General features: G+C 39.3%; 13 protein-coding genes and 1 non-coding gene across 29 annotated transcripts in view; 5 read left to right on the top strand and 9 right to left on the bottom strand.

Moving 5' to 3' along the window:
* Positions 1-6,165: 6,165 nt before the first annotated feature.
* Positions 6,166-18,996, bottom strand: LOC102793815 (inter-alpha-trypsin inhibitor heavy chain H3-like). Its single transcript, XM_006783335.3, has 20 exons — positions 18,797-18,996; positions 18,265-18,425; positions 18,029-18,133; positions 16,378-16,540; positions 16,173-16,283; positions 14,950-15,078; positions 14,717-14,833; positions 14,433-14,601; positions 14,229-14,339; positions 13,893-14,074; positions 13,607-13,786; positions 13,394-13,515; positions 11,945-12,189; positions 11,408-11,464; positions 11,237-11,278; positions 10,631-10,741; positions 10,374-10,551; positions 6,778-6,926; positions 6,494-6,578; positions 6,166-6,402 (listed from the first exon to the last, which is right to left on the bottom strand). Exons 1-20 carry the CDS (start codon positions 18,866-18,868, stop codon positions 6,288-6,290), a joined length of 2,604 nt encoding a protein of 867 aa, XP_006783398.2. The 5' UTR covers positions 18,869-18,996; the 3' UTR covers positions 6,166-6,287.
* Positions 18,997-24,295: 5,299 nt separating this feature from the next.
* On the bottom strand, positions 24,296-37,376 carry LOC102792135 (inter-alpha-trypsin inhibitor heavy chain H3-like). The gene is made up of 22 exons (XM_035904533.2): positions 37,191-37,376; positions 36,058-36,218; positions 35,822-35,926; positions 35,402-35,564; positions 35,195-35,305; positions 33,250-33,378; positions 33,025-33,141; positions 32,747-32,915; positions 32,543-32,653; positions 32,207-32,388; positions 31,921-32,100; positions 31,712-31,833; positions 30,923-31,104; positions 30,551-30,601; positions 30,250-30,336; positions 29,835-29,894; positions 27,116-27,184; positions 26,632-26,739; positions 26,308-26,476; positions 24,831-24,979; positions 24,557-24,641; positions 24,296-24,467 (listed from the first exon to the last, which is right to left on the bottom strand). The coding sequence occupies exons 1-22, from the start codon at positions 37,260-37,262 to the stop codon at positions 24,353-24,355; spliced, it is 2,697 nt and encodes an 898-aa protein (XP_035760426.2). The 5' UTR covers positions 37,263-37,376; the 3' UTR covers positions 24,296-24,352.
* A 2,003-nt stretch (positions 37,377-39,379) lies between these two features.
* On the bottom strand, positions 39,380-64,218 carry wnk2 (WNK lysine deficient protein kinase 2). 6 transcript variants are annotated; one of them, XM_087840785.1, is made up of 29 exons: positions 62,628-64,218; positions 57,542-57,714; positions 56,831-57,051; positions 55,974-56,131; positions 55,274-55,362; positions 54,863-55,082; positions 53,763-54,033; positions 52,601-52,881; positions 51,593-52,489; positions 51,081-51,194; positions 50,320-50,436; positions 49,753-50,163; positions 48,901-49,581; positions 47,686-47,735; positions 47,387-47,549; positions 47,178-47,294; positions 46,914-47,084; positions 46,723-46,765; positions 46,471-46,626; positions 45,421-46,277; positions 45,160-45,217; positions 44,985-45,049; positions 44,283-44,866; positions 43,946-44,172; positions 43,624-43,854; positions 43,392-43,490; positions 42,646-42,690; positions 42,210-42,532; positions 39,380-41,821 (listed from the first exon to the last, which is right to left on the bottom strand). In XM_087840785.1, the coding sequence occupies exons 1-29, from the start codon at positions 63,291-63,293 to the stop codon at positions 41,519-41,521; spliced, it is 7,791 nt and encodes a 2,596-aa protein (XP_087696911.1). In that variant the 5' UTR covers positions 63,294-64,218; the 3' UTR covers positions 39,380-41,518. The 6 variants fall into 6 exon arrangements, with proteins under 6 accessions (XP_087696911.1, XP_087696912.1, XP_006783400.2 ...); XM_087840786.1 differs by lacking the exon at positions 50,320-50,436; XM_006783337.3 differs by lacking the exon at positions 51,593-52,489.
* A 3,127-nt stretch (positions 64,219-67,345) lies between these two features.
* On the top strand, positions 67,346-76,543 carry ninj1 (ninjurin 1). Its single transcript, XM_006783341.3, has 3 exons — positions 67,346-67,673; positions 72,968-73,205; positions 75,332-76,543. The coding sequence occupies exons 1-3, from the start codon at positions 67,617-67,619 to the stop codon at positions 75,472-75,474; spliced, it is 438 nt and encodes a 145-aa protein (XP_006783404.1). The 5' UTR covers positions 67,346-67,616; the 3' UTR covers positions 75,475-76,543.
* A 106-nt stretch (positions 76,544-76,649) lies between these two features.
* card19 (caspase recruitment domain family, member 19) lies at positions 76,650-80,673 on the bottom strand. The gene is made up of 6 exons (XM_006783342.3): positions 80,604-80,673; positions 80,081-80,220; positions 79,003-79,159; positions 78,810-78,872; positions 78,487-78,552; positions 76,650-78,351 (listed from the first exon to the last, which is right to left on the bottom strand). Exons 1-6 carry the CDS (start codon positions 80,608-80,610, stop codon positions 78,242-78,244), a joined length of 543 nt encoding a protein of 180 aa, XP_006783405.1. The 5' UTR covers positions 80,611-80,673; the 3' UTR covers positions 76,650-78,241.
* On the bottom strand, positions 77,231-77,358 carry LOC118453696 (U6atac minor spliceosomal RNA). The gene has a single exon (XR_004843411.1). It is a non-coding gene; the product is annotated as a U6atac minor spliceosomal RNA (small nuclear RNA).
* Positions 80,674-81,463: 790 nt separating the features above from the next.
* Positions 81,464-90,617, bottom strand: bicd2b (BICD cargo adaptor 2b). The gene is made up of 8 exons (XM_006783343.3): positions 90,125-90,617; positions 87,141-87,353; positions 86,421-86,573; positions 85,642-86,106; positions 83,993-84,994; positions 83,705-83,856; positions 83,070-83,301; positions 81,464-82,710 (listed from the first exon to the last, which is right to left on the bottom strand). Exons 1-8 carry the CDS (start codon positions 90,362-90,364, stop codon positions 82,708-82,710), a joined length of 2,460 nt encoding a protein of 819 aa, XP_006783406.1. The 5' UTR covers positions 90,365-90,617; the 3' UTR covers positions 81,464-82,707.
* Positions 90,618-90,999: 382 nt separating this feature from the next.
* LOC148102764 (uncharacterized) lies at positions 91,000-94,248 on the top strand. The gene is made up of 6 exons (XM_087841315.1): positions 91,000-91,085; positions 93,143-93,214; positions 93,313-93,381; positions 93,520-93,570; positions 93,667-93,729; positions 93,835-94,248. Exons 1-6 carry the CDS (start codon positions 91,073-91,075, stop codon positions 93,912-93,914), a joined length of 348 nt encoding a protein of 115 aa, XP_087697441.1. The 5' UTR covers positions 91,000-91,072; the 3' UTR covers positions 93,915-94,248.
* Positions 94,249-94,594: 346 nt separating this feature from the next.
* tkta (transketolase a) lies at positions 94,595-105,249 on the bottom strand. Its single transcript, XM_006783344.3, has 14 exons — positions 104,914-105,249; positions 103,421-103,538; positions 103,216-103,329; positions 103,019-103,116; positions 102,096-102,287; positions 101,784-101,902; positions 101,429-101,625; positions 99,952-100,116; positions 98,112-98,268; positions 97,505-97,635; positions 97,335-97,418; positions 97,106-97,199; positions 96,650-96,772; positions 94,595-95,730 (listed from the first exon to the last, which is right to left on the bottom strand). Exons 1-14 carry the CDS (start codon positions 105,018-105,020, stop codon positions 95,543-95,545), a joined length of 1,887 nt encoding a protein of 628 aa, XP_006783407.2. The 5' UTR covers positions 105,021-105,249; the 3' UTR covers positions 94,595-95,542.
* Positions 105,250-116,793: 11,544 nt separating this feature from the next.
* Positions 116,794-176,847, top strand: cacna1da (calcium voltage-gated channel subunit alpha1 Da). 8 transcript variants are annotated; one of them, XM_087840781.1, is made up of 49 exons: positions 116,794-117,129; positions 119,040-119,505; positions 121,310-121,415; positions 133,185-133,324; positions 138,254-138,423; positions 139,051-139,203; positions 140,984-141,180; positions 141,538-141,641; positions 143,655-143,824; positions 145,391-145,465; positions 146,662-146,749; positions 146,996-147,022; positions 147,488-147,648; positions 148,199-148,424; positions 148,538-148,745; positions 150,349-150,469; positions 150,619-150,706; positions 150,815-150,845; positions 150,941-151,095; positions 151,187-151,316; positions 152,814-152,873; positions 152,952-153,011; positions 154,400-154,506; positions 154,829-154,916; positions 155,006-155,113; positions 155,209-155,261; positions 155,356-155,502; positions 155,614-155,815; positions 156,087-156,245; positions 156,886-156,996; positions 159,219-159,302; positions 162,917-162,949; positions 163,943-164,071; positions 164,169-164,234; positions 164,329-164,420; positions 164,512-164,671; positions 165,060-165,187; positions 165,275-165,371; positions 165,511-165,613; positions 165,788-165,889; positions 167,420-167,553; positions 168,952-169,068; positions 169,483-169,874; positions 170,920-170,946; positions 171,600-171,728; positions 171,843-171,982; positions 172,803-172,909; positions 173,132-173,449; positions 173,609-176,847. In XM_087840781.1, the coding sequence occupies exons 2-49, from the start codon at positions 119,186-119,188 to the stop codon at positions 173,912-173,914; spliced, it is 6,429 nt and encodes a 2,142-aa protein (XP_087696907.1). In that variant the 5' UTR covers positions 116,794-117,129; positions 119,040-119,185; the 3' UTR covers positions 173,915-176,847. The 8 variants fall into 8 exon arrangements, with proteins under 8 accessions (XP_087696907.1, XP_035772508.1, XP_035772512.1 ...); XM_035916615.2 differs by lacking the exon at positions 152,814-152,873 and having other exon boundaries at positions 170,923-170,946; positions 173,609-176,846; XM_006783345.3 differs by lacking the exon at positions 152,814-152,873 and having other exon boundaries at positions 116,795-117,129; positions 173,609-176,846.
* A 145-nt stretch (positions 176,848-176,992) lies between these two features.
* On the bottom strand, positions 176,993-179,185 carry parapinopsinb (parapinopsin b). Its single transcript, XM_006783492.1, has 4 exons — positions 178,855-179,185; positions 178,415-178,743; positions 177,766-178,008; positions 176,993-177,103 (listed from the first exon to the last, which is right to left on the bottom strand). The coding sequence occupies exons 1-4, from the start codon at positions 179,183-179,185 to the stop codon at positions 176,993-176,995; spliced, it is 1,014 nt and encodes a 337-aa protein (XP_006783555.1).
* Positions 179,186-184,724: 5,539 nt separating this feature from the next.
* On the top strand, positions 184,725-223,117 carry cacna2d3 (calcium channel, voltage dependent, alpha2/delta subunit 3). Of its 3 annotated transcripts, XM_087841314.1 has the most exons (39): positions 184,725-184,938; positions 186,380-186,461; positions 188,018-188,236; positions 189,669-189,785; positions 191,564-191,623; positions 196,983-197,145; positions 197,705-197,836; positions 199,363-199,423; positions 199,956-200,106; positions 200,322-200,396; positions 200,500-200,589; positions 202,416-202,529; positions 203,537-203,615; positions 209,641-209,774; positions 210,193-210,210; positions 211,665-211,736; positions 212,536-212,616; positions 212,701-212,775; positions 213,705-213,788; positions 214,082-214,153; positions 214,252-214,313; positions 214,426-214,493; positions 214,818-214,863; positions 214,975-215,072; positions 215,230-215,323; positions 216,692-216,787; positions 216,905-217,026; positions 217,585-217,662; positions 217,744-217,805; positions 217,896-217,940; positions 218,031-218,093; positions 218,746-218,816; positions 220,233-220,308; positions 220,561-220,601; positions 220,704-220,759; positions 220,915-221,032; positions 221,149-221,262; positions 221,531-221,612; positions 222,351-223,117. In XM_087841314.1, exons 1-39 carry the CDS (start codon positions 184,814-184,816, stop codon positions 222,441-222,443), a joined length of 3,489 nt encoding a protein of 1,162 aa, XP_087697440.1. In that variant the 5' UTR covers positions 184,725-184,813; the 3' UTR covers positions 222,444-223,117. The 3 variants fall into 3 exon arrangements, with proteins under 3 accessions (XP_087697440.1, XP_035760477.2, XP_035760478.2); XM_035904584.2 differs by lacking the exons at positions 220,561-220,601; positions 221,149-221,262; positions 221,531-221,612; positions 222,351-223,117; XM_035904585.2 differs by lacking the exons at positions 220,561-220,601; positions 221,149-221,262; positions 221,531-221,612; positions 222,351-223,117 and having other exon boundaries at positions 220,889-221,009.
* A 251-nt stretch (positions 223,118-223,368) lies between these two features.
* On the bottom strand, positions 223,369-237,067 carry LOC102798394 (uncharacterized). 2 transcript variants are annotated; one of them, XM_087841313.1, is made up of 10 exons: positions 236,844-237,067; positions 235,601-235,684; positions 235,109-235,192; positions 229,420-229,518; positions 228,990-229,014; positions 228,879-228,898; positions 228,741-228,775; positions 224,659-224,719; positions 224,492-224,538; positions 223,369-223,506 (listed from the first exon to the last, which is right to left on the bottom strand). In XM_087841313.1, exons 1-10 carry the CDS (start codon positions 237,040-237,042, stop codon positions 223,393-223,395), a joined length of 768 nt encoding a protein of 255 aa, XP_087697439.1. In that variant the 5' UTR covers positions 237,043-237,067; the 3' UTR covers positions 223,369-223,392. The 2 variants fall into 2 exon arrangements, with proteins under 2 accessions (XP_087697439.1, XP_006783417.3); XM_006783354.3 differs by having other exon boundaries at positions 224,492-224,532.
* Positions 237,068-248,158: 11,091 nt separating this feature from the next.
* Positions 248,159-248,980, top strand: part of LOC148102763 (uncharacterized) — a 3,984-nt gene continuing 3,162 nt past the window's right edge. Inside the window, exons 1-2 of the mRNA XM_087840779.1 lie at positions 248,159-248,590; positions 248,729-248,980. Coding sequence (XP_087696905.1) covers positions 248,461-248,590; positions 248,729-248,980 — 382 coding nt within the window. The 5' untranslated portion in view covers positions 248,159-248,460. The remainder of the gene's footprint in view (positions 248,591-248,728) is intronic.

Here is a 248,980-nt window from a genome sequence, read left to right as displayed (position 1 = left end):
ATTTTTTCTCCATTTATAACCTCTGGTCCCACCCCCACCCCCCCACAGTAAACACCCCCACAATGGAAAAACACTAGTACAGTGGCCAGGGGTGCTGACACCCTGCCTCCCATCTCCTTTTAAGGTAGTGTCCCTGGCCATTGGTCTGCCACTCACCCTCAGTAACTCTTGCTACTGTCCTGGGGGTGAAGGTTGATATTCCTCCTGCCCTGCGCCCCCGTTCTTTGTTCCCGTTCCAGGCCTATTTTCTATTTTGTATTCTTACACCCATCAACCTCAACCGATTCGCACTTCAACCTGGTTTGCCTCTTATCTGTAGTTATTTTTATTTAATTTAATAACTGTACAGTGCTCTGTTTATAGTAACCATTGTCCATATGTAAATATGTAAGAAAAATTGTGTATGTTTCTGTTCTGTGTCCTGTGTACTGTTTGTTTGTATATGTGTCTTTCTGGCTGCTGTTACAACCAAATTTCCCCTTGTGGGATTAAAGGATTATTCTATTCTATTCTATTCTATTCTATTCTATTGTATTCTAACCGCCATATTATAATGTTGCAAGCAATCACAAACTACAGTCTCTCTAACTCCAACGTATACCAAGCAATCTATTATTCTCAACAAAGCTCAAGGAAAGCAAGAAGAGAACACACTACACAGTAGGGAAACCACAGAATCAACAGCAGCAGCAGCAATTATAATAATATTTTTTTTTACCAGTTTATGAAGGAATTTCCAAAACCAGATTTGTGGAAAGTGGCAAAATTTCCAGTTAACTCTGTCAAACTCTTTTTCTGCATCTAGAGACAATATTGTGGTTTCAGTGTTTTTACTACATTAATAGTCTATTAAATTACGTAATCTACGTATTTTTGTTTATGAGTACCTCCCCTTTAATAAACCAGTTAGCTCAAGATGTATTATTTTTGTCTTCTATTTGAGAGAACTTTGCGGATTATTTTGAAGTCTACATTAATAAGGGATATTGGATGACAGCTCGAGGGAAATATAGGGTCTTTGCCTGGTTTTAGCAGGAGACTAATGTCAGCAAAATTCATATTTGGTGGTAGTTTGTCATTTTCTGCAACATTCTGTGGAATACTGGTGCCAGAATTGTCCTGAATTATTTACAGAATTCTGCTGGAAATCCATCTGAACCTGGAGCCTTATTATTGGGCATACTTTTCAGCGCTTCCTGAAATCACTTGATGTTAGCGGTGAATCCAGTGCAACTGCTTGACTGTCTGGTAACTTTGGAAAGGTTACATTGTCAAGAAGCGGATCAATTTCATTTTTAGATGTGTTTATGAATATAAAGATGAATAGAATGTTTTATAAAAATCCCTAAAAATATTTTTTATTCTTTCAGGCTAATATACTGTGTACCCAGATAAGTATTTAACATCTTATGTATTTTGTTAGGTATTTCCTGTTCCTAGCGGGACACGTAGGCTTCTTCTAAGGATTTTGTGTTTTTTTCGAATTCCAGAATATTTTTGTGTTCTCCTTTCTTGTTATGGAATGAGAAATACATTTTTTATCTATCATCACAGCTTTCCCTGCTTACCAGAGAACAGATGCCGATGTTCCAAGCAGGTCATTATAGTCTAAATGTAAAGTCTACCCCTTTTTTAAAAAAATATTTAATAAATTCTTCATCTTTGAGCAATGATGCATTAAATCTCCAGTTTTTACTTGGCGGAATGTTCTTCTTATGTATTAGTATTAAAGATACAGGAGCATGATAGCTGACAGCTGTAGGATGCGTCTCAGTGTCTGAAATGTTACTCAACAGTGAGCTGCTGACTAGGAAATAAGTCCAAAGTTGAGGTTGCCCCCATGAACAAATGAGCAATCTAGGTGTTCAGAGAGTGCAGTATAAAAAAGTGTGGAAGAATGAGGGGTCATCAACATTATGGCCATATATACTTACAATGCATAATTTTTTTGTTAAGTATTGATAATTTAATTATTAGAAATTTACCCTCTGGATCTATAACTGTATTGAGTACTATCTACTGTCTAGAGTTCTAGCAGGCTGAGAACACATTAGGAAATGTAGGTGTCTTAAGTTAATTTGTAGCTGTGACAGGTCTATGAGTCTCTTGTAATAAAATGACATCTGCCTGTAGTTTTTTAAGCTGGTTAAATATCTTTAACCTCTTTTCTCTAGAGGCAGCTCTATGCCAGCTGATGTGCACCATATCAACCGGGATGACATCTCGGGAGCCTCCTTGGATGTGTAAACAAACTTATATCTTTAAAAGAAAAATATGCTGTCCTCACTAAGGTTTGTTGCAGGCAACATAATTTCAGCTATACAGCTAGCTTAACATTCTTTATTCCCAGCACTTCATGCTCCAAGAAACAGGCCGCTTGTTGTGTTTGGCAGGATTTAATGATGAAAATAAATTCTCTCTCTCTCTTTTTTGTAAAACTGTACAAAGAAAAGGAATACAAAATACACAATGAAGACATGTTCCATTACACTGGGAGACTAACAATGCTCTAGTGAAAGATACATGACCACAGATGAAGCATCTGCTGAAAAAATACAAGCATCTACCTGCCTTCATATGCTTTAACTCAAAATAGTGTCAAAACTTACTAATACACATTAAATGTACAGGAACTTATTGATGAAGTGAATATTGTGGACTTTAACACCAGGATTGCAGAGATTGCCATCAGATTACAAATTTATGAAGGGGACGACTTGTGATGACAGTGGTGGCATAACAACTGGTCACTGCGGATTTTATTTGAAAGCTGTAGATGTCCCAGTCATCCAGAGAAAAAACGACAACTTAACCAATCTCATTGACTGGTTTCAGTGGAATTTCATTGGTCTCACTGCAAAAACTTTCAAATTATTTTTCATCTAGTCTTCATGGCACACACGCAAAAGAGCATGACACTCACTTACATTTATTTGCTGAAGACCAACTTTTTATGCATCAGAAGGGGAGTTGTTAGGAACATCCAACACATGTTTCCATAGTTCAAACAACCAAACAAGCCAATTTTACTTTAACCAATCAACACCATCATCAAATAACAAGCCTGAACAATTAAAATGAGATCTGTGATTGTGGATGCACAGAAAGGATAAGGAAGACATACAAACACATACAGTTAGAAATTCTTCACTTCATGGGACATTACATTATTTCATATTGCTTAGCAGAATACTTCATCTTACCCCAATCCTTCTTTTTATCTCCAAACTAATGCACAACTGCCAGAGTTAATGTGTCAGCTGACTTGTACACAAACACCACACATGAAAAACATGAAATAATCCTGAGAATAGTCATGAGAACCTTCAACCCACAGAGTTTGGTGTTGAACTGACAGAAAGATGCTGAGACGCAAAATACTCAATCACAAACCTCAGATATCTCATTATTTGTGAAATATGAATTGCAGAGGTACATAAAAAGTGTGTTTTGTTTTCTTTTGTTTTTGGCTTTTAAACTATTTATTTAACTATTTATATTTAATTTTTAATTATGGATCCTTAAAGTGGTGCTATGGCCATTTATGCATTTTGACCCTGTTTGGCAGTGTGGAAGCCAAAGCAGCTGCAGCCCAATGAGGGTGAACTGCACCACAGTTCTCCCCATGATGCCTCCTAGCAGAGTACAAACACAGAAGAAACTGTCTTTTGAAGTCAAACAAGGACAAGATTATTGTGTACATATTTTTTTTAACGGCCAAACTTTCTCTCCCTCCTCTTTCACCTCCCACCCACGCAAGATACTCCCCCAAAGCAGTAATTTACCAGAAATCCAGCAGTTTCTGTAAACTTTATTGTTGACTCTGTGGGTCAAACCCAGTGCACATCACAAGGACTTTGTTGCCACAAAGTCCTTGTGATGTGCACTGGGTTTTTTTTTTTTCGTAAAGAAAACATTTTCTTAAATAAAATAATTACAGTCCAATTTTAAATAATATATATATATATATATATATATATATATATAACACCTGCGGGCGGTTTATCCTTCAAGCTCGGGTCCTCTACCAGAGGCCTGGGAGCTTGAGGGTCCTGCGCAGTATCTTAGCTGTTCCCAGGACTGCGCTCTTCTGGACAGAGATCTCCGATGTTATTCCCGCGATCTGCTGGAGCCACTCACCTAGCTTGGAAATCACCGCACCTAGTGCTCCGATTACCACGGGAACCACCGTTACCTTCACCCTCCACATCCTCTCGAGCTCTTCTCTGAGCCCTTGGTATTTCTCCAGCTTCTCGTGTTCCTTCTTCCTGATATTGCTGTCATTCGGAACCGCTACATCAATCACTACGGCCGTCTTCTTTTGTTTGTCTATCACCACTATGTCCGGTTGGTTAGCCACCACCATTTTGTCCGTCTGTATCTGGAAGTCCCACAGGATCTTAGCTCGGTCATTCTCCACCACCCTTGGGGGCATCTCCCATTTTGACCTCGGGACTTCCAGGTTATACTCGGCACAGATGTTCCTGTACACTATGCCGGCCACTTGGTTATGGCGTTCCATGTATGCCTTGCCTGCTAGCATCTTGCACCCTGCTGTTATGTGCTGGATTGTCTCTGGGGCATCTTTACACAGCCTGCACCTGGGGTCTTGCCTGGTGTGATAGACCCCAGCCTCTATGGATCTTGTACTCAGAGCTTGTTCTTGTGCTGCCATGATTAGTGCCTCTGTGCTATCTTTCAGTCCAGCTTTGTCCAGCCACTGGTAGGATTTCTTGATATCAGCCACCTCCTCTATCTGCCGGTGGTACATACCGTGCAGGGGCCTGTCCTTCCATGATGGTTCCTCGTCTCCCTCCTCTTTCTTGGGTTTCTGCTGCCTGAGGTATTCACTGAGCACTCGGTCAGTTGGGGCCATCTTCGTGATGTATTCTTGGATGTTCGTTGTCTCATCCTGGACTGTGGTGCTGACACTCACTAGTCCCTGGCCCCAATCCTTCCGCTTAGCGTACAGCCTCAGGGTGCTGGACTTGGGGTGAAACCCTCCATGCATGGTAAGGAGCTTTCTTGTCTTTATGTCAGTGGCTTCTATCTCCTCCTTTGGCCAGCCTATTACCCCAGCAGGGTACCTGATCACGGGCAGGGTGTACGTGTTGATGGCCCGGATCTTGTTCTTACCGTTCAATTGACTCCTCAGGACTTGCCTGACCCTCTGCAGGTACTTGGTGGTTGCAGCTTTTCTAGCGGCCTCTTCATGGTTCCCATTGTTAGTGTTAGTGTCGGTAATCGTGGTTGTAGGTATTGTCCGTAGTGCTGCATTAACATCCTCTAGCAGACCTTCTGAGGGTACTTCACGTAATCTTGGTAACCGGCTTTGGGGGATCCAGGTTTCAAGCTTGGCCATGATCCTATATTTCAGGTCAGTTCCTCTCACACTCAACGATCCTTCTCCCGTCGCACTTGGTGCTATGTACCCAATCTCGGGTGGGGGTGATGATATCTCCCCCCTGACCTGGCGTCCTGACTCCTCCTTGCCATAGCATTTATGCTGTACCTCGTCAATCTCTAGCTGTGAAAGCAGTCCCTTCTTTCAAATGTTGGAACACTGAGCTACTAGTTGTTTTGCCGTCATTGTGGATGTTGGGTATCGAAGAATCCATAGGTCCCTCATCCTATTCATGTAGCCCCTTCCGCCGGGGTTACTTGCGTAGTAGCATTCCAACAACGCCCTGTTTTCGTCTCTTGCCCACCGACGCCTTCTTGTTCCAGTAGCCCACTTCTCGTCAGGGTGCCCTGGTTCCTCAACACCTGACGCGGACCTTGTTGATGCGGGCGACGTCCGAGCCGGCATGCCTTCATATTTATCTGTCTTGCTCATGTCTGCGGTAGGCTCGCTTAGCATAGGGGGTCAAGCCTTAGGACCCTTACTGGATACAGACACCCCAGGCAGGAATCGAACTGCCTATTAAATGCCTAGTAATCTCTTAATAGTAATCTCTCAATCTCTAACCTCTTGCTCTATCTATTGTCATTTATTAGATTTGGGTCAGATTAGAAGCTTCACTGAAGTAACACAGTGGTGTTTTTCTGTGTAATCGTTTCATTAGAATTCACATGGTTAGATGTATTATTTTGGCACCACAACCTCCAAATCCTTATTTCTTTATTTTCTTTCTTTCTTTAATAAAATTATGTAGACATGAGCCATTTTGCAATCTGGGATACTTTATTTGTTCATTTGAACAAGTGGAAGGACATTTTCCACAGTAAGAAAATGTTTTCTCTACTTTTAAACCAAATATTTTCTAGTAATTCAGCATAGTTCACACTTAAAGTTGTGCCACGAAAAAACCTGCCAGTGGCCTCTGCAGGGCAGAGTCAGCAGACATAAGCCAGCAGTTCTTTGTGACAGGAGGGTCGACGCTGTAGTCAGTAGCGTTGTCACTACAAAAGCAAAAAAAAGCTCATGTCTTGGTGGAATCTTAAACAGTTTTATGTTTTGAATGAAGAAACTGAAAACATTACATAAAATTACCTTGTAACATCTATCTCTTGGTTTTTAATCTTTAGTTTTGTGACAGGAACTTGCTGCACCACCTCATACACTGCTGGCTTTACAGCTGGAAAAAGGGAGTAAAACAATGAAACAAGAACTGACACTGAAAACCAGATAACAAAACAGACACAGCAACAAGATACTTTTACAGAAACCACTTATGCTCGGTGCAAACTTTGTTAATATTCTTAACATGACACTGACAAATTCATTTATTTCTTAAGCAATGAACAAAGTATGTGCATGCATGTCGTTTCACTCACCTAAAAGTCCTTCGATGTCGTTGGTTGAGGGTTGCTGTCTTAAAACAGGCCAAAGGAGTCTTTGGCCATTTTTCTCATGTTGTGAGATGACCAGGAGAATGTCATCAGATGCAATGTGAATTTCGGTGTCGCGCACAATCACTGTCACACTGGAAAAATATGGACTTTATATGAATATTTTAAAGCTCTTTGAAGATTTTAAAAACCTTCACAGATCATTTCACTAGTCTTGGCTGACTACTGTCCGACTGAGGGCTGAAATAGACATTTCACAATGTCACAACTCCATGTAATACAACAAACTTGCTTCTACCTGGAAGATACAACAAGGCAATGATACGGTAATAGAAACTTTTCTAAGCTTGACAAAAGCTAGTGTCATTGAAAAGAAGTCAAGCCACTTTTTGTGGTTAACCGTGAGTGTGCAGGGCCTTTGATTCAAGCATTGGTTGTAAAAAAAATTCGTGAAATTAATGAAAAGTTTATATATATTACAATCCCAAAATATCAGCACACACCTTTGGATTTCCTGCTACTCGATGTAAGATTGATAATCGTCACTTATGTATCTTCACTTGGGTGTTTCTGTATAGATCTGCATACATGCATGCATCCCTGACAGTGTTTTGATGATTGTCCTACAGGCCTGCCCTCCAAACCTCTGGGAAATCTGCATGTGCATGTGCTCTAGTGCAGCTGCCAGGCATCTCAATACCTGGTGGTGTGTAAGTTGTATCTGCTATGTGTCAGACTGGTATTACAAGCAATCAGTAGCTGTGTCCCAATACAGGGGCTGCATCCTTCGGAGGCCGCATTTGAAGGCCGATTACGTCCCAGCCAGGTGACTAAGGCTGTCCCAATTTGAGGGCTGCTCCAAATGCGGCCCACAAATGCGTTCCCCCAATTTGAAGGATGGGTCAGGTGGTCAGGCCCAGCATATCCCAGGATTCATAGCACAGCGGTGGATAGTTTTTGTTTGTTTTTTTCGAACAAATGGCCAACGGTTGAGTAAATTTTAAAAAATTAACTATTGAGTTTTATATCACTTATTTATGCGGCGATGCAACTGTTTTAATAACGAAGAACATTAAAACATTACTGTTGGCCACATGGTGGCAACGTCATGTGACATTAGTGATGTTAGTGCCAACGGTTCACTTGTTAAGCTAAAAAAACACGGTGCTTTAATCATAGGAGCCAAACATGTGGCCAATGTACCAACTGGGCCGGCAGCCTTAACATGAAATTTCCCCTTGTGGGACTAATAAAGGTATCTTATCTTATTTAGTACTCCTTATATAACAAACAGAAAATACTCATTCTCTGTTGCTGTTTTTTAGTAGTGTTTGCCACCTGAGACTTTCACCTTTCTGTCTGTCCTGCACTTTTCCCTTCTCTCTCTTTTTCTTTCTCTCTGATTGTTAAATAAAATAATAAGCATAAGTTACAAGTGTGTTTGAATCCTACAGCTTATTGCACATTTGATTTCCATGTTTGAGAACTGCAAGTCGCCAGAGTGAGGACAGACTGAGGAACCCACTGCTGCAGATCATCTGTGAGGTTTTGCACCCCTGATGATCCACCAGGACAAACTAAGCAGAGTCTGAGGAAGAGGTAAATGGTAAATGGCCTGTATTTGTATAGCACTTTACTTAGTCCCTAAGGACCCCAAAGAGGAGGAGGAAGAGCCAGCACCAGGTGAGAGAGTGTTCCCTCTTTGTGAAGGACTGCTAGAAATGTTTAAAATAACCAATTGTCTGTCCTAATTATCAGTCTTATTAGGTAATGTTAAAATGATTTTATCATTCAAGTGTTTTTAGTGTCAGAAAAAGTATTCAAGGCCTTCAAGTTAAAAACTATGAAGGCAGTAAAACATGTTTATATTAGGGAATATTTGATATATTCGTCTACATTTTCATTTTTCCATTTTATCACAAACAGACAGTTATCCCAGCTCATAAATTTTCTTTTTACCCATATATGTAAGCATTCAGACAAATTTAATAATACCAACATATTTACAAAACAATATTTATCTCTCTTATATACAATACATCTATATTTACACTATAAAAGATGTACTGTGTTTGAAATGAAGATATAAAGTGATAGGAATAAATAAATGCAACTTGAATCTTTATTAAAGCTCAGTATTTGAAACACAGTTCAAGTTCAGTGCTGTGGCACTGTGTGAGATGACACTAGTCTCATGAACAACATTAGTTGTTATTACTAATTGTTACTAATTGTTATTTATTACCTAATCTTAAAATTATTGTTCGGTATAGAAATGAAGCCCAACAATCATGTTTTTAAAGTCCTGTGGTCTCAGCCTCAGATACTTAACAAATAAAAAAAACCTCATGAAACAAGAAAAAGATGAATTTTGCCTTCATTCTGTCAAACAATCCTCTATAAAACGTTTCTAGCGGCTAGAAGCATGGTTGCTGGGCAACCTGAGCAGTGCGACTAAGGCTAGACAATCCCATTTAACAGCCTCAGACTTCTGGCCTTCTCAGCCTTCGAAGGACCCGGCTTACGTAGACAGCGGAGGCTGAATCCTTCGAAAGATGCGATCCCTGAATTGGGACACAGCTAATACGTGCTTGAGACTGACTGGAACTGAACAGTGGGGACAGGATGGGACAGGTGATGGAAGGATATCATATGTTGTATGGCTAAAGAAGCTTATCCCATTTGTCTCCGCAGGCCATTTTAAGATGATGCTTCGATCAGTGGTTGTTGATCAATGGTCAGGACAATTTGCATATCAATGGCCAAGAAACTGACCTTACAGCCCATTGTTCATTCAGTGCTAGTTTCAGTCATTGTGCAAATGTACTATTTATAAGGTTTGGGAATCTTGCAGTCAACTGAGTCACTTGGATGAGTGACAAAACGTTTCTGCCACTGAAAACACTGATGATGAAAAGAATCTATTATTGCTGTATAAATTGAATTGAATTGGATGAACAGAATTAATTTTTTGGCCTTTCTGCAAGTTGTTCCTAGCTTTTCCCATCCAAAACTTTTTTTGTCCTGGTATATTTGCCTTACAATATTCCAATATTGAAGGATTGCTGTTGCATCCAGAAATTATTTTGTTGGATTCTTTTTCTTTCCTGTTGCTAAAGAGTGAGACCCCTCACCACCATGTTCTTGGTTTCTCTGGGTATCTCAGCTTGAGAGCTTATGTGTTGGATGGTTAAAGCAAATGACATAACTTGAGCATTTAAAAAAATATAAAGTAAATATTGTGCTACGAAGCTTATACACTGCTACTGATGTCTTTGTAGTTGTGATAGAAATGAACCTTTTATTTTAATTTTATGGCAGACATGTTTAAATTAGTGAGATTTGGCCAAATCTCACAAAATACTCCATACAAAAAAGTGTAGAATTAAAATTATAAACGGCCCAAACTGCCCTTTTAAGGTTTCATTTCCCAGCAAATGTTTTGTCATATATATAACTGACATCAGAGATGTATATACTGATTGCCTCATGTAAATCCTGGGAAAAGAACTGAATAAGGGCACACGTCTGTAAACAATACTGTGAGAACATACGTTTTGACCATTATATTGCAAAATCACCTGCCAACTGTCGAGGGATCCTGTCCAGCAGCTTGATATGTCACTGTCTGTCCATCTCGTACAGTGACCCTCTGTGATTCAGCATCAACCTCAACATGCTGGTGAGTTTTGAGGTGTATAAAAATTTTGCTGAAACCTCCGTTGGCAATTGAATCTAGCTCACCATTAACAGACAGGTCTAGAACAAAAGAGAAATGCTGCTCTTTAACCACTAGGGGAGAAATATGAAAATACTCACGAGAAAGACTACTACTGACCTCTGCTGGGGTGGTGAAATAGTTTAAGGATTACAGCTCCACTGAAGTCAAAGCAAAGTGGAACAGTCTGATTCCCAGTTGAGTTGAGCAAAAACCTGTGGAGAAGAGGAGCTAGAGGTATAGAGACAAAAAGTTAGACTCTGGAATCTGAAAATAAAGACCTGTGCAATCAACACTTACTCAACTCTTTTAATGCATTGGGTATTTTTGAATTTTTTTCCAGAGTTTTGGAAAAGTAAACATAAAACACTTCTTTAATTTTACATACTTTGTCTATTTCACAATTCTGAAAATAAATCAATTTTTATATTAAAAAAATAATAATAATTTTCCCATGCAGTCATAGAATGTTAGAAAACTTGCCTTAAGTTAAGAAAGTGTCATGGTGATATAGATTTTTTTTTTTAATTTTCACCTATAAATACAAGTTTTCCAATAAAAGTGTAAGAGACTTTATCATGCATAGCACTAAAGACCATTTTATCCAAAAATTGTTTTTCCCCTTTTCTTCTTTTTTTTTTGAGGATTTTTTTCCCCAAAGTTCCCTCTTTAAAGTCTTTGATTTTCTTAGAAAAAAAAAAGTATTCTATCTATGCAATACAGTACCGTCAGTTACTTCAAGTGGGACATGGATAGTCTTTAAATAACCTGCAAATAATTTAAACAGCACTAGTTACATACCAGAAAATTTCAGATCTCTGGTTGACATTGCATGACAATAAAAAATCTTTGACTGTCTTAGAACAAAAAAAGTATTCCATGTATGCAATACAGTACCTGCACCGTCATAGAGCACGTCATCGTAGGAGCTAAACCCATGAAGTAAATCAGCAGCTGTAAAAAACATTTACACACATTACATAAAGTTAATATTGCTGGAGGCAATGCAGGGGACATAATAATAAATAAGGATAACTAATTCATTTATAATTGAGTTTAATTAATGCTTTTACTAACATCCATGCCCAAACACTAAAGTTCTTAACTAAATCTTTAAATAGCTCACACACACACATACAAACACACACACACACACACACGCACACACACACCTTTAGTGGTGTCTCCCATGGGGATTTCTCATTTCTATGCGGCAGGTGTTCCTGTACACTAACCTAGCCACTAGCCACTTGTACCACCCAATTTAAGCTGCCTCAGCTTGCATCTTACATCCTGCTTCTGTCTGACTCACATCTATTTGACTCAGTCTATTTCATACTCCCTTTCTTTCATTCACAGAACATCTCTGTACTGTAAGCAATCGTCTCCTCAGCTGAACTGATGAATGTTGTTGTATTGGTTTGATTTGCTCACCAGATTGAACCAACCCAATATAACCCCCACTAGCAGGAGTAAGGTGTGCTAAATTGGGTTGACCTCCTGGCGACTGCCATATCCGTGATGTTTCACCTTCCTTTGGTTTATGAAGCACATCTGTGTTTTCTCCTGGAGGCTTTGTGACCACCATAGATGTGAGAGGGGTCACAAAACTGTACTTCAGTGACAGCTCCATAGCTTCCTTCTTCACTTTCTCTTTCTCAGGTCCAGATAATTGAAGCCTGTGTGACAAAGTGTAAAATGGTTTTGTATGTAACTTCACACATTACAGGTGTTAAGCTGAATCCATGTCCTAAAATATGTATCTAAGAGATTTTCTTCACTGAAAGTCAATTCAGCAAAGTTCATAAAAAAGCACACAATCTATTGTTTGTTACAGGCAAAATACAGTCTTGCCAAATCATAGAGATCCATTACCAGACCATAGACAGCCTTGCTGTCTATATTGTCCAAATCCTTAGCTTCTGAGAAACATACTTTTATGATTAAGTGTAAAAACTCTGCCTTTAAAAAGATGTGAAAAAAGTTGTTTTTGAAATTTAAGGAGATGAGTGATGATGAACAAACATAATTGTACTAATATAATTTTATGTGGGAGATGTACATGACTGTTTAATAGAAAGGTAAGAAATGGAGATGTTGATGTCAAACTATCCAACACTGAAGAGAACACAGTTTATTGCTGCAGGCATATTATCTGATGTCCCTTTAACAGACTTCTGGGCTTTCGAGCCCCGGCTCGGACAGTCTCGGTCGTTGTGTCCTTGGGCAAGACACTTCACCTACCGCCTACTGGTGTTGGCCAGAAGGGCCGATGGCGCGATATGGCAGCCTCGCTTCTGTCAGTCTGCCCCAGGGCAGCTGTGGCTACAACTGTAGCTTGCCTCCACCAGTGTGTGAATGTGTGTGTGAATGGGTGGATGACTGGGTGTGTAAAGCGCTTTGGGGTCCCTAGGTGGGACTAGTAAAAGCGCTATACAAATACAGGCCATTTACCATTCTACTTGGAATTTTGGGATTTAATTTCAACCTGCTGCCTTGATCTAACAAACTTAAAACATATTGTCTTGCTGCAGTTCACCTGTCTTTCTGACACCTTGTATATTCAAATTTCATTCTATACATTCAAGTTTCAGTCTATATGTTTACATTTAATTCTATATATTCAGACATCCATTCAATATATCCAGATTTTTCTTATAATGTATATATATAATGTGATCCTAAACAGCATTCAATGATTATATATGCTTAAAATATCAGAAAAATAAACAAAGAAAAAAATAAATAAACAGTTTTATTTATAAAAAAAATGTTTAGTGTTTTGAAGACACTGATGTAGAGGTAGAAACTTTAAAACATAACATAACAGCTGATAACACATTTCAGAGTCATACAAGGAAAGATGCTATAAGTCAAACTCACTCTTTGTCCAGAAGCTGTTTAACTGTGAGGTACGCCCAAACCCTCTGGATACGGTCATCAGACACTGTTCCAGTGGATTCCATGGTTTCATTTGGATTAGAGAATATTATTCTTCTATTACTCTGTAATAAATTAAATGCAATGTAATGTCAGTCAACAGGGAAAACGGTTTAAGAAGAGTACTCCTGATGTGTCCTGTGGATTGATTCTTACTGAAATGGCCATAACTTGAGGGGTGAAGGTTTCAATGTTATTATCTGTGATCTGTCCGGCCACCACAATCTCAGAACCATTATAATACTGACTGAAGTTAGTCTGGGTTAGATTGGTCCCACCCACATAGATCATTGTCACATCTGTCAGTAGAGGTGTGGCCACCTCTTCATAGAAACCCTGTTGACATAAAGTGTGGAAGTGATACAAATCATGCTCGTATTTTTTCTTTCAATTCTCAGGGGTTTCAAATCACATAAAAGAAGAGCATGCATAATTTAAATACCTTCAGCTGTAAATCAGCATCAGAGTCTTCATAAATCCGTCGTGCCACACCGTTATTTTGCAGCGACATTTTCTCAAGGAAATTAAAATTAACATCAAAACCAAAACCGAGACAGTACAGTGGGAATTTGCCTGCAATAGCCTGTCTTACATTTGACTGGATTTTCTCCAGATTTGTCACCCCTGAAAAGAGACGAGACATACCCAGTTCAGCTCAGAAACAATGTAGTCTCATTATTCATAATAAATCAGGATTTTTAACCACAATAAGCTCATAAAGATCTCAGTTTCATGAAATATTTGTGTACATTTGTTTACAGATGTGTTTTATTACAACCTGAGGTTGGGTCTCCATCTGTAAGAAGTATAAGGATAGATGCTGAACCTTCTCTGTTATGTGCATTCAGCATACGTGCTCCTTGCAGCACTGCTTCATTTATGTCTGTGGCTGAAATGCAACAACAACAAACACATTTTCAGTACTGCTATTCCCCTCCCAACTGTTGATATTCCAAAATGTGTATTTACTGCAACTTCTCACATCCTCTGTCTTGAATATTGCGTGCAAAGTTTTTGGCACTTTCCAGGTTTTTCTTGTTTGCCTGAACGAGTTCTCGCTTCCAGTAAGAAATTCTGTCATCAAAAGTGATCAGACCAAAGTGATCATCTTCTGCCAGATCATTCAGAATGTGGATTAATGCGGTCCTAGTCTGGGTAAGAAAACATAATTCATGGCTACATATTGTTTTTCTTTTCATTAAAACTGTAAAAAGAGAGAAAAGATTTATAAAATAATATCAGAAACAGACCCTTCAAATACTTTACCTGCTCAATTTTTCTGCCCTCCATTGAGCCACTTTGATCAATAACAAAGACGACATTTTTTGGTATCCGTGGAAGATCAGATGGTGCAAAATGATGAACAAAGTATCCGTCAGATTTCTAAGGCGGCGTTATTAAAAAAAAACAAAAAACAAAACTTGATTGGTTATAGGATTATTCAAGAAGCTTTTTAGCCCAAGTCATACGGTTTGTGTTGCTAAAAGACCAGGGTTTACCTTGATGTGTCCCAGTCCATTATCCCTGTTAACATCATAAACTATAACCAGATCTCCATTCATACCCTGATCTTCACAGCTGTCACACATTTTCTGTTGGTCAGCTGTTGGATAGAAATACACCCACGCCTGAAAACAGAGTGAATCGCAGAGTTTAGAAACTTCAAAGAGAGCGATGCCAGTGATTTTATTTTCTGCTTTCCGTTTTGGTCTGATATTTGTATTGTTAAAAATCCTAAATGAAACATTGTCAGAATTACTAATTTGTCTCAAATTAACGCAACATGACTTTACATACAAAGAGTGTTGGAGAAGCCCAACCTTTAGAAGAAAATTGAATTACAGATATGTATTCAAGGATCAAAACATTAAACCAGATGTCATTAACAGGTGGACCATGGTCCAGGTTTTGAAAATGCATTGGATGTGAGTTTAGCCACCCCATTACCACTCAGCCAATCAACTCTGTGGATCCCAGGTGATAAACACTGGTCTCTACAGTGCCAATAGTTGAGATGTAGTAAGTTGAAAAGACAGTATAAGAAGAAAAGATACAACACATGCAGTTTTACCTGTGCTTTAGGCAATTATAAACTGCCTTAAAGAGCAGTTTGTAAGAACTGATCTTTCCACTTTCTGGACCCAAATGGTTCCTGGGACAACTTTTTCAGGTTTAAGGAAAGTAGCCTTGTGTATCCTGACAATGTTTGGCTCCACACACAAAAGCAAGGCAGTTTTGTCCAAAGTGAACATAATCAAACTAATCATCAGTGTGCACCTCGACAGGTGTATGAGAATTTTAAGCAATGTTCAGTTCTATGTTGTGTGACCAATAATCATTTTGGAATTATTTTTCAAATTATTTGTCAAAAGGTTTTTCAATTGTACTGATTTCATTTGATTTGACAGTCTAGATCGCAAACGAAATAATTTCACATTATGATCATCCGGATCTTTGCTTAAAGAAATGTTAGTTGAATACCCCTGCTTTCAACCCAATTCTTCTGTACAATGATGAGAAATGAGCTATAATGTTGGAAGAAATATCATCATTACCATAATGGTTATTTGTGCATTTTGATCATTTTATATTCATACGTTTTACACTCTGCGATCAAGCTGCGTCTTACAGCAAATTAATAATGATCTGTTAGTACCTCAAACTGTCTTATAGAAAGCTGATAAATTTTTTTTACTGTTCTACAACAAAAAGATTTCAGTACCTGTTTATCTGCATGTGTTTTGGTGATGGCATTAGCGAGGGCGTTGGTGCTCAGGCCTCCTTTCACATCGATGAAACTGATGCCGGCTTCTTCGTGAATGTACACATCCACCTGGTAATAAATACAATAAAATAAAATCAAAGATCTCATCATGTGTGATGTTATCTCAGCATTTTCCACTAATAGATACCAACAAGACAATCACCTTGAAGTCTCTGACAGGCTGCATGGGTCGAGCATGAATTTGCAGCTCGTACTTGCCATGTGTGCGTTTCATCAGTTCCTCATATGTGAGTTCAAAAGTGACCTTTTTGTGAGCAGCCACAGTTACAGAGGTCTTAAATTCCTCCAGTGTCCTCCCTACAGAACTATAGCAGAAACAATAATCATTTTACTAAATTGTAATTATGGCTGTAGTTTGAACTTGAAAAGGGAATAAGATTAACTCAAATTATGTTTTCCTATTCACAATTAACATTATTTTAGAAAAAAAAGAAAGAAGAGAAACCAGAACAGAACAAGCTAATTTTGAATGACAGTTCCTTGATCATTAATATTAAATTGTCATGACCATTGATTAACAACCACTGATCAATGGCCATGAGTTCCATTCACAGAGAGTTGGGGAATGGCTGCAATTACACCATTGTAAGATGGCAAAAGATGTAACCTTAGCCCCCCGGGGAACTTGATCCTTGGGGTGGACCAATTTTTGGTGCAGCGTGTTTTGGGGTTTAAAAGCCACAGAGATGGGATGTTTAGAAAAAATGTGTTTTAACTATTCTGATACTCCTGACACACACGGGATCACCAACGGTTTTCACTTAGGCAGCAGTTGTCCTTCTCTCCTGGATCAGCTGGAGCTTTCTTTAGGTGCTTTCCCAGCTTTAGCAAATGTCCAGCTGGGATAGCCACATTTACTCAGGGCCTTCTTGATGTGATGCTCTTCTGCTTCCCTGGCCGCTGTATCTGTGGGGATGGTGTTTGCTTTGTGTTGTAGCATCCCGATAACACCCAGTTTGTGCTCCAGTGGATGATGAGAGTCAAACCTAGTGATTATAGTGTACACTGCTAAGTGCCATGAGGATTGCCATGATTTATACATCGGGGAAACTAAACAACTTCTGGTGAAGCGAAAGGCACAAAGCAGAAGGCAAGGATGTAAAAATTCTGGACAAGGGGAAAGCTGGTTTGAGCGAGGAGTCAAGGAGGCCATTCACGTGAAAAGGGAAAGACTATCTCTGAATTGAGGAGAGGGCCTAAGGGTACATCTTTCGCCGTCTTTTCGCCCAACTCTCTGTGAATGGTACTCATGGGCCTTGATCAGTGGTTGTGGATCAATGGTCATGACAATTTGCATATTAATGATCAAGGAACTGACCTCACAGCCCATTGTTCATTCAATGGGCTAGTTTTATTGTGCAAATGTACTGTTTATAAGATTGCGGATGAGTGACGAAATATTTCTCCCACTGAAAACGCTACGTCCAGATGAACAGAATCAACCTTATTTTGCTTCTTTTTTATCCAAAAGAGCACTCAGTGTATTTGTACAATATGTATAATTTAATCATTTCCTCCAGTGTCCTCCCTACAGAACTAAAGCAGAAAAAAATGATCTCACTAAATTGTAATTATGGCTGTAGTTTGAACCTGAGCAGAGAATAAGGTTAACTCTAAAGATATTTTCCTATTCGCATTAACATTATTTTAGAGAAATGAAGAAAGAAGAGAAAACACAAGAACAGACCAAACTAATTTTGAATGACAAAAATGTTTTCTTTTTCTTCTTCTTTATCCAAAGGAACACTCGGTGTATTTGTACAATACCTATCATTTAATCATTTAGTTAATACCTGACAAGTCCAGCACTTTCACCACGGGACACAGCTTCAGTGTACTGCTGCTGAGCTTGCTCCTTAGCTTTCACAACACCATCATAAACCTGGCCATCGATAAACCTGAAGAGGACCAAGAAAAGCCCTTGTGTAAATGCACACACTACTGAGTAACCTGTTATTTGTTTTTTATTGTAGAATTCTTTATTTGCAAATGTGTCTGAATCGTTACAGATCCTTTTAACTTCACACACATTCGAAATTTACTGATGAAGGCATTCTTGGGGATCCGAACATGAAATTCAATTTCCTTTGACTCGTCCATACGATTGGCCACACGACTTGTGATGACAGTGGTGGCATAACGACTGGTCACTGTGGAGTTGATGTGAAAGCTGTAGATGTCCCAGTCATCCTGAGCAAACACAGGGGGCACATTTCACAGAAAAAAAATCTAACTCTCTCCAGGTCTTTCCAATGTCCAAATAACATGACAGTATTACAAGTTATAAAAAAACCCACATATATATATATGAATAAATCACTTAATCAAATAATCAGAAAGGCCAATTTATCCTTAACCTAGCACTGACCAACACCTTTATTAAATGCCAAGCTCTAAACATTAAAATAAATTAATAGACCACTTTTTACCCTGATCTCAGACAAAGGATAAAGTAAACATGTGCACACAGTCAGTATTTCTTCACTTCAGAGGACATTACATTATCTTCTATTCTGTTCCCTTGAAGTGCTCTTTTGGTCCTTTAGGTCTACTGAACTTACCTTGTTTGGCAGCGTGGAAGCCAAAGCAAAAAGGAGTCCTATGAGTGTGATTTGCACCACAGTTCTCCCCATGATGCCTCTAACCAAAATACCAGCAAAGCAGCTGAAACGCTCTTTTGAACTTAAACAAGGACACTGTTATTATGCACAAAGTTTTTTTAAAGGGCAAACTCACTCGCTTACACAAACATCCCCTCACACAAACATTCCCCGTAAACAGTAATTTACTGCTTACTCAGCACTTTATTAGACCTTTAATGTTTACACTGAGGGTCAAACCTGCGCACTTGAGCCAAACATGGCCAAACTTTGGTCCCACAGCTGTCTTTTTCATTTGTGATAAGCAATAGCACTCTGACAAATCAAAGTGAAAGATATATGGCAACAATCTAGCTTTTCACTATTGGTGAATGTGAGTAATATTATTTTCTCAGAACAAAAACAGTTTATTTGCAAGTATGAACAGTTTTTTTGAAACAGTATGAACGTGACAAGGACTGGAGTACGGAGCCCCGCAAGGGACATGGGAGAAAAAAAAATTAAGATGAACTTTTGCGAATGCGTGCAAAACTTCTGCAAGATCTCGCAAATGTTTTGGGTGCATCCTTCAGAGGCCACCAGCTCGAAGCCAACCAGGAGGTCGAGGCACAACGTGCCAGGAGTGCGGTGTCCCCCCTGGTTGTAGTGAGCCTAGCTTTTTTTTAAATATGTGATGTCTTGTTAAACCGAGCAGATTTTTTATTTATTTATTAATTTTTTTTTTTTTTGGGGGGGGGGGGTATACTTATACTGAATTTTACAGTGTTTATTTATCAGATAAAATAAGTTAAATGTCACCGCTATTATTGGCTGGCCAGAAACAGCGGGGGTGTCCAAATTCAAATTCAGAGGCTGCATCCTCCTGAGGCCTTTGCGGTCTAAGTGGGCCAGGTCCTCCGAAAGCCAGGTAGGCCGGAAGTGAGCGACTGTGAAATTGGACGATCTAATCTAATAACTTTAATCTCAGCCAAACCGATTCACTCACAAACAAATAAAACACTGAAAAAAGCCAAACAATAACATTTTTAAGTTATCAAAGTGCTGAGCACCCAGAGAGCTGCGCAGTCAGGCAAGATAAACTTCACTTGTCACGATGAGACTTCGTCCCTGTCTATGTTAGTCCCTGCATCCTTAAATGTCTCCAGTTGTCCCGAGTTCTCTCTGTCTCCTCGGTGCATTTAAACCCCTGTTCCTCCCTGTCCTCATTGTCTCTGGTCTTCGTCTCCATTATCAGTCATCATAACCAAAACCATCAAATCTGATAAAGGTTATTTAAATGCTGCAAAAGACTACTACTACAAAAGAAGAATAGATTGGAATAAAAAATAAATACATATCCTATCATATCCCATCCTGCAGATACTACTATGTCTCTGCAGGTTTTTTTCTTTTATTTTAACCTACGTCACCTCACCGTGAGGTTGGCAGATCTGTCTATCATTTTTTGGTGGTCAACTCTCTCAAACATCTCTTTCTCAACTGACATCACAGCCAGGTGCTGGAGTTTGCTTTGACCCATGGTCCTTCTCAGCCAGGTATCCCTGTCTGTTTTCTTACCTGGTTCTTGCTGACCTTGCACTTTCTCCTCACCTTCACCTCTTTCCTCTCTCCCTCTTTGAACTGACAATCATACACAAATAGACTGTATTGAATTAGATGAAAAAATTACATTAATATGAAAAAAATATATTATTAAGATCACTAATAAAAAAAAGTCCTCTCTCAGTGTACTTTCAACCAAAAGGAAAATAGCCAAACCACATGTACATCTAATAAAAGATATAAATATTGAAACACTGCTCCAACATTATTTTTGATTGACGGATCATTTGTTCTTACACTTTTACCTGACTGTGGCTCCTTTTTTTCAAAAAACTTCCTTATATCCATTATGGGCATCCAGTAGTGATGTGCGGATCGATACTGAAATATCGATATCAAGGAAATCAGTGGTATCACACATCACTAGCATCCAGTCAGTTAGCTAGTTAGTACCTTGGGTTTAATATCAGCACATGCACATATGACAAAATAACCAGTTTCTCTCATTCCATTTCAAACGGGACAGTGGTAACAACAGCAGGCTACGGACAATTTTAAGTTGTCGATTTTAAAGAGACTATATAAATTTCGATGGGAGCAATAGGACAGTCAAATGTCGCTGATTTTACTACAGAGTAGGACGGATTGTAGTGTAGCAAACATTGTTGGAAAACACGTTTTCAACACTCTCAGGTTACCGTGGTGTAATGTTTTTCAGCTAAAAAGAAACATGGTCTGACTCCTACCTGACTATATAAAGAGTAACTGAAGGTTAAATGCAGCTGACATGCCCTGTTTTAAGCCAGGCACTCAGCCACCATCGCTCTGGCAGAAAGGGTGCTAGAGCCAGAGTAGAGGAGAGGAGAGCTGGAACGAACCATTCGGGGAGGGGGGGTATTTATACTTTTGTTGTTAAACTATTACGTCTCAACCAAGTACTGTATGGTTTTTATATTTTCGGTAGTGTGTCACAAAAACAGCAAATGTTGTCAAAAAAGTAAGAAATCTTTGGGGGTGCTTTGATTCATTTTGGGCTAAAAATGGCCCTGCCTGAAAATATAATAAAATTTTATTTTGCAACCCAGAAAGAGTAATAAGAGTAATATTAAAACTAAGTAGCTGCCGCCATTGTTGGAAACTGGAACTGGCTGGGCCGCGCTATGAATTCTGCTATATGGTTTTTCAATTTTGTTGTCCGGGTGGAAAATCGGGAGAAATTCGGGAGAATGGTGGCTCCGGGAGATTTTTGGGAGGAGCACTGAAATTCGGGATTCCCCCGGAAAAATTGGGAGAGTTGGCATGTATCTACTGGAGACGTCTGGGAAAGCATGAAAAAAAAGAGAGATGTGATGTAAATCCTTGTCAAAAAGGTCATTTATGACCGGCACCTATCAAGTGATTTGCTATGGGAGGTAATAAAATCTATGACAATTATAAATTTTATCACATTTAATTAAATTCAATTTTATTTATATAGCGCCAAATCACAACAACAGTTGCCTCAAGGCGCTTTATATTGTACAGTAGATCCAATACAATAATAGATACAGAGAAAACCCCAAAAATCATATGATCCCCTATGAGCAAGCATAGGGGATCATAGCGGGAAGGAAAAACTCCCTTTTAACAGGAAGTTTTGGGCACACATTATTTTCATAACTGCTTTTGTGTGTGTGTGTGTGTGTGTGTGTGTGTGTGTGTGTGTGTGTGTGTGTGTGTGTGTAAACAATATTACATAGGTAAAGCTTTATAACAACATAGAGGAGTAGTGAAGGTGAAAGCCAGATCATTTATAGCCCATTGGAACTGCAAAATAAATTTTATTTGTTTTTTAATGCAAAATTAGATCACAATCAAAGTGAAACTTAGACTCAGCAGCTAATAAGAAGCCCTGAGGGTTCAAGCCGCGACCTGGAGCTCCTCCTTAAAGCATCAATAGTGAGTAAGGATGGCCCTCACCTCAAACTCAACCAGTGAGAAAACTGATAACTTATTCTGCAGCTGATCATTGAGTAGCAGCTGTTGGGGGGCTATGACACCCTGTCACCTGAAGCCATAGTTCAGAAAGTGAGAAACCAGAGGTTCTTCGCTGCTTGACATATATGTATTGGAAATAGCCTCCTGAGTTAAATCAGCGAGCTCGGGCTCCTCCCTGAAGCACTAATAAAGTAATTCAAAGAGCAGGTGGCCTTAATCCCTGCCAATGAGAAGAGCAGCAAGGCAGGCTTTTACCAGATCAATAAAAAACATAGTCAAGGGATGACCAGGGATGAGCAGACAGATAAAAAAAAAAAGACATCATCAAAAACTGTCAGTACCAGGCTCTAATCCAGAGTCCAAACTTCTTCTATCAGTGTCTTTGGAAAAAGTAATGGTTATTTTCTTGGTTTCTTTGGTTACTTTTCCTCGTAAAATAAAAAGACAAAGCTGCTTTTCAGGCAATATCCCCACTCTGGGCAGGTTGGTGTGAGGTCTATCAATAAATAGCCATGCGGTTCTTTGGTGGTGTCTTCAAAACTCTCCAAGAAGAAATGTTGGAGTCCAGGAAATATTTAACAAGCTAACGTATTAATCTGTTATTAAACGTGGAGGTTTTGAATAACAGCACGTAAGTACTGTTCATCCTGATGGTTTTGCTGTGTTTACCTTGCAAAAACACAAAACGAGTGAGCATCATGACACTAATGTTTTTATGGTGTCTGTAATGTGTAAAAATACAGACCACCTTTGGTTGAATTAAGTTTGACAAATGACATTGCCCAAAAAACCAAAATGATCCTGATGCGAGGGAAACAAACTTTCATCTTCAAACAAATTAGGCAAGCCTTTAATGAATTTAATCCTGGCCATCTTGGCCATGAAACATGAACATGAAGAAACCATAGATAACCTGGACAGTGTTGGAGTCATCATCAAAGGTGTGGAAGTGCTTTACCACCTTGTTAGCATTGCACATGCCCTTACCATTTTATTTGGCCACATGTATTCATTGGACTTACCCAATGAATACATGTGGCCACAAATGTTTGTGGTTGAAAAAAACAAAAAATTTGAGGGAACGGTGTAGACAAGATATGGCAAGTAGACTGTGGAGGATTAAAGACCGTCTCTGAACCTTGTCATACAAACTTCCAGTCAGAATATCATGCAGGGACGAGTCCAGAATAAACAGGATAAGAGGTCAGTATCACCAAACCTTTATACAATTTTATGACTAAAAAGGATTTGCAGTAAAATGTGACTATCACAGTGAAAGGCCACTAACGATTCACAGAGTACTTTTAATGGTGCAACCTGCCAGCAATGTAGCATCACCTGATAACTCAATCTAGCTAGCAGAAAAATTATGGGTGCTTTTCTTTAACCAGATCCACTCTAAATAAATGTGATCCCATGGGGACACTTATTACATCCACTAAGTGCTTTCCTAAGGAAATAATTGGTGGCACATTGCTGTGAGGTGTTTGGACATTTCTTAATTAATATTGCAGCAGGTCCAGCTGACATAAAGACAAAACCAAGGAAAAAAGAATCAGTTTTAAAATTCGGCCCTCACTCTAAAACAAACTAGAGAGAAGAAAAACAGTGACACAATCACATGTGCAGCCCATCCTCCACCTGACTATGCTTGCTGCACAACATGATTAATGTCCTTTCACTCATTACTTGAATCATACTGAAGGGCAGTATTATCGCAAAGTGCTTGAATGACAACGCGATCTACTCAGCATAGACTTCAAAACATTGTAACATCCCAAAACCACAATTTTCAACGACTACACATCTAAACAACGGAGAGAAGACACTTTCTGCTACTTCCTCTTTTATTACCTTCCTTTGATGCCCTGGGTCCTAAAGCCTTTCCCATTACATAGACATACATTCTGAGATCAACATTGAATACGTTTCAAAATGCTCTTTTTTTAAACTGATACTTTTTATTTCTTCATGTTTGTAATTCAGCACAGTTCACACTTAAAGTTGTGCCACGGAAAAATCTGCCAGTGGCCTCTGCAGGGCAGAGTCAGCAGACATAAGCCAGCAGTTCTTTGTGACAGGAGGGTCGATGCTGTAATCAGTAGCGCTGTCACTACAAAAGTAGAAAAAAAGATTATAGGTGGAATCTTAAACGGCTTTTTGTTTTGAATGAAGAAATTGAAAACATTACAAAAAATGTACCTTGTAACATCTATCTCTTGGTTTTTAATCTTTAGTTTTGTGACAGGAACTTGCTGCACCACCTCATACACTGCAGGCTTTACAGCTGGAAAAAGGGAGTAGAACAATAAAATAGAACCTGACATTTAGAATCAGATACTAAAACAGACCCAGCATCAAGATATTTTTACAGAAAACACCACTGCTGGTTGTAAACGGGTTTTTCTTAACTATATACACAATTTTCCAGCTCATGCAGTGAATATTCACACATACACAAAAACCTTCCACTCACCTAAAAGTCCTTCAGAGTCGCCGGCCGAGCGATGCTTTTTTAAAACTGGCCAAAGGAATTTGTTGCCATTCTTCTCATGAACTAAGATCACCAGGCGCATCTTTCCAGCTGTAACATGTATTTTCTTGTTGTGCACAACCACTGTCGCACTGCAAGGATATGGAGTTTATTTGAACTTTTTAAAGCTCTGTAAAGTTTCTGAGCATTTCACATATTTTGGCGGATTTTTCCCCTGCACATGTACAATAATAATTAAACTTCTGTAATATGAGAGGGTGCACAGGCTGACTATCATGCCTAAGAGCAAATTCATTTTGAAACTTGAAAGGTTTGCTAGTCTCACAAGATCCCTTTAGTTACACCAGTCAAGTCATACTATAGGCCTATTTTTCCACAGGCAACATGTTCAAAGATGCACAGCATCCAACATCAGATGCTCTTTTGCAGGTAATGTGAAGTTGCTCTCCATTCATATTGGAATATTGTTGAATGAGGCAAGTTGTATAGTTTTGTGTGCTGTATTAGAGTAGAAAAGCACTGTGTAAAAACTGGTCCATTTATCATTGGCTAATGAGTTATCAGTTAAAAGTCATTTGCCAGTAAGTGTGTGGTTTACTTATCACTTACTTACTTTACTTATCCTTATCACATCTCATCACACGTCTTTCCAACTAAATTTCAGGCTTTAAAACAAAATTTCAGAAATTAACAGGTGACATAATTTGATGCTATATCGCCAAAGAAAAAAATTGTTACTCTCAATCGTTTCATATTTATCATAACGTCCTAAATCGTAATTTGCTTAGATAAGTAGCAATAGGAATAATTTTTTTTTTAAAAATTTACCACCTTTTTTAAAAAAAAAAAAATCTGCAATTAGCAGTCTGTGATGCCTGCCAAATGCTGCAGTGGGCTCCTGACAGCCTTGTGTTCAGATTACACTTCCAAAACTATTAAAGGCATTACAAAGGGCCACAATTGTATGGATTATAATGAAATGAAAGATGAAAATTGTTTCCCAAAACAAAGCTAAGGAGAAAGTGAGCAAGATGTACAAACACGAACACCAACAAAGACGAATCTTGTAATTCTGAAGATGAGAAGAGTTTCTGTCACTGACAAAAAAAATAGTTCCACTTTTGTGGGTGTACAGAACCTTTAATGTAAGCATGAGTTTTAAAAAGCATTATAAGAATAATGTTGTGCAGCCAATGTGCTCTGCATTTGTAAACTACTAACCTTGTTGAAGGGTCTGCTTACCAAACTAGATCTCACTAAAAAACATTTCATATGTTTAATCGGTACAAATAAAAATCAGTGATAACTCCATTTGTTGCGTGTTTATTCTCTTGTTCAGTCTGACTCATGTAAGCTAATTTAGGATTCGTCATCTCCTATACTTCTTGGAAAAAGTGAAGTTACATATCTGTATACAATACTGAGAACATGAGTTTGTACCATTATATTGCAAGATTACCTCCCAGCTGTGATGGTATCCTGTCCAGTGTGATGTGCCACTGTCTGTCCTTCTCGTACAGTCACGCCCCTGGAGTCAATCTCAACATGATGGTCAGTTTGGAAGTGTATAAAAATACTGTTGAAGCCTCCATTCACAACTGAACCAAGCTCACCATTCACAAACAGCTCTAAAACAAAAGAGAAATGCAGCTCTTAACACACTAAACAAATTGGGGATTATATTAAAATGCTAATGAGAAATTTGAATGGTAAGATTTTATTATGCATGAAAAGAAAAAATATATCAGGGTTCATTAAATTAGGAAAAGTTAACACTACTGACCCTCACTGGGATGGTGAAGTAGTTTAAGTTGTAGTGAGCCACTGACATCAAAGCACAATGGAACAGTCTGATTCTCAGTGTTTATTAAAAACCTGTGAAGAAGAGGAACTAGATACACATAGACACACTGAGTCAGTATATAGAAACTCTGTTCCTCAAAATAAAAAGCTTAACATTCAACACCAACTTTACTGTTTTCACATATTAGTCACTTTACTTCTTTTGGGTAGTAAACATTGAAAAAACAAATTCAGGTTTTTTTAAACATGGAAATTAATTTTTATAAATCTATAAAAGAACAACACCTCATGCCACAGATACACAGTTTTAGAAAATAGACTAAATACAAATCATTTTCTTTGTTTAAGTAATCGTGTGAGGTAGTATCGTGATGATATGTTTTTGTTTACATTTTAACCTGTAAATGCCATTTACAAAATCCTCTCTGAGGATCTATCTTTATACTATCAATAAAATACAATACCATCAGTTGCCTGTGGGACATTGACAGTTGTAGAGAGGACCGTGAACACAGGGACAGGGGGAGCAGGAGCTACAAACAAATTTAGACAATAGTTACGCACAGTAATATTGCAAAGCTCTGATGGATATTGTATGACTTTGGACAAAACATGTATGTTCTTGTATTAAACATCAAGCAATAAATACACACTTTATTCTATGGCAAATATTTACATTAACAAAACAATTTCCTTTGTTTAAGTCAGTGGTGTCCAAATCCAGGCCTCAAGGGCCGGTGTCTTGCAGGGTTTAGATGTGTCCTTGTGTCCTTGATCCAACACAGCTGATTTAAGTCCTCAACATGTCTTGAAGTTCAGGTGTGTAGACCCAGGGTGAGATCCAAGGGCGTAGATTTAGTTTTGGCATTGGTGGGGACGGATGATTCAACCACCGAACCCTGCCCTGTTTCTTTTTTTTTTTCCCCTTTTTGTTTTTGCTTCTTAATAAAAACAGGAGAAATATACTTGCCTACATATGCTATTCTACGTGCTTTTAAACCATTTAAAATCACAATTCATAGTTTTATATGTGAATTATATAATGTTAATTTACTATTAAACAAATGACTGACTAAGTATTTTAGGCTTTAGTTTACTTCAGCCATATTCCATATAAATCAGGTATCATACAAACATAAAAATAGCTTCAAATACAGTCATGACAATAAAAGAATATGACTTTAAGGACTTAACAACATTACTTCAGTTATAGAACACCAACATCTGTTATATTTTGGCACTAAGGGAACACTGAATGACCTGGTGGTTTTTGTCCATAAAACTACTCGTCTAAGATTACCACAAAGTAAAAGATCTCTCAGCAAAATTATGCAACATTTTAGGCACTATTGCCCCAATCAGATCAGTGAGCTGAGATTTTCTATTCTAAACATGAACAACTGTTACAGCAACAGACATGGACTACTGGTGTCCCACACAACAACTCAATGTCCACTATGTGAAGGAGCCAAACACATGCCTTCTCCTCTCGTTAACTGAAATAAACCGCTGGCACATTTGTTTTACATCTATACTGTCCAGTCTCTCCTGGTGGACATGGCATACAGCAGCATTGTTTAATCTCATTTGAGTCATTGTTGACCTTAGCCATCTTTTTAGTCTTCTGAGAGCACTGAAGCTTCTTTCAGCCTCAGTACCTACGTTTTATCCTCAGATTACAATTATTATTCTGTGCTTGATGTGCCTCACCTTTGGCCCTGGCTCTTCCCCTCTAACTGCACTAGGACATATTGCCACCTGACAAAATAACACATTGATCCGTGCCATATAAAAAGTGAGACATGTCAATTCAGATTTTTTGTCAAATATACACTAATGAAACAATTTACATCAGCAGCCTAACAATTGTCATGATAATAAATACTATTTAATCTACAGCACCAAATCATCAGTCAGTCACCTGTGACCTCGCCTCTTCACCTCTGTCTGAGCTACAACATGGCAGAGCTGCCTCTGTCACCTAATAACAGTGAGACATTCCAAATACATGCAGTCACACACGTGCTTCAAATACAGTAATGAACCTACAAGTCATCATCCAACTTCACCTGTGATCTTGTGTCACCATTACTCTCTGAGCTTTGTGTTCGTTCTTCTGTCACCTGACAAATAGGACATACATGACAATAAGAATAAAATGTGTGGCTGCTTCAGTATTTCTGTCAATTTGTGCAGATCTTGACTCATCAGTAATGTTTGTAGGGTGAGTGCATTTTTACAACAATTTGTGCAAACTGCACTACAAGGTGGAATATTTGCACAATCATGACTACCTCATGATATTTTGTCTCAAAAATTAACCCTATGAACATGTCAGTACCATTAGGATGAAATTATTGTGTCACCAACATTTTAAAGTTAGACGTATAATTTTAACAGCCTCTGTAAACTAATATCCTGGCTCGCTCAAAGCTGCCGTTTTCTCTGACAGTTTCAATCAAAATTAGAAATGCTACTCTGGGAAACTGAGATAACTAAAAGTGCTGCATGTTGTTCAGTTAGTTTCCAAAACACGTTATTCATGGTTGCATACAATTTTAGACTGATGTGGGCCAAAGCCTAGCATAGCCTGTAACGTTATTATGACGGACACATTTTATGAGTTAATTTGGCTTTAAGTGACTTGCAGGTTTCTTTGAAAAATACTTTCTTATATCCAGGTTCTTCCTTTTTGCTGCCATCCTCCTCTCCTCCTCGCAGCGCAGGCTTGCCGCTGCTAAAACTAAACAGAGCTCCCTGAAAGGCACAGCCAATCACATTGGCCATTTTTGTCACATGAGGTAGGACTCCAGTAGAGAACGTAATTTAACTCTTTCTGCACCGCTAGGTGAATGAGACGTTGAAAGATCGTTTTTTTGTCTTTCTATCGGGTTTGATTTTCTTTACTGGAATAGATCAAATTATTGGTGGGGACAATTCAATAATCGCTGAATATTGGTGGGGACATGTCCCTTCCGTCCATGCCAAATCTACGCCCTTGGTGAGATCAAAAACCTGCAGGACACCGGCCCTCAAAGCCTGGAGTTGGCCAAGCCTGGTTTAAGTCATCAGTTGGGGAAGTATCATGAGTTTAACCTGGAGATGCCATGTATAAAATCCCCTGTAAAATCTTTAATTCTATCAAAAGAAAAACGAAAGTATGCCATCCATGCAATACTATACCAAGAGTTGCCCGTGGAAAATGACTAGAAGTGTCTAGAAGTCTACTCTTGAGTTTAGGAACTACAAAAAAATTCAGACATTAGTTACGCACAAGAATTTTGCAAAGCTCAGGTGAATTTTGTATAACTTCAGACATCACTGTTTTCATATTCAACCTCAAACAAAAAACACACTTAATGTGATTCTAATAATTTCTATTATTTGATAACATCTTGTAACTGCTCTATATAGCTGAAAATTAAGATGTGCACACACAAAAAAGAGAAATGAAAGAAGTAAGGAGTGAATTTTAATTGAAGGAGCCAGACATATAGTTTGGACCTCTAAAACATAAAAAGGAAAAAAGTCATATAAAGCCTATTCATATGAAAGACACTTCTTGTATTTTCAGTATGTCATCCATGCAATACTATACCACGAGTTTTTGTCCTTAAAACACGAGCAGGGCCCGGATGCCTGGGGGGTATAACAAGAGCATGTTTGAACATGACCATTCCAGGATCTACAAAAAAAATTCAGACAACATTAGTTACATACAAGAATATCACAAAAGTCTGGTGAATACTGTATGGCTTCAGACAATACATCACTAAAAGCTCAAAAGGAAAAATAATAATAATAAAAACCAAATTGTGTAAAAAAAGAACAAAAAAAAAAACCTTCTTGTATTTTTAATATACCATCCATGCAATGCAATGTAAAAATACACTTTATACCTTGAACAGGAACATGTTGGATCCTGGTCATGCGGTTACTAGGAACAGGAACTACAAAAAATTCAGACAAGAATATTGCAAAATTCTGGCAAATATTGTATGATTTCAGGCAAGGCATCACTATTCTCATATTTAATCACCAACAAAACACTAAATAGAAACTTTACTTGTAATAATTTATATTATTACAAGTAATAATAGAAATTAATAATTTATATTATTACATAACTGTTTAGTTTTCAATTTTTCTACATTTTCTAGTAGTTAAATTATAAATACTCAATGGTTCTCTTTTATGTGACAGAGAAACAACAAATAATTAAGTGAATTGATCCAAATAAAATACTTGAATTTTAATAATCTTTTAATAACCTCCAGTGAAATGCCTTCTCTGTGGTGTTTCACCTTCCTTGGGTTTATGAAGCACATCTGTGTTCTCTCCGGGAGGCTTTGTAACCACCATGGATGTGAGAGGGGTCACAAAACTGTACCTCAGTGATAGCTCCAAAGCCTCCTTCTTCACTTTCTCTTTCTCAGTTTCAGATAACTGAAGCCTGTGTCACAAAGGATTAAATAAATAAGGGATTTGACACAGAAATCAAATGTAATTAAGTAATTAAAAAAATGTTTCCATGTCCAAAGATAATCCAGGGTTTTGAAAATATTGATATAGGGTTACAAACCTGAAAGGCTGTTTGAATTATGAACATGGATAAATTAATATACTACTTCCTTCAAGAAGGATTTGCAGCTGTATCGCAACAGCTGTGACACCCCAGAGTTAAAGAAATAAATTTACTTTGGAAACCAGCCTTTAGTCCAGAGTCAACCGGTTAAAAAGTACACAAATAAATTAAATAGAATTAAAAGTGGTGGTAACATTGTTACCATCTCATATCACCATTAAAACTGGAAACTGTGCAGTATTTTCCTAACAAATATATAAAGGTGTGTAAAACGGAATCTTTTGGGCCTTGGACTGAACAAACCATTTCTTCTTCAGGCTCAGGTAAATTATGATGAGCCTTACCCGAACTCTCAGCTTTGCTGTACAAATCTACAACTACTTAGTTTAGGGGAAAGATTTGTGTTGCTACCCTTTAAAATAAGCTCATCACTTGAAAAGAAAAAAAGTGGAAAGATGCTATAAGTCAAACTCACTCTTTGTCCAGAAGCTGCTTAACTGTGAGGTACGCCCAAACCCTCTGGATACGGTCATCAGACACTGTTCCAGTGGATTCCATGGTTTCATTTGGTTTAGAGAATATTATTCTTCTATTACTCTGTAATAAATTAATTGTAATGTCAGTCTATCACAAAAAAGGTTTTGAGAAGAGTTCTGCTGATGAGTCCTTTGGATTGATTCTTACTGAAATAGCCACAACTTGTGGGGTGAAGGTTTCAATGTTATTATCTGTGATCTCACCGGCCACCACAATCTCAGAACCATTATAATACTGACTGAAGTTAGTCTGGGTTAGATTGGTCCCACCCACATAGATCATTGTCACATCTGTCAGTAGAGGTGTGGCCACCTCTTCATAGAAACCCTGTTGACATACAGTGTGGAAGTGATACAAATCATGCTCGTATTTTTTCTTTCAATTCTCAGGGGTTTCAAATCACATAAAAGAAGAGCATGCATAATTGAAATACCTTCAGCTGTAAATCAGCATCAGAGTCTTCATAAATCCGTCGTGCCACACCATTATTTTGCAGGGACATTTTCTCAAGGAACTTAAAATCAACATCAAAACCAAAACCGAGACAGTACAGTGGGAATTTGCCTGCAATAGCCTGTCTTACATTTGACTGGATTTTCTCCAGATTTGTCACCCCTGAAAAGAGACGAGACATACCCAGTTCAGCTCAGAAACAATGTAGTCTCATTATTCATAATAAACCAGGACTGTTAACCACAATAAGCTCATAAAGATCTCAGTTTCATGAAATATTTGTGTACATTTGTTTACAGATGTGTTTTATTACAACCTGAGGTTGGGTCTCCATCTGTAAGAAGTATAAGGATAGATGCTGAACCTTCTCTGTTATGTGCATTCAGCATACGTGCTCCTTGCAGCACTGCTTCATTTATGTCTGTGGCTGAAATGCAACAACAACAAACACATTTTCAGTACCGCTATTCCCCTCCCAACTGTTGATACTCCAAAATGTGTATTTACTGCAACTTCTCACATCCTCTGTCTTGTATATTTTGTGCAAAGTTTTTGGCACTTTCCAGGTTTTTGCTGTTTGCCTGAACGAGTTCTCGCTTCCAGTAAGAAATTATGCCATCAAAAGTGATCAGACCAAAGTGATCATCTTCTGCCAGATCATTCAGAATGTGGATTAATGCGGTCCTAGTCTGGGTAAGAAAACATAATTCATGGCTACATATTGTTTTTCTTTTCATTAAAAATGTAAAAAAAAAATGTATAAAATAATATCAGAAACAGACCCTTCAAATACTTTACCTGCTCAATTTTTCTGCCCCCCATTGAGCCACTTTGATCAATAACAAAGACGACATTTTTTGGTATCCGTGGAAGATCAGATGGTGCAAAATGATGAACAAAGTATCCGTCAGATTTCTAAGGCGGCGTTATTAAAAAAAACCCAACTTGATTGGTTATAGGATTATTCAAGAAGCTTTTTAGCCCAAGTCATACGGTTTGTGTTGTTAAAAGACCAGGGTTTACCTTGATGTGTCCCAGTCCATTATCCCTGTTAACATCATAAACAATAACCAGATCTCCATTCATACCCTGATCTCCACAGCTGTCACACATTTTCTGTTGGTCGACTGTTGGATAGAAATACACCCACGCCTGAAAACAGAGTGAATCACAGAGTTTAGAAAGTTGAAAGAGAGAGATGTCAGTAATTTTATTTTCTGTATAGATGGTCTGCTGAAAATGTAAATGCAAACAGAATTAAATGATTAGTAAACCACTGAAATTATGTTTTTGAATTGTGAATTTGTGAATTATAAGGACCCAAGATGCGGCAGCAGTGGTGCAAGTGACTTTATTTACCAACAGTGGATACAACAGAGATGGCGAGGGTGAAACATGAAACTAAGAAAACCCAAAATGGAAAAACTAACAGATATGCAGGGAGGCACAGGAAAATACACAGGAAGACGGACGGAGAGAAGCAGACGAACCAGCAACGAGGGCGAGGGAAAACACACTATAAATACACACACCAGTAATCAGGGGATGGGAAACAGGAGGGAAACACACTTGGGAGACATAACACCTGACCAGGCAGGGGAAACGTAAATGGAACACACTGACATCAGACAGAGACCTTCAAAGTAAAACAGGAAACACACCGACTGAACAAAACACACACCAACTAAACACAGACTGGAGGACACCAACATAGGAACATGAAATGTGAAACAGAAGAGTACAAAAACCCAAGATAACCAAAACCACAGAATAATAATAAACTTAACATAAATACGGAGTCACAGACTCCAGACCATGACAATATGTATTTGAACCACTGCATCATGAACACTTCAGAAAACCAAAAACACTTCACTGCTACAAAGACAAATGTGGGTTAAAACTTAGCCATGTACAGAAAAAAACATATTAAGAAGATTTAGAAACCAGCCTCTTTTCTAGTCTCTTTGGGCTGTTTTTTCTCTGCTTTGTGTTCAACTGTAAGCACCAAAAGCAAGACTGTCTTCATCCGCAATATGATAGTGATCTGTGTTTGTGTGTGGGACTGTAGCCTCAGGTTTCTGTTGTTTTCTGGTAATTATGTAACTGTTTCAGGTCATTTTATGGAGTGATGATAACGTAATTTAACACGTAATGTAGCAAGTAATGTAACAAATTACCTCCTCCTGCAAGTAAGAAAGTAATGTTCTACATTACTTTTTTTGTTAAGTATTGTGTAATAGTTGATTTTTCTTGAGTAATGACCCAAACACTGGTGCTGACAGTGTTTTTCTAGTCCAATCATTTTCTTCCAAACCTTTTATAAGCCAATCAGACTTTGTTTGGTGTGTTTTAAAATCTCAGTTCTCTTCTGCCATTCATTCATCCAGCCTGTCTCATCACCATGTCCACCTCCGACTGATCATTCAGAGGAGCATCCATGTCTCCATCTTCACCTTCACCTCCACTGGCATCTAGAATCCATGGGGATCCTGCCCTTATGCCTATCATTGCTGGGACCTCATTCTACTATGATGGTTCATCAGAATCTAATCGCCAAATAATTATTAATCCAATTCTGTATCTCATGTAAATTCTGTAAATCATGTTCAGTTCTTCCAAGTGATCTCTAGTTAATAAACTGCTGTAGGATTTTTACGATTTGGAAGCATGATGTGCTGCCATCTACATTACGCCAGACATCAGAACTTTGCTAGCATTTGTGTTGTGTACAAGGATGAGAAATGAGCCATAATGTTGGAAGAAATATCATTGTTACCATAATGATAATATGGTAATGTTATAATGTTATTTGTGCATTGTACTCATTTTATAGTCATTCATTTTACACTGAGATCAAGCTCCCTCTTACTGCAAATGAATAACAACCTGTTAGTACCTCAAACTGTCTCTTGTTAGAAAGCTTGTGTTTTTTTTTTACTGTTCTGCAACAAAAAGATTTCAGTACCTGTTTATCTGCATGTGTTTTGGTGATGGCATTAGCGAGGGCATTGGTGCTCAGGCCTCCTTTCACATTGATGAAACTGATGCCAGCTTCCTCGTGAATGTACACATCCACCTGGTAATAAATACAATATAATAAAAATAAAAGATCTCATCTTGTGTGATGTTATCTCAGCATTTTTTCACTAATAGATACCAATAAGACAATCACCTTGAAGTCACTGACAGGCTGTGTGGGTTGAGCATGAATTTGCAGCTCGTACTTGCCATGTGTGCGTTTCATTAATTCCTCATATGTGAGTTCAAAAGTGACCTTTTTGTGAGCAGCCACAGTTACAGAGGTCTTAAATTCCTCCAGTGTCCTCCCTACAGAACTAAAGCAGAAAAAAATGATCTCACTAAATTGTAATTATGGCTGTAGTTTGAACCTGAGCAGAGAATAAGGTTAACTCTAAAGATATTTTCCTATTCGCATTAACATTATTTTAGAGAAATGAAGAAAGAAGAGAAAACACAAGAACAGACCAAACTAATTTTGAATGACAAAAATGTTTTCTTTTTCTTCTTCTTTATCCAAAGGAACACTCAGTGTATTTGTACAATACCTATCATTTAATCATTTAGTTAATACCTGACAAGTCCAGCACTTTCACCACGGGACACAGCTTCAGTGTACTGCTGCTGAGCTTGCTCCTTAGCTTTTACAACACCATCATAAACTTGGCCATCAATAAACCTGAAGAGGATCAAGAAAAGCCCTGGTGTAAATGCACATACTACTGAGTATCCTGTCATTTATTCTTCACTGTAGAATTCTTTATTTGTAAATATCTCTGGATGGTTACACATTATTTTAATTTCACACACATTCGAAATTTACTGATGAAGGCATTCTTGGGAATCTGAACATGAAATTCAATTTCCTTTGACTCATCCATACGATTGGCCACACGACTTGTGATGACAGTGGTGGCATAACGACTGGTCACTGTGGAGTTGATGTGAAAGCTGTAGATGTCCCAGTCATCCTGAGCAAACACAGGAGGCACATTTCACCGAAAAAATAATGCTTAACTGAGCTTAGCAGCTGACCAAAGGTCAAATTTAGCAGAAAAATTATTTGTTTTTGGATGATATCATCGCCATAAGGGAAATAGATACACATCCACACCATAAATGTGACTGATTATGTGCTAAAAAAACATCAACACATGGAAATAAATGAATCAATAGAATCACCAGCTGACACACTGCAGCTGCTGGGTGCAATAAATTATCAAATATTTATTGCAACCTGATAAATGCCAACAGTTCACCAGGATGCAGTAAATACATGGAAACAGAGTTTTACACTGTGCTATGTGTTGATTTTTGTTTTGTTTTTGTTTTTGTGGATGATGTGGAATCTCAATGGTCTAAATACAGAAATTTTAATTTTTTTCATTTAGTGTTTATGGGATATACCAAAAGTTAATTCACTTTACATTTATTCCCTGAATACTTTTTATGCATACAGTTTATTCTCAAGGTCTTTCCAAATCATGAAAACACATATATAAGAATAAATCAATTAATGGGACATAAATCGCTTAACCTAGCACTAACCATCACTGTTATTAAATGTATATCTTTAAACATTAAAATGAGCTAATAGACTACTTTATACTCTGACCCTAGACAAAGGATAAAGTAAACACATTCAGGATTTCTTCACTTAAGGTGTCATTACACTATCTTCTATCTGTTACTTAAAGGCTTAAGCTTATTTCAGTCCTTATGTTAAATTATTATCATGTAATAGGACCAACATGAAGTAACCCTGGAGGAAGAAGTCAAAAGGACCTTGACCCTGCAAAGTTCAGTGTACTGAAAGACGCCAAGAGAGATAAAAATCAATGGACCTCATAAATCTCTTGTTATCTGTGAAGTATAAATAGCACTTTTTAAGAATTTTGTTACATTGAAATGCTGTTGCTGCCATTTATGTGTACTGAACTTACCTTGTTTGGCAGTGTGGAAGCCAAAGCCAGCAGGAATATGATGAAGGTGATTTGCACCACAGTTCTCCCCATGATGCCTCCAACCAAAATGCCAGCAAAACAGCCAAAACACTCTTTTGAACTCAAACAAGGACAGCGTTATTGTGTACCTATTTTTTCAAACTCTGTTTTCCCTATCTCCAGTTTCAACAACTGTCTGTGACAAAAACACCCACTCACATAAGTAAATCAGTAATTTACCAGAAATCCAGCAGTTTCTGTGGGAGTTTATGTTTACATTGAGGGTCAAACCTTTGCACTTTACCAGGACTTTGGTCCCACGGCTGTCTTTTCATTAGTGACAGGAAATTCTGTTTCCTGTCTTGGCAATAATTTGTCTTTCCATTACTAGTGACTGTAACTAATAATGTTTTGTTTAGGGCAAAAAAATATTTATGACTTAAAGTATGTAGTTGAGACTGTGCCATTCTGAAACCATCTGAAAGGTGCTGGGAAAAACAGCCTTGAAGGTTTCATTGCAAGCATTAGATAAGGTTTTCATCACTGGCACGAATATCATGGTTATTTGGGGCTTTTAATGATTTATTTGAAAAGTTCTTTTTCCAAGGTTGAATACAGCATTCATCTTTAACGACTTTAAAAAGCATGAATTGGATTCTTTTTTAAATTTATTTTAAATTTTATCTAATCCATACAGTGTCAAATCTATACATACACCATCATTAATATTTGGTTTAAAGTTGTTTCGCAAATTGAACCCAAGCCAAATGTTTTTGGTAGCGATTAACAAGCTTCTGGCATAATTTGTCTGGATATTTAACCACTCTTCTTGGCATAATTGGCATAACTGAGTTCACTTAAATTAGTTTCTTTGCATAGAGCCAGCTTTTAAGTGTTGTCCACATAGGATTAAGGCTGAAGCTTTGGCCATTGCAGATGTTTGCTTCCTTTATCCAAAACTGTAATTGGCGTGTGCTTCAGATTAGCATTCTGTTGGAACACGCAGCTGTGTCCAAATCACCTCCAAGTCAACCCCCCTGCTCCTGCTTCATTATTTCATCCACCTTGTGCAGTGTTGCAGTACCACTAGCAACAAAACAGCTCCAGACCACGACACTACCACCACCATGCTTCACTGCGGGTACACAGTTTTCAGGTTTCTTAGCCTCACCTTTACTCCTCCAAACATACCTCTTGTTATTGTGGCCAAGTAGCTCAATCTTTTCTCCATCTGTCCAAAACATTTTTTCTAGATGCCAGTTTGCTTGCCCATGTGGGCAGCTGCAGATTTCAATCAATATTAAATCTGTGGAATTTGGGTTTCTTTCTTGGTCAACATGTCTTGGTCGATGATGAAACCAGTTGATAGCGTACTTGAACATCGGTAGATCCAGTGTTGTTCCTGAACATCACTAATTTCCTCACATCTGAGGGTGGCTGCTGGCCTTCTTTAAGACCTTGGCAATGTGGTGACACATCCAAATGACTTGTGTATATACACAACTGTTTAAACTAACAATGTTGGAATCTCCAGCTATTTAGAAATGCTTCCAAGACACCTTGACAATTTGTGTAATTCTGGAGTTCTACTTTTTAGATTTCCTTGGACAATAATAATGGATTGCATTTATATAGCGCTTTTTGGGGCCCTCAAAGCGCTTTACAATTCCACTATTCATTCACACACTGGTGGAGGCAAGCTACAGTTGTAGCCACAGCTGCCTTGGGGCAGACTGACAGAGGCGGTAGGTGAAGTGTCTTGCTCAAGGACACAACGACTGAGACTGTCCGAGCCGGGGCTCAAACCGGCAACCTTCCGGTTACAAGACGAACGGCCAACTCTTTGAGCCACGATCAAGATCAGGATGATCTTCAAACTGCAGTGTCAAGTGTATTATGCCTGACGGAAAGATACTAATACACAAAAACTTTAAGTAAACACCTCAGAAATCACCTGTTATCAGTGAAATACAAATACCAGTGGTGAAATGTGGATTTTAACATAGATTTTAGCCTGTTTGGTGAAATATAGAGTGATAACTTTCCCAGAACTGCATTTGCAAAACTGTCTTTTCATTTGTAATAAGCAATACTGTTTTGGCGAATTAGAGTGGAGAAGAGTGAGAGACCCAGAGACAATTTGGCTTGTGACTACTAATGAAAGCAGTATGTGACTAATATTGTGTGGTGTCAAGCAAAAATGAATTTATTTATGTCTTCAAGTATGTACAGCTTTTTTTTTTAGAAGGTATCAATCTGACAAGGTCAGGAAACTGCTGGGAAAACAGGTGATATAGCAGGCAAAAGCAATCATACATCTAGCTGTCATTGCAAGCATTAGATTTAAAGACAGAAGTTACAGTGGAAAGCACAAAGAAAACTACTGCATAGGAGATTAAAAAAAATTATCTAGGTCATTATTAAAGATCTACCTTATAGACAAATAATCCATTTTAAATTACTCTCTTAATGTGCAAAAGTGAAACAATTTTAAAGGGTCATGCCAATGATTTTACATTTAAGGTTCTGTTTATGATGTGTTATACTCAGTCTGCGTAATGTGTTTTGTGAATTTGAAAATAATTTTTTTAAAGGTTGAAAGATAACAACCCTGATGATGTAAAGATGCTAGTGTGTTGCATTATGGGAAATTTAGCGTCCTGTAATTCTGCAAATATGGAAGATTTCTGTTTTGGTTCCCCAAAAGTGTTTATCGTGCCTTTACAGAACTGCTTGGCTTACCATACTGAAACAAGGGACCACATTTATAAAAGCAAGTGTTTTCTTAAGATGACTGTGCCATTTGCACTCAAAAGTACACAAAATGACTTATGCAACCCCAGAACTCTTGGAAGGGAGTAAATGATTTATGCAAGAGATGTATTAAAGTATCGTTTTTGACTAAAATAGTGAAAGCACTATATTTTTTGGAAATCCTTGAATCATTTTAGCCTTAATACATATAAGCATGAGCTAAAAGGCCAGTATCTAATAAATACAATTTTGAAAACCTATGCCTATTACGCAAACATCAAACAGTTGTGGCTTCTCGGTAATTCACATTCGTCATGTGCCCCCCTAATATTATCACATCAACAGCATTTATCAAACGACAACCATCCACGCAGTAATCTCTTAAAAACCACAAGGCAACAATATGTAAAGCTACAGATTGCATTAGTAGAGGTATGGGATGATTATGATTTTGACTCGTGTGTTGAGTCCTTCAGCCCTCCTTATGTATGATTTCAATTACTTTCTCTGAACAACATCCACTCTAAACACAGAACACCACTCAGTGGGGATTCAGAGAACATCCGTGTGGTCATGCAGGCTGCTGTGCAGGTGCTAAAGCAATCCCGCAAGAACATAACTTCAGTGAACAAGGAAACTTACAACAAGTATATGCTAGCCTAATTCAGCTTTGGATATTCATTAATCTTTTTACAATCTCTGATATTTAATGTACTGCAACACCGGATTGTAGTGTTTAGCTGTGTTTTGTTGCTAAATTAAACATGTTTTAATCCACATTCATTATTCAAATCACATAATTTACCTGTGAAGGTGAAAGCTTATATAGAATATCTAGAGTATGCTTTGAATCTAAAAGCTTTTCTTCAAAAAACGGAAACTGCATTTCAAGGCACTCTCACAGGTGTTTTTTTCCCACCTGAAGATAAAGTTCAAGTTCATTCAAATCTCTTAAGGATATTTCAAGCGCTTGTGCTGGAAGCATTTCATCGATGAAGAATGAAACCTATCCTTGGACTGAGAGAGAGTAAAGCGACTGGCCTTAGTGACCAGGATGTCAAGTCTTCACAGTGATGGCATGATGGTGGCAAATAAGGTGTTGCATTAAGACACATAACTGCAGCACCAACCTACAGATTATCTAATGGTAACTGTACAAACACAGGAGCTATTTACAGACTGACGATAATTCATATATACACTCGGCAGCTTATATATATATGAGTGAGATGAGCAACACAAACATCAGCTGTTTAAGTGAAAACACAATATGAATGAGAAATACAGTATGTACATTCAATGCACATACAGAAAAAAATGAAAACGAAATCTGCACTTTAATGCACGATTCAGCTAATTACAAGTGGACTGCACTCAAGGATTATGCATTGTAATACGGACATGAGGTATGTTGATGCAAAATGAAACAAATAACAAAAAGACTAAGGATGAGTATGTACATATGATTACATACGTGCTGGTTATATATATTTACACTATTATGTACAGATTGACTAGAACTATAATGAGATATATTTTTGGTAACGGAGTTGGAAGACACAATGCTACAGAGATTAGAGAGTCCTCGCCTTGGGGTCAGTTGGCTGATATGATGGTGCTGGAATGGAGCTGTGGGTATCCTGAGCTGAGGCCACAGCAGGAAAGGCAAAGACTCCTGAAGGAAGGGGAAAGAAAAACCCAGGCCACTGGCTAATAGAGAGAGGTGAGGGCAAGGCCCTGAATGGAGCAGGAGAGTGATGCTGATAAGAGGGATGTGCCCCCGCCGGCGGGGTGGCGATCATTGTTGACCCAGGGGCATCAGGCCAGGACAGTGGCAGACTACAGGCCTCTGGTCCTGAAGCTGTCCATGGCGATAACTAAAAGGGTTACATAGTTAAAAGTAAATAGTAAACATAGCACTTTTGCATATTAAAACAATAATAGCTACACTAACATTGTTTATAGACATGCAGGATACAGTACTGTAATACTAGCATGGCAATAACCTCTAGTAATGTTAATGAATGCCCCAGCATGCATTTGGAAATGAAATACAATAATCAAGTCAGAGTGCAAGTCATGATAAAATGAAAGCGTATTACTGTATTCTGTAATGAACTCTTCTAATTAATGAGTCCCTACAACATTAAGGCATTTTGAAGTTATAGCCATTAGAGTAGTTTTATACACTTCAGGCCTCATGATCTAAACACTGTATATTTGCAATATCTCTTTTATAGAATAGATAATAACCATAGCACTCACATCTGAAGCCCTAGCAAGCTGTTCACTTGTTTGAAGTGGATCCTGATCCCAAAGCTGGGGTCGAGTTATACTCAAAGAGTTAGTGCGAGGCCGGTGGGTGACAATCAGAACCTCCTGGGCCCAGTCATCCATTAGTCGTTGTAAGTCTTCAGGCAGGTTGCTATCATGGGCACTCGTAGATGTGCTACTGTATGTGCCTGTTTTGTTGTTGCTGTTATTGGCTTGAGCTTGGGCCAATCCTATCACCGGCTGATGTGGAGGAGGTGTGACACCCCCAGGCAGCTGCTGTGACTGATTGGAAGCCCCTGCTGAAGCTCCAGACCCTAAAAAAGACACACACACACATATAAACACCTTAATACCCTGATTACAACATGAAACAAACAACTTGACTTACAGAAAAACAAATTCTTAATGAGACTGTAATTTTACATACTGCTACCACGCTCTTTACCAAGACAAAGTCGCTTCAGTGTTGCCCCTACAGAACAAAAAAAGATTAATGCAAATCGCTGCTTTCATCAGCAGGTTATAATGGTCAATAACGGGGAGCGGTGCAAAACAAAGCTACCGAGCACTGCAAAACAAGGGAATAAAATCACACTAACAAATGGATAAACAAGGCAATCATTTCCCTTAAATGAGACAATCCATATAGTTAGCAAATCATGCAGATGACCCATGTTTAAGGCATTACAAAGTGCAGGATATCAGAGTGACACAGATAACAAACAGGTAATACAGGGTTAGAAAGAAGCATGACGAGAAAATCTATTGTAGTTTGGGATGCATGAGACATGCAAGAGTCTATTTCCTAGGAATACAAAGTTGAGTGCTTATTGCACACAGACAGAGAGCAAAAGAATTAGTGAGACACGTGAAACGTGAGGTAAAACTCAATACTTGTAAAAATAAGTTGAATAATAAATAAATAAAAACATAAATAAACATGACTGATAGCTATTGGGTAAAATTCTCAGCTTCTCTTTCAGGGAATTTGTGTAAACTGCTGAATAAAATAAAATCATCTCTGAAATGAAATAATACAATAAAATACCAACTAATAACAATGAGGCAGAGAAAAAAATAGCACATAAAAAACCCTGTGAACTAAAAGGAGTTTTACTGAAAATATGGAAACCAGAAAATATGAAGCTATGCGGGAAGAGAAGAGATACAAACAGATAGATAAAGACACAGGCCCACTGAGAAATCTAGCTCGTGGCTTGCTACTCGATTTATAGGTCACTCTCTCAGATGGTTGAGGGTAATTAGACCAGCCTGTAGAGGAGCATAATCAAGGGGAAAAGACAACAGGGTAAGAAGAATAAACGCTCCATTGCCAACATTATTAAACAAAGCAACAACACAAATAATGGTTTTATTAATACTGTTGAATCAGGGTGTGTGGTACCTTGCCCCGGTGGCACTTGTGTGCCAGTTCCATCTCCGTGTAGTCCAGCATAAATGTTATCAGAAGATAAAGAGCCTTTAAGGGAGCAGGGCTGCTGAGTCTGCACAGGCTCCGAGGTTGAGCTGGGAAGGTGGCTGGTGCATGACCGGGCCCTGCTGTGAGTGGGGAAAGACCCTTTAGCTGGAGACCCATTTAAACTAACTGTGTTGTCACCCGTACCTGCAGCAGCACCTAAAGACACACAAATGCAAGAGGATAACATCGATAAATAGTCTTTCAGTACATATTCTTAACTTTTAGTACTTTCTCCAAAGCCACTCACTGGATCTGCTAGAGTCACCAGTTTTGGTTGTGACATTTCTAAACTGTTGAACCAGAGGGCTAAGAAGTTTGCCTGGCTTCAGCCTGTGCTTGCTGGACCTCTTTCTACGGCTGGCATGTGGTGCAGCAACTCCCAGGCCAGGAGGAGGAACTTTACCAAGTCTTCGATACAGGAGCTCAACTTCCCCTCGCTGATGGGCCTGAAGCTCAGAGATTTCCTTCAGATGTCTGAGGAAACCCAGGAGAGAAAAATAAAAATGACTTACAAGCTAAATGACAAAATATCTTCATATGTAAACATGCTGCATGACAGAAAGCAAACCACAAGCGATGCTTACTTCTCCCTGAGTCTCTGTAGTTCTCTCTTTATGTCTGAATCCTCCATCTCGGAGTCATTATCGCTGCTGCCATAGGCAGAGCCGTGCACCCCACCATGCCTGCTCGGTGAGTCAGAGCTCTGCACGCTGCTGCTGCGACCAGAACGACGGAGAAAGGCCACTGCCCTTTTCATGAGGTCACTTCCTCTGCGCTCAGAGCGGGAGTGTTGCAACGGGGTGGCAGGAGTCAGCTTTGCAGGGCTGCTCTCTGCCCCTGAATCTGAGGAGAGGAAGCGAGCGTGGACCGTGACGTCCACAGGGACGGATGTCATTGCACGAGGTAAAGAGCCCCGCTTGGCGTTAGAAGGAGGCGTGTCCAGATAGAAATCAGGCGGTGCAGAGTAACGGCTACAACGTGTCCTCTGTGTAATGTCATCTTCAGTGCTCACCACAGAGAAACGGCCAATTGTGGTGGAGGTAGCCATGGCGTCAAACTGACCATGGTCCCTAATGTATCCCACAGGGTGCGCCGGTGAGGCAGCGCTGCTCCAGCTCCTTTGCTTCACATCTCGTCTGTTGGCCACTTCAGGGGGAACAGGAGTGATCTGCCAAAAGCACAGAAGAAGAATTCGTATGACATCATGAATGGTGTGAAAGAAGAAAATGGTGCTGAAAAACAGCTCTACCTTCACTTTGAATGTGTGAACATGCTCTCATTCATACCTTAAATCGACCTCTTGCTCCAGAGCATGAAGCAGAGTGAGGAACGTGTCTTCTCGACAGGGACGCTGGAAGGAAAATATCCACAATACTAAAACTGTAGCACTGCAGGAATTAACTCGCATCTCATTTTACTTGGGAGATAATGATGCCGATTATGTTGCGATGTTTGACGTACCACACACAGCTGAATCACTCAGTGCGCTCAAACTGTCCATTCTCTCTGGAATTTGAGGCTTATAGAAGGCAGAGGATACAAACTATTACTCGTTGTCCTTTAAAATACTTGATGAGGAACAGCTAAATAATATTTGTCATTCTCTCTTAGATCAGTTTAGCTGTGCTCCTTTTCTTGAACTCCATTAAAACACTAAAATATATTAAACAGTTCAATTAATATTATTTGGATACAGTACAACACAGTACAAAACATACTTACCAGCTGTTCACCTCCTCTGTAGCGTCCCTCCCCTATTGGCCCTGGGGTGCTGTTTCCTGAGCCTCCTGTTGCGCTGTCTGGACCAGGAGGAGACTGGATGTACTCTGTGCCAGACCCTGGTGTCTCTGCAGCGCTGCCTGATGGATACATGGGAGCATACTCCTGGTAGAGCAAATTCCGTAGTTTCTCATCCAGGGTTTTAATGGTGCTGTCCACAAAGCCGCTACGAGCCAGTCTTCCTTCACCATCGGACTCACTGGGGCCTGCACCATGCTGGGATGGTGCTGGACTCTGTGGTAGTGAGGACACTTTGGTCCCTCCAACAGTGGCAAAAGGCTGATGCAGCACCACAGGTTGCTGTGGTCGCTCGCTCCGTGCTGCAGGGGCGTAGGAGACAGCCGGTGCCTCTTTGACTGATCCTGGCTCCTGGAGCGGAAGAGTAAGCGGAGATCCAACCTGTGAAGTGCTCACATCGAGAGAGAGGGGCATGACCAGAGGGCAGCAGGGCACGTCGTCAGTAATAGAAACCGGGCATGTCATATCAGGCAACTTCTGAGATGCATGGATTGGTGAGATGGAGCCGAGAGGGGATCCCTGTGAATCTTCCACAGGGAAAGCAGCATGCGGGGATGATGTTTGTGTTCTGGCTGTCTGGGCTTGCATGCTGTGTTGCATTGAACTGCCTGCTGGCTCCACTGATGGCACTGACTGGAGAGTCGGAGGTGCAGACACAGGAGGTGACAGGGTGGCCAGGAGGAGCGGGTCTGTGTTGGACATTATTGGAGGACTGCAGAATCCATACACGTCATAAGAGAAACCTCCACTTCCACCAGACATTGTGGAAGATGAACCCTCTTCTGCAAAAGGTTTTTAAAAAGGTAGAATCAAAATTACACAGATTTTTTTTTTTATTTAAAAAAAGGTCTACTTTATTTATTGTGAAATCAGTTTTTGCCCATCTGAGCTGCAGGATGCCTGTCATTGTACTGCCACAAGGTGGTGTTCTTGCTCCTTGAAGCTGCTGGATATTATTAGAAAATTTGCAGTCACCTCTGGAGGGCTTTGCAGTGGTGCTGTCAGCAAGGTGCATAGTGGCTGAGCTCCCAGGTGACTGCGTAGTTGTCCCGTCAGAGGGGGTCTCCTGACTGGATGTGGGTATCTCCTCTACGGGGCAGATTATGAACCATCTCTTCCCTGTATGAAGAACTGGGATGGATTTTTTAAAAGAAGTTATAGTGATGAGGAAAAAGGATTTACCAGACATGCATATGGGTAAATGTTTTTCTAAGAAAAGTGTAATACCATTTTGCTGATAGACTGGTTGAGATCCTCCAGGCTGCTGACTCTACAAAGAAATGTACAGATGAAAGCTAAGTCAGTATGCCAGTTGCTTTGCCATTCTATTTATTTGTCTGAATCCGTGTTTATGAGTATGTCACTGCTAATATCTAAACCTACAGTATTTTCAAGCAATGAGTGTATTTGTTTCTTACCTCTCCTACTAACGCTTCAAATGGCTGGACTTGTAAAGGACTGCAACTCAAAGCTGTGTCCCTTTCACCCTCCATGTCTTCATTCAGCATGTCTTCAGCTTTATCCACAATATCCTTCAGCTGGTCAATAAAGATTTCCTTCTCTAACATCAAGATGAAGCCATTCTCTACCTGTAGATATGCAGTTGTTAAGATGTTAAACAATAATGTAAATATTAAGAAATTATTAAACACAAAGTCTAGATTGTACAAGTCTGGATTAACCATGTAAGTAGCGATTTCCTCGGGAGCGTCTCCATCCAGATCAAATTTAAATGTCACCATTTTGTGGTTGTGAGTCTCCAGCTGGCATTCGACCATTTTATCACCAGTGTTGCAAACCTGTGGGAGCAGTGCTTACACTTTACAATCAGAAAAATAAAAGATTTCAAGAAACTGTACATTCTGACACCACAAATGTCACCAAGACTCACATTGAGCATGCTCAGCTTTGGTTTGCTGGTCTTTTCCTGCCTGGAACGGGCGCGGGCAGACTTGCGGTGATGTTTCCTCGGTTTCCCATCTCCCTTTCCCATACTAGCAAAGCTTTCATAGCCATCACTTGTTTCCTTACCAGATGGTATATCAGACTTGAGACTAAAACGAAAAAGAATATTTTAAGAAAGTTTAGCAATTCACGGCCAAGTGGCACATTTTCCTCACACAAAATTGTAAAAACTACAGAATCTGAAAAGACATAAAATAGATTTTTTTAAAAACAACAGATACACACCTGTCAAATTCATAACTGGGTAAAGATATTGGTTTTTCCTGAAGCACCTCCTGAAAATAGAAAAATGGGAGTGTAAGAGGACCTCGATGAAGGACCTATAATGGATCACTGGGGGACTAAGCCTTACTGTGGTTAATATATAATGTAATATGGTTAATGTGTGTTGTTACTTCTCAGCATGTTAAACTAAGATTCAGAAGCTGGTGTCATGATGGGACTGATGTATAAAATTTATGTTAATGTAATTTGAAATGAATCCTGCAGTTTGAACGTTCTTTCTGACCAGCGGATACTTTAATACAGTCATGTGAAAAAGAAGGTTTTTACAGAGCTACAGTATATTCAATGAGCCATCATTTGTGGAAGTAGTAATAATGTGAAGTAATTGGTTTCTGTATCCCTTGCTGAGGTTTGCTGGCATTCATTTATGCACGGCTCTCTTCAGGTCCTGCCACAGCATTTCAGTCAGGTTGAAGTCTGCACTTTGGGCCACTGACACATCTTGTCTCTTTCAGCCATTCTGTTGTAGAATTGCTGCTGCATTTGGGATCAATTTCAGCCAGTCTTGAGCTGTCAGGCATATGGCCTCAAATGTGACTCTAGATTACTTTAATATGCAGTGGAGTCCGTGGTCAACTCAATGAATGCTCTGGTTTTGTAGCTGCAAAACAAACACAAATAATCACCCTCCTCCACCATGCTTGACATAGCTGCTATGAATTGCACTGATGTGCTGGCGTATTGTAATCTAAGCGAACCTAAGCTGTGGAGCCATGTTCTTTCATGAACTTTAACACCTGACATGGTTAATAGGCCTCTGGAGTCTGAGAAGCGTTTTTTTTTTTTTTTTTCACAGTTTCTTGGAGCATCGTACGGTCTGATCTTGGGCTGAATTTTCAGAGACGTTAAAAAAAACTCGTAAGACTGTGGCGTTGAGTTACCCCCACACCTAACTGCCTAAACCTCTGCTTTTACAGAGGGGATCACAAGTGCTGATGATCAGTTAATCAAGTTTTCTTTAGAAGCACCTGGTTGGTGTACTTAGTTTTTCATGGATCTCCAAAGAGTTCTGTGAAGAACTTTCTTTTTCACATGACTTTATTTGTCATTTGCAGAGACAATTTTAATCAAGCACAGGTAAATCTTATAGAATTTACATAAGTGTATAAACTGGTATTACTCTGAAATATTCACAGACATTGGATTCATCACTACCTCTGCACAGGGCTCTTGTTGAGGGGTGCTGGATGCAGATGCCATGTCTGCAGTTTGCTGAGTTGCAGGCAGGCTGGAACGCTCGGGCATTGAGACTGTTGTCTGGGTGCCAGGAGGCTGCAGAACTGGAGCTGGGACTGAAGTTGTGACAGAAGCTGGAGCGGGAACAGGAGCTGCAGACTGAACTGGTGCTGGCAGGGTGACCGTGTTTGGGCCTGAAACCAAGCCTGGGACTGACATTTCGGGTTTGGATGAAAGTATGCTCACAGAGGAGACTTCTGTTTGCTCCAAAATGGGACCTGATGCTGATACTAGTGGTTGAGCTGGGGCTGAGACTGCAGCTTGAATTGCTGTTGGAACTTGTATTGGGATTGAAGTGGGGGATTTAAGAAGGGTTGTGGTTTGAGGCATAGCTGCGGCCTGAGCTGATACTGGGCCTTGAAGTTGGTTTTGTGCTCCCACTACAGCCAGACTTTGTGCTGGAGGTTGAGTATCAACTTTAGCTGGGATTGGGATTGACGCTGGGGCTGGGACTGTAGAAGCTCCTGCTAAGTCAAGGCCACTAGTTTCTGAATCTGTTCCCCTTCCCCAGAGAGAAGTCTGAACAGTAGGCAAAACTGAGTGAACCGCACCCAAATGCTGAAAGTCTCCCAGAGTGCCATGAGGAGTGAGTGACTGTATCTGAAAGAAAACAAGCACATTTAAAGAATTGTTCATCAGTTAGTTCAAGTACTCTGTGTCTTTGAGTCGCTAAACCCATGCCCAGCAAGCATCACACCCATTCCACCTTAGTATTACAGATTTCCTATGATCCAACCAACCATTACAGTGAGAACTGAGTGAAATATTCACCTGGACAGGCTGCTCAGCCAGACCGTGCTCAGGATTGGGGGCAGGGTATGGGGTGGGTTGTACCTGAGAGAGAGGTAAGGGATGGGTGGAATGGAAACTTAGGTTTGGTTGAGATGTGGAGGGGCTGCCCTGCTGCTGTGGCACTGCTGAGGACATGGACATGGCAAAAAATGGGAGGGGGAATGCCACACTGGCTACATGCTGAGGTGTGGACAGAGGAGTGCCAAGAGTAGACATAGATGGCATGGCAGAATGAGGAATCAGAGGCAGAGAGGGACGGTGGGGTGAACGTGAGTAATAGGTGCTAGACATAGTGGATTCACTGCTGCTGTAGACAGATGGCAGAGGAGCTGGGGAGACGGGGGAAGGCTTGTGGCCCCCTGTTTGAATAACTGCATATGGTGAGGAAAACTGGGAAAGAAAAAGGGAAAATGATATAAAATGAACAAAGATAACCAATAGAAATAACATTCACACAGGCCCCTTATTTATTACTCTACCCTGCCACCTATTATAACATTTTATAGGAAGATTTGTTGTTGTCTTCTCTATGCTAACACAACACACCTGCATGCTGATCTGCAGGGGTAGAAGTGGGGAAGGAGCACTGGAGACTAACTGTGGAAAACTGGTAGCGGTGTCAGGATGACTCAGGTGGGAAGCAGGCTGCTCTGCAGATAACAGCTAAGGAAGGAAATGACATGTTTGGGGTTTTGTTTTTCTTTTTTTCTTTTTTTACTTATTTAGTTTTTTTTTTTACAGTATGAATCTGAAACTGAGAATTAAAACTAATAACTAAACAGTTTAACAGCTTCACTTTGTTACAAGTGAGCTGCAGGGCAGGCAGACTTCAGTTATTCTGCATGCTGCTCTACCTTTGGCAGGATAGCAGCTGGTTGGAGATGGTACTACAGTGAGGAGAGATAAATGTGAAGGAGACACAAACCACATGAACAGCTATTCACATCACACACATATACACAGATATACAGTACAGTGCACATTGGCTATTAAAGGGAAAATCAGATACACTTTTCACCCACCTCACACACAGCACTAGACCTACTTGACTTAAAATGGCCAGCACCACTAAATCAAATGGCAGATTAACTTCCATTATATCGCATGTTTCAGTTTATGATTTAAAAGTTGAAATTGTATTTTTTATATTGCATGTCAAATGACGAGGCCCTGCGAGTCAAGCACGCTAGGACAGGCAGCTGGGTGGGCTCCAATGAGCGACTTTCAAACTGTCGCTTCATAATTCAGATTTTTGGGTCTCACTACAGATGTTGCCAGGGTATTTTAGAGTCAGATGTATGCAGTACCTGCTCCTGGTTGGGCTGGGCAGTGTTCTGTGTCTGTAGAGTTGGGCCTGCAGCTGGAAAGCACTGTCTGCTCTGGTTAGCAGCAGTGGCTGGCGTAGCTGGAGCAGGAACTGTCTGTCAGAAACACATAATGGGAGACCTTCTTTAGGGATAGTAGAACTGTATAATATGTGTTTGTATTTAATACAACAAATGTGGCTCACAGTTTAGTTTGTCAAAGCATTTGTGGTCAATTGCAAGAAAATGGAGAGGGGTGTTTTTTAGCAGCTGGAATTGTTCATCCATTAAAATGGAAACGGGAAGCGGCAGCATTTATCTATCATTGCCCATCCAACATGTTAAGAGAAGCACTTTGAGCGAGTAATTCAGCACTTAATGTTGATTAAGCAGGAGCAAAAACTGGCTGCTAACATACTGGCCAGGGGAGAGAGGCAACTTGCAGGATCAGGAAAGATACAGCAGGCTGCTGCTATGGCATTTCAGGCTATGCAAAGTCTTCTTCTCTAACCCACCAGAGAATTGGCTCTGTCTTTGCTGTGATGTGATGATAACTGCAGGTTCCTAACCACATTTGGAGAACAGTAGAACGGAGCATCCAGGCTCTGGCTCTTGTCTTTATGCTCACCTACTGAAGAACAACAAACCCCAGCCTCCCCATGGTTGTGTAGTGGATGATTAACACCTCTATCAGAGAGGGTGGGGGAGCTGGTCCTGCGACTGACAATGTGATGGAGACAGTAGTTGAGGAGCGTGAGATCTCCACCTTCATACAAACTCCGTGGGAACACATTTTGTGAAGGTGGAGAAAGATGTGAAGGAGAAGCTGCCACGACGGGCTGACAATTTGATGATGTGGTAGTGGGCAGAGAGGGAGGAGACCTTGGCTGATGAAGAGATGTGGGCGAGCTTGGCTTGGAGACTGGAGCAAACTGGGTGGATGTGGTGTCAGTGCATTTGTGTTTGTGTCCCAATGATCCACCTCCTTTTGTCCTGTCCTTGCAGAGGAGAGACATGCAAGCTTTGCAGTGATGGTGATGCCCTGGGCTGCGTGGGACACATGGAGGCAGCTCTGCAGGAGGTTGTAAATTAAGGGGAAGGTGAGGTGAATCGAAATGATTTGCTGAGTCATGATGAGAGTGTTGATGGGGGAGCAAGAAAGGCGATAACAATGATGGCTTCTGGGCAGAGTTAGCATACAAGCAGTTTGTATTGTGCACTCGACTCTCTGTGCTATTTGCCGGAGACACTTCCTGTAACGGACACAAGCAGGGGAGTGGAGTTGTCTTAGTTAGCGATTGCATCCTACACTGTACCATCTCAACCATTGAGGCACTGCCACGCCTAAGACACATAGTACTTTCAGTGATGAGCAGGTTCTCATGGCGTACATAGGGATCACTGTAGTGACGCTGATGAGGTATCATTCCGAAAAAAAGAATAATATTTTCGTTATTTCAGAAAAATATCATTAAGGATATCAGAAAGAGAAAATGAAAATAACATGAAATGCTTTTACTCACTGTTTGACACTGATAAGGCCCCTGGTGCAGTTGTGATGCAGGTTGTTGAAAGGTCCCAGGGTGCAGCTGGCCTGCGGTTTGCTGGTACGCTCCTTGGTGTAACTGCACGGACTGTGCAGTGGACTGCTGGTAAGGCCCCTGGTGCAGCTGAGGGTCAGTCTGTGCAGGAGGACTGTAGATAATCTGAGTTGTGGTAACAGGTTCTTGAAGCGTTGGGTAGGGGCCATTCTGCTGATTGTTTAGCTCATCTAATTGCATTGTGGAGCTCACGCCACTGTCAGCTGTAATAAGAGAGCATGTAAAAGATTATGATTCACCGTGATGCTTTTTGTCCATATGCAGGAAGGACAGACACTCAAAAAGAGAGATTGGGTGTGGGAGACAGTGGAGTAGAATCTCAATAAAATTCAAATGCTAAATTATGTCACGTAATTTGGCATCACTCAGACACTGCAGCAGCCATATGTCTGATTCTCGCTTAGGTTCACGGAAACTATTTTTAGCAACAGTCTGTGTCGTGTGTTTTAACCAGTGTTTGATTTTGTTGACCAATAATTTTTCTTGTAGTTTTAGTCAGTGACAAAAACAAGATGATAACAAATGCGCGAGGAGAAAAACTATCATGACATGTGTTGATACTTTTGTCAGCACATTTCATATGAGCGAGATGAAGACGTTCTGGGAATACGAGATCCAATCAGAGCTAATTACGTTGTGTAGATAGGTAGGATCCAATCAGAAGTAATCTCCTTGTGCAGTAAGGTTAGATACACACATTTAATCTGAAAAACACGCAGGGAGGGCAGGCTCAGCTATGCTTTCTCACGATAACACAACAAAATATCTCTTAGCAGGAAAAGCAGCAGCATTTCGTATTTGATGTCATGGAAAATAAAATGCTTTGTAAACCATGTGGAGCAACTCTCACTGGTAAAAACACGACAAACTTTTACACTTTATATTTTAGTGAACGGAATCACTTCAGATTTAGTTTGTGATGCTCTTGTGATATTGAATCAACTAAAACTAAAAGAGCTAGATGTTTAAATTCTTAATAAAACTAAAACTGGTCAAAATTGGCTCTTAAAATCAACACTGGTTTTAACTTCAGGTTTTGTGTTAATGCACACATTCACATAATATTCTAATTTCAGTTTCTTACATGTGGTAGATGTGGCAGCGGGGACGGTGCAGATCAGAGTCTGCTGCTCTGACTCTTGGTCTTCATAATCTGTAGTAGCTAATGCAGCTCCCTGTGGCATCCCTGTACTGGGAACCTGCAGGAGGTTCTGCTGAGTTTTCTTCACGGGTGTCTCGCTGTTTCCATTTGGTGAGACAGTCCGCTCCCTCCTCCATTTGATTAGAGCTACACGATCTCTGATGGACTTCCCAACGATCTTCACATCACAATCCAGAAAGAAACCTGAATCCACCTATGGAGGCACAGGCAAGATACTCACTGCAGCTCAGAACTACCCCTCCTGCATTAACAGAAGTTTGCATGAAGAGCGAAAGGTCAAGTGATCAGTTGTCCTAGTTCAGGAGCGTCAAACTCACTTTTTACACCGAGGGCATGTAAAGACTTTTAACTAAACAATTAATAATTACTGTTATGTAATATAAATGGCCAGATGGAGATCTTTACCAACAGGAAAAACGCTAAAATTGATTAAAATACAATTGAAAATTGAAAATTTATGCCCTCCTTTTCCCAAAGCTCTCTAGTGGGCCCGACTATCTTTGCCGAGCTGATTCTTTCCCCCGTGCCTTATGTTTGACACCCCTGCTCCAGTGTCTATGTAGACATAGTCCTGTGGTATCTGAAGCACTTCGCAGTACTGCAAACCAGTAACGCACTCCTTACATCAGACCTACATCAGAAGATGTGTTCCAATGTAATGACTTCCATAACATTATTAGACACTTTGTATATCATTATGCTGATAGCCCAACTACCTCATAACAGGAAATAACAGAAACTGAATTGAAATAGCAAACCACAAAAAAACAAAACAAACAAAACTACTTTTGTTATGGTTAGAGTTTAAATTCATAAACCTAATCTCACTGACGGGCTGTAGGAAGAAGCCAGAGTACCCAGACACAGGGAGAACATACAAACTCTATACAGAAAGGCTCCGGCCAGATGATGGATTCAAATCCAGGTCTTTGTTGCGAGGCAACATTTTAATAGACACCAATGAGAAACATGAACTGGCAAAGCACTGAGAAACAGTGCTTTTTGAAAAAAAATGTCCTTACCATTTCTTGGGCAACAACTTCTGGGACCTCATGGACCAAATCAAAGGTAAACTCAATGGCACCAGTGTCTTTGTATTTTCCTTTCAGTTTTTTAGGATCTTCGACCCACAGCTTTAGAGCGATGGATGCTTTTTTCCCATCATCTTCTTCATTGAGCTCCACCCTCACACCCGTGTCCTCTGCAAAGAAGGCGTGATTCAGGAGGTCCTTGATGGAGTACCTGCAAGAAATACACAAACACTACAGACCTGCACTACATGTCACTGGCACAGTAAAACACAGAGTCAAATAGTGGTATTGACGTCTCTTTGCAGGAGGAGAAACAAAACAACGCAGTGCTAATATAAGAGTCAATCTCTACCCACACAACAATGCGTCATAAGCCAGAGATAGAGGTTCTGGTCCAATTACCTTTCTTCCCATCTGTGACAGATGCACTCCCCGATTATTTCCTTAATTTCTGGGTCGCGGACTTTGCTGTAGCTCGCAGGTTTCACCCCCTAAAAAAAATTTAATCCATGTCTTAGCTTACCAAATGACAGGTTTTAAACAGAAGTACTTGGAGAAATAACAGAAGAAACTTCTGTCTGCGTTGTATAAAATCCTTAAATACAGAGTCTGTTAAACACATTGTCTTTCAGACATATGGGCCCTGGGAAAAAAGGTTTTCAAAAGAAATAGGACAGTTCTCATCTGCCAAATTAAAAGTGTCAGCATTAGCTACATTAGGTAGATACTGTTGTCTATTATAACAGTAATTTAACTAAATTAGTCCGAGGTTTGCCCATGCTCTCAGGGTCCTGTGTTCCAAGCGCTGCAGAACCAGCTAGATGCTTTATTTTTTTCTTCCAAGTTTGACCTGGAACACCACAAAAATACAACAGTGCATCCGTGCAGGCAAAAAAACTCCAACAAAATAAGCAAACCTACATGTAAATTTGACTGTCTTTTGATCACTGCAAATGTGCAGAACAAATCGGATATTGTGGCAGGCTTATAATGAACCCTTCATTCTAAATAAGAACCAAAAAAATTGAGATATAGCTTGGCTTTGTTGTAATCATAGATTGAAAGTTATTATAGCAGCGGCAGGATTTGAACGTGAACTCACGCTGGTCACTTTGCGGTAGATCTGAGCAGCATTTTGACATTCAGAGTAGGGATATTCAGATGTTGCCATCTCCAGCATACACATCCCAAAGGCGTAGACATCCACGGCCTCGTCATAGTGCTCCTCATACATCTCTGGAGCCATGAACTCTGGAGTGCCTGGAAAATTAATGCAAGAGAAGATGATAAATTACAAACTTACTGATGGTTTAATTGAACTCCAGTGGCATCAACAGCAGAACCTGATCAGGCCTGATAAATCGTGAAGAATTTTCTAAACATGACAGTAAAATATAGCAACTTTAAGGTGGTCAAAAAGCTAATAATAAGCCCAAACAATCTCAGTAACTCTACACCAAGTAGGGTTAATGTTTTTTAAAAATGGCCAATGATTCAAAACACTCATTGTGTCACAGCTGGTCGGATCCAGTGACACATAGATATTGAGCTTTTAATGTAATTCTATACTTCACAGAAATTTTTGTTTTGTTACATAAAAAACATAACAGGCACAAAATCCCACACTTAGAAGGAACAAGTTCCCTTATTTTGGTTATGCAGTACACAGATTTACCGTTTACTCCCACCATGATCGTCAGTGTCATTTTTGGTACTGAACACTACCTGCAGCAACAAATAACCCGCTGACACATTTTAGTGTGGGATTGGTGAGTGCAGTGAAATATTTTGCCAAAGATAAAAACAGAGCCAAGAATTAAAAGCAAATGTTTGACTTTGATGCATCAGGTAAAATAATCTCGACTAACAGTGTCTGCACTGCGTTTACAGTTTCTTTCTGCACTGTGAAAATTCCCAAATCATTAAAACAGCAGTTTTTCCAACTGCATGGTAACTAACCAATAACACTTTTAGCAAAAGAGGCTCTCTTTAGAGTCGCCAAGCCCAGGTCTCCGATTTTGACAGAGCCCGTAGGACCAGTGATGAAGATGTTGTCACACTTAAGGTCTCTGTGGATGATCGGAGGAGTTCTAGTGTGGAGGAAGTGGAGGCCTTTGAGAATTTGTCTGCACCAGCTTCTAAGAACTTTAGGCTTCATGACCTTAAAGCGCTTCAGATACCTGTTGGAAGATAAAAAAAAATGTATATATTATTGTGGTAATAGAGAATTTCCAGCTGACAACAAGTAAAAGCTGGCTTTTCAAACATGCTGAATGATAGTTGCTGAAATCACATTTAGAGATCTATCCCCAAGTAACCTCTGCATTTATAAAATATATCCAGTTAGCTGTTCTTCTCTTGCTAATTGTTATTGCCTTCTCTAATGATTGTTCTTTTCTCAAACCAATTTCCTAATTGTGACTGCCTGAAAATCTTTTTCTATTGTGTCCTACCCTCTATTTGGTATTCATTTATTTTGCTAATTACACTTTACGAAGAAAATCCACCCCCTTATTCACATAAATATATCTTTCAGCTTTTGGTTGGATTTCAGCCGTTGATTAGAATGACTAAAATTATGCCATTCAACAGCTTTGGAGGGCAGATTAAAATATAGCAAAAAAGACAAACAAAGGTTATGACAGGAAATATTTTTCTTTTGCCGCTCACGTTTTTAGTGTTCCTGAGGTCATCAGCTCTGTCACCAAAACAATACACTTTTTCCCTTTGACGGGTGATTCCCAGAAGTCATAAAATCGCACAATGTTGGGATGCTGGAGAGCCTTTAGCATTTCTGCTTCCTCTTTGAATCTCTGTCTCTCTGCTTTGGACAGTTTCCGTTCCTGGAAAAATGAAGAAAGAAAATGTTTGTTTGGTTGTTTTTTTTTACTATTATTTATGCATCTACTTCTATAGAGTGTAAAGAAACAGTATTAGTCTCTCTGTCTCTCTTTCTTTCTCTCTCTGTCTTTCTCTACCCACCTCATTTCTTTATATTTTGCTTCCAACAAGCCAGACTTCTAACTTTTCAAAGTGGTCTCAAATAATAGTTCTGCACGTTTTCTGAGGGATTTTCAGCCCAGTCCTTTTTTTCATAGGAATGTTTGCTTGTTTGTTTGTTAAGCCATGTAACACTGACCTATGAATCATTTAATCATAAAAAGGCAACTCAGGGGACTAACTGGTAATGGGTCTACACATAGAAGACAACTTAGCAAAAAAACAATTTTAACTTGTGTCTTTAGGCACTTTACTAGCAGCCTGGGACAGAAATACCTATTTTGCGCCCATTTCTTTAGTCAAATCTACAAAATAAATAACTAAAAAGATTGCCAAAGATAACACAGTTTGACAGACAAAAAATAGCATCTTTTCTATTAGGTGAAAACTTTGCATATCTCAGCATGTTGTGCAGTGTTTTCTTTACTTTACTTCACTGACAGGTGGAGAATAAAAGAAGAAGTTGCAGGTCTCAAAACCTATCTGCAACAGATGAACAATGTCTGAAAGTCCTGTCTTTAAGAAATGGGGGGAAAAGGCAGCAAAGACCTGACACAGGCCCTGAGAGATGCATCTGGCTCTTCATTTGATTCGTGTACTGTTCACAGATTCCTGAGCAAAAATGGCCTCAGTGGAAGGCCAGGAAATGGAAGGGAAACAGGGAGAAAAGGCTGAGGTATGCCAAATTACACAAGAACTGATGAATGATGATGAGGAAGGAGAGCCATCTGTGAAACACAGTGGAGGCTCTGTCATGGTTTGGGGCTGCGTTTCAGCCAGTGGGGTTGGAGATCCTGTCAAAACTGATGGAATTTCTGTACTATCAGATTTTCTCCACCATGCAATATCACCTGGAATGCATCTGATTAGAAACAGCTTTAGTTTCAACATGACAACTATTTCTTTGAAAGCAAACACATATATAGAAATGCATATATTGAAGCAGTGTGGGATCGTGTTGACAGAGAACAGAACAAAAGGCAGAAACATCCAAAGAAGAGCTTTGAATGTCCTTCAAGAAGCCTGGAGAGCTATTCCTGAAGACTGCTTAAAGAAAATACAAGAACGCTTGCCTAACATAGTTCAGACAGTGGTGCAGAATAAAGGTGAACATACCAAACACTGACTTTCAAGCTCATTACTTTTGTACAGCCTCTGTGTTTGCCTTCTATAATGAATTTCCACTTCTGTTTGCAAATGTTTCAATAAGTCGCTGCACCTGTTTCTCATTAAGGACAGATATGCATTCTTCTCAGTTAGAGACGGTAATGGAACAAATATGATTCCTTTGAATATTCCCATTGCTTTATGATGGGACTCTGCTGCATGTGGCTCATGTTTATAGTGAAAGCAGCTTTGGCATTTTGAGTGGGTATACATGGGGGTCTGAACCAATTACTCTCTTTATTACCACTGTGTAGAAAACACAAAGAACTGCAGCATTCGTGAAATCACATTTTCAAAAGACAGATGAGTAGAAGTCTTGTTTAATCTGTTGCTGTGATACAGAGACAGACCCATCTGTCATGGCAGATAAACGTGAGCTTTAATCACATTTTTAATCATAAATGTCAAACATGCCTCTGGTAAATAATGGAACACAAAAAAAATTCCATTAAGACTTTATAACAGCGAGCTAGGATTTCTTTTTATTTTCCTTTAAATCACAAAGCCACAAAGCATAATGAAAATCCTTGATTTAGGAATAAAATTGTACAAATTTTGAATTTTACGTCTTTACTTATACAAGCCTGAGTGGATTTGTGTATAATGGATCAATATTTTGGCCCCTTTCTTCCCTGAACTGTTGTATAAATAGTAAAACAGCTGACAGCAAACACCCTCCACATTTCAGTTTCTCTCTTGTCAGCACAGCACATCCAACTCAAAGACTATGACAACGCCAAAAACTGCATGACCTCCAGGGTTTCTTTAGAGCCGTCTCCATAGACACATTTCAGCAGAAACCATTCGGGTGCATTTGATGTTTCAAAGGCCAGGGGGTCCACAATAACCTGATGTACATTTCATGCTATTGATTATCGACAAATACCTGAGAATCAGATGTCCTGCAAAGCTCATAGTGATCTATACAGTGCTCAGTCTGAGGTGTCTTATATTACATGCAACACTGTGAAGGATACAGATCCGACTTTCTTTCATAACTCTGATTCTTATCGTGTACAAATATATTACAGTTTGCCTCATCCCCATATCTTCATTGTCCTTTTTTAAAAGCAATTTTCATACAAATTATTAGAAGACGCTTTGAGGGATAAGGTCTCAGCAGGGTGTGGCACCAGGATTGTCTTTACTGAAATATAATTGTGCACAATGAAAAACTAAATAATAAATAATATTAGAAATAAAATATAATGTTGTGGACATAAATCTGGAAATAATATAAACATACAGAACTCTTGGTTTACTGTGTATCAAATACTTCGTATACTATAAGCTGTACTTAGATGAACCCAGCCTTTCCCGTTTCTATTCTCATGGTGCAGAAGGCTGCATCAGCAAGACTCACTCTCCAGACACATCAGTGTGGTAACAGCACGAGGGTATAAATCGCTGTTTGATATTCATTACTAAGCCATCAGACAAAATGTACAACTGTGAGACACACTTCTCAGTGTGGTAAAGTGCTTTGGCATTTTACTAAATTGTGTTAGGCGATTTGCTAATTTCGGGTAAACAACTCGGTCAGCAAACGTTTGATCGCATTTTTGCAGGCAAGTAAGTAGCAAAACTGGCAGCCTGGTTTGCTCAACACCAGGAAAAAAGCTCCACTTCAAATACAATTCATTTCTAATTCATTTCTGATTTCTATGAGCATCTATGTTTTCTGCTGTCTCATTCTTAGTTCTACCTCCGTACGCACACAGTGTACAAACCACACAGGGCATTTGAGTTACAGCAGCTTTTTTTGTGAGTGAGCTACACAGACAGAGCCACTCCGAAGGGCAAGGCCTCATCTCGAGGGACAGAATGGTTGAATCATCACTAGATCTCCCCTAAGAACCTGCTCAGACACCACGCAGATGCAAACACACACGCATGATGCACAAATACACTTACTGTAGAGCTCATCAAACGTGACACACATTCAAAAAGCACACTCTGCTGTGAAATCCAGTTAATTATGCGTTTAAGTGCTTAAAAATATGCCCAGTGGTTGGATTCTCTTCTAACAGACAAGAATGAGCACTGAAGATATGGATAGGTGTACTGATGAGGATCAGAAAACCAAATGCATTTCCTCCAGTATGAGCCATAAAGTTAATCTTAAACAGTAGTGACGCATTGTGGTACGGCCTTGGACAATCGCCGTTCTCACTCTTCAAATGAGATGAAGACACGCTGAATAAATGGGCTACATCAGAACTTCACTTTCATCTACTGAATGCAAATAGAAGCACAATGTAATTACCACTTAATTCTATGAACCTTACAGAGCTAGGCTGTGATTTTTTCATTAGGGAGAAATTCAGTGATTTGTTGGGCCAGACTTGCTGAGATGCCTTCCTACACTTTCTGCAAGAGTATGAGGTGAAATTTTTCCATCTTATATGAAATAATTGTAATTATGATCATTTAAAGCGCACAAAAGGTTTCTAAGATTACGATGAGATGGTGACTCATCATTTTGTGCACTGGCCCCAACGAAATGTCTAAGTCCGCGTGTAATGTGAAAGCCAATTCAGTGACTAAGCATACACCAAGAAGTAGTAGCTATTTAAGTTTAATGAAAAAGATCTGCTGGGAAAAACAAAGATGCTTCTGCTTGTGTTTTGATGCAGAATGTCTTAATACTTAATTTTTTAAATTGTATTCTTATGCCTGCTCATAAATCTGCAGACTGAAAAAGCTTAGCACAATTTGAGCCCTTAAAGGGCAGCCACTGTCTACAGGTCTGTCTGCAGACTAATCTGTATATCACATGGGCAGCATCTAAACTAATCATTAGATTACCACATACACAGATTAGTGATACAGCAAGCTGTCACTCATATGAAACACTGCATCACCCCTTGCTAAAATATAGCCTATAAGCAAATCTGACTAATTAAAGTGCCATTTCAGTTCATCTGCTGACATGGCTGAGTAGGTACAGATGAAATTCAATTCACTTAAGAGTCAATAATGTGCACAGGGGACAAGGAGGATGCAGATTTCCTTTAAATGACATCTTTGTAATCTACTGAATCGGAAATGTGCTGTTACTTCAACTTGGTTTGGAAATAGCAACATCTAGGCTAAGAATTATAAAAATAAAAGCTTGTAAACTGATTGCTGAATTTTAAAAAAGTGAAAAAGTGAAGTTTCTTGTAATATATATATATATATATATATATATATATATATATATATATATATATATGTATGTGTGTGTGTGCGTGTGTGTGTGTGTGTGTGTTCACACATAAATCCTGTCATATGTATTGTAAATGCTTGTAACTTCAGCTTTTTTAATCAATCCCACCTAGATACAGAACCATGGCTGTGACCTGGCTGAGCTAATGAGGAAAAGAACCAAAGGCAACAATGTAACACAGCATCCACTGACCCTGCCTGAGAGTTTGGTACATGACTGGCATGTATATGGGTATTTATGTGTAATATAAAGATCTTTGTTATTGTCTTGCTTTTTATTTTTAACCTTCAAATGAGCGAATGAAAAACAATCAATAATGCTGTAGAGCTAATTTGTGTTGGCTGATTGATGTTGGACCTCAGTGATTAGCGAACCCACCTGAAGCTCACACCAGGCCACTTCGACCCAGGTGTCGGTGTCGAGACCTTTATAGACAGTTTTGAAAGACCCTCTCCCCAGCTCGATGTCAAACTTGAGGAAGCGCCCTCCAGGCGAGGTGGCCACAGCCTTCATTCCGGGCTCCTCTTCGTTTTCGTCACTTCCTGCTTTACCTGTGACATCGGAGGGCACGACCTCTGCCTTGGGCTCGCTTTCGCTCCTGCCTCCCTTCTCCTCGTCCGCGTTCACGCTCTCTGTGGCCATGTCTTTCAGGTCCACCTGGCTCTCCGTGCTCGAGGTCTCCTGGAGGCGGGTCGCGTGCAGAACCCGCGCCCGACTCCTGTCAACGATGGTTCGCAGGTCGATGTTGAGTGCCGGGCTGCTGTTGACGAACTCCGGTGTGTCCACCGGCGGCTCTTCGGAGTCTGACAACCACTGGCTCCGCCGAATAAACCTGTGGCGGACCGGCACCTGGTAGTCTGTGGAGGGGTATGAGCTGGGGTCACTTGCTCCACGCAGGGCTGTGTTTTGTATGTTGACATTGTGGTCTGTACCATTCTCATACACAGGCCTGCAAGCATTTGCATTAATGTCCGAGTCCAGATTAGGTGCTGAGGAAAACGTGGATCCCAGTGGCGGATCTTTGCTTGAATCCACCGAATCCATCCCGGTTATGCTGTTAAACACTCACCGGCGACATTGTTTCTGGAGGATGATGAGCCGCTCTCTCGTAGCGGTGGAAGAGTTCGCTGCTTACCTGCAACACTCCAACACGGTGACGCAGTTCGCCAGTTCAGGGTGTATGGCCTTATGTTTTTTGTTTGTTCGGGACACAAAACATCCCCCAAAAAATGTCCAGCGGGGAGGATGCGTGCATTGCTCCTTGCCACCTCACGCCGCGGTGGTCCACCTTGCTGCAGTACAGCACAGAGCAAGGCGACCTAAGCCTGATGTCGCTGTCAGTTTAACCTATGAGCTCACAAAATCCGTTTCGACCACATTGCATAAGATCCTGCGCCTGCTATAAAACTGTGATTTGTTCCGCAGACAAATAGCTGTTCTATAGGCCTACAGTGGACAGGCGCGGATGTTTAGACCGTGGCACGCACCGGCTCCTCCAAAGACACATCACGGGACAAGCAAGTGCGCGGCAGTCATCGAGACGGACTCCGGTGGATGCAAATATACAGCAGGTGTTCCGGGTGAAAGTGTGAATCAGCTCCGAGAAGTGTGACCTCAGCATAATTTCATCTATCCTCACACTCCGCACATACTTTTTCCTCTCCTGCGTCGTCCTGAAGCCGAGTGCAGGATGGACACAAGCGCTTATCAGATTATGCTCACTGCGGCACAGCTTGCCCCACGTCGTCTGAGCACCCAGCTCTCAGCGCATCTGTCGTTCCAGCTGATAATACTGTTTTCTTCTTCTATTTCATCTCTTTCAGGTTTGGGGAAACTAGAACATTTCACGGCAACCCACGCCCCTAGCAACAACACGTATCCAATAACTCGGCACGCTTTTAGGCGGCACCTTTACCCTCCCCGGACACAGGCTGTGTGGTCCACACCGCTGTCCGCCCTCATCGTGACGCGCTAAGCCTCCAATGGGAAGATGACTGAAAGCCTACCAACCAAGAGGCACGCTGTGGGTTACCGGATAACACGCACCGGACCCTGTCTTAACAGCAGACTCATCCGGATGGATGACGTGCAGAGAGACCGACACATGAGAACATCTGGTGTATTTCTCGAAGAGCTATCATAGGTTTCAGTCCCCTTAGACATTTTATTTGTGCTTACAGGATTTATTAAACATTTATTAAACAGGGTTAAACGGGGTCTTTTAATCCATATCGTGAAACAAAAATAAACAAATTATAAAAATTAAGTTGGAATTAAGTCAGAAAGGTAGCATATATTAATACATATTTAAGACATTTTCATATTATCTCTGTGACATAAGTATTATTTTCATTATACTAATAAACTACGAAGATCTGATAACAGTCTACATCACATATCTTTAAAGTATTTAAACACTTTTTATGGTGATATCTGAAAGATGTGCGAAATATGTTATTATCTTTATTTAAAAAATAATCTAATATATTTATAATTTTAATCAGGGCATTTGGTATCAGCAAAATTAGTGGAAAAAAATGTTGTCAGCACCTGGGGTACTGACTTTTTGTTTTATATTTTGTGAAGCACTTTGTGATCTTTTTATCTAGAAATGTGCTATATAAATAAAATTTTACTTACTTACTTAACAGAAGCTCAAAACAGAAGTCAGTATTGGATAAGCTGTTTGGCATTGGCAGTTTAGTTTATAAGGGCCCAGCCCACACACTCAACTCTGCTGCTCAATCCACAAATGCATCTTCCTTACAAGTGTGGCACCATTTAAGGGGAAATAAACAGGCTTTCCAACACTATGAGATTTATTTCCAAGAAGCATTGTTACAACAAAGAAATAATTGACCAAAGTAAAACAGGTGGAAGCTCAGAGGAGGACATAACCAGTTTTTGAGACACCTGATCTGGGGCAAAATGATGACCCCAATATCAATTATGGATACCAAGTATTGTGTAAGGCATGGCTCTGAAGACGTGGAGCTCTGAGGTTTGGTTTCTCAACTGCTATCTTTTCCCCCTCATTTGTTTCTGTGATGGACTAATCTTGAAGAATCTGTCCTGATTTATTGGTTTGGCAATAACTAGGAACCACTAAATATGGATCTAATGTTATCTGAGTCATGCTGTGAACACAGATATGCTGATGAACGTTTGCAGTTTTAAGGCCATATTCAGAGATGAAGCACCTCCGTTTGGCTTGTGACATTTTTTCTACTCTAAAATCTGGTTTCCTATTTTCTGTGTGATGTAATCAGAGGACCAACTGTCTTGGTGTATGTGGGCAGCATTGTCCTTTTTTCACCCAATTTCTGTATCATCTAAATTGAATTGATAAAGACCAAAGGCTCAGTTTACTTCAGATGATACATGAGGACGGGGTTTAAGCATTGTTCTGTGGAGGATCAGGTTGATCAGCTCACCCAAAATCAGTGATAACATGTAACTAAGTGGTTTGTTCAAATAGTACACCTTTAACATGCCTTTGTGTCCGTAGTCTGAGATCAGTAGGAGCTTTATTTATATGAGATGTTTAGAGTTATCTATGACATTAAAGTAACAATGATTTTTGTCATGTGATGTAATCAGAGGACCAACTGTCTTGGTGTATGTGGGCAGCATTGTCCTTTTTTCACCCAATTTCTGTATCATCTAAATTGAATTGATAAAGACAGGAAAGGTACGGTTTAATGCACTTTTAGAATAAATACTATAAATACTAATACTGCCAAACTTTAAACTGATGCCTGTGCTTCTCATCTGACAGCTCTAGGTCTGACTCCTTGTCCACGATTGTGAGGAAAATCCTTTCTGCCTCAGTCTGCCCTCTGCTTCCTGAAATTTGAACACAAAATGCGAGGTCCCTACAAAGGACACTGAATAAAAGTAAAGAGGTAAAAAAAATTAAAAAAATTTAAAAAAAGGTAAAATTGACATACATCTCTTAAATCCTAAAGCTCGGAGTCTCAAACTGAAGAAAACAATTTGATTTTAAGCAACAGAATCAAAATATTTGCCATATTATCACTTACCCTCCCTTTTGGCCATAAAATGTGGAAACTGCAATTCCCGTCATTTAGAGCCCAACTCCCAAAAATCTAGCACACAATATAGTATCAGGGCTTCTTTCTTTCTTTTTAAGACTATACTGTGAAAGTATTTTTACGTTCTCCACACCAACAGGAAAGTTGAGTTTAACCTTTTCTTTTTTTATATAGAGTCGACTTTGTGAGACAAAGATTACCAGGGTAACGCAGGGAACAATGGGAATCAGTTGGTGGGTGGTAACAGGCGCTCTAAAGGCCCATAAAAACAATTATTAAACAGTCCTGTCATCCTCACTGTGCCTTATGTAGCACTCACACATCACCTAAAGTATGTTCGACATTTCAGCTGAAAGATCTGATTTGCTTTTTTGTACTTAATTTGATACTTGACTTGCGGTAGAAAGCAATCTTGTAAAACGTAATCATCATCCACTGGTGACAAATATATGATGCTATGACATCATGTAGTGGGTGGTTTAGGAACTGTTTATTCCTGGAGTTTTACATATATATATTTTTTTCTTTTTACTTTGGGCCACTACAGGTAAAGTTATATCTAAGACAGTGTAGCACTTTCAAAAACCAAAAAATAAAAATAGTTTACATGTCAAACGCTAATTTTATAAATTTTAATAAATTATTTGTCTCTTTTCCTTACATAATCATATGAATTCAACTTGTTATGCTCCACATATACGACTGGTCTCTCACAGGTTCTGTGCCCCACAGACTAAGAGCCCAAGTATACAATCGCTCTCCAACACCTCAAACTATTGTACCAGATCTACCAGTTTACGTTATTTATCCTTACATTTTATTGGCAGTTTGCACATCATTTACACTTTTTTTATTACTTTTGTTTTGGTTCAAAAGAGCTGCTCTCAGTGGACAAATACAATGTGAGTGCAAAAAAGAGTTCATTTATTCCAATTCTGGTTTTTGTTTTAAGGGCAATACAATGTTACCACACTAGATGGCAGTAAAGTCATTCTTCAACCGTCTGTCAGCGAATAAGTGTGACAATTATCCAAATAAAATTCCATTTATGTGTATTTGTTACTTTAAGTGTGTCGTACTAACCCCATATATATAGTATAGTGATACCCAGCCCTCCTCGCAGTTCTGCTATCAGTCCCCCGCTTTTCTGAGGACAGCCGCCCTCATGTTTTAGGGGCGGTAGTCTGAAGCTATTCGTCCTTCTTCCTCACATATTCATTGTACAAGCCTGTAAGGACCGACTACAGACGCGGCTTTCCAGAGACCCACGGCGGAGCTACATGAACATCCTCTTCGACAAACATTGACAATAATGGCTACTGAAAACTTCGAACTGACCGGCGATGTGGACAAAAACGGCGAGGCAGAGGTAAGGACTGCCAACAAATTCTTGTTTAGCAATATAGCCCTCACTAACGTCCTGCTCAGGCTCAGCCAAACGCACATTCCCACAGAAATAATTCCCAGTTTGTGGCAGTGTGGGATATTCCCGGCTTACACGGGTTTTTTTCCCATCCATTTCTCTCATCTGTTCACTCCTCCTCATAATGTTGCTTGATGTAGACCAGAGCGACTGAACTTGTGTCATTCAAAGTATTAGAAATGTAGTGAGCTAATTGTAGCCAGTTAGCTGGGGTTTGCTTTAATTTGCCTGTAATTCCAAGGCTAATTTGAACATCTTCTGACATTTTCCACTTGGTTTTGTGGTGTGAGAGAGAGTTCATCTGCTGTTGTCCAAAGGCTCAGTTTACTTCAGATGATACCTCGGGGTTTAAGCATTGTTCTGTGGAGGATCAGGTTGATCAGCTCACCCAAAATCAGTGATAACATGTAACTAAGTGGTTTGTTCAAATAGTACACCTTTAACATGCCTTTGTGTCCGTAGTCTGAGATCAGTAGGAGCTTTATTTATATGAGATGTTTAGAGTTATCTATGACATTAAAGTAACAATGACATTTTGTGTTTTATCAAAACGTCCAAGGTGTCACTTGCATGGGAATACACTGCATGCTGACCTTAGCAGATGAGTGCAGTGGAAAGCTACAATAAAGTGTTATTGCTTATTCTGCCACAGTAGTCCACAGGAAAGACTCTGAAGTATGCAATAGGTAATCCAAACCCAAGGCAGAGAAACCCAGTCATTAATGATTGACAGGCTCATTTGAGTTGTACCAAAATTATTAGGTTACTTGATTAAGTGAATCCTATAATCAGTTTGTTACCACCACTATTAAATAGCTATTAGTTATGAATTTGATTAGTCATAATTTGAGCCGCATTAGTTGCATTCCCGATATGTCAGTAATAATTAAAAGTAATAATGATCAAGTCAGAGTGAGAGACATACACCGAGTTCTCACCTCAGAGTTCCTGTGCTCCTTAGACTGCGTAGTACATACAGCTTGATTTAATATTAACCACAGACATTATATAAAACAGGAATGGCAGCCAAAGGTCACTCATTCCCATAGTAGTTTGGGTTATGGTGGCCTTTGGTTAGCTACACAATGAAAACCACATCACACAAGAGCAACAGTCAAAGACTAAACGCAGTATTACAAGCTGATCATCCAGATTGCCCCATTAATGTTAGTGTTATGATTTCTAATCTTTACTAGTAATCGGCTTTCTTTTGATATGTAAAATAAAATAATACTGCTGATAGATGATGTGATCACATAAATAATGCAGCCCTGAGTCCAAAAAATTGAAACAGAGGAATTTTTTTGCTCATTCTGTTTACCACTGTGTTGTAATAGCTCTTGTTGTAACACAGTTGTTGGTAGATGTTGATAGAAAACCAAAAGCCAATTCAGAAGTACCTCAAAAAATTCTATCTGAAGATGGTTAAAGCTGTGGTTGCAAAAACACTTCCTGTCCTATAGAAACAGCTCTCTCTCTTGACCTCTGTAAACACTTCCCTGCTGAGTTTGTGAGGTCAGTCCCTCGCGTTGGGTCCGAATGAGTTAAAAAGGTTGTTCATTGGCTAATGAGTTGTTAATCAGAAGTCATTTTTATATCACTAAATATCGGTATTGATCTTAAAAATGGTAAATTGGTTTGGCCTTACTCTCTGACAATGTTTGAATCGAAGAAATCAGTTGTTGCACTAGAAAGCAAAGTATGTTCCCATTGCCCTTTTTACCGAACAGTTTGTTGTTAGACTCTTTTTGTTTTTTTCAGTAATGTGGGGTCAGGACATAATTCCTTTACTATAAACCCACGGTCGAGGAATGTGTTTGAAATTAGCAAGAATGCTGCTAGTGCAGTTTCATCTGAAGATCAGGGCCATTCAACTGTTTGTCAGATAGTACTGCAAGTGTCAGACTAAGACTAAAATATGCAGATGCTTTGATGATATTAATAACAATAATGGATTGCATTTATATAGCGCTTTTCGAGACCCTCAGAGCGCTTTACAATTCCACTATTCATTCACACACTGGTGGAGGTAAGCTACAGTTGTAGCCACAGCTGCCTTGGGGCAGACTGACAGAAGTGAGGCTGCCAAATCACACCATCTGGCCAACACCAGTAGGTGAAGTGTCTTGCCCAAGGACACAACGACCAAGACAGACAGAGCAAGGGATCAAACCGGTAACCTTCCGGTTACAAGATGAGCTTCCCAACCCCCTCAACCACGGTCGCCCGTAACCGTGGTTTCATCCATTAATGATATTCAATGGATGGAATCCCCAAAAATTCTTTGCAGTTTTATATTTAAGATAGGTGTTCTAACCGTTTTGGAAATAGGACTGTAATTAGTTGCCAGCCAACTTGTATCCCTTGTAGGAAGATGATTATCACATGTGGTGAACTATCTAGAAAACTTCAGCTAAAAATAGCAAAGACTAAACAAAGAAAAAGTAACTCAGAGAGAGAGAGAGAGAGAGAGCACCAGTTAGGAGTTTAAGTATATAGTGAGTGAAAGCTGGTGACTCTCAATTCTACCTCATAAGTAGGGATGGGTATCGAAAACCGGTTCTTGTTGAGAACCGGTTCCCACTGTTTCAATTCCTTGGAATTGTTTGCCATTTTTGCAAACGATTCCCTTTGCACGATTCCCTTTGTGTAAGCCCAGCATTGTCGAATGACGAATGACGTCACCACGTTGCGGAGCGTCATTTACCTGGCAGGAAACAAGGCGCCTAAGCGGCTCAAACCAGTGTTGCCAACTTAGCGACTTTGTCGCTATATTTAGCGAGTTTTCAGACCCCCTAGCGACTTTTTTTCTAAAAAAAAAAAAGTCGCTAAAAAAGACGTGAAAGACATTACAAAAAACAATAATTGCTAAAAGAAATTTAATTTGTAGTTCTAAATAAATTCTAAATGCATTTAGGACGTTTTTTGCTCACTTTATGTCTCGTCCACGATGTTATTTCTCTCTCCAGCAGCATAGGTTACAAATACATTAGCATGACCAATTATGCAAATTAGGTGATGACGTCATTTAGCGACTTCTAGCGACTTTTAGGACAACCAATAGCGATTTTCCTTACTGAGGAGTTGGCAACACTGGCTCAAACGCTCAAAAGTTTGGTTGTACTTTACGAGAACGGATGACAACACGGCAACTTGCAATACTTGCAAAGTAGACATTTAATTTAAGGGAGGAAACACTACGAATATGCAAAAGCATTTGCTCACAAAACACGCGATGACCTTAAATGAATGTCGTGTTTTTAATTCCGCTCCGGACTCGTGAATCTCAACCCAGCAGCATCTGTAACGTTTGCACGTCCTCTCCCGCGGCAGGTAAATAATCAACTAACAGTGCATATTATGTTAGCGCGATCTGCCTTATTACAAAACCTGCCATTACTGTGCATTTAGGTGACCATGATGAGAGAGACAGACAGAGTCTGGCTCAGATGCTGGCAGTTCTCGCTGCAGTCTACCGGTAGCGTCTCCTTTCAGGCCAGGATAGACGAATGTCACCGAGAAGTGACTAAGTTTGTGGTAAAAGGCTTGCACCCGTTTGCCACAGCAGATGCCACCGATTTTCAGTAAGTGAATGTGTTTAATTGTAGGCAGGGACATTACTGGATATTCTTGTGTAATTGCAATAGAATAATTTATGTTATACTTTGTTATTGCTACAGAAGAATATTTATTTTATTATTTCACATTTACAATTTTTTTCCCCGGGGACCTTGTGACACCCCATGGAAGAGCCGTAGGCTGTGGATCTCTTAAGATCTCACTGTTGGGTTTGTAAGGCCATGTTACTCCTAAATTTCTATCTTGTTCAAAGAGAAGATATAAAAAAAGTTCTAGGTTAATCGACCTTAGTGTTCTCCTTTTTAAAAAAAAGAATCGATAAGAGAATCGATAAAGAATCGAATCGTTAAACAGAATCGAAAATGGAATCGGAATTGTGAAAATCTTATCAATACCCATCCCTACTCATAAGTATCTTTTTCTCCCTCTGTGGCCTGGCAGGCTTTCATGGCTGCAGTCAGAGTCAGACCTCAGCGTATAATGTTGCCAACCGGTGCACAAGGTTGGTGTTGTTGGGCCGTTAAACCTCCACCCAGCTGAAACTTTGAGCAATTTGTATGAGAATCTCATTAGGAGAAACTGGGGTTTCACCAGTGACCATAGTTTCCTGTGACGAAAAGTTACTATTATTTTTTGTTAGTTCCAAGTTAACTTGGAAGAGAAACTGAAGATAACTACTACTTTTTTCTTTCTCTTTTAGTGCTTTCTGTTTAGTATTGAATAAATAATCTTGAGTATCTCGCAGTAATCAAACATGTAACCCTGATAGTGGGGTAAGTGTGGTGATTTCACCCTGTATGATGCCAAATGTATGCTCTAACAAATACTTATTCATGAGATATTAATAAGCGTCTTCACTCACTTTCCCCCTGTGTTTGGATAGAGGTCATTTTGGTGTTTTTGTGACCTGGTCACTTGGGGGGAAAAAAAGAAATAAGAGGATGTGTGTTATTTATGACCTTTGGCCCAAATCCAACTCCTTCTCCTTGATGAGAGTTCCTGTTCAGTTTAAAAAAAATACTTTCACTTCCATTAATATCGTCCACATCACTTCTCAGGTTCAGCATGTGACATGTTGCCTTTTTGAAACAACACCAAGACATGGACAATGCACCATATTGCTAAAGACATTCAGTGAGATTTGAGAAGTCATGTGTTGACTAAAGCAGGCGATAAACAAACTCTGGGCTGTTTGTCTTATGTGAAGCTTTGTCAAAAAATATCCTGTTTCTGCTGCATTATTTTTGTCATTTATAGTTCGGACCCGACGACAGCAGAATACAAAACAAAGTCATTCTTAATCATGACATGTTGTTCTAGGGAAACCAAAACTGTAAAGTCAGCCAGTTACATTTTGAAATAAATTCCATTATGATGGCAGCAGCAGAGGACTTCTCCCTCTTCTGTATATTAAAGTAACCTTGTAAATATCCCAGTTTATGCAACAGGACAAGATCGCTGTGCTTTTTAGTTAAATTGTGCAAAACAAGTACTACATTCAAGTGTGTTTATTGTGATTTAATTTAATAATCACTAAACGGGTAACTTACCTGAATGTATTAATGTTTTGAGCTTTATCGAGAGTAGAGCTGTTAAATGTGATTGTGTGTAATATTCACTGTCTTTGTTATACTTATGTTGGGGTTTGTGTTTGTGTTCAGACCCCGCGGCAGGGCCATGAGAGGCGGCTACAGACATCCCTGAATATGAACCACTATGCCAATAAGAAGAGTGCAGCAGAAAGCATGCTGGATGTAGCTCTGCTCATGGCTAATGCCTCCCAGCTGAAGGCAGTGATGGAGCAAGGACCAAGCTTCACCTTTTATGTGCCCCTCATTGTTCTCATTAGCATCTCTCTCACTTTGCAAATCCTAGTCGGAGTTCTGCTCATTTTCATAGGTAAGTCTGGAGGTTGTTGCCAGATTTCCATTTGCTTAACTTTGTTACAGTTTTCTTGGTATTTCTGGCTTGAAACCTTTAAAAAAAAAATCAAAATATGAGCCTATAGAATTTTTTTTAATTCAGTGTAAACCATAATTTTATTATCTTTACTACTTTAATTTATAAAGTGATAAATAGGTATTATTCATAAATGTGTTCGTAAATGCAATTTAAAAGTTGTTTTTTCTAGTCTCTGTCTGATCTGACACACATATACATTCATTGTCAGCTATGTGAAGTCTAAGTTTAAAGCATGTACGTGAAGGTCATGAATAATTCAGAATTTGTGAACAAATGTCCTTTTAGATTGTTAAGCCTTTCAACCAAAATTCTCAGCATAATTCTCAACTTTAAAAGTAAGTAAAAGAATTTTAAAATGAATACGATATTTGACAGGAAGCCAGCGTAAATTTGCTAAAACTGGAGTGATGTGTTCATACATTTTAACACCTGTTAAAAGACGGGCAGCAGCATTTTGGGCTAACTGCAAGCGATGAAGAGATGAGTGTTGAAGACCCAAATGGAGAGAATTGCAATAGTCTGTTGCGGACACTTGCTTCTCTAATTTAAAAGAGCTACCTAAAAACACTCCGAGATTCCTTACAGTGTGAGAAAGATGAGAAGCAAGAGGACCAAGGGTAGTTAGCTTAGTCAGTTAGCTTATCAAAAGGGACATGACTTCCAAAAACCATAACTTCAGTCTTATTTTCATTTAGTGTGAGAAAATTCTGAGTTAACCAGTCTTTAACATCATGTAGACAGTTTAGCAAAGCCTGCAGGGGGACAGAGACATCCAGATTCAAGGGAAAGTAAATTTGGATGTCATCAGCATAACAATGAAAGGGGATGTTGTATTTCCTAAAAATAGACCCCAAAGGCGGCATGTATAGGGAGAACAGAGTTGGACCCAAAACAGACCCCTGTGGCACACCACAACACAACGCAGAGGAAGAGGAGTATTGCCCAATAGCAACAGAAAAAGACCTCTCTGATAAATATCATTTAAACTATGATAAAACTGTGCCTTTAAGACAAACAACGTGTTCAAGTCTTGATAAAATAATTTTATCATCAACTGTGTCAAAGGCGGCAGTCAAATCTAAAAGGACAAAAACAATAGAACAACCTGAGTTGTCTGTTAAAAGAAGATCATTAAAAACTCTTAAAAGCGCAGTCTGAGTACTCAGTACAGTAATGTAAAAACAAAGAATTACCCGATTTTTTTTTTTTTTTTTTTTTACCTGATTTTTGTTTCTAAGAAAAATGAGAGCCACATATGAGGATATTCGTTTAAAGAAGAATTTCGATAGAACAGTAGCAGTATAATGTCCTCGTAAGTGAATATCAGGCCCTTGTAGAGAAAAATTGAGTATTTTGGTCTAAATAACCCAAAATGTGATGTCCACATATGTGGATGCCAGGTCCTAGCAGGTTAAGGCAGAAAAATTCCCAGGCTCAAACTGCTGAAAAACAACTGAGCATTTAGAAAGTGGATCTAGGTCTAACACTGCCTGTGAATGCAGGGACCTTAAAGCAGAGATTTTTTCAGTGAAATGTTTCAAAAAGTTTTCACAGTGCAAAGGAAGCTACACTAGGAACAGTGGCACAGGGGTTAACCACAGAATTAAAAACATTAAAAAGAAATCTGGGCTTGTGACTATTGGTAGAAATTACACCGGATAGGAAAGCAGATTTTGCAGCTTTAACAGTTTTCTGATATTTTGTTAAGCGGTCATGCAGGATGCTTTTTCCATTTTCTCTGCACGTCGTGTCTGAGAGCACGGGTGGTTTCATTCAGCCAAGGTTGACGTGAAGATTTGGTGCATTTAGATAGCATGTATCACTTGATTATAAACAGACCCATAAACATTCCCTTGTTATGTAGTGTCTTAATGAAGGAAAGAACTAATTATACACCTGAGGGCAGCAGCTGTCAGCTAATTCATGTCTTATCTTTCAGTATTAATGTGACAGAAAACTGTGTATTGCCCCCATGTGGGGAAATGAGATAGTTCCTAGTGACTGTGCACAAACATGTTTCCATTCCTCCATACTCACGATTATGTTTTTCTTCTTCTGTTTAGTTAAGTGGAATCTAAATGATGAAAGAAATCACTACAGATTGGACATCTTGGAGAATGTGACCACAGCTTTCGTCTTTATTATAGTGGTTATCAACGTCTTCATTACGGCCTTCGGTGTCCAGCAGCCCAGCTCGAGTGGTTGATTGTGTTTTAAATAGTTTTCAATCCCTACTGATCAATTTAGTAAAGGCAGGACATCCAGACAGGGAGAGACAAGATATTTATTCACCAAACTGGCTGGCATGCAGGTGTATTTGCTTTTCTGTAATTCAACCTATCAGGTCTCAGGAGAACCAGTGAACTCAGAGAATCAAGTTACAGTATATTGTCTCCTGTGTGTGTTTCTGAGTATAAGGAGTTTCTCAGACCATGGCCAGTCATGCACATGTGTTGATCAGTTCTTGTTTCATGTGGCTATTAACTAGTCTGTTACCTCAGATCTTATAATGCTCAGGTTACTGATGCAAATAAGTAATTGTGTGTATGCGGAAAACAAACATCAAGAGCAATAGTCACAATCACTGTAAAGGTTTCCCAAACAACAGCTAAAGAAGACCACCTGCTTTTATTTTGAAGTTCTTAAACAGGTTAGTATGCCTTTATGTTTTTGGAAAAAAAACAAACAAACAAAAATCACAGTTACTACCACAGAATCCAAAGAAAATTAACAATGGTGAGTGCATCATGATTCATTCTGAATTGCTGCTGTAAGAGGTATTATATGTGTAACAGCTTTACCATTCTAATAATGTTTACAGTAAGCCTTAACTGCTTTATTTTTTAAAGAGCTATGCAAAATCTGTCTAAAGAAAATTTCAACCTCCTAGCATACACCAGCTCATTGTTGACCCACCTATGGTTAAGAGTTTTTTGTTTGGTTAATGTTCACCACGTTTCTTATAGAATTTTCACCTGAATGGGAAACCCCAAATGAACCAAAAAGAAATGTATTACACCTCATCAACGGTGGTTGAAATAAAACCAAACCCTAACTCATGATGGATTACCGGTGACCTGGTGGATGTTTACAGGTTAAACTTTTTTCCTTGCCTTACGAATTAGTTTGTTTTTCTGTTTGTTTATTGTGAATTATATGGTTACTTTGAGACTTTTTTAAATGCATTTTTGAGGGTCGTTGTCTTTATCCTTTAATAATCCCGTGTTACACACTGCCTATTTTTAAACAATTTGTTATACAAAATAAAACTACACAACCATCAAGTTGAGTGTTTTTTTGTTGTTCCTGGTTTATTGTGCGAAGACAAAAGTCAGTTTTACAAAATGATGGCATCCCCACATAAGGCACAGGACACACAAATCATGACAAACTGGCTTTATGTTAACTAATTTTCACCACTAGACAAATTTTTATGTTTAGAGGTTGTTGATTACAAGGCACAAACACAAAAATAATTTAAACTACAATTTGCCACAATATTATCATCTGACATCCTGAGAATTAACCTTCAAACCACGAAGAAGGTTTAAGCACCATTACTAGTATATCTTGTGTGCGTTTTTACAGAAAATACTATGAAGTTGTATTTGCTTCAACATTTGGTGCAAGTTAATTTATTGCTAGACAGTATTTAAAATAGGCAGGAGAGGCACAGTATGAACAACAAGACAAAAATATCCATACTATATGATACAATATGGATTTATAACTGTAGCAAACTAAATGTAACTACTTCAGTGAGAAGTTTGACGCCGGGTTTTCAGTGGTAAGCCAAACGAGGACAATGAAAAATGAACGTCCTGCCCGAAACAGCGGAAGCAAAGAGTATGATAGATTTCCGTTCTTCAACTGCTCGGTGGAAAAGCAGGGCGCGGTAAGTGACAGAGTCAGCTAAACAGTAACGGGGAAGTTCAAGGAGCGGTTAAAAACAATAACAAAAGAAAAAAACATGGTTAGAGATGCCACGAAGTAGGTGGCAATGCCTTAACCGTATGTGTGTTGCAGGCCACTAGGGCCAATTCCATCCTTGTCAAGGGGAGTGCTAACCTTCTCTCCTTTCATACAACACACCCTCCCAAAAGCAGGACGTCGTCATATATACCCGCGAGGACACGGCTTGGTTTCACTCACGGTGTCACTTCCAAACTTTAGTCTAATTAAAAAGGTTGAATATTGATGGCTTTCTTCAAACGAGTGGTTCACTATTTATGTTTTCTTTGTTTTCAGTTACATTCGATATTTATGTTTTCAATTGGTTGCAACTCTACCCACAGTGCACTGCGGTAGGAAGCCGTCCTCGCATTGGTAGATGCAGTCACGTGATTGTAACATTCGCTATAAAGTCGTTTAAAGCATTACATTTATGGATTTGGCTTGTCCCATGTGGCACTGGATTGTTCACACGTTTAATATCTTTTATTTGTATTGTGAGATGCGGAATTTGGGGAAGTTCTTATGAAACAGACGTAAATTTAGTGATGTAGCTCCTCTTTTAACCACAAGATGGCAGCCAGGGGCTGTTCTTGACCTAACTGAAGAGCTTAAAACTAGTTCTTTAAAAAAAACAAACAAAAAAAATTTGTTCTTAACAAATCATAGATTAAAGTCAAGAACCACCCCATTATTTAGTTTTCAAATTTCTCAGTTTGATAAAAGTAATAAAGTAAGTTGGGTGTTAGGGAAAAAAAGTTTGAAACTAGTTTTGTGGAGGCATTCCACAGCACAAATCCTCCATTTCATTTTCCTACACTAGTTTTAACCTCAACTGTATTAATCCCTCAAGACCATTTAAATGGGATACTTTCAATTGTGAAGTACCAAATGCAAACAAGCAAAATAAGCGTATATATCATTTACACTGTGTACATAATTACCTTAAAACCCTTGAAAATATATAGTGTGTTGTGCTTTGGTAAAAGCAGCAAGAGCAGAACAACTGAAGAAGACTCCCTTTACTTTATGAGGCTTTCCTCAGTGTACCATATAAGAACTTCTTGAGCTTTTCTTTTCAGTCCAAGAGCAGCCATCCCGAGTGCCCGGCTTCCTCCAGTCACTTTAGCTTCTACACAATAAGAAATAAATAAAAATGACCTCTGGAAAAGGTGAAAATTGTTTTCACACTATTAAAATGAGCATGTATATAATCCTGACAATATAAGATGAAGTCATGTGAAAAATTTGGGAGAAAAAAAATTACCACTGTAGTAATAGAAGAAAGCCATTCCCACTACAAAAGTGAAACAGCCCATAAAGAAGAGGGGACCTGGAAAACAGGAAGCACATAAAAAATTAGGTATCATGTCAGTGCTAAATAATTAGATACAAGTTTTGCCTTGAATAGTTTTGTCACAGTTTTGAAAGTTATTTTTTAAACATTTGGAAAGCCCTCATAGCTTAAAAGCAGCATCGCTGTTTATGTTTTATAGTTTTGTTTCTTAATTATATACATAAATAAATTACACTGTATATTACATGGCACACATGCTGGCACTAATTCTTTACCCTCCCTCCAAATCTTACCTCTGTCATTCAAAGCATGTCTCTGTTTGATGACCCGTGGAAGTTTGAGCGGATCCAAGGAATCTGGAAGCAGGATGGAATAAAATGTAAAATATGCCTACATATATAACCACAATTACTCCCCATAACCTCCAAAAAAACTGATATGTATGAAAGTGGTATGATATGAGTATAAGCCATTTCAGAGACGAACCTCTGAGGTGAAGCCTTGTAGGCAAACTGTAGTAGACCTCCTCAACATGCAAGTGAAGAGCCCTGTAAAATTCCCTGCATGCTTCCTCTCCTTTCCCTTGTAGGTGTGTCAAGAGTTCACCCAGTCGAACACTTGTGGGTACATCCAAGTTTCGGAACTGGACAACAGTTAACAACAGATATTATTTGTTAATCTTACACTGAAATCATTCACTATGGTGTTTTAACCTCAAGATTTCCAGAACCGTGAATCCTTTTTCCAGGTGTCTGTATAGGAATATTTTCACTTGAAGCGATGGGACATAAATAAATACATTTATTACTGGAATTTAAGCAAGTTTATGTAAGTGTGCCTGCTGAAATACAGTTTTAAAGGCACCTGGCGATGCTTGAGCATTTTAATTTTATGCAGTTTAACGCTTTTCTTTCTTTTACTCCTGCTATCCTGTTGACTATGGTTCCATTTTCAGAATGAGGTTCTGAAAATCTGCAATCACTACACTTATAACAACTCTCCAAAACCACTTTCTTTCTTCTTCTTCTTCTTTTTAAACCACAGACCTGACAACCTTCTTATAACTGAGCATGAACAAAAAACATCCGTTATTGTGATGTATTTTCAATCAGTGCACACTTTAACGATTTTTGAACACAACAGCTTTAACCAGACATTAACACCTCCACGTATATATCACAGTAAGGAAAGATGAAACTGTGATACAGGTATGCAGATGTTTGAATAGTGGTTTTGGTCTGGGTTTCTAGATTGTTACACCCCTAGCAACCACTGTATAAACCATAGCAGCTACCATAAACAGCTATAGCGAAACCAAATGCTGCATGCAAGTGATCAAACTAGTAATAACAGCATCGTTTATACAGCTTGTGAGCTCATGGCCATTCTGTTGCTGTGCTGGTTTTATTATGCACTTGCAACTACACTAATAAACACCGCAGTGTATTTCTAGAGCAGTACAACTTCGATTTTTTTTTTCAACATTGTTTTACTTGAATGTTATTCCGTTGCACCTCTGTCAGTATGCCACAGAGACAGTAAATGGCTGCTGAGGATGACTCACTTTGGTTGCCTCCTTGTCAGTGAGGATCTGCGGGTAGATTCTGTTGAGCTGCAGGATGAGTTTATCCACGACTTCTGTGTCCAGTCTCGGGTCATGTTTGAGGAAGGTGCTGTCCTCTGTGAGCTGCTCACAAAAACTGTCTGTCGGTGTAAACGGAGGCGTTAAACCCATTCGGTATATGGGCAGTTGTTTATCAGCAGGCTAGCATTTTTCTTTGGAAGGGTACGTAAGTAGGCAGTGGTTTACTCATAGAAAAGAAACTTTAAAGCCAGTTATTTTTTTGTCTCTCGAAACTTTAGCAAGAGTGGAGTACGAGGCGTGGCGAAGTTAAGAAACTTCAAAGTCCCGAACATGACTTGGAATGAGACGTTACATTATCTTTGGCAAAGCGCAAACTTCAGCTTGCCACTGCTGTCGTAATATTGGTCACTCCGAGCTAATCGGGTCATATTATAGCAAAACTGAGAGCTAGATAATGTAGAATAAGCGTTATTTGTTATTTTAGGTAAAGAAATACACAAACCTCCCATTGCAGAGTCCCCCTGTGCCCTCTGTTTTTGGACACGCCCGCTGACGTCATGCCGCCGGCAGGGATGGGCTTACGTCAACGTCTCCCATTAAGGAAAAAGAACCCTTTTCAGCGCAAAGACCCCCTAACAACCAACTTTATACAATGTAGCTTTTTCTGTAACTAATTAGAACTGTAACAATTTTATTTGGATCTATTTGTATCATAATTGATGTATATTTTTTATGTCTATACACATAAGTGCAAAATGAGAGCTCTATGTAAAACCACCTAGTTTCACTTAATGTTAATAGCGTACATAATGTTGCTAATGTTAGATGTGATATAGTCCATCACTGACCAAATGGGTATCCGAACTCAAGGGATGAAGCAGCATTGTGTTTACACGTAACATGCCAAATAACCAATTTTAAATAGTATTTTTAGGCACTTTGCTACTAGCTGGAAAAAACACGTTTTTTCCATTTCTTTTGGTAAATATAAGAAAAATGCAGGAGATAACATAGTTTGACAACCACAAAATACCGTTTTGCACCAATATGTGATTCCCACAGAGCTATTAGCTTAATAAATCAGAGGAAGCTGGACAAAGTCAGGAAAAACTATTTACAGCAGATGAACAGTGTCTTGAAGTCATGTCCTTAGGAATTTGGGAAAAATCCAGCAGATACCTGACCCAGGGCCTGAGAGCTACACCTGGCCCTTCAGTTTATTCTTCTGCTGTTCACTGAAGCCTCAATTGCATGAGAGCTCATTTTGCCTTATACACTTATATTTACATGTATGTTTGCAGATGTTTCCTTGAAAAATATAAAGACATGAGTTTAAAAAAATAAAAATAAAAAAACCCATCAGAATTGTAAAAGTTAGATTTATTTCTTCACCAGACATACTGTAACAGGAAGCAGTGACAGGATATCACAATTAGGATTTTCGCTTGTGTTTTTTTTTTTTTATTTCAGTACTTTTTTTTAAGTCTCAACCTGCCAGCTAAATGCACACTCCCTTATGAAATAAAAAGGATTTCAAATCCTGTAGTCTGAATAAACTGAGACAAATAAATACAATTACAGTTATAGTAAAAACTGCAATCAATTAGGACCAATAATGTGAGCAACAAGATGTAAAATATTATTATATAGCACAAACACTTAGGGTTCTCTTTTGTTGTCATGTCTGAATGTGGCACTTGTATAAAGAAAAAACACACAATGGCACTGCAGACTTTTTTGAAAAGCTTTACAAAAAATTGTATTAAAAAAGTAACTTTAAAAATTCTTTATCATGAATAGAGTTTATGAATACTATACATCTGACCTTAACTTATAAATCCTTAAATAAGATTTGCATTTTTATTCTTTTTCCAGACATAACGAGCATACTTTTAATTTGTAACCGCTCTGCTTTATCTGTTAGGAACATAGTGATACACAATGTAGTTAAGATCCTGTATTTGAAGCTTCATATTTCCAGGATCATAGAGTTATGACAATACAGCACGACAGAAGACACGGTTGTCAAGAATTCTGGCTGTCAGTATATGTCAAATACTAAATCTAAGGCCAACAGACATCAAAATCAGAGACTTACTTGTGGCTTTAAAAGCAATCTGTGACTTTGTTGCTATGAAATAAATAAGGTTAAAGGTATGTTGGAAGACAAGCATGCACACAGAGTACAAACATTACACAATACTTGAAACAGTTAGCATCATTTTAGAAAGTGGAATAAGCTTGGAGCAAATACGTGAAACAGAAAAGTGCTAAGTCAGTCAGGCGTTAAGTAACCAACAAAACACCCATTGTGACTATTCCACCAGTTGAGTAATCATAGTGGTTCATATTCTGGAAGACTGATGGACTGCACCGGGTAGCTGGTGTGTTATTTTCTGCAGTTTTCATAGAATTTGATGCCATTTTAAATAGCTGTTTTGGCACTCTAAAACAAGGCTCTTGGCTAATACTGTTTGATATATTCTCGTCTTCGTAGTGACATGATATGGACCGTGATTGAGAGTGGAGAAACCAGGAGAGCAGACAACTGGCCACCGACATGCATAACCTGACGGAGCTTGTTAAGGACACTTGGCTTCATGAGTTTACTGCAAAGACAAAAGAGAAAAAAATAAAATTAATTTCAGTTTCTCCTGCATTATGTGAGATGCACAACACAGGTGTTGGGTGTGCTGTGCATGCAGGGTTCAGACAGGAATCACCAATAGACTTTTAGGCTACTACAGGGGACAAGTTCTTCCTCTTTCCACATTACACCTGCTTAAACTTAGCATGTCAAAACAAACAAATAACTCAATGCTGAATATCGAGCCTACCAGTAAAAGAAAGAGTTATTCTGACCCAATTATTATTAATTTTTTTTACATTTTGAAAACATCTAGAAGAGCTGGCCTTTGCTGAAATTTTGTGCCTTAGAGGTCGTTCTGCATTACAGCTCGTGACTTACACTGCGGCTGGAAGAGGCTCCCTTGCCCTTCGTTTTGGCCTTGCCTCCCACTGTTGTGGCGCTGTTGCGGCGCGCTTGTTCGTGGTCAAACTCCAAATCCTCTAGGCGCTGAGTTAATGCGAGTTTTTGCTGAATGGCCATACGTAACAAAGAGTTCAGCGTCTTCTTTTCATCCTCAGCAGCAGCCAGCTGCCTCTGCATGTCATCCAGCTGTGTAACATACTCATCACACCTGAGAAGAAAAAAGATGCAAGAGGAGAGAAGAGGGGGGTAAACTTTACTGCCAGCAGGTGGAGCAATTTGCCTCAAACTACTGCGACTGTCATGATTCCCCAGACTGCATTTTCCAGATGGAAGGATGATTACCAGGCTAACTGGCTGCACAAGTATTACATCAGACTGCTCCCACAATGCTTTGCATCTTTCTCAGAGAAATACACAGAAACGCAAAATATTTTCTCTCGAGTGAAGAAGCAGAAATATTACAAATCTATATCAATGTTCTTTTTAATGTCTCCTGTAACAGAGAAGGATTCGTTTGGTCTGAGCCACCTGATTTATTTATTTATTTTTAAATTATATTTGCCCAATTTATGTACATAATGGCTGATTTACATTGAAAGTATGTGTCGTACCTTGTAGCAAACATGGCCCGGAGAGATGAGAACGTAGCTGCGTCCTCTTTCAAAGCCTTGAGCTCATTACGGAGCTTCATCATAGTCTCAGTCACCATGGTCTTCTCACTGTCATACTTACTCTTGAGGTTAGCCAGAGCAACCTCAGCTGTCTGAAGGGAACAACATAAAAAGATTAATGTAAAGTTCTGCAATTTTTAAATTCTGTGGTTTTTGCATCGCTATTCTATTCTATGTGTACATTAATAAACATCGTTCCCCTGACACATACACAAACCATCCTCTCACCTGTTTGTTGGCCTTGAGAACAGCTCTGAGAGTGGCAATCTGCTCCCTTTTGGTACTAAGCAAGGATTTCAGTTTGAGAATCTCCTCCATGCACGCTTCTTTGTCTTTGTCAGCCACTGCGCTCAGCTCCAGGTTGGCAAGTCTCTGACGTGACAGCTCTGTGGTGCGGTCCACCGCTTGCTGCAGGTGGCGGATCTGGTCCCTGATAATAGCAACAAGGTTATAGATGTTCATGGGTTCCGGCCGGTGCTCGTGTGCTGGAGCTGCAGTAACTGCTGAGCTGCTGGAGTCGGACTTTCCAGATTCAGCCTCACTGATTAACCCGTTAGTGAGAAGTACTGACTGGTGATCCTTTGCTTCTTGCCCCTTTCTTACGATGGCCTTGCCTTCCTTGTAATAGTCGAGCATGACGCGGTTAGGGGTTTCATTGTTGCACATGCACACGTGGTTGTAGAGATTGGCCAGCTCTTCGCTGAAGGCTACGAGCTCATCCTGCGCCACATTAAGGCTGCCAAGTGACTCTCCTGCAGCTTCGCTGGCCAAACGGAGCTCCCTCTCCAGACGTGACATCGCTGCTTTATCTGCTTGGCTAATTTTCTCCAAGGACGACAGCTTTGACCTCAAGTCCTGGACGTCGCTCTCCAGCCGCGCTCGCTCATCTTCATATTGGGTTCGACACTCCTCGTATTGCGCCCTTAGTGTTTTCAGCTCTTGCCTCAGTTCTCCAGCTTCAGACACTGCAACGGTGTATTTACACTGCAGAATCTCAGGCCCGTTAATGTCCAGTTCATAGTAGTCTCCGTCGTCATGGCTGTCCCTGTCTTTCTCACTGTCGAGGGCAGACTGCCGCTCCTTACTGGCCTGAAGTTTCCTCATTGCACTTAGATTTTCAGTTAACCTGTTGACCGTTTCCTTTTGCTCGGACACAGTCCCATAGGCCTGTTCCAGCTGCTTCTGGCTCTCCTGCAGAGAGTTGATCAGGGCAACTTTTTCCCTCTCAACCTACAGAAATACAGATAAAAAGTTCATTAGTCAGCTAGGGAACTATAGAAAAAAAAGAGAGAAAGAAGAAAACAGGAATGGCCTTTTTGGCCAGGTGACAGAGTGCAATTAAAGTTTCTTAACCTTTCAGGAACTTTTGAGTGACTCAATAAAGGTGTACCCAATAATAGCTATCTCAGTGTGACCTGCCAATCCTGATGATTACTAGTAATTTAATATCACTACATTACAGATTTAGCTCAGCTACTTAGTTAGTTCTCTCATTATCTCGTACATTTGTATAAACCCCACACAGTTTGTGGTGTTCTGTGGTATACAAACTGAGTTACTGCACACATGGGTGACATTTGTCCATGCTGGTTTAGCCCAGTTGCCCTTTTTACGCTCTAGATCCACAGAATACACAGCAACAGATAAAGTTAGGGATGCATTAGACTGACAGCATTTCCCGTTTTCTCAAAACTCCTGTGATAAGATCTTAAATTCTTTTGGCCACGATAATCATCTAGTGAAAATAGCATGGCAGCCTTTCTATGACATCTACAGTAGAACTTCAGCTTTTTACTGAATGAGAAATCATGGCATCAGGTATGCTGCAGGCAGATAATGATGGCTCTTGATCCAAGTGCATCTGATGGATCTCATACCTGCACCAGCTGTTGTTTCAGTTTCTGTATCTCTGATATGTTGAGCTCACTCAGCAGGTCGTCCACCAAGCTAGGGACTGGTTTGAAGCCCTCTCCTCTCTTGTTCACTGCAGTTCTATTGTCTTCATCACTTTCACTCAATTTAACCAAGCCGTTCTCAAAGCCTCTTATTAGATCATCATTGTCCGGTTCATTGATGGCCGAAGGATCCTCGTGGAGTTTGGGGTTATCAATGGAAATATTGAAAGAGCTACTGTACACAGAGCCACCGATGGTCATATAGTGGGAAAGCTCTTTGCGCAGCGAGGCCTTCTGCTCACGCTCCGTCTTGATGGTCTCTAAAGCTTCCGTCAGCTGCCGCTCGGCAATTTCTCTCAGACGCATTGCTTCCTCCAGCTGGCTGTGCAGACACTGGCTGTCTTCCTCCAGGCGGCGGATCTCATGCTTTAGACCTTCAAATTCCACCTGTAGAGACAGCCAAAAATATAAATAACACAGCTAATACTTTTACACCAGTAAGCAGCATTTGTTATAATTTGTGAAACAGGCACGAGTGCATCGTGGTTGTCCAAAATATTATACACAGACCCATTTTTTGAATGTAAAATTTGGTGCGTGCTCATATTTTTAAATTGTAAGGAAATGACATAATGACTGTGTAGTGATAATAGAACCAAAATGATAATATGGTTAGTCTGACTCATAAAAACATGAACAACACAGCTATTTCTGAATGATTTCCACCCACTACAAAACTTGAGTTTTATGGCCAGTCTCACCTGGTTCTGTTTCAACACAGACACTTGTTTCTGAAGTGAGATGTTCTCCTCCTCCAACTCGCTGTAGTCCTGCAGCAGTCGAGCCTCCCGAACCTTGTACTCTCTGATGTCGTCTCGCAGCTGACTGCGCTGCAGCTCTGCCAGCTCTGAATTCTGCACACAAGAACGGGGACAACGGGAGAATAACTGGATGACCTTTCATTTAAACCTATGTTCACCATTAGCAAATGCAGTGTAAACCACAAACTACACGCTTGCAATAGTTCAGCAAATGAGTTAAAATAAGGGCAAGAGTGCTTCGCATGCCACAAGTCTTTGGCAGCCATGTGCAATGACGGAAGGAGGACATGGTCCACTTACCAATTCATTCTACAGAGAGCCGCGGTGGAGGACATCCTTTGTGTCACTCACTGCGGACCATTACATCATCTTTCCTGCTGGGCTCAGCGCAAACTGGCCCTCCCCCATGATAAGAAGCAGCTCTCTCACAACCAACACTGGCAACTTTTAGTAGTCTACAAGTCAACTTCAGTTAGCATTACAAGCTTTCATTGATTTCCCAATTGTGCTGCAAATAGCAGATCTCCGATGACACATAAAAGACGCTGATTCAAACTTTGGGCAACCATATACTATGATAAGAAAATGCTCAACAGGAGTTAAATTGTTTGAGTGTAAATTGTGATAAGAAATTCATATTGCAGCACTCTCAATACCTACCTCTCTCATTTCCAGGGCAATGGATGACAGGCGGTCATTTTCAGCTTGTGCACTGGCGAGGGAAGCTTTGGACTGTCGCAGCTCGTTCTGTAACTCCAGGACCTTCTGCTGGTAGAGAGCCTCCTTACTGGCAGACTCCAGTATCAAAGACTCTTCCCTGCTCTCCCCATCTGCTGCCACCTTTCTGTGGGTTGAGTAAGCATGTCCAAAGGCCTAAAGACAGACAGAAAAAGCAATAGAACAAACATGTTTGATTAAGGATTTGTTACAAACCTGCTTTAAGACACATGCACACAACCACGAGCATGGCCAACATAACTAGTTAGAGACTTCAGTTAAATAAAGATCTACCATTTCAGAAAATATCACAAATGTGTGTGTATGGAGTACTGGACAGTTCTTTCTAATAACAATGACCTAAGTAAAATTCTCCATCTCAAGAGAGGAAATGAAACCACAGATAAGGAAATATACACGAGTATTGGTTTTTAGTCATCACTCTAAATAAAATTGTAGTTAAATTGGCGATGCATGGTTACGTGCTACATTCACTGCGTTTATTTCTTTGGTTTTTATGAAGGGTTTTGCTGCAAACACAGATAACATTTGAAACTTATTCATACAACAATTTTGGCCAAACTGATTTTTTTAATGATAAAATGTTTCCTAATATGAATTTATTTCTCTATTTAATGATGATGATGACAGAGCCTTTACGGATGTAGACATTCATTAGCACAAAAAACATCAAACATGAAATACCAATAAATACTGAAACTAGCAGAGACAACAATTATACTGTAACAGAATAAGAGATGGTTTGTGAGAAACTATAATAGTGAAGTGACAGCCTTACAGCAGTCATGCTCTACTATAGGATACAGAACAGTACAATCTGCATAATAATCACAAAGATAGACTAAAAAAAGTGGATGTGACGACTTTTTATGGTTTTTGATAATTAAAGCACATAGGCCATAAAAAAAAAAACTAAATGCTTTCAAGTGTATTTGTAAATGCTTGAAGCCCAGTAATACATAAAACCATGACTAATAAAAATAGAGCACTGCAGCATATCTGTCATAAATAAATGATAGAATATTATTTTAAGATATAGAATCTTAAAAAAAAGTATCCAGTATAAAACAAAATACTCTGGCTTCATACATGACTCCCACTTGGTAAAACAGTTCAGTCACTTGAGGATTACAAATGTACTCAAATGTAAATTTCAAAATGTGTCAGAAATTTTAATTTTATTGACATTTTGACAGGTCAGTGTTTTCTGCAATTGAAAAACACTGTTCAAATAATCATCAAACACAAATCTGTATAGATATTGCTTTGATATTATAAAATAAATATTTATCTGCTTTAAAACAGATTGGATAAATGGCTAGCAATATTCCCAAAGCTGCAGCATACTTTCAATGTTTAACCAGCTGCTAGGAAGAGTCTTTGAAATCTTTTTGCAAAATGTCAGTTGAATGGTTTTACTAAGCAGGTGAACTAATTTTCAGAATAGCAGTAAATTGATGAATAATTTGATGCCATGTCTGCACAGTTACGTACTAAACAGCTAAACACACATTAAGTCAACAGTTACTAAGTGGGGATGTAAGAGCAAATGGACTTCACTGTAGAGCTAGGTGTCTTTTTCCAGCCAATTCTCAGTCAGACAAACAGATCTGTGTAACTAGGATCATAGTCATGGTCAGTCATGATGATGGGAATCAATAGGAGGCTGATAGAGGACGAGGATGGACGATTCCTTTACCTTACATCACTCTCAGCGATGTGCTGTAGTAAGGGGAAACTGTCACAATCATGAGATACTAAGTAAATGACCACAACGATTAGTCACTTTGTGATGCAACTATAATCTATAAACCAAAAAATTACTGGTAGTGGCAAAAATCTCACATCCTCCTTTTTAATTTACATTTCATGATATTAGACTAGATTTCCTGTATAAAGGTATTAATAAGACTGCGACCTATTTAAGCCCAGCCTACACACAATGACCTATCGCCATTTCATGTGAACACAAACACTGAAGGACACTAATAATAGAAATTGGACATTTAGACATACAGCTGACAGACAGCAATGTGGAAATGCTTTAGGATGCACTTCCTCTACTGACTGATAGACTGGATGTGACAACAGTCTTAAGACTGAACTGAAGGGAAGTTCCCAACCACCCCCAACACACACACTTCTTTTTTCTCTAATGAAATACAGACAGATTTTCCCACATGTTAGGATCTCAGTGGCTGGCGGTGCATCTTATGAGTTGCTGTTAATCTTAGGAGTTGCTGTGATAAAGTGCTGCCAAGTTATCTTTGTTCAGCTTAATGTTTACTAGATTGATAGATGCCTTCACCTGTCATATTTAGCTGTAGAGGTTATTCCTCTACTGTGAGACTGAAGGGCCTAGGGCTTGGCTGACACTGTTAAAAATGTCTCAACAGACAAGCTATTAGGAGATGAAAAGAAACACAGATATTCAGGGTTGTTAACTTATTTTTTTATGATTTCACCACTGGAAAAACTTCTATGTTATTTTTAAACAGGTTAACAGCAAATTGGCCAAACAGGCTTAAATGTGACATAAGCCACTGCAGCTACAGTCTGATTTCAAGGCCTCAGCCTTTGGAGCAAGTAAAGGCAAGTAATCAAAACTAATGACAGTTTTCATCCTTTAAGGCGAGGCAACATTAGGTAACACTGCAATATTTCTGCTTGGAAGTGGTTATGCATATTTCAAACTTCATATAATATTTGAGGAGGCAGGAGGGATATAAATAGACATGGCTGGGGCTCAGGGGAAGCAAACCCCACTACCGACTGCTTCTAGTTTGATCCCCGGTGTCACTCTAAATTCCCACCGTGCTGCTATTATAACATGCACTAAGTTGCTCTCCTCGCCTTCACTGATGCCAGGACTTATATCTGGCTGCGTGGCGGTGACCTCGGGTTACCTCCTTCAGCTGATCCAGTTCCTGTCGGACCGTCTCGTAGTCCGTCTCCAACTCATCAAATCGCTGCTTGAGCTGCTGTTTCTCCTCCAGCACCGCCAGCCCATACTCAGCCGCCTGGATCTTCTCCTGGGTCGTTTCGCGAAGCTCCCGGGTCAGACGCTCCACTTCGGCTTGGAGCCACTGCGGCCCGGCTTCTGTCACCAGTACCGCCTCAGCATATTCCTGCTCCTCCATAGACATCTTGGCGAGCCGCCGACTCCCGACCGTAACGGGACCCAGCCCTGACTAGCGGGAGCAGCGGAGCAAACCACCAAGACCGCAAATCACTGCCTTCTTTGTTTGGGGCGCATTGTTGGGCTTAAACTGTGTTTAGTTTCCCGGCCTTTCTCTCACTGCGGACCTCGACGGAGCTCAAACTGGAGAACAGTTTGCTCATTCTCGATATTTTTCTGCCTCTTCTTGAAGCTGACAGAGGAAACTTCAGTTGAGATCATCGATTAGAAAAAAAACGCTCCCCCTACACGGCATTCAAATCAGCGTCACTACGAAGGGAAATGTAGTTTTCAGTGAGGCGCGCTACCTCAAGGACTCCTTGCTTCTGAAGCCACGTTGACTTTAAGTACCAGAATGCATTGCGTCTGCCGAGACATGACCCCGCAGTTTACTGAAACGCCATCTAGAGAATCAACTGTGAAACTGCAACTATAATTATTTATTAGGATCTTTATTAGAATTTATGGGTATTTTTGTTATACTCACTTGTTGAATGAACAGTAGATTAGTTAATTATAGAAATATGATCTTCAGTCACTTTATTTATTAGGTACACCTGTTCAACTGCTCGTAAACGCAAATATCAAATCAGCCAATCACATGGCAGCAACTTAACGCATCCAGGCATGTAGACATGGCCAATATTATCTGCTGAAGTTCAAACTGAGCATCAGAATGTGGAAGAAAGGTGAGTTAGGTGAATTTCATTTAAGTTTTACGATTGATGGTGTCAGGCAGGCTGGTTTGAGTATTTTACTGCTGCTCGACTAAGATTATTGCAGACAACCATCTTTAGGATCCATCCATCCATTCACTTCCGCTTATCCTTTTCAGGGTCGTGGGGGGTGCTGGAGCCTATCCCAGCTGTCATAGGGCGAGAGGCGGGGTACACCCTGGACAGGTCGCCAGTCTGTCACAGGGCCAACACACAGGGACAGACAACCATTCACACTCACATTCACATTCACTCACACACTCACACCTCGTGGCAATTTGGATTATCCAATTAACCTATCCCCACAAGCTGCATGTCTTTGGACGGTGGGAGGAAGCCGGAGTACCCGGAGGGAACCCACGCAAACACGGGGAGAACATGCAAACTCCACACAGAAAGACCCCAGCCTGATGGTGGAATTGAACTCAGGACCTTCTTGTTGTGCGGCAACAGTGCTAACCACCGTGCCACCGTGCTGCCCATCTTTAGGATTTACAGAGAAAATATCCAGTGAGCATGGTTGATGTCTGCTTCAAGCTCATAGGAAGGCAACAGTAACTCAAATGGCAATTCACCACAACTAAGATGTGCAGAACAGCATCTCTAAATGCACAACTCGTGCAACGTTGAAGAACATTAGCTACAGTATCAGAAGATCACACCGGGTTCCACACAAGTGGCAGCTAAGAACAGGAAATTGGACAATAGACGATTGGGGAAAAAAAACCATTGCATGATCTGATAAGTCTTAATTTCTGCTGAAACATTCTGATGGTAGGGACAGAATTTGGTATAAGATGAAAGCATGGATCCATCTTGCCTTGTATCAGCTGCTCATGCTAATGCTGATGGTGCAATGGTGTGAGAGTGGAACACTTTGGGGTTCTTAGTACTAACTGAGCATCATTTAAATGCCACAGTCTACCTGAATTCTGCTGTTTGCCATGTCCATCTGTTTACACTGTGGCTATCTTCTATTGACTGTTTCCAGCTGGATAACCGTCTTCAAATGATCTCAAACTGGTTTCTCGTACATGTTCACTGTACTCAAATGACCTCCACAGTCATCAGATATCAATCCAATAGAGCGCCCTTGGGATGTGATACAATGGAAGATTTGGGTCATGGATGTGCAGCTGACAAATCTGCAACTATCTGTAACTAAAAAAGGGGGCTAATATATTTTAAAAAATCACAAAAAATATTTAATATTTTGTTTATGTTCTTCTTTATTAGAGAATGGAAAAAGTTTATTATAAAAGTAACTGGCAAGTACTTCTAAGTACTTTTAGAAGTCTTGTTAAATGGTCAAAAGGTATCTGTCCCTGACATAAATCTGCTCATGAACTACGTTGACTGACACCAGTTTGTGGTCATGTGATCAAAGAGTGCAAAGAGTGTCGGCTTTTTTGTGTAAAAATTTGAATGCCAAACAACTGAGGACATGATTCAAATCTAGTACTTCACAAGGTGACAGAGCACTGTCTTATTGTTTTTAACATTTGACACACATGAATGTGAAAGAAAAACTGTGTTAGCGGGACTTTCGTTCAGTAGTAATTCTTGGTAGTGACGGTCCTTGGCAGCAGTTTGAGGAAGTTGTCTACTGAATGCTGATTGTTTTGTTCAGCTACACCTGCCTGGGGACTTCAGGAGCAGCTGAGCTGAAATGGTGTGTACACCTGCGTTTCTGCCTTTCGCTGAGGTTTTCTATCTATGATTGTAGCTCTTGCTCTGTGTAGACACATTGTTATAAATATAACAATGTGTCTACACAGTGTGTCTATTGCTGCTTTCACTTTCTCTCACATGATTTTTTTTCTTATTTCCTATCAAGCAGCAGTATGTTGTATTTTTTATCCATCAAGCTATTGATCATTTCTTTTTCAGGAGTACAAAAAGAAGTCAATTTTTGACTTTTATCAACACTGTATGTATATTTATTATGTTTATTTATTATCAACAGATTTGGCAGAAATGTTTCTTTATGTAGAATATTCATTTGAAACCTATTATTCTGAACATTTCAGATAAATATTACCATTTCTATTCAGTCTGCTTTGGACTGGGATGTGGAATGGTTTCCTATAGGCCATTTCGAAGTAAGTTACACTTTTTAAGCCGCTGTTCAAAGTAATTAACCCCTGGCTGAGCCAAGACTGATTAACGACCCATTTATTATTTTTGCTTTCACTTTCAGCACTCACAGTTCCAGTATGTCTTGGTATATTTTGCACCATAGCGTTTGAGATTCTGGGCATGTTTACTGGTAAGTAGAATTTTTTATAAAATCCACATAAAAATTTAAAGCGAAATTTTTTTTCCAAAAAGAAAAATGTAATTTTACATAATGCACTGCAGGCTTTGCTTGTCACAATGTCTGTGTTGACTTTTCTACCCTGCTCAGGCCTGCCTGCCCATACTAAAAGATGTAAAGGTGCGCCCTACAACAAAGGAGGTATTTCCTGCTGCTATATCAAAGTCAGAATCCTAATTTTACATCCATATTTAGGTTTTGTATAAAAGCTAAACATTACCATCAAACTCTCCTTAGATACCTACTGGGGATTTGCTGTTGCACTATTTGTTGCTTTGTTGCACCTCCACTCATATCATGGTAAGACCACAATACTTTAAATATAAGACTTTATAGAATACATGGAATATTCAGATACTTAGGGGATATACTGTTTTAACTGTGGTTAAATATTGTGTATTTCAGTTTACACACTATCGTATGGATGTGGAATCATAACGTTTGCTCTTAGAGGAGCAAAACGGAAACACAGCTCTCTGAGCTGAGAAGGCCAGTGGGAAATATGGAGAGGAAATATGTTCAGTCAAAATGCTTGATCTACAAGCAAACAAGGGTTTTCTTATATTATGGCACTGATCTTCATTTAACTAAACTTTAAACTCTTTTTTAATCGATTATGACTGATGTGAATTGTGTGGTGGTGGATGTCATTATTTCTTTTTCTTTATTCGCTCCTGTAGGGGGCATGCTAGTACAAGTTTTAGGAGCACTTCTTCAGAATTCATTCAATGTTTTAAAATGTTTTTGAATGTTGGTATTTGTATGACCCCAAAAAATGCATTTGTTTGTTTTGAACAGGAAGCTATGAGAGAGAACGAGAACCTGGTGGTAGTGATTTTAAAATTACAGTGGGGGGATTTACAGGAAGCTATTTAAGTGGTATTTAAGATGATGAGATGGCGACGTTTTATGTCACTGTAGAAACAAACACTGTAGTTTCCTCTTTTTTCCCACTATAAATGTCTCTGCAATCTTGTGAATGTATGTTATACCAATACACTGAAGTTCATCTGACTTTCATAAGATGGGCCTGTCTCATACCAATGCATGCTGAAACTGATGGCTGTTCATAAATTTCATAGATACTTTCCCATTATAGTTGCAGATTGCTGTTTATGAGCAGTGCTTAAGTAACACACGTCAACACAAAGGCGAACAGAAACTATTGTAAATGGTCAAAGTCAAATGCAGAGGGCTTTATTACATGAAAGTATGGTACATACAAAATTTCAAGTAACAAAGAAAGTGTTCTTAGGCTGACACGCTGGACGTAACTAGCTATTCAACATCACAGCCCACTATACCGCCTATCAGCACTGGGTGGCTCTTCTTTGCTCGACATTGTGTAAAGATTACACTGCTGTTGAGGTCCAAAAGCAGTGCTAGAGCACAAATGAACACTGAGGTGTGTTGGTTTACGGTAACTGAAATTTCAATAACAAAAGACAATGCTGAATAGAAATAAATTTAAAAACTACAAAAATGAAAGTCAAATCATCTGAATGTTTAAATTCTGGCTCTGCATGACTGCTCTTTATGACGTGTACACATTTCTTTCACTTTGTTTCCTATTGTCTTTCACAACAACAACTCACTAAGTTTCTGTCTGACACACACACTCTATGATAAACACCGACTTAAAAACTATGCCCCACTCAGTATTACAAGCTATAGCAAAACAATATAAAACCACTGTCAGTTGAATGAATCCAAGAGCATTAAGAACACATTAGAGCATCACACAGCAGACATGTAATACCGGATTTTTTTTTTAATAGTGAGCATCCACCAATGAAAATGTCAGTTATGTCCACATCTCTGTCATTGAAACGGGTCTATAACAACGCTGGTATTATCAGTGAGGATATGCATGTTGCATGGATTTGTGTGTCTCAGTTTTTGGTGATAAATACACAAAAAGGAAGGCAAACGTGGAACTCTACTTTAATGTGTACAGCACAAAATCACATTACTTTAGTAGCCTACACACTTAGGGGTATTCACTGTGAACAAAATCAAAGAGTTGGGTGCCATGTGAATCGAAAACATACTTGACTACTTAGCCTTATCTTCAGGGGTGTAATTGGATAGGTAGGTGGTTGCAGGGAGAAAGTTACTTGGCATTGGTAGAGCTGCTGACCATCTTGCGAATGGCCTGGGAAATAGCATCACGGTCAATACCGTAGATCTTCAGCAGCTCGTGGGGTTTTCCACTGCGAGGAATGTGGGACACAGCGAGACGGTGCAGACTGAAGCCAGACTCATTGACCATTGCTGAAGACACTGCTTCGCCAAGACCACCTGTGGAAAAACAGCAAAGGAATATATAAAAGACAAATGTGAAAGACAAATCCACTTAAATGCATTTTTAACTGTCTGGTCAATGTGATGTCTTAAGGATGGGACATTTCTAACATGGTCATCTCAGGCTGTGTGTGTAAAGTCCTGAATTCAGAAGTAAATAAATGAAATGAAATAAAGGTAGCTATATAGAAAAATTATGCCCTTGAATGATATTGTTTTACACTATTTCTTATAGATGTAATAATGTAGCAAGTACATTTGTAATTTTGAAGTACTGCCCAATTGTGTCCAAGAATAAAAACATGGAGCGGGAAGTTCAAGCATATTTGGCTCCCATTACAGTATCCAAAAACACTGAGCCTCTGTGAACACATTACATAAAGGGATAACAAAAAAATCATTACAGCTAAGTGTAAAAATGATCCCCTTGAATGTTGCATCACAACTGTTCCAGATGTACAATGGATGAGATGCACAATATCAGACAAATTACAGTTGTTAGATTTCCTTTGTCCAGCCTCGTCCATGCCATCACCCATCCCCTTTCTCTTAGTAGGCACAGGCCAGAGCTGTCTGTGCTATCTAGGTCACAGTCAGCCCCATGGGCACCCGCTTAGCTAAGGAAATCTGACAGCACTCTGCCTCCATGGCTGTCGCACTTACAAAATGCACCACAGTACCAATACCTTGCCTGCAATGAAGGCACGTGACAGGCGGTCTCAGCCCTCAGCCAATAAGCAATTGCCAGCACAACCCGTCTACATCAGTGAACCAATGGAAACATGCCACCACAACACTCCCAAGGATATGCGCCAATGACAAGGCGCAGCCGCATTATATCTACTGAGCTTGTTGCTGCTTTGATGGCGATAGGCATGCAATATGCAAAATCCAAGCAACTTCTATATAAACCTACCTTCGTAGTAGTGGTCCTCGACAGTGAGGATCCTTCCCCTGGTAGCACGTGTGTGGTCGATGATTGTTTTGACATCCAAAGGTTTGAGTGTGAAGGGGTCAATCACTCGGACAGAGATCCTCTCTGGAAGATGAATTTTAGTAGAAAAATACAATGCATAAAGATACATCATACGGTTAACCGAGCCTCAGCGATTGAATATAGGAGAATATAGCAGTTCTGCCAACCTGATGAAGAAAGCATAGTTTGTGCAAGAAACACAAAAACTAAGTTCAGGATAACATTTACATGACAAACTGAACACAGAACCATTCAAAACCTATTCTAAGGAACAGCAATGGTCTAACAGATACATTCTAAATAAAAAATAGAGATATAAATCTGACCAGCTAGCAGCAGATTACAATGTTTTTTTCTTGTAATTGTTCTGGATGTGTCGGCACATATCTTGCGGACCTTTCTTTAGATGTTCAGCTGCAGCAAGGGCCTCGTGCAAAGTCACTCCAGCTGCCACCACAGTGACCTGGTCGTCCTTGCTTTGGTACACCACCTGTCAAAGAGAAGGAAGCTCTTAAACACTATAAGCTGTAGTGTTTCGAGTGATTATTTTGGAACAATAATCTGCCATTTCTGCCTCATGTGTTTATCTCTCACTGTCTTAAGAGAAGCACAAATAGCGTCTCACCTTTGCCTGTCCAACATGGAAGTCCTCATTGCTGTTGTAGATGATAGCACAGTCTTGGCGGCTGGTTCGGATGTAGCAAACACCCTAAATGAAAAGGAAAATGAAAAGATCATTACTGCAATAGATGATCATGTAGGGGAGCTGTAACGCTGCCATTTTTGTTTAAGTACCTTTGTGGTTGCAGCCAGTTCCACAGCCTTCTCTGTAGACACACCATCACAGGGATAGAAAATGGTTGCTGTGGGAAGGGCCCTGAACATAGCTATGTCCTCCAGACCCATCAGGGCAGGGCCCTCCTCTCCTGCAACATACACATTTATAGTTGATTTTATGCATTCAACGCTGAGGAAATCTTCAAAAGTTATCCACTTGTTAGGTGAGCTGAAGCATGCAGGTGCACAAGCATAAAGTTCGGCTGCATGCAGTGTACCTGCACTAACAGAGGGACACTTGGTTCCCTGTTGACAGCTTCCAGGGCAGACACGAAAGGAGAAAAGGGGGAAGTTTGAGTAATAGCTGTAAGGTCAAGGAGGGTAAATGGCAAGGAAAACACAGCATTAGAGGGGAAAAATAGAAAGGATTGAAACAACTCACAAACTGACACAGACGTCTTTGTATACACTTGTGAATTTATTAAGGAGGCTGTGGATATATTCTGAGGAACTGGGTGCTCTGAAGTGGCAGAGGGAACGAGGGTGAATTTGTGAAGGTGTGGGTTTGGTGACATGTATGAGAAGGGTTTTCACGTGAATTGCTCATTGGCAGCAGTCTACTGACCGGTGGACAGACCGCAGTGAGAGCCGCACAGATTGATGTTGCTTTCTGAGATTGCTGCCATACGAAGCTGGTCATAGGCGCGAGTGAAAAAGGAAGCGAGAGTGCTGGCAAATACCACATTCCTCTCTCGGGCAGCACATCCCATCGCAACGCTGACCTGGGAAATGAAATCATTATTTCTTAGTACCTTTGCGAGCGAGGAAACCTTCATGTGCCAAACTAAAGAGACACAGGCTGCAAGAACGTCATCACAAAAAGATCACCCAGAGGGTAAAATATCTGTAGTGCAAACCATATTTGAAGGCCTCTTTGAACTAAAGACCACAGTAAGCAGAACGTTTTGCAAAAATCTCTGAAGCTTATTTTACCATATGGACAGGATCAGTGGCATACCTCCTCTTACAAATAATTTCCTTTGTCCTGTCTCCAAACCTTTCCACAGTCCCACATCTTCTCTTCTTTCTCAAAAGTAACATCTGACATTACATAAATGAATTCAACAAAACTCCATTTGTTTTTGTTTGTAACTAATTAAGTTTTTGTACACTGAGAAACAGAACATGTTGGATTTACTTAATTCAATTGTGGACATTGGTTGCACACAATTGTTTTGCTTTGGCAGACAATTAAACAACTGAGTTAAATCAACACAACTCAGTATTTTAATCTTTCACAATTTTTGTCACTTCCACAACTTCCACTCTATCTTTTTTCGGGTTGCAGGAGGGCTAGGGGAATAATCCAGAGTCAGGGTTAACCCTAGACAGGTCGCCAATCTTTCACATAGAGATGAACAATCATTTGCACTTACATTCACGGGTAATTTAGAATCACTAACTAACCTAACTAATATACCTGCATGACTTTAACTGTGGGAGGAAACCAGAGTACCAAGAGAAAACCCACTGCAAACTAGCTGGATTGTGGATTTGAACCCAGGTCCTGCTTGCTGTGAGGTAACAGTGCTAACCACCACACCACAAAGCTGTCCTTCCAGGCTTAACAAAAGTAGGAAAGCTATGATTACAAGGCTTGAAACAGAATTTTCTGTTTGTCCTTGACATGTCATCTAAACAAGAACAAATTAAGTTGTTGAATTTCAAACAGATCCTACATGTTTTAATTACATTTACCATAGAAACATGAAATTATTTTGCTCAAATTACAAGTTAGACTTTTGTAAATGCAACAACCAACCAATTTCCTTTTTTTCAGTGTAGGTGAGTCTTGCATTATTTTTGAATTTCATCTCGATAAGCGACAGTTTATTGTACCCTTGAACTTTTGGCTTTTCTCATGCATTCAGCCAGATGGTCCCACCCTCTGTAGTGATTAATATTTTACTTCTGAATACACTTGTCATGACTGCTTATCGTCATGGAAATGCCTGACCTACATTGAAGCAGGCTGCTGCTGGGGACATGAAAAGACAAGAAATTAGAATTCGATTCTCTCTCTTCAAATTAGGATCTGATAAAAATGTTGACCGAAGCAAAATAAAGGGGTTTTCTAACCACTGGTGTCAGCAGCTGCCACATTGATGTAAAAGGAGGAACTTGAGTTTTTTATGTGACTATCCTTATATTACAGGGCAGGTACAGACAAGCCATCTATAATTTAATAACATAAGCTCAGTTTTGCAGCTGTGGCAAGCTAGGTTGTGCAGACAGCAAACGAAGAGCAGCTTACTGAGAAGAATCGCTATTAAAAAGCAACTCTGTTACATTTAAAATGAAATGATAGCATTAAGCTAAAAGTGACAGAATGATAGGATTCACATCTGTTTTTGAAGAAATATTTTTTATCAAGAAAAAGGCATAAATTTGACCAAAGATCATACCATGTTTTGCTGAGCTATGTAGCACTCAACAAAACGGTTGGGATGCTCATTCTTAAAGATCTCTGAGTAGGTGAGGTTATTGGTATCTCCATCAAGGGCCACAACACGTTCATTGTAGCGTCCCAGCTTGGCCAGTGCCATTCCGTATGCCTTCCGCGTGGCAATCTGCAGAGAAAAGGAGGCCAAATGAATCAATCATCAATCTTTTTACTTCTGTGGAGTGTTTTGCATGCCTAAGCGATCTCAGGAGCTATGTTTTCGAGGCATTTTGCCCTGGTTGGGTCTTCCAAGGCAGTTTAGTTCTGGGTGATGGACCAGATCAAGAGCACCTCTGTGTAGAAAAATCTAGACACAGATGAGCCCCATTCCCCAAAAGCCAGGCTTGCTGAGCACCTGGTTCCCAGGCCTTAGCTCATGGGGCCTGGATCAGCCACATGGGTCCACCCTCCTGTGGGCCAACCACCTGCAGAAGGGGCTGCAGGAAACCAGTGCTTTGTGTATTGGGCGGCAGTTGAAACCACAAGCTTTTGAAGGGGGTGTGAATAATATGGACTTTAGGCAGCAACCAAACCACAACCAAACCAAGACTCTCAATGATGAACACAAACCACATTTTACTGTTCTTATATCAACAAAAGTTGGTTTGGTTAACATTGTCTATGCTTTCATTTTTAATGAATCAGGCTTTCGCTTTTGTGAAAAATCTATTGTGTTTGCTTCGAGTAAATGCAAATTCAAAACATTTGCTACAATCAAACATGATATATTTATATACCAATTGGTTTTAATTGCTACTTCGTAGATGCACAAGTTCAAGTATGATTGCTTTTGAATTCTTGTCTTGATCATACACATCTTACACATATTTATTCTTTTATTTATACTTAAATTTATGCTCTAACATATCCTTTTGCTTATGTAGATTCCCACAGAGTGGTGATCATGTCTAACCTCCCCTTTTGTTGTCCCTGCACTGAATTAGTTTCCATAATTAATTGTTAAATGGACTGATTCTTATATAGTGCTTTACTACTCTCCCAGAGCCCTCAAAGCACTTTATAAAACATGCTTTAGTCACACCTATCATACAAGCACCTTTTTCTATGCTTAAGTGCTTTCCATCTAACATTCCTACTCTGGTGAATGCATCGGTTAGTATCTTGCCCAAGGATATTTGGCATGCAGACTGGAGCAGGCAGGGATCAAACCACCAATCTTCCGATTAGTAGATGACCTGCTCTACTTCCTGAGCTACAGCCACCCCATACTTGACTCAAACTTCACAGTTTCTGTGCATTTCTTTGTAATATTTTCAGTTAACCACAGAGTTTGTATGATTTGCAAATGTCTGATCCAAACTTATTTACATTTCATACAACATTCCAACTTTTTTGTAGACACTGTTGTTCGGGATTCATTCATTCATTCATTGCTACCTGGATAATAAAGTATTTGTATTCATGTCCACTTTACAGACCTTTTCTCCAGCCTTGTAGCTGGGTGCGCTTGGCATCCTGATGTTTCTTAGGCTGACAGGTGGGGAGTCCTCAATAGGAGCAGGTGGGTACAGGTGCTTGCTGCTACTCATGATACGGCTCTGCAGATCCTTCATGACCATCTCAGCCATGTCTTTGGGCAGAGTTTTGGCGTGCCAACCCAGCTTATCCTCTGCAGCTGAAAACACAAAAAAATGCTCTTATGTTCATTTAATTCATATGCACACATACATTACTTGGTAGGTGCCATTCAGACTGCAAAACTGCAGTGTACTTTTGAATATCATTTATTTTAAAATGAGGGCAAAGGGTGCGAAGATGAAAGACAATATTTACCTGGAATGCCTTTGCCCTTAATGGTTTTGGCTATGATGGCAGTGGGTTGGTGGCATGGCTGGCTCAGAGCCTTGCAAAGCTCCTCTACGCTGTGTCCGTCAACAATGATAGCATGCCAGCTATGGACACACACACATTAAAAGGCTTTCGGTATGTTTCACACATATTTATGTGAAATACAGGAAATAAGAAATATGTAAATATGTGAAATACAGAAAATACAGGAAAATACAGTCTTCCTTCAGAGCTTATACCATAAATGGATGCTAACCAGCCTTTAAATCAGTATGGATTTCTCATATGCAATTTTACCCAAAGGCTTCGCAACGCTTCTGATATTTCTCTACATGATGCTGCAAGGGTGCAGGGTCACTCTGGCCAAGACGGTTGATGTCCATAATGGCCACCAGGTTGTCAAGCTGGTAGTAGGAGGCAAATGACATGGCCTCCCAGACAGCCCCCTCCGACATCTCACCATCCCCCAGCAGACAGAAGACACGGTAACTGGAGAACAAGCCACGATTACATGATTATGACGTGCATACTGTATTTGTGTTTTATGTTTGTGTAGATGAGGGTGATGTGTTGTGCATGTGAGAAAAAAAAGTCATATCTGAGGAAAACGCCTTTCCAGTCAGGCTTGTTTTATCACCATTATCTGACACCTGGATGGGTAATCAGCTGTGACATGTTAAAGCTTCCTGAGGGCTGAGATGTGACTACTTAATTTCACACCTACCTTTGTAACTTACTTTGCCATAAGAGCCAAATAGTGTTTAACTAAGACCATTTTTTGTACTGTTATTCACTTATTAATCACACACGGTCTGAAATATTAGTAGATGAATCAAATGTCATCAAAGTAGCTGCTTATACAAAGGAATATTAAAGTATGACAGCGTTCCACTTTTGTGGCAACTTAAAATAAATAAACAGTCTAAGGCATACTATCAGGATTTTACTCCAAAATGAAATCTGCCTGGGTGGTAAAAATATCTCAGGCGTAACTGCTGCGCCTGTGATTATTAGAGCAGAAGAATTGTTAGAGCAGATCATGTAGCTGCAGTATACACCCACAGAATGTGGAAAATCCTAATTCAAAGCACTACAAACAAAATACGATGCAACGCTGTGTCCATAATTTAAACAACTGAGTTGATATTTTCATGGAAAGCTGCAAAAACACCTTTTTTTCCCATAGGTGTTTTGTGTATTGCGTGTGGACTAGGAATTACCTGGATTTGTCAAAATATTTCCCAGTGTAAGCCATTCCACAGGCCACACCAAGACCCTGCCCCAGCGATCCAGTGGCGACATCCACAAATTGTTGTTTCTGAAATGTACACAAATCAAAGAAATCAATAAACTCTGAGTAGAGTTTGTGCTCTTTGAGTCCTGAGGTGTGTTATATGTACAGTATGTGGCGGCTTACGGGGGTTGGGTGCCCCTCCAGGGTAGAGTCAACCTGGCATAAACTGAGCAATTCGCTCTCCTTGAGAAAACCTGTTTCAACCCATATGGAGTACAACGCAGGAGCAGCATGACCCTGAGATAGAAGTGAAAAGAAGCAAGGCATTACAATTACAAAAGGAACAGAAGCTCTCATATTCAGACCAGCGGCGCTTACTGACTCTCACCTTAGACAGGATAAAGCGGTCGTTGTTGAAGTTTCTTGGGTCTTCAGGGCGGTACTTCATAGTGTGGAAGAAAAGCACAGACATGATTTCTGCCACACTGCAGCATGACGTGGGATATCTGTACAGTGTATGAGAGGGTGCTGTTAAAATGAATCCAACTAAACAGCAAACTCAAAAACACAGAAAATACAGGTTAAACTTTAATATGTTTATTATTAGTAGCCTACTGTATTTGCATAAAATCCACTATAGCTATATATTTATGGTACTGTCCCAAAAGGCTGCAGTATCACGGTAGGTAAAGCTATCACAAAGCACACTTAATTAGCTAAAATTTCAGCTTGAGATGCCAAATGAAGATTCTATTCAAAAGAGTGCAACACAAAAAAGTCAAAAACACCACTTCAAATTGCTTTTGCAAAGACAATCGCACAGAGACCCATAAACTGTTAGTATATGCTGCCCATAATTAATTGTAGCATTAAAATATGTTGCATCTATAAATAATTGGCATTAATGCATTTTATTAAACCGCCAACTTCTGTCACAAAGAAATCACAAATTCCAGCTCCATGGAGTCTGAAGGCAAGTATTTTGGCGTGTTCAGCTAGTTGCTATCCTTTCCATCTTTCCAAGCATTCGAGATCAATAAGTCATTAATTCTAATAAGTCTTATAGTCTAATATTTTAAGTCAAGTAATATTTCTCGGTGCTCAGTGTTTTTCTTTTCATATCACTGCAGAATTGTGCAATGTGGAGTTAGGCTCCGATAAAATAATTTGCTTGCTATTCAAAATTAGACATTCATAATCAATAAGAGCTCTAAGGAGAAATTATATTAAAGAATACAGGCAGCTTTTCATTGAAATTTCCATTGAAGAGGATCGCATGATTGTAGCGGCCACACAGTACTCGAGTCTATTGCTACGTACAGTTCACCCACCATTATACTATACAGGGTAGTCTGCTCTGTTGAATTGTTCATAGGGGTATATCTAGTAAAATAGATGATTATAGACAATTATTATCTTGTAACCAAAGTAAATGTAAAAAAAATCAAATAACCTAAATTCTGTTGATGTCAACCAGATCTGTTCATGTTTTTCATTCATTTCTGCTTGCACATCAGTTTAAAAGATTTGGAATTTTTTTTAAAACCATTGTGTATATCTAATATGCCATAAATAAAGTATAATTACACGGAAATAACACAATGTAGATATTTACATTTTCTGAAATAAAATACTAAAATTATTTCAGCCAAATCTAAATTTGTCAAAGGAGAAGAACAAAAGCAGAACACATTGTTCTTTACATCCTAATCTGTTCATGCATAGTTCATTGGGTGTGACTATTTCTGTTGATGAGTGCACGATGCAAAGGAAAACTAGGTTTTGCATTATGTTATGCACACATTTCTTATGTTTATACGTGCAGTGCATTTACAATCTTACAGCAAAGCTCGTGTGCAAGAATCAGTAAATGCAACGTACCCGCTGCCCGCTCCAGTTGTTGCCTTGATCGAGTTGATTCGGAGGCGGTTGGCGATGTTCCTCAGTGCTTGCACTGTCTGCTGGTCAGGTTTGTGGTAATCCTCCATGAAGGCGATATATTGAGTTTTAAAGCACCAGAAAAATGGACCAACTACAATCCTCTGTTGAAAATGTGTGGTTTTAATATGTGTGTGTGCGTGTGTGTGTGTGTGTGTTGCCAAAGAGCAAAGCTAGTGTGAGTGTGTGAGTTATAGAGGCAGGCAGAAAGAGAGATAGAAACGAGGAGAAACTGGATTTAACCTACCAGGCATGCACACACATGGATGCACAGGGACACACACACACGCTGACAGACACAAAGTAGGAGGAACCTAGTGACGTGCACTGGGCGTTGCTGCTAAAATATAACGGCATACAGCTAAACTATATACCTTTTACCAGACTATGTTTTGACAGCTAAGGTCACAAAAGGTTGTGAAAGGTCCCAAAGGGTAATTTTAAAAAATGTGTCTGTGTTACAGCATCAGTTCAATTCTATCCCTCCTACAAATCATAGAACTGTGTTTAACCACATGTCCTGCCTATTTAGTTATGGGTGAGTGCATGCAGTCTACCAGTGTGATAAGGTTAAGAAAAACAAAACAAAAAACTCTTGTCTTAGAGTGTGAATAAATACATTAACAAGGAAGAGGAGCGCCTAAAAATCAAAATGATGCCTTCCTCGTCCTTGGTTTGTGACACGACTGAAGGCTCAGGAAGGCTGTGATATTTCTCTGCCATATCTAGTTGCTACCAACAGAGTCTCTTCTAGATGAGTGGTGCTCAGAGTCTTGTCCAATGAGTGGAAGATGGGGAAACATGTCCAAGGGGGATTCTGTCTGTACCTGGTGGGTGAGACTCTGGGAAGAGGTCTTTTGTAATTGGGTAGTGTTAAAACTTACCTCATTTGGAGTGGTTAAGCGATTTGTGGATAAAGAAAAAGAGGAAATAACTGTGTCTGTTAACATCCGAGATTGAAAGAAGATGGCAGGGATAGCTCAGTAGGTAGAGTGATCAGAAGAATCCACTGAACGGCTACCCTGAGGTACCCCTGAGCAAGGTACCGTCCCTGCACACTGCTCCCCGGGCGCTGGATTGGTGGCTGCCCACTGCTTCACTGAGTGAATTGGTTAAATGCAGAGAAGTCATTTCCCTACGCGGATTAATAAAGTATACATTATATTGATAGTGCTAAAAATGTTTCTTATTTTATATTCAAAAACACTTCCCCAGGCCGATGGCTTCCTTCCAAGCCAAAGATGTGAGTCTGTCGAGGAGACTGCCTCAGAGTACTTTGCTCTGGAGTGTTTCATCAGACTGCAAGGTGTTCAAGACCATGTTAATCATGCTGGTGGATGCTTGAGTCAGGAAGGTAGATGGAAGGAAAGGAAAAATCTTTGAAGGTGGTTACATCAAGACAGAAGCTTACACCTTTTCACTTTCCAGCTAGCCATCCAGATATTAACGATGCTGAAAAGAATGATGGGGATTAACTGTATCATTTGCAGGAAGACTCTGATAGACCTCTGGAGGATCTGCGGGGAGCCAGCTAAATTTTCATCTGCAAATTCTGACACCTCCCTCCAGCCCTACAGCTTCATTCTCAAACTCTATCCACCCAAAAGCAGTGATTTAACCTTACCGTTATTCCTCTCCACCTCTGCCAGACTCTGATAATACAATGGAGGACTCTCAGCTACCTTCAGGTCAAGGTTCCTCACCTCTGTTTACAGATCTACCAGCTCATCCACTTCATCGTTTTTATTTTACTGTGGTAAAAGAGGAAGATCCGTGTAGCTCCACAGTGTAGTGATTTACATATTTCTCTTACAGTTTGTTCCTGGGAGGAGGCACAAATTCATTTGGAGTTGTGAGAAGGGAACCAGTGTAAAAACTCTCATGGAGCTACATGGTGTGGTGACCCATTGTGAAAACTACAAAGCCCTTTTTCTTCTTGAAGAGGAAGACCCTGCTGGAGGATTTGCTGGAGATTTTGATACTTTGTGCACTGTATAAAGTCTGCATGTGGTGATAAAAAACAAAAACAAGATTAAAACTCTTGAAGCATTAAACCAATCAGGAATCATTTGTATTATTATAACAACCTCTCTTATCGTGTTGTTCAGAAAGCTAATCTATACTTTTGTTGTTAAAATGTTACGTCTCAACCAAGTACTGAATGCTTTTTTATATTTTAGTAGTGTGTCACACAAACAGCAAATATTGTCAAAAAAGTAAGAAATCTTTGGGGGTGCTTTGATTCATACCCCCAAAATGGGCTAAAATCACCCCTGATCTACAGCCTTTGCGAACAGCATCTGACAGACCTGTAATTATGGGGAGGGTTGTCCTGCCATCTAGAGGAAAATCTTTGATATCACACTGGTCTATTTCTACCGATTTCTACCGTATGAACCAATAGCATCTTGGAGACAAATCAATACTCGGTGCACTCTTTTGTCTGCGACATTTTGGTGGGGGACCTGAACCTGAAGTTTAGGTGTAGGGGGCGGGGTGTAGACCAACTACATTTTACAACATATAAGCCCATGTTACATTTGCTATTAAGACTGGAACTTAATATAACTATTATTATTAGATATTACTAAACAACACGGTAAGCTTAAATTCAAAAGGATGACTCCTTCTAGAAGAAAATCATTTTACTTAGCAGCCATATCAAAACGTATGTCAGCACTTATAATAAATTATAATTAATTTGAAGCGTTTTCTAAATTAACTTTCATTTCAAACTTCAAATGGACATAAAATGTGCAGAATATTCAGTCAACCCTGATACAGACTGTCTAAATGTTTGCTCGCTTTGCACAGAAATAAGATTAAAAAGCATCTCTCCTGGTAGATACACTTTCACCATCTTTCTATCTAAAGTTCTCTCATAAATGTCATTTCAGAATTGAGAGCCACGTCTCTCTGTTATGTCTCTCCCAGTATTATCATTTATCATTATCATAAATGTGCTTTTATAAAATGTTTTAGAATATGTATCAAGCAGAAAACTTCAGCAACACATTACACATACAGATATAATAAACAAATGCAAAATGAACAGCATATGTAAGCTTTCAATTTCTGTTTTGATCAAATGGCACTCACTGAGCAGTCTTTACCTTAAAAATTCCTTGGAAATGCAATCACTGTACCCTAAGCTAGCACAGGAAGTGCGGGTCATACTACACAGAAACAGTTTGTCATGTGCTGATCTGTAAAAACAGCTCAGATTTTGAAATGATGGCTCCCAAGGCATCTGAGTAACTTCGAAAGAGAAACAGTGTAACTGCCAATACAGTAATTTCTAAAGTTACTCGGATTACGCTCACCCCATCTCTGCAGCGCTAGCTAACGTCACGTCTGAACCGTGAACGCACCACAGCGGTGAGACGGGAAAATGACGCATGCAGGCGGGATCATGTGGTCATTTAACGGTCTCTGTGGCATCAGCTGAAAGAACCACCGGACAGCAGCTCATAAAAGCTGAAATCGCTCGACAGGATTTTGTATTAAACTGTCAATCAGACTTCCTTACTCATTAACTGAGTTTCACTTTGAACCCGTTTGTATATTGGATCATGCAGTATTACAAAAAGGATAGAAATATGGAAAGACTGTCCATCGTTATTTCTGAATGTTTTCGTGTGTACAGTATGCAATATGCAGATATCAGAAAGTAAGTTTATAATTAACTCAATATATTGAGCAATTTTATTTAATTTTTTTAGTTGAAAAGATGAAAATAATACTGACACGTGCCAAAAAATGTGTGTGTATATGTGTGTATAGGCATCAGCAAGGCATAATGTTGCAAATGCTATATGAACAGTCATTATTTTCCAGTACTCCATTTTGAAAGTCCTTTCGTCACAGCCAAGAGTATTCTAAACATTAGACACCAGAGGACACTGTCTCCCCATAAATGTTGTATGAACCAAAAAAAATGTTACTCTATACTATTGTTATACTATAACAGCCAGGGGTGTTATAGTGGGGGAATCATTAGAAGAATAACATATTTATTCAAAGATAAATTATTTGGTCACTTCACAGAGAAACCAAACAAGTATTTAGTAACTCCAACAGGATCCAAACAAACTGAAGTGTGAGCTGAGAGTGTAACTACTACAATTGATCAGCCCCTCGACTGTCCCTGTTTCATTTTTCACTTGATCTTTACAGTCATCAGATGATCTCTATGGATTCCTTCGCTCTTCTGTAGCTTCGGAGTCAGGTCTCAGCACCTGTGCATTCACAGCCAAGCTGATGCCATCAGTTGAGCCTCCTACTGCTATCCTGGTTCCACCGATGTTGTCCTTCTCTCAGTTTCCAGCAACTCCTCTGGGCTCCTGGGTCCTGTCAGAAAAGCTTTGCTTCACAGGGCCCCACAGGTGCCAGCCAATGGTGGCATGGGAAGACAACACCACGTGGTGATGTTCAGCCAATGTCTGACACCCACAGTTGCACTCTTCCTGGAGGGAAAGTACATTCAGAGATCATAAATGTTTCTATTTTTAATCTCTCTGGCAGAAAAAGAGGAGCAAAGCCACCACTTTTGAAACAATGCCTTTAAATAACACACAACATGTGTGTGGTTGCACGAGCACAAAGCAAAAAAAGAGATTCATCATCGTTGGCTTTGAATGCTTAATGGCATAGACAGAAGATACAGATGTACACACGTATACAGATCAACATACGTAATGTGCATATGTACTCAGGCATGCTGACATATGAACACGAGTACACTTGCACACAAATTATTCTCACATTCATATATATATATGTACATATATTGCACACACAAAAATGTTGGTGCTTCTCTTTAATACCAGTCGTTACTTCAGGCTTGAGCCTTTTCCACTCTGCTCTTATCACTCCATTTCCTTAAAACATTCTGCAGTCACCATGATGACATGGTGCTTGCCCTTCTATCAGAATGCTGCCTGTCACTCAAAGGTCCCACCCATTGACAGTGCATGATACAAAAGCATGGCATTTGTGATTGAATTATCAACAGAGCACTCAGTCATTCAAATGCTCAGGACAGGATTTGGTGACCACCCTGTGAGTGGTCTGGGTTGGGCTGAGATTATATATGCAAAAAAAAAAAAAGTGGAAATCAAAGAGATGTCAAAGTATATCCATATCACATTGGTGCTATAGTTTATTGAGACAGCTGAAGCAAATAGTATTCAATGAGCAATTTAAAGAAATATAAAGGTTTGAGTGAAGAGCTTTAGCTAAGCAGACAAAGTGGATGAAGAAAAACAACAAAGAGGGACGAAGATTCATAGAGGAGAGTGTGTGAGCAGGGGTTAAGGCTGAGCGTGTGTTGTGGGCTCAGCAGCGAATTTGACGATGCACTGGGAGAACAGCTGCGCTGCAGGGCTTTCAGGCTCCATCACTACTGCTCTCCTTCAAGCAGCTCCACCAACACACTCCCTCTCATACACACAAATGTACACACAGCGCTCATAAACATCACAAAAGCACTGATTGTTGCATCAGTGCACATGAACGTGCTGCAATCGCCAGGTTTTCAGACGTATGTGGTGAAATTTAAAATTCTTTCAAAATTCCCAAATTTTCTTTTACTGGGAATTTTTACTGCGACCAGGATTAAACTGGAATAGAAAGAAAATACCAGTGAGGCAGCTTATGAGCACTAGAAAAGGCCCCCTTAAGGTATATATGGTATAACAAATTTAACTAATTGAATGAGAGACATAAAAGGCATAGAGTAAAAGCTAAGTGTATTAAAATTTAAATAGAAAAGTAAGAGCTTTTACACCATGAATTGCAATTGAAAAACTACCTTCAGAGATCGCCCATACACTACATAGTCAGTCCAGCAACAATGAGAACATGAGGCATGTTCTGCAGGTAATTTTATTTTGCTGCTTTTCCTGTACGTGGATGAAACACTAAAGACAACATCTCAATATTGACAGGGAGATTAAAACGTCACTGTCCCTTTGTCTGGCAGTGTAATAAAAAAATGGTTGAAGTTAAACTAATTTTCTCGCGTGACGCATGGAAAGTATTAAAAGGGTCAGTTTTTCTTAAAAGTTCATTTTGGTTGGGAATGTTTGGTGGTGCAGAGGAGCAGATGAAATTAAGGGGGTGGGGGGAGAGAGAGAGAGAGAGAGAGAGAGAGAGAGAGAGAGAGAGAGAGAGGCAGATTGGGCCAAATAGAAACTGGGGTCCATTGGGGGCCACTGCAACCTCCGTCTGTGTTTTTATTCCATTTTCAGTAATTCTGAAGGAGACAAATTTGAACACAGTCTCACTAAAAACATGGACGTGCTGTTATATGCTCAGTGCTTTTCCAGGTGAGTGAACCCTACAACATTTAACTATTATTTCCACCATCTTCACTACCATACGGTTGTCTCTGCAGGGATTTCATCACTACAGCGAAGCCAGGTTCTTTCTGGACATGAGGCGAAAAAGAAGAAGAATGCTTTGTATGGGTAGAGTTTGGTTAGTACTAAATCATTACACAAGTAAAGTCAAATAAAGCCCCCACTGCCAGCTGTTAACATACAATATTGTAAAACACTGATTGTTATTTTTGTTAAAACATGGGAAGCAGTTAGTGTCATGATTCGGCTGTATGCAGGCAGGAATTGGACCCAAACGCAAACTCACTGGGAACAGGACTGAACTCAAAATGGCAGCTTTTATTGCTGAACACAAAACTCTACAAAACCTAAACTGGGAAGAATGTAACAAAACACACACAGCATGAGGGAGATTGCAACACTGACACAGGGAAACACAGGGCTTAAATACACCGGGAAATAACGAGGGGAATGAGACACAGAAGGGAGAAATTGGACATAACGAGACCCAAGGGAAGCGAAACTCAATACATTCACGTAGGACACAGACCTTCAAAGTAAAACAGGAAATGTAACATAGACGCAGACTTAACTAGGGGAGACAGAGCAACTAAGAAACACAGAGAACAATAACAAGGAGACACAGAGGGCAGCTACTCAATACTCAGAAAAATAAAGAGAATACAAGAAAGCCAAACTAAGACACTAGACTAAAGAATAAACTGGGGCAACAAAAAGAACTAAGATCATAATACAAAAACTCAGAGACACAAGAAACTCAAACGACGACGACCGTGACAGTTAGTCTGTGTGAGCTTTGCACACAGACTAATTTCTCACAAATGAAAAACTTAACTTGTGAGTAACAAATACAACCCCACTTTTTTAATCAGTACAAAAGAGCAGAATATAAATATGACACATTGTTTTATAGATTGCTATTTCTTGGCTGGATGCAGCGATTCCTTAAAGTCTGTTCACTATACTTCACAACGATACATGTATGTAATAAACAAACAAGATATAATGTTGATTAGTCAGCATTTCAAATAGAGGCTGGCTTCTATCCAAGCAATTCCCCTACCAGTCTCTGTTTTTTATGCTAAGATAAGCTGTTCTTTCCAACTTCTTTTTTTAAAGTATAGATAAGAGAAAGGTATAAATATTATTATCTAACTCACAGAAAGAAGAAAAAAAAGGATATTATTATTATATTTTCCAAATTTTCACATGCCTAAATACCAGTTAATGATCTTTTTGTCTATAAATTGGAGTAAACCAACTGTATCATCCCCTTTGTCCTTTCTATGGAACTTTTTTCCTTTAATGTGTGACATATTTGTCCATACTATGATTACATTATCAACAATGTATGATGAATAAAGTGACTTTTAAACAAACATTTGTCCTCAGAACAGTTTGGGATTTAATTACCAACACACACACACACACACACACACACACACACACACACACACACACACACACACACACACACACACACACACACACACACACACACACACTACTCTTCTATATGTAAATAATTCAAGATGATTCTAGAAGGAACCATTATCCTTATCAGACAGGTAAGCTGATACAGTACCCCGTCCCTGCCTCCTCACCCAGGTGTATTTTCCCCCTCACCAACTGCTGCTGCAGTTAGCTCACTGACTACTCCAGCGGGGACGAAGAGGGGCTTTTTCTGCTCTTTGTTGTCCACTGGAACATGTAGGTGAGACGGAGGCCTCCATCAGCTGTTAGCAGGTAGGACTTTGTAACACCATACTGAGCTGTTTGTGCAAAGGGAATGTAGGAATTATTTCAGACTCCATTTTCATGTTGTCTATGGGATGTTACTGAAGGAAATTTGGTGAACAGTGAATGTGGTTGAACTGAGATACCTACACTTTTAGATTACATTACCACTACCATGTCTCATTTTACTTATTCATAGCTACTGCAAAGGAACCTGTATATAGTCTCTGAAATTAAAATTAAGACAAAAGTTGTTAAATGGTCTTCTATGTATAACAGATACAAGTGTTTTGTGATACTGTTGTGTATGCCAGATGGAGTCTTTACTTAATGATTTTAATGATGATACTACACCTGTATAGGAGGTATATATCTTTTACAAAACAACAGAACGTAGTGAATTGGACTCATAATGCATAATGGTAAGAATCTTGCTAATGTCAGTAACAATATTTTTAAGTAAAGCATTTGCTCAAATGTTTCTGTTAACGATTTTTAATCTCACTCAGAGAAAAAAATCTGTAGCAAAGCAAAATAAGGTATGACTCATCCCCTTGTTACGTAGCACACATGGCTGAAAGGAAAGTGTTTTGTATGTTTGCATACATCTGGAACATTCGGTTATTTGCTCAACAGCTGTAATGGGAGAGAGGTAGGTGTTACAACTAGATCAGGCTAGGTGGTGTTGACTTACTTTCTCATCATGAAAACATGCAACATACTGTCAGTGAAAAGGAATCACACTCGCTGACTTCGGCAGGAGGTCTGTGAAAACAAATAACAGCAATAATTTATATTTGTATAGACGGTATACACAGAAAATATTTTTAAATCTCAAATAGTGAGCATCACTTTGAATGATTACCTTATATAAGTAGATGCAGTTCATTAAATTTAATTTGCACCCTCCATAACAAACCCCCTATGGTTGCCAGAGTAAACATTCCCTTTGAGATATTATATAGCAGCACGTTAACAGTGCAGTATGTATTTATATATGCAACTAAGGTACATTTGTTATAAGGCTATTCTGTGTGAGCTATATCACATTCATCACATCTGTGAAGTGATAAATGCAAACCTTTTGGTTTTGGGAGATGAAGGGATCACAGATTTTTATCAAAGAATGTAAATCATTGAGATCCTGCTTAACACCCACTTCTGAGCAAGAACTGACCACCTTTATGTCCCAATGCTATGCTTTTAGTGCTGGATTGTTTTAGAAGCCACGATAGGGTGCTTTATGGTTACAAAGCAAACAGGTTAATTAGTTCTGTGCTTAAATAACTATGGAAACAAATCACAGAGGATGGTTAAAGACCTGAATGTTTATGATAATGAATAGTTATTATAATTTAAGTGATGATGGAAAAAATGAATTATTGCAACATTATACAAAAAAGTTGTTTTCCACTGTTTTACTTCACTTCTTCTTTTAATAAGATGCTATAAGCATCACCTTCAGTCACCAGTAACTGTTATTTTTTATATATATGTTTAATTTTTTTATTCTGAAACACACACACACACACATAATTAAAACACCCAAAATCTGATGCCAGCAACTTGTTTCCCAAAAAAGGGGGGATGTTGTGCTGCATTAGCTGTTCTTTCACACTGTGAGCTGTTGGAACAGCTGCTTTAGTTTTAAAAGCAAACATCCCACGGAGCACTGTTCATGTGATCATTCAGAAATGGAAGGAGTATGGCACAACTGTAAACCTACCAAGACAAGGCCGTCCACCTAAACTCACAGGACGAACAAGGAGAGCGCTGATCAGAAATGCAGCCAAGAGGCCCATGGTGACTCTGGACGAGCTGCAGAGATCTACAGCTCAGGTGGGGGAATCTGTCCATAGGACAACTATTAGTTGTGCACTGCACAAAGTTGGCCTTTATGGAAGAGTGGCAAGAAGAAAGCTATTGTTAACAGAAAACCATAAGAAGTCCCGTTTGCAGTTTGCCACAAGCCATGTGGGGGACACAGCAAACATGTGGAAGAAGGTGCTCTGGTCAGATGAGACCAAAATGGAACTTTGTGGCCAAAATGCAAAACGCTATGTGTGGCGGCAAACTAACACTGCACATCACTCTGAACACACCATCCCCACTGTCAAATATGGTGGTGGCAGCATCATGCTCTGGGGGTGCTTCTCTTCAGCAGGGACAGGGAAGCTGGTCAGAGTTGATGGGAAGATGGATGGAGCCAAATACAGGGCAGTCTTGGAAGAAAACCTCTTGGAGTTTGCAAAAGACTTGAGACTGGGGTGGAAGTTCACCTTCCAGCAGAACAATGACCCTAAACATAAAGCCAGGGCAACAATGGAATGGTTTAAAACAAAACATATCCATGTGTTAGAATGGCCCAGTCAAAGTCCAGATCTAAATCCAATCGAGAATCTGTGGCAAGATCTGAAAACTGCTGTTCACAAACGCTGTCCATCTAACCTGACTGAGCTGGAGCTGTTTTGCAATAAAGAATGGGCAAGAATTTCAGTCTCTAGATGTGCAAAGCTGGTAGAGACATACCCTAAAAGACTGGCAGCTGTAATTGAAGCAAAAGGTGGTTCTACAAAGTTTTGACTCAGGGGGCTGAATAATTACGCACACCCCACTTTTCAGTTATTTATTTGTAAAAAATGTTTGGAATCATGTATGATTTTCGTTCCACTTTTCACGTGTACACCACTTTGTGTTGGTCTTTCACGTGGAATTCCAATAAAATTGATTCATGTTTGTGGCTGTAATGTGACAAAATGTGGGAAAGTTCATGGGGGGCCAAATACTTTTGCAAGGCACTGTATGTGCAGAATCTAGTTTGGCATTGCTTTGCTGATATAGGCAAGACCTTTTCTGCTAAAAATGGCAGCATAAACTTGTATAAGTAGTTCAGCATTGATAGAGTCATTAAGCACATGCAAGTTTTCTCTGCAATGTACACTAACACAGCCATGTATCTGCTTAAATTCTGGCTTATAGAAACTCCAGTGAGACCTGTTTTCAAAAAGGAATTTAAATATTTTGGTCTGTCAGCTCAGAGGAAAGTTTTCCCGCCTCCCCTCAGTCCATCTTAAATGTAAAGGTGGTGGAATTTATGGATCTTGTTTACATTTGCCACATTTTATTTTATTTTTTTAGCATGGTGGAGTTTAAACTTCCATTGTTGATCGAACAGTAAGCTATGTTTCTGGCAGTGGTTTTCAAATTTCCTGAGCCCATGCACTGCTTTTCACTGCAGAATCTTGTCTATACAAAGCTGACTTTCCGATTTGATTATAATATATTTTAAGGACGGCATTTTAAAGTTTCAGGTTTAATATGCTTTTTTTATATGAGCAGAGCGCTTAAATATTCGGAAGTCAAGTCATTTTTCAATTGGGTCTCAACTCTTGAAAGGGGAGTATACATACATGGGGTGGGAGTTTATTGAGCACCAGCAAGTTCTAATCGAGTAAATTATATGACTGACCCAGTTTATGACTGATGTCCTGCTATTTATTTATTTATTTTAATTTTCGGGGTTTCAAATGGAGTTCAGATATATTTGGTGGTACATTCTCATAAGACAGCCTTCCGAGGGAGTTAACAGGTTGTAATTAGTTTAAAGATAAGTTTATGTTCTGCAACAATATCCGGGAAGGAAAACTGAAAGGTGTCGCTTTGTTATTTATTTATTATTTATTAAAGAGGCGCTATCACTGGATAGCCCGCTTGACCCAGCAACGATCTGAAGTGTGCAGAACCATGAGTCGGAGGCAGGAGGAGGAGAGCTCGCTCTCAGCTGGACACTGGTTTCACTGTTGACTGGCTCCGTGACGATAAGCAGGCAGCAGACGAGGATGCTCTGTTGTCTGGTGCGCACTCTCCTGTCTCCAGCTCTCCACAATCACCATGGAAGAGCCTAATTAATGCACAGCCTCTCCGTGTCTCTCCCACTCCCGGAGCTGATGAATTTTAGAGCGCCGTTAGAGACGGGACCTGCGTTTTTCGCCCTCCGAAGCTCCGGACTCGGCTATCCATCGGAGAGGACCGCGACTGAATTATAAAGTCTTCAGAAAAGGTAGCTCACAGCGTGGTGCGGGTTCTGCTCCACAAACTGAAGTTAGCCTCTTAGCATAGCCGCGTTTTCTTGCATGCAGGCAATGATGTTTTTTTTAAATGTACATTTTATTATTGTCAGAGGACAGCAGATATTAAAGGCCACTTTCCTCTCGATGCTGTCCTGTTCTGTAGATTCACAGATCTGTCGCCTTGTCATAAACAATAGCCTCCACTGGTAAATTGACATGAATAGAGCTCTCCAGGGCTGATACCAGGCTGATACCTTTTCTGATCATGTGGACCGTACACTGTATTAGCCCCGAGTGTAAGAGCACCGCTGATTGAGGTTTGTTGTAATAACGTTGCCAGCTGTTTCTGATGGGCAGTGGGGACCATCTGACGGCTGTGCGCTGCTCAATTTTCACTATGAGCGCCCGGAGTCCAGCCTGTCATTTCACATCGCTGTGTTTTTTTTTTGTGTTTTTTTTTTTTTTTTTTTTTTGGGGGGGGGTGACCACGTCTTACCTTGGTGGTGTCCAAGGAGAAACACGAGGACGCTCGATGATGGTTATTTTGTCACGAATTGCTCATGGAAATGTCAGTATCTGTTTCCATCACGGTCGCACGGTCGACGACGTCGATGCAGCAGTGAAATTAATATCTAGAAAAATTATGCATTTAATACGCATTGTTCTCATTTTGAGCTTGCACTAGCCTTGGCTACATGAAGGCAGGAGCGTAGTGCAAAAAGAGATGTAAAGCAGCCAGTCTCGCTGCAGATGGTGTAGAGCCATGCATTAAAATAATACACATATCACATTTTGTGTGTGTGTGTGCAATAAGAAGATTAGTTCTTCTTGGAGCATCACTGCAGTGTGACCTTTTTGTGTTTCTTCCTCTGCGGGCCTGCTCGCAGTTCAAGGACTTACACAGCTGATGTGACCAAGTGATGCCTGAGAGTGGCAGCTCTGAATTGTGGCATGTTGCTTTTATTTTCCCCCCCCTTGTGAAATATGGTTATTTTTAGACAATTTGGGGCAATTTACTAATCCCAGACTTTGATCGTTACATCAAAGCCAATCAAAGCCTGCTATATTTGTTGAAGGTGATCAGGTAATTTCTCTGTTTGAGTTACTCACAGGACTGTGGAACCAGGATTGCTTATCAGAGAGGGAAAAAAAATGGGTTAGAGTTTCACTGAGAATGTACTTTGGTATCTCATAGTAGTGTTAGATTAATTGCCATTCCTATCATAAATTATAAGACCTTATAATGTTGCAAACATTAATTATAGGCATGTATCGATATGGTTAATGCTCTTTTGTTTTTAACATCATTAAACTCCAATTGTTTGCAATTCCATTGGGAGCCCCTCCTGTGTTGTATATATGTTTAGTACACAGCAGATGACAGGGAAAAAACTGTATGCTGATTTAGCACTATTATTAGTCGGAAAAATTAGAGGTTATTCCTAACTGTCAGTACTGAATATAAACAAAGTTAAGGCATGGCAAAGCCAGCTTTATTTACACAGCAGGGGAAATTAGAGAAATGAAGACGACAACAACATAAAAATAGTAGAATTAATGGAAATGCTATCGATCAATAATGTTTTAAAACAATAGCAACAAAAAAAATAATTCACAACATTCAGAAATAAATCATTCACTTTGTTCGGGGTGTATTCAAGCATCTAGGGTCCAATGTAATGGAGCTTTGAATGTATGTTGAACAGACTGTCAGAACTCCAGGTCCCAGGGTAACATGGATATGAGGAAGTAAAGCCATTCACAGTTTTGTATCCAGAAAAAGAACCTTAAAATCTTTACTTGTTCATACTGGATGCCTTTGCAGCAATTGAGGTAGGTTCAGTGTAATGAGCTTTGTGTTGTTACAAAAAACAAACTGTCTTTCTCACATTTTTTTCAGAGGCAAATTATGCCAGCAGCATCAGAGTCGGACGCCCTGGTGACTTGCCACCTCATTGGTCAGACTACTCTGCCCTCCTATAGTCTCCCGGTCTACCCTGGCAGATCCATGCTGCTGGATGCTCCTCACAGAGCCACGCCCGCACCATGAGCGCCAACGGGCCTGCCCCAGACCCAGCCCCTACCGCCCCAGAAGCCCCTCCCACCTCAACGACCGCCCCTGCTCCGGGTCCAGCCCCGGCCTCAGCCCCAGCACCGGCTCCCACGGCACCACCTGCTGCCCCCGCTCCACCTGCCCCAACATCCTCTACCATCCCGGTAGGTGCGTTGGCACAGAAGAAGCGGCAGCAGTATGCCAAAAGCAAGAAACAGGGCAGTAATGCCAACAGTAGGCCACCGAGGGCTCTGTTCTGTCTCAACCTCAACAACCCTATACGCAGGGCCTGCATCAGCCTGGTGGAGTGGAAGTATCCTTTAAAATGGTGCATGTGCATGCTTGTGTTTAGATTGGACAAAAGATCAAGGCTGATAAAAGAGTAGATATGGGCAAAGGAGGAAACTGTGAAATTTTGGTGTTTAGAGCTTTATGTAACACATGTAATTACGTATTACATCGCGTTATCTAATAGCCATTAATAATTGATTGTATCATTCAGAACTCAGAAAAGAAAATTCAGAAAAGTAATTTGATGATCATTGAAATTGTAAAATAACATCTTAGATAGAAGCAGTATGGCTGCAAAGTAGCAAAGTCTTTGTTTCTCTTCATATGAACGGGATAGTGCAGGATTTTGGGTCACTGTAACACAGAAATACAAAAATGTTTGAAAATATGTTTGTATGTGTGAGAACAGGCAGCTTTAAATTTTTTATGACCCTTGATAGGGAAACAAATTTCTGCTGATCTTTTTCCTGATCAATAAAAACAGTGATCATTTTTGGTGTCTACAACTCTTGGATCTTAGCTACGATAATTAAGTAATGATTATTGATGACTGCGACTAAATGTAGACTTAGGTTAACTAAATAGTAAACAGATTAAATTTCTCATGGTTTACATATTGTCTGCTTATTTTGGAGCATTTTTGTGTTTAGTAAAGGTTTGAATTCAGTTTTTCTACTTTATTGATTCTGATGGAAAGTGAATACACTTAAAGTCACAGGAAAATAAGTTTTTATATTATCTTAAATGCTGATAAATACATATATATATATGTATTTTAGGTAGGCGCAGTGTAGCTAATGTGCTATTTGAAGCATGTCTCTCCAATAAAGACAGAGTGAACATTACCATGTCATTACGGGTGAGCTTTATAGACGAAGCAACTGAACCCTGGCACAGCACAGCTGTGGTAGTGTTTTTGCTAGAACAGATGCTTCTATCACAAAAGCCGTCAGATGTTATAAAGTAGATTGCTCAACATGAATCACAGAGATATATTCATAAGCCCTCTTTTCATGTTTGTTGAAAAAAAAGTCTCTGGGGATTGACTACCAGTACACTTTAGGAAATGCAGCTGTAGCCATATCAGGTGTCCCAAATTGCTCTGCATGGACTACGTGCAACAGCACGGCACAAGTGGCGTTAATTTCTCAAATGTTGTTGGAATAGGGTCGTCTTTTTTTCTTTTTTATTACATTTTTGAATGACAAGAAGCTTAAATGTAACCTTTCAGGATTTGAAAATGAAAATGGAAAGCTAGAGTAAAATATGTCAGTGCTTACTGTAATGGAGGACATAATGGAGGTGAATGCTTTTCCCACTGTTTTAAAAATTTTAGTCATAAAAATCTGGCACGGTTCAGCATTTCATTAAATCAGTGTAGCTTGTCATAAACCCTCTGTTGGGGCGGCAGTTGTTTTTTAGATGCAAGAGTTTTTCTTTCTTTTCCATTATTTTCCATCATAGTTATTTTTTACCAGTTTTTCCAACTTTTTTGTCTTTTTCAGTCACGTTATATGCATGTGTACACACGTGTGGCCTCATCAGTGCAAATTATATAAACCTGAAAAAGGGGGCAAAGTTAGCATTATTATAAAAACCATATAAAAACATTAAATGACAAATACATAAAAACAAATAAAAATAAATGACAACTAAGATTTATGAAACAAAGCTCTGTATTCTACTGTATAAGTGAAGTATTTCATTAAGTATTTTGTTAGATACACGATTTCAAAAAAAATACACAAGTTCAAATGTGCAGTTTTTATCCATATAATTTATTGCTTCATTTCTCTGTCATCATTTTCCTTAACTTCCTCTCTCAGGCCATTTGATATCTTTATATTAATTGCTATTTTTGCCAACTGTATGGCCTTAGCTGTTTATATCCCTTTCCCTGAAGACGATTCCAACTCCACTAACCATGACCTGGTGAGTAGTTTGTGTAGCCAGTTTATGCATTTGAATTTGGTGTCTGTTGGTGTCTGCTACATACACATTGCTCCACATAGTAACAATATCAACTAATAATGTCAACTTCTTACTGTCTTCTTAATGATTGGATAATTAGTAAGGAATATAAAAAATATGATTTTTGCTGTATTTGTGATGAAACTGAAGGAAGATTGTCGAGTGCAGTGTATGCTGTACTCTTCTTGTCTGGTTAACTTTCATCAGATTATATTATCATTAAGCTGTTTCACGACACATTATCAAACGTGTTGTTGCTTTATAATCCTCTTTAAGTATATAGATTGATAATATCATTCTTCTGAGATGAAGATACCAGAGGTTTTGCAGTAACAGCAGGACACTGCATACAGACAGTGTTTTCTGTGTATACAGTAGCTTTATTATTTAGCATCTGCCGTGCTTAGGAGAGAAATACTTAGACACCCATTCTCACTGTGCTTTATCATGTCATCGTTTTCAGGTTTTATTCAGCGTTCTATTTTTAGAATTTTATCGTCATTGCACCACTCTTTGCACCTTGTGCATTTATGTCTGTATGATGAATTATGGGGGGCGTAGTTGTTGTAAGCATTGTTCCACAGCTGAGGATAAGTGGATTCTTCAAAGGCCAAACAGATGCATAGAATCTGCGATGCTCGCATGAACAGAGTTTGATAGCGTTTAGTGTGTTTTGAGTAGCGTGTCGAGTGAGTATGAAGACATGAAAGGATTTGAAAGCTCTATTTATGAGCAGAAACATGTGAGTGAAAGGTTATTGGCTTGCTCTAAATGACTGGCTAGAGTGTTCCTCTGACTGTTATGTTGCTGAACGTGCTGTGAAAGATAAGCTACAGCTCTGGTTAAAAGTGAGTTGGTCTACTTTAGAAAGGTGTGCTGCGTCCCAGTTTGACCTCCTGGAGGGTGACCTCGGGGTGTTTGTTTACACAGCACTGCTACATCAGAGAAAAGTGGGCCATCTGGGATGTTACAGTGCCTGATACAGTATTATCTACCATATGCTGTCAAGTTCAGCTTGGAGTGAAATCCAAAAGTGGTCTATTAGAATCGTAATGGTGACAACTTGAAGAAACTGTTGTAAAAGAAAATACAGAAAAAGAGTCTAGAAATAAGTAGCATTTAGTTCCTCTTCACTGAATATGAAAACATATTTTATTTGAAAACTATTGTCATTCTTTTGCATTGTGAATAATGATACAAAAAGGCTTTTTGTGAGTTAATTTGTGTGTGTTTGTCTGCCTTTATATCATAGAATATCTGTAATAGGAAAATGCTTTAATGACAGACCATACATTTGAGTTTTATTTGAGCATTGAGATAAACTACATGCAAATGAATGAGAGCTTCATTGTGCATTAGATGGCTGTTGAGCCAAACAGCTTTCAGGGACAGATGCCACTTACTAATATGTTTCTAGCTTCAAACTGTTAATGGACTGTGTGGCTGCTTGCTTATTTTGTACCAGTAACTTTGTATAGTGTCTATAGCTTAGATCTTTTTACAAATGCACCTTAATGCACCGTGAGCATCATGGTGGCATTTTAATCAGTTGAAAGTGTCTGAATTTACATATATGTGTGTTCAGATATGAATTAGTTTGGCAGCAAAGTCTGGGAACTTTTTAAATGTTGAGTTAAATGGTTACCAAATACTATTTGGGATACTATTTGCCACATAGCAGTTATTGTATGTGTCTTACTTCTTTATGTTTGTTGTCTTAACCTGCTATACACTGCTGTGTAATATTCATCACCGTCTTCTAGTGGTTTAGATAGGAGTGTCAAATTGGATTTATGAATGGACCCATTAAGAATTAACGAAAAACCTCAGTGCCTGTCAGGATCCAGGACTGAGTAGTACATTTATGTGGCTCTCATGCTTCATGAACAAGACCATTAAGCAGAGATGAGACGATGGGCTGATGAGTAGATATGAATAGATTTATCATGTATTGGTGTGCTTTCAGTAATTTTTACAGTTAGGGCTTTAACTTTTTAGACGTATAACTCTAACCTACTCTGTATTGTATTTATACAGAGGCTTTTTTAGTACACTCTATAGGTTTTTTTTTTTTGCTTACAGCGGTTACACTGATTATTGCCCAGTGCTACACACAGCTTCGTCTTGCTTGCACAGGCTTTTGGTTTAATTCTGCAGAGGCAGCATATAATAAAATACTAGAGGGCAAATAATGCAATCTTTTCCTTTTCAGCATCGCTCGAACAATAGAAATCTTTATAGGGCAGGTGTGCCAGCTTGGCCTTGGTTGTTCTACAGAACTCACGCTGTAGTCACAGGAGGAGCACTAGAGAGAAAAACGCTGAGCTGGTTTTGTTGTAGCAGCCAGCAGGTAAGGCTGGAGTGAAGATTGCCATTTCACACTACTCTGCTCTGCAGCCTCACAGGTGGACTGATATGAAACCTGAGTTGCTGTGCTCAGAGGCTGATGTGTAAAGCACGGAACAAATGATATCCGAAAGCTGCGATAGCATGCAGGTTTTAATTCACTTACAAAGCACAGAGACACTAAAACCTGCATGCAATACGCTGCTGTGTAGATGTGTGGATGTGTAAACTATATTCAGGACAGTCCCTACATGTTCTGTTGAAATCATGAGATAAAATACTCAGTCTGTGCATTTTACACTGTGTGCACAGTATGTAGGTGCTGCAGAGCTGCTTGACTTGGAACATTACATTGCTGCAAAGTCACAGAGGCCTTTATAGCCTGAGTCTGCCCATCTTGTTAGTAAGGCTTGGTTAAATGCAGCAGCTCATTATAAATAGAAAGCAATTTTCTCCTCAGGCGGAACAGAGGGCATAAGATTGGGGTCTAGCTACCACCAGGAGGCACAAGTGAGTAACAGGATGTAGCCAGCACACAAATGCACACATGCACCGTGAGACCACAAACCCTTGTCAGGACCTTATAGTCATATTTTCATTAATCTCTTGCTTAGTTTGCTCTCTGACTGCTCTTCTTTGTTTAGTCATTTCACTTCAGTAATAAGAAATGTACACGTAACCCACCCTACACGTGACTGCGTCTCCTCCACACCCACCTTGTCCAAGGGACAGACAAATAGTCTGTGACCCTCCTGCCTTTGCTTTAAGGTCATTTGTGACTTATCTATCTGAGTCTCAACACCACAGGCAGCTCCTGCTGAAGGTAGCTGAGCAAAACAATGACCTTTTCACGGTGAATATGATTCATACAACTTATCCTTTGTCAGGCAACTTGCAGTGAATTGCGTCTGGTATCAGGTAGTGTCTGTGCCCATATCCCTGTAATTGCGTAACTCTGGAGCTGCAGAGCTATTTATTTTACTGGGGACAAAAGGACACAAACATGTAAAGAGTCATTTGGATGCCAGCAGAGAATGATCAATTCTGACCAGTTTCCCTTTGGATGCTGTTACAATTTACTGTGCCACAATTTTTAAAATACAAATAAATGGTATAAGTTTGATATGGTATAATGGTAATGGTATAAACTGATGCCACATATGGCTTCAAATATACTACAGAATAACTAATCACGCAAATCCACCACCATGTATCCCCCTTAGCTTACATTCAGTCAGTTACAGCACAATGCAATGCCAACTCTACTAAAATCACATAGATATTTCACACAATGAGCAACATGTTTACAGGAACTAAAAGAAGAGAGGCTATTACGTGTGAAGTTAACATGCATGGGACTCTGTCCTAGGCATGAAATGTGCCTATTGTGTACCAGAAAATGAGCAACTATCAGCGTCATCATTAGTTCTGATGTAAATACGTACCAACAACTATCAAGGTGCCAAACTTGTGACCCAAAGCCAAATGCCTGCTGACTGATCACAATCATCAAGTTTTTCAGAGTGACAACAAGCCACTGAGAGGCATTCAGTGCTTCCTGTCAAATCTGAGGCACAGTACAGCAAAGTTTTCACAACTAATTATAATTTGAACATGTCTGGATTATTGTCAGTCTCACTTTTAAAAATCTTTTTACACGGCTGGAGATTTTAGAGATAATGTTTTGAATATTTTACACCAACACTTTCATTAGTGTGTTGAACATAATCATTGCACTTAGGTTCAAACTCCACTCCACTCCAATAGTACTGGTGGTTTATGATGTGTACAGCTTGCCTTTGTTATTATCAGCAAAAAGGCACTCTTAAAGACAGCCAATGATAGACAAACAAGGTAACTAAAATCATATTATCATCAAGCATGATAATAAAAACAACTAAATATGAATAATATACACTATTTCCGCTTTATATACGCAGTGGTTTTTATGGTATGTCTCAGCAAAAGAATGAAGTGGCCAATTTTAAAAAAAGTTATGGTCACCATGTGTCTTTATAGACCATATGCTGTTCACAATTATAATTTAACACAAAAAGTGCCAACGTGGGCTTGGAGGTGTAAAAGGTCCCACTATCCCTGAGCTTTTGGAGGGAGCTGAGGGAGCAGATGACAAGTATTGTATAGGAAGTGCTGCCAAGGTTCACATGTCAGTGTTTTAGTGGCATGTTGTGTTATAGAAGAGTGTAAATGTAAATGAAGCAGTCGGCTCTCTCTCTTTGTGTGCGTATGTGTGTGTGTAATGGCTGGCACAAGCAGTAACGCCTGGACCGTGGACTCCCATAGAGATGATTGTAGAAGTATGTGTTTAGTCACTTAACGTAGCTGCTCATTTGTGGCTCACACTAGCTCTGTCCCTGCTTGTTATCTTGAATGTGTAGTTTTGCACATGTGCCTAAGTGCGAGAGTGTGTTTGTCTGTGTGTGTGTGTTTGTGTGTGTGTAATTGAGGTAGAGATGGAGAGAGGCAGAGCTATGCTAGCTTTGTGCAAATGCTGTGTGACTGTGCAGCCATGATAATGTACAACAGCCGAGCATGTGCAAAGGCTGTGCATCAAACAGGCCTTCTTAAAGGGGAAAACTGTTTTAGGAAATCATTTCTTATAAAAATATTTTCATCAAGATTGCATGAGGAAAAAGAGAAGTTGCCATTTGTTGTTTGCTGTCCTAAGCATTTGTTGATTTGCTGTTGATGATAGATGATGATTAGAAATATAATGTGATGTATTTACATTTCTATTTGCATGTTACACTGACAAACTTTATACCAACCCTTTATAAGATTCATGAGATCCAAGAAAAGCTTCATGACCTCTCTGTTGAAAATGAGTGTTTGTGGTTTTATTTCAGTTAAAACAACGTTTTCATAAAAATATGTTGTCGTCCCTGGATTTTGTCGTAAAAATTTTACATGTATGTTTGTCAGTTTTGGACTCTTTATGTTTGGTTGTTCTCATATATGAAGTTTAGATTTTGGTGATGATTTTTGTTAATGTTGGGTTTCTGTTTTGGGGCCTTGTCTATAGTATAATGTAAGACTTAGTTCTGGTTTCCATTTGCATCATCCTTTGTCTTATTTCCTTGTTCATGTCTTGGTTTCTCTGTGTTCACTTGCTATGTGTCAGTAGTTTATGTGCCATGTCTTTTGGAATTTTTTCTGTTTTATTTTGAAAGATAGTTTTCCTTCCTCTAATGTGTTAGTTTTGCTTCCTGTCTGACCTCCCCTGATTGTGTCCACCTGTTGTTGATTACTTTGACCTGGGTCTCATTCAGTGAGTGCTATAGTTCTGGTAGTGTATATACTGTATATGCATCTGTGTACCTCTTTGTCAAGTTTGCATCTCCCATGTTTTCCTAGGTTGTTTTGTGTTGTTTCCTGTCAGAAGCATTGTTGCTCTGTACAGGTCATGTGGTATTGTAGATAACTGCTGTAGTGTAAAAACTCAATCCTGTTTTTTTCCCTCCACTGAGCTGTAACTGTGGCGAGACAAACTACCTGATCTCTGACAGCAGCAGCATTTTCAAATGAGGAAATGACAACAGTTTTATTCAGCAGATACATCGCTGCTCAGCTGTGTGTCGACTGTGTAGCTTTAGGGAAAAGCTATCACTTATCTCTTATGCAACAAATTTGTATATGTGTGTATGTATTATTATGTTTCCTTTTTTTCTTTGTTGAGACATTCATTTTAGCAGTGTGGGTAAGATGACCTGTACAGTAGTGTTTTCCTTGGCTGAGTGACATCCACATCTCACACGCAACTCCTGCCCGCCCCCACAGTACTTCAGATACGCACACATAAGCTACACAAAAAGACACATTTATGTGCTGTACATACAAACACATGAACAAATACAAAAGAGAGCACAGGGCAGATACGCAGTGCATTATGGTATTTCTTAGAGTAGTTGCCAGATTTCCTGCTTTTGTTATTCTTGTATTTGTAATTAGTAGTTAAGAATTACTGAAAACGCTACAATATCTGAGAAAAGTATATGAATACCATATTACAAATATTCCAGTTTACTAAACATATGACCAACCGGTAATCTGATTACTGTCTTATTAAAAGATGTACCTGATAAACACTTGAACAGCCATCCCAATATAGACTGCACACTCAAGCACCGATATTTACTGTGAAAACCTGCAGGAGTAGGCGGTGAAAAAGCACTAAATATTGGCTGCCCTCACCCCCCTGGCTTGGCTGGATGGCACTGACTGATCTATACAGACAGGGGAAGGAAAGAGAGATGTAGAGGGCGTGGGGGAGGGCGATAGCGGGAGAGTGAGAGTGTATGTCTACTCAGTGCAGAATCAGATCCGTAATGACACTGTAATGTTTCTTTAAGATTCGAGAGATATCTGCTCTCAAACTGTCCCGTAGCTGGTAACTGTGGAGTTTATATTTGGACGGAGTGTGTATACCCTATATTGTTCTACATATGACATACACTCAAACATGGACTCAAACATGCATATTTATACTCTGATTTCCATCTGTGGGCTCGCTGTCTCATACTCAGATATTCCTACAGGTACATATACAGTAGAGACAATCAGGTACTTATGAAAACAGAGCAAACAGCAAATTAAATGTGCACTGCACATGTTATGTCAGAGGAACCTGCACATATTTTCAGTCTAATTGTGACCATTTTCAACACATCTAGAGGTTTAAAGTTTAATGCAATAAAAAAGTTTAACCCTGGTTTATGTCATCATCTTTGTGGAGATTCCTGATTTATTTTTGATATATTTTTATTCCAGTCTTATGTTCCTGACTCCTAACTTATTAGCCTTCGTCTTGATGATGTGGTTTGTGTGTTCCTCCTCAGTGGTCTTGACTCTCCTGCCGAGCGCTGCAGTATGAAGCCAATGGGGTGGTGTTGGCAAACATTTTAGAAGAAAAGTAAAATTGCAACATTACAACAATATGAAGCAATTAAACACATAATACAGTCTAACACCAATGAGGTTGAAGAATATCAGTGCGTTAGAATAAAGGTATTAAAAGCTCTGTATAAATGTGTGAGCACTTTAAGTGCTTTGGTCAGTAAGACTGTAAAAGACTATATTAAAAAAGTCTAGTCTATTTAAAGTCGGGACAGAAAACTGGCAAAAATGCTGACTGTGTAAGTGGACAGACTTCTTAGTATAACAGCTCTATGATTAAGACATAGGGGAATCTGATGAATTGTGATTCTTATTTTATTTAGTTAATATTTAGATGCGGGTAAAACATTTTCAGCTTTTATTTTTCAGCTTAAGAATCTGAATAACTGATCAGTTTGTAGGCTGATATTTTGTGCCTGTTCATCTCTAACCTGCTTCAGAGTAGGTTAGGTCTGCACCAGAAGTTGCTGTGGTCATGTACTGCATTAAGAAATTAAATGTCTTCTGGTTAAACCCAAGATTAACCATGAAGTTGCCTTGATAACCCCAAATCCTGCTTCGTAGTAAAGGTCTCAGGTTGTGACAATAGGTACTTAAGTATTTTCCATAATGTTTACAATGTCACCAGATAACAGGACAATAACTGTTTTCTGTGTTTCGGTCATCTCCGTAATTTTTCCTTTAATTGTTTTGATCTGTTGCTCATACCAAGGCTCATACTGAGGCTGCTGGCCTGTGCCTGGCTAGCTCTGAACTCACTTTAGCTGCTTGTCCTTTGTTAGCTTCTTTAAAATGTTCATGTTAAGCTAGGTAGGTGAAGTGTAACAGTCTGATCTGATTTGTTGTTATGAATATTTTTGTGGTGGTCTCCGTGTACTTTACTTTAGTGAAGTTTGTGTTGTTACTCACAGTGAAGGGTTCCAAGCTCAAAACATATTACTGTGTGGCTGCACGTGAGTCAGCGTTTTTCGCCATGTGCGTATGAAAACAAAGGCACTGCGCATGCGCGTTTTACCCATATTCTATCGCAATATTTCATTTTCTTGTTGTTGGGCCATATCATACCGTTCACGATATGATATGGCCCAGTCCTACTTTTAGGGGTAGTATGGCAGGTTTCTAGGGTATATAAAGATTACTGTTATTAATATTTCACCTTCTGTGCAGTCTCGAAACCAAGCTAATGATCTATAAGCTCTGTCTGTTTAAACCAGAGACAGAAGTTAGAGGGGTATTTCTGTCTATCTTCTTCCAAAATGATGCATGTTGATTGGTTGCTAGGCTGCTTTGTTAAAACTATGTATTCATTCAAGAGCAATGTCAGATTTAAATATTAAGCCACAGTGTTTTAACAGCATAGACAAAATTGCACAACAAGCTTTATGTCTTTAATTTTGTAAATCTAGATTTTTGTCATTTCTGTGTGAAGTCTAGAGAAAGCTAAATTGCAGCTCATGAGCATTGCGGACAGGCCAGTCTGAACTGTTAATAGGTTCACATTACTGCTGTCCGCCTGGCTCAGTCATATGGCGTGTTATGTAGAAGAATGCATGGTTCAGTGGGTTAGCATCATATGTCATATGGTGAAGGGAGCTCTGTGAGATGAAGTGAGCTGTGCCTGTAGACACGAACACTCACCCTGTGGCAGAGAAAGGCCAGTTGGGGTTGTTGCTGTGGGGCTTGAGGAGGAACTTGTGTTATATCGTGTAGTATCCTACTCTAAGTTTATTGCTTTTGCCGTTACGGTGCATTTTTGAGTCTAAATATGCAAAGTAAGCATGTGTAAGCACGTGTGCTTTATGTGTCGTAATATACCTAAGAGGATGGCAGTGATGTAAACTATTAACTACATATAACGTTCATAAACTGTATTAGACGAGGAAATATGCTACAGTAAGTGTCTTTACAGCACAATAAGATGAGTCAGAGATATTTATGGTCATTCCCAAAGGCCTCTTTCCTTGCTCTCTTTCTCTTATTGTCTCTCTCCCTCTTTCTATTTCTGCCACCGTTGCTGATGAATGAATAAATTGCTGGTTAATTGAAAGGGAACGGTTATCATTTGCTATTATATTTAACATGCTTTCACAAACCAGGAAGTGGTAATTTTCACACACTTACTGTGGCCCTGAAAGCTTAAATTATTCTGATAATGTTAATAATGGGTGTTTTTAATATACAGTCATTGCTAAATTGCTAGTGATGACCACAGAGGAGAATATATATATATGTGTGTGTATATATATATATATATATATATATATATATATATATATATATATATATTTATTCTCAATGTCATTCTCAGATGTGTCCATATCAGGGTAAGTGTGTTGCCTGCTTTAAAGCATATGATTTGAGTTTTATTTATATGTTTTTGCTAACCAACAACAGAAAAATGCAAGAGACCGCCTCTGTTTGCTGCCTCTAAAATTGTTCAGTTGTCTCTGTCACTTTCCTTCCATCCTCACATGAATCGTTCTGTTCTCTCTGCTCCCTGTGGCCTCAGCATGCTCTGTCATAGAGGCAGCGGCCGTAAGCTTAACTCAACCTTTTACTTCAGTAACAAAGACACCCATGTCTCTTATTCTGGGCTAAGTGCTTCTCACAATCTGCAGTAAACTGTTGGGAAAACGAGCCCTGCAGCCCACAGTACCCCTGCATTTATCGTGTCCACAGAAAGGGATTAAAGACTCCCTCAGGCAGACGAGGTTATTATGTATATTACAGTATGTGTGCATGCATGCATTTTTCTGCATTGTGTTTAAAGTTAAGTTCCTGCCTGTGATACATTTAGTGCAGTGCTGTACTGATTGGCAGATATTTTGAATGCCAGCCTTTGTGCAGTTTATGCTGACCTGCCAAGCTTGAAAAATGCAAAGAGCTTCTTTCTGATTTCACATCTTAGCAAAAGGTGCGAGGACTCTTTTAAATGGTGCCATGTCACCTTTTAGTGTGTTCACCCCCATTTTCACAAACATCTCACTGTCTAAAATGCACATACTACCTTTGCCCGCCTCTGTTGTCAGATCCACTCCCAGTTGACCTCAACCTGATGGCTTAATGTTCCTGTGTTCTCTCTGCCTTTGAAACAACCGGAGAAAGGCGCACTGCTGAGTTACATCACTCTTTCTAATCTGTATATACCCTCTAAAAACACAGATTTTGTTCAGAGTGTGTTTGTCCCTTTTTTAACCTCTATAGCTCTCTGATACATTCATGCCTTTCATTCCAAACTAGTCAATTGGTTTTAACCATTTTAGCATGGCTCTTACTGGCTCTTTTGTAGATTTGCCCTTTTTTAGTGGCACACAGTGGTCACAATTTTATTTTAATTTTGCATATTCAAAGATACATTCCAGGCACTGAAATGTTTTCAGGATTATAGGTGACGCTTACACAGGAGATGCCATTTCCATGGGATTTATGTTGATTCCACATACAAAAGTTGTCCAAGTTGTTACAAGAAAAGTTAATCACTGTGTTTGGTCACTGAATGGCTGTGAACAGGCAGCCACACAATGTCCACTTCATACACTGACTAGTATTACCAACACTTAGAAGCTGTGAAACTTGATGTCTGCATATCTATGTTGCAGGCAAATCAGGAGTTTCAGTTTCCCTTTGGAGGTCACTTTTTCTTTGCTTTCTGACTCTTCTCTCTCTGATATTTTTCTAATAGTTGTTGTTGTACACAGAGTTCCCTTTAATAGGAAATCCATCAAAGACATTCAGGCAGTGTTGAGGAAGGTTGTCCTGCAGGCAATGACACACTCTGTCATCGAGCGTTGAAATGTTTGCAAACCAGTAATTAAAATTTAGAAGATACATCTAAAAAGAAAAAAGACAATTTACACTAACATTGATGTCCTTATCTTTTGTTTCTGTCTTTTCTTGTGCACTGTGTCAGTATTTCTGATCTTAGGGTGGAACATCATTGTTCAGTGCTTTGGAAGTACTCTATGAATGACTATTTACCTTTTTTGGCCTTTTGTTTGTTAAATGTCAGTAAAATCAATGTGGGGTGGTGACAAACTGCACAGTAATCGGGTCTGTTTGTATATTGTTTCCTATAGTGTAACAAGTATTGTAATTTCTGCAAACCTGGGTTATTTTTGTGTCCTGATGTATCAGTTCAGTGCCTACTGATCAATGAAAGTTGACGAGAATATTGCTTTGGAGGAATATTGTTCTTGTAAATTATAGATTTACTGTATTTTTAAGTAGTTAAAACAACTTAATTTTTTACATTTAATTTTAAAATATTTATAAATATTTTTGCTTCGACAAAAAGTCATTTCCTTGTTGCTCATCAGTAAAATAGAGCTTAATTTATCCTTTGATAGGCACTGTGTCTTTTACACCTATTCCTGTACCTGTGTGTGTTAAATATCCAAAACACTGTCTGTATTAATACCTTGCTCATGTTTTCATGTTTTTTTTTTTTTTTGCCTTTTTGTGTATCTGCAGGAAACAGTTGAGTATGCCTTCCTCATCATTTTCACAATTGAGACCTTTCTGAAGATTATCGCTTATGGCTTGGTGATGCACCAGAATGCGTATGTGAGAAACGGTTGGAACATGCTGGATTTCGTCATTGTGGTGATTGGGTAAGTTTTCAAGTTAAATGATAAATGCTCTGTATGTAAATGGTAAAAGGACAATGGTGGATTCTTTGCTAAACCTTGACAGAATGCTGGCACTACCATAATGAGATCCTCTGCAAGCGATGTAGTTGATGCAGTCCATCAGGATATCACGGCAAAGCGTGTAATAGACATGCTGGTCCACCGTGTCCATGGGTGGACTGGGAGCCAGCTAGTTTAATCAGTTCCGGGAATTAAAAACCCTGGAATATATTTTATGTTTTTTGCTCACTACCGACTTTTAACTTTAAATATATTATCTGCCCGTGCTGGTACTGCAATTTCTGCATGCAGTAATGCAGCTTCTGCATGTGTGTCTATTTCACATTTGGTATGACTATTGGTTGTTATGAAAATATTTCAGTTTGTAAGCCATTGATTGAAAGGGACATGATCATAACCAAAATTCACACCAGGAGAATTGGTTGGCTGATAGTTTTTGATTTTTTCTGTTCATTTCAGTTTGAGTTTTGTTCACTTAAGTTCAGTTTTTATTTCTTGAAACTGTTTCAGTTTGGCTTTTGTTAGCATCAGTGTTGCTGTTGTAAAGCTGGGTTCAGAAAAGGTGTCACCGAAAAACACTTTGTGCCAAACTGACAAAACCTAAACTACAAAAAAACATTTTCCTGTATGATTTTATTTTCTTTTATTTAGCTTTAGAAGTATGCAATATTCTTTTCAGCTAGTTTTAATTCGTTTTAATTCTAGTTCAAAGAAAACATTAAGTCTAGTTCCTTAGGTTTTGGTTCAGTTAACAGAAATGTTACCACTTAGTTTTTGTTAACCACATACCAAAACTGTTATTTATGTTAGTTCTAGTTTACTATAATTATTATTTTGCAACCCACTGAACTTTGGCCAGATGGTGGGATTTGAAATCTAAAATCTTAGGTTCAGGGTTTTTTTTGTTATTTCATTTATTGACACAACTAGTTGTGATTGTTAAATTTGTTAATATTTATGTATTATATTTGCTCGTTCTGTGTGCTGGTTTGCAGGCCAGGTCACAAGGTTTAGCTATTTTTAGTCTCCTTTTAGGATTTTTTTTGACTTGTGACATTTGCAGTTTACAGTGTTTGTAAGAGGAGAAGTCAGTATTAAAGCTAAAGTTGCTTAAGCCTCTGCTCCAAGTGGCCAACTGCTAACAGAGACCCTCATACACCCACAGTATATGACCCAGAAAAGACAGAGAGAATAAATCAGAGCTTTACCACCACTGGAGTGAGTCACCATCTCTCCATACTTCATCTCTTCTCCAACACTCCCTCCCATCTTTCCCTCTCCTCTCACTGACTGTCTTTCTCTCACGCTGCTCTCCTTTGTCTCTGCAGCTTGTTCTTATTACTGCCCCCTTCCATTTTCATATCTCAAATGGTTCATGCTTTACACCTCCCCACCTCTCTCTGCCCTCATTCCTATCTCTTGCACACTCTCCCCGTGTTATCTTCATCCTTATCTCAGCCTTATCTCTTTTTTTCTCCTCTCTCCTCCCTCTTTCTCTCCTCTAATACACACAGTCCAGTGGGTAGCTGGGTCAGATCGCTGTCTGTATGCTGCATGCAGGGTTGATCTGCCATCCACTCAAATGCAAAGACGGCTGTCCCAACTATTAAATGTGACTGCAGCTTCTAAAATTTGAAATGACACATTTGAAATAATTTTGCGAGGATCTGATGAAAATCGTCACAGTTCAGTCATCAGGATGTTTGTATGTCCACTATTTATTCTATAGTAGTGTGTAGGGACTTCATGAAAGGCAAACACACATTTTTTCCCCATAGAGAAAAAAAATAATCCAAAAATAGTGTTTTGTTTTAACTTGAAGAACTATATTGTTGGGTTTAAACCTACATTTTAACATTTATTTTACCAGGAAGTCAGACTTTTTTGCAAGAGTACTATGGTACACAAGCTTGAACCCAGGACTTGCTTGCTATGAGGGAACAGTGCAAACCACTAAGCCATTGTACTGCCTTGAAATCTACAAAATGGATTTCTAAAGATGCACTGATCAGAATTTTAGATTACATTGGATAAAGTCTTGGATGGGAAGGAACGATTAATGGTAACTAAGCTGTAGAAAATGATCACATGACAGTTTTTAATCGCTAATGAATGTTAGCGATGTAATATTTTTTTTACACATACTAAACCAAGGTTTGTCTTATGAACATACTGGCTCAGATAAGGTAAATATTTCTTACACTTCATGCAGTTCATCTTAAATAATACATTAATATAAATACATTTTTGTGCAGTTTAAAAGCCAAAGACAAAACTCAGAAAGTTGCATAAGCTACAGAAGTCCTTGTGATTTATTATGCATTAAAGCAAAGTTTTTACTACGTTGCAAAGAGTGGACACATTTTTGGCAACATATTTAATATACTACACTGATATTCTTGCTGTAAAATATCTACTGCAGTGTTGGGATGTGCATTATTAAACATTTTTATAGATATTTCTCTTTACTGGCTGTACTTGGATAGGGTTTTGAAAAGATTGTGGTCTGGTTTATTAAAAGGTCCGCCGTGCCTGAAGCTTCGAGCCAACTCTGACCGAGTTCATAAGTGTTTCAGTGAATTTGTTAAAAACATTTTTAGAATCTAGCCAGTGATTGTGCTGGACTTAAACATAACTGGAAAACTATTTTTCAAAGGAACACGTTTCTAAGAGGAAGAGTTAAACTGTGATTTGTTGCAAATAGGCTTAAACCTGTAAACCTATTGGAGTGACCCTTTGAATAATGACTGGAGACACTGGGAAAACACCTGCTTCAAATAATCTGATGTTCAAAATCTTTCTGATTTACTTTATGAAATATGTTTAGCAAAAAGGTGTCAATATGTGAAGGAGGGTTTTCTTTTAAGCATGACTGGATGACTAATAAAACCCCCAGTGGCAGGCGGTCAGTCTTACAGCTGTGACTCAGTATAACATAAGCCGGAGCAGACTGTGCTTAAAGGCCATCAGAACTCCTTCCAGCGCCTATCGGCAGCTCTATTCCCTGCTTTTAGTCCGCAGCTTTGATGTAATGTGTTGAGATGATTTTCCCTCTTGGCTAGGTGAGGAATGTCTATCTGAGTGTAATGAAGGGTCCTCTTTCTTGGGGAGGGATTTGTTCACTGCTGATTTTACTTTACGACCACGGAAGGAGGCACTTCCTATGGTACAGTTATCTCTTGTATACAGACCCACCGTGCACCAGATGTCAGTGGATGTTATATTCTGGGCTTAATCTGGCTGGCCAGATATAACCTTTAAAAAAATGTCCCTTTATGACTAAATTTGGGAAAAGGGAAAGTTCAGACATTAATATTTGATTGTGAAATGGAGTAGGGACCACAGCAACTTAGCCACAAGGTGTGAGACCACATAAAGCATGGTAGAGAGCATGTGAAGGCATATGTGTAAAGGTCACCAATGATTTGCTGACTCAAGAACTGCAGAGCTCCAAACCTCCTCTGGCATTAACATCAGCACAAAAACCGTGTACTGGGATCTTCATGCCATGGGTTTTGATGTCCCAGGAAGTGTCATATACAGACGGCCCAGTAGTATTGTCCATAAAGTGTATTTTCACAATATAAATATCCATCTTTCTATCTAGTGATATCTGATCTATTTAGTAAAACAAAATACCTCTGCGTGTAAATAATATTGCACATTTTTCTATGAGTCTTAGTATTTGTGAAAGTTACAGAACTTTGTTCATATATTTATGTGGTTCTGTTGCACAACAAAGACAGAAAAACTTTTGTTTTTCTGAAAATCTGTAATTTGATCTTTGGTGGCGGGTAGATTAAAAACTAATACGTTAAATACATTTTTTTGTATGCTGGCTTTTTAGCTTGCAGGCGTTGTGGATATGTGCTTGTGTAATGTTTGCTGTTTGCAAGGTGCGAGCATTTCTGCCCAGACCACACATACAGTAAGGAGGGGCCAAATCTTTTGACAACCTTAACATGTAAACTTTGTGGAGATCCACATTTGTTCAATGGACCTTGACTGTGACACTGTGCTGGGAACATATGTAAATAGACGACTTTCACTTTTTAACAAAATCCAAATTAGTATGACGAAGTCGTCTTTTCACCAAACACTCAAACTGGGCACTGACCCAGACGGGTTACAATGCTGTCATATAATCCTGCTCTTTCAACATATCCACTGGCTTTTTTTTTGTTTGTTTTTGAAGCGCTGCATGTAGGGCAAGAAATATCTGGGTTTTTTTTCTAGTCTTAAATTTTTTTTTGATTGGATCATTATCAGTACGGTGTTTACTAACCATTTTGATGTAGTCTAAAATGATATTTACAGCGGATTGTGGTGAATAAAGGTTTCAGACTGCTTTTTATCAAATTGTATCCTGGAGATTTCAGTATGGCTTGTGGGTGGCTGTAAAGTAAACTGATGCCACCACATAATAGTTTCACAGCTAAATGATACTTTGAGGGAATAACGGCAAAGTGAAAAGCTTTCAGCCAGGCAAAATTTTTAATGTCAAAAGTGTTTGTTGGAGATCTTAAATTGACTTAGTGACATTACTGATGTGAATAGGAGCTTATGAACTATGAGAAAGTAAGACTTTTAATATATTCTCACATTTTGTCAGAATCTGAAGGTTTATTAACCCCATTTTAGCGCCTTGTAGATTCAACAACATACTTGTTACATCTTACGTTTACTCATGCTCGTGAAGGTTTGTTTCTTAATTGCAATAAATTATTGACGAGTGAAAATAGTAGAACTGAATGAAAGGTTTGCCATGCTTCTTCTCAAAAATGATCTTTAATCTTTATCTACTATTTGTTAAAGATTGTCAACACTGTTCATTATGTACCTCAAATGCAGAGGTGACTAATGTAAGGATTTTTCTTTGTTTTCCAACAGACTCTTTAGTGTTGCATTGGAGCTTTTGACCAAAGAAGAAAAGGGAGAAGTTGAAGGAGATAACCATGCATCAATGCATGGGCACGGGGGTAAGCCAGGTGGATTTGATGTTAAAGCCCTTCGAGCCTTCCGTGTGCTGCGCCCCCTGCGGCTGGTCTCAGGAGTACCCAGTAAGAGAACTTTTAAGCTCCACACATTGGCAACCCATATTTATTAAATGTACATAATTTTTACATCTCTCGTACAATAAAATTAGTCCTTTTTTTATAGAAAAATGCAGGGCTAAGGGTTAAACACGGCAAGTCCAGATGGTCCATGTGCAGTCCCTGAGGACTATTTTCTTTAAGCATCTACATCAGCAACCAAGGCCCATGTGCTCTCAGTTCCATAATAATAAACAAACTTACAGAAAGAAACACAACATGCTTATGAAATATACGAGGCAAAGATGTTCTGAAATATATACTGAAACCAGTATCTACATTCTTTCTACATTGTTATTTATATTTATATATTTATATACTTGAAAACCATAAATACTTCCGTTTGTTTATGTTAGCAGTTTGTGAAATTATTATACGGTTGTGATTACGTTTTATGTATTTATGCAATTTAAAGGTAAGCTAAGTAAGATCAAGAGCAAACAGAATTAGCCACTTCACCAACTGGAGCCAGGAATCTAATTTTTGTGTTAAGAACAGGTACATAGACTGGTAGAATTTGTAGTTTGTGTTTTCCATTTGGTACTACAAAGTACGGCCAGGCTTTGTGTAAAGTGTTTGTTTTTCTTTGCTTAGGTTTACAGGTGGTGTTGAACTCCATCATTAAAGCCATGGTCCCTCTCCTGCACATTGCCCTCCTGGTCTTGTTTGTCATTATCATCTATGCTATTATCGGCCTGGAGCTGTTCATTGGTAAAATGCATGCAACCTGCTATTTCCCCAGTACAGGTGAGCACTTTGACTTTTATATATAAAATCAAATTGTTTTTTTAAATAAAGTAACAAGGAGTTGAGGTTGTTGTATGTCAGCTGTGATTTTCCATTAACAACAACAGATTAAAGGTATAATCAGGATAATGCTTAGTCTGGTGATTTGCTTACCCAGACAAATGAGTACAAGGGATTTTTATCAGGACAGGTAATAGCTTTATCAGATACAGTAATAGTTTCTGTGCTTTAATTACTTATTGGGTGTGGTCATAATCTTCTTTGCCTCTGTCAGTGACTATCAAAAACCATACCCGACCTCCCTTCTTGCTCTGTGTCAAACTGACACAACTTTCATGCTTTCAAGAGAGCAGGGTCTGTTGCTATGATGCAGACATCACGCAGCAGTTTTCAGTAAAACAGTCTACAGTGTCCAAGCCTCAAGGCGGCACATTGGTCAGGAACGTGTGCGCCATTTTTTCGTCATTCACGGGGTTGTGCACTGTCAATTTGTCCCCCCTGGGCCAGACTGCCAACCCAGAGTTCTACTGTAGCATCCTGAGGTGTCTCAGAGCGAGGCAGCCAAAACGACCTGAACTGTGGTGCACGTCATTGTGTGCCAGCGCACAGCTTGTTAAAAGACTTTTTTAGTCACTTCAACAAAATCAGCGACTGTGCTTTCCACATTTAGCTCAGCGCTGCTTCATACTGTTTGAGTTTAAAGTTCAGGATTTTGACACACTGGAGAAAATTCGGCATTCATTGCAGACACAAAGTATAAGTAGTTATAATGGATCTTAGGTAGCAATCGACCTATAGAAGCATTCCTCAAACAGTTCCTGCGCTGGTCAAGGAAGACTGGCCAAGATTAAAGGTGATATAGTAAGCTAGTTTGATTGTTTTTATGAGTATAGTTAAAGAAGTTTATGATTATGCCTCATATTTGACAAAATGAAGCAGACAAAGATGAGTCCCAGACAATCTTTTTCCAGTTAGAACTCAAATTATATTATTTATTTCATATAACCTCTAATGGCAAACAAAACAATATGTAATTCTCTATGAACATTGACACAGTTAGCTCTGAGAGGGATGATGAATTTTCACAAATTAATGTGGCAGGTCAAATCAAATTAGGCATGCCAAACTCAATCTTGACTGGCTTGTTTTCTCCTTAAGCTGAAATATAACTCATAACTTAGACAAAAACATAAAAGTATGTACTGCATGACTGATATATTGGATTCTGTGACAGAAGTTATTCTCTAAGTAGTTTACTTCAAACATAGACGTCAGGAATTTCCAAAGTCCATGTGAGGGGTTGTGAGATGGAGCAATATTTCACAGAAATATAATCATTTTAATAGTTTGTGAACTAAATCTTCAGAGATGGAAATACCTCTTTGATGGAACTCACTGAAACATAAAACCTAACCACAAATGTTAGTTAATTGTTCCAATAATGTTTTGTATAATATGTTTTTATATTGTGAAACTGTAAATTGAAAAGTGGTTCGTCTCTAAGATATACAGATATGTTATTGTCAAAGTTATTGTCAAAGTTATTTAAAAGTCTAAAGTAGACTTTTCTACTGCTGAACAACTGTAAATGAGAAGAATAAGATAGCTGCTAAAGAGATGCTATTTGGTATAAGATGCAGTGAATCAGAGTGCTCTTAGTCATAACATTTACACTGTTTATAGTAGGAAATCCTACAGTTAAGACTAGGCAGTCTAAAAAGCAACTTTATTTGCAGCACTTATGTTAAGTGTCAGATTATTTAAAACTCTCTTTCTGTAGATATGATAGCAGAAGAGGAGCCAGCTCCATGTGCGATCTCAGGGCATGGGCGCCAGTGCCCCATCAACGGCACGGAGTGCAGGGAAGGCTGGCAAGGTCCCAACGGTGGCATCACCAACTTTGACAACTTTCTGTTTGCCATGCTGACGGTGTTTCAGTGTATCACCATGGAGGGCTGGACTGACGTGCTGTACTGGGTGAGTCTCTCGCTCTGTGCACCCAGTTCAATAACCTGTGACTGTCACATTCTTTCAGCTTTAATGTCTACTCAAATCAAACGCACAACACCAATGCGAGTGACAGTCTGATGATGAAGCTGCTGATAATTTCCTGGGGCGGCTCTTACCACTCTGATATGATTGATTGGCTAAATGATTGAATTCAATCAACAACTCATCAAATAAAACGATACTGTCCTGACAGTCATCAGCACTCCTAAGACTTGTTCTCTCTTCCTCCTTTCTAACAGTTTAACACCCTTTTTCTGTCTGTGCATCCTTCCTTCCTTTTCCCCCTGCTCTCCTTTCTCTGCGGTGACTGATCCCCTCCTGCAGATGAACGATGCCATGGGCTTTGAACTTCCATGGGTGTACTTTGTCAGTCTTGTGATCTTCGGCTCCTTTTTCGTTCTTAACCTGGTTTTGGGTGTGTTGAGCGGGTAAGCACCATCTTCTCTTTCAAAACAGAGACTTTCTGCTTCTTTGAGGCAGAAGGTTTCTGTCTTTGTATGTGTCCATGTTTGTTGACGGGCTACTTTTGGCTTCTGTAGGTCAATGACGCCATTGGATGGGAAACACCGTGGATTTATTTTGTCAGTCTGATTATACTGGGATCCTTTTTCGTGTTAAACCTTGTATTAGGTGTGCTAAGTGGGTAAGAGGCAACTTTTGCGGTGGGTTTGGTCTGTAGTGTGCAAAGTGCATGCACTTTGGGTTTGCTGTGCTGCTTGACACTCACAACATCATCCCCAGGTGATTGCAGCGGATGGCTGCTCCTCCCTGAGCCTGGAGGTTTCTTCCTTTTAAGTGGAAGTTTTTCTTTCCCACTGTCACCTAGTGCTTGCTCAAAGAGGGCCGTTGATTATCGGGGTTTTCACTCTATTACGTGGGGCGATCGTGGCTCAAGAGTTGGGAGTTCGCCTTGTAATCGGAAGGTTGCCGGTTCGAGCCCTGGCTCGGACAGTCTTGGTCGTTGTGTCCTTGGGCAAGACACTTCACCTACCGCCTACTGGTGTTGGCCAGAAGGGCCGATGGCGCGATATGGCAGCCTCGCTTCTGTCAGTCTGCCCCAGGGCAGCTGTGGCTACAACTGTAGCTTGCCTCCACCAGTGTGTGAATGTGAGAGTGAATGGGTGGATGACTGGACGTGTAAAAGCGCTTTGGGGTCCCTAGGCGGGACTAGTAAAAGCGCTATACAAATACAGGCCATTTACCATTTACCATTACCTATAAACATATAAGGCACCTTGATGCAACTGGTGCTGTGATTTGGCGCTACATAAATAAAATAGAGTTGGCTTGAAATTGGATTAGTATGTGTGTTTTTGGGAAATTGTGCACCAGAAATGCATAAATCATTACAAGTAATAAAGCAGTAAGTGGCCAGTCTACATGAGAGTCTATTTTGTTTCTTAAGCGCTCCTCTCTGACCTCTGTTGATGTCAAACTATAACATCCTTTCCACGGCAACTGCAAAGTGAGCGTTTCTTCCCCCACCCCCTCGACAGCCCACCCAACCTCCTGTGAAAGAAATTAATCTTATTCCTCGCCCTTCACTCCCTCTGCACGCCTAAGCTCTCTCAAACCCCAGTTTGCTTTCCCTGCTCTGTGGAGTGGGGGGTGGGGTATTACAGTACAACTAACTCTGGATGTTTGACCAGCGAAGAAAACCTGTGTTTTTTTTAAAGAAAACAAGATTAACATGACAATCGAGTCAAGCATTCCTACAGCGCATGTTGGCGTCTTTAGACTGGCATGACCTGTCAGCACCAGTTACCTTGATACAGCTTTACCTGTGCTACATTGCTGGCTTCTTGACATTGGATGTCTTCACTTTTTTGTCACACATGTGACTTTTTCATTCATCTTAATTTTTTAGTGTAGCAGCTTAAATGCAGGTTATTCTAATAAGACTATCTCACAATGCACTGTGGGTAGATACAGTCGAATCTCGTTGTTTTCAAGTTCATCGTCTTATATAAAGTATACGTTTGGATACTGTGCAAATGCTGCAGTTCTCTTGAAACAATCTGTCTACCTGAATTGCCTTTTCTGTAAGATTAAGATGCCCGCCTGACGGATACACTACTGTACTGCCGGGCTCTAAATATAGCTCTGTGTCGTCTCTTAAAGGCGTACATCTCCCTCCAGTGGCTACATTTCTGAAAAACACACAAGAAATTAAAAGGCTGTGACTAAAGAATGTAGAAAAGAGGATATACAGAAACTCATACACAGAATGTCTTTATTCTGTCGGGAAAAATGATCTAGAACAGAACGACATGTTTGTTGCTTTCCATTTTGTGTGAAACAATTTGTTTCTTGTTTGCTGTGAAACGTCTCATGTTTGTGTTTAATTTGTGCATTACTGTGTATTTGTTGGTGTTTCTGTTTTTTTTTTTTGTTTGTTTGTTTGTTTTGTTTTGTTTTGGGGGTTCTTTCTGCAAATACAGAGAGTTCTCCAAGGAGAGGGAAAAGGCCAAAGCTCGCGGAGACTTCCAGAAGCTGCGTGAAAAGCAACAGCTGGAGGAGGATCTGAAGGGTTACCTGGACTGGATCACTCAGGCTGAAGACATTGACCCTGACAATGAGGACGAGGCAGATGAGGAGAGCAAGCGTAACCGTAAGCGCCGTCTGACCCGCTTCCTTTTTCCGGCCGTTAACGCTACGCTGCCATCACAAGAGCGCTTCAATGCAAATAACTGATTGAAGCTACTCTTTCCATGTCAAGGATAAATATCAAGTAGTGTACATCATTACTGGTTTGAGAGAGTTTCTTTTTTCTTGGTTAAAAGCAGTATCTTCAAACCAAAAATCACTCTGGAGAAAGAACGTGACATTGCTTAAATCAGAATCGGTGCTGTGTCCTGACTTATTGGGTCTAAAGTGCTCTATTTTTCATATTGCCCCAGATAACTGGTCAATTACGCTGAGACATATTGAGAACAGATAGAGGGGGTATTAATTAGAAAAAAATCTTAATAATCTAACACATCATTTAAGTCCTCTCTGCTTTTAGCCCAATGATTCTGCTTGAATCAAGCAGGAAGAAAGCCACCAGAGATTTGAAACCAGCATCATGGAAATCTTAATTAGGTCTGATTGAGCCCTGAAATATTCCGTTTTCTCATGCAAATTTGCAAAAATGGACGCTATAATGGAGCTAGACAAGGCAAGTTGATCAATTGTGCCAGCTGATCAACACAGTTAAAGAAAAAAAACAAAACAGGACTCCTGGGATTTAGTGATGACCCACAGTAATGCCTGTGCTTCTGAATAGTCTATCTTTTGGTTATAGAGAAGCAGAGTACACATACTGACAAATGCGTAGATGCACAAATATCGACACAGAGGCCATTATTGACATCCATATGTGGATATGTGGAAGGTGTTTGAAACTAAATGATCAGACTAGTTTTGTCTCCAGCCTCCATGTATGTCGGTGATGGAAGTGGAGCACTCTGTAAGCACCAGTGAAAGGAAGGAAAGGAAGGAAAGGAAAGGGAAAAAAAAAGAAACATGTTACTCAAGCAGTAGAAAAAAAGTAATCCAAATCCTCTTTATATAAGCGGCACACATGATACAGAAAAGAAAACCTGCAACTGCTTCATCCTAGAGTTTGAGCTTGGGTTTTCTATTTTTTGCCTTTTGTCAACTCATTATGATTTCCCCACGTCTGTTATGTACTCCTTGTGTATATTCCTGCCTCTTCCACCAGTCTATTGCTCCAATTTTTCAGAACAGCGGTGCTTTGTAAATTTACCAGAAAGCAGGAAAATCGCCGTTAATTGTGCCGTGTTAGAAGGAGGGAGTCCATGCTGCTTTTCTAAAACATCCATGCTGGCTTTATAGTGTCTGTCCACGAAACATGAACCCCTACTAACATGTTCAAGGGTAAATGCTTTAATTTGCATGGTCACATGTTAGTACAGGGCGCTGCCACCTCCAGACGCTTCCTTTGACTAACAGCTCTCTGTGTCGTTCTTCTGCCCTCCTCAGTGTCTGCGGTGTGGCTCCTGCTGCTCTTGTCGTGGTTGAATATTGATATTTTGAAAACTGTTGTTGTCCTGTGGTGCTTGTCTGCTCTGACCCATTTTGATAGCAGCCCATTCTCGCCCCCCTCCCCTCCATGTCCCTCTGCTGTGCCGTTGTGTCTGAATGCATTGGCTTGCATGCATTACACATGAAGGGGTGACTCTGGCTGACCTTACTGAGAAGAAGAAAGGAAGGTTTGGGTGGTTCAGCCAGTCGTCCGACACTCATGGTAAATCCTGTGGTTTCCCTCCAGTGTTCTTTAGCTTTTATGTGTGTGTGTGTGTGTGTGTGTGTGTGTGTGTGTTGTGTGTGTGTGTGTGTTAGTGTTTTAAGATCAAACTGATCTGATACAGAAAATTTAGCTCATATTTTCTCAAACTATTAAGACTAGACTGAAATGTACATTGTCATTATTGCAGTATTACCAGTCAGTGTCATATTACTGACCAGGATAGATTAATAAGTCTGTTGCTTTGTGGGTGTGTGTGTGTGAAACCTGACAAAATATACCATCACATTGTGCTTTACAATTGTTTTTTACCTGTTGTGTCCAAACATCACAGCCTTCTTACGTTTCTCCTTATGTCCTCGTCCTGAATAAAAACCCCTTGTCTCTTACCTATTAAACTAGTCCGATATGGAAGAGCCGTACAGCTGTGCTTGATAGCAACCACACCCTGTTTCCCTCCCATGTTCCACTTCAAATGCAGGAGCTCAGTATGAATGTAGGAAACAGGGTTAAACCCAGATGACTACTCCAGCAGTCAGCACTATTTTCAGAGCTGAGAGCTGTCCGACCACTTAGGAATCAAAGCCGGCACGTCTGCGTAAGCTAAGCAGGAGAGCACACCACGCTCGCTCACATGAGTTAAAGCACCGAGACATTTCACACGGTTAATCATCATCAGTCTGCACACACACAGTCTTTCCAAAGTGCTGGCAGTAGTTTGAGTGTAGCATTTCAGAGACAGTTTAAAGAGCTCTGTCTTCCTCTCTCGGCTCCCGTCTTCTCTCCGCTCCTCGTTGTCTGCATCAGTCAGCTCTCACGTAGCAGCTGTCCACTCGCCTGACCCACGTCAGCTCACTCTCAGCACTTGGTAAATGATACTGATGATGACAGTGATGCAGAGCTGTGGAATTTAGCACGTTGCTTTCATTGAGGTAGCTTTGTGATTGCACTGTGGCTTTGGAGATTAAAATCACTGTCATACAGTTCTCGTTCACCTGAAAAGAGTTTCTGAATTCTCTTTGTTTATATGTTTCTTGTGCATCTACGTTCTTGTTGATACAATGGGAACATTTTCTACACTTGCTCCTGATGGGAAGCATGCGTTGTGCCTTTCTGAAGAATCTTCTACCATTGCAAAGTGCATAGATTTTGTTTATATATATTTTTTAAATATGCTCCCTTATTTGATGCCACAGCAAGCGTTCCAGCCAGTGAAACAGAGTCTGTGAACACCGAGAATCAGAACGGGGAGGATGAAAAGACGCCATGCTGCGGACCTCTGTGGTGAGAACTTTGCACTATGAACCTGTACACAGGATTTCTTTCGGTGTCACTATTTTCAGTCAGCACAGCCATTTTGCCGTGTCAGTGCCTGCTTTATCTTGTCATATGTGTTTAAAAAAACTGGTAAACTTCATGCTGCAAACATTGCAGCTGCACTTTTTGGGGTTGATGTCAGTTAACTACATGCTAGCAACTCATTTCAGCTACAAGATGCATTCATCAACTTTCACTTGTTCTTCTTTTCAGTCAAAAGATTTCAAAGTCAAAGTTCAGGTCAGTATATTTGTAGGTAGGCATGTCTACATAGTGCATGTAGCTGTTAATATATGGTTTTTGCCTGCATTCAATTACACTGATTTTTATTTTGCTTGGCTTCTTTTTTACTGTATTTTAATGAGATGTTACAGGGAATGATAAATCAACAACTTTTATATAGTCAGCATGTGCTATAAGGTATTTTTAGAGAATAGGCTTACACAGTACTTTTCAGCTCATTTACTGTACTGTATGACTTGCAGAAACGCATTGATGCAGTCCCCTGTGGGCATTCACCCATACTTCACTGTGTTCTTCTTATTACGCACACTTTCGAGGCACACACTTTCGAGATTTTCTTAAAAACACTGCAGTGATGAGTTTGTTCCATTGTTTTGACTTCATAATCTGTGTGACTGCGTCTTGTGTTCTTTATGTGCAAACTGAGCCTCTTTGTGCTTAAAGTGTCCTTTGCCATTGCAGTCGGCGCTGGCGCCGATGGAACAGATTCTGCCGCAGAAAGTGCCGTTTGGCTGTCAAGTCAGTGCCTTTCTATTGGCTGGTCATCATCCTTGTGTTCCTCAACACCCTGACCATATCATCAGAACATTACAATCAGCCTTTGTGGCTGACACAGGTGCAAGGTACGAATTACAAACGTCTCATTTTGAAATAAAATGAATGAATTTGTTTAAATGGGTTATCTTCTATTAATTAGTGTTTTTTTTAAAGGATTACTTAATGTAACATGTTGTCATGATGTTCTCATGAAATATCAGAATATTTTTACTAATTTGATTTTTTTCCCATCTTCTCTATTACTGTATGTATTTTGTGGATGGCTAAGGCTAAATTGTTTTAAATGTCATGATTTTTATGCAAATAATGTGTTTAATTAATGGGAATTATGTACATTCATAGCAAGATTTTGTCCAACTGTGATAAAAAATAAAGAAATAGAAATAGAAAATAGAAATAAGGTTGAAGTAAAAAAAGAGTAATAATTAAATGAAGTGTACACAAAGAAAAAGCTACAAGAAGCTGCAAGAAGGTGTAATATAAAATATTTGTGCAACCAGAGGTTTGATCTACTATATGTTACATTAAAAGACAGAAAAACCCTCCAATACATAATGCATCACTCTCTTTCACTATTTATTCATCTGATTTAATATCTTTTCCCCTGCTTTTCAGATGTGGCCAACAAGGTGCTGCTGGCCCTGTTCACATGTGAAATGTTGGTAAAGATGTACAGTCTTGGGCTGCAGGCTTATTTTGTGTCACTCTTCAACCGCTTTGACTGCTTTGTTGTGTGCGGAGGAATCACTGAAACCATTCTGGTGGAGCTGGAAATCATGTCTCCACTCGGCATCTCTGTGTTCCGCTGCGTGCGCCTGCTGAGGATTTTCAAGGTCACACGGTAAGACTGTCAACATGCTGTGCGTTCGTGCTCGTGTGTTCACAGTCTCGCGCCTGTGGAGTTCGATTAAAATCCCGTCCGTCCTCCTCTCTCTTGGTCGACCGTCTGTTTAGACACTGGCAGTCTCTGAGTAACCTGGTGGCGTCGCTGCTCAACTCCATGAAGTCCATTGCTTCCCTGCTTCTGCTGCTCTTCCTCTTCATCATCATCTTCTCCCTGCTCGGCATGCAGGTGTTTGGTGGAAAATTCAACTTTGACGAAACCCAGACAAAAAGGAGCACCTTTGACAACTTTCCCCAGGCCCTCCTCACTGTGTTTCAGGTATTAACAGAGTTCAGATAATGTCATACAGTAAAATCTGACTGTTAAATACAAATACGCAGCAAGTAAAATAGGCTGAAAATGTAAATAAAATTGGTGAAGGGTGTGTTTCATACAGATGTAGAAGAATTTGTGGCAGACTAGACAGATTCTGTGAACAAGCCATTATATGAGTCAGTATTTGCCCATTTTAGAGATTCATATCTAAAATGTCAGTTCATAAGTAACAAGAAGTTGTAGAACAGATTTATAAAAACAACTAAACATTTAAGGAACGTGAGTGTGCCTGAAGGCTGAACTCAGAAGCTTTATTGAAAACCCAAATTTGAATTGTTGAGAGAAGTTTTTCAAAAGAACATTTTGATCTCTTTATATGGCATGGTTTGTGAGCGGCAGGCTGAAAGGTTGTGGCAGATTGGGCACAGCAGACTAAAGTGAGACACTGTAGACGGGAGAATTTTACCACAGATGAATGAGCAGACAGACACCACACATGAGGAGACACAGGTTAGCAAAAACACAGAATTGAAGTGCTGCTAGTAAACCTCTGGAGAGAGGTGATGTACAACCAGGGCAGGAGGGGCTGGACTGGAGATTGGATTTTAGTCAGGAAAAGCACAGCCTGAAATATTACTACTATTACTACTTTTAGGTAGCCACTATTAGGAATACATGTTCAGCTGCTGGTTCATACAAATATGTAATCATGATCAACAACTCAGGACATTAGGGTATGTAGGCGTGATCAAGATGACCTGCTGAAACTCAAACTGAACCATCAGAATGGAGAAGAAAGGTGATTTAAGTGACTTTGAATGTGGCATAGTGGTTGGTTCCAGATAGGATGCCCTGAGTATTTCAGAAAGTGCTGATCTGCTGGGATTTTACAACACAACCATCTTTATTATTTACAGAGAATGGTCTGAACAGAAGAAGTTATCCAGTCACCAGCACTTCTCTGGCAAAAATACCTTGTTGATATTAAAGGTCAAAGGAGAAGCAGATGAGCTACAGCAGCTAAGAATAGGAAACTGAGGCAGTTCACACTGGGTCACCAAAATTGGATAATAGAAGACTAGGAAAATGTTGCCTGGTCTGATGAGTCTTGAATTCTGCTGTGAAATTCAGATGATGGGGTCTGAATTTGGCATTTGGCAGATCTGAATCCAGTTTAACACCTGGGATGTGGTGGAATGGGAGATTTACATCATGCAGCTGATCAATCAGCAGCAACGCTGTGATGCTGTCATGAAAGTATGGCACCAAATCTCTGAGGACTATTTGTGGCACCGTGTTGAATCTGTGTCATGAAGAATTAAAGCCATTCTGAAGGCTAAGGGAAATAGCAAGGTGTACCTAAAAAAGTGGCCGTGAGTGTCAATTCCTAAAACAATTTGGCATAAGACCACAGCGTCAAAATGCATATGAATGCCAGTAAACTTGTTTCAGCATCCACATCATACCCACAATCACTGCAAATTTACTGCAGCTCTAACATGTTCATTGTAGCCACCCTGCATCGTATAAAGAAGCTGGCACTTATTATGCTTGATGTTTTTCAGTTGTTGTGTTTCTCACATAATAAATATTGTGAACTATTCAGATTCTGACTGGAGAAGACTGGAATGCTGTAATGTATGATGGGATCATGGCGTATGGGGGCCCGTCCTCCTCTGGAATGATTGTGTGCTTTTACTTCATCATCCTATTCATCTGTGGAAACTGTATCCTCGCTCACACTGACAAAGGTGTAGCTGTTACAAAGAAAACAATAATTCTTTGTATCCACTGCAGACATGTGTTATTGATTAGTCACTAGAATTTTACTTTATTCGTAGTGGGAGAGTTTTTCTCGACTTAACACTTTACTCAGATATCCTCTTGAATGTCTTCTTGGCTATCGCTGTGGACAACTTGGCAGATGCAGAATCTCTCAACACAGATGAAGGAGACAAAAAAGGGTGACCGTCCAATATGTCTCTTTGTGACAACGAATTACTTCAAATATTTGCTTGGATAATTGCTCAAACTCCAGTCTGCATTTATAAAAATATCTGTGTTCATTACAGGGACAAAAAAGATGATGATAAAGATGACAAGGTATTCTTTTTTTAATTTTATTAAGTCATAAAACATGTTTACAGTTTGAAAAGTTACGTGTGTTACACATTACATATTTCCTGCTTTCGTTTAAGGAGGAGGAGGAGGACAATGACGACACTGCAGCGGAGGAGGAGGATCCTGAAGTCCCATCGGGGCCTCGGCCGGTCATCTCCGACCTGGTAAAGAAGGAGAAGATCACTCCTATCCCAGAGGGAAGTGCCTTCTTCATCTTCAGCAACACAAACCCGTGAGATGAAATTACGTTTGTGCACGCACAAACAGGTCGGTATTCATATAACACTGATGTCTGCTGTGTTTTTGTTGTTGTTTTTCTTCAGGGTTCGTGTGTTTTGCCACAGACTCATTAATCATCACATTTTCACCAACCTCATCCTGGTGTTCATCATGCTCAGCTCCGTCTCACTCGCTGCTGAGGATCCAATCCGAAACTTCTCAGCTCGCAATATTGTAAGTTTATAAACCCTGTCATAAAATTTCTGAACTTCAAATGAACAGATTAGTAAAGTCACATAAATGAAGTAAAATAATTTAAAAATAACTTTTCTCATGTTTGCCTTTGTGTAACAATTTGTGATGCTTCTATAAATGACCGTACTCTTGGTTTTGCATGTTTTAGCCCATTTATTGTAATTACTACACCTTTTAAATCAGGGATCTCAGACTCTTTTTACATTGTGGGCCACATAGAAAGTCTGTCAGCACAACTCTTTGGGCTGAAATTAGTCAATTGACATGTACAGATAAGGTTCTGGGAGCTCATGGCCTGTTTTGCAATCATGAACAAAAGTTTTTGGTCATTCCCAGAAAATGTAATTTTTTCCAATTTGTTAAGACTGTGGACCCACTATAAAAAAATGCACAATTCTATAGTAGGTAGTGAAAAACAAGAATTTTTCTGTTTATCTATTACTTGACTTAAGTGCAGTATGAATGGCGGTAGGCGAGCTTTTTATCAGTAGAAAAAGCTGTAAAACCTTTGAAAATACAGTTAGAAATTCGAAATTTGTGTCCCCCAGTGAGCTGGATTGGAGTCTTTGTCACCTGAGCCTTATGTTTGGCATCCCTGCTATAGCTGATCTTTGTACTTTATGTGGATGATTTTGCAAAGCATACTCTACATGAGTTTATACACTTTTGTAAAAACATAAAAAAGTAACAAAACAAAAGATGCATTTTACTTTTAATATAAATCACTTATTTTCCATAGTAATCAGTAATAGGATGACATTCAATACTCTTTTTACTGCAGTGAAAATGGTATGTATTAAATTCATGTCTGTTATTTCTGCACTTCACAATTTCTTTATCTTGAGCCTTGTGATTTATTCTCTCTTTAACCTAGATAAGAAAGCATTAGATACAGTTTATTTTCTAAAACATATATTCAGTGTAATTGTCCTGTCAGGGCACCGGGATAAGTACTTGAAAATCTAGTGTCTTTTATTGAAAGCGGACATCTGATCGCTCTGTTCCTTCTGGTCCTTTCCAAGATATAGAGATCAAGTCCTTAATGGCAGCCTTTTAAATCTAAGACACTTCAAGTTCACGTTGTCCTTTTATAGTATTGTTTGTCTTTTATTGTTTTGCATGTGATTGCAGTACATTTAGTAGAGCTTTTGATTAATTAGTTGGGCATGCATGTGCTTTACAAGAAAATAAGAAACACATCAGACTAGTTCCTGGTTTCTGTTCCTCGATTTGCACTTCCATTTAAAAGCAGATTGAAGCTCCTTGTCTGCTTCAAGGTGCAGACTCATATTTTATGAGCTAAAACAGGCAAAAACAGCTGTAAGGTCAGTAAGTAACTTTGCTGTGAGTTCTTCACTCTAACAAATCCTTTCCAGAAAATGCTTTCCTTTTTTTCCCCTTTCATTTTGTTAACATGTAATGTATGACGCTGCTCAATGAACTGTCTTTGTTAAACATCTACGTTGCTTCTTGCAGATACTTGGTTACTTTGACTATGCTTTCACGGCTATCTTTACTGTTGAGATCGTTTTGAAGGTAAATTCCCTGTGTCCCCTGTGCGTGCTGTAACTAACCACACCCCAATAACATTCCAAACGTCTCGTTGCCTTCCAGGTCCTAGGCTATGCAGATTATGTCTTCACTAGTATGTTTACATTTGAGATCGTATTGAAGGTAACCCCTTAAATGACAACGAGAGCCTTGCTGCATTCTCTCCTTGTGTGTCACCCGCCACTCAGTACAACCTGGCTTGTTTGTTTCCTTTCTCTTATTTACTTTTTTCTTCATGGCACCTCTTTTAAAAAGCAAAAAAAAAAAAGCAAAAAAAAAGAAGAAGATGAAGCGAATTTTGGAATTGTTAGTCACTATATTGCACACACAAACACAAACACAAGATTTGCTCAAATTGCACTGATGAAAGAACTGTTAGGGGAAGGAAACATCATGAACATTTACATTATACTCACATGGGTGTCACTTCATTCGGGCAGTCATTGCTGAAATGATTTTGATGATGCAGATATGTAATAAGTAATGCAACCCCCTCCCGTGCGATGCAACACAATTTTTTAACGGGCTGCTCAGACATATCAGAGCATTGGCTGAAGTTGAGTTTGAGGTCATCTTCAGAGTGGCGGTGATTGAAAGTCGAAAATCAACTCCAGTCAAAGCTAACTCCATGCCTCTCGTACTGACTGCTCCTCAGATTACCCATAAAAGAGGGGGCAAAATCAACCATGCTCCTGCCGAGCATGGTTCAGTCTGCTTTCCCCGACTGAGTGCATAGAAATGTGGAGTTTTCTCTGCAGCTTTTTTCTTTCTTTTTTCCGTGGGAGTGGGCAAACACTTGCCAACCCAGTGCTGTTTGACTCTAAATCGTCCACTGCTCTTAGTGAGCAACCTCATCCAGTCTTTGTCTGCAGGTCTCCACATTTACATGCACTCTTGGAAGGAATCCTTTACTTTTATTATTTGAAGAAGAGTTATTTTGGCTGGTTTTTCTTCTCTGCCTGCTGATCTCTGGAGTTTTAATTGGGAGCTGCTTCCCCTTACGCTGAACTATTAAAGAACATAATGGAATGTGCTTTAAGCCGACGGTCCACATGAATGTGACAGTAAGGCCATTTCTATTTTCCAATCTCTATAACTAGAGCTCTTGCAGGTAGTAAATATCCCCGACATCATGGCAACAAAATGCATGTTTTATTGCCTCCCATAGTAGATTGCGAAATGAATGACTTACTACTACATTCATGTACCTAAGGGCCGTGGGGGTGGCGATGGTAGATTTTAGCCTCCTGTTTCACTGCTCTGAACTCGCCACCCCGAATCAGAGTGATCTATAAGAGTGTGGAGACGTGTGCGGGCGTGTGTGTTTGACTGTGAGATAATGGGAATGAGTGCTGAGAATGAGTTTTTCCTATTTAAAATGTTAGCTCAGTGTGTTTGTTTGTTTCTGCTGGAGTGTGAGGAGTGCAACACTGTATTTGTTTCTGGATGCTACATGTTTTTTTGTTTTTTTTGGTCATTTGCTCTTTTAACTTCCTCTGTCCTCTCCTTAGATGACGACATATGGAGCTTTTCTTCATAAAGGAGCATTCTGCAGGAATTACTTCAACCTTCTGGACCTGCTGGTGGTGGGAGTCTCCCTCGTTTCCTTTGGCATTCAGTGAGTACAGAAAAAACAGAACATATTTGCATTAAGCTTTTTGCACAAACAAAAAGGTTTCATTCATAAGAAAAATAGTTAAAGGAAGAAAGTTAGGAAATAAACTAAAATCCCCTTTGAGCAATAATATAGAGGTGAAAAGAAGTTCAATCATCAATCATCTGAGCAATTTATCTTTTGGTTGAAGCAGGCCATACAAACAGAGTGCAGCAGTTACTTTATCTCCCACAGTGAGCTCCTGAAGTGGTTCTTGACCCCTAAAGCTCATATTTCTCTGATTCTTCTTTTTTATAAACTGCTATTATTATTTGTTTACACTCAGGTCTTCTGCCATCTCTGTGGTGAAGATTCTCAGGGTCCTTCGAGTACTTCGACCCCTGAGGGCCATCAATAGAGCCAAAGGCCTGAAGGTGGGTGCTACTCGAGACCTTTTCTAGCATGTCTACAATAGCCACTATCTGAAACCTTAGCTTTAAACATTTTTATCTGTGTCTTACAGCACGTTGTGCAGTGTGTGTTTGTGGCCATCAGAACTATCGGTAACATCATGATCGTCACCACGCTGCTTCAGTTCATGTTTGCCTGTATAGGCGTGCAGCTGTTCAAGGTGAGCATCTCTGAGTTTGAAAAATAATACACGTCAATCCAAAGAAGTTCAAAATGTGTAATAACAGCAAAAATGTTTCCTTTTCCTTTTTGCAGGGAAAATTCTATCGCTGCACAGATGAAGCTAAGTCCAGCCCAGAAGAGTGCAAGTGAGTTTCATCCCGTCTTGCTCCTGAACTGCAGATTTCCTGGTTTAACATCACAGGTTGGACTTAAACCTCCATGCAACATGTTTTGTCACAGGGGCACCTACATCCTGTACAAAGATGGAGACGTGAACCAGCCAACTGTCCACAAGCGGGTGTGGCACAACAGTGACTTTAACTTTGACAACGTCCTCATGGCCATGATGGCTCTGTTCACTGTGTCCACCTTTGAAGGCTGGCCTGCGTAAGATTGAAAGATATCATCACTGAGCTGATTACGTTTTAGATAATGTACGGAGAAAGCCTGAATTTGTGAATCTCAATCACGTGTTGGCTTGTTCTCATCTTTCTTTAGGTTATTGTACAAGGCCATTGACTCCAACAGGGAAAACCTTGGTCCCATTTACAACTACCGCGTGGAGATTTCCATCTTCTTCATCATCTACATCATCATCATCGCCTTTTTCATGATGAACATCTTTGTAGGTTTTGTGATCGTCACATTTCAGGAACAGGGAGAGAAGGAGTATAAAAACTGTGAACTTGACAAGAACCAGGTCAGAGTCATTACAAGCACAAAACATTATGTGTAAAGTATAACGATTAATTTTGAAGGCTTTTCTTTATGTTTTTAGTGTATTACACTAAAAATCTGGGGTTCCTCTCACTTTGTGTCAAGAAAAACAAAACATCAACAAAGTAGCAAGACAGATGACGTTCTAATGCTGATGAGCTCCTTTACATTTTTAATATTGTGTCTCATTTAAAAGGGAACGTTAAGATTGTTCTTAAATGATGATGTTAAATATTTTGTGTATTTGTGTGCAGCGTCAGTGCGTGGAATACGCTCTTAAAGCCCGTCCTCTGAGGAGATACATCCCAAAGAACCCATACCAGTACAAGTTCTGGTATGTGGTGAACTCCACTGGGTTTGAGTACATCATGTTTGTGCTCATCATGCTCAACACACTCTGCCTGGCTGTACAGGTAAGAAGTCAAGTATTTACCTGCCAGACAACCAGCCATCAAAGAGTCTTTGAAGTTATGGATTTTTCTACTTAGAGAAACCTTTGTTGAAGCATACACTTGTGTCACATGAGTGACCTCGGTTTGAATTTTCTGGGACGTCTGTTAAAGATCGTGGCATTGTGTTAACACACACCTGAATGCTTCAAACCGGCAAACTGCCAAAGCCTCTGTTATTTTATAGAGGTACTTGCTGATAATCAGTTAACCAACCCCAGAACATGGCTGCTCCTTACCCTCTGAATGCTAATGGAAGCAATAAAGGTGTTTTTAGTTTTTTCCCAGTACTGCATGGAGTCCACGAGACTGTAAATATGCAGACTTAAATCATTAGAGTATCTCGTAAGTTGCTGTAAGTCTTTTCATTAGTATGGATGCATCAGCCTGCAAAATGTCATTTTCAGTTGCTCAGGTTTTGCTATTTTTTCTTGGCACTGACAGAATTATAAGAAGCAATGTGGTGAACATAAGTACTAGAGTCACAGAAAAACATAAAAAATGCAAACAGACTGTTTGTTCAGACACATCGCATTACTTTCCCATTGTATATTGAATACATTGAATCTTTATGTTAACCGACCATCTCCATCTCTGTCTGCAGCACTACGGCCAGTCTGCACTCTTTAACTACGTAATGGATATTCTCAATATGGTCTTCACTGCTGTATTCACTGTGGAAATGGTTCTCAAACTCATCGCTTTCAAACCCAGGGTGAGCTGACATGAAGCATCAAATTAAGTCCAGCTATTAAACTGATGCATTTGCTGTGAAATGCTTTTGCTTATTAGAGTAACTTTTCAACATTATGAGAAGAGTTAGAAGGACAATACCGCTCAGATGTCTATACACTAACTAGTAGTCAGTTAGCTTAGCTAATCATAAAAAATATGAACGGGGCAAAATGTGTCAAACACAACTGGCAACCCCAAGAGCTGACTTTGAATGGTAGGTCAGTCCCCTTAGACACCTCAGTTCACATGTCCAGCCTTACAGCAGAAATAAACATGTTTGCAGCCTGCTATAGAAAGATTTGGTGGTAGCATCCAGAATACTAAACTCACTACTTTACAGAACATCACAAACCCGTTCATAATGATGGTTATCCAGCTTTCATGTACAGTCTATGGTTATATTCAGTTTCTTTATACACTCAAAAAAATCTGTTGTTGGATGAGCACAATTTAATCACGGCACCTTTTTCCACGTGATTTAACCAAGTACAATAACCCATTTTTGACCATATCAAACCAACACATTTGGGATTTGGTGGTTTAATGTAATCAGATTACATTGGATCAACGTAGTATACTTACATTGACTTGAAGTGATTCATTTAAGTATGTAAAGTGAAATTTGTTTTAATTCATTCTACACAAGTTTAAAACTTTAGGAAAGCACAATGAAATATTGTTGTTTGAACAACTACTTTGTTAATCAAGGCAATTACTGCTAGTCTTTCTTAATGAACCAATATGCAGGTTGATGATTTCATAGAGACAAACCATTTGCACTTAAATTCATGGGTAATCTAGAATCACCAATTAACTTAACCCTAATTACACACTGCAAACCAGCTAGACTGTGGATTTGAACCCAGGCCCTTCTTGCTGTGAGGCAACAGCACTAACCATCACACCACCATGCTGTCAATCCAGGCTTAACAAAACTAGGAAAGCTATGATTACAAGGCTTGATGCAGAATTTTCTGTACGTTTTTGTCCTTGACAGGTTAAACCACAATAAATAGCAATAGCATACACGTGGTGTGGGTGTAGTTGTCTGCCTCTTAAAACTCCAGCGATTTTCCTGCAGTTTGACATCTATCTGTGATCTTGTGAATTTTGTGAGTCCAGGCAACGAACCACTCTTACTAGATTGTATCATGTCATCTCAACAAGAACAAATTAAGTTGCTGAATTTCATGCAGATGCTACATGATTTAATTACGTTCACCATAGAAACATGAAATTATTTAGTGCAAATTACAAGTTTGAATCTTGTACATGTAACAACCACCCAATTTCATTTTTTTGAGTGTACAAGCTTGCAGAAAATAACATTTCAATATGACTGTTAAGTAAAGCAACGAGTGGTATCCATCTCTTCAGCATATTTCTAAAACTGCAATTTGTAAAATGTTCAGTTAGGTTTATTAAAGAAGCAGCATGTGGACATGTAAATATTTGTTTCCATTTCCCCTTTGGCGTGCCTGCCTGCTGACAGCTCTGTGTTGCGAAGAAGGACAGGATGCTAGTAAGAGAAACACGTGTGGGGTGCCGTGCTTCCATTTTTAAGCTAAAAATAATCTTTTTTTTTCTTTTTACCATTTTTTTAGTCACAGAGTGTTCATGTGTAATTTTATTGTTAGCATGGAATTTGTGCAAATTTAGTGTTCTGCAATCAGTCACAGTCTGTATAATCACAAGCCCTTCAGGTGAAGTAGCTAGCTGGGGTTTCCGTGTGTCCTTAAATGAGCAGTTCGTTGATTTAAATTTCAGTGTGAGAGTAAAGTCTTCTTGTTTTTGTGCTGATATCACATTTGACTCGCCCCACCACACGCTCAACCTCACTCAGGGATATTTTGGGGATGCCTGGAATGTGTTCGACGCCCTGGTTGTGATTGGCAGCATAGTAGACATTGTTCTCAGTGAGATTGATGTAAGTAAGCTCAGCTTGAAGCACCCCGCTGCTCTTTGACTTCTTTCCTTTCAGACCACCTCCACAGCAGGTTTCAGGGGCAGGACTCTGATTTCTGCTGCTTTGTCTAACTTTTTCCTCCTTTCTTTCTCTCTCCAACCCTTCCATTTCATTACAACGACTTCCTTTAAATTTCCACTCTTGTCTGATTCTCTTCCCCTATCCCTTCCCCGTCTTCTTGGTCATCACTTTCATCCCCATCATTTCCCCTTACATGTACCTTCGTGCACTAACAGCACTATTTTGCTGATGCTTGGAACACATTTGATGCCTTAATTGTTGTCGGTAGTGTCGTCGATATCGCTATCACAGAAGTTAACGTAAGTACTACTTCTTTTCTGATTTGTAAGTTGAACTGAAGCCTTATAAGAAAGCCACCTGGCAAGTTTTAGTGTTATTAGCTTAAATTTACTGTGAATCTTATTCAGCGTCCGCTATAAAATATAATAGAAATGTTGAAAATGCATCCCTAATAAAAGAATTTAAAAAGTATGATTTAAAGCTGGCTGTTGGCTTTGTTTGTAAAACTTCAGTTTAATTTTCATGAAGCTTTTCTTTCATGCTAAATTGACCTAACTCAGATCTCTCCTGTTGGAGTTCTGCTTCTGTCTGTGCTGCTGTAACTTTTGTTGCAGTTTTTGACAGGACATCGCGACAAACTTGTTGATGAACGTGTTGATTATTCTGTTTATTCTTGGACATAGCAATGTCAAAACCTCACATTTCTTTGTGAATTGTGGCCAGAATTTGGTCCAGAGCAGGATGGTTTCTGATGTAGTTGTCTAACTCTTACTCTTGTTTATTTTGTTTCCATAGAAACTTGTAGAGGCAAGTATGGCAATGAAAAAATGTTGTTTGTGTGTAACCTTTTGTTGATGACAACTTTATCTTTGGGACCCCTTTGCTATGGACTAACAACAAAGACAAAGAGATTTTTGTAATTTTGCAGTACTTTTAAAAAATTAATACTGAAGCTCATTAAAATAGTAGATGATTCCTTCTCTTCATAGCTTTCCTTTGCTAAAAGAAACATCTAAAATCAAAGACTGGACGTCTGCTTTTGTGCTTCTTTTGCTTTGAGCTTAGCTAGGAAAAAAATAGTAAAAGAAAGTTCCAACAAACACCCAAATGTTGCATTTCCAGATAATAACTATGGTGAATATGGTGCTTACTATAGGGGTAGCATACCAAAGGCTTATCACCCAAACTGACCCTCCTCCCCCCTCCTGAGTGCTCTCATGTCTGAGCTGCAGTGCTGTTTTTCTGGAGTAATTTTTCATGTCTTCTTAGTTTGTGTTCCAAAATGTGTGTCTGCATGAGTGCACAAGAAAACATTAACTTTCTTTGAAGCATAAGACACAGTGGTGTGTTTTCAGGTTTTTTATTGTTATGCATGTGTGTTTAATGTGTGTTCAGCGTGTGCTTTAGGTTGTATGTGCGAGTGTATGCAGAGGAGTATGTTAGTGTGTGTGTGTGTGTTGGAGACATGATGTTTATTTCACATTGTGGTTCTATGACATGCTTTTTCATGGCATTTCTTTCTTATTTGCACTGCATGTAAATGTTCAGATATTCTAGTTTTGCATTTATTCATAACAGGAGATCTGTTATGAGGATGTGTTTTGAGTCGGTAATATTTTTTTTCTACTTGCTTGCTGTGTCAGTCATGACTCGTGTCATTACTCAGATTCTTACCAGAACACCGTGACCTCTCCAAATGCATGCTGGGGTGTCAGACACTCACCTCATCCCCCTAACATCCTTTCCATGTCCCGCCTCTCGCAGATGGCGCTTGGCCACCCGCTCCATTCCCCTCCGGTCAGTTTTTTCCATAGAGCCTTGTGCAGTTTGTCCTTGTTCGCTTGCTACACTCCTTTTTACTTCCAGACAGAATGGCCCTGGTGCTCAGAGCTTGGAAATTCTACACAACATTAAGGGCAATAATGTTGGGAATTAAACCGATGAACCTGTGAAGCTCAGCGTGTTTGGGAATTCCTAACAAAAGTTTACTTGTGTTTCCTAATGTCACCATTTATTGTCCTTAAAGTTGTGTAGAGGCCACTGTGGCTTCACATGCAGCTGCTGTAATGCATCAATCAGGGAACAGATCAAGTCACAGAGTGACCTAAAAGGAAACTATACTAAAAGTTAGGCCTCAGTTGTAGTGTTCACATCAAAGTAAAAATTCAGGTAAGGTCTGAAAATCTCCCAGGAGTTCAGTAGGCACGAATTTAGTGTGATTTTGTACACTTACAATGATGGTGGTTTAATGCAGCTGAGTCTGAGGTTCTTTGATGATCTTGTGTTTGTGTCTCTGTGAGTGATTGTCTCTGTGTTTTGTTCTGTCTTCCTGTAGTGAGCTCTTAAAGCTCAGAATGGAGCTCATATGTAGCGCAGGTGTGTAGACTCCAGTCAGGTGCATGAACACTCCCGCAGCAACTCTCTACTTTTTCCTTCTTTCTACCTTTCTGCCTTTCTTCTTCTTCTCCCTGTTTCAGTATGGCTCAGTCTCTCTGGTTTTCTTTTCTGTCCCAGTCTTGGTCTCTATTGCTGTTTCCCTCCTCCTCCTGCCTCTTTGTCTGCCTCTCTCTCTCTCTTTTCCCTCTCTGATGTTTATTCATATCCTTCTGCACCGGACTGTGAGAGCGCCCTGCTATGGCAGTTTTGTTGCAGGGCACTACTGACATGCATGAGTTGCTGCATTGCTATGAGTTCACATCATTCAAAGGTCTTGCGTGTGCGTGCAGTGCTTCCCCAGCAACGTGGCAATGCTGAACGCATGCTCCATCGGCGCTGTGGCCAGGATTACCTAAAGAACCTCCTCAGGCTAATTCTATTTTTTTAATCATTTCTGCTCATGCTGCACCTCATAATGACAGTTTGCAAAATATTGACTCAAGCCATATCTGTGTGATTATCTTATGTTGTCAGTGCTGAGCCTTTCTGATATTTTCCACATGGAGCTAAATGCTTTTTTTTTTGCTGTAAAATCACATTATCATGATACAGGCTCAGCCTAACCACCATCACTATGACTGATGTTTCTTTTCTTTTTTTAAAAGTTTTGCATCTGGATTTTGTTTGGGGATAAATGCTCGCTGATTACAGCTGATGATATCAAATGATTTATTTGTCAATTGACATGAATTGCAAACAAATGTTGTGTATGGGTGTGAATCTGTGCGAGCGACTGTGTGTACATAATTGATCATACTCGAGCTCTTTTGGTCAGCAAATTTTCAGTCACTTAAAATGACAAACTATTGGATTGTGAACATCCTACTTGTACTCTCTTGTGTCTATTTGTGCCATAGATAATGCTTCAAGCACACAATATATGATTTTTGTGCAGTCATATGTTGATGTGTACCTGTCTGAATCTGAAGCCTGCAGGGTATATGTCGAGATACAGCAGGACTGTAAGAACAGCACATGATGCTTTTATAGCAACATCGATTCATTGCATTTGTCAGTTAGACGTAACAACTCATTAACATTGTCTAAGAGGATCTCATCATCATTTAGTCCCATCAATAAAAACCATTACACCGGGGGAATGATAAAGTTGTGTGTCAGTCTTAAATGTTGATTCGTATTTAAGTAATTTTATGTTGTATGTCAGTCAACCCCACATAGAAATGTTAAGTAATGTGAACTTGTTGTTTGGCGGTCTTTTAAAGTGTTAAGATAAGATTTAATGGTAAATACATGTGTGTCTTTGTCACAGTGAAACTATAAGACAGTTTGTCCTCTCAGTGAGAAGAGTAGTGACTGTGTTCTGTCTGCGTCTTTGCTGACGTGTGCTGGTGTCGTGTGATATTAAAAACAAAACAAAACAAAAACTATCAAATGTGTTGTTCCACGTTTTTGGCCCACTGTGTGTTAGACCTGCGGCCTCTGTACAAGTCATTAATACAGGTCTTTGATTTTAAAGCCAACGGAGACTCCTCAGTTGGATGAGATGGGGGTAAGATGCTCCACCCCCCACCCCTTTAACTCTGTCAGGGCCATGCCATGTTTGGATTTGCATTTCTCTGTTTGGTCTTCTGTTGTCAGTTACACTTTCTATGATCTGTTGCTTATTTCAAGTCCATGTTATGTACTATTACGTTTTCATGTTCAGGTTTCCTTTCTCGTTATATTTCTTTTCTTTTTTTCCTCATGTTGCTTTTGTTAGCTCCTTCGCATAAATCCTCAAAACATTTGCTTTTAATTTTTCCTTTTGTTTGGAGTTATTTCGAAGGAGAGTGTGTCTCTCAAACGTGACGTTTGTATCCTGTTAGGTGGGAGCGGTTTTTAAGCCGCTCTTCACGTTTGTATTGTTGACACTGCTACATGGTCTCTGCCACCATTCTTGGGTGGGGTAGTGACCCATGGATGACCCCTGGGATCAGGTCACCCAGCTCTGACCTGTGAACCTCCTGGCCGACCCGTTCGGGTTGGTCCCACTGTGACTCCGCATGCAGTGACTCTGGACTGAGGGTGCCATGCTTGTGCAGATGTGTCCTGTCAAGTATGGCAAGGTTTTCTCCAGCATGCTTGCCTCCTTGCTTCCTTCCCTGTAGGTCTTTACAGTGACAGGGAACCTGACAGTGCTTTATACACAGGCAGAAACAGACACATATCAGCTGCCGCAGACTGCCTAAAAGACTTCTCTAGATTGTGTTTTTTGAAGTCTTTACATTTGTTTTTGAGAGCTGCAATCCTATCTGAAAGGCATAGCGGTCAAACCAGAAAATCTCTGCTCAAATAAAAGCAAAACTCAGCTTTGATTTAAAGATACAGTTTCAGTTTTTCACTATGAAAAGATGCAGTGCTGCTTTCTCAGCCCATATGTAGCTGGTACAGACGTCTTGGATAAGACTTCATCATCCCATAAAGCACAGCCGGGTGCTCTGTGTTCACTATAAACGTGCTCTGTTGCTCTTCTGCTGCATAACACTGAACGTTTCCTCCACAGAACACAGAGGACAGCGCTCGAATCTCCATCACTTTTTTTCGTCTGTTTCGAGTCATGCGGCTGGTCAAACTTCTCAGCAGAGGAGAGGGTATTCGCACCCTGCTTTGGACTTTTATTAAATCCTTTCAGGTGAGATGCAGCGCAAATGTTTAATCAATGTCTAAGGGAAAAATGGAATTTGCTCATATTAATCTTTTTCTACTTTTCCCCTGTTTTTTGCCTTAAGGCTTTGCCATATGTTGCTCTTCTGATAGCCATGCTGTTCTTCATCTACGCTGTCATTGGCATGCAGGTTGGTAAACTGGACAGAAAATACTTTTTCCACTGATTTTTAACCACAACAGTAAGAGTGCAGTTGTATTCATTTGGCAATGTTTCTCTAACAGGTGTTTGGAAAGATTGCAATGGTTGATGGCACTCACATTAACAGAAACAACAACTTCCAGACCTTCCCACAGGCCGTGCTGCTTCTCTTCAGGTCTGTGGATAACTGATGTCAGGCCATCAGGAAAATCAAATTTGTTTTCTAGGTGATTAATTTGTGTGTGCCATGCCTGCGTTTTCTCCAGGTGTGCCACAGGTGAAGCGTGGCAAGAGATCATGTTGGCCTGTATGCCAGGGAAACTGTGCGACCCAGAGTCTGACTACAACCCCGGGGAGGAGATGACGTGTGGCAGTGGATTTGCAATAGTTTACTTCATCACTTTCTACATGCTCTGTGCTTTCTTGGTACACAAATATGAAACTGTGTTTATCTTAGGATTAATTTCTTATCAGTTATACTTGCGTGGTGTGTATTGCACTACCTTATCATTTGCAGTATCACTAGTGGGAGTTCTGTTTCCTAAAGATATCAGTTTTCACATTTGCTCATCATTTTGATCATTCTTACACCTAGAGCTAATATGAAATGGGGCAAAAATTAATAATCTTTAAAATCATCTTAACATAGAACAACAGGTCCAAGTTATGTGCATCATAGCACAATAGTGTCATAAAAAAAATGTCCTTTCTATAAAATACCATGTGTTCCTAGAACCCTATGTATGCTGTATGTCTGTTATTTTGAAAAAATACTTTGTAAATATATTAAGACCTTTTTCTTTTATTTTCGTAGATTATTAATTTGTTTGTGGCCGTCATTATGGACAACTTTGACTATCTGACACGTGATTGGTCCATTCTTGGTCCTCACCACCTTGATGAATTCAAAAGAATTTGGTCAGAGTATGACCCTGAGGCAAAGTATGTGCTTTATTCCTCATCTGAATATTCATGCTCATGTTCATTTTTTGACTATGTCATTCATTTCTATGTATTTTTCTCATATAGAGGCAGAATTAAACATCTGGATGTTGTAACCCTTCTTCGTCGCATCCAGCCTCCTCTGGGTTTCGGCAAGCTGTGTCCTCACAGAGTGGCTTGCAAGGTCTCCTCTCCTCTCCCCTCCCCTCCTCTCCTTTCCCCTCCTCTCTTCTCCTCTCCTCTCCTGTCATTTTGATTAATAATTTCAGGTAGAAATGATGATTATTTTACAACAGTATTAAAGGCTTGTTCTCTTCTTTCAGAGGCTGGTAGCCATGAACATGCCTCTGAACAGTGATGGTACTGTTATGTTTAATGCCACTTTGTTTGCACTGGTGCGGACAGCCCTAAAGATAAAAACAGAAGGTATAAATCAAACATGAATGACATTTCATTAAATTGCTGCTAAGAGAACAAAGAAAAATATTCCCCCAAAATCCAGCTCATGCACACACTGCGTTAATTGTTCTCAACTTCAGTTTAAATGGCTGTAAAGTGGAGGGCTGGGTTCTCAGGGATGCTTGTTTCCCTGTGGTGCAGGTAATCTAGAGCAGGCCAACGAAGAGCTGCGAGCTGTCATCAAGAAAATTTGGAAGAGAACCAGCATGAAGCTGCTGGATCAAGTGGTGCCTCCTGCTGGTGGTTAGTGGAATTAACATCACAGACACCTTCATGTCCTTCTGTTTGACACACAAATCAGCCTAAAGCAGCCTGCAGAAAACACACACACACACAAACCATATGCTTCCATGCTGTTCACATATAATTACTCCAAACAGGTATTTTGTAACAAAGTCCTTAAATAAAACCTAACACTCACGCTCACACTGAGACAGTGTCACATATAAATAAGGCTATATTGTGCTGTTTCTGCTTTGTTCATCTTCTCCCTGTTGTCCCCTCAGCAGTATGTCTTTTTTAGTCTGTGTGTATTCAGTACACACTGCTCCCTCCCGCCTGCCCTGGATGCTGATGGAGGCCACTGACTATCTGCTGGGCTTTGGGCTTGCATGGCCTTATAGACCACTGTGCAAGAGCATGCTTCGTCTTTCTCTCTAACATCTCTGTCTTTCCTTCTTTATCTGTTTCTTCTCTCTACTCTCTCTCTTCTGTCTTTTTTTTTACTGCCTGAGCTTTTTTCTTCTCATACTTTTGTATCTCTGTGTCCAAAACTTTGAAAACACTTCAGAATATTCTGAAGCAGTTCTGTTTTAGGGTGGTGGCATGGAACTAGTGTTGCCTCTCTCTCTGATCTCTGTCCCCAGCGTGCTTGTTCAAAGTGATTCAGACCCCTGCTTCAGAATGATTCTCACACACTCGTACATGCTTTTTAAATTCAAAAAATGGCAGAATATACATGCAAGAACACAAGCTTTGAGTACAGTATTTAGAAAAAAAGCATACATAATATTATGTAGGGGCATACATGAGCACAAGCATATGAAATTACACACCGACATGTATGATGCATACTGTAGTTTTGCTTGCTTGCATGTGCTAAAGCAGTTAAAAAACATTCAATAGCATCCTTTGACATTCAAGAAAGATTTAGAAAAAAAAAAATTAAGAAAAATTTGAAGAAATTAATCAAGTGGCCTAAATGGAAAAATAGTTTTTGATACACATTTAAAAATTGAAAAGCCTTTCTGTTTTCCTGTCATGATTAACTGAACAGAATTAAAATTGTTCATTAATTTCCAATGAGCTCTGATGCTCTTGTTGATCTTCTCTTGAAGAAGAAAAGACTTTCTGCAGAGCAATAGTAATCATTTAAAGTTTTATGAGTCCTTTTAATGTTGCAGGTGTTTGAACACGAATTCCTCCAATTAAATCATCCACAAGTCAGACATACTTACATACATGTAATCTCACAGAAATACACACATGAAGACGTGTTGGGATATGTTCATTCTCTGTCCTTTCTGATACACAGCAAATGATCCTATTTGGTACATAATGAGGTAAAGTATATACACCATCAAAATGGATTTATAACATTTGGTTAGAAATCATTTGGTTGGTGGAGGTTAAAAAGTGCCTCGCTATTCTTAAGTTCTAAGGTGGTGAACCCCCGCCACCCATAGACGAGGGAAGAGAAGAGTCTTTCCCTCTCTCTCCCAGGGTACTGTGTGTTGCTGACATAGGAAGCATTTGTGTGGTCTGTTCACTCAGATGATGAGGTAACCGTGGGGAAGTTCTATGCCACCTTCCTGATACAGGACTACTTTAGGAAATTCAAGAAACGTAAAGAGGAAGGCCTGGTGGGTGCACACCCTTCCCAGAACAACACAGCCATTGCTTTACAGGTGAGTCTTACGACACTCAAGTGTGTTTCTGACAACGTGAGACAGGCTGTCAAGACCTTTGTTAAAATGGATGAATGAATGAACTTTGTTAAATCTGATATACATCTCTGTGCATTTCATTCAAAACTCATCAAGAGTGCTGATGTTATGGTTTGTGATCCAGCAGGACGTTCATGATCTTGGTGTACAGTATGATTCTGTGATTTATGTTTCTCTTGTGCGAATTTAGTACTTGTGTCTTCTGTGTCTTAAAAAAATAGCTAGATGTTGATGTTAAGTGCACATCACTGTCTTCAGCCACCATTGCATGTATTTTCTGTGCATCACAGTCCACGACTCATGAATTTCACATGCAAAGCTTGTTGCAGTTTCTGTTACCTTATATCGTATGATATATGGCGTCAGTATAGTCCCATATATCACTTTCAGACAAAAACATGACCAACTAGTTTCTTTATATTTAACTTTTTCTATGTATTCTGCTATTATATAGATCTATAAAGAAAAGAGTGAGAAGAAAATTATATTTTTACATTATTTACATTTTGTTATTTTTTTTCATCCAAGTACTTTCCAACTAGGGGAAAATATTTCAGAGGGAAAAAAGGGACTGAAAGGGCTACAAAACAAAATCAGCAAAAGTAAAAGCAAAATATACGAATAAATACTTTTTTGGAGTAATGTTAAGTATTTTGGAAGTGTAAAAGTAAAGTAGCGCAGTAATGAGTACATACAAAAATGATTTAATTTAAAGAAAAAACTTAAAAATGGGAAGGTAAGTTAATAGCAGAATAAATATGAAGATAAATAAATATTAAAGTAAAACAAATCCATTATATAATTACATGCAATGCTTTCACCTGAAATGTAAATTGCTCTCTTTTTCCAAATTAATAAGATGTTTAAGAAATTGGAATCCAGTCATTTTAGGCACCACACAGTCAACATAATCTCCCGTTCTTGGTGATAGGAAGGCAACTGCAGCAATCAGTTTTATTTGACAAATTGCAATCATTGCAATGAAAATTGAATACTAAACACAACATATGGGTGATTGAACATACATTTTTCTATAATTAACTCAAGAAATAGCCATGAATCACATTTTTTTATTCATATTAAATTACTTCCTGCAGTACTCAAAGTATTCCCAGTATGTGACAGAAGCATATCTGGAATCTACCGAAGGCTACATTCAGGAGAGCACATCTGCCTGTCTCTGTGTTCTCATCTCTCACAGTCTGAAAGTACTGTAAGTGTCAGGTGTTGTACAGCACAGGTGCGTGTATGTTCAGTATGTGTGGTGGTTGTGCCTGTATGATGTCAGAGTTCGCACTGTGGGTTTTAAGATGAAGGTCACAACCATAGCTCTTAGCCTTGTTGTTGTCATGGTTCCAGGCTGGCCTTCGTACGCTGCATGATATTGGGCCTGAAATTCGCCGAGCGATATCATGTGATCTGCAGGATGACGAACTAATAGACTTTATTCCAGAGGAAGACGAGGAAATTTATAGGGTAACTGATTCAAATTTACACAAAGGGAAATGTTTGTGCTTGTAAATAATAATTCTTGTTCATGGAAAAGTACGTATGAAAAAGCTAGCTGTAGATGGAAATGGAGTAGGAAGCATTTAGCAGCTAAATCTGTAGCAGAAGCACTGGCTTCAGATTTTATATCTGCAATATGTAAGTTTTTTTTCTTCTTCTAATGAGTTCATTTTCCTTTATTATGTTTCTTCTCCATTTCAGTTCCAACAATCTAAACAGTGTTTTGTTTTGCTCGCACATCATGCCATGTACCAGCTTCCTAACTTACTTTTGCACATATATTTTTCTTAAACAATATCAGCCCTCAGACTTAACATCAATAGCATTTGTCTTGTAAGAAGGAGAAATGCTGGTGGTTTTACTGTGAGTGTTCCTTCACAGCGTAATGGTGGACTCTTTGGTAACCATCTCATGAATGGTGGTCATCGGCGATCCAATGGGCATCAGACCAATGCCACTCAGCGCCCTCTGCAAGTGCAGCCTCCACCTCACTACGCCCACATGGAGCAGCCAGTAGGACGCCTGTCTAGAGCCAATGCAATGTCCCATCCCAACCACCACCATCACCACCACCACCATCATCACCACCGCCACCACAACTCCTACGGAAAGTCTCCCAAATCTACCAACATAAACCTCAACAATGCCAACGTGTCCAGTCTGCCCAACGGAGGACACCATCGCTACTACGAACACGCACCTCCCAATGGCTATCCAGGTCTACGCAGCTCCTATTATGATTACGACAAGCCACGGACACCCCAGGGTCAAAGGTATCCACACAGTGATCATTATGTCATGTTGCAGAATTAGATCAAACAATATAGAGTGAAAGTGGATTTATATAAATTGATATAAACCTGAAGCTCCATTCACACCCTGTTGTTGTACCCTCTGTCTCTGGCACATTTTATTTGGCGGTGTGTACTTACTCCCATTACGCGTCAAATGTTGCAATTACATGTGGACTAAACATGTAAAATATTACGTCACATCAAGACGTGCTCAACATGGACTGTTGCAGCAGGAATTTCAATACTGTCTGAACTATTCTCATCTGTAAGAAAATCTTTGTAGAAAAGTCAGATACCACCTTTGTATGAATGTAATTACAAGTGTATGTTACAATGAATTTGATAATTATGGAAGAACATATAGCACTAACACATATTAAGAGCTGTCCTTGTCTTCATTTCTGCCCAGTGATAGTCATGAAGAGACTTCTTATGGTGTATAACAACACATAAGAGGATTTATTTTTAAAAACATCACTGTGGTTATTCACTGTGTGAGTGCTTGCTGTTGTCAGACATCGGTGGACAATACTGCTACAAAAGTGTTTTTCCACAGGCAGATTCTTATCACACTTTTCCATTACATTAGCCTCTGGAAATTTCATTCCACCATGCATCATAAGCCTACTCTTGTACTGACACTTAATTTGTGACCAGTAGCACATTTTTCTTCTGATTTCCCATCTTCTGTTTAAACTACATTCTCCAGTATTGGGCCTGTTTTTCCTTAGTGCCCAAGAAGTTTGGGGGACAATTTTATTGCTTCCTCTTTATGAAAAAGAAATGATTCTCAGATTGTTTCTTATCTTAAAGATAGATAATGGAATTGTCAACCGACAGTGGAGTCATCGCCGTCACTCTCTGTTCTCCTCGTACATATATATGAGAATGCTGTATATGCTTCATATACTGTATGATATATATGTCACACTTTCATCACCCAGTTTCCTGTGTTCTCTCCTTCTCCCTTTCTCCTTCCTAACTAAATTCTTTCTCTTGACCATCCCTGTGCTTTCTTGGACAGAAGGCGCTACTATGAGACCTATGTTAGGTATGTTGTTTTTCTAGGTTTGGTTCCAGCAATGTGTCTCAACAGCAAAAGAAGGACTTTTGTTTTATTTTGACTTGGTTTTGGAAATTGTTGCATCCTTGCTAAGTCAGTGTTTCACATTACATGCTGGCCAGTCATTTTGCTTTCCTAGTTGTTATGGCACAGTTGTGTTTATGCATTGTTGGATAAATAATAGAGAAATGAATGTGAGTGGCCAGCATTGTGCTGAGAGCAGCCCTGCTTAATGCATGTGTAAAAGTGATGCGCTTGCTTTAAAGGACTACCCAGATGCTTGAAGACAGGGGAGTGTATGAGAATGTTTGAAATGAAGTGATTGAAAATCACTACTTGTGTCCACTTCTTCTGTTTAGTGCACATTTCCTGCAACACTGCACATAGTTAACGTCATGACTTACTAGAAAGAGATGTGTTTTAATTAAAGTAGTGAATGTCAAAGTGGATGGGGTGTTTACATGGCGGAGATAACCCAGGACTTCTGTTTGTCTTGGTTTGGCTGTAAAAGGGTGGTCTCTTGAATTGCTGCCCCCTGTAGGCTTGTGTCTGCATGGCAGTGCATGGCAGTATACCAGTAACCCCCATAACGACAGTAACAGTGTGCACGCTCTAACCCCTCTGCCCTGGCTCTTTCACAGGTCCCACAGAGGGGATGGTCGCCATCCCACCATCCGAAGGGAGGAGGAGTTTGATGAAGACCATTTCTCCGGGGAGTATTACAGCGGGGAGGAGTTTTATGAAGATGACAGTATGCTGTCAGGGGACAGGTAACAGTCTTTTCACAGTTTTGCAGTTTGCAATTGCAATTTCATTCTGACTTGGCTAGAAATTTATTCCAAAGGTGTTTTGGATAATGGATCCCATAATGTAATGTTCACCAGGTATCAGAACAGCGACACGGAGTATGAGACTCCCAAAGGCTACCATCATCCTGACAGTTACTACGATGATGATGAGCAGCCTCTCTACCGCGACTCACGGAGGTCACCAAAGAGAAGATTGCTTCCTGCAACACCTCAAGGTATATTATGACCATCATTTATATATAAAAGATAGACGTGGCTTTCTTCTCTGAAAGTGGAGGCTGATATTTGAATGCATTCTTTCTAATGGCCAGTAGGGGGCAAAAAGGAGTCAATTAGAAAAATAAGCATTATACTCAAAAAAATCTTTCTCAATCAGTCTACACTCTCAGTAATGACTTTATTTAACACAGCCTGATGTTCATTTAGTCCGTTATGGTTTGATATAGAGTAAGCAGACAGGAAAGAAGGGTATGCTTTAGGGTATTCTTATTGTGTGATTGTTGCTACAGTAATAGTGTCCTTGGTTTTTGGTCAGATCCTTCCCTTTCATGTGGGCTCTGGTTCCAAAAAAGTAAGGTGGCTAAAATATTAAAATTGTTCATCCTATAAAAACAGCCTGTGATTGTCGTCCTACTTGATCTGGTGCCATGTGTCAATGTTAAATATTGTAGAAAGCTTTTACGTGAGGTACACCCCTCTTTGCTTTTCATTTCTTCATAGCTTATTATTACATTGTACATTAGTACATTGATCAGAGCATAGATTTTCTGAATATCTAAAATTACTAAAGTGGCAAAAGTTAATCATTTATCCAGTTAAGGTGATTTTAATAGATGAGCAACATAAAATAGCTGTGTGGGTTTTTTTTTGTGTGCTTGTGGACAAACCTCACAAAGCTATAGTTTTCTTTTAAAGGTTGTATATGTACACAAACTTTGCTTTTTGTTCGTTTTATTGTATTGTATTACTCGTATGTTTGAATTTCTCTCATTGTTTCTAAGTTAATGCTCACTGCTCTACTCGGGATTAATTCAGGTCATAGAAGGCCATCCTTCAACTTTGAGTGTCTGCGCAGACAAAGTAGCCATGATGAGCTTCCACATCAGCGTACTGCTCTACCACTGCACCTTATGCAGCACCAGGTAACACAGACATTCTTTAAGTTACATTTTTGGCCTTGGGTGGAGTGACATTTGTTAGTAAGTTGCAGATTGCATCAGCTTTCTTAAATTAATTGCTAAATATCACAGAAAACTGTTGAATCGAGATACTACACAGCTATGAAATAGCAGCAAACAAAGTTTAACTATACTGCAAGTCACTTTTGTGTTCCACCGTCAAAATCCTTCTTCTTCACCCATCAGGTTATGGCCGTAGCAGGGCTGGACTCTAGCAGAGCCCATCGCCTCTCCCCAACCCGCTCCACCCGTTCTTGGGCCACACCCCCTGCCACACCGGCCAGTAAAGACCAGTCACCATACTACACCCCTCTCATACGTGTGGAACATCCACACAGGGAGAGTGTTGTTGGTAGCCAAGTGTCTGTGCGCAAGAGCTCCTGGTACACAGACGATCCCGAGTTCTCCCAGAGAACGTACTCACCTGTGCACCTGCAGGTTCCTCCGGAGTACCATAACCAGTACCACCAGAAAAGAGGCAGCGCAACAAGCCTTGTGGAAGCGGTGAGTTTAAGGCTTTTTGGTGGAATAGTTACTGGAAATTTTGCATGAGCTGGGCTTTGGTCTCACAAGCACATTTTCAGATTTATTGTGTCATCTGAACAAAACACAAAACACAGTCCTAAAAAACTGAGATATTTTTCTTCAAATTCCTCCGAACAGGTTTTGATATCAGAAGGACTTGGGAGATATGCCAAGGATCCCAAGTTTGTCGCTGCCACAAAGCACGAGATAGCAGATGCATGTGAGATGACGATAGATGAGATGGAGAGTGCAGCCAGCCACCTGCTGAATGGAGGAATGTCCCCGGGTATCAATGGGGTAAATGTGTTTCCCCTTCTGACTCCAAGGGATTATGAACTGCCGGACACCGCAGCCAGCTACAGCGATGAAGAGCCAGAGACAGAACCCAGAGGTCCTTACGAGGAGGACCTGGCAGACGAGATGATCTGCATCACAACTTTATAGCAGAGGCTGGAGGATTCTGCACATTAGGACCCTTATAGATTTGCGAAAATTTAAAAGAAATGCATCTGTTGGCTCTGACCCAAAGAAGTGCCTTTAAAGTGAAGAGAAAAGGCATAGGGATGAGAGACACACAAGTCCTGTTCGTTTAATTGTTCTCCACCTGCCAGCCGTGGAGGTCACAGCACAGAGCCAGTTACCATTCCTGTTGAGCACAGAGGGACAGACTGGATCTTCCTTCCAAAGGCTTTGACCTGATGGTAATATACAGGTTCTGCCTGCAGCCAGTCAAAGACAATAACGCTGATGCCAGTGAAAGAGATGGACCAACTGGCAAAGGTGTGAGATGCTCTAGAGGGTGGGTCTCTAAGGGTGATGACAATCAGATGTTCGATGTCATTACCTCAGTCACTTTTTTAAGGTTTGGCATATCATGCAAGTTTTCAATGCAAGCATAGAAAGGCATATCTCCTCACATAGTTTTTAGAATAACTCGACCCCTTCGTCGTTAGCGCAGATCGTTTAAAGATCGCTAGAGCTGAGTGAAATAGTGAGATAGAGAGCTGAGTTGCACCAGATTATGCAGGAACTAACAGTCCTACTTATAGCATCATTCAACTTGAGATATGTACTTTTCAAGCAACTAAAGCATTTGTGATAAATGCACTAGCAGGCAGGTTATTTTAACACTTTAGAATAGCCTGATTAATATTTCATAGTTGATATGCTGTAAATTGTATTATATAACAAAAGAAACTTTGTAAAGAGATATTCTATATTTTGTAATTATGTATCATTTAAAAGATCAGCAATATGGACCCTTGTGACTCATGTTATACTATAAAAGCAGACTTGCATTATTTTATTAGGTAAACTGTTCGGATATTTATTTGCATTTTTTTTTTTTTGCCAATATGCACCTTTTATTTTGCCTATGACGACAGCATTCTTTAGAGGTTCAGCTTATGTGGTGACACTACCGCACAAGATATGCTTTGTTTTCTTAGCATAGGAGTACACTTGTTACTTCATCAAACCGACAATGGAGCATTTTTAGAAGGCAAGCCTCAAGGATCCAGTGCTGAAATTTCTCACAGATGTGACGAACACATTTGTTTGGATATTTTGTGCACAGTATTTTAAAATGCATAGTGCATTAACAATGCTGCTTTTTTTAGTTGGCTTCGGAGTCAAACCTAGGTTTTTGTCAGCCCCTACTGAAATGCCTTTTTGCTGCTGAAAGAACGAAAACTGATAGATGGTAATAACAGGGATAAATGAACACTTTCAAAGCTCATGCTGGGAATTTCACTCTTTGTTGGTCATGGCAGGGTTTCGTTAGACCTTTGTACCGAATCTTAGCTATCACATCTTAGCCTTCGTGCTGTATGTGGAGAGGGCTTAGGTGGCAGAAGACACATGCACACATCCAAGGGCCGAAAACAGCCCCAACATGTGTTCTAGGTGAAAGTACTGAGGGTGTCCTGGTGTCAGGATGCTGCAGAGAGGCAAAGCAATACTAACCCCCACACCCCCAACCTTTCTTTCTCAGCCTCCCTGGTTCCTGCGTATAGTATACCTCGTTAGGCATTGGTGAAGACATATCATTGTCACAGCTTATCTGTTTGTCCCAGTATCCCACAGTGGATTCGTTGAGATTAACTAGGGCTGAACGTGGATTTTAGTGTGACTGTATGAAAATGAATGGCAAACCCCACGCTGGGTACGTTAAAATAAAGGAGTAGCTGGAGCCCACAAGTTTAAAAACACAAGGCAACAAAATATCTTTTAATCATTCATCATCCGTTTTTCTCTCGCATAAAGATACTGGACTAAATAAATTGAAGTGGGCTATTTCAGGCGTTACCATAGAGCGTTTAAGGGTTAATGTGACCTGCTGTTGTAGGCGAGTGCATACTGTACTCTAATTCAACCGAATACTGTCATGAAAATGTAGGTTTTCCATTTTGTGTGCACATTGAAAGGGCTCTTTGAATTGTTTGTGAGTAAAAAAAAAGTGTTGTAGTCCTTTTGTTGATAACTGTCATAAAAAGGACCAATGCACATAAAAGGCACATTGTACTATTCGTAGCAATTACAGTACTGATGAACTGAAGATATGCATTATTTTGTAAACACTTTTAAAAGTTGTGTTAAACTAAAGATTAAAAGAACTTACTTTTACCTCATGTCAGGGATTCCTGAAAAAAGAAAAAAAGAATATAATGATTTGGTTCAGTCTACCAATGGTATTTAAATATTAGCACATAGCTGTTTGTCTTTGCACAAGTAACTGTATAGTGCTTTTTGTTTCTCCTTTTTCTAAACAGATTTGTGTATTAAGGTGAGACAATTTTGTACTTTTTGTGACTGTGTGTATGGTTTAGTGGAATCTATATTTGTCATTTACACCTCACCTCATAATGCTGGGAATGAAAGAGTATTAAAAACATTTTTCAAGGTGCACTGTTCCTCTGTTTTGCAGGTAGGAGAAAAAATAAAATAAAATGATCAAGTACCAGTTTACAGAGAAACACATGTTGATTTGAACGTTTCTATTAGTTTTCTTCATCTTGTTATGATTATAATTACTATTACTACTATTAATGTTCAGAAAGCTGTATTAAAATAGAAGATAATGTAATATATGTACAATATGGAAAGACCCATGGTAATGTTCTCTACTTGAAAGTCTTGATATCTGCTCCTTAATGTTTTTATTGAGTAAACATCTTTTCTCTTAGTAGCAAATGCTTTACTATAACCCTCTAGGTTTTGTATCAATACATTTTTTGTATTTTTTTTTTTCTATTTTATTTTGGCCTTGATTTTCTTTGAATCGATACTGATATTTTATTTTCTATTGATCATCATTGAATAAACTTATGCTGAAATGCTGTTCTAATCTCTTTGCATTCTACACTTTTTAGCAGACAGACAGTTGCTGTGAGTGTCGCCTCGCAAATAAAAACAAATAATTCAAACGCATAACTTCACTGACATTTGTGTAATGTGACAGAAGACGTCTGCAAAATGAATTTTTACAAGCATGTTTCAGGGTAGCTGTTGCATTTGCACATTTCAGGAAGGAGACACTTTGTTTATCTCCACAGTTGTTGTCGCCTCCGATGCCTCATCATCCTCCCGTGGCTCTTTCCCGCACATCAGGAAGGGTACAGCGTATTTACGGAACTAAAGGAAACATATATCGCAGTCTATTATTGTAAGTCAATGATAACATTTCTGATTTATCAGCATATACAGTAGAAACTACGTACATTAAATAAGCTTTTAGATTATAGGTTATATCATATACAACAAAACAAACACTCTAACAGTGATATTAAAGTGTGGCAAAATAAAAATAACTTTCAAAATGTAACTCATTGCCAACCCTACACATATGGTTTAGAAAGAGAGTATAAACATGTAATAAGGCTTTTGTAAGCAGAGAAATATACATTTAAGAAAAACATACATGTCTGTAACTACAACCCCTCCTGTGTGTCTATTGTTTAACGAAAATATATTTTACTGGCTTTATGGGAGAATTGATCATATGTGAAAGTAACTGTAAAATTAAAAACAAACAAAAATAGACTCGTTTTAAACTGAGGTGAAATGGTTTATTTACTGTAGACAAATTTAAAATTTTCTCATTAAAACTGGAATATTCAATGTAAAATATATCTAATCTGTAAGTTATATAATACCAACAGAAACAGTGTTGTATTTATTCCTGTATTTCCTGAATAGCTGTGTAATACATTTTATCCCCACTGGGTGGTGCTGATGTGTTGATTCACTAGTTCCCCTCAACGTGTTTACCATATTTGGTTGAATACAATTATTACCTGCTTATTGAGGTAGATATAGATGATGGGATTGTACACAGTGCTGCTCTTGGCCAGATAAACAGGCACTGTGCCCACCAGAGGATGAATCTTCACATCTGGGTTGTACACCACAAGCATGGCCAGGGTGGCATACGGCATCCAGCTGATCAGAAATGTCAGGACCATCAGGATCACCATAGATGCCACCTTCATCTCCCCTTTAGCCACTGCGCCACCTTCCACACAAGCCATCTTTGATACCTGTAAAATGGTGTGTTACTGATAGAGAGGAAACATCTCTGCAGTAAGATTCAAGACTGAACTGGAAAGTGACAAGAAGCCCCAGCAAGACACTTAAACACTTTACTGAACAGGATTAGAACTGATTTAACCTTTAAAAAAACAGAAAAATAAAACACTGTAACATAAAGTTTACACACTTCTTGTCAATAAAGACAGTATTGTCTTTATTGTGAATAGTATGTGTAGCTTAAAGCTGTCAGTTAAATATGATAAATTTAAAAATAAGAGATTTTACTAGTGATCAGAGTTATAATGTAAATTCAAACACATACTTCCATTTCGCTACAAATCCCGCAGATGACTTTAACACCATAACTTAAAAGTATGCGTGTTATTTTTTCAACGCTGATCTATAATAGCTCACCTGGTGTAATGTCCACATTAGCTTGGTGTAGGATACCAGGATAGTGGCAAAAGGAACAGCAAAGCACACCGCAAAGTAAGCCACGATGTAGGAGACATTTTGAGGGTCTCTGTTGTGCCAGTCTGGCGCACAGGATGTCCCAACACCCTCCAACTCATACCTTCCCCATCCAAACAACGGAGGCAGGTTCCATGTCAAGGACCACAGCCAAGATAATATAACACCTCCAACTGCATGCTTCTTTTGGAAGGTAATTTGTCCCAGTGGCTTACACACCACAAACATCCTCTCCACTGCGATCAGAGCAACCGTGCACAGAGATGTGATACCTAAAATAAATAAATAAGTAAATTAAATAAAATTTGAATTTTCACAGACGCTAGTGGAGGTGAAAGTACTTTTAATGACACTGTACTCCATGTGGTCTTCTTTGAACTTACCAAACAAGGACACAGCAAAACCTTCCATCACACAGCCTGTTCTGCCCAGGGAAAAGTACCCTTGGGCATTGTTGACCACAGAAAGCACTCCTCCGGTCATGGCTGTGCCCAGATCAGCCACAGCCATGTTCATTAGAGCATAGTTGAGCGGCTGCCTCAGCTGCTTGTACATGAGGGACACAATAATCACTGTAGCGTTGAGGATGATGGCCGGACCAGTAAAAATGGCCATAATGATGGACAGAATGATGAAGCCAGCCCGTGGAAGAGAGGGTTCCCCCTGCGGACCCAGGTAAAAAGAAGCATTTTGCAAAGATCCAGAGTGCTGCATGGATGCAAAACTATATTTAAAAAAGTGGTATGGTCGTCTTTTCTTCCCTGGAGGTGCTCAGAGTTCAGTATCTCACTACTCGAGTGTGACAGTGGAGATTAGACGACTCGAGTCTAAGAATAAATCCTCCAGATCTGGACTTACCAAAGAGTAATTCCTCCAAAATGATGGTCCTTGATCCCCCACCCTTTTCTTAATTGTAAAAGGATTTAAACAGGCAGTGCTTGTTGCTGGGCTCAAACCACTGAGCAAGTACAGAAGAAAAACAAGACAATACAACAAAAATAAAAATACAATAATATTATATTATTTGTGACTGTTCCCCCTCACAGAGGACAGCTAAATCAGACTGCTTATTTAGTTGTCTGTGAAATGCTTAGAGAGAGGTGTTTCACAACATGTGCTAACTACTGTAATTAAGACTGCGTGCCCCAAAAAGTTGATTCTGTTCATCTAGACGTTGCGTTTTCTGTGGGAGAAACATTTTCTCACTCATCTTAGTGACTTCTTTTGTAGGTTTCCCCACCCTCATAAACAGAACATTTGCTGAGTTTAAACTGCAAGTGAGACATTGATTAGTGATTGACATAAATCCAGAATTATGATCATTATGACACAATGAGATGAGGACATATATATATTTAAAAAAATCAAACTGTAACTTTTTCAAATATGCATCTTTTAGTGGTACTGCTCTGTATAGAAAAAGCATAGGCATAATTAAACTCTCTAAGTTGCTAATTTTGAACACAGCAGCGTAACAAACATGATCATCTTTCTTGGAAATTATTTTTCAGATCAATAAAATGACAATAATAGTGTAACAAATCAGTTCAAATGTGATTAAATTATCCTTTTTTCTTCAAGAGTAGTTTTACCTTTAGGATTTGAGTGAGTTGGGGAAGGAAGGGTTATACAAAATGGTCCGAGGATTTAAAATATTTTTCTCTTGAATGTTGGCATACAAATGTCTTCAACAAACTTAATTTTGAAACTATATTACTAATCACAGATTTCTGTCAGAAAGCACAACATATATATTGAGTATTTTTATAGTTTATATGAATAAAATATTTACTTCAGGGTGACAAAGCCATGAAGTGCTTGCTGTGTAGGATAATGACTATGGTAAATATATCATTGCATTAATTATATTATGTGGAATTAGTTTGATGTGAACAATTTTGTCTCTCTGTGTGCAACAAAGTTCATTCTGAAGGCTGGCTTAAGACTAGTTCTTAAAGAGAGATTCGATTAAACAAGCGATGAAGTAACCGGTTACGTTTTAGCTACAAACTCATGTAACGGGCTGTTTGGACTTAGGATTACGGTGATGTGCTATTAATAACTCTGTATTAAAGTTCCACCTAAAACCAGAACTCAGACAAACAACAACAAGATAAAAACACTTTAACAAGTGCAAAGGTTAGGATTGAACCTAATCATCAAGAAAAAATAAATATTTTTATTTGATCTATATTTATTTATAACAACACGTTACAAGTGTAATATTACTATTATATTACTATTTCACTGCTAGCTGGATTGCTAATTAATGTGTTACACAAATTCACAGCAGTGATTAAAAAGTAAAGAAAAAAACATAACCGATTTTTGATGATGAAATGTGATTTGTATTTATATATTAGACTTAATAACATATGGTACAGCAAGCCAGAACAGTTCACTCAGTCACGGCCTTTACTGAATACATAAGACTGAATGACCATTGGAAGTGGCCTGAATTAAGTTATCCGCAGCTGCTGGGGTTGCAAGGTGAGGTTAATCCTCAAGATTATCAAGAGAACATGCCAAGAGGTGTCCGATGTTTAACCCTTTAAGAGGCTTATTTTCAATCAAGTCAAGACACAGATTACAACTGTTTGGGTCGTGTGTTCCAGAGCACTGATGAAAAGATTTTTTTTCTTTTTTTTATTCATATGATAGACTTCTCTTTCATTTTGAAACAAAATCTTACCTAAATGGTAAAAAAAAGAAGCCCACCCCACTATCAGAGGCCTTACAGTTGTCGGTTAACATTTACTTGAATTCTTGGAAATTGTCTCATCCAGGAAAACTTTACTTTCCATACCTTTATGAGAATGTTAAAACTGTTTTCAGATCACTGAAAGCACTTTGATATTGAAATGTTGTTTTTCCAAATTACTTCCCCAAAATATTTTTGACAGATTTGAACACATCCAGAACATCTCCTGGGTAAAACGATCTGCTCATAAAGGCCGTGTTGTTGTTGACAGCTATCAGGAAAGCTATTATACTAATCTTACTTATGTAACTAGAGAGCACTTTGTGCAATTGTGTGTTACTGTGTCACTACTCCTCACTCCATGTTCCTTCAGTGCCCTTGTTTGACTTTTCTGACTTTTCTGTTTTTACCTTGATGCTATTGTTACCCTGCTAATAAATTATGCACACAGTAAAATTAACAGCTGTTATTTATCTTGCATGTAATATTGTATTTATGCATGGTATAATATGACTTTGGTGGGTAGATCTGTGTTTAACAAAACAATGTACAATATATAATATATATTATAAATTCTGCGAAATAAATTTGGAAATATTTACTTTTAGTTGAGGACAGTAAATACAGATACTCACACTGCTTTCAGTTAACCATTTACTGTATGTTCATTTTCAGAGGCACAATGGTAATTTGATGATCTAACTTAATTTCAAAGATAATATTTGTAATATTTGATTTTAATACTTTGATGTCAGTTGCTGTGTTTCCTCTTTTGAGATCCTTTGCCAGATTTTTACTGCAGCCACGTTTAGTTGCTGCTTGTTATCTGAGATAACAAGCAGCTGAGATCAGGTGACTTACTTTGCTAATAAAGAACATCCCATTTTTTTGTCTTAAGAAACTCACTATCCAAGTGCTGTCTGGTCTGTTTAACATTATTTGGCTAAATCTAAACAGAGTATAGGCCTGTACACTTCAGCCTCTCAAGTCACATCATCAACAAACACTAATAGCTTGGTTCCACTGGTAGCCGTACATGCCTGTGTGATAACATGGCCTCCATCATGTCCATCAGATATTTGGCATGCTTTAGATAGCTGATTCTCTCTTTCTCCTTAATTTTCTCTTCCCATCTTTCTGGTGGCAGTCAATCATGGTATCATATCTCCAAACAGAATTGTGGACTTGAGGATTATTTTAAATGTTTTTTTTTGTTTGTTTGTTATTTTTACACAGTCTAACCTGACCTTTTTGTTCTTGAGTGTATTCAGTGTTTGCAGCCGTCTGTTTTTCCCAGTCATGAAGGTGTCTCAACCATTACTTTCTTAATGATTATCCCAGTTCAACATTTACACAAAGTACACAGTTGGTGTTTATAAACACTAACTGCCCTAACAAGCATGTAGCCTCAGGTATACCTTTAGGTCCAGGCTGGACAGTAAATGAACAGACTTCAGAAGAGCCCAGACAGTAATCCAAGAGGTCAACAAAGCACAAATACTTCAGGGTCTTTTCAACTACAGATGAATCAAGTTCAAGCCATTCTAAACTAAACTAAACTAAACTAAACTAAACTAAACTAAACTAAACTAAACTAAACTAAACTAAACTAAACTAAGTCTGTTTTGAAAAAAAAAACAACAACAAAAAAACAAGCCTGCATTTTGGCAACATGTTCAGATATCAGGCAACAGGGTCCATGAGGACCAATGGAGGCTGGAAGTAAAAGCAATCAAGCTGGAGTTCAGGAGGAAAAGTGTCAAGGATCAGAGAATGATCAAGGAAATAGATTGCTTTCCCCTAGAATCACGTTTTTTTCTGATACACGATAAACCAGAGTTGCTTAGACAAACCTCAATTGATCATATTTTATCTCATGCTGCTGTAAATCAAACTCAGCACCTGATTAGCTGAATTATGACTTAAGCTAATCAGACTCTACTTTCAGTAAAATATACAGATCAGTAAATAAATTTAGCCTGAAAACACAGATTTATGCCAAAAAAGAGACCCTGGAATAACTCAGGTTCTCTATAGGCTGCTTTACATAAAACACTGCAGCGACTAGAACAAGATATATTGAAATACACCCAAGCTGCACTCTGTGGGTGGAGATCATAAGAAATGTAGTCAATGAACTCTGTATCCTAATACATGAAAACCTCAAACCATGCCACTGCATGCACAAGGACAGCACACCTTGAGCTACAGTAAGCGTCTTGAACTGGCTCGATAAAAGCAAAGGACCTTAAGGATAATAAGAGCGAGTTGCTTTTATTTACTTAATTAAAGCTTTCTGGGAGCCGCTGAACAGAGCGGGCGGTCAGAGAGAAGACATTGGATGATACTGTCCGTCATCCAACATGCGGGCGCCTTATCGACACGTCGCAGGCAGCAGAGGCTCCTCACAACTTTGATGTATGATGCAATTACTAAACTAATAAAAGCTTCAAGTCGAAACAGGATTCCCGGTGAGGTGATGGTGGCACCGGAGGGGGGGATGGTGGAGGGGAGGCGTGCTGCATCAACCCGCCTGCTGCCTTGACATCATTATCGCCTCCTAATCAGCCTTTAAGGTGCAGGACGATGGGGACATCTTTCGGCCTGACTGAATACCAGAGAGTGAAAACTGCGCACAATCCAACACTTTTATTGCAAAGCCATTTAGTTGCACCTTCACTGTTTCCACAAGAGAGGAGCTTATTCACAACTCCCCAAATAATTCGCGGGATTGACGTTTTTAAAATAAAGTTGCCACTGAGTGACCATGATTGATTCATTCGGCAGGATTTCATCCAATCACAGACGAGCTTCTTTTCCCCCCTCCACGGTTACCCATTAGTGTTTTGTCTCTTTCATTCTGGCTGACTACCCGCATCTTCGCTAAAGCAAATAACTGAATGTTTTCTTCTTCCTTTGTTGTGCTGCCAGTGCGGAAGCTTTCATCACATCTGCAGTCTCATTATTACCCGCAGAGCCACAATTTATGTGAACAATGTCCCCTTCAAACGCCAAGCAGAATTCATATTTAACCATTTATATGTGTTTAAAAAGAGAAAGTACGTTTTGCACCACCTGATTACCTTTATACCGGCAAAATATTGGACACTGGAGGCAGCACGGTCCAGCGGCCGTGTACAGTTATACTGCTGCGTCAGCGTTAATGCTACAACTTTAGGACAATTCAGTGCCAGTTTCCTTCGACCTGACAGAAGACAAGTACAGAAGTACAGCACTGTGCTTTTTCCCCCTTCTGCAGCTCAGAGTCTCATACACCTGTGTGCTGCTCTGCATGAAGTCTTGCTAGATATAAGTGATCTCCTGTCTCTCCGAGCTTTTCAGGCTTTCTCACACACAGAAATCGCGATTCTTGCACCCGAGAGCCGAGTAAGGGCTTTCCCCCCATTTTCAGATAAGGCAATGGAGCAGAGAGGTTGGAGAAACAAGCTGGAGTGTAATACTCTCTCTCTCTCTCTCTCTCTCTCTCTCTCTCTCTCTCTCTCTCTTGTCCATACAGCCGTGTACAGTAGGATACGTGCTGGCAGAAGCGCGGGTTTGAGAAGGTGCACCGGGGTCGAGCGGTCCAGCACGGTGCCGGGACTGGATTTTACTGTACCCACATTTTATAAAGAGAGTTGGAGATGGAGGGAAACTGGAGGATCCTGTTCTCCCACGTGTGCAGCACCAGCTTTCTTCTGCTCTGGATCTTCGTCGGCTTGAATGTGGTAGAGGTGGTAGGGTCCCAGCAAGGGATCCCTCTATCAGTGTGAGTGAGAAACTGCTGTGCAACTTTGATTCGCATCGAACGTGTCGATTTGTGACTTACAGATAATTAAACTACCACAGCGTCCGCGTTTCAAATCATGCATGTTCTAGATTTAAATGAATGTATCTAGTAACAAACGCATTTTGCATCTCATAAAATACCGCTTGTCTCTTGGATGTATGTCAAAAAATGTTGTAAAAATAATAATAATAAGGTTGAGGAATTTAGATATATCTGGAAACTAAACTGCAGAAGTAGACCTAAACGTTCTTTGCAGTGAATGCTACCTGTTTATCTACAGTTATACCTGCATTTGCTGTTATTACATTTATATACTGTATATTCATTTTTCATAAAACAAGACATTTTAATATGATGGACTACAGCATCTTTTTCTTAAAGGGAAATTTTTATCATTTTATTTTTTAGTTGCAATAAAGAAGACACACTCTTCATTATAATAACACACATAAGTGTGAAGTGTTATAGCTGGAATCCCCACCCAGTCCTATACAAGTGTAATCTAGTAATTTAATGCCCACATAACTGTTTAGTGATTTACATTTTCTTTGTTATATCTATTTGTAGGCCTATTTGTAGCAGATTGTAGACACCTATTTCAATGCTGTATAATTTAATTAAATAAGTTTTTACCAAGCTTCATTTGTTCTGAAAATGTCTAAATCAAAGACTGTAAAATCTAAAATAAAGTGTAAGATGTAAATAAATCTAGTTTCTACTGCAGTTAACGCTCACTTATATGGAAGTTAGTGCTGTGCATCTATCTGTAAAATATTTTAAAAATACTTTTTTTTCTCCTAGCAAGTTCATTTAAGGTGCAATTTAATGTGAAATGGACAGATTTTGAAAACAAATAAAAACTGTGCAAAGGAAAAAAAATCTCCCCCTTTGGATATTTGAGAAACCATTTGGGAAGCGCTAGAAGGATTCTCTTTTTTACCAAAGTTTGTTTTGCACATGGAGACAGTTGACCCGCAACACATTATTTTTGAAACATGTATTCAGTGTTTCATGGGCTTTTTAAAATTAGCATATCATTAAATAAATCTTCTTCCCATTTAGGAATAAATAGGCAAGTTAGTCAGCTGAAATGATGTTAATTTAATATTCACAGTGCAAAATTTTGATGCCACGTAGACGTTATTTACAGTTTAATAGAAGAAGGTTCAATAACTGTAGTTTAGATCATCAGATTATAAACTTTTATCAGGAAAGTGAAGGTTTATGATAATCTGCTGCAATAATCTCACTGATTATTTCATAAAGGAAGCTTAAAAATGATAGATCAAAAGGATTTCACATTTTAAATACTCAAAGTACTCTCTACTCTATTGTCTTGTCTTGTTAAATTTTGCTTCTTCTCTTTTATGTAGAGAACTGTTGGATAAATTGCCTTGTCGTTTTCTGTCTTTTTTCTTAGCGTAAAGCTTTGGGCCTCTGCATTTGGGGGAGAAATTAAATCAATATCTGCTAAATATTCTGGTTCCCAGCTACTGCAAAAGGTAGATTTCCTTTATGTTCTTTTTTAACATGGATGGATTTTTCCTTTGTCTGAATGCCATGCAGTTACATCCATTGTATGCTGTAGTGCTATCTAATGACTGCAGAGACATTTCCGTGTCTCAGCTGAATGCTGATGCGTTATTCTGGAGGAGACTCAGGTGTGCTTGGTAGAGCACTCTGTGTACATGTGTGTGCATGTGTTTTTGTGCGCATGCACACATTTGTGTGTGTGTGTGTGTGTGTGTATTTGTTCATGATACGGCCCATTAACCATGGCTCTGATTCCTCTCTCATCTCATGTCTCCAGTTAACTCTCTGGAGTCAAGAGTTTCAACCTTTGGATATGATTGTGACAAGGGGACAAATTAAATAAGTGTGGTGGAGTTTGATAGAGGGTGTAGGGGAGTGACAAGATGAACAAGTGAAACCTCGGGAGGATGAGCGACGGTCCAATGCAGTAGATTTAACTTTCTGACCACATGATGGCAGAGGTGTGCGCTGTAGTCACAGGCCTGAGGTGTAAAAAGGTGGTCAGTGTTCATTCGGGATGAATGGTAAACTGCAGGTTGCCCTTAAAAGTGACCAAACCAGGGACTGCAAAGCAAACAGCTGTAATAGCTGTGCATGAATACAGAATAGCTGTACAGGCTTATAGCACTGTGTGCAAAGACTTCGAATTATTATTTTTTTTACAGGGTTCAGGTAAAAAGATTTAAAAGAAAAAAAAAAACCACCAAATTATTTGCAGTAACCCAAGTGAGGGTTTTTCAATTGTATTTATAAAGCACCAAATTACAACAGTCACCAAGTGCTTTATGATGTAAGGTGTAACCCTGCATGAATGTTAGGATGACAGCGTTTGGGAAAATAACATGCAGTCACTTCGTCAGCTTTAATATGTGTTTCATCAGGTTAAATGTTTTATTGCTGCTAACAAGTCAAAGTGGACATTCTGTGTTTTAATGGCTGTGTCTCTGGAAATCTTGAAGATTCTCCCACATATTTAGTCTAACTTCAAACTGCTGAATCATCTAATTTTGAAGTGAAAAAAGTTTAAAAAAAAATTTGTATGTTGAAAGGTTGTACAAGCAATTTCAGCTTAGCTTGAATAGATGAATGCTGTAAGCGTGTCTCTAAACTGAAAAGCAACTTTTACTGAGTAAGTTTTTGAGTGTGCGTACTCCTTCTCCTGACCTTCTCACTTAAGTGTGATGTAATGCGGTGCAGTGCAGGAGCTCGCCAGTGCTGTATAGCTACAGTTAAATATTCAGGTTCTTTTTCACTGTATCGTGGAGCTGTTCTTTGTGGTGGTGTCATATTCGAGTTATCCTTTCATATGTGTGGCAATAAAAATAGGGAAATCTTTAAATTTATATGAGGCTTTAATTACAAAACTGGTATAGAGGACTGTATTACAGTGTTTCCATTTTTCTTGTCTGAACACTGTCATCTTCCCGGTCTGCTGTTTATAACCTTTACTTTCCTCTTGTTAAATACATGAATCTGTGCATGACTCTTGCTAATACTAATGCATTGATCCACATTGCTATTTTAGGAGCTGTGGGCAATCACAGCGCCACGTCCAGGTGTCAACTCCAGCTCTGAGGGCACCACCTCAGTCAAGGGCAGCAGCAGGATTAAGAATCCCGCCTGTCTTGGAGGGTGGGAAGAAGGCGGACTTCCCAGAGGAAGTCCACGCAAGCATGGAGAGAGTGTTCAAACTGCAATTAGAAGACGTCTTCAGGGTCCCAGCCTAGGATCTTCTTGTTCTGAGGTGACTTCTTTTGAATTTAAGCTCAGATGTGCAGTTGAAAGTGAAACACAGCTGTATATAAAGCTCCCCTTCTATTTTTTTTTAATCAAATTGGAACAAAAAAGACTTTTTCATGATGCCCTGCAAATATACCTTTTTTTTCTTTGTCTGTATGTAAGCACTTTGCTTATGTTGCGGGTCATGCAGGCATATCTGGAGAGAGCTGTACTGAACCAGTCAGCACAAAGCAGTGAGCTGTGAGGGAACTGACGGGTCGTTAGGGGCTGGTCATTAAGGCTGATCATTAGATGCTTTTTATGGTGATTTACCCGATTTCACAAAGAAGGGGGAAAAGACTGGCTCTTCCGGCTCCCAGCACTCAAGCATTGGTCATTACTCTAATCAATAATAGTGATGAGTGTTTTTGATGGATGGGGCTTAACCTCCACTTGATGACTTGGAGGGGTGGGAGGTAGGAAGGTGGGGGTCTGGGGTGGGACTGGGGACTCAGGGTGCTGGGGCGAGGAGGACAGGCGTGAAATGAACTGTTCTGCTCCACTGCAAGTCCACACTCTTCCTTTCAGTAGGTAATTTGTCGCTTCATGTACTGGTTTGTGTGTGTTTTTTGTATATCCTGTCCCCGTAACATGTAATGTTGGACGTGCTACGAGCCTTTAGTGACTTGTGTTTATTTTTAGATAAGATTGCTGGATGTGTGCATGAAGTGGCTGACTGGAGAGTGTGGGAGGATCAAGCTTTTTGTTTTTACTTGGCATGTGTGTGTGTATGTGTGTGTGTGTGTGGCAGGCAGGTGTGGGATTATGTAATGCTATATTCCTTCGAGCTGTGACGGGCTTTGTTCTGTATCACTGGAGGTCCTGTGCATCCAGCAGAATCAGCATTATGTGAGGTGTAGTTCATTACCCAGAGTCGCCCAAGCTTGACACGTTATTATCTTTCTTCTGTGCTTTGACTCCATTTCAATTACCCTCTTACCATGCATAGCCTTCAGATCCAGCTCCACCCCCTCCCCGGCCACCCAACATGGCCTTCTCCAGCCAATCAGCGAGGAAGATGCGGCATGTGCAGCCAGTAACTGAGACCAGATAAAGACCATCAGTCATTCTGTGTCCCAGCATGGATTTTATGTTCACCTGAGACTAGCTGCATGCAGCCCGTCAGCCAACCTGTGAAAGCTTTTAAACCTTGTTTAACAGTTTACTCATTTCTATAGTGGATACAGTGAAACAATAAGGCTTAAATATGCATACAAATATACACACAGAAGATGTTAATTATCTGTTTCTTTCCCTGTCATGCTGAGTAAGATCTAAGGAATGGGTTAATCAGTCTTGAGATCTCATTACGTTTAAACTATGCTCTCCATGTTACAGGACACACAGCTGTTGCCCCTGTCAGCGCCACACTTTATGATTCTTCTGGTTATTTTCAGAAATATAAAGAATTTGAAAAGTCAGTCAGAGTGGAAGAGATTGATGGTATGAAAGTGGTCAAGAACTTGGCTGTGAAGATGGAGGAAATGTTCCGGAGAAAAGCCGAAGCAACAAGGGTAGGCCGTGCTACTGAATTTTTATTTATCAGAAAAATACATTTATGGTACAATATATTCATTTCAATTTGTCAGGGTAAGGGCATGTATGGGTTAGGGGTGAAATCAGTCTTTTTCCTCTCCTCTCCTTTCCTTTTTTTTTTTTTTTTTTGCTGAAATAAGGTTTTTGGGTTGTTGTTTTTTTAATTCTTCCCTTCTCATTTACTTAACTTGAGCTTCAATGTTTAATGTTTTCTGACGCACCTGACAATTAAAAGCAGCTCTAACTGTGTCAATGAGAGTTTAGCTTTGAAAGACAGTCTGGAGTCTGATCAAGTCAACAATTTATGCTTATTTTGTTTCTCATAAAGGGAGTATGAAAATTTGCAGGAGTTATCCTCAGTAACAGTGACCACAATGACTTTTGCTGGCTTTGCTTTTTTTTATGTGCATTTTTTTTTTTGTGGTAATAATAATACGTAAGTTCGTGAATACCAGGAAGAAAATAAAAAGAGTAGTCACCGATCTGAGAAACTTTGAGAGATTACTTTTTTCTGAGGTGTAGTCGTGAATGTAGTCTGTTACTGTCTGGGCCTGAGGTGAAGTCAAGCCTCACAGCAGCAGCCTGTCTGCGACCTCAGCGCACAGGAGCTTGTAACCATTTTAATGCTACGCCTCGCACGAACTGCTGGGAAATGATAACGTTTATCTCCCTGCGCCCTGTCCCATGTGCGCGATAATTCATGGCAACTCCGGCCACAAATGACACCGGATACACAGATTTAATTTAATAATAAAAAATAAAAAAACCCGGCTGGAATCAGTTTGAAGTGCGGCTGAATAATACACATTAAATATATAAATAAACGGACATGTGCAAAAACAAAATCAGTCTCAGGTTTATCTCAGTCTGACTGCGTCGTCGCTTTGCTCCAAATTGAAAATCGACGCTGTTCTCAAGTGTTAAGGGTGAAAAACATTCATACATAAGCCTACCACAAAAAATAAAAAAATAAAAAATAAAATAAAATAGATTTAACCTATTTCCTGCTGCTTTTATTCGACAACTGCTGACACCACTAGAACTCGCTTTGGGGTCAATTGAATTTATCCTCAGGAGTCGGCGGAAAAAGCCGCAGTTGTGTTTATATAGCAGTTTGTTTTGACACGCGTGACAGATGTTAATTACCTGCTTACCTGCGGTTTCCCGGGAAACCCGGAGTCAAGCATATTTCTCTGAATCAATCTATTCCAGAAGTTAGCTCTGCTTTGGTGAAAAGCATCAAAATCCCGTTCCAACCTGCCTCCATCAATCATTCCGCTCCTGCTCTCTGCAGCAGTTGCCTATATTTTATGTACATTTTCCCCTTTAAAATGCTGCGAGGACAGTCAAGAATTAATCGACTGAATTTTGAGAACATATCATTTTCGTAAGTTCTGGAGAGCGCTGACAGAAATCTTCACATGCTGCCGATTTCATTCTAAGATTTAATTTAAAGCAGTGCTACGGTCCTTGATCACGTTCCTCTTTGGTGAAATGTCATTCGTTGCGCTTTGGAAATTATCGAGGAGCAGAGCAATGTCCAAACAGCAAGTCTGAGAAACAGAAAAAAAAAAGCAGCAGAGTGTTAACGCCTCGGGGGAAATTTGTGGAAGTCTCGAAGCTACGCCAAGTTTTACGCAGTGTCTTAACAGTTTCTGTACAGTCACCATGTATGAACGGAAGAGTTTGTATATTTTAAACATGCATTTTTTTTTTAAAGTTTTGCTCTTATTAAGCAACACTTCTCTCCTCTCAGCGACTCGTGGAGGCGGCCGAAGAAGCGCATCATCAGCATGAGGAAAATCCCGACCTGCAGGTGAGGCTGCAAAAGAAAAGGAAAGAAAAGACGTGATTTTTTTTTAAGTGGCGTGTCACTGTCATAGATCACGATGAATCATCTTTTAGTTGGTGAGGGGAGGAGCGGCTGCAAGGTGAGAGAAGGGTAATAGGCCCTAAAAGTCTTTAATTGCGTTGGCAGCGCCCTTCACTCTGACGTCCTGCCAGCGGTTTGATACATAATGTTTCTTTGATAAGTCAAGCCTCACACAGTGAAGGCTGCGGCGCCAATACTACCATAACTCATAACCATGTTTTTTTTTTTTTTAAATATAGGCTGCAGAGCCTTTAAGCTTTTACATACTGTAATTAACACTAACTAGAACACAGTGGAGATTAAGATCTATCTCACCCTCTGCGAACACAATTATGGGCTTCGGGTTGTTGTGCATGGTATTATATTTTGTAGTACCACCAATTTCCCCCCTCAGGTAAGGTATTCTATTAGAGGGCGGTCTGTAGGTTAACCAGAAAGAAAAGGGAAGGGAGACAAGTCATTCTAAATTTAATTATACTTCACAGGATCTGCTCATGCGCTCGGGCTTTGTTGGGGACATTATTTAGCGGCTCTCATGGCGGATTTCCAGTGCGCGCTGAGCGCTTCCCTGGTCTCTGCAGAGGGAATGCAGTATTTCTGGCGTTTGTTACCGCTCTCCCTCGCTCTCTCTCCGTCCACTGGACAGAGATAAATGAAACTCTTTTGCGTGGCGCATTGTTTCACTTCCATGGCTGTAGATTGGAAAACCACTCGAGCAACAAAACACTGAAATAACTGGAGCACTTTACAGTTAATAGAAGCATTTACATCATATGAATACATTCTGTCACCTTGTTCTCCTGTCCATTTCTTTGCTGTTCACATCCACAGAACAAGAGGGACAAGAGGGAGAGATGATACCTTAAAAGAAATATATGACCAGTGAAATAAAGAAGAAGTATTTTTGTCTTTAACCTATTTGGAGGTTTGGCTTATACTTAAATACCCCCAACCTCCTCTATTTTATATTTAAGAAATACGATCTGTAGGAAATGTGAAGATTTATCAGACTCAAAGCAATAATCCACAAACCAAACTATATCTTTTATGCATTTATGTATTTATGAGTCCCTTCAAAGAAACACAAATATTACATTCTTTATATTTTTGTCAAAAACATTATTTCCTGAAATATCTAAAGATCTTATTTCATTTTTTTGTTTTTTATTTTTCAGTTTTTCATGATCCCCCCGTGGCTGCATTGGTACACATAAATTGTTGCACACTCTTAGATAACAACAGTTCTCATCCAAGCCCTTGACAGTTATCACACAGGCCTATCACACAGCCATTTCAGCTTAAAGGCCATAAAAAATAATAAGGAAAATTCAATATCCACCTGCGGTAATGATGTGATGTCATTATAGTACTCTTCTTGGCATCATTCAGCCAACCTCGCCTCCTCTGACACCACACATTTTTCACGCACCATTTCACTGACCACAGTGAGATAAGCTGGCTGCTCTTATCTCAGCTGCTTTGTTTCAGGACACTCGGATGTTTTGTGCTGACCTGAGTGCAATTCAAGGGTGTACGGATCCAGTCTGATGGTGTAAACGAAACATTTGTACAGTAGAGCTTTATTTAGTTTCTTTTTTTGGGGGGTGTCAGTGTTCCTTTCAGTAGGCCTAAAAGAAAGTATTAAATATTAAAATATGAGCAATATAAAGTTGTTGTTCATAAAATCATGCCTTTAGAATTATTCTGTCTCCTAATACAAATGCATAGCAAGACACATCAATAAAATTGTTTCATACAGGCTCTAAATTTCTCTAAACATTGAAAAAACATAAAGTCTGACTTTGTGCATGTTTTCCAAAATACTTTTAAGGCTTTGTGAGAATTCCTTTATTTCCTACTTCAGATGTTTTAACATTGGTTTAAAAAACTATGTTTGAATCTGAATCACTTCATTTAAACAACAACAACAACTAAGGTCTTTATAGACACCACAAAGATTTAAGTTTGTATAATCACACTCATATACAATTATGCTAATTCTCTAGTAATACTTTTGTTTTTCTGTTCTGGCATTTCATTGTGGACCATTTTGTGATGTTTATCTTTAAAGATGCTATACTATAAATACTTACCATAAATGAATGTATCACAGTGTTTCACTGATGACACTTTAACTTCATGTTGTAAGCAGCACTTCCCCCATGAACAATCTGACTCATCACATCACACAAAGCAAAAGCTTTGAAACTAACAAGTTTTAACTTCGATATGATAAGAGTAGTGTGAAGATTAAGGGCTGTTAAATCCAGCAAAGTTTAGTGACACCTGATAGCTGCAGCTGTCGAGCCTGCTTATACAGTAAGGCCTAGCTGTTTGTAATGGAGGGCAGATCTCTGCAGTAAGGCCTACAGCTAACTGCAGTGGTGTAAGAGTCAGCGGGCCGTCTCGGAGAGCTGCAGTGTCCCATGGCCTGCTCTACAGTAATAACCCTGGTGGTTAACGTGCCTCTCTACAGCACTCAATTCTGCTGAGGGTGCACGTTTCTCTCCTCCTCCACAGCCGCCCCGCCTCCTCCCGCCCCACCACCACCACAGCTCGTCAGAGAGCTGCTCAGGCGTGGTATGAGCTGTCAGAGGCTGCTTGATGGCGGTGCCCGCTTGCTCCCCCTCTTCCTAGGAGGGATGGTTGAGAGTCCATCACCCATCTCACCTCCCTCCCTGCCTCCCCCATCTCTCACGCTCTCTTTCTTAGTGCAGACAATGAGGACTAGAGGCCACAGAGAGGCCGCTCACACGGGATGAGGTAGTCTTTCTACTGCAGCAGCAGGCAGTGAAGGACAGGGCAGAAAAATTGTTGGGTTTCACTTTCTACTCATAGTCCTTGTTTGCACATCCAGTGCCAATTTTTTTTTTTTTTGACAAACTGAGAAATATATATAAAGAAAAAAACAACAACTGTGCTAACTGTAATCTGCTTTAGAAAGGTCTGTTTTTGATGCCATTTGTGTCCATTGTTTAATTTTTCTTTTGATTTCATGGTTTGGAACCTGCAGATGTAGACAGAGCACACATGAGTGTTAACATTTGAAAAGGTCATTTTGGTTGGGGTTTAGGGTCTAAGATGCCTAATTTTTCTGGATAAGATGCTGGAAGACCCATCTGTGAGTCAGTGTTTTGGCTAAAAGAAGGAGGTTCTTATTCAAGATATTATCCCTTGGTCCGTCAGTTTGGTACCCTTAGTAGAAAATAGATCCAAAGCATTTCTCTTTCCTCCAAACATGGCAGGTTGAGTTGATGCCAAAGAGCTAGATTTGGATTTCATCAGATTCTTACTCTGGATGGCATAACACTGGCCTCCAGTAACACTGTGAGGAATCTTGGAGTCGTTCTTGACCAGGATATGTCCTTCAATGTACATATGAAACAAATATGTGACTGCTTTCTGCCATTTGCGCAATATCTCTAAAATTAGAAACATCCTGTCTCAGAGTGACGCTAAAAAAACTACTTTGTGCATCTATTAGGTCTAGGTTGGACTACTGTAATTCATTATTATCAGGATGTCCTAAAACCCCCTGGAAAAGCCTTCAATTAATCCAAAATGCTGCAGCAAGAGTGCTGACAGGGACTAGAAAGAGAGAGCAGATTTCTCCTGTATTGGCTTCCCTTCATTGGCTCCCTGTTAAATCCAAAATTCAAAATCCTGCTCCTCTCATACAAGGTCTTAAATAATCAGCCCCCATCTTATCTTAATGACCTTATGGTACCATATTCTCCCATTAGAGCACTTCGCTCTCACACTGCAGGCCTACTTGTTCTTCCTAGAATCTTTAAAAGTAGAATGGGAGGTAGAGCCTTCAGTTTTCAGGCCCCTCTTCTATAGAATCATCTTTCAGTTTGGATTCAGGACACAGACACCCTCTCTAATTTTAAGATTAGAACTTTCCTTTTTGCTAAAGCATATAGTTAGGGATCAGGGGTTAGGGGTGACCCTGAATCCTGTGTATATACACCTTTCTGCATTTTGTCAGTAGTTATTATTAAACTCTGGTTCTCTTCCACAGCATGTCTTTTGTCCTGTCTGCCTCCCCTCACCCCCAACTGGTCACAGCAGATGGCCCCTCCCCTCCCTGAGCCTGGTTCTGCTGGAGGTTTCTTCCTGTTAAAAGGGAGTTTTTCCTTCCTACTGTCACCAAAGCACTTGCTCATAGGGTGTTATATGATTGTTGGGATTTTCTGTTTTCTATTGCAGCATTTGCCAGGTCTCTCTTGGAAATGAGATTTTTAATCTCAATGAGATTTTTTACCTGGATAAATAAAGGACTAAAAAATTTTCACCTTATATTATAAAGTGTCTTGAGGTGACTGTTGTTGTGATTTGGCACTGTATAAATAAAACTAAACTGAATTAAGCTGAATCTGATCACCGCTTTTTCTCCCAAGTCTTCTCTGAACAAATTAAGTGTCCACTGGTAAACCTAATATGGGCCTGAACATTTTTTTTGAGCAGGAAAACCTTACAGGTGATGCAAGATTTTGATCCATTACTTCCTAGTGTGCTAGCAATTGTGTTCTTGGTAAATGTGGTCTCATTTACCTTCAGGTCATTAATGAGCTCCTTGTAGTTTGGGCTGATCCACCATCTTTCTCATGATCATCCTCACCCCATGAGGCAAAATCTTACATGGAGCACAAGACAGAAGGCGATTTATGGTCATTTTAGATCGTTTCCATTTCTAAATAATCACACCAGCCGCTGTCAACCCTATCACCAAGTTTTTTGCTGATGGTCTTGTAGCTAGTTCTTAGAGGTCTACAAGCTTGTCTCTGACATCCTTTGACAGCTCTTTGGTCTTGCCCATAGTGGTTGAGAGGTTGAAATTCTGTGGATAAGTTTGCTTTATATACATAATGAGTTGAGATCAGGTGTATCTGTAATTGGTTGATTGTAATCTGTGTGCCACATGGGCAAATAGCTAATCTGTGTCAGCCAAATTTCTGATTGGCTTGAGAGCGATCAGGTACGTATTTAACTAAATGACATGCAAATCAAATTCTAACTTATATATAATGTATTTTTTCTGGATTTGTGGTTGATTTTCTGTCTCTCTTGATTAAAATGAAACTACCATAAAACTTATAGACTCTTCATTACTTTTTGGGCAAACCTACAAATTCAGCAGTGGATAAAATAATTATTTCCCCCACTACATATTTTAAATATGAACATAAATATTGTTATTATTGTCTTGTGTGTGCAGTAACTGTTCTGTCTTTGTTTTTGCGGGCTTTGGTTAACATATCTGTATGTCTAATATCTGTTGTGTCTGCTCTTTTTGCAGTATGAATACTTCAATGCTGTGCTGATCAATGAAGTGGATGAGGAGGGCAATAATGTGGAGCTAGGAGGAGAGTTCATCCTGGAGCCCAATTACCATTTCAATAACCTCTCAGTCAACCTCAGCCTCAGTGTTGTCCAGGTGCCCACCAACATGTACAACAAAGGTGTGTATTCCTGTTGCCTGCGGCTGCCTTAAATTCAGGATTATGTGAGTGATATTCACCTACAGGAAGCTGATGAATGGGGAGGAGAGAGGGAGGGAGGAAAGTAAGTGGTGAAAGTGAGCAATGGTAGCTGAAGCTGTATCAGTGTGACAGGCTGGGCGAAGTGGAGATAGGTGATCAATATGAGCCCAGACATAACAAGAAAGCAGCAGCAGTCCGCTCTGGAAAGATGCTGCCCATATGGTAGCTGCTCTGTCGCATCTTGTTTTCACCTCTTCCCGTGTATTGCCTGTGTGGCTTTTGTTCAGCATTAATGGACTCCCCATAACTCTCTGTTTACAGCACAAAAGGGGAGTCACCCAGCAGAAGGAAGGGAGGGATGATTTAGTCACAGGCATTGTATCTCTTTCAGGGGGGTCAATAAGGGACAAAGGTCAACCATGCACTCGGTAATGGTGACCAGAATGGTTACCATTATCACCATTTAATTTACTTTTCTCTCTTTTTCTCCTTTCTTTCACCATGTCTGTGTGTGTGTCCCTGTGGCTGCCATTTACAGATCCTGATATAGTGAACGGGGTTTACTGGTCTGAGGCCCTGAATAAAGTGTTTGTAGATAATTTTGAAAGAGATCCAACACTTATCTGGCAGTACTTTGGGAGTGCCAAAGGTTTCTTCAGACAGTACCCTGGTGAGTGCTGCCAATCTGTCTGTCAGTCTGCATGTGTGTGTGTGTGTGTGTGTGTGTGTGTGTGTGTGTGTGTGTGTGTGTGTGTGTGTGTGTGAGTGTGTGTGAGTGTGTGTGTGTGTGTGAGAGTGAGTGAGAGAGCATCCCATGGGAGCTCTCAACTGTCAGTGGAAAAAAAACTGATCAGAACAAATGATTTTGAATTACTAAAGGGGTAATTTGGCTAATGTTGTAATTTTACAGACCATCAGAGAGGATGCATATATACAGACTGCAATTAATCTGAATTTGCCAGTGTTGGTCTGCAGCCACACTCAGTAACATCTCTTAGATCCAGACGATGTTATTCAGACGGTTACGCTGATGTAAAACAGGCAGCCTGTTCACTGTAGAGAAGCTGCAGTGATGAGAAATGGCTTTTGAGATTGTTAACAGATGTAGGCTTTATGTGATTAATGTATAACGGGAAATCTATAAAGGCCAAACGTTTCTCATCAGTTTTTTGCTAATATATGTATTCATGTTTTTATTACTCACTCCACAATACTGCTCTTTGTTTTGGGAACACGTTGCATTAAATGAGGAAATAAATTTACATGAACAGATATTAACTTTTAATATTTTCAGCCTGATTGTTCTTTTTTTTCTGGATCTTCGTAAATATGAAAAGACAAGCAAATTGTTGTGTTTTTGGTTTCTGTTAAAGAAACTAACTGAGAAGACAAATATATTTGTGTGTGGCTGTTGTTCATGGCCAAACATCTGTGTGTTTTTCATGTCTTTTCATATCTTCACAAATATCAAATTAAAATGTAATTAATTCACACCCAGATATCCTTCTAGAGCTTTCAGTTTTTGCAGAGATGTCCAGTCTTTTAGTGTCATTGGTTTTTCAAGCACTGCAGCTTTTAAACTTTAAATAAATAGGTCTCAACAGCTATTTTGTGGTGAGTGTTTTTATCCTTAGATTAAACCAGATTTGATGAGCCTCGTGAGTCTACTGCATCAGGATGGTTAATGTGGGACTGACTCGAGATAAGCCACACTGAGTGTGTTCATCATAACGAGGGAACATGTTGCCCACTGCAACAATGCGGCTTGTAATGTCTTTTTAATAGTTTTTTGGCAACAGTAGCACTCAGTGGCTCAGAGAAATTCACCCACAGGCTAAATTTGATAGTGGGAGAACTTTGTTTTTTTCCCCCTCACAAATCTGGTGGCTTTAAAAATATAGTGCATTATCAGTCTTTTATGTAGATTCATGCAAGGTGAACACCGTATTTAACAAACCTCCCAATATGTAGCTTATTAGCCAGCGCACTAAAGTGTGACTCTTTATGATCTGTAACTGGAACAATGTAGTATGCTGTGTCTTACTGAAGGGCTTGACAGATGAAGAACTTATATTTTGATTACTGTTACATGTTAATATATCTTGTAAGTGTGCTTGTGTTTGCTCTCTGTGAAGCAATGTTATTTTATTACTTTAAAATTCCGCCAATTCTGATTTGTCTGAATCTGCCCCCCAGGAGTTAAGTGGCATCCAGATGAGCATGGTGTCATTGGCTTCGACTGCAGAAATCGGAAGTGGTAAGCCGGCATGTACCTGAGAAGTTTTGTACATCACACAGCTTCTAGATTCTAGAAGTCATTAGTCTATTTGTCCAAGGAAGTGTGTAAGTCATCTTATATATATATATATATTCCTGCTATCGCTGGTGTGAGGAGGTCAAAATGACATAAACAAAGGAAGACATTTCAAAAGTTTATTTTTAGATCTTGGCATCATCTGAAAGTTTTTTTTAGCTGCAATTACATGTGAAGGTTTTGTGCCTTTGTAGCTCAACCGCTATTATTTGTAATGCACAATGAATGCAATTACAGATTGACTAGATGTGGGAAATCGAAGACACTAATTGCATTCAATTTTTAAAGACACTCACACTCACAACTGACACTTTTCTAAAATGTACCTTTACTTTTTTTTTGCACTAAAAAGAAAAAAATACACTTTGTTTATAATAGATGGTTTTTCCTAGTCCCTTTGGATTAAATTGAACTAGACAAGGTCCATAAATTAAAATATTTGATGCCTCTGCTTTAAGTGAACTCTGTCTCACAGGTACATTCAGGCCGCTACGTCTCCCAAGGATGTTGTGATCTTAGTTGATGTTAGTGGAAGTATGAAGGGGCTGAGGCTTACCATCGCCAGACAGACTGTTTCCTCCATATTAGACACACTGGGAGATGACGACTTCTTCAACATAATTGCTGTAAGTTAAAGTCGAAACAAACTATTTACTTCTTTAAATTAATGATTCTCATATTCCTGTGTAATCTCAGGCCCTCTCTGTTACTTTAATGAACACATTTTTAGATGTTTCTACAATGTTCTTGTATTCGGCATAACTGGAGAGCAGTCATCCATGAAAAACAAAGATTGGTTATTTAAATCTCTTCTGTTTAAATGGTTGTTATACTCCCACAGTATAATCAGGAGATCCACTATGTGGAGCCTTGTTTGAATGGTACGTTGGTCCGGGCCGACAGAACCAATAAAGACGTGAGTCCCTATTAAAACTAATGAATATATGTCTCGCAGCAGGTTGAATTCATGCAGCTAAAGTTGAAAAACTTCTTCTTCCACTTTTGTGGTTATGTGTCAGCATTTCCGTGAACATCTGGACAAGCTGTTTGCCAAAGGGATCGGACTGCTTGGTGAAGCTCTGACTGAAGCTTTCATGATCCTGAGTGATGTAAGTTCTAGTAAAAAAAAAAACTGCGACTGACATTCAATGACAAATCTTTCAAACATCCTCTCAGTCTATACTCAAATAAATTAACATATTACAAAGGAGGTGAAACAGCTTCTGATTTTCTGATTGCATTTTAATGTTGGATTATTAGCATTTGTAATTTTATTATAAAAAGTTTAATTCATTTATTGATTAATTTGACATAAAAGTAATGAATTTTTGCACGTGCCCACATAAGACAAATGCTTCTTCGTTCTCATTTAATTCAAGTGCTCCATTTGACCCGAACACAAGGGAAACTTTCATTTTACAAGCCACATTTGTTTTCACTGTCAGAATGTGCTCCAAGTACAACACCGAGCTAATCATAAAAAGTAGCACACTCTAGTCAAATATATTCGAGCATTTGGAAGGTGTGCCGCCCATCGAAATGCTCCATTGCAATCCCCGTTCCACCCACCAAACACAGACACATCTATTCGGAACTGTGATTAATGGCTCTAATTAACGTCAATGATTAATAACGTGTGATTGGAACACAAAGAAGATAAGGCCAGGAGCCACGCCGCACTGCTTTTATCTCCCTGTTTTCAGGCAAGCTTTGGCAGTGCTGCTGAAGCTGAGGGAGCGCAGCTTTTACCTCTGCATTTGTCAGATTAATTAAAGCTCTGCAATGAATATGGTAATCAGGTAGTCCGTAGCTTACCATCGAAATTCACTGTTACACCGCTGCACAGTGAATAAAATCACAATGCATCCTATCATAGACCGAATCACAGAGAAACTCTTTGCACTTGACAAGCTCTGCAGCATTTATACTGAGGCCTGGTGAGATGGATGAGAGTAAAGCTGAGAAGCACACACACAAAATTCAACTGCTTTACAAAGCTAGTGATATAAAAGTACCGTAAAACAGCAAACACAAAAAACATTCTGCCAATACTAATTTATAATATATTTTCTGAAAAAAGAATATAGATTTAACTCTTTAACAGCAAGCGTTTGGAATTTATAAGAAAGAATGGATGCTTGGCAGAAAACAAGAGCAAGTCAACAGCCTGAAAAGAGGAACAGCCACAGCTGGAAAGGCATCCCGCAACATCTCAACTGAGCTTTCTGCAGGCATTTTTCAGAAAAGGCACAGGTCTAACTAATCAAAGTAAAAAATTGGTGTTCCTGATAATGTTTATACTGGTTCACTGTCGCCACTCTCATGTTTTACTTTTGACAGTTTAAAAGATCTCCTGTCAGCAAAAACACCCAATGAACTAAAACCATTTTTTAACATTCAGATGTGGTGGATGATCACATTAGTCACTGCTTTCATTCTTTCTGTTTTCTAATATTAGATGAAACCTTACCCAAAGTTACCAAATCAGAAGAGTTTTCTGTATGCTGCATGTTTCTAACTAATTTTTAATACCTGCACCAGCCAAGGGTTTCATCCTTTTCCTTGTTTTTCCTGACACGGAGTCATGCTGACCGCACACATATAGCCACAGTCTCTGTTGTCCTCCAATGACAACAGAAATGAAAAGATGCATATTATATGTTAAGAACAGGTGTGCTCAGCAGGATTTGTCCTGTGATGTTGTCTTTTCACACTCCTGTGGTTCTTCACATTTACACTGCTACAAGTCAATAAGCCACTTAATTACTGCACTGCATCTTCTTGCATCTGAGTCAAGTGTGCCACATTTTTCAGGTTTATTTACTTCAACATAATGCTAGTTCTATTTATTTCATGTGTAAATAACATCATAGATATTGTTTAATTTTTCTTTTATGCTATGTTACTCTCATGCATTTCCCCCCTTGTACTTTAGTTCAATCAGACCGGTCGTGGCAGCGTGTGCAGTCAGGCCATAATGCTCGTCACTGATGGGGCAACTGAGATGTATGACGATGTTTTTGAAAAATACAACTGGCCAGAAAGAAAAGTGAGTCTTAACCGCTGTCTCTCTCTCTCTCTTATATTCGTCTCCATCACACTGTCTTTTCTGTCTAATTTTAAATTGTAAGCATCACAGTTTTTTGCTTGCACTGCAGTTTTCTTGCATCAAATGTACATTTTACATTATCCCAGCCGGAGCTCCGGTCTGATGTTTTGAGGAATTGGTTTCTTAATTCATTATCACTCGTGTAAAAATTGTTGTCAATATGATGTTTTTCAGTGTGTTGATGAATTACAGCTCAGGGAATAAAGCATGGGAAATTAATTATTTTCAAGGGCACTGCATGTACAAGCAGCTCAGGCTCAAAGGACTCTTACCCCTCTGCTGTGCTCTCCCCACACTTCTTCGTGGATTCAATACTGGGTTTAAAATCTTTTGTTGGTCTTTCTCAGTAAGACCTAAATGCAGTTAAAATGAAATGAACTGCTGTGCAGCTCACAGAGCCATAAAAACAACAGCTAAAGGGCTTTTGTTCAGTCCTGTGAAGCATATGTGTGGGGCTTTTGGCAGAGCACCGGGCAGTGTTTGGCAGGGCACCCCCCCTTCATCCTACCCATCCACCCCGCAAATACACCCTGAGGGCTGCTATATGGCAGCCTTTCAGTGTTTTCTATATGCTTTCTGCTTAGCAAAGCATCTGGAGCCAATGAGCCGTACAGGTCTGGCAAAGTGTCACGCAGCGTTCTTCAGAAGGACAGTTGTACATGCCCCCATGCCCAAACAATAACAAAGGAAAATTAATTTAATTTGAATACATAAACTCAAAAAGAGATGAAAAAATAAAAATAAACTAAAAAGGATTGGCTAAAAAAAGAAAAGTGCAAAGACACACTTTCCTCCTGAGAATTTAAAAGAACATATAGCTTCCTCCTTCTCCAGAACCAGATAGAATCAGGACAGGAAGATGAAGCACTGAGGAGATACATCACTTTGCATGTTTTTTTAATCCTTCTATCTCAAAAACTCTTGTCATCTATGTGTCCTTTAAACAGGTCCGGTTATTCCCTTACCTGATTGGACGAGAGTCTGCGTTTGCTGATAACCTTAAATGGATGGCTTGTGCCAACAAAGGTTGGAGACCTTTTGATAAACACTTTCCAAGACAGCTTCGTATTAGAGTGTCAAACAGGGTCTGATGCTGCGCTTGTGTGCAATAATATGATAGATTAAGGATTTGTGGGATCTGTGCAGTTTGGACATGTATGTGTAGCTTTGTGTGTTTTGTGTGTGTGTGCACGCATATGCATGTGCTTGCTCAGACTCTTTCTGCCAAGAGGCAATGAAGTGGCACTTGGGAGGGTCAGAGGTCAATCTGCTCTAATCCCTCTTCCTGTCAGTGTCTTCCTCTTGGCTGCTCACTGCTGATGGCTCCCTCGCGTCAACGCTCCAGATGAGTGCCCTCTGGAAGGGAAAGTCACAGCCAGGAAAACAGATCACAGAGGGATTGTGGAATGACAAGCCACAAACCTCCTTCCCATACAGGCCACCGCTGCGTTATAACCCAACATGTCTGATATAAAACATTGTCAGCAACAGCAGGAGGTGACACTCAGTTTAAACAGAAACACTGGCTCTGTGCAATCCAGCAGAGACATCAGCAGGAGGGCAGTAGTGTACTTTAACACAGTTTTGAGGTACTTTCTTTTGGTTTGGAACCATATTTGAATTAAAAGCTATTTTAGACTTAATTTTAATATAATCAGTAGAAGTTTTAAAACACACCAATAATAGTCAAATAACATGGAATATATACACAAAATATTTGAGAGATACTGTTTTGTGCAATCTTATATTTTGCTGACATTTCTGTTGACATCAGTGAAGACAGTGGGTTCAAAGCTGGGTCATTTTTCCTGGAAATGTTGAAAAGTGACAGCTGGGTTCAGCCTCCCCATGACCCTGAATTTTATAAGTAGCTATTGAAATGGATAGATTGATGGATATATGTTGGGTTGTTAAGTCACTGGTCAGAAAGTCCATTAAAAACTACACACGGTGGGTATTATGAGCTGATTTAAATGTGCAGCATGTTGAAATTGTATTACCTTTAGCATTCAGAATTCTTTTTCTTTTGCACCACATCACCTTAATAAATCTAATACAATTTATTAATTGTGTGGATAAAAACATGCAAAAACATATAATAGTTTAAAAAGTTTTAATATAAAGTTTAAATTTAAAATATTATTTTTTGCATTCATAAATGGACTTAGACTGAAGACCATCCCCACTGGTGTCCTTACATTTGATTTGTCTAAGGATGCTGAGGAGTTTACACACCAGCGATCTGTAATATCTTTTAAACTTATCTCTCCTCTTACCTAGATCATGTTAGCAAAGGTTGGATTTAGCTTCACACCAAAAGAGTAGGGCTAAATTGTTAGAAATCAAACGAGTGGTGAAGGATTGACAAACAAAGCCAAACACGCTGTGTGGGAGGAATGTGTTGCTGCTGCAGTGAACGAAGTGGGGCAGAGGGAAAATCTGCAAAGTTTATCTCAGGCTTGGACGCACATATAACTCAAACACTCCCACATAACCATCAGGAAACTCGGTACCACTTTCTATCACAGCTCGGTAATAAAGGGAAAACAAGAGGGTAATAATATGGTAATTTCTAAGTTATTACTATGCAATTACCAAAGTAATAACTACATAATAACCAAGTACCAGCATGGTAGCAACAGTGGTTAGAGTTGAGTAATAGTACTCTGAAATTTATGTAACAGGATAATAAGGGCCCCAAAACTGGGGTAACAATGTGGACATACAGCTCTGTGATAAAGTGGTAATTGTAGGGTAACAAGAAAGAAATAATGGTAAATGGTAAATGGCCTGTATTTGTATAGCGCTTTTACTAGTCCCGCCTAGGGACCCCAAAGCGCTTTACACGTCCAGTCATCCACCCATTCACTCTCACATTCACACACTGGTGGACCATAATGTGGTCATTTCTAAGTTATAACCACTAAATTAGCCAGGGTAGTTTCTGTGTAATAAGCAGGAAACACAGCTGCAAAATGCAAAACTGCCTGTTTCTATTTAATAACATACGAATATCCCATTAAAGCAAACTTGTGTGTTTGTGAGGCTATTACCTGGAAATATCTTGGGTAGTTTCTGTATAATAAGCAGAAAACATAGCTGTAAAATGCAAACCAGCTTGTTTCTACTTAATAACATATTAATAGCCAGGTAATAAACTTTTAAAACACACTTAAAGAATAGTAATGATTACCAGGAAACACCTGTGGTGGTTTCTGTGTAATAAGCAGGAATTTAATACTATGGTCATGATAGTCGATTAAAAAAAGCATCAGGAAGTCTCTCATGCACTTATGCAAAATGTTAATAATTAAGTTTAAAAGAATAACACATATGAATACATTAGATACGGGAGTGTGAAGGACCCTCCCTAACGGCATAGTTTATGCATAGATGCTCTGCTTAGTGAGCTGTGATTTTCTACATCATCTGTACCTGGGCTCTATCCTGGCCATTTGTGGCCACTTCACTTTTCTTTTTTCAACCATTTTTGTTCTGTTAATGCAAATGGAATGAAACTTTCCAAAGGTGTGTATTTTTTTCAGATTTTTTAATTTTCAACATCAGCTCCTTAATAATGTCAATAATATTCACTATACACCAAATTGTTCCTCTTGACTCTATCGTGGCCATTTTTGGCCAATTGAAACCCATTATAACCACCTTTTTTGATTCCTTGTTACTGGCAGTACTATATCATGCGATTTAGGTAAAACTGCTTTCATTCTAAACTCAACACATGAAAATTGTAGTTTTTAATGTTTTTTACCAAATTACATCATTTACCCATTTTTGGCCAAGCAAGCAATTTCATGTAATATTCAGAGTTTCTAGTAGCGGCCTTTGATGGCTTATCACACTCCAATGGACCAATATAATGAAACAATTTTGACATAGGTTTGGTCTTAAGGATCTGATAGTTTGTGTTTGTGCATGACATTGCAGCACAAACATGTATTTGCAAGATAGACTGGAATAAATAATGACACATCAAACATTACATAGGCTGCAGTGAATTCCTGTGGATGCAGGATATTGAGCTTTGAGGTTCCCAGTCAAACTTAGCTTTGAAGCACATGTGAAAAGCACTTTTACTCTTGTATTTTTCATAAAAAAGAGACCATACCCAAAATATTAACTCTAGAAACAAAAACAAAAACAAAAAAAACCCCAATCACAGGACATTTTGCAGAGTTCAAACCTGCAGCTGCAGCGCAAACAACAACAAACACTGTTTGTAAACGTGTCCCGGAGTTTATGCAGGTGCAGACGTTGCTACTGCTGTAAGTAAGCCTAACAGCTTCCAGACCATTTATTCTGGCAATATGGCAAGAAGGTCATCACTGCTTCAAGCACTGTCTGTATGATCTGGTCAGAGAGCAAGGGCACCAAGCAGTCCTCTGCCCTTGAAGAAAAGACATCTGCCCAAGATGAAGAAACTTCCTCTCCAGAAGATGAGGGGGCAATCTCCAAAGAGGCTGACTGCATCACCACTGATGATGAGTACTAGCCAGTGCCTGAATCCTCTTCTTTGGGGGAGGATTGGGGTTGGGGGGGCATGGAGGTGGAGGCCGAGCAGCTGATGGAAAAGAACATAGGAGCATTTTCTGAGACAGAGGAGCCGGTGACTGAGTGGATCCCTCATGAAAGGAAAACCATGTGGGTCCCACTACTGAAGAGAGACTGCTCTACAATCCAGTACCCACTGGTATCAAACCAGGGCTCACCCTGTATGCAGTTCCCTGCATTAGCAGCCTGAGATCTACTTTTGACTTTTTTAAAACAAAGGAGATCTTTTAGCTGCTGTGCACCCTGACAAACCTGGACGGGAGGCAAAGGTGTGAGGACTGGAGGATTATAGATGAAGTAGAGATGTGAGCCTACACCAGAATAAAGCAATACATAGCATGTTGGATGACAACGCTGGAAGTTCTCAGGAAGTTAAAAAGGGAAAGGGGTTCAGACTCCAACTGACGGAGGAGCTCTTAGGACAACGTCTTTCCTTCGGGCACCTTGGCAGAGGAACCCCTCAGATGAAAACTGGCACAGGGGAAACAACCCAGAGCTTCCTCCCCAGCTCCTCCAGTTGCAACAGAGGAAGTTTTTGTTGTCTGTCTTTGGCTTCACCAAAACTACCACGGCGATATCCCACATGCCAAAGCAACGGAGGAATGTGCTTCTTTTGACAGCAACACAGAAGGAACCAGCAGTCATGATGGGGTATAAAGGATGCGTGAAAGCAAGAAGCAATCCTGGACTACAATAGGCACAAATATTGCTTGGATAACTTAGAGAGGATGTTGGCACCTCGAGTTGTAGAAGGAAAACTAACTGATGGCTCTTCTCTCCAATTTCCTGGATGTCTTGGGAAACAATGTCTTTGTCCCGCCGGAAACAGCTTCACTGAAGTGGGGGAGTCCTCTACAACCTACAAATGAAGAGTGATGCTGGGAGAGCTGAGACACATGCTGGTGACCTCAACAACTGCAAGACACCCTTGTCCCTTATTCTCAGCCACTTCTGCCATTGATCTCAAGATACAGTAGTCTGACCCAGAGTGTGACCCACACCCCACCAACGAAGTGAGAAGAATGTGCAAAAGGCGCACCTCCAGGATTGGAACAGCAGCCCCTTGCACCAGGTGTAGAAAGTGTGCCTACAAAAACCACTCTACTGTGGTTAGTACATCTTGCTGCTAATGAGGATACACACTGAGGCACACACATACTGGAATATATACCTGCAATGATGATAAAAAATATTAGGTTTCACCATACATATGCTAAAAAATGTGAACTTTATCACTATTTCCTCCCAAAAGCGTAGCAATAATACATAATCTGACTGGTATTCAAAGCGTATAATATCTAAATTTGAATTATATTTTGGTTTTCATGACTAGGACTGGTGCTAATTTAAAAAATCAAGTCAATGAAAGTAGAAAAATGTTTTAATATATATGAATTTTATAGTATTTTGAAAACGTAAACAGGGGTGGCCATTTTTGGCCACGAACAAGCTGAGAGGGATTTTTTTTTTGTTTTTCTGTCACTGCACAAAAAACCAAAGATACATAAAACTCATTGATACTTTTAATTATTGCTATGCATCTAACCTCCATCATGGTTAGAAAATAAATCAGTTTGCATGTATTATTTAGAAAAAAATGGGGATTTTATGCTTTTATCCCTTTGTAAATCATTAAAATTATGTAATTTAACTGGTATTTAAAGAGTTAAAAGTCTGGATTTGAATGAAATTTTGGTCTTGATGAACAGCGCTGATACTAATCTAAAAAATCATGTCAAAAAAAGTGGGAATTTTTCTTAATATATATGAATTTTATAGCATTTTGTAAACGTAAACAAGGGGTGGCCATTTTTGGCCACGAACAAGCTGAGAGGAAGTTTTTATGTTCTTACTCTTCCTGCACAAAAATAACAATGCATTATAATCAATGTTGATGTGAATCAATTACATGCCCCAGACTCTACTATTAATAATACAAGAAATTTCAGTAGCAATGCAATTATATAAAATTGCGAGATTTGAGGTTGTCTTCCAGCTAGTGCAGTGGACAAACAAACTGGTGTTTAAAGGGTTAAAAATGTAAAAAGTAATAATTATTTTATATTTATGAAAAGAACTGAAGTTACTTAAAAGCTTTATGCAGAAAAAATGGCAAAAAAAACATAAAAATAATAAAAATTACAGACCTAATCTGTTGGTGGACACTTTTGGCCACGAACAAGCTGAAAGGGTAGTGATTTTGAACAAACCCAGATGAAAATTCCTGTAGATCCATTTTATGAATGATTGTTCATTGATGTGTTTGGTGAACTTGGAGTTTTCACTTGTATTTTTTTTTTTGTTGTTCCAACCACTAGATGTAAATCTTGCGTTTGATGTGTTAAATACTCCACATGTTGGGCTGTTCTTTAATGAGTTTATGGATCACATCCTCTTGCAGAAGTGTGTTTGATGTGATTGTGGGTTAATGTGTGTGTGTGTGTGTGTGTGTGTGTGTGTGTGTGTGTGTGTGTCATTGCAGGATATTTTAGTCAGATCTCAACCTTAGCTGATGTTCAGGAGAACGTCATGAGATATCTTCATGTCATGAGCCGCCCAAAGGTTATCGATCATGAGCACGACACAGTGTGGACTGAGGCTTACGTGGACAGTGCTGTAAGTATATCTTAAGTATTGTACATTAATTAATATTACTGGTTCATTATTCAAGTATACAATAGTTTTCTGGTGTGAAAGCGTTTTTCATAAAATACCTGAGCATCAGAAATAAAGCAACAGATTTGTCAAACTGTCTGTTTCAGAGACATTTAAATGCTGTATCCTGTTCTACATGATATGAGGTTTTCATGCTGTGTTGTCCATCTCTTGTACTGTACAATGAGTATCCACATGTGTGGGTCTGCTCTCTCATCATTACTCCTCATGCTGCTGGAATGATTCCTCATTATGAGCTTCATTAATCTGCATGGATTTTTCCCCCCAGTGTGCATCTGTGTCCACAAAGTCGATGCAGAATATGCAGATTTTATTTCACTGATGATTCAATCCTTGTGTATCTCTTCTTCCCCATCAGCTTTCCCTGGCCTACAAGGTACGTCAGCAAAATTTTCGTTTTCTTGTGCAAGAACTGGCCTTGTGCTGTGGATCTGATTCTGAAGTAGGACCAGAAAAGGCATCATGGGCAGGATATAAAAAAAGTTTTTATTCAGTATCAGCCAGTACAAGTCATATTATATGAAGCAGAAGTGACTTGAGAGGTTAAATACCTGCCCATTGTTTCTCGCCTTTCGACGTCATGCTTCAGTCGGGGGGTTGCTCTGAGGGGCACAAACAGCAGAGGAGCATTTATTGTCTTTCTTTCCAATATGGAGGCAATACGCATGCACACACTAAAACACACACACTCTCCCTCTCACACGCACATATACATTTACACACACATACAGAAAGGGTTGGGAGATTGTCCTCTGCAGTGTGTGCTCTTGTATCTCAGCCTCAGACACACCATTCATCATTCTGTGGATCATTGCACTTTATCTCCTAAAGCCCATAATAAAACTGACACTGGAGGAGAGACCAAGAAAGAAGGAAAGAAGGTAGAGAGCGAGAGCGATGGAGGTGTCCATTGCTGTACCTGTGTGCGTATGGTTGTAAGGACTAAAGCAGGCCAGTTTTCTCTTCCATTGTGTGCTGTGATGAATTTAAGGAGCCTCCATTCTTCATTTTGTCAAGCCAGCTTGTACACACAGCAGTTCACAGCTCGGTGGCTTCATATATACATGCAGACACACACACACACACACAAACTGAACATCAACCACGCTCATGCACAAACACGGACACAGGCATGCTCAGCTGTACCATTTCACAATGTGAGGGAAAGGCAGACCTATTTTAATGGTGCTCATGCGCTGATGTCAGCCTTCATCCTCCTGAGCACATGAGCCGCACATGGTTCAGGTCTGACAATTTAAAGGCTTTAACCAGCCTCAGTTCATTTTACATGTAATTCTTCAGGGCCGTTTGGATGCTACAGTTATATATTATGTGAAGGAAATAAATTCCGCCCCTGCCTTTCACATGATAAATTTTTACACATTTAATAAATACATTAATAACACACTTATATGTAACTTAGGCTGTATCGTTATTACCAATTAACTACTTTATTGGGTTGTTCAGATTTATTGTTTTTACATAATCTATGTCATTAATATAATTTTGCAGGACTTTAGCTACTGCTGATAAACAAAATGTGTCAACATAAACATAGGCAGCACGCTTTGTATGTAACTTGTCTTAAAATGTATCAAATGTGATGGTGAAGAAAGTTTAATTTAAGTTTTATGTTCTGTGGATGAATGCATTGTTGGTTCCTGTCAGCTTTTAATTAAATTACTTAAATTAAAAAAGTTATTTTCATTATGTTTGATTATCAGAGCCTATCTAGGGGAGAGAGTGGTTTTTTCAATACATTTTTTCTTCCCTTGCTTTATTATTACAAATTATAAAGTCCTCTTTTGCTTTTTTCTGTCTTTTTTTCAGTTGAACGATAAATCAGGCCCAACTTTGACAACTACAGTGGCCATGCCGGTCTTCAGCACAAAAAATGAAACTGTGAGTCAATTATAGCATTTATTAGCTAGTTACTAGGTGTTTTGATTAAATTGGGTTTAAATTCAATTCAATTTTAAATTAAAGATTAAATTTCACATAACGGCTGTGTATCGTGTCTCTGTGGGTGAGATCAATCACTATATGTGGCTGTGGGCACAAAAACTCCCCTGATGTTCAAATCTTCTTTTTTAAAGAGCAGCCAGTCAGAAGAAAGTTGTTTTAAAAATGATCAACGGGTGCTCAAACTGCTTGTTTTAGGGTCATGGATAAACTTATAGGCTTTGTAAAGCTCTGGTATTGATAAATAAAGATTATTTTTAATATGGAAATTGTGAAAAAGCTATTCTAATTGGTTTCAGGCATATAAATGTAGGGCTGATGAACATAATAAGTCCACTTTAAATCTATATGAATACAAGAAATTTGTCAAACTATGGTTTCTTTGGTGTAAAAATTCTGACAAAAAGACATTTTTGTATCTAAACTTTTGAAAAAAACGAACAATAAAGAGAAATTGAAATCAGAGTGCGAGCACCAGACCTTAGTATTTTTCTTTCTGACTTTATCTTCCGCATATACCTTAAAAACACCCCTGGTGGACTAAATTACCAAACTGACAAGCAACGGTGAAATGCCCCTTCTCTTTCATTTAAATTATGCAAAGCAAAGACTAAACTTACTTTTTCATACTTTAAACACCTTTTACTAGAGCAATGATATCCTCCCACTGCTGGGTGACTGAATATTAAACGCCGTTTTTATCTAAAGTTGTGTATGTGTTTTGAATCTTTTCATGCAGAAGAACCAGGGTATTCTGTTGGGGGTCGTAGGAACAGACATCCCTCTGCAGGAGCTGATGAAGCTCATCCCCAAACATATGGTACAATCAGCTGTCTTGGGCTAGATTAATGTATTCATATGCATATTTTCATTCTGCCTTAAGTATCTCATTTTCTGTCTCTAGTTAGGGATCCATGGATATGCATTTGCCATCACAAACAATGGCTACATCCTGATACATCCGGACCTCAGGCCTTTGGTAACTCACTTTCTTAGCATTACTTTTACACCTGAACATTCTCACAGCATTCCCTGACTTGACCCTATTTTTCCTTTTTTTCTTTTGTCCATGCTATTGTATGCATAACCAAAAATATGAACCTCCCACGAGGGTATGCAGAGACAAATGTGTTATCTGGTTAGGAGGCTACATGGGCTCGTATAGTCTGTAATCCCCACCTTTTCCTTTGATGTATGCATGCAGGGATAAAGGCCATTCATAGGGCTGGCTGGCCTGAGATTTCCCAGAGGTAACTTAACACTCGCTGGCAGAGATCACAGCCGCTCGCCCTGGCACCGTTGGTTCCTCGGGAGCTATGGCTGTGCTAGTGGATCTGTGTGTGCCAGTGTTAGTGCTATTCCTCTCTGTGCAACTGTGTGTGCGTGTGTGTGTTGGTCTGTGATGGTTCTTTGTGTCTCTTTGTGGCTAAAACTGTGCTGTGGTCGTAGTCATTGACTTGTTGTTTCATGTGGATCGGGACTACATTCAGTAGCAAAGTTTGACATGTTAAAGTTTAATGCATCGATGTAGAGTTGTTTGAGCGTGGATTTTCTATCAATCATATTAATTATTTTTAATTTACCTGACAGTGTTCATTTCACAGTCGATTTGTTAAATAATTACTCAGCAAAACCTCAATAACTGCACTTGATAAATAAGAGTAGGTCTTAATTCTGAAAGTGCAACATAAAAGACAGATTACAGTGAAAAATAATGATTTCTAAATTGATCTATTTCCTTAATATCTGGCTCATGCATTTGAAAATTATGTCTTATGTGTATGTTTAATAGATGTATAAGACTAGATAAGATGACATGTTTGAACCTAAGTTAAGCTATTAGTTCAAATAAAATAATATTACACTAAAAAGGTCACTAAGTTGTGCACACTGTGTTCCTCTATGCAGTATCAGGAGGGTCAGAAGAGGAGGAAGCCCAACTACAGCAGTGTGGATCTCTCGGAGGTGGAATGGGAAGACAAAGATGGCATAGTATGTGCCAAAATTCATATCGTTTTAAGCCTTTATGTTTAGTAGAATATGAACCACTAAATGTGTTTGGATCTGCAATATTAAGCAAAGCAGTGACTTCATTACACACTGTAATTACACATTTATTACTTTGTTCAGTAATGGCAAAGGTTTCTATTAGATCAAATTAGCATACAAATTGCCATGGTGGGATTGCTCAGTTTTCTGCAACACAGTGCAATTGCATTGAAATCCAGCACCGGCTGGTAGTATGATCAGTGACCCAGCCTTGCCCTCTCTGCTTTATCTTCTAGCTACGCAATGCTATGGTGAATAGGAGGACAGGGACCTTCTCTATGGAGGTGAAGAAGACTGTGGATAGAGGGGTGAGGCTGCAGATAAAGACGCTTAGTGTCTCCATAACAAATGAGAATGTTCTCTTCGTTGTCTCTGAACTGAGGGAATGAATCTGTTATTCTTTCAGAGGCGTGTGCTAAAGATGCACAATGACTATTACTACACTGACATCAAAGGAACTCCATTCAGGTGGAAGAAAAGTTTTATTACATTCATAAATGACTTTCTGTCAGTTTATGTCTCACTTCTACTCAAACGTTGACTGACTCAGGCTAATGTTCTTCTCGGTGCGTGCCTCTAGTGTCGGAGTAGCTCTCTCAAGAGGTCACGGAAAGTACTTCTTCAGAGGAAATGTGTCGCTCGAAGCAGGTACTCCACTCTTTGATTTACACTTTTAAGTCTGAATACTTCACAAATGCATGAAGAAATGGCTTGTGAGGAAGATCTTACTTGGTTAGTATCCTGTAGTGACTATCCTGAGAATGTGGCATTTACAGGAAATATATAAAACCTGGTTATTTATATCCATTTATACATGGGTTTTTGTACCAACACAACAAAGTAAGACGTTTACATCAGCAACACATAACCAAATTTCTCTAATGATAAAAATCCTTGCACATGTAAATTTACTCTGTGTTTCAGTCATTGCAGACCGGCATTGCTGAAGCGTTACTGACTTGTGTTTTTCAGGGCTCCGTGATCTGGAACAGCCAGATGTCGCCCTGGCAGACGAATGGTAACGCAGGGGTTATGGGAGTGGGCATTCATGCGTTATGTAGGTTACCCCTTTGTGATCACCAGGGATCCTGAGGCCTGTGGTCTGACAGTGTGGCTCTTTTGGATGCAGGACCTACTGCAACATAGAGGAGGAGCATGAACATCGTCACCTGACCCAGATTCAAGCTATTAAACTCTTCATGACGGGCCGCAGACCGCACCTCAAATGTAAGACATAAAGTGACACATAAGCAAGTCATAGTACAAGCAGCCTATAATTTCTGAAATGTAATTATCCTATCAAGTGTGAACAATCAAGACTAAAACATGTTGAATGAGATGGATATACAGTTAATCAGACCCATGTTATCCTCTGATGTTACAGGTGACAGAGAGCTGATCCAGGAGGTTTTATTTGATGCTGTGGTCACTGCTCCACTCGAGGCCTATTGGACTGGATTGGCTCTCAACAAGTCAGAGTAAGAAATGTTAGGTACCTATTCCTGAGATGTAGTTGTGAATAAAGCATTAATAATATGATTATCATTATATACCAAACTATCACAAGATTGCTTGTAATTCATCTGCACTCTTAAATGTCACTGTAAATGAAGGGTGAAGGGTTCCTACAGAAGCCCAGCAGGTTTGCTGGGTAAATACTGACATACTGTTTTGTTTATTTATTAGGAAGGCACAGATTATCTTCCTGGGGTCTGCTTTTAAAAACATAGATTAAAAAAAAACATTGCATTCCACATATTTGAAGACATTTAAACACATAAAGATTATGCTCAACACACATGTTGAATAAAAGAACATTAAAATAAGATTAGATTGTAGAAGTTAAAAAAGCCCCCCCCCCCCCCCCCCCCAACTCAAAATTATGATATGCAATATGTTTCTTTATTTTAATTATAAAACAATATGATTTATTTGATTTTAGTGTTCATTTAATCAGTCACAGGGGTATATATTACTGTACATTTAAGAAAATTTGTGGTTGCATCAGGGAGTTAAAAACAGCCATCTGGTGGCATGTGTACACGACGCTAAATTAAGTTTTAATTGACTATGCTGATATGATGGATTGCAAAACTTTCCATGTTGCAAGTAGGAGTGCAGCAATTATCCAGTCGCCATCTTTTACCAGCAAAGTCAGAAGTGCTGTTTGTGTTAGTGCCATATGCACAGAGGTGCTTTGATGTAGCTGAGGTTTGATCACTTTAATACTTTAGAAGCATTTACCCAAATATGAAGTTAATTATTAGTAGTATTTATAAATCTCTGACACATTATGAAATTATTTAATTCTAAATAACATATCTTTTGTTCGAATTATACATACCTTAAAAAGATATGCTTTGTAAGACTCAAATTAATACATCTGTATAATTCAGTTTTTGGCTGATATAGCTGAAGCTAATTTACTTCTTCATCAACTATTACACTGTTACAGGATATCATGCAACACTTTGAATTTAGAATAATGTGTAAGATGTGTATGCATGTTTGCAACTGATGATAATTTCTTTTTGATAAAGTTGCTGAATATTTTTTGTCACATATTAATAATTTTGCAGATAAAATATCAAACTAAGTGCACCAGAAGTCATATGTGAATAATTACATGGCTAACTAAAAAGCAATCAAGTATGAACTTAATAGGAACATCCGTGTTAAGTTAACTTTTATGTAAAAATACCCAGTTTGTCAAATACTGTATTCAAAGAGAAATTTAAATTACATGCTGCCTTATATCAGTCACAAATGTTCAGGGAAAGTGTTTAAAATCAAATCGCAGGTATGTTTTTGTGGCATGCACTCACTGCTTTAAAATCGATCAACAGAAACTCAGACAAAGGAGTGGAGATTACTTTTCTGGGAACACGTACGGGTCTTTCGAGAACCAACCTGTTTGTACCCGTTGATCAGCTCTCCAACAGGTGAGTGCCACCGCTCAACATTTCTCTAACCATTCAGCGTGAGGTGAGGCTGTGATTGTACTTGATGAATCTAATCCTTTGCTCTTCACGTCAGTTTCACTCTGTATGCTTCCTCAGAGATTTCCTGACAGCAGAGGACAAGGAGGGTGTGTTTAATGCTGATCACTTCCCTCTGTGGTACAAGAGAGCAGCAGAGCAGGTTCCCGGCACATTTGTCTACTCCATCCCCTTCAGCACAGGTATGCAGAACATTATGGAGTGTGAAATATCAGCTCTATGAGCCTGTACAAAAATGTACAAAACATGAATTTATCTCCACAGTGCTGGTAAATGTTCCTGTATCTTCTAATATACAAGTTCATCTCAATGCAGCATTGCACACTGTACATTTTGCAAATTCATTTGGTTGCTGTAGGCATTAACTTGTCTTTCTACGTCTCTCTCTTTGTTATGGACTGTGGTTTTTACTGGTGGGATCATCTCCCTCACAGCTTTCCTGCCGTTAATGTGGCTCACGTGCTGTCTACTATCTGGAGGGTAGAGATCTCAGTTTCCTTCTCCGGGACATTTGCCCCCCTTTCCCCTGTTAATAATGACTGCATCCAGCCAGGCTTTACCATCATAACCTGAAATGTTCTGTCACAGAACCCATTTCCGAGTTATTATAGTCATCTGGCTGCAAAAAAGACCAGACTGAACTCCATTACTAGGTTTATTGTGAGGTTGCTGGGTAAAGGGTGCCATCTAGTGAGCAGAAACTATAACTTGAGCTGTATTTATTTCCTTTTCTCCTCCAGCTTTAGAAAATAAAAGTGTGGTTTTGGCAAGCACAGCAATTCAGCTCCTCGATGACAGGAAATCTCCAATTGTTGCTGGTAATGACTTTGTTTCTGTTATATCATTAGTTTCTAGCCTCACCTATGTCCAAGCTCACGTTTGCTTGGTCTTGCTCTCAGCTGTAGGGATCCAAATGAAGCTTGAATACTTTCAGAAGAAGTTCTGGACTGCCTGCAGACAGGTAACAACAGAACAAGTGTCACAACAGTTTTTCATACAAAAGTGAGCCTCATGATTATGCATGAAACTAACCTGTCCTTTATATGCTCAGTGTACAGCCCTGGATGGAAAATGTAGCATTAGCTGCGATAATGAGGTAAGAAAGCTTCTTTATTCTGACTTGAGGAGTACTGAAAGGTATTAGAAGAAAATATGACTATGATCTTTATATCCACATTTCAAACAGGACATCAACTGTTATCTCATTGACAACAATGGATTTATTCTTGTTACAGAAGAACAGTCTCAGGTACTGTGTGCAACTAAACTACATCAAAGGACCAGTTTTGCCTTGAAGAATGTGTTTCTTTTTAATAAATTGCTCAGCTATTTAGATTTTGACCTTCCTTTGTCCAGTGTTAGTATATCTGTTTTTTAAAAGCACAAATTTAGATATAAATTTAAAATCTAGCAATTTTTTCTATTACATATTTAGGCATAGAAATTTTCTTTATGATATTTATTCATTAAGTTCTTCCTTTAAAGGCTTTCCATTGAGTCTTGAAATGCATTAGTGTCAAAAGGAAATATTAAAGTGGAAGAGTGAACTATGCATTTACCACTTTAGAAAATCCCAAGTTTAGTAACATTAAGTAACATCTGGTAATATAAGTGCTCTACATTGTGTGCATCAGAGCATTCACATAACCTTCAGCTGCAGACCAAGAACAAATAGCTCCGGCTTGCTGTACTGAAATAACTACATAACATTTAGCTGACCACTTCTCAGTGGTTACCACCTCGCTGTGGTAGACGCTATTTACATGCTGATGCCCTAAAAAGCCAGCTTGCATCTCATGTTTCTTTGTGAATGCTTAATGCTGCTTAAATAAAACACAATTAAAGAAATTAAAATCATTTTTTATGCTTTCTGGTGTGCTTTGACATCATTTCTCTCTCAGACAGGGCTTTTCTTTGGAGAGGTGGAAGGTGCTGTTATGAACAAACTGCTACAAATGGGATCCTTCAAAAGGTTTGAGACACAGTTAAACAACTGGTTGAGCTTTAACCTAATAAATTAAACTCAAAGGCTAAAAAACATGTTGCTATATATGACAATAAGGCACATCTTGACTTTAAGCAGCTATCCCCTTCAACACGCCACACCAGTTTTCAACTCTGTTTGTGCGAACTGGGCCACTCTCCTTCACGGTTGTGAACGTCTATCAGAGAGCAACAAAGGCTGCCAAGTACTCCTATTTTTCTCAACTTATTGCTGCCAACTCGCATCACCCTCGTGTATTCTATAACACTATAAATTATGTACTTAATACAGAAGGCTATGTTCTTTTGCACTCTTCTCAGGTTATGTGCAATAAGTTTCTTAATTATTTTGTGGACAAGGTTGCTAGGTTGAGACCTCTGCTGATCTGGCATGCATGGTCCTTGCTTTTCTACCAATGGTTTTACCTGTTTTAGTGAAACTGTGTTGAAATCTAAGCCGTGTGGCTCTCCAAATGATGTTGTTCCTCCCCGCTTTCTCAAAAAGGTATTTCCTACCATCGGACCACACATTCTGAACATCATTAATACTAGTATTTTGTCTGGTTAAGTACCTAACAAATTTAAGCATGCAGTCATACATCCTTTACTTAAGAAACCAGGGTTAGACAGCTCAGTCATGTCAAATTTTAGACCCATCTCTAAGCTTCCCTTTCTGAGTAAGATCCTAGAAAGGATTGTTTATACTCAGTTGATGAACTATTTGAATGACTCTCAATTGTCTGAGATCTTTCAGTCCGGCTGTAAGCCCTTTTACAGTATGGAGACAGCCCTCGTAAAAGTTATGAATGACATTCTGACAGCGACAGACCGTGGTAAATATGCAGTGCTTGTCTTGTTGGACAAGACCGCTGCGTTCGACACAGTGGATCACGATTTGCTGATCTCCCGCTTACACCACTGTGCGGGAATTTCTGGTTCGGCACTTTTGTGGTTAAAATCTTATCTCTCAAACTGGACTTTTTGTGTTGTCTGTTTTGTTGAAGCCCCACGTCCCCATTCGTTCACTTCGGTCAGCTGAGCAGCTGTTGCTTTCAGTCCCTAAGTCACGGCTGAAACTTAGAGAAGCCCGAGTGTTCTCTATTTCGGCTTCGATGCTTTGAAATACTCTTCCTTTCCATATTAGACAGGCTACATCAGTGCCAGTTTTTAAGTCCAGATAAAAAAAAACTATTTTTACTCCCTGGCTTTTGACTCTGTGGGTAACTGACATTTTTATTCATTTTATTGCTATGTTTGGTTTTTGCTATTTTATTACTATATTTATATTTTTATTGTACAGCACTTTGGTCTACCAGGTGTGTTTTCGAAGTGCTATGTAAATAAACGACGATGATGATGAGATCGGATGTTTATTAAGACCTTCACTGTGCTGTGTGTGTTTCAGGATCACTCTTTATGACTACCAGGCCCTTTGCAGAGAGTATGCTGGGAGCAGTGACAGTGCACGCACTTTGTCAGATGTAAGTGTGCAACAGACAGCGTTTAGAGGAAGAGAAGTAAAAGGATATTTATAATCTGTGGTTCACAACATCTACAGTTGCATATGTCCTCAAACTAAACCACTGGCCATCGAACATATTTCAGTTTGTGGTTATCATTAGCATGCTGCTGATGCATGTTGAACAAGTGGAAAATGAACTACAGCATTTACAACAATCAATACAAAACAAAGCAAATAAAAAAGCTGACCTTATCTTTTCTTTGTCTTTTAGCCATTTTCTGTAGTTAAATGGCTTCTGACTGAACTTGTCATGTAAGAATTTTTGATAAAATATTTGTTTAGTATTGTTTACTCTGTTCTCATAACTTTCATCACAAACACTGATTATGTTTTATGTTTCTGCTTTTCTCTTAGTTTCCTGCTAGAATTTAACCTGTACAGCTGGTGGAATATTGATCTCTCAGTTAAAGGTAACTGTAACTTTGTGATGATTTATAGGCATTTGAGATCTGAGAGAGGGAGAATATTTGGAAAGTATGAGCGGCAGAAAGAAAACCTCTTCTGCTTAATGCTGATTTTGTAAAGCCTCTGTGTTTCAGTTAAACCTGCTCTGTTTCACGTTCAGCTCAGAGATCTCGGGGTAAAACCATGATGGTACCATGTGATACAGAATACCCTGCATTTGTGTCTGAACGCACCATCAAAGAAACAACTGGAAACATTGAGTGCGACGGCTGCATCAGGTGCTGCAAAGTGAACTGTCTATTAATCATGAAATAATAATCTAATAGTATCATCTGATTATATTTAACCAACATTAAACTTTTTTTAAAAATTTGACTTTGTGTTTGTGCTGCAGATCTTTTGTCATACAGCAGATTCCCAGCAGCAACCTGTTCATGGTTGTTGTGGATAATAAGTGTGACTGCAGCAGTGCTCCTCCAGTGACAATGGATCCCATTGAGATCATATATATCCTTTCTGTATGAAGCAGAGACATTTCATGAACTGAAACAAAATAGCTGAAAGTTTTTTTTTTTCCTAAATATGTTTAGCTGGCTGTGAGAAAAAGTGATCATTATGAATTTCATCTTGAGGGGTTTACTATTGAGATGATTACACTTAGGGTTAAATTTGAAGTTGTGGTTTAGGGTAAGTGAGGTTTAATGCATGTTAGTTGGGTTTCAAACTTAGCACCATATCTTGTTGATTTATTCTTACACCCTTGACTCCTTTGAACACAATGAGTCACTAAAATGTGAGAGACTGAAGTATCAGAAGGACAGAAAAAAGCCTGAATCATGTCATCCTTTCCACCCTGAGGTATGTGAAAGTGGTTATCTGCACACACTATCTGTATGTATGCGGGTCAACATCAATACAGTGAAAGCTGACAGTAAAGGAAATACAAATAAGGTTATGTGCTACTCTATGAAAATGTGATAATGGTAATATAATTCCATATAACATCACTGAAACTGTTTTCTTTCTGTAAGAACAACATAATAATGTTATAATAATATAATAGTAAGTTAGCTTTAGAGATAGTAGTTAAAGTGGTAGTAGTAATAGGGAGCTGGTACTTGATTTTTAACCCACTGGCTTGCTTCTTTTAAGATGTGGGCTACAGTAGTATATGAAAGGCCAGTCCAAACACAATGTGGAGTGATGATGGCATATCCTCTTCTAGCATTAAATGTTTAAAAACTAATCTGTTAATAAAAATGTACATAAATCTTATATTTAAAATTTTCAGCTATGAATTGTTAACTCATCCCAGAATTTTAGAGGGTTGGTTTCTTTGTTTTTTTGAAATCCTGATTGTCCACATCTGTATTTTTCACGTGTACATTGCAATTCCAAGGGCGATCGTTCTCATCCATGTCACTGAATAATTATTTCACTTTGTTTCTATATATAAATAACATTATATGGGTCAAGTTAACATTATTAAAAAAGTTATCTAAAGTTATATTCAGTACTGTCATAGCCAAATACAGCTGATAAGTTTACTAAAAAGCACGTGTACTGCAATATGACAATTGATTGTGTACCTTACAGGAAAATGCCATGGAGTGTGGTTCAGCAACACGCTTCTCTGGTCCCCTAGCAGCAGCTCTGCTGCCTCTGATAACAGCGACCATCAGCAGGTGACCAATAGCAGCTGCAGTGGAAATCAGTAAGGACTAATTCAATGAGAAGAAGCTTATAGACACATAAAAACATGAATTTGCTCATACGTCTAATACAGGCAGCACTCTACAAAGACAAAATCAGTAGCACTGAGACACATCCATTAATGCAGAGAACAAAAGAAAATGAGAATAACAGGAGTGCTTGGTGACTTTGATCAGCGCACAGCAAAGCATACCAAATAGAGTTTGCAAAATTGCTCTACATGTGTGCTGAATTTATTAGAAGAAAGAAACGTAGAATGCCTCTCAACAAGTGAGAGTGCTTTGCTCAAAGTCTAAGACAAGGGCCTTTGTGCACAGGAAGACATTAAATGTTTGATTATTTGTTGTGTCAGGAAAACAGTAATGATTTGTTAAAACAATTTATTTAGTAAAATTTATTTGTTTTACTAAATTTGCTTTGATGTCTGTAATGGATCATGTAAAATAGTAGCGAGACATTGGAAAATATTAAATGGCTTTATTCTGTTTTTTTAAGCAAATTATATTTAAGAAAAGTACAAGATGCATGAATAAGAGCAGTGTGTTTGAAGAATGTGGCATTGATGTGTTCAGCCATTTGTCAAGGTGACCACATACTCGTAACTACATGTTTAGGAAAGCTGATGAATAAATGCAAATAAATATTTTCCATCATTTACACATTAAGCTACTTTTTTGTGTGGGTGAGTTTGTGTAGCTGTATTGCAGACAATGAATATAAATGCGATGCTATTTACTGTATATACAGTCCTGGAGGAAAAACAAAATATATCAAAAAATGAAACATTACAAAAAATGTGTTGAGCATAAAATAGACACATTAGAAAACAACACTTGTTTTAACATTTTAATTTAATCAGGAATTTAACATTTATGCTAGCAAACTGTCTTAAGGCAGTCAAGTTAAAACAATTTTTATTTGCAGTTTACACGGAGTTCACAGAGGTGTACATAGGGTTCACAGTGCTATACACCATACTCTTCAGGGCTGATGTAGCTGGCTCCTTGGGGATCGTTGAGTACAAATGGTATATGTCAGACTGGGGGGGAGAAAATAAACTGTATTACCTATTAACTTATATGACCAGCAGATATAATGTTACCCTTGTGAGTAGAGGTGGGAAGTAACAAAGTACAAATACTTCTAAGGTATCTGTATTTTACTTAAGCATTTATTTTTCTAACATCTTTTCACTTTTACTCCTTACATTTTAACACAACTAACACTTTCTGCATCTTACATTTTCAAAACTGGCTTGTTACTTTTGTTTTAGGACATTTGAAGGGAGTTATTATTTCACATTACTGCATTTACTGTATTTTTGCATTATTTATAGCGCCATAGGTGTTAAAGTGGGCCAGTGCTTTTTATGGCAAAACACCGGGACAAGTGCAGATGGGCACAAATTGTGATCATGGTACTTCAGCATCTAGCTAGCTATAGAAGAGGAGTGAGGATAAGGGTATAATATTTTTATGAGGCAGATAATTTCAAATGTACAGAGCCTTGCAAGGGACATGGGAGAAAAAAACAAAAAGATGTACTTTTGCAAGATCCTGCAAAAGTTTGGCAAGAGATTGAGAAATGCTTTTCCCCCCTGCATTTATTGTACTTGATATTGGAGCTTCAAAGTACTTCAGGTGGTAGTTAATGAATTCAACCAAAACTGCCAGGTCAGAGTACTCCTTGTGACGACTCTGCCTGCTTACACTAAGAACTGTCTTCAGAAATCTTTAATTATAAAAACCATGTGTACTGCCAAGCACTGATTTAATGTTGTCATATTTAGGCAAAGCCGCACGTGTTTGTCTTCCATCGCTATGGTTGATTCCAAGGTCTCAGTACTGACCTGGAAGTGCATGGACTTGTGGGACCTCACAGAAGTAACACGAGATCTCACAAAATGTTTGCAAATGTACATCTTGTTTTCTTTTTTTTTCTCCACTGTCTCCAGTGTTAATTTCTTTAACACTTCTGCTTAAGAATGTCTATACTTTTGCTACCTCTGCTTGTGACAGACTTACTTCATTGTTTTGAAGTTGCTGTCCATCTTCTTGAGTAGAATCTGCAACTGAAAAGGAAAATCTTTAATGCGAAGCATGTTATAGAAAAGGGTTTTTGAGGTTTTATAGAACTTGCCATTTAATTGTATCGTTTACATTCTTACAAATAAGGATACAAAGAAGCTCACCTGGATCAGCAGCAGGTACTGAGGTGAATATAGAGTATGATTGCTCGTTTCCTGGAGGGGACTAGTTTGAAAAAGCAAAATAAGGCAGAAGTGAGAGGATAATTATTGAAGAGATGATGGGAAACTTGGAATAGTGAAAAACATTATTTGTAACAATACATTTAACCTGATACCCTTATAATACACATACTGGAAATTGGCCCCATAAAGAATTTGGACACTTCAACACCAAACTTCTGTGATGTTTCATATGGAACTTAATGAAATTCTCCTGGCTGGAGATTTTAACTGGTTGTCTTCTGTTCCTCAGAGAGTTTAAGTCTATGTCTACAAAACTAATTGCTCCAAGACACTGTGTGTGTGTGTGTGTGTGTGTCCTCCTGATCACAACATCCTTGGTCATAAGGGGGTAATCTCCCCACACCCAGTATATGGTTCAATTCCTGTATTGGTACACCATACACAACAAAGGTGAAGTCATAAAAGGGCAGGACGTTTACCAAACAACAAACAGAATCTTCACATGGGATGTGTCTGTGATAAAACACTACAGCCTCCTCCCAGAACCTTGGCTGGGGAGGTGGTCAGACAAAGGAATGCCTTTGATCCTATAGTTTGAACTAAGACTTTACAAATTTAAGAAACACAATGACAACATTCAACAATTTGACTTAACACTAATTTACAGCTAAAACTCACCCAAATCTTAAATGCCCAGAAAATTATTTATTTTTAACTGAGACTCTGGTTTGTGTTAAATTCTTTTGGATTCTTTAGGGCCAAGAAAGACACGGCTCAAAACTGGTCTTTTTACTTTAAAAAATGATCTTTATTTTACATATCCGGGATATGGAGACCTGTGCACAAAACACACAACCCCAGGTCTGAAGCACAAACGGAAGCCTAGTTATTTATATACTTGCTCTCTACGTCACACCACACTTTCTAGCTGCAAAAGCTCGCTCTGCAAAAGCATGCAATTTCCTGTCAGCCTGCAACCTAGTTTTACACTGAAGTCTGGGCCTCTCCAATATAATCAGCATATAAGCATTTAAGATTATATTTATTACCTAAGATTTGGAAATGATATCAGTGGCCACTGTGTGGTAGCTGCACAAATAGTGTTTAAATGAACTTTTAACCATTTCTGTGATCAAGCTTTCTCTCGTGATTTATGGAACTATAACTGGAATAGAATCAGCTCCACATCACTGTTATAGAGCTGGCATGGAAATTCTTTAATGATGCGTTTATCAAAATTATAAATAAACATGTGCCCATCTGACTCCCAAAACAGTCCTTGCTTTCTCCTCAGCTATCCAGTATCCTCAAAAAAAGGGATGTTGCCTAGGCTCAGGAGAGAAAAAATAAATCTGAGGCAAACTTTCTGATTTTTAGACAGCTCAGAAATCATTCAGACTCCTTAATTACAATTTTATTGTAATGGCGAATTTCTGTCCCAAACTTTGAAAAAATAATTCTTCCACTTCTTAATGTGAGCTCTCCAGGTTTATTTCTGACTAACAAAGCTATCATATCATGATGTCACGCTCAAAAAACTGTTTGCTGTACAGCACACATTTCCAGTGCTGTGCTGGCTCATTCTATCCCCCTACCACACATGTACAATGTTCATCCTACCTGACACAAATTGACATGCAGCATATATTTCCCTCATAACATCTTATACAAATCAAACATGTAACATAATAACCCAAACAATGCCAAAAATGTTCTTCTATGGATTGACTCTAATAATTACTGAGTGTGGAAATCGTGTACATCACTGATCTCTGTTTGTGCATACTGGAGGTATTTCCCCTCCTTGTTATGATTAGTGCTGGGGTCATGACTCAAAAAAACAAAACAAAAGTATTACACTGAAAGTTTTCTTAAAAGCAATGCCCAGCGGTGGGCTGGGGTGGGTATTTTGGTATCCCCTCGGCTTGGTGCTGGTATGATGGGGTTTCTCCCAGAGTAGGAGAGAGTTTGTTCCCTTTGCCTTTGGGTCAGGGAAGGTAACATTTATGCCAAGCGGCACTTCAGAGTACCTTCTTGGAGTCCCTAGGTGTGGCACTGGAGGGTGCTCCTCCTGGGGACTCTGTTGTCCTACTGGGAGACTTCAATGCTCACATGGGCAATGACAGCAAGAAGGGCGTGATTGGGAGGGACGGCCTTCCGGATCTGAACCCTAGGCCACAGGTCGATGATCGATTTTGTAATCGTATCAACAGGCCTTAAGCCATATGTTTTGGACACTCGGGTAAAGAGAGGGGCTGAGCGGTCGACTGATCACCACCTGGTGGTGAGTTGGATCAGGTGGCGAGGGAGGACGCTGGACAGACCTGGTGCGCGCAAATGTACAGTGAGGGTGTGCTGGGAACGTCTAGCAGAGGCCCCGGTCCGCGAGATCTTCAATGCACACCTCCGGCAGAGATTCAACAGCATTCCGAGGGAGACTGGGGACATTGAGTCCAAATGGACCATGTTCAGCACCTCCATTGCCAAAGCGGCTGCACTGAGCTGCGACAGCAAGGTAGTTGGTGCCTGTTGTGGTGGTAATCCCCGAACCAAATGGTGGACACTAGAGGTGAGGGGAGCCACCAAGCTGAAGAAGGAGTCCTACTGGGCTTGGTTAGCCTGTGGGACTCCAGAGGCAGCTGATACTGACAGGCCAAGTGGAATGCAGCACGGATGATGGCTGAAGCAAAAACTCAGGTGTCGGAGGAGTTTGGCGAGGCCATGGAAAAAGACTTTCGGACTGCCTCGAAGAGATTCTGGCAAACCGTCAGGCAACTCAGGAGAAGAAAGCAGTGTTCTAGCTGCACTGTGTATAGTGTGGGTGGAGTGCTGCTGACTTCAGCTGTGAAAATTGTCAGAATTGTCAGAAGGAATACTTCGAGGATCTCCTCAATCCCACTGGCATGTCTTCTGTGGTGGAAGCAGAGTCTGGGGACAAAGGGGATGACCCGCCTATACTAATGAGGAGACACATGCAATCTTTGTCTTAACCTCCTAAGACCCGAACTCTTCCACAGCATGCATTTTTAATTTCTCTTTGATATTTGGACATATTGGGGCCCGATGAATGTAAAAACAAAGAATTACCAGATTTTTTTTTCCTTATTTTTGTTTTTAAGAAAAATGAGAGCCACATATGAAGATATTCGTTTAAAATTTTGATAGAACAGAAGCAGTATAATGTCCTTGTAAGTGGATATCAGGCCCTTGTAGAGCAAAATTTAGTATTTTGGTCTAAATAACCCAAAATGTGATATCCACATATGTGGACGCCAGGTCCTAGGAGGTTAATGAATCGGTATGAACGCAACACTTCTGACAACACAAAACCCAGCACAAAGAGACTTCAGTAGTGATTCTCCTTTAGAAACATGAACAGGTGGTAGAAATGATGTCCAGCCTTACTGTTCATCATTGCTTTTTTTACCTGTTGAAGTTCAGGGTCTCACTGCTGCTGCAGTTGGCATCCACTCAGATTTAATGTCACTATGGATTCTTGGCTAGCTTATCATTAGCATACTTGTAAAGAGCCGAAGTTCTATTTGCACTATAATGCAGTTGTTTCTATTCTGGATGGAGTATGCATTTTACCATTGCACTCTTGTCCATTTGTTCAACAAAAATAAAAGTAAGGTCCAAATCTGAATTGTAGACTGTGTCACTATCGTTCACCTCTAACACATGGACTGAAATCAGATGATTATAGTATAAGTGGGACCTTTAATCAAATTTACAGGCAAGCAGAGTAACAATTCAAAGGTACAACCAGTTCTCTGCAAGAAGTGATTCCCATCCCTACTCATAAATGTTATCTGAAAATACATGTGACTGCTCACAGTTTAAAATTTCTCTAGTCACAAAGCCTATTTGTGACTAGAATGACATAGTGCAAACATGTCATTCCATTGACACTACGTGAATTTCAGTATTTTGAAAGGGGTTAAAGGATTTTTTTAAAAATTACTTCAAAAAGTACCCATCTGCCACAGCTTGAAGTGTCCAGATACTTTTCAGAGCCACTAACTCAGAATGTTATATTGAGAGCTTTTGTTTTTAATTACCACTTGTCCAAGATGTGTTGTGTTCATTAAGCCATCTACAATTGAAAGTAAAAAAAAAAAAATAGTATAAACATAAACATAGTATATACTATAGGTAAGAATTGCAAAAAGCTTAAAGTCACTTAGCGTTTACATTACCAGTGCAGTGGGCTTGTGAGCTACAAGAAAAAACGACCAGACAGTTATTTTCATGGACATAATACAGAAACCATTGGAAACAGTTGCAGAAAAGGTTAAAGCATGTCTTACCTGCTGGTAACAGAATTTACTGGAACTATTAAAAAAAAAAAAGAAAACATAAAAGTAATTGCTGATCAAACAACTTTCATGATCCATAAGGAAATATTGGAGAAAAGAAATACTAAAGTAAAACTAAACAAACCAGTTCTGATCAGTAGACACAGAAGCTTAAGTTTTAAGTCATATGACATGAGCTGTAATTTAGGCTTGAGATATTTACTTTAGAATTATAATGCTACAACACGCAAAACTATGAGCTTCCATGCCCAATACAATTTTTTTTTGTAAAAATAAAAGTGGAAAAACCTTGATACAATTTGTTTTTAAAATAATTTTTTCTAATTCTCAATTTTGTGTAAGAAAAGCAGCATCAATATTTAAATAAAAAATGTATTTGAAGATCATTAAAAGATAAATAAAAGTAAACAGCATTTCTCACCAATTCTTTTCAGATTCCTCACAAGTACACATCCCAGTAAGACAACACCCACAGCAACTCCACAACCAGTTGAAACCACCAGTTTCAATATCAGTACATCTGTTTTGCAGCAAGAGCACATAAACAAGAAAATCTTACTTTTTCAGTTCCACAAAACTAAGACTCTCTCTCTCTCTTTTTCTGCTCTTTCTCTCTCTCTCTCTCTCTCTCTCACTCGCCATCACTCCTAAAACGTCCTCTGTTTTTTTGTGGGGTCATAAGCAGAGAGTGCTTGCTAGCGCTGTCCTTAGACAGTAAATGTGACGAAACTATTGAGGAAAAAACGCTGCGTATATATTGTTTATCATCACTTATTCATCACTCATGCGATTGTTTTGCCCCCTTAGCTCCAGGTGTTGTGCTAGACAGTGATCATGATTATCGTCTGCGGAGCGCGCACAGCTGCTTAAAGCTGTAGCGTCCAGATTACTTACAACTACTTTCGCGCAACTGATATAAGATGTGGTAAGCTGAACACAGCTTCAACTGTCTGTTTGTTGAAAAATAATAACGCGTTTTCTTGTTAGTAACTGTAACGGCGTTGTAACAATAGGAATAGTAATTAGTTAGATTACTCGTTACTGAAAAAAGTAACGCCGTTATTCCCATCACTGATCCTATGTGGAACAGTAGTGGACAAACTAGAAAATAATATTACAGTGTCACAATGACATACGTTCATGACAGATACCTGTGTGATCTTTGTGCCCAGATGATGTTTTACCAGGTCTGACAGTGGTTAAATCTGTGGTTCTTCCATCCTTTGAAGTTGTTCCTAAACACAAATTTAAGACTGGAATATTACAGCAGGAAACATCTGTGATTAGGATACTGTATAAATGTATAATGAGGTATAATAGAAAGTCACTCACTTTTAGTTTCTTTTATTCATTGTTAATAAAAACAATGACATTTGTAAATCTTTGCATTTAGTTTTTATCTAAAGCTTACGCAGCATTATAACTTTTTCGGATTCTGGGTTGTAAAACAAAGATAAATTCACATCTGTCACTGTTTTGTAATTAGATAACATTTATGTGGCACCAGTGTTTTAAAAACAGAGTAGTGGACAAACTTGAAACAAACAAAAAAAAAAACCCAACATCAACAAAGATACCAAAAATACCAAAAAAAGAAAAAAGAAATGTCACGCTGTCCCAGTAAAATATTTTAATGAAGGATACCTGTATCAACTGTCTCCACAGATGATAGTGTACCAGGATTGAAGGTTGTCAAATCTGTGGTTCTTTTATCCTTGAGATTTGCTCCTAAATAAACATTTAAAAGTGAAATGTTATAGCACAAAATATCTGTGATGAGGATACTGCATAAATGTATAAATGAAAGAAAAAAAGTCATTCACTTTGTACTGTATTCATTTGGTTGTGAATAAAATACAGATGGATAAGATTTAAAAAATTATTGCATTCTGGATTTATTTATATTTTTTTGTAAATTTGAAAAGAGATAGGTTTATACCTGTTATTTTATGTGATTACATAACATGTGGAACAGTAGTGGACAAACTAGAAAATAATATTACAGGCACACTGTAACAATTACATATGTTCATGATAGATACTAGGGGTGCAACGATACACAAAATTCACGGTTCGGTTCGGTTCGATACTTTGGTGTCACGGTTCGATATTTTTTCGATACAAAAAAAATGTTCATGCCTTTTTATTAATTTGTCATTTATTAAATTTTCACGGCACATTCTGCACCACATCTCTGTGCGTTCATCATTTGTTTGAAGCCAGCTCACCTCCTGCAACCACTTTTCCGAGAATACGTGCTTCTTTTGTGGTTCGGACTCCTTCTGACATTTCTTTGGAGGTGGAGGAACATCACAGTAATTGCTTAAAGGAGCTTCTTCGACATCTTTAAGCGTTCTAAACAAATGTCTGTCCTCCTCCTGAAAATCTTATGTACGCAAACACGCGTTGCAACTTCTTATCTTGTGCGGGTTTTTATTTTGACAGCGAATGCGCACCTGCGGACCACTTATGTGCAGCCCTGGTTATTTAGCTCGTCATATTGCAGCCACAGAAATTCTTTTGTCCATGAAACCATAAAGCTGCACTTTCTTTTTGCCTTATAGTCTGATTTGTCATAACCTTTCCGTTTTGTCACTTCTTCACCCTGACCTGTCTTATTTGGCTCAGCAGAACTAAAATATATATCCTGCTGCTTTTACACACGCACTAACATAACGCTCAGCGATTCTCTGCGCGATCAACCTCTCACATGTTTAAGCTGCAGGAGATTTCACTTGTCATGTTTGCATAGTAAGCTAACGATTGATAAGACGATGTCAGAGGAATTGGTGCGCAAATTATCATCACTCACCAATCAGTACTGTCGCTTTCTATACACAGTTCACGCGATTGCAAAGTGAAAAGCAAAAAACAAGCGCAAATTCAAACGCGATTTCAGTATGTCACATATTGACAGTGGCCGATGCCAATGACATAATTACCCAGCTACATTTCCGAAAGAATGCAAAAGCATTGACATATATTTTTCCTTCCTACGATAGGCCGACGGGCAGGGCAGAGATAGATTTTGGTAGCCCGACTGGAAAAAAGCCCCAGGACGTCGGGCTAGCGATTTTGCGAGCCCTGTATCTGATTGAGGAATCATTCATCTTTGGAAAAGAGAGTTTATTATGGAGAAATGTCTCTTTCCAAAATAAAAGCTATACTATACGCTTCTTCTGGGCTATATTCTCAGCAGCATATTAAACATATCAGGTCCCCATAAGGAGAATCATGTGCTAACGGCTGTCTAAATGACTCGGGTAAAGTTTGTAGCATGCGTGCTTGTTTTTGTCTGCTTCCACTTGTCTTTGCACTAGGATGATGTCGGAGTAAATGTGCAGTCATATTGGTTGTGTTCCCACTAGTGCTGTCAGCGTTAATCTGAAATGACGTTAAGGTCACAACACGGCAAATCTCCGTTAACGAGCTACCGCGGATCGCCTCATGAGTGGGGCTGGAAGACGTCAACACATTAACGAGCTAACTGCGCTAACACACTAGTTCCCACCAATTGAGCATTGCTGGCACATCCAACATACTGTTTTACTTTTGTCCATGACACGCTTACCTTCAGGGTCATACATCACATGAAAACCAAAATAGTTCCAAACGCCAGATCTGAATGAGGGTGGGGGAGGTTCAATTTGCCATGTTGCAACGAGCTTAACTTCTGTCTAGCTAGCTTGCCCTGCGCTCAGTGAATCTGTGTTCGACTACTCCGCCTAGGCTGCACTGTCGAGCGCAGATCCACTGAGCGCTCAACACAGACAGCATCGTCAGAAGGAAAGTTGATAAAATAAATTAAAAATGTTGTATTGTTCGATACATATGCGTACCGAACCGAAAGCACTGTATCGAACGGTTCGATATCGATACGAGTATCGTTGCACCCCTAATAGATACCTGTGTGAACTTTGTGCCCAGATGTTTTTTTTACCAGGTCTGACAGTGGTTAAATCTGTGGTTCTTCCATTCTTTGAAAAACACAATTTAAGACTGGAATATTACAGCAGGAAACATCTGTGATTAGCATACTGTGTAAATGTAGAATGAGGTGGAATAGAAAGTCCATTTCTACATCTTTGCATTTTCTTTTTCTTTACATCTTTATACAGAATCAGAAATTCTGTAAATTTGGTTTTGTAAAACAAAGATTTAATTAGAACTGTTACTGTTGTGTAATTAAATAATATTTACTGTATGTGACACTAATGTTTGTAAATTAGAATAGTGGACAAACTTTAAACACATTATGTTTTATGATGATGATGTTTTATCAGGAATGATGGTTGTTAAATCTGTCGTGCTTGGATCCTTTGGATTTTCCACTGAAGTGACATTTAAAACTGAAATGTTACGACACACAACATCTGCTGTTATGATATTGTATGAATATTTCAATTCCAATTTTCAATTCCACAAAACTAAGACTGAGACAAAGCTGAGATGGCGACTGAGACAGTGAAACCAACCATTAACAAATTGTTTACCATAGATAATGGAGTAACCATTTCTAAGATGATAATTTAAAATGTTGGTTACATTTTGAGATTTTTTTTCAAAATAACACACCATCACATAGAGATTTATTTTTATTTGTAAATTTAGAGTTTGAAAACAAAGATAGACTTATACCTGTTATTTTTTATGAGATTATATAACATGTATCCTATGCAGTGTTGGGCAAGTTACTTTGAAAAATAATTAATTCGAGTTACTAGTTACTTCTTCAAAAAAGTAACTGAGTTAGTAACTGAGTTACAATATTCTAAAAGTAACTAATTACTTGAAAAGTAACTATTGCGTTACTTTAAAAAAAATGTTTAACCCTCTGGGGTCCAGGTTATACTTGGCCATTTTTAACTACTTTTGATTTTCCCTCCACATTTTACCTTTAAAAACGATGTACTTTGCCTTGTTTGGCATCATTCTTTTCAGCACAACCTCACGTGTCTAAATTTACAGTCATGTTTTCATTTAGACATACTGTATTAACACAATTGATCTAAAATCAGAAAAAAAACATAAAATCAGAGTAGAAAAAGTTATATTTTTTTACTGTAACAACCACAAACATGTTAAATGAATCATATTTCATAACTTTAAATGCAAATATAAATTGTCAATTTTAAAATCCTATGCACAAGTTTTGCAAACAGCAAAGTTATTTGCATCCGTTTACCTTTTACCTTGATTTTTTAAAGTAACCATTTCAAACTATTTACAGAACAATCAGCTGTTCTGCATTCAATAAGATGCCACAAAAATTATTTGTGCCACTCCAAAACAATAATTGTAATTGTAATAATTGTCCACTATAAAGGAGCACATCACAGCCTGATACCTGCAGGCCTGAAAGCAGGTGTATCACTCCTTTTTCTATCTGGAGACAGCAGTCGTCTCATTGTTCTGACACACAACACAAAACTATCCACAACACTACACACTAACTACACAAGACAACACATTAATTACACACTCCAAACACGCTAAACGTTACAAATCTCTCAAAACTCTCTCTCTCTCTCTTTTTCTGCTCTTTCTCGCTCACTCTCTCTCTCTCTCTCTCTCTCTCTCACTCGCCATCACTCCTAAAACGTCCTCTGTTTTTTTGTGGGGTCATAAGCAGAGAGCGCTTGCTAGCGCTGTCCTTAGACAGTAAACGTGACGAAACTATTGAGAAAAAAACGCTGCGTATATATTGTTTATCATCACTTATTCATCACTCATGCGATTGTTTTGCCCCCTTAGCTCCAGGTGTTGTGCTAGACAGTGATCATGATTATCGTCTGCGGAGCGCGCACAGCTGCTTAAAGCTGTAGCGTCCAGATTACTTACAACTACTTTCGCGCAACTGATATAAGATGTGGTAAGCTGAACACAGCTTCAACTGTCTGTTTGTTGAAAAATAATAACGCGTTTTCTTGTTAGTAAGTGTAACGGCGTTGTAACAATAGGAATAGTAATTAGTTAGATTACTCGTTACTGAAAAAAGTAACGCCGTTAGTAACGCCGTTATTCCCATCACTGATCCTATGTGGAACAGTAGTGGACAAACTAGAAAATAATATTACAGTGTCACAATGACATACGTTCATGACAGATACCTGTGTGATCGTTGTGCCCAGATGATGTTTTACCAGGTCTGACAGTGGTTAAATCTGTGGTTCTTCCATCCTTTGAAGTTGTTCCTAAACACAAATTTAAGACTGGAATATTACAGCAGGAAACATCTGTGATTAGGATACTGTATAAATGTATAATGAGGTATAATAGAAAGTCACTCACTTTTAGTTTCTTTTATTCATTGTTAATAAAAACAATGACATTTGTAAATCTTTGCATTTAGTTTTTATCTAAAGCTTACGCAGCATTATAACTTTTTCGGATTCTGGGTTGTAAAACAAAGATAAATTCACATCTGTCACTGTTTTGTAATTAGATAACATTTATGTGGCACCAGTGTTTTAAAAACAGAGTAGTGGACAAACTTGAAACAAACAAAAAAAAAACCCAACATCAACAAAGATACCAAAAATACCAAAAAAAGAAAAAAGAAATGTCACGCTGTCCCAGTAAAATATTTTAATGAAGGATACCTGTATCAACTGTCTCCCCAGATGATACTGTACCAGGATTGAAGGTTGTCAAATCTGTGGTTCTTTTATCCTTGAGATTTGCTCCTAAATAAACATTTAAAAGTGAAATGTTATAGCACAAAATATCTGTGATGAGGATACTGCATAAATGTATAAATGAAAGAAAAAAAGTCATTCACCTTGTACTGTATTCATTTGGTTGTGAATAAAATACAGATGGATAAGATTTAAAAAATTATTGCATTCTGGATTTATTTATATTTTTTTGTAAATTTGAAAAGAGATAGGTTTATACCTGTTATTTTATGTGATTACATAACATGTGGAACAGTAGTGGACAAACTAGAAAATAATATTACAGGCACACTGTAACAATTACATATGTTCATGATAGATACCTGTGTGAACTTTGTGCCCAGATGTTTTTTTTTACCAGGTCTGACAGTGGTTAAATCTGTGGTTCTTCCATTCTTTGAAAAACACAATTTAAGACTGGAATATTACAGCAGGAAACATCTGTGATTAGCATACTGTGTAAATGTAGAATGAGGTGGAATAGAAAGTCCATTTCTACATCTTTGCATTTTCTTTTTCTTTACATCTTTATACAGAATCAGAACTTCTGTAAATTTGGTTTTGTAAAACAAAGATTTAATTAGAACTGTTACTGTTGTGTAATTAAATAATATTTACTGTATGTGACACTAATGTTTGTAAATTAGAATAGTGGACAAACTTTAAACACATTATGTTTTATGATGATGATGTTTTATCAGGAATGATGGTTGTTAAATCTGTCGTGCTTGGATCCTTTGGATTTTCCACTGAAGTGACATTTAAAACTGAAATGTTACGACACACAACATCTGCTGTTATGATATTGTATGAATATTTCAATTCCAATTTTATTTATAGAGCACCAAATTACAGAAACAGTTGCCTTAAGGCACTTTATATTTTAAACAGATGGGGGAGTCTCACAGTTGAGTGTGACTGAGTCTGTCTCTGTGATCACCAGTGGATAAACTGAATTTCCCAGAGGAACCCACCCGAGGGATTAATAAAGTTTCATCTAATCTCTATCTCTAAACGATGAGTTTAGGTGGAAGAGGAGCTGAAGAATTGCAGCATTAATTAACATTAGGATTATATCTGTGAACATGAGCAACGTGCTAAAAGCATGTGTTTCTTGTGTTGATTCTGCATTAAGATGCCATCAGTAATCAGTGCTAAAGCCACTCACTTTGAATGATGATGCTGGAAAAGTCACTGTATGGAGAGTTTGGTGCTCCACGCTGCGTTGCGTAAAAACAGTTCAGTTCAACAGTAGCAGGTGATTTGAGATTTGCCAGCTTCAGCAGTTCGGTTGCTGTCAGTGTCGTCAAGCAGGGCAATTCTTTAACAGTTGCTCCAGTGGAAGAGTAGAAAGAACACTGAGACATAGGAACAGAGGATGGAGCCTCGCATTTCAGTGTGACTGAATCTGTTTCTGTGATCTCTGATCTGCTCACTGTCAGTTTAGGTTCAGGAAGAGCTGTAAAGTAAGAGAATGACATACATTTAGGTCCATTTATATTTGGACACAATTGTTGATTTTTAGCAGTTTACTGAAAAATATTCCAATTTAGTTATATAATGGGCATAGAGCTGAGTCTGCACAAAATCTGTAGGTGTGTTGGGTATTTGAGGGTATGCTGATTCCAAAAGGATGAAGCATTTCAGAGTTTCAGCTAACATGTGCCACCCTCTTTTTAAAGAGACTAAAAGTAACCGGACAATTGACTCAAAGGCTATTTCATGGGCAGGTGTGGGTAATTCCCCACAGTTAAAGCAGTTCACCATGTGGGTAAAACAAGCCATCCTTAAGCTGTGCAGAAAAAAAACCCATCTGAGAAATTTCTACATTATTGTGAGCAGTAAAATTTAGTTTAGTACATCCTGAGAAAGTGAGAAAGCACTGGTAAACTCAGCAACACAAAAAGACCTGGCTATTCATGGAGGACAACAGTGGTGGATGAACACAGAAAAATTTCCATGGTGACGAGAAATCCCTTCACAACAGTCAACCAAGTGAAAAAACACTCTCCAGGAGGAAGGTGTATTGATGTCCAAGTCTAACATAAAGAGAAGAATGTATGAAAGTAAATAGAGAGAAGTTCACTGCAAGGCACCAGCCACTAACAAGCTTCAAGAATAGGAAGGCTAGCTCATGATCCAAAGCATATCATATCATCTGTAAAAGACAGGCAGAGGCAGTGGGATGGCTTGGGCGTGCATGGCTGCAAGTGGAACTGAGACACTAGTGTTTATTGACGATGTGACACAGGACAGAAGCAGCAAATGATTTCTGGGGTGTTCAGAGACATACTGTCTGCTTAAATCCAGCTATATGCAGTAAAATTAATTGGGCGGCATTTCATAATACAGATGGACAATAACATACACCCAGCGCAACCCAGGAGTTTATTAAAGCACAGAAGTGGATTATTCTTGAATGGCCGAGTCAGTCACCTGACCTTTGTCCAACTGAGCATGCATTTCACTTGCTGGAGACTAAACTTTGGACAGAAAGACCCACAAACGAACAACAACTGAAGGCTGCTGCAATAAAGGCCTGGCAGAGCATTAAAAAGGAGGAAACCCAGCATCTGCTGATGTACATGAGTTCGACTTCAGGCCGTTATGGACAGCAAAGAGTACCAAGTATTAGAAATTAACATCTTATTTGAGTTATTAATTTTAGTTGTTGTCCAATTGCTTTTGAGCCCCTGTTGTCTCTGCGCACCTATTTCTGGAGCTAACTGCATGTGTATGAAGTATGTTAAATATCGATAAAAGTGACTGTCAAAAGAAATATCAAATTCATAGACTGACCTTTGATCTCACAAAAAGAATCTGTTGGAGAAACAATTAGTTAATAAATTAAATAGTTACAATAGTAATATTAAATTAGAAAGATTAAAAATTCAACTTTACATTTCTATTGACTGTAACTAGCAGTATTCACATTTAAACAATATATATGAGAGAAAGTTTAACTTACAGAGAAGGATGACAAACGAAAGATATCCAGTCATGATGAAATCGAGTCACAACTGAACTGGCAGAAATGCCTCCAAAAACGATGTCTACCTGACTTTAACAAACACTCGTCTTTGACATGTCACACACATGTCAGGAAACCAAAGCAGCATCAATATAAAATAACAGCTTCTGACTGGCCACAGAAACACATTCACATAGTCCTCTATAAACCCACAGCATGTTGTATTTTTAGATTGCATTTCATCAGTGCAGACCAACTGCTGCAAAATTTCAGAACCAGTGAAATAAACTAAAAATATAAATGTCAGTCTCAGTTCAACATGAGTGTTACGATACTGCAATATAATATTGTCTGTGTGTTTTTAGCCAGATTAGCAAAAATACTCACAACAAGTCCGTTAAAACAACAAGTCCGTTAAAGGTGTTTTCCTGCTGGGTCAGTGTGGTTCAGGGCTCAAAGTTAGTACAGCAGTACAGGTTGTGGTCGCAAATTTTGAAGCCATCCTGATAACCTTCTTCCACCAAGGATGTGGAGATCCAACCCTTTTAGATCCAATTAAAATCAAGACACTCAAAAAGATGCTCTGTAAAAGAGTAGAATTCTTGGAACAGAGTTTAATATACTGAATCATATGAACAGCAGGACAAATACATACAGACATTTAGCAAGAGAATTACATAGCAGAAAGCAAGCAAAGCAAAACCCCGGGGTGTACAGCCTTAAGCACAGACAGTAGAGTAACAGCAGAGGGGAAAAAAGTGCTGGGGTGTCCTCTGGTCCCCTAATATATAGGGACCAGTATCCCCGCCCCCTGTGTCTGGGTAACTTTCCCACCTGTCCAAACACAGCTGCAGGGGTCAGGTAGAGGCCAAGGTCTTGGCCAAAGGCCAGTCAGGACTCTGACTACCCCTTGCTCTGGCTTATCACAATAGGTCATGACAATCACACATTGATCCTAATTACTAAATCTTACACGTGGCACATATATAAAAACACTTCAGTGTAGGTTCATAGTGTGTGTGTGTGTGTGTGTGTGTGTGTGTTTATATAGTTTACAGTGTTACTGTTTTTGGTTGTGCTGCATTAAAGACGTTGAGTGTGTATTAGGGAAGGTTAGTTACCGGACAGTAAATTATTCAGGAGAACTCTCCCCTTACATTAACTGCCCTGTTACTGTACCATCTTAATAAACCTTGGTGAAGCAAAATGTCTTGTGCTTAAGACTCTACATGAAAGTAAAAATATATATGTTCAGTGCACATAGACATATAGTGTATATAGTTACATAGTCACATATCATACAAAAATCCACCACAAGGTCACATGACTCCTTCAACTTCATAAAGACATTAAGTAGTGTGAAGGTATTTGTAAACCAACCACCACACAATTACATCACTTCTTATAAAAGCTATGCACCTACATGACCCAGTCATTTATCATTTAGGTAGCAATTTCTTTTACAGCTCAGTAAAAATGAGGTAATAGTCAAGTATGATCAAGTCTACATTGTATGATCAATTTTGATGATTACCAGTCATTTTCAGGTAATCATCTCAATCGTTGAAGTTTCTTTTAGTGGTTATTACGTTTTTATTAGATGATTTCTGCTTATTACACAGTAACAACAGCTATTCCAGGTAATCATCACAAATCCTGAGGTTTGATTTTATCACTTCTTAAAATTGTATTAAATAAGTATATCCAGTCCTGAGTAGGGATGGGTACCGGTATCCGGTGCCATCTGACATAAACGGTAGTAACCAGACCGAAAAGCAGCACACATTTCGGTGCTTTATTTCGGTGCTTTTTTTTTTTCCTGAGATGTGATACACTTTGAATTCTAGCCAATCATTTTACGTTTCCGAGGATAGTAGGCGGGCCGAGGTACGTACGTTCTTTTAGAGCAGAGCTACAGATTAAAATGCCCAAGGCGAAGCGGTCAAAAGTCTGGCTGTACTTCACAGCAAAATATGCAAACTTAGCAGCCTGTAACAAGTGCTTTAAGGTGATACTGTGATACTGTGCAAAGGAGGTAACACCTCAAATCCGATGAAACACCTGGCGACGCATAGTGTTTTTTTTTTAAAGCCGAAAAATGCGCCGTATTTGATAACTTGCTGCGAGACCTCACACCGAGCGCATCTACTACGGGTGGGTTGCCTGTTATCGGACCGGAGTTAGCAACATTCCCCAAAAACACGAAGAGTAGAGTCCTGGCCCCTCAGTAGCGGTTTTAGATACGGGCGACACGGGCGGTTGCCCGGGGCGGCATCGTGGTGGGGGGCGGCATCACGGGCATCGGCAAAAAATAAATAAATTTAAAAAAATGCTCGTACTCATGCTGCCCCGACGTCAGCCAGCGCATATTGGGAATGGCATGGGCACCGATCGGTTTTCTATCGCCCATTTGCTGGGAGTAAGGGCGCCCTTCGTTTGCGAGGTGCGCCTGCTGCTTGCGTCGCAGAGAGGAGAGGGCGAGGCGGCGGGGGATTTTCTGACCGGCTGGAGCAGCATCTAATAACGATCTCGCAAAGTAAAACAAAATAAAAATAAACCAACAAACACGAAAACACCAGACATTATGATACAGACTTATAATTTGCACCAATGTTTTTTCGAAATTCTATACACGAAAAGTGAGCGCGAGAGCCCTCGGTGCGCCTGCTCGCTGCTGAAGTCAAAGTAAACTTTATTGTCATCTCCGCTACATACAGTCCAGTAGAGAGACGAGACGACAAGGCTCCAGTTACAGCAGTGCAAGCAAACAAAAAATATATGTAAGAAGAGTAAGAAAATAAATATACACTTTAGGACCAGGGGTAAAGGGATCAATAACAATTTAAAATTTACAGTTTGATGATTTAAAGTCTCACACACAACCCGTCGAAAGGGGGGGGGGGCTTGCCGCTTCCAAATAGAGCACATTTCATTCATAATGATGTGAATCCAAACCCATCATGTATTCATGATTTGAATCCTGGGTTGTGTGAAATCTCAGAAATGCACCCTAGACAAAGTGAATCTGTGAACTAAGGTGTAGGTGTGTTAAATCATGTTGTGGTGATCCTTGGGTTGAGATGGGTGTTCATACTGGAGTGCAAAATTAAAACCAATGGAAGATGGACAAGAAAAATTCAAAGCCATCAGGTTCTCAGTTTAGAAAAAAGAGAAAAGAAGAGGAGGAGAAACGAGCAAAAGATGCAGGTAAGCAGATGTGTCATTGGATAATAGCAGGTCATCCTGAAACAATCAGAATCAGAATACTTTATTAATCCCTAAGGAAATAATGTGGGTTACCGTTGCTCCAAGAAGAAATGGTAAAAATAGTAACAGTAACAGACTAAACTGGCTAGGACCGCCACTGTGGCCCCTAGCCCTGCCAGTGTAACAGAAATGATGACGGATGATGATGGCAGCAGCAGCCGTTCTTCTCTGCGTGAGTAGCTTAATGTTGTTTGTGTGTAATTTACGTTGAGTAGGCTAACCACGTTATTACATTAATGCATGTAAGGTGAACTAACAAACACCGTCGTAGTTACATGCGGCTGTCTTCTTGTTTGATGGCAGATACTCCCTTCACCCTGGCCAAAAACGCTAAAATGACCAAAGAAAAAGTGGAAAACAGTTAAACATGAGAGGTTTTTGGACAAAGTTTGTGTTTTTTCCATTGTTTAAGCACTGCTTCCAGCCAAGAGTGATACCATATATGCCCTATAGCTGCAGAAAAGGCTAACATTGTTATCTTTTTACAAAAAAACCCCAGCTGAATATGAGAGGTTTTTGGACCAATTTTGTGTTCTCCATTCTTTAAGCACCAGTTTGAGCACCGTTTAAGCACCGGCACTGTTTCAAAAGTACCGGTTTGGCACCGGTATCGGATAAAACCTAAACGATACCCATCCCTAGTCCTGAGTCTGTCTGCAGTTCTGATTCCTGCTTATTATACAGAAATTACTAAACATGTTTCCAATTAATATGCCATAAATATAAGCACAATGTTTACATTATTGCTTTTAAGCAAAGCAGAATGCTGAGAACTTAAGATAAAATCAATTCAAGCTTTATAATATGGTAATACTATCCTATAATGCTAAAACATCAGCCACTATTACCTCATTATCGTGAGGTTATTAGCTGATTTTCAGTCAGTATTATCCAGTCAAATCAGTATAATATTACTCACCTGTAACCACTAATATTATATTACTCGAAAATTCCCTGGTAATTACTTCTTGGTTCTACCTTCTTACCCCACTTTTACCTTATTATTACTGAGCTGTAACAGAAAGTGCTACAATAGTTTGATAACACACAAGTTCTTCCATTGATAAGCTGTTTGTTTATTTCCATGAAATCAAATGTGTCTTACTGTTTATTAGTGAAAAATGAAAAAGCATTTGAGCAAGATATTTTTGAAACAGCTGATAACTACAGACACATACAGGTCAATATATAATTTCCCAATCTGACTTTTTAACATTCACAGTCATAAGACTTTATAAAACTATAGGCCCCATGCACTCTTGTTTAAAAGGGCTTCAATCTCTTCTGTGCAGTAGCTGGAAACTCAAACTGAAAGCAGCTGACTTGTTTACAGGCCTTTTTGTATTTCTTTACATTGGTTTCTGTTTTCCACTTTTATCTGGTCATTCTATGGACTTGTTTTGCATTTCTTCACAGTAATTTTTGGTTCATGTTTCTCTGTTTCCTAAACTCTTACATTTGTATAAGAGGAATTAGTAATTTAATTTGTTGTAGAGAGAAAGGATACTTTAAAAGCTGACAGTAACAACATATTTGACTTCAGAATGAACTTCTTTGTTCAATATTGTTATCTACCGTGAAGTGTGAGGTCAGGACCCAAATGAAGCCCTCAGGCTACGTCCACACTAGCCCGGATAGATTAGAAAATCATCATCTGAAAATCATCTGAAAATGCCCCGCGTCCACACTAGCGTTTTCAGTCGTTTTCACAGAGTTGTGCGTCCACATTGAAACAGCCGAAAACGCTTACGTTCCAGTACTGTGCATGCATGAAACGCAAGAAGATTTGACCTGCCTCATTTCTGTCTGCCGCTTATTTACTTTCCGGCTCTTTGAAACGTCACGGCAGAATGTTGAGGAAAAACAGCAAGTTTTTTAAATGAACTAACAATGAGGTGGAGTTGTTGCTGCAAGTAACACAAAAGTACAAAGTTGCAAAAGCGAGTGAGAGTTAAAGAATTTGAAGAAAAGCTATCTGGAGCATGTAGGGGAGACCGGGGATAGTTGTAACGTGGGTCAGTTGTAACACTTCCAATTTCTCCAATCAGGGCTAAGTTTCAAATGATGTGACTCATCCTGTGCATGCCCAATTCAGAACTGCTATCACATGTGAAAAATTAGCACATTTTTTCAAACACAGACAATTTTACACGAAAAAAAGTAATTTGTATGCCAAAAAGTAAGTTTTTCTACTTTATTTCAATTTCTAATAGCATTATCTGCTTTGCAGTTAAACTCATCAAACCTAAATTATGTTATTTGTATGTCTATGGGGATATATTCTGTGTAGGTCTTTAGTGCTAATGTTTTAGCCGTTGGCTGTAATGTTAGCTAGTTCATGGCTATAGGAGTCTGGGTCAGTTGTAACAGCAACAGTCTGGGTTAGTTGTAACAATAATGCAGATGTTACAACTTACCACACTATTACTTTAACTTATATTAAACAAGTTGGGGAAACGACATCAGCAGAGAGAGGTTCACTGGTCGCTTTTGTATATGCGGTTAATTTCCATTGGCAACACAATTCCTCCACTGTTCCCACACATACATTATGCAGACCACTGTGTCAGAGATGGACCAGTAGAAAGTATTGGTAATGGAAATAAATCAGGAGGGTGCAAGAAACAGATTTCCTCATCTTTCTGAAGCACTTTGCAAACCACACCAAGGTAAGCTATGAAAAAATGTAATGGAATTGCGATGCTGGTGAACAACTACATTTTTTCAGCTTCATTGTTATGTTCAAAATTGGTGCAAGAGTTGTAGGTTATAATGCCCACTCAGCCAATGAGGCCAAACTCAAGGAAGACCAACCAAAATTAATGAAATATTCAGTTGCAGAAAATTCCATAATTTGTCTTTTTTGGGGGGTTGGAATATGTTCAAAAGCTAGATTTCTGCATTCTGTCACACACACACACAGCTACATAAATGGCTCTAAGTGCATTCATGTGTTGAATAAACAAAGATTACATGTTAATGTTTTGTTAGTACCCTTATTTCATTGTGTTACATTTCACCCCAGGATATGTTACAACTAACCCAGACTATGGGGTTAATTGTAACATTTCACTCTTTGTGTTTGAGACCATACCATGCAATGGGTAATTGTGCTGCAGAGAAAATAGCTGCACTATTTAATAGCCGAGACATGTAAATACTTTGCATTACATTTTGAATCCACTACCTTAAAAGAGCTCCAATTTACAGACAGAAATGTCAAAAATGTTACAACTATCCCCGGTCTCCCCTACAGATTGATATTAATCTTTAATAGGGCTGTCAAAATTCAGAGCAACCAAAACAACTGCTGGATAATGCCCGCTATCTTAATTTAATTGGTCACATGACTTTCATATCACTGACATGCGTCATCGTTTAAGAAAGTCTGCGTTTTTGGTGTCCACACTGCCACGAGAAAGCACCGCTTCCAAATGTATGCGTTTTCGAGAGCGTTTTCCATCAGCGAAAACGCTGTCTCAGTGTGATTGGGAGGCCAAAACGGAAAGAAATTAATGCATTTTCAAACGCATTAGTGCGGACGTAGCTACGTCCACACGTACACAGGTATTTTTAAAAATGGAGATTTTCCGTTTTCTTTTTTTTTTTAATCCCATCCACACGTAAACGCAAAAATTAAGGAAAACACTGCTAGGAACATGCCAAAGCAACAGGTGGCAATATATTCCTAACTATGCAGAAATGTTGGCTAAGCAGTAGTCTAGAAGCCTAGGTGGGAAAGAGTAAACAGATGGCGCATAGAAGCAGAACTGAGTCGTATGTGTGGAGGGACAGAAACTGTGTGTTTACAGTGGCTTGCAAAAGTATTCGGCCCCTTTCCCACATTTTGTCACATTACAGCCACAAACATGAATCAATTTTATTGGAATTCCACGCGAAAGACCAATAAAAAGTGGTGTACACGTGAGAAGTGGAACGAAAATCATACATGAATCCAAACATTTTTGGAACATTGCCTGATGAGTGCTAATGACTAAATAGAGTGCACCTGTGTGCTTCCGTAACTGGATACCCAGCAAGATTGCCAGTCTTCTAGCTTGCTTACTTGCCACAAGTGCAGTGTGCCACCTACCAATAAAAAGGAAAAAATAATCTGCATATTTCCACGAGAGAAATCCCACGCCTGGACCGTCATTGTTCGCCGCCATGATTCTAGCCTACGTCACAGCGTCATGTGCGCTTTTTGTTGTAAGATTCAGATAATTATCTTTTAAAAGCTAGATATTTTAAATGAGAATAAGAAAAAAAAAGTACTTCTTTGTGCCCCCCTCTCCCTGTTAAATGTTTTTTGTGATGTTTCCCTTTTTATTGTTAAATAGTTAAAACTCAGGACATAATTAAGAGAAATAATTTATTTATAATTAACTTAAAAATGCTTTATTATTGTGGCGGGTCGTGGTCTGCGATGCCGCTGCAGGTGAGATGGACTCACCTTCACGGCATCTACAATCTTCTACAATCATCTACAAAAGGGCGATCGTGGCTCAAGAGTTGGGAGTTCGCCTTGTAATCGGAAGGTTGCCGGTTCGAGCCCCGGCTCGGACAGTCTCGGTCGTTGTGTCCTTGGGCAAGACACTTCACCTACCGCCTACTGGTGTTGGCCAGAAGGGCCGATGGCGCGATATGGCAGCCTCGCTTCTGTCAGTCTGCCCCAGGCAGACTGTGGCTACAACTGTAGCTTGCCTCCACCAGTGTGTGAATGTGAGAGTGAATGGGTGGATGACTGGACGTGTAAAAGCGCTTTAGGGTCCCTAGGCGGGACTAGTAAAAGCGCTATACAAATACAGGCCATTTACCATTTACCATTTACAATGATGCCTCGCCGGCTTAAAACCTGTGCGCTGCACAAGCAGCGCACCTGTGAGCTGCACAGGTGCACAAGCAGCGTTGATGTGCACAGCTGGCAGCGGGAGAGCTGCAGCCGTTGAATGTACTGGCACAGCACCCGGCTCTTTCGGCTCGGCTCCGAACCGGCTCTTCAGGTTGTTTTGTTGCTTTAATTATTTAATCATTAACAATAATATAAAATTATGCAGAAAAGGAATTACTAATGTAAAAAAAAGTGGTTTTATTTATATATGTTTATATATGGCCCCTAGAGACAAAGCACGTACAAACTCTAATGCATATACAAACTCCAAAAAGCACATACAAACTCCAAAACACATTTCTAGCGTTAACTGAACTTCCAAAACAGAGCTACCCAGATCACTTAAATTACACAATTGAAAGCATGTGTGTATTGTTTGTGTATTTATAGACAAGCACTCATATTTATTCAAATAATTAAAAAAAAAATTAATTTACCTGTTACTACCACACACCAAATCCGGTTGTTGATACTTCCTGGCTTGTGTAGCCACTAGGTAACAAAAGCTCAACACTGCGCCCTAGCATCCTGGAGCACTTCTGTTGTCTTTTGTACGTGATTCTGAGTTTGTACGTGCTTCTTAGTTTTTACGTGTTTTGTAGTTTGTACGTGCTTCTGAGTTTTTACGTGTTTTGGAGTTTGTACATGCTTCGGGGTTTGTAAGTGCGTCTGAGTTTTTATGCATTTTGGAGTTTGTACATGCTTAGGAGTTTGTACGTGTTTTGGAGTTTGTACGTGCTTTTTCTCTAAGGGCCACCATAAATATACTTTATTTATTCACTCCACATAAAATGTAATAAATAAATCATATAATACAAAGAACAACTATTTACATTTTAGACTTTTAACTATTTAAATTTTCAGCTTTTTCCTTTTAAACAAATTTAACGTGAAACAACACAAAACACTGCAAACCACAACACAATTAAATATAAATTAAAATATTAAAACAAAAAGAAGATGCACATTCTCTGTCATATGGGCCTGCATGATTTCTGAATCCTTTATCATCTGCAATTGAAAATAGTGGATGATTACTATACCTTTCTAATGTGACGTTGTTGTCCCTCACTCTCTTTCTCTCTGGCTCTGTTCCTGTGCTACTGCAAGTGTAACTTAACGCCCCTCCCCCCTCTGCCCAGCGCAAAGTACAGGCCGCGCATGCGGAGTTTAGCGGAAAAAAGGGCGAGAGAGAGGGTGAGAGAAAGAAAAAAAAAAACCTCACGGCTCCCAATAAGGAGCCGGCTCGCGTCGTTCACTTCAAAGAGCTGGCTCTAACGGTGTGTTCACACCGAACGCGATGGACGCGAATAGAGCGTCAGGTTTACATGTAAAGTCAATGGAAAAGCGCGATGACGCGCGATTGCGGGTCCCGCGAAAATTCGGAAGCAGATTTGCGTCGCGAAAACGCCAAAACGCGTGAAACGCGCGTCAGTGTAGCGCGTCTGGCGCGTTTGACTCGCGAATAAAACCACGCGCGTGAGTTTTTGTGTTGCATTTTGTGCATACGCGCGTTTCGCGTCTACCGCTCGAGTTGGAAAAATCTGAACTCCAGCGTCAAATCGCGCCGCGACAACCAATCAGGAGCCTGGTGACGTGGCTCTGACCTAGGTCAAAGGGGCAGATCCAGCCAAAGCCCTTCATTCTTCATTCAGCATGGAGGAAAAGCTAATCAGTGCCGTGGCTAATCACCCGGAGCTGTACGATGCTAGCTACTACTTTTACCGAGACAGGAATAAAAAGGACCTAGCTTGGAGACACATAAGTGAGGAGATCGGGCAACCTGGTAAGTTCATTCCTTCTTTTTAATTTTCAGACTGACCCGATGAACCCGCGCAAAAGCTAGCAAGCCCGCCTACTGTCCCGCTATTTTCCCACTGATGTACAAATACCTTTCCGCTAACAAGATAATGCGTTTATTCAGAGGACATCTGCAGGAGAAAGTGGAAGAGCCTCAGGGACACATATAATAAGGAGAAGAAGGCAGAGAAGGAGAAGAGGAGTGGGTCTGCAGCAGGATCGGGGAGAAAATGGAAGTTCTTCGCGGTCATGGGGTTTCTGGACCCCTTCCTCACCCCGCGGGAGACTAGCGGAAATATGGTGCGGACCGTGGAGAACTTCTCCCCCGAGGACCAGGGACAGCCCGAAGAGGCAGCAGGGGAGTGTCAGTCAGAAG

The sequence above is a fragment of the Neolamprologus brichardi genome, chromosome 5 (genome assembly GCF_056152115.1).
Source record: "Neolamprologus brichardi isolate AB-2024 chromosome 5, ASM5615211v1, whole genome shotgun sequence".
NCBI lineage: Eukaryota > Metazoa > Chordata > Actinopteri > Cichliformes > Cichlidae > Neolamprologus > Neolamprologus brichardi.
Note: the sequence above shows the minus strand (reverse complement) of the source record. Positions and strands in the feature narration are given on the sequence as shown.

What these genes read in the sequence shown, in the direction of transcription:
- cacna2d3 (XM_087841314.1), top strand. Translation starts at nt 184,814, where the DNA reads ATGGAGGGAAACTGGAGGATCCTGTTCTCCCACGTGTGCAGCACCAGC. An exon ending in GATGGCTTGTGCCAACAAAG is followed by an intron (nt 203,616 to 209,640) that starts GTTGGAGACCTT and finishes GTGTCATTGCAG; the next exon opens with GATATTTTAGTCAGATCTCA. An exon ending in TTACAGAAGAACAGTCTCAG is followed by an intron (nt 218,094 to 218,745) that starts GTACTGTGTGCA and finishes TTTCTCTCTCAG; the next exon opens with ACAGGGCTTTTCTTTGGAGA.
- LOC102793815 (XM_006783335.3), bottom strand. Translation starts at nt 18,868, where the DNA reads ATGGGGAGAACTGTGGTGCAAATCACACTCATAGGACTCCTTTTTGCT. An exon ending in CTCAAGTTATGGCCATTTCA is followed by an intron (nt 13,516 to 13,606) that starts GTAAGAATCAAT and finishes AATTTATTACAG; the next exon opens with AGTAATAGAAGAATAATATT. An exon ending in GATCCCTCGACAGTTGGCAG is followed by an intron (nt 6,927 to 10,373) that starts GTGATTTTGCAA and finishes ATATTTTTCCAG; the next exon opens with TGTGACAGTGATTGTGCGCG.
- wnk2 (XM_087840785.1), bottom strand. Translation starts at nt 63,293, where the DNA reads ATGGATTCGGTGGATTCAAGCAAAGATCCGCCACTGGGATCCACGTTT. An exon ending in CCCTGCAGATCAGCATGCAG is followed by an intron (nt 50,164 to 50,319) that starts GTGTGTTGTGTT and finishes TTTCTTTCCCAG; the next exon opens with TTTTCCTCACCATATGCAGT. An exon ending in GCCTGTGTCTTTATCTATCT is followed by an intron (nt 42,691 to 43,391) that starts GTTTGTATCTCT and finishes TTTGTTCTGTAG; the next exon opens with GGGCAACACTGAAGCGACTT.
- parapinopsinb (XM_006783492.1), bottom strand. Translation starts at nt 179,185, where the DNA reads ATGCAGCACTCTGGATCTTTGCAAAATGCTTCTTTTTACCTGGGTCCG. An exon ending in TTTTGCTGTGTCCTTGTTTG is followed by an intron (nt 178,744 to 178,854) that starts GTAAGTTCAAAG and finishes TATTTATTTTAG; the next exon opens with GTATCACATCTCTGTGCACG. An exon ending in ATATCTACCTCAATAAGCAG is followed by an intron (nt 177,104 to 177,765) that starts GTAATAATTGTA and finishes TGTTTCCTTTAG; the next exon opens with TTCCGTAAATACGCTGTACC.
- LOC148102764 (XM_087841315.1), top strand. An exon ending in TTCCTATAGGCCATTTCGAA is followed by an intron (nt 93,215 to 93,312) that starts GTAAGTTACACT and finishes TTTCACTTTCAG; the next exon opens with CACTCACAGTTCCAGTATGT. An exon ending in TGCGCCCTACAACAAAGGAG is followed by an intron (nt 93,571 to 93,666) that starts GTATTTCCTGCT and finishes AACTCTCCTTAG; the next exon opens with ATACCTACTGGGGATTTGCT.
- cacna1da (XM_087840781.1), top strand. Translation starts at nt 119,186, where the DNA reads ATGAGCGCCAACGGGCCTGCCCCAGACCCAGCCCCTACCGCCCCAGAA. An exon ending in ACCTTTGAAGGCTGGCCTGC is followed by an intron (nt 155,503 to 155,613) that starts GTAAGATTGAAA and finishes ATCTTTCTTTAG; the next exon opens with GTTATTGTACAAGGCCATTG. An exon ending in CTCAGTTGGATGAGATGGGG is followed by an intron (nt 162,950 to 163,942) that starts GTAAGATGCTCC and finishes TTTCCTCCACAG; the next exon opens with AACACAGAGGACAGCGCTCG.
- LOC102792135 (XM_035904533.2), bottom strand. Translation starts at nt 37,262, where the DNA reads ATGGGGAGAACTGTGGTGCAAATCACCTTCATCATATTCCTGCTGGCT. An exon ending in CACAAGTTGTGGCTATTTCA is followed by an intron (nt 31,834 to 31,920) that starts GTAAGAATCAAT and finishes AATTTATTACAG; the next exon opens with AGTAATAGAAGAATAATATT. An exon ending in GATACCATCACAGCTGGGAG is followed by an intron (nt 24,980 to 26,307) that starts GTAATCTTGCAA and finishes ATATCCTTGCAG; the next exon opens with TGCGACAGTGGTTGTGCACA.
- LOC102798394 (XM_087841313.1), bottom strand. Translation starts at nt 237,042, where the DNA reads ATGTCTCAGTGTTCTTTCTACTCTTCCACTGGAGCAACTGTTAAAGAA. An exon ending in TTCCAGCATCATCATTCAAA is followed by an intron (nt 235,685 to 236,843) that starts GTGAGTGGCTTT and finishes ATGTTTATTTAG; the next exon opens with GAGCAAATCTCAAGGATAAA. An exon ending in CAACACATCTTGGACAAGTG is followed by an intron (nt 224,720 to 228,740) that starts GTAATTAAAAAC and finishes TTTTCAAACTAG; the next exon opens with TCCCCTCCAGGAAACGAGCA.
- card19 (XM_006783342.3), bottom strand. An exon ending in CTGACAAGGAGGCAACCAAA is followed by an intron (nt 79,160 to 80,080) that starts GTGAGTCATCCT and finishes ACTGTTGTCCAG; the next exon opens with TTCCGAAACTTGGATGTACC. An exon ending in TTTCTTCTATTACTACAGTG is followed by an intron (nt 78,352 to 78,486) that starts GTAATTTTTTTT and finishes CTTATTGTGTAG; the next exon opens with AAGCTAAAGTGACTGGAGGA.
- bicd2b (XM_006783343.3), bottom strand. Translation starts at nt 90,364, where the DNA reads ATGTCTATGGAGGAGCAGGAATATGCTGAGGCGGTACTGGTGACAGAA. An exon ending in TTGCCCTGGAAATGAGAGAG is followed by an intron (nt 86,574 to 87,140) that starts GTAGGTATTGAG and finishes TCTTGTGTGCAG; the next exon opens with AATTCAGAGCTGGCAGAGCT. An exon ending in CTGTGTTGAAACAGAACCAG is followed by an intron (nt 86,107 to 86,420) that starts GTGAGACTGGCC and finishes CTGTCTCTACAG; the next exon opens with GTGGAATTTGAAGGTCTAAA.
- tkta (XM_006783344.3), bottom strand. Translation starts at nt 105,020, where the DNA reads ATGGAGGATTACCACAAACCTGACCAGCAGACAGTGCAAGCACTGAGG. An exon ending in TGGAGGGGCACCCAACCCCC is followed by an intron (nt 103,117 to 103,215) that starts GTAAGCCGCCAC and finishes TGTACATTTCAG; the next exon opens with AAACAACAATTTGTGGATGT. An exon ending in ACATAGCTCAGCAAAACATG is followed by an intron (nt 98,269 to 99,951) that starts GTATGATCTTTG and finishes TTCATTTCCCAG; the next exon opens with GTCAGCGTTGCGATGGGATG.
- ninj1 (XM_006783341.3), top strand. Translation starts at nt 67,617, where the DNA reads ATGGCTACTGAAAACTTCGAACTGACCGGCGATGTGGACAAAAACGGC. An exon ending in ACAAAAACGGCGAGGCAGAG is followed by an intron (nt 67,674 to 72,967) that starts GTAAGGACTGCC and finishes GTTTGTGTTCAG; the next exon opens with ACCCCGCGGCAGGGCCATGA. An exon ending in AGTTCTGCTCATTTTCATAG is followed by an intron (nt 73,206 to 75,331) that starts GTAAGTCTGGAG and finishes TCTTCTGTTTAG; the next exon opens with TTAAGTGGAATCTAAATGAT.